The sequence below is a fragment of the Miniopterus natalensis genome, chromosome 1, assembly GCF_054644295.1.
Source record: "Miniopterus natalensis isolate mMinNat1 chromosome 1, mMinNat1.hap1, whole genome shotgun sequence".
In the NCBI taxonomy this organism is placed as follows: Eukaryota; Metazoa; Chordata; class Mammalia; order Chiroptera; family Miniopteridae; genus Miniopterus; species Miniopterus natalensis.
In genome coordinates this window covers 3911089-4190703 of record NC_142081.1, presented here as the reverse complement: position 1 = coordinate 4190703, position 279615 = coordinate 3911089, and the positions used below count along the sequence as shown (strand labels likewise).

The following is a 279615-nucleotide window of genomic DNA, read 5'->3' as shown; positions in this document are numbered from 1 at the left end:
ACTCAGGTTTTTAAGACAGGTTTGCCCAGATGTGATGCTAGTGGGCCATAATGGAAAAAAAAAAAATAGTCACAAATAGATTTCTTCCCTCTAGGTGCCAGGTGCAGGCGGTTACAAATGACATTAACCCAGGGGGTGCAGAAACTCTTGTACCCCAACTGCTGCAGGGGGTGCTTGTCCCTGCTCAGGAGCTCAGAGTGGGCAGGGGCACGAGGAACAGTGCTCCTGGCCTTGGGGGAGTTGATGAGGGGCCCGTAGGAGCCCACAGAAGGCCTGGCCAGGACCAGGCTGAGTCACAGCTCAGGGCAGCCTCAGCAAAGCTGGGCTGAAGACATGAATCAGCCTCCTCTTGGCTGGACGCACCTTCAAGAGGCTTTTACAACACGTGACCACAGATATAAACACAGTATAATGTGGACAGTGCCAGGCTGTTCTGGGCTGCTCGGCCATGGGCAGGTGTCACGGGGTGGCCAGCTGGGCAGGGCACTGGCAGCTGTGTGGCCAGGCTCCAGCAGGGTCTCGATCTCCAAGGCCCTCAGGGAGCTCAGGGGCTGCTGCACCGTCAGAAAGCCTGGCCCTGCAGCCTCCCCCCAGATCCACTTGCAGCGGGAGGGAAGGAGACCTGTGCTCTTCAGAACTGGCCTCTCATCCCTCGGAGACTATACCATGAGCATGAGCACCGTCACCATGAAGGCCTCGGGAATCCTGCCCAGCCCCTCTCTGTGAGAATGACAACATCTGGGCCCAGGAGCAGACAGGCTGTGGCACTTGGCAGATCAGCTGGCGGGGTGGCCTGGACCTGCACCAGGCGCAGGGACAGACCCTTTCTAGATTGAAGCCAGTGCACAAAGCAAGGCCTCAACACCTCTGCTGGAGGAAACCCAGCCCCAAGCTTGCAAGGCCTCTCCTTGGCCAAGGAGCCCCTGGGTTCCAGGAGAGAGGAGACTGGAAGCCCACCTCCACCCCAGCCAGGGATGATGTCCTTGCCCGCGCCCAGTGGGCAGTGTTTGCAGTGGACAAGGTCTGCCCTCATGCCCTGCCGCCGGCTATAGCCACCCTGGCTCCTGGGTGAACAGCAAGGTAGGGCCCCAACTTGGCTAGTTCAAGGGCATAAAACCCCAACAACAGGGAAAATCTGAGCTGGAACTTCCTTGGATTCTGTTCTAAGGCGTCTGAGAACCTGGAACTCAAGTTTCTCGAGGCACAGGCTTGGGAAGGAGGACCTGCCTGCCCCGCCAATACCTCGCAGGTGCACACCTGCCCCCGGGAAACGGTGATGTGGTGTCTTGACAGTGATCACCGCTCTGTGAAGGTCATGTTCATGGGGAATCCACGCTTTGATTTTTCTCTGTATCTTTATTTTCTCTCTCTGAGCTTTTCTTTCTTTTAAGCAGCTGTCTGGAGGAGTTTTGCAAGAGCAGTGTGGGGGTCCCTGCTCTGAGCGAGGGGAAACTGGCCTCCTGGTCTCAGCTGGCCAAGCCCCAGGATGGACTCGACATGCAGCCCCACATGGGAGGTGTGGGGACAGACCCAGGAGCAAAGACCTACTCAGCTCAGTGGATAAGCGGCTGCCCATCTGGCGTGACAGGGAACCTGACTCTAGAACCCGGGAGAAGACCTTGGAGGGGTTCCTAAGGTGGACACTGGAACGGAGCCTCAGCCACTCAGACCCTGCAGGCTTCTGTTCTCTGATTGGGCCCCCAAAGGGACTGAGACTAAAACCATGACAGGTGACTCACCTTAACAGTGTCAAATGGGTGTCCCACCAGCACGCCTGCCACACCTGGAGGAAGAAAGGAGAACTTGTGACCCAGATGCCTCTGAAACCCGCAGCGTGGGGTGGATCCTGGGAACGGCGCAGGGGTGGCTGGACTGCACAGGAGAGTTACCTGCTGTGCACCTGGTTCCTCCAGTGAGCCCCTTAATCCTCATGGCTGGGGTGGGGAGCATGTGAAGGTGACAGCCCCAAGGTCAGGCCAGGATCTGTCCCATTCAAAGCTGGTGTCTCTCCCTCACTCTGCTGCTCACGGCAGCTGACAACAGAAGTTGTCCCCTGGGGGACTGCATGTGGCATTTCTAAGATGGTCCCATCACTCCCAACACCTCCCGGCATTGGGAGGGCTCCAGAAATTAGACTTGGGGCCAGACCCTCACCTAGAATTGAATTTTCCCTCTGTGACTTACCAGCTGGCCAAGATCACAGAGGACTCAGTGTCTGAGCCTCATCTCACCTGTCCAGGTGTGAGTATCGACTTCCCCCAGGGGATCCCCAGGGAATGCCCACCCAGGACCAGATGCATGGCAGGTGCTGGCTGACCACTCCCTTCCCGAGTGGGAGCCACCCGGTGCGCAGGGGGCAGCTGTAACTGCAGCCATGCTTGGTGATGTGCCGGTCCAGGCCCGGCCAAAAGTCAGCCCCCTCGAGGCCAAAGGCTCACAAACACTTCTCAGAGTCCTGCGTGCTGTGCAAATCGCAGACATCCCAGGACTTGGGCAGCCTTGTCACCCCACCTGAGGAAAAACTGAGGCTCAGGGTGAGTAACTATCATGCTTTCCTCCTTAGAATTAAAAAAAAAAAAAAAAAGTTTTTATTGATTTGAGAGAGAGGAAGGGAGAGGGAAAGAGAAACATTGATGTGAGAGAGCAACATTGATCGGTTGTCTCCCGTATGCACCCTGACAGGGGACTGAACCCGAAACCCGGGGAATGTGCCCTGACCCAGAATTGAACCGGCGACCCTTTGGTGCACAGGACAACGCTCAACCAACTGAGCCACACGGGCCGGGGCTCCTCCCTAGACTTTGTGTGTGTACATCCTGGAGTCCTTCTGCTGCCACGAGTGTTTACGTATAATTAAAACAGCTAACATGCAGCGTTTCTGCCTGCTGGTTACCGTTCTTAGTTTTGTACCTATCCTACCTCTTCCTTTTAATACTTGTACAGAACGGACTATGAGCCCATTTGATAGATGAGGAAACTGAAGCACAGAGAAGTAACATGTCTGTGCCACACAGCTAGAAATGCTGCAGCTGGGATTCGAACCCCGTAACACCTGGGGACATGCCCCCTGAAACCCAGCTGTCCTGCAAAACCCATCTCTTTAAGGCCGCCAGGGAACAGTTCTGTGTCTGATGAGGTTCTGGGGCCAGGCGCGAAGGGTGGCGCTGTCCCCGGAGTCCTCTGGCTTCCAGGGCTGCAGATGAGAAATCTGCTCCCAGAGTGTCTTTCTTCTCTTGTGTCAGTAATAGATTTATTCGGACTGGAAGCCTCTGAGATTTTATCTGTGGGTTTCAGGAATGCCACGGGAGATGCCAAGGGTGCGTCTTCCTTCTTCAAAACAACTCTGCCTGGCACTGCACCAGCCCTGCCCTTCTGCAGACTCTCCTTTTTCTGATCAGAGAAAATTTCCACTATTATTTATTCAGCACGACCGTCATCTCCAGGCTCCTTTCTCCTCGTGGAGCCCCTGAAATTCACAGGTGGATGAGGGACCTGCTTTTCCGCCACACCATTTCTGGTCCTGAGACACACTTTGTTTCCATAGTTTGAGATCTACCTCTTTTTTTTCATTTCATGTTTTGAATTTGAAAATCCTAGTTCTAGGACCTGTCTTCGTGGGCTGTAACGGGATTTTGGGGAGTTTTGGAAACCTGACACTTGCTCACCATGTGCTGATTGGCCTCCCTTCTCCCTCTGGCTGGGGCCCCGCCAGCTCACCAAGCCCCTTGCAGCCAGGCCCAGCTGGGGGGTCCCAGGGAAGCAGGAGCTGGAAGCATTGCAGGTTCCCTTCCTGTGGTGGAGCCAGGTCCTGCCCCTGGCTCCAGACTAGTCTCAGCCTCTGGGATGGGAGGGGCAGCCCCTCACCTACGGGCCTCTGCTGAGAGGTCCAGACAATTACTCCAAGGGCAGACATTTGCCTTCCCACTCTCTTCCTTGACTGGGTTCAGTGCCCTCAGGAAACGCGCTGGGTCTCCCTCACCCAGAGCATCCGCAGGGGTCCCCAGTCCCCCAAAGCCGCATCCTTTTAACCTCACAGTCACCTGAGAGTCAGGAGGCCCCCCAGGCCGTCTCCCTGGGAGGACCCTGAGGCTATAGCTGCAGCAGCAGAAGCGGACCCTGTCTCCCAACTCCAAAGTCAGCACCCACTGCCCTACATAAGCTGGACACTTCCCATCCCATGACCGTCCAGGAAAGGAGGGGGGAACCACCATCCTGATATTGGGGACAGAAATATTAATCATGCCCATGATTGTTAACTAGTTATAAGAAATATTAATCATGTTCTGTCAAATGTGATTGTTCTGTCCTAATTAGAAAAAAAGCACTTTCTAACCTGGCTGGGAGCTGTACACCCAGGGACGTGGGAGTTGACCTTGGAATGCGACCCATTTTCCTAACTGCCTATCATCATGGAAAGCTAAACAACCTTGTTGCAGAAACAAAGGAGTCCCAGAGGTGCCCCCCCCATTTGCAAACACCCAGCCCCCACCCCCTCCACCTGGAGGCTCCCCACCCTTTTGCAACTCCCAGCCCCCATTTGCATTTCCTGTAACCCGTAAACCATTATATCCATTCTTATGTCTTTTGCCCATTTCCCCATATAATCTTTGTCCTTCTGCCCAACATAAGGAACTGGCTTGGGGGGGGGGGGGGCGGGTTAGAGAAGATTTTATGTGGACGAATCCCTCTGCTCTCCCATTTTGCCAGCAATAATGCAATAAAACACTCATATGTGATTCAACTTTGTCTCTGCTTAATTCGCTGAAGGAGCGACAGGCAGCCCGGACCCATTGTGTCTGGTTTCAAAGGCACCTGGCAGCAGAGGCTGTGGGAGGGGTACATGTCCTCCCCCTGTGGGGTCCCCCTGCCCACACTGAACTTTTCTCTGCACCTCCTCCTATCCATGCCCCCAGCAGGGAGACCCCCATCCAGAGCCCGAGGTCTAGGCAGGCAGAAGACCTGGGGCTGGCTCCTGGGTTGGGGAGAGCAGGCAGGCATTCTGAAGCCGTTGTCAATCAAGGTCCTGCCCCGCCTCTCTAAGGGCAAGCAGTCCAGGACACCCACCATCAGACAATCAACCTGATGTGCTGTCTGTCCTTCCCCAACTTGGAAACCTGAATCTAGAGGGACCCCAGGCCACTGAAAAGCCTCATCTGCCCTGAGCCTCCAGGCCTTGAGGACCCCAAACCCGAAGGAATCAGACAGGGACCTCCGGGGGCGGTACCATCTGCGAATGGTTCCTGGACAGCCTCCCTGCAAGAGTCAGGCCAAGCCAGGCGTCTAGGGGAGCCCTGGGACAAAATCAGGTTAAAGGGGAGAGGACAGCCCCTGCTCGCTTTTTCCTAAGAGCATGTGGTGTGACTCTATACTTGCCCCTCCACTTCTCAGGGCCTAGGTAAAAACCTGGGTCAAATAAGACCAGGAGAGGGTCCCATGGAAGTAGGGACTACTGAGCCTTTGCCTGCTTCCCGGCAACCAAGGCTATCTTCAGCCACCTCAGGCCTCAGCTCACACAGCAAGGAAGTGGGTGGACACCCCCCACCCTGTACTCGCATGTGGACCCTGGTGGAACAGTGGGGCAGCTGGTGAAGCGCCTACAGCTTGGCAGGGCGTTGGACGCTGGGCTTGGATAGGATCGCTCCCAGGTGGGCCAGGTGAGGGTGGGTGGAAAGGCATTCCAGGAAGGGGCCCTGCCTGAGCAGGAGCCCAGGGTGACTGAACCCGTGTCCCCTGGGGGACAGGTCTCCAAGCAGGCCTGGCCTTAGGACAAGTATTCCTACCCCAAACCCCAAGACCCAGGACACTTGCAGTAGAACAGTAGGAATCCTGCCCTCTGGGGAGAGAACCCACATTCCCCAATCAGTTGGAAAGGGGCACTGGCCCAGGAACAGCCCCCACTCTCTGGAGCCACCCTAGGGTGTCTATGTGGGAGGGGGCAGTGGAGGGGTGGCAGACACCAAGTGGAAGGGAAAGATAAGCAGAGAGTGGGATCTAGAGAAGGGTGGAGGGAGCTGAAAGCTGGATGGCCAGAGGCCCCTCCCTTCTGTCTCCTCTGGTGCCTGGGCTTGGGAGAAATTCTCCACTGATTTGTCGAAAACTCTGGGGTTTCTACCCCCTTTTGAGGCTCCAGTCTTTGGTTTCCTGAGGCCCGATTGGGTTAACAGTCTGGTAAATTCTTAAATCCCTTCCCACACATCACACTCCCTGGCACACTCCCTTCACCAGCCTTCCCTCGCCCAGAGCTTAAGGCCAATGACAGTCGTCACTCCTCCGCCTCCAGGGCGCCCACCGCTGGCAGGTGCTAGAGGAGAGAAGCGCCGGAGGTCAACGCCGGGCTGGGGCTGGGGCTGGGGCGCGGGCCAGCCCTCTCGCGGTCCCATCCGGGAGGCAGGGCCCGCCGCGCCCGTCCACTCCTCGCCAAATCCCTGAGCGCTAAACCTGGCTCCCGGTTAATACCTGTTGAACAATGTAACCCTCCGAATACAAGCAGAGAAACTAAAGGCCAAACAGGGCGGTGCGGCGCCCCCACGCCCAGGGCGGGCCCGCAGCACACCCAGGACCGCGCTCAGGTCCTCCGGGGACGCACACCGGGACCCCAGCGCCAAGGCCCGGCCTCCGGGGAGGTCCCACGCCGGCGGGCACGTCCACGTAAGCCCGAGGGCCAGCCCACGGCGCGCGCCCGGCCCGCCCCCCGCAGCGCGGTGATGGGCGCAGGAGGCGGGCGGCGCGCCAAGCTCCACTCGACGCCCGGCGGCGCCCCACGGCTGGCCCCCTGGTGGGTGCCCTGTGGGTGGCGGCCCCAGCTCCGCCCGGGAGGCTGCGGGATGAAGGGTGGAGCCAGCCTCCGACTCCTCGGGCCCAGGGCGCGGACCCCGCTCCAGGTAGGATGTGATGAGGCTGGGAAAAGGGGTGAGAGAGAGGCGCCCGGGGCCTCGGGCGAGGAGGGCGCAGGGGGCGGCGAAGTGCCCTCCGGGCTGCCCCCTCCTCCGCCAAGTCACAGAGCCGCCCCGGGGCCCCGGACCTCACGTCCGAACGCGCCTCGAAGGACTTAAAATTGACACCTGCCTTCGGGGACGCAGATGCGCTGCGCGCCCTCGGGTCTGGGGTCGTCAGCGCCCACGACAGCCCCGTGGGGCGAGAGCTGTTACCCCCATTCTGCAGGCAAGGGGACCCCGGCCAGGGCGCAGCCGCGGGGCCGAGCGCTCGCAGGTGAGGGGCCTCCCCGCCCCGGCGCCCCGCGTGCCCCGCGCGCCCCCGCCGCCGCCTTACCCCCGGCGCATCCAGCCAGGAAGTCGAGCGCCATGGCCGTCCTCCCTCCGCGTCCTCTTTCTCCTTCTGCGGCCCGCTGCCCGGCTGGTCGCCGTCGGGAGCCTCCCGCTGGCTGGGCCGAGGCTCGGTGTGGCCGCCGCCTCCGGGCGCAGAGCTCCGGTCACACCGGGGGCGCGCGGGGGGGGGCGGCGGCTCCGCGCGCGTCTCCTCGGCCCGCGGAGGCTCCCGGCTGGCCCGCTCGCGAGCCCTCGAGTCTGCCCGGCCGTCGCCCGTGGTCCCTCACTTCGGGCCGCGCGCCCCGCCCCTGGGCCGGCCGGTGGGCTCGGGCGGGGTGCAGAGCGCAGCCAATGGGTGGGCGAGGCGCGGACAACGCCCCGGGGCCTGCGCGCCGCCGCCGCGCCTCATTGGCTGGGCGCGCCCGGGGCGGGCGGGGCGCGGGGGACGTGGGGGACGGGCGGGCGGGGGAGGCGCCGGGGCGCCGCAGACAAAGAGTGTGCTTCGCGCGCCCGCCCGCGCGCCGCTCCGCGCAGCAGCGACTCCGGGGGTTCGCCGAAGTGGGGCCGTGCGACCCGTCCCGGGAACCCACACCCCGACCCGGGCCTGCGTGGCCCGGGATCCTCCCGGCTGTGCGATGCGTGTGCGCCGGGTGGGACGGGGGGCGGGGGGCGCGCTCGCTCCGGACTGGTCCCAGGAACCTGGGACCTGGGTTCAGGTTCCCGACTCCGCCGCCGAACCTCAGCGTTCTCGCCTGTATAATGGGGACACTGCAGCGATCACGGATGCGCAGCGCCAGGGCCCTCCAGGCCTGCAGGCTCGGACACAGCGAGCTGCGATACTCCCGGCGGCCAAGCGCCCCTCGGAGAGCCCGGGCCTCCCGCCTGCGCGCCCCCCGTGCGGAGGGCCCGGGGCCACTGGTCGCCCAGCTCTGCACGCGGCGTCTCGGACGGCGGACCTGCAAAAGAAACGGGGACGTGGGCGAGGGGCGCGGCCAGGCCCTCGGAGCCCGGCCCTTGCCCCCGGACTGCGGGAGCCGCAGAAGGTTGTAGAGCGGGGGAGGTCCGGGCAGGGCCGATAGCTGCGGGGCGAACAGGCCAGATCTCAACGCGTCCATAGCAGGGGCCGGGACGCGATGTGGCCGGAGGGGGCGGGAGCCGGACTGCGGGTCTGGGAGCGTACTCGGCTGGGGTCACTGCGAGTAGCTTGGGCAGTGGGAGGAGGGGGTAAGTAGGAGCCGAATTCCCAGTTCTGCCCCCCCCCCCCGCCGTCCCTGAGACTGGGACCATTCCCTGGAGATTGTCCGCGTCAGCGACTCCCCCCGCCCCCCACCTTCCCCCGCGCCTTCTGGAGGCCGGACAGCCCGGCTGGGGCTGAGCTTGGCTGCGCGCTCCGTCCTTCACTCCGAGAGTCAAATAACAGCCAAGCCGGGGCCGACTTCCTTCTTCGCCGCCTGCGGTCGGGATCCCGCTGCGGAGTTTGCAGGTTGGGCAGCGCACGGCTCTTTCACCCCTTTTACCGGTTCTGATGTCAGGATGGAGCCTGCAGTGGATATGCCTCTTAGACAGGTTTTAACGGTGACAGTTGGTGCTAGGGGGTATATGTCAGGCGCACCTGAGCCCTGAAGCACAGTGATACAGAGGCCTCCGGGCGCCAACCGTCAGTGTGGTTTCCTCTCATTCTTCTTAGAGTCTAACTAGAACAATCGTTAAGAAGACACCCAAACCCAGGTCTGCTGACTCCTAGTCCAGTGCTCGTGATGGCTGGTGGGCCCTGAATTAGGGGTCTGGAGGCCTGGGTTTGAATATCGCCAGCCTCCCTGACCCAGCTCCATGCCTCAAGGCGGCAGGGGGGCAGAGGGTGGAAGAGTGTCCAATAAGCCAGAAAAGCAGTAGCATGTGGGCCCCAGGAGAAGCCCAGACCCGAAACGGGGCAGGAGTTGACCGTGGGGATACTCGGGTGGCTGGAGAGGCCTCTGAGACCGTGACGATTAAACTGGACAACCTAAAGCCAGGTGACTTGCCTCTAGGAAGGAGTGCCCCTGGGTTGCCCAGACCTCAGGAGGTAAAGCGCAATAGCCTGCACCGTCCTGTGTTTGGAGGCTTGAGAGGAAGTCAGGTACCCAGCAGGGCAGTAGGTCAAATTGTTATGGAACGATAGGGCATTGCAGCATCGCCTTTTTCTTTTTTTCACCTCACCAGAGGATATTTTTTCCATTGCTTTTCAGAGAGAGTGGAAGGGAGAGAGAGACACACACACGTCGGTTGGTTGCCTCCTGCACTGCCCCAGGCCCAGGGACCGAACCTGCAACTGAGGTACGTGCCCTTGGCCGGGATCAAACCCGGGACCCTTCAGTCCCCAGCTTGATGCTCTAACCACTGAGCCAAACCGGCCAGGGCGCATGTGCCTTCAATGTCATGCCTGGGGCAGGTTGCATGAGCCCTTGTATGGATGTAGGTGTGAACAAAACCAGCTCCATCTCTGTGACCTCTGACCAGCCGCACTGTCCTTAGCGAGATTATCAAAGCTTCTGGTCGATGGTAATCTGTGTTCCTTAAATGTAGCCATAGTTTTGTTAGTAACAGCCCTGATGGCAGGACGCCTGAGATAAATACCAAACTAGTGAGTGTCAATTAGAAGCAATCATGTGTCACAAGACCCCCAGGAGGCATGGCCCCTGGCACTGCTGCATTCCTGTCCCTCTGTCCTGTCAGTCGTCAGTAGCTGGGTCATTCTGTGAAATCAGTGCTGTAACGGGTCTGGCAGCAGAGGGTAATGTGTGTGGAACTGCCAGTGGTCTGTGCCACTCCCACTGAACCTTCCCGTAAGTCTATCAGCCTACGATAGAGCCTGTTGTGTTCTATGGAGTCACCTGCTTTGTCTTTGGGTCTGATGATACCTCCTGGTTATGGCGGCCGTTGCACCTCTGACCCACCATTGCACGGTCCTGGCTCCCTGGGGGCCCTTAGGAAGGACACCAGCAGCCTGGAACATAGTAGGCACTCAATAGTTGAGCTTCAGGAAGCTTTTTGGAGGGAGGCCCCATCTGGGCAATCCCTGCAGGGATCCAGGTGAGGGATCTGGTGCAGGTGGAGATGGGATCCTGCAAGCTCCCAGCTTAGAGGTGGGGCCCCTTTGGAGGGAGCCAGTGTTCAGGCTGGGGCTTGTTGGGTTTAGTCCAGTCTGTGGGGAATAGTGTCGGGATGGCCCGTGGGGCAGGGAGGAAGGTGTGAAGGCAGGCACTGGGAGAAGATTGGGTCACCTGGGTGCACTGCTGGGTTACTAAACTGTAAAACCACATTTCCCCTTCAAAGCTCTTCCTAACGAGCTGTGAGTTTCTGTGCCCTCAGAAAATCATTCATCAGGTGGTGTCCAGACTAAGCGCAGCTCTGTGCGGGGGCGTGGGAACAAGGCAGACACTCCTCCCTGACCTCCAGGGGCTCTGGGCAGTTAGGGAGAAAATAGGGAGGTCCCCATTTTTGAGTCTGCATTGTTGTATCAGGGAGGGCTCTGTGTCTGTTGTTTCATTTCCTGAGGATAAAATTTCAGCACAGAATGTGCTTTCTCAGACTCCTCATGTTCTCAAGAGACCCAGACACCCCCTCTCGGGGGAGGGTTCCCTGCAGGGCTCTTCTCAAACCCCAGACTTTAAGGGGCAGGAGGGGTCCAAGGCCAGAGCAGTAGGAGCGCAGCGAGTGGGGAGGAAGAGCCACAGGGACCAGGGGTCAAGCCAGGTTACTGAAAGGTGGGTGGAGTTTTTATTCTGTACAGCTTTTATAATTTCTTACACAGGACACGTTCAGTGTGGAAAAATTAGGCGCACCAGCTGGAAAAGAAAGTTGCCTCTGCCTTCCCCACCCTTAATCTGTTGAATTCCGTGAAGGAGGCTGTTGGAACCTGGGGTGGGGGGCAAGGCTGGAGCTCAGGTGCCACAAGGCGAGTGGGGTGGGGTGGGCTGAGGACCAGCTGTGTGGACCTGGGGACTTGGGCTGTGCAGGGGACAGTGCCCAGGTGGGCAGGGTCAGGCTGTTCTAGAGGGAGACACTCAGGCTCTGCCTTTGGCTGTTGACACCTTTGCAGGAAACGGAAGATAAGAGCTGATTTCTGTAACGTTATAAACCAACCACCTCGATTTAAAACGGAGTTAATTTGCTCGGCGGGCTTGGCTCAGTGGCTGAGCATCGACCTAGGATCCAGGAGATCGTGGTGCGATTACCAGTCAGGGCAAGTGCCCGGGTTGCGGGCTCGATCCCCGGTCAGGGGCGTGCAGGAGACAGCTGATCAATGACTCTCTCATTGATGTTTCTATCTCTCTTCCTCTCTCTGAAATCAATAAAGACATTAAATAAATAAATAAATAAATAAATAAAATAAGTTAATTTAATTAATCAGCTCAGATACTGGAGGTTTTCCTAAGGGCCTATTTGACCATCTGGACCAGTGAGGGAGAAGATGCCGCAGTGAGCAGGTGGGGCTTCCTGGTGAGGGGCTGGGGAGCAGCTGCTGGTGTGTGGCCTGGCCCTGAGCAGAGCTGGCTCTGCAGAGTCCCCTTCTCCTGGTGAATACCTGTTTGCTGTATGGATGTCTCTGGCCTCTCGTCCAGTCCACCCCTGGAGTGGCCTGGCCTCCCCACTGAGCGAGTCTGCCCTGGGCCTCAGAGATGGAGGGCCTGGGACCCCTTGGAGACAGTCAGCTACTGTCCTGGTAGCCCCTCAGCCCCCAGTCCATGGTCCCCAGAGGTCTCTCTTTGGGTAGACTGAGGAATTCACTTCTCTCCATTGAATTTAGTCTACCCTGAAGTTGCTGCCATACTGGGTGGGCTCCTTGCTTCTTTGTTCAGCTGGAAACGTCCAGTTTGCCGAGGGCCCCCAGTCCAGGTGCGCTGTGTGTCTCCCTCCTGTGTACTCCATGCCACTCTGAGCTCACTCAGCCCGGAGCCGGCCAAGAGGCCGAAGGAGGCCAGCTCTGCCAGAGGAGGTGACCAGAAACCCAAGATGGGCAGCGATATAAATAGACATTTGGCAAATGCTTCTAGTCTAAAAATAGAACTAAGGGGGGCCTTCCTGGGGGAGCCCCTGGCCGGCCAGAGGACCAAAGGAGGGGTCCCCAGCTTGGGTTGGGCCTGATCAGGGCAGGAGGGTCGGGCTGAAGGAGCTCAGCCAAGTGTCTTGGCCACAGTGCAGGCTTGCTGGGCTGTCAGTTCTCCATGCCACGCGCAGGCCATGTGGGGCCCACCCTCTGGGCCAGCCCTGCGCTGGCGCTGGAGCCTGGTGAGCTGGCCCGGCTGTGCCCTCCCTAGGGGCTCTGGCGGTCGCATGCGTGGAGAATGGCTGGGTGAGCAAGCTTTCCCTGGCCAGCGGGCACTGGGAGGACGCACCAAGGCCAGTGGCCAGAGGAGGGCAGTGTGCCCTCGCCTGAACCCTGGGCTGAGTTGGTAGGTGAGTTGGCCTTGGCACGGTGGGGAAGTGAGACTGGGCAGGAGAGGTCGGGAGGGGCCAGAGAACGGCATGTGCTGAGCCCAGAGGCCGGCCCGGGGGAGTGCGCCGGGGACGGTGGGGACAGCGGAGACGGCTGGCTCAGCCTGGGCTCGCCGCGGCCACTCTCTGGAACTAAGGCGACGTGGGCCACTGATAGGGAAAAGACGCGAATGGCCAACAGATGGGAAAAAGAAACATTCGCCTTCGCCTGCCTCCTGCGGGGGGACAACCAGCCCGGGCTGTGGGCTCCCCTGTGTCGGCTGCATCTCCGCCATCCGAGTCCAGTTGTTGCTGTTTTCTGTTCTGTTTTGCTCAACTTCACCTGAGGGTGTTTTCCCGTTGATTTTAGATAGGGAGGGAGGGACGGACAGAGAGAGAGACGGAGAGAGAGAGACAGAGAGAGGGACAGAGAGATGGACAGAGAGAGAGATAGAGAGATGGACAGAGAGACAGAAAGAGGGACAGAGAGAGAGGTAGAGAGATGGACAGAGAGACAGAGAGAGGGACAGAGAGAGAGAAATATCGATGTGTGAGACACATTGATTGGTTGCCTCCTGCACTCGGGATCGAACCTGCGGCCCAGGTCGTGCCCTTGACTGGGAATTGAACCTGTGACCCTTCAGTGTGCGGGGCGATGCTCTAACCATTGAGCCACCGGCCAGGGCTGCTGTCTGGATTTTTAAATAACTTGTAGTTACTCCTTTTGTTATACCCTGGAAACGCATTTAAGATGTGTCGAGTTCCTCCGTGGCCCCTGGACCAGCATGGCCCCCAGCCCAGCGAGCCCAGCGGGGCCAGCAGCGCCCTTGCCCCCCTTCCTGGAGGCTGGCCCTTGCCCTTCGGTTGGTCCTGGCTTGAGCCGTGTGTGCGATGTCTGTCTCCCCCTGGAGGATGGCCTGGCCTCCCTTGCTCAGGCTGGGTGGGGCTGAACCTGGTGGGGCTCTGGTGTAGGTGGCAGAGGCGTAAAGCAGGCCTCCCTGCTAATAATAATATCACTCCCCACTGGGAGGGGAGGTCCCAGTGGGCAACCATGGGCTCTGTCTTCTGCCATCCATGCACAACTCAGAGAAGTCACACCACTGACCCCAGACCACACAGCTGGGTAAGGGGGAGCCAGGAGCCAAACCCAGCTTGAGCATTCCCCCCAAATCATGTGAGGTTCCCCTCGACTAAGACCCCAGCCTGCCCAGCAACCCGAAGGCCTCTTTGCCATCTACTGAGTCAGGTCAAGACAAGTGTGAGCAGCTGACTCTGCCCTAGGTCCATCCATCTGTCTGTTACCTATCATCTAACCATTCATCCATCTATTGACCCATCTACCCACCCACTCGCCCATCCACACACCTACCCACTCATCCACTCTCCCATTTATTTACCCCCCCACTCATCCATCCACCCACCCATTCGCCATCTATCCATCCATCTACCCACCCACCCAGCCAGCCACCCACTGACCCACCCATCCATTCACTGACTTGTTTTCATGCATTTATTCACTGAACCTCCCCAGGGTGCCTGCCTTGTGCCGGGTGCTGCGGGCTCAGAGACAAACCCGCTGCGACTCTGCCTGCCAGAGTTCATGGCGGGGCGGGGAGACGTTGAGACCTGCACAGAGCAGCCTGCGCAGAGAGGTGGCATGTTTTCTGTTTCTGCTGTGAGAAGGGGAAAGTTTGGGCATGTTTGTTTGGGAGACAAAGGGCAGGTGAAACTTGGCTGCAGTGACAGAGAAAACATCCTGTCTCAAATGTCACCTCTTGGGCTGCCTTTTCTAATAGCCGCCCCCCCAGCCCAATGCTCCCTGTCCCCTCTTTACTCTATGTCTCTCCTTGGTCCTTACCACCACCTGACAGGCTCTGTGTTTTCATTTATTGTGTTGGTGTCTGTCTCCCCACCTAGAACAGAGGACCCACAGGGCAAGAACATCAGTCTGTTTACTGCTGTGGCCCGGTGTCTGGAACTTGGCATGTAGTAGGCATACAGCGTTTGTTGCATGAGGGGAGGGCATGGGCAAGACCAGACTGCTGTCCAGGGGGGAGATGATACAAGCGGGGGCTGTGCAGACGGATAGTGAAAGTGGATCTGAACATGAACTTCAGAGGTCTGACCGCAGGACTGGGTGCCTCACAGGGGGAAAGGCATCCAGGGTAATTTCTGGCTTCCTGGCTCAGGTGCCAGGGGGTGAGTGGCACTTAGCACATTAGACGCTCTGCAGGAAATATGGGACTAAACTGTTCCCCTTTCTTTCAGTTAGACAACATTCTTCAAGCTCCCTCATCACGCAAGGTCCTGGCCTTCCAAGTATAGCATCTGAAATTGAACCTAAGCCCCAGCTGTATTTGCCCTGCTCATAACAGTCCTGTCACCTCCTTTTTTCTAGAACCTATTCTCCTGTTAATGCAGCCTTTGCATTTGCCTGGCCACTTTCACGGGGACGTGCCTGGATCTTGCTCTGAGTGGTCACACATGTGAGGCAGGTACTATCCTTCCGTGGATGCAGAAGTGGAGGCACAGAATGGTCAAGGGGCTTGCCCAGGGTTTCAGAGCTGACATGAGTGGCAGAGCTGGGCTTTGAACACAGGCAGCTTGGCTCCTAACCAGACTGAGCTGTTTCTCTCTAAAGTCCAGGAATGGCATTAAGACTGGCCTTGGACGGGCCACATCCTGCCCTTTGCCCTCTGCCGTGGCAGCTGCCGCTGGCAACTTGTGTCCCCACTCACAAACTGCTGGGCAGATGCCAGTGAGGCTGCCCTCTGTCAGCTCTCAGCCTGTTCAGGGCCCGCGTGCAAGTTCACCCACCAGGACACATGGCCCTGCCCAGGGGCTACCCTGACAGGGCGGCCTGGATCCTGGTCAGGGTACCCTTGGGCGAGTTCATGGCTTCTCTGAGCCTCAGGTTCCTTGCAGCTGCAGTGGTTTCGAGTGATGAGCAGACAGAAGCAGCCTCTTGTTGGAGCAGCTCTTTCATGAATGTTCTGGTTGGTTAGAGGCCAAACTGCCAGTCCCAGAGGTGGGCCCGGCAGGACGTGGTCCCCTCACTCAGCGAGCTCTGTTCAGTGCTGGATCTGTGCCGGGTGCTGGGGACTCAGTGGAGGCAGACTTGGCCAGGGCCCCGGAGGCAGGAGAGACAGATACGGGCATAGCAGGGACAGTGTGGGACCAGGGCGGTGTGAAGGGCGTGCGACCAACAGTGAGCCGTGACTGGTGTTCGTGCTGCGCCCAGGAGGACTCTGGCCAGCCTCCTCAGTGCCAGGCACCAGTGGCCCATTGTCCCCACCCCTTCCCTGCCAACTGGACTCTTTGAGGACGGCCTGGGCCTCAGTGCAGCCTCAGCTCAGAGAGTGTTTGTTGAATGAATAAGTGAGGGAGTTTTGAGGGTTTTCCAGGCAGGAACAATTCCAGGGGAGTCAGGGAGGCCCAAGACACAAGTGAGGCCTGAACTGGGGCTTGGAGGGGCAGGGACATCACAGCCCTGTCCCTGGACCTTCCAGGAGGTGTCTGGACGTGGTCTGGGCCCAGGCCCGCAGCGGTATGGACAGTGGTCCTGTTTCCCGAGAGCCCAAAAGCTCTGGTGGACTCTCTCTACTTCCCCACAGCTGGGTCCTGAGGCCACTTGGACAAGGGGCCTTTGGGGGTGGCTGGGCGGGAGTCCAGGTGGGCATCGACCTGCCTGTTTCCCAGTGCGACCTCTGCCTTCTGGGCCACTGGCCAGCAGGCTCCTGCTTCCTGTCCCCTGCCCCCACCACAGGTATTTAAGGTCTGGGAGGAGCTGACCTGGGGGTGGTGGCATCAGACTGCTCTCAGGCAGGGGAACCCCAGGGCCTTCCCCGCCACCCACATCGCCCATGGATTTTGTTGCTGGAGCCATCGGAGGTAACAGACAGGGACAGCAGGGCCTCGTAGGGGACTGCTGCTCCTGGGGTACCAGGAGGAGCTGGGGTGCTCTGCCTTGTGGGGTGGCCTCTGGCAGACGTGGGGTTTGAGGAGCCACTCCAGAAGTGGCTGGGTCCTCGGCCTGCCCACGGGTGCTGGGTGCCGGGAAGACAGAGCTGGTTCCTGGGGGTCTCGGGCGGCTGCGCACGGCGGGGTGCAGGTGGAGGGGGGTGAGTCTGCACTGGCCTGGGCGGCTCAGCTGGGAAGGCTGAGGGGCAGTTTCGGGGATGGAGGGTGGCCCAGGGGGCAGAGGGTGGTCTCTGCCTGGGGCAGGCGGAGGCGGGGAGTGATCAGCACAGAGGGCCGGCGAGCCGTGGACAGGACAAGAGGCTCCGGGAGAGGGTGGACGGTGAGGACAACAGACCAGGAAGCCGTGGGCAGAGGAGGGGGGGCCCAGCCCCGCCCCAGCCCCCCCACCCCCCTGCTGTGTGCAGTCCTGGCTTTGCTGGGCTCACAGACTGTTTTCACTTCTGGGGAAAAGGCTCATTTCGAAAGACTGACGCAGACAGATAACTGGCCTGTTGGGTAACAGGTTCAGATGGGGCCCTGGCTCTTCCCGGCCATCCATCCTGCAGGCTGGGGAGGCCGTTTTGGGCTGGGAACCCCTAGCCTTGCTTATCACGTGAAACAGCCGTGGGCTCCTCGTTCACACTCCTGGGAACGGTGTGGGAGAGGAGGGCAGTGCCCAGCAGGGCAGACCAGGGCCCTGGCCCCATCAAGAGGCTGCTGAGGTCCTGCTGTGTGCCGGGCCTGAGGCCAGTGGCTGCCCTGGACGTTAGCCCCCTAAAGAGGAGGCTCAGAGAACGGGGCTTGACTTGCCCAAGATCACACAGCCAGGAAGGGCTCCTGAGTCCTGGGTGTTTCCTCCAGAGCCCACCGAAGGCCTGGGTAGAAAGGGCCTCTGCTCTATGCAGGGTCCTGGATCACAAGGACCAGATGTGGGTCTTATCCTTGAGAGAATCCAGTTCTAGAGGCAGAGGTGGCATGCTGTGTGACAAAGCCATGTGACAGGGGCTCTGATCAACATGCGTCTGGGCACAGAGGCAGCCCTGACTACAGGGTGAGGGAGGGCTCCAGAGAGGAGGTCATGCTGTGGCAGGACTTTGATGGATGAGTAGGAGTTTGCTGAGGTATATGCGAGGGTCAAGGAGGGTAATTCTACCCAAGTCAGTCATTCATTTCATTCTATTTATGCATATTTATTGATTCCTGGGATACCAAGTAAATAGGGCCCAGCCCCACATACATTATTGTCCTCAGATGGCCCTCACACCCCAGCCCCAGGGACCTGCCTGCTCACTCTGGCTCCCCCATGGCAGTGCTGGGGCTTGGACATTGAGTCCCTGAAAAGGAGATAGAAGCGGGACTGTGGCACCCAGCCCTCTTTGCAGGGACAGAGGGCCCTGGCCCAGGGAGCCTTGCATCCCACTCTGTTCCCACACAGACTCGTGGTCCCAGGCAGCCCTCATGGAGCCCTGGGGTGCCTGGGCTCTCCCACCCCCAGACAAACCCTTCACAGCCTGAGGTTTGAGGACTCAGCAAGTGTCGGACCAGAAGTTCTTTCAAAACGTGACACCTGGGGGCAGGCTGAGGGCGTCCCTGGCTTTCAGAACAAGGCACCTGGGGGCCAAGACTCAGAGGGGGAGGCATCGCCAGCAGCCGTCAGGAGTCGCTTCAGCTCTCTGAGCCTCCGCTTCCTTGTTTCCAGCACGGGGCAGCTCTCCCATCGATGACGCACAGCGTGGACCAAGAGTGTGGGTCTGTTCCCCTCCTCCTCTGCTCCCACTGTCCTCACCCCTGTTCTCTGGTTTCCTTCCAGGCATCTGCGGTGTTGCTGTGGGCTACCCCCTGGACACGGTGAAGGTGCAGTGACAGGCCCTGCCACCCACCCCAAGGCCCCTGCCTGTGCTTAGGCCACCCTGCGAGTCTCCTGCACCCCATCCACTGCCAGAGAGCTTTCTAGAGTGCTAATCGGACCCAGACCTCCCCACCGTCCTCAGGACTGTCCCTCCCTCTCCCTCAGCATGAGCCTCAGGTTTCTCCTCTTAAAAGGGGCTCACTGTCCCTGCTCTCCCCGTCGTCAGTGCCTGTGACCATCGAGGAGCTGGCTCTTTCCTCCCCCCAGGCCTGGAGCCACCCCTTCCTGAAGCCTGCTTTTCCCACAGGTCAGGATCCAGACGGAGCCCAAGTACACAGGCATCTGGCACTGCGTCCGGGACACCTACCTCCGAGAGCGGGTAGGCCTGGGCCAGAGTGACGGGCAGGGGATGTCGGGGCTGGCACCCCAGGCCTGCCACTCACCAACAAGCCAGGCGATGTTGAGCCCCTGTCTGGGCCTCGGTTCTCTCCAAATGGGAATAATTGTAACAGTCTCCCAGCTTCCTCTGAAGCCCAGGGCTGGGGTGTCGGGCACACAGGTGTTTGGATTGAGGTCCTACCTCCAGGAGAGGGTCTAGCGGTCTTATCTGGGGACTTTGAAGGCCTGGGGACACCCATGTGTTTGCATTTCTGTCCCCTGCAGGCTGGGCAGCAGCAGTGCTGGGTGGAGTTGTCAGGTCCCCAGGGTCCAGGTCAGAGACCTGTCCAGAGCTAGGACACAGGGACATTTACCAAAGTGAAGTTGAGGCTGTCCAGGGACGAGCAAAAGGAAAATAGCAACAATGAAGCCTGTCAGTTCACCAGCCTCATCGCCAAGCAGCTGCCCTGGGTCCAGCCTGGCCCTGTCTCTTCGGTTCCTCATTAAGTTGGTATTATGATCCCCGTAGTATCACCACCTCTCAAGTTGATACTGTGATCCCCGTTTTACAGCCCGGGATGCCGAGGCCCTGGGCAGCGGGTGACTTGCCTGGAGTCCCGCAGCCAGGGAGGGCCTGCAGGGTGAGACGGGGCCATCTTCCCGGCCGGCCTCTGGTCTGACTCGGGCCCTTGGGTCCCACCCACCCGTCCGCCAGGTGTGGGGATTCTACAGGGGCCTCTCGCTGCCCGTGTGCACGGTGTCCCTGGTCTCGTCCCTGTCGTTCGGCACCTACCGCCACTGCCTCTCGCACATCTGCCGGTTCCGGTATGGCAGTGCCGACGCCAAGCCCGCCAGGACCGACGTCACGCTCTCGGGCTTCGCCTCGGGCCTCGTCCGGGTGCGTGGGCCGGGGGGGGTCCGGGGCGGCGGTCGTGGGGAAAGGCTGGGAGGGCCTGAGAGGTGGCCAAGCCCAGAGGCAGGGAAACTGAGGCTCGGTGAGCGCAGAGACGAGATGGGGGCTGGGGGACTCTGGGAGGGGACTCCGCTGACTCATTAGCTGAGGGGGCTTGAGGATGCCGGGAGCCTCTCTGAACTTCTTACCCTTCATCAGTAAGAGGCGTCACGGTGACGACTGGTGAGGTGACGTGCAAAGCCCCCAGCACAGTCTGACAGGTGTGGGCATCCATGAAATGGTAAACGGCACTGTTAGTAATGTCGTGTTACACATTAATGTTATTAAGTACTTACGTTGTTTTATTATTTACATTAAGTACATGAATTAAATAATACATTAATATGTCGTTAACATATGAACGATGTGACTAAATGCTCTCATGAACCCGAGTCACAGCCACTACCCGACACCTACTGTGTGTCCAGCCCGCTCTGCGCTGGGACGTGTGTGTGGCTGAAGCAAGTGCTGGCTTTGGCCTGGGTGGGCAGAGTTGGCTCTGAATGCAGCTCCACCGGGGCCGTGGGCCAGCCTGAAGCTTCACGGGGCCCGGGGTTCCCAAAGTCCCCGTGGGGAACGTGACGCCGACCGGAGACCAGGTCTAGGGCAGTGCCGGTGCCCCCTCATTGCTGCTGCGTCTCTGCTCCAGGTGTTCCTGACCTCGCCTACCGAGGTGGCCAAGGTCCGCCTGCAGACGCAGACGCAGCAGCAGCGGCGATCCTCAGCCTCCTGGCCCTCGGCAGCGCCCCCCATGTGTCCTGCGCCCCCTTCGGGCCTGGTGCCTGGGCCCAAGTACCGGGGGCCGCTGCACTGCCTGGCCACGGTGGCCCGTGAGGAGGGCCTGCGGGGCCTCTACAAGGGCAGCTCTGCCCTGCTCTTCCGCGAGGGCCACTCCTTCGCCACCTACTTCCTCTCCTATTCCATCCTCAGCGAGTGGCTCACCCCTGCAGGCCACAGCCAGCCAGGTGAGTGGGGGCTGGGGCCTGGGAAGGGGGCAGGCTCAGCCAGTGGGAATTGAGTCACGCGGCACATTGGTACCCCAGAGCCTCCCAGGGTGGGAACCCCAGTGCTCTTGACGCTGAGGGTCAGGACAGACCCCCTCTGTGTGGTCTTGGACACGGTGGAGTGAGCCCAGGGCTCCATTACGGCTGGGCCCTGCCCTGGGTGCCCCTCCCACTCTCCTCTCATGCTCAGTCAGCTTCCAATCAGGGCGCTCCCTTGTGGGTCTCCCCCTGCAGATGTCTTGGGCGTGCTGCTGGCCGGTGGCTGTGCAGGGGTCCTGGCCTGGGCTGTGGCCACCCCCATGGACGTGATTAAGACCCGCCTGCAGGCCGATGGGCAGGGCCAGCAGCGCTACCGGGGCCTCCTGCACTGCATGGTGACCAGTGTGCGAGAGGAGGGGCCGCGGGTCCTTTTCAAGGGGCTGACGCTCAACTGCTGCCGGGCCTTCCCTGTCAACATGGTGGTCTTTGTCGCCTACGAGGCCGCGCTGAGTCTCTCCCGGGGCCTGCTCAAATAGCTGGTCCCATCGCCCAGGGGCCAGCCCGCCGGCAGCTTCCAGAGGTCACAGTAGCTGGTGGAGGCGAAGGGAAGTGTCCTCACACGTGGTCACCCAGGACAGCCGGGAGCCACCCTAAAGACAGTCTGCTGGGGCCTGGGCTTGGCCCACCCAGCTACAGACCAGAGAAGGTCCAGGGGCCCATCTGCTACCAGCCCTGGGTTGGCCTGGGGGTCACATGAGCCAGGGAGGAGTCCTTTTGGGTGAGGACATCCCTCACGTGGAGTTGTGGGTGCAGGTGGTCAGTTGTTCATTCCAGCCACCCTGTGGCCTCTCCCCACCACCCGTCTTCAGAGCACCCATGTCCCCGCCACCACCGTTTACTCGGCTGTCCTCTTGGCCACCCACATCCACCCCACTCCTCTCTGCTGCTATTTAGGTCACTCTTCACCCCCTGTCCCTTAGCTGCAGCTCAGCTGGTCCCCCCGACAGGACTGAGGCACAGCTGTTTGGTTCGGGCACCAGACTGCTCAGAGCAGCACTGCCCGTGGCCGTGGTGAGCTGGTGTGAGGGCAGGTCATGTATCCCCACCCTGCCTGGAGGCGTAGAGGGGGCCTGTTGTCAATTAAACTTTCCTGAGGATGTCCAGTGGTGCTGCTCTGTGGTGTGGTGATCAGGGTCCCCCCCCTTCAGTGCATCCTCAGAGGCCAAGCTCCCCAAACCTGTGGGTCAGCGCCCCGCCCAGCATTCTGGCTGGTTCCACTCCCTCGGCCTTCAGACCTGGGGGCCTGGCCCGTGGGCTGGGCCCTGCCACAGCAGGCTGTTCGGCATCCAGCATGACACCTGCTCTCCTCGCTACCGTCTCAAACCCATCCCCTTTCTGAGCAAAACCGGGTTCCAGCCAGTTCCAGACAGCTGCCTGGTCCCATCAGTGCCCGGACACAGCTGTGAGCTGTCTTTCCATGGGGGCCTGGAGGAGGGAGGGGTCAGTGTGTCCTGAACACTGCTGGGTGCCAGGCACCTTACACAGCTTATCACAACAGCCTGGCCAGGTGAGGAAACAGCTCAGAGGGGGAGCTGGGTGTGCTCCAGGCCACACCGCAGGGAGGGTGGGGGGCTCCTGAGGCTCCAGCTGTCTCCTTGGCACCACATGCCTTCCAGTGACGGGGCCAATGGGGGCCACTGGGAGCCAGAGCTGGCAGGTGCTGACAAACCTGCTGGACTACAAACCTCTGCAGCAGCCTGGACTACACTCCCTCACAGACACCAGCCTTGACTCTGTCCTTGGACAGAACACGTTCGTATTCCCAGACCCACGGGTGGATCACCCTGGCCTGGCCTGCTTGTCATACTGACCCTGTTCGCTTACACAGGTGCTCTCTGCAGGAACGCCCTTCCCTCTCCTCTCCTGGCTCACTCCCCATCTCAGACACACTTCCTCCAGGAAGCTATCCCTGCCTGACCACCAGGCCGCTTTCAGGTGTCTCTTACTCAGATCCCACAGGGCTACCCAAGGACAGCACATGTCTGATTTGGGAAATACCCAGCTCGGGGCCTGGCATGGGCAGGAGCTCAGGGGTTGTGGAACGACTGAGTGGGTGAGTGAATAAATGAAGTCCTGGAGTATTTCCTGGAAGTTCATCCAGCTTAGAGTTCAAGTTGCTGACACTCTGGCCAGGTGCCTGGAAAAGGGGGTCAGCTAACAAAAAGTTTTAATAATTCATCAAAACCCTGACCCTGTGCCCACTTCTGGCAAGTAGACCACCAGAGTGTCGACTTGCTCCAGCCCTGGAAGGAGTGACCGGCTGAGGGAGGGTGGGGACCATTGGTCACTGAGCATCTGTCCCATCCATGTTGGGGAAATGGCTTTGCAGGAAGGTCCTTGTTCTCTACAACCTCTAGGTGGCAAGACCCTTTGGACTCAGCCCAGATCCTCTTTAGAGATGGGGAAGGAAGGGGGCGGGCCCAGAATCAGTGGGGCCAGAGCTGGTCTCCCCACTAACTGTTCTGCCTTCACTGTCAGGCTGCACTTGAAATGTGGAACGGGAGCTGAAGGGTGGTCACCCAGGGGCCATCAGTCATGTCCTGGCTCCAGAAGGGCAGCCGGCATAGCTCTGCCATTCAGGGAGAGCCGATGCATCTGAGGCTGCAGGCACCGAGGCCTGTGCCGGGGGCCCCTCTCACTCTGGCTCTGCAGTGTTGTCCTGGGCATGTGCTCCCTCTGGCCGAGTGGCCATCTGTCCTCCCATTCAGCTGTCCATTGCCATGTAGGGTGCTCTCTCTGCTTGTCCCTTAGATGCAGCTCAGCTGGTCTCCGCACCAGACTGGGGACCAAGGCGCATGGGAAATCTGAAGCAGTCCTCGCCCTCCAGGGGCTGGGAACCAACCTGTGTCACCTCCAAACACCTGCTGGGCCGGCCATATCTATCCTGATCCTGGGGTCCCTCCGGAGACTTTAAGAACCCACAGGTTTTAGAAGGAAGAGAGTCAGGGCAGGCCTGCTCTGCCACAAACGCTGTGTGGCCGTAGACAAGCCACCTTCCCCTTCTAAGCTGCAGTCTCCCCAGTTACACGAGGACCAGCACATAGCGAGCCCAGGCCCGACTGGGCCTCCGCCCTGGGCCCCACTGAGTGAGCCCAGCCCCGCCCAAAGCCTGGCCTGTCACTACACAGCCCCGCCTCTGCCCACCCTATGGCCCGCTCCCATGTGCACAAGATGAGGACCCCGGTTTGATTCTCTACTGGGAAGTGAGCTGGGAGAGGCCAGGCCAGGGAGACTGCAAAGGGCTAGATGGGTGGGCGGGCTACTGGTTCCTGGGAACCTGCATCTCAGTGCCACGGGCTTGGGCTTCGGGCACTGCCCGCCTCCACACCCACACCCCCAACTGTGAGGCCAGCGGACTCAAGGCTGTCCGCCGAGGGGCTGCAGCTCTGGGCAGCAGGCGCAGCACAGCTGGGCCCGAAGCGAGGCCTCTGTCCCACTCAACCCCAGACAGCACAGCCACACAGGCAGGACCAAAGTTTATTTACGCCAATGAGCAACATGAGGATAGAGCACTCGGGAGCGGACCCTGCGCCTCCACAGAGGGTTTTCCTGGGATATCCTTCCGCTTTTCCAAACCACACAGGGTGTGAGACTGATTGGCTCCCACAGCACAGCGCCTAGGGCCTCGGGGGCTGCCTTGCGCTCTCTAGCCCCGTCCACCCACCTGGGGACATGGGCAGGGCGCTACTCCGTGCAGGCCCCCGTGCCAGTCAAGTTGTCAGGACAAAGGTGTCTGCAAAGCCGCCAGCCTCTCAGGTCAGCGGGTGGGAGCAGCATCCGGAGGACTGGGGAAGGGAGTGTGAATTTTGGAGAATGCATGCGGTCTGGAGGTTAGTGAGATGAAAAATCTTTTCCACAAAGACTCAATTTAATAAAAGTGGCCGCCTCTGGCCAGCAATTCTTTTTGGTTTTTTGGGGGGGGAAATGGGTGGAAATACGTCTGTGCCCATTAAACTTCCCCACCTCGACTTCCCGAAGTGTGCACAAACCATGGGCTCTTTCACCAGCAGGCTCTCAGGGTTTATTTGGAACCGTGGGAGGTTTTCCAATGCAAGCCCATTGCTGGGCTGGAGCAGGCGGGCCAGTGCACACGGCGCCCAAGGCTCCCTTCCAGGGTGCCTTGTGGGAGAGACTCCAGTGGGACTTCCTGCCTGACCAGCCCAGCAGCCGGTACCCAGGCATAGCCCAGGGCTCGGCTGACAGGAGACAGAGGATGAAACCCAGAGGAAGAAAGAGCACTGACAGATGCAGGGCGCAGACATGAGAGCCAGGACTCCGCGTGACAGAGCCCAGGCACAGCAGGGATTCGATGGGGCTGGGATTATTCGTAAACTATATTTCTGTATGTGCAGATGTAAAATGGGCATTACTGAAAGTCATAGGACAGCTTCCGGGGCGTCATGAACTCTTTGACGATTTCGTCTGTGACCTCCTTGCGCCGGGCCTGGTGCTCTGCAACCAAGGGCTGCAGGACCTCTACCAGCTCCTTCTTGAGATCGCCGGTGAGCATGGCTCCGCTGGTGTAATCCTGTGAGGAGACACCCTGAGAACTGGCTCCGCACACCCACCACCGCACTCCCAACAAAAACCTGCTCTGTGCCTCCTAGGCCACCCTTCTGAACCTGGAGGGCCTCGGCCCTGAGTGGCTCTGTGCTCTCAGTGGAAGGAACTAGGGGAGTGGCCGGCCCTGCGGCCTGAGCAGAACTCTAGGCACGCCGACTACGGGCAGCTCCTCCAGCCCTACCCACCTTTATAAATCTTTGCCGAATCTTTTTCATTTCTGATTGTAAAAGTAATACGCACTCAGTGAACAAGCTTAAGGAAGTACCCAGGCCCCAGAGCAGCAGCAAGGCTAGTGCCGGAGGGAGGGCCATGGCCTTCCGGTGGCGTCTTGGGTTCCCCCCTGCACTGCTCTCGCTGCCTGTCCACCTGACCGCCCCGCAGGTGCACTGACCCACGTCAGTAAACCCTCCTAGGTGACCTGTCTCTGCTGTGCAGTGGTCCTGCGCTTCTGCAGTTATCATTTTGAATGTCGTCGTTTGGGGAGCTCTTTAACCAGGATTAAGTCCTTGGAAAAGATTCTGGGACTTGGAGAACTTGAGGCAAAGCTTGGATATTCTTTGGGTTCTCTATACCCACGGTGGAGCTGCTCCTGGAGAGGCTGTGCTGGGGACACAAGGCTCCCCTGGGGGGCCTGGAAGCATCTGGTTTACAATCATTGCAAAACAACAGCAACACACAACGCTGCTAACTTGGTAGGGGCTTGTTTTTACTCTGATGGCATGTGGACTTATACGGCTCTGAGAGAGGACCATGAAACCCTTTTGTGTGGCTACTGAGTAAATACCTTGCGTTTCCTCTTTTGTGAATCCTGTTCATCAGGTTTCTCAGCACATGGTCACAACATGATCTACCTACTCAGTTGTAATCTCCTGGGCCCAAGGCCCTGAGGAAGCTCTGAACACCCCTAGCAGCTACCAGAGCCCTCCAGGTCTGGTGAAGTGAGCTGGGGCTCCTAGGGCCCAGGGCCTCTGTCTTACCTTCCTGATCTGCTCCAGCCGGTCGTCATCCTCCAGGAAGAAGGTCAGGTACATGAAGGACACGTCCACACTGCAGTTGCCCCCAAACTGCCTGTGCTCCTCAATGGTGTCTCTCCCTCCAGAAAACGCATGCTTGTTGACCTGCACCAGCAAGAGACACACACACTAGTTGGTTCCAGCCACCCTGAAGGAGCCCAAGTGCTGGAAGTGAAGCCCATCAGATCCTGACCAAAGGGAGGCTGGTTCCGGCCGGCGGGAGAGCCCCACAACCAGCCACAGTGGGGCCCACTGCAGGGAAGGGGCAGGGGAGAGCGGGTTCACTTTGTGTTCCCCACTCCCCAGAGACAAGAACAGTTGGAGAGCTGAAATTTGGGGGGCATGTCCTAACGTGTTCTCAGGTGACAAGCTACAGAGAAAGGACAAACACAAGCCCTTTTCAGAGTAACACACACGACCAGGGAGGAGCGGCTGGTGCCCGGGGCAGGCAGTGCTGTCACCAGAGCCCTGAGCCTGGCTGCGTGAGAGAATGGGAGGCACGGAAGATGGCGCAGGAGGGAAAGCTGGACCCACGCACGGTGCGGAGCTGGGAGGCCAACAAGCAGGGCCCACCTAACACACACTTTCAGACAGACTCACAAACTAATAAATGTTTCAGGAAACATCGAGGAGAGTCCTGGAGAAATCAGGGCTACAGATGAGAGAAGAAAAGCCAAAAGGATAGGCAAAGTCCCTTCAATGTTCTCTCAACGAGTACTTGAGAAGCCTGCTGTGTGCAGATGTTACCCTAACTTTTTACTGGGGAACGGGGTAGATGGGGTTGGTAAATTCTAAGTGGAGATGTTCAGTAGGTCTCCCCAGAGGTCCCCGGGACAGGTCACTACTGGATGCTCTGGGACTGTCCAGAAGCAGCGGCTGAATGCACAGCACAGTGAGGTAAGGGACACTCATCTTCCACAGGTGGGCCTGGGAGGCTCTGCTCAGGAGAGGAAGCTGCCCGAGATGCTTAGGCGAGGCCCTGCACAGAGGGAAGCTGCGAGAGGTATGGGCGGACGGGCAGGCCACCTTCCCTTTCCTTAACAAAAAAGGAGCAAGTCATAAAATCACTATGTGAACTCCAGAAACTATGGAAAATACAAAATAAACAGGAGAAAGAGAAAACCACCAAGTATTGGGCTCTTCTGAGGTCAGTGCACCCTCGGGCAGGTGCACTGTGTCTGCCATAGCCTCTGGTCTTTGTTGGAGGCCTCTGCCTGTGTGGGCATCTTCTTGGGTGCAGACTCCCAGGCTAGGCCAGGCCAGGCCAGGCCAGTGCTGGGCCTCAGGGAAGATGTTCCTGTGCCAGGAAGTCTAGAGGACAGTCTCCTAGGCTGCAAGGGTAGAATGACCCGAGGGCCCTGGGGCAATTCCCTGAGCTTGTCTGAGTAGGACGAGCAAGTGGGCACCTGCTGCCTATTTTCCAAGATGCTCAGGGACCGCCTGCCACCCAGACAGGCCCTGCATCCAATGGTGGCACATAGCAGATGCACCATAAATGGTGGCTGTGATGATTATTACAAACACTTAATCCTCAGTGACCTCGGTATCGCCTTCTCCACTTCACAGGTGAAGAAAACAAGGCCCAAGGGTCCAGAGCCCGCCGTGTGGCACTGAATGGTGGGGCCAAGCTGGCCCTTCCTGGGGTACTGGGTTGCTGGGAGTGGCTTCCATGGTCCTGGTGTTGGACATGGCCGGTCCTCAGTGATGCTGGGCCCAACTTACAGGGAACCAACAGGAAGACCATTTGGATTAGGGTAGCGACAGTTGGCGAGGGCTGGAATGCTACTGCCAGGATCCAGAATGATGGAAGCAAGTGAGATGTCTCAAAGCATGAATCCATGTAACGGACAGGAAACCGCGCCGGTAAGGCTGTGTGGGCTGAGGGACGAGGGACCTGATCCAACCACCAGGAGCCAGCATTTCCACTGTTCCAACCTAACGGGAAGGCTGAGTTGGTGGCAGAAGCCCTGAGACCATGGTGGGGGCAGGCCACTCTCTGGGCCTGGGGCAGCTCTGGGAATGGCACAAAGGGGCCAGAAATCACGAGTGGGTGGCCAGATAGTAAACTGTGTCATGAACATTTGTCCTAAGGAGGCAATTCCCACTGCCAAGGGCTGCCTGTGGGGGCCAGCTGACTCTAAGGGCTCCGTCAGGTCCACGTGACAGCCCACAGAGACACTGGCATGGCCTGCTCTGCCAAGGACCTGCTCATCTATTTGCTTTCTGAACTAAAAGCTTGAATTTGGGGGGCACTTGACAGTTCATAAAAACTTTCTATATGTAATCTCATGTCAGCCCTGCCTCGTTGGTGAAGGGGACAACTGCCCTACATCACAAATGACACCTGGACAGCCAAGGTCACTCTCCCACAGCAGGTAAGAGGTGGGGCCAGACATTGGTGGGCCTGGGTTACAGTCCTGGCCCGACTGCTTCCCAACAGGGTGAACACAGGGCACTTGTCTGACCCCGCCCCGCCTTGATTTCCTCGCCTACAGAATGGACACAGCCTCCCTGGTGGATGTTAGGACTTGATGAGATTGCACAGGTAAGCACATGGCAGGTGATTTCGCAGCCACGCCCCCACATGCCCACATGGTCACTGCTGTTATTTCTGAGGGGGGCAGATGCCCTCTCTCGGCTGCTGGAGTCTGATTCTGGAGTTGAAGATGGGCATGGAGACTGGGAACAAAGGCCTGGCCTGGCCCTGTCCTGTCCCACAGGCTGCTCAGGGCCCTGGTGGCCTCTGTAGCCTGAGGTTCCTGACCTCACGCTTACTGCTCACTCACCCTCTGGGTCTTGTGGGGGATGAAAAATGCCCCAGAGTCAAAAATGACTTACTTCAAACAGCATCTCAAAACAACACGCAATGCCTTCTGTGCTGGACGGAACAGGATGCCTCCCCTGTCCCCCACACGACCTGCTCTGGGAGTTTTGGCCAGAAGTGAAAGGGAAAGAAAAAGCTCTGTCTACAAGAGTTTCAACATCAACGGTTTCCCTATTGTCAACGAGAAACTGCTTGGGACTTTCCAGGAGGGTCAGGGGCCCTGCAGTGACCTAGACGGTTGCATTACATGCTTCAAATACAGTTTCTGTCCCTCCCATTGTAAAATTCCAACCTGAAAACACATACTTGGTTCCAAATAAAATGTCAGCAGCTTTGTGGGGCAGTGAGGGGACTGTCCTATGCTGGCAGTTCAGAACCAAGCAACAGACGTAACTGTAAGTAACCAAGTGACTTACAGTTCACGTCTCTGGTGACGACAAATACTGACCGAGAGCCCTCTGCATGCTGGGCAGGGCAGGGCTGTCCCATGGAACGACATTTATCGACTTTGAGTCTCAGTGAGACTCTGGGAGGAAGCCAGCTCCCAAGCACCATGTTGGTGGCTGCTCACAGGCCAGGAGCGCTCTGCTGGTTTCCGGTGGTGGAAACTCGGTCAAGTTGTTGGCCCCTCTGGGCCTCATCCCTCTCGTCTTTAAAAGGAACACACCATGCTCTCTCAGTGAGAATTAAAACAAGGAAATGTGAACGAAGCGCCTGGCCTGGCTCAGGAACATAGCTTGAACATAGCTTGTGCTCAGAAATAAACTGATTTTTCTCTACTGTTCAAGAGTAACTTTAAAGAAAACTGCCCTGCCCAGCCGGGTGTGGCTCAGCGGTTGAGCATTGACCTAGGATCCAGGAGATCGAGGTTCGATTCCCGGTTAGGGCACATGCCTGGGTTGCGAGCTCCATCCCCAGTTGGGGACATGTGGGAGGCAGCCGATCAATGACTCTCTTATCATTGCTGTTTCTATCTCGCTCTCCCTCTCCTTTCCTCTCTCTGAAATCAATATATATTTTAAAAAAAACACTGCCCTGACTTTGCTTCCAGAACAGAGTGCTGATGAGAAAAGAAAGAAAAAAAATCCAAAGTTCTGCCTAAGTGAAAGGACACAAAATAAATTCCCCTGATATTTGGGAACAGGTTAAGGTGGCCTGGAGTTAGTGGGGCACAACTATGGACCCTGGATTTCAGCAGCCTTGCGGCAGATGCTGGAAGGACAGAGTGATGGTGTGGGCGTGGGTGTGCGGGCTCCTGAGCCCCTGGTTCTGTGCACATAGGCGGCTCCTCCGCCCGGGGCAGGGCTCACCTTGGTCTTGATCTGCTTGGCCGTGTCGGTGAGGAAGATGGAGGAGTTGGGGTCGCTGGCGCTCATTTTGGTCTGGGCGCCCTGCAGGGCGGGGAAGAAGGTGGAATGCAGCAGGGCTGGTTTAGGGTAGCCGATCCTGGGGGCCACGTCCCTTGTCATCCTGAAGTAAGGATCCTAGAGGAGAGGAGGCATCTTGAGGATGGCTCGAAGAAACGCGCCAGCTTTTAGCCCTTGGACGACACAGGCCTTCAGAGCCACCCACAGCTTCCAGGCAGTTTACAGAACTGATTTCCGCCGACACCCTCCCAATCCGCCTTTCCTACTGGTGAGTGCCCACAGCCTCCCTGCAGCCCAGCCCAGATACCCCATTGCTTCCTGACCTGGTCGATGGCACAGGGGATGAGGCACTGGACGTCTGTCTTGTCCCCAAATATCTGTGGGAATGAGTTGCTGAAGGAGGGAGCAGCCTGGATGGCAGGAAAGCTGATCTTCCCTGGGAGTGAGGACAGAGAATCTTTACACAAGGGACCAGCCCCTGTCCGGTTACCCTGGTGAAGGGATGAGCAAAAGCGGGCTTTCTCCCCATTACAAAAGTAATCATCACTAAAGAGAACCCGAAAACCACAGAAAAGTAGAAGAAAAAAACCCCTATAACCAATTTGTGTCTCTTTTCATGTTTTCTCTATTTCTACTCATTTCCATTATGATTATACTGTTTCCCCCCTTGCCTTTTCCACTTTGAAGCATCTCCCAGGTGGCTGTTACTATGTTCTATCCTGTAAATGAATCATCTACACTGAACCTTTCTCTGCCCACTGGGCATTCAGGTTGTTCATGTTCAGTTGTTACAAATTATGCTATCTTGGCACACAACACTGTTTTCAATATTTTGGGTATTGATAATACTGCTACTGTTATTTGCTGAGAACTGCAGAGGTGGGATTTCTGGGTCAAAGGGTATGGACCTGTGTCACACCTGACAAGTAGTGCGCCAGCCAGCCAGCCCTAGCCTCGGTACTTGGGTGCTCAGGTAGACTTAGATGTACACTACAAGCGGGCAGTCTGCACCCTTTCTACTTCCTTTAAAGCCTTAGAATAGATGACTAAAGATGACTGAGGAGACAGGAGGACTGGCACCCTGGAACACAACTCCACACGCCCAGGATAGAGGCCGAAGGAATCTCTGGCTCCTGACGGGCTGGGGCTGGGGCTGGGCACAGTCAGCAGTAACTCCTTACCGATGCAGTCACTGTCCGTGAAACCAAAAATGCCTTTCACTTGGTTGAAGGTCACATGCTTCTGAATCTTTACCACATTCTTGTAGAAGCCTGGGCTCGACCTGCAAAGACAATCAGAATCAGACTCCAGGCCCACAGGGCCTTCCACCAAGGGCACAGCTGCAGGTGGTCAAGCCAGAGGGGACGACACCAGTGGGGACAGACCGGGGAGCGAACTGCCCAATAGCCACTATAGGCAAACACCTGCAGCAGGCAGGGCAGACATGCCTTCACCTGTGAGGTGGACGGCAAGCATGGAATCCAGTGTGAAATCAACACAAGACAACCCGCAACAAGCAGATGAGGCCAGAACACAACTGGACTCCGGCTGGCAGCAGACAGGAAGTATCTGAACTCTGCCGGTTCAGTGTGAGTGTGCGGTGGGGCTTCACATTTGGGGGCCCCAGGGAGTGGTTTTATTGAGACAGATTATGCTCTGTCTTGTGGGAGACTATTTGCAACTGTTATCAGATGGAGTGCCAGGCAAGAGGGCCTGTTTCTGTGAGCCGGCCCTCCCTGCATCTGGCCACCACCACCGCTCCACTGTGGGGAGTCATGCTGTTTGGGTAGGATGACCCCACCCCCAACAACAGGGCCCTCTTCTGTATGGTGAGGGGTGTGGATAAGAGGCCTGGATCTGTGGCAGCCATTCTGCTACCAGAGGGAACTAGGCTCAGGATGAAGTAATCACAGAGAGGGCCCCAGCTCTGGTGTTTGAGCAGGGTTTCTGAGGAAGACGGGCCTCTTTCTGCTGCAGCGGCGCCCACACACGAGGCTTCGCCACTGGTGATAAGCAGCAGATCTGGCTGAGCCCCACACATGATGGCTGAACATCAGTTCACCTCTGGAGAGAACATCTGCCCTCCACACTCCCAAGACTTAAGGAACATGTCCTGGATTAGCTCACACAGCCAGTTGGGGACACGGTTTAATGCTGTGAGAGATTTTAGATAGTAACATTCACTGAGCACTCGCCAGGTGCCAGGCGCTGCTGAACACATTGCGTACCGCTTAGAAATCTCTAAGACATAAGCCAGGGACCGCACGTTTTTGGGCAAACTGCACGTTATTTAAATCATCATATTCGAATGACCAAAATACAATGTAACTGCAATGCTTTATGGGTTCGTGCAATTATATAGTTTTTCGTAGATTGACCTGCACGGTTTCCACCAATGAGATCGCTTCATTCGATGTGGACAAGACAGTGTGTTGACATCTAAAGTCCATAACAGATGGTGCGTGAAAAACGAGAAAACTTGTGAGCGGTACGAAATGCATTAAAGTACTTTCTATGTAGCACCTCAATAAGTCATCATAAAACTGCGCACAGGTATGATTCCCGACTTTTCCTCACAGCACTTCTTCTCAGGGCCTAGGAGGTGCCTGCCACCAAGAGCATGCCGTGAGTGCTTCACTGACCTCATGGAAGAAGGCCACCCTCACTCTGCACCACACACTGGAGGTGGCCGAGGAGGAGCCTGGGTGCCAGGAACCAGAGCCAAGTGCTAAGTTCGCCTGCAGGAGGGACGGCTCCCAGGATGAGGCGATGCCTGATCTGGGTTTGGAAGAAGCAGAGGAACCCCCCAAGCTGGAGGGGAGGGGACTCCAGGCAACAGGAATACGGACAAAGGGGAGGAAATGGAACTGTCAACTCTTTGACCTAGAGGGAAGTGGCAGTGATGCTGGACAGGAACCAGGCCTAGATACAAAGGGGGGGTGTGCTCAGAGAGAAGTGAGCACTTGACCCTGAGGATGAGGGAGTGCTGGGAAAGGCCTGTGCAGGGGACTCAACCAGACCTGAGTTTAGAGAGCACAGGCTGGAGGGGACCAGAGGCCCTGAGGGGCCACGGTGGGTGGGAAGAGGCTACAGAACACATGGGCCTTTTAAGGAGTGAGGGAGAGAAGTAAAACAAAGTGCCATGGAAATTATAGTAACTGACAGCTAAGGTCTCATTTCATCCTACTTCATGTGCCAGACGCTGACTCACAACCACTACAGATGTGGCCGGATTCAAACCCAAGCCCACTGTCCTTCCTTCTAAGACCACGTTTCTCGGAGGACCCCGCAGTGCCCACGAGAAAAGTAATGTTAAAAAACCTAATACTTTCCTAACACATTCTCAGTAGTCATGTGGATGGAGTTCAAGACCTCAGAAGTTTCAGTTCAAGGCTTTTCAGGATGAAACCTTCTGGCCTAAGTGGCTGATTTAAACACCTGGACTGAGAGGGAATGTGAAACTGGGGAGTCTTCTCTGTGAGGAAAGACAGATACCCTAACTGTGACGATCCTCAGAGAGAAACTACGACGCAGAAGCACTTCTTGGGCACAGCTGAGGATGGAAACCACAGCCAATACACGAGGTGACACACTTACTCGAGGAAGAAAAACCGTCATGGGGCCCGAGAGCATCTCAGGTGTTTCAGATGCAGCCGTGTCCCGAGGACCTGATGTTGCACATGCTTAAGAGGCAGCCATGCGCCCTCTCCTTACCCCATGTAGTCGAGGTCAGAGAAGATGAAGGTCTTGTTGATGTCGAAGCCGCAGGCGATAATGTCCTTGGCGTTCTCCACGGTGTAGCCGTAGGCCTGGTCCAGGGTCAGGTCCTTCCACAGGTACTTCTCGTCGTCGGTCATCTGGATGACCAAGGGCACGTTGAACACATCCTGCAGCCACCTAGGAGGCAAGGGCAGAGGCGGACATCTCACTTCCCTACAGAAAAACGCAGGTTGGCATCTCGAAACTCAGTTCTGACTAACTTGTGCCAAAGCCACCTTTTCTACAAAATCAGGTGGTCTCAGCACGCTGTGGACGTATCGATGATGAAGGCTACTGCCGTTTATGAACTCAGGGCGCCTGCATGGCGGCTCTAGGCCAGCTGTTGGACATCATTTGTAGTCTTACAGTAATTTTACAAGGCAGCTATGATTATCTTCACCCTGCAGATGTGGTAGCTAAGGTTCAGAGCAGTAGCTGGCCTGTGGTCACATGGACAGAGAAGAGAAGGTATGAATCAGGTCCGGCTGGCTGTCTCCACCACCCATGTCCCTCTAAAGTGACATCAGGAACAAACCAGGTGAACAGGTACCAGGTCCCTGATACTGGGTTTGTACAGCAAACGTAAACGAGTCCTGTCTTGTGGGCTCTCGACGGTTTATACCTGCTGCTCCTGACTCACTACCAGCAGCAAGGAGAGCCACAGGCTCAGAACTTACTTAGTGAAAATGAATGGGATGAGATGGCCCAAGTGCATGGCTTCGGAGGAGGGGCCCCGGCCCGTGTACAGGTAAAACGGCTTCTTGTTCTCATAGGCATCGAGGACTTGGCTCATGTCTCTGAAGGAAAGAGGAGAGAGGGAACTGATTTTTCTGGGAAAAGAAATCAAGGCACTAATGCTCACTTGGAAATGTCGAGAAAACACGGGCAAGAACTAGTCTGTTGTACCTTGGTGCTTCTGTGATAAAAATAACAGGAAACGTCTACTGACACAGCTTCTCCTGTGACTGTCTTTAGAGCGGAGGACTTGAGGTTCGGAATAGTGTGTTTAAACATGGATTCGGACAGGCAGCCACCGGAACTGTTTTGGAATCTTTCCCAGTATCAACATAGATACATCATGTGCTTTATACACTGTCTGGGTGACAGGCTGTTCCGGGAATCACCCAGCCCTGAGACTCTGGGGACCCAGGTGGGGATGTCGCAGGGTTCTGCACAGTCCTGACTTAGGGTGGGGAGCTGGAGAGCTGACTTGGGCTCCCTCAGCCAGGTGGGACCAGGTGTCTTAACCTGGGAGTCATTCTGGAATCGACCACCCTCCCCAGGTCTGAGGTCCACAGGCAAGGCACATGAGGGTCCTCCCTCCTGGCTGTGCCTCAGAATCACGTGGCAGCTGCTTCCACTTTGCACCCACCTGGGCCCCACTTCAGAGAGGCTGATTCACAGGGGCTGGGTGACATCTGCAACCTGTATTTTTAAAAGGCTCCCCCAGTAACTGCGATATGTGGCAGGGGTGGAACCACCACTCTCAGTGTGACTGTTCTGTTTCTGGGCAGTTTCCCAAAATAAAAGAGAAACAGCCACCTTTTCCAGAGGTCTGGTGGACCCCACACTACGGGATTCTACCCCCAGCCAGGGCCAGCTGCCAGCTGTTCACCTTGGGCTGACAGGCCGAGGAGCATTCTGATTTTTTGTGCTGAGTTTTGATTCCGCCCCCATGGTATCACACACTATTTTTGAAATAAGGAAATAATGAAAACACAATTTTGGAGGGAAAAAGTCCTCCTCTGGCTCTCACAACTAATCAATCAAACTTTTACAGGCTAATAGAGGAGAAGGGCAGGTAGTGGCCGCACCAGCTGACTTGCGCCTTTGTGGGAGTCTCTGAGCGCTGAGTGGCGGGCGTTCACTGAGTGGCGGGACCGCTGTGTGGTAGGTCTGGGCGGGGCACTCCCTGGAGTGCGTGGAGCCCACGAGAGCAGCTTTGTGAGGATGGGTCCCGGCAGGGACTCACTCAGAGGGGTAGGCGCCCAGCCAGTACCCACTGGCTGTTTGCAGCTGAACAGTGGGTGCTATATCTCATCGAATCCCCTACATTACAGATGATAAAATTAGATGTGGGGGGAGCATTCTCAAATTTGAGAATGGCCAAGAGCTCCAAGTCCCATGCCTCCATCACCTGCACAGGCTGTAATGCGGATGAGCCTGGAAAACACGCTCTGTGAAATAGCGGTACACACACTGCCTCACGTTGGGTGGTTCTTTCATATGAAATGCGCAGAAGAGGCAAATCCATAGACATGGAAAGGAGACCAGTGGTCGCCAGTGGTAGGGGGGAGAGGGGGAAGGGAGACTGATTGCTAATGGGCACGGGGCTCTTTTCAGGGTAAAGAAAATGTTCTGGAATTAAGACAGTGGTGATGGTTATATAACCTGGTGAATATACTAAAAACCACTGAAAAAGGTGAACTTGAAAAAGGTAAAGTAAATCTCATTAAGAAAAACAGTTTGATTATATTCTGCCCAGAAGGCTGAGCAAGGCCTGGAGTTCTCTGCACACAGAATCTGAAGTGTGGGGGCAGATGGCTGACCTGTGACCTGTGTGTGCTCTTCTGAGACCATGACTGGGGAGTAGAACAGAACAACCCTACCTTGTACTATAAACCCCAGGAACACAGCCTCAAAGGTGGACTGCCCCAACCCTAGGTGATCTTTGGGAACCTGCTCACTTTCTGATGTTATGTACACAGCACTTACGGTCTAAGGAGGGATATGCAGTGCATGTGAGCCCTCTTAGTTTCTCTTCTGATATGATTTATGAGCAGACCAGCACAATAGGAGGAAGAGGGAACATAATTTCAGGAAGCCCACTGCTTATCTCATGGGAAACACTGAGCTTGGACACGATCCGACATGAATGTGATCCTCTGTGAATATTACCTTCACTTGGTAAAGCGGGCAGTGTATTGATGAAGAAGCTAAGGGCCAGGGGGTGCAGGGACAGGCAGGATCTCATGGCCAGCTACTAAAGGGAGAGGTGGGTCCGCGGAGTGCCGGGCCACCCGAGGGAACAGACCGATCACTTTGAACTAGAGGAGGGTGGGAAGGCCTGTGGTGCTGCCCACCTGTGTGAGAAGAAGATGCCTCTGCGCAGGAAGCGGTGTGGTCTCTGGCCCGTGGCTCGCTCTATTCGGTTTATCAGCTCTTTGTCAATCTTACTGCTTCCGAACCGAACTGGAAAACCATTGGGAAGAAGAAGACATGGCTATGTTAGGTGGTGGGAGGTCTGGTGAGTAGGGATCACTGAAACAGAGGGAAAAACCAGCGATGCATCGAAGTCTTAATGAACCAAACCCCTAGGCCTCTGCCCCGGCCCTCTTGCCCAGCATGAAGTCATGTCTTTTGCACTAACAACAGCTGAGATCACAACCAGCAAAACAGAAAACAAATTACTGAATAAAGTGCTGTTTTGTTCAGGATTGGATTCTGATGGAAACACATCCAGAACGCAGTCTAGCTAGAGACTTCTGGCACACACACACAGATACACACACACAGTAGCTTATTGCTCATTAAGGTAAAATTTATACACACTGACAACTATATATTTTAATATTCTGTAATTGTTTTTCGTTTTTTTTAAAAAAATATGTCTTCATTGATTTCAGACAGAGGAAGGAAGAATGAGAGAGAGAGAAACATCAATGATGAGTCATTGATTGGCTGTCTCCTGCACACCCCCGACTGGGGATGAAGCCCGCAACCCACGCATGGGTACTCGCCCTGACCGGGAATCAAACCTCAATCTCCTGGATCCTAGGTCGATGCTCAACCACTGAGCCACGCCCGGCCGGGCAATATTCTATAATTGTTGAACTGAATTAACACCTGCCTGTCCTCGAGTAAATTTTCCCTCATTGATAGTCTACACTTAAAAATCACGGAAAATGACTTTGACTTGGGTAAGAACACTTGGGTTCTGTCTCTTCTTTGGTGGTTAGCACTGACCGCAGAGTGAGGACGTTCCTGAGCAGGGAGCCCTTCAAGGAAGGGCCTGGAAGTGACAACCAGCCACCTGTGAGCAGTCTCCCCCCTCAAGTTGACTTCCAGCCTGTTAGCTCCATACTTGGCATCACTGGAGGAGAAACGTAGGTACCTGTGACTACTTGTCACCGCTAAGTGAAGGAAAATTTCAGTGACTGAAATGGTGTCCATCTCAACAGACCTTTCCCAAGTTCTGAACTGTTCAAAAAAGGAGAAAGGTCCTACTATCTACTATAGATCATTGTATTGTAATAAGCTTTATTTTATTATTTTATTTAAAAATCCTTGAATATAATGCACCACCAAAAGATTTTAGGATATTTTTTTCTTGGCATTGAAACTTGACTGGATTTATGATTAATTTAACAGTTAGAACATCAATGGAATCACTTCTAAAAGTCTGGGCTTTTCCCAGGACGTACCAATGAGCTTGTCATAGTCAATGCCTTTTGCACTGTTCGTCTGTACGGTCCACGGGTCCACAAAATCCTCGTCAGCTTCCATGGCATCTGGGCCACTATCACCCCCAGGTGCCGGGTTCCCTGGGGGGCAGTCGGCCTTGTAGTCCTCCCCCATGGCGGCTTTGTAGCTCATTTTTAGGGACAACAGCATCTTCACTGCGGCATCGATTTCATCCTGAACACAGGAAAGAGGGTGCAGGGTGAGGGAACAAAGAGGAGCAGACGCCTGCTGGGCACCCCTGCTGCAGCGGAGGGCACTGTACCAGTGCTTTCCCACGCGTGGCTTCCTTCACTCTCCCAGCAACCCTGGGGGGGCAGGCCTCACTGTCACTGTCCTTTTCCAGGTGAACCACCTTGAGGATCAGAGAGGTGAAGGGGCTTGCCCATGGCCACGCAGCAAGTGTGGGCCTGAACATACTGTTTTCATCTAGATGCTGTTCTAGTGCTATGGGCCACCACCAAGCACTGTGGGGATAAACTCAGTGACACAGTACACACTGTATTTATGAAAGAGTCACTACACCAGAGTCTCAACCACCACCGATGCAGAGCACGCGTGACAAGTCCTCTTCTCCACTACACTGAGCTCTGCTCTGAGCTTGTTTTTACAGTATGCACAGGCTGACTTGAATATTTTCAGAAACACAAACAACCATGCCACCAAGGACAGCACCAGCAACTCAAACAGACACCATGAAGACAAAGGCAAGGAACAACTAGGGGCTTTTAGGTTATAAACTGAGCAAGGATCCATGGAAACAGCTGGGCAACAGCTGTACCACTTCCCCAAGTGTTTGCATATTTATTGTTTTAAAATAAGCACAAGAAAGGCAAATGTAAAGTGTCTCCTTCGCTGTTTTGGACCTACTGATGCCTCTCCCAGAAGCCCTCACCAACCGCCCCTGGCAGCCTGGTATTTCAAAGAGGAGGCCTAACTATGCAGATCAGTCACATTAAGCCCTAATGCTTGACTCCATAATTGGCCTGGCTCGGTCAGGGCACAAAGAATACCCACAGTCCAATTCCCTTGCCAAGGAAAACACAAACATTTCCATTTAGAGTTTTCACGTAATGTGCTATAAACGGGCTTCCCAGCGGACAAGTACTGATGGTACCCCCCATTTACAGAACTGCTCCCTTGGTAGTGTACCTGGGCTGCTCTTGTAGGGTGACTTGCAGACGGAGTTTGTGTTTCAAACTCCGAAACTATCTGGAATTCATTTAGAGTCAGAGTTGTGTAACCAATAAGCCCGCAAATAGACCTCTTATGAGACAGAGTGTCTGCCCCGGTTAGACAGGCAGGTATGTCTCACTCACCTCATTTCTGCAGTGCCCAGGCTCAGTGTTAGTGACAAAATAAATGTTGAGCAAGCACAACCTACCAAGCTAGCTGTGGGAAGAATGGCTTGGCTTGGTATGCGGCAGTCAGAGCCCCAGAATCCGTGGCAGTGTTCACACTTTGCACCGATGTCACCTAACTACTGGCAACTAGGTGGCTCATTGAGAGTCAAATGTTCAATCAGTGTTCCTGCTGGAAGGCTGTCTGGAGTCTGAATTGAAAAGAAGGCTCACCTTGTCTCTTTCTTTGTTCTCAATCTAACATGGACCAGAATACTGAACTAGAATTTAGAAGCTGATGTTCTAGGAAAAGCGAGACACAAAAGACTATGTACTACCAGGTTATGTAAAGTTTGAATACAGGCAGAACTACCCACGGTGGAGGGATTGGGTAGAGGAGTCAGGTGGAGGCCTCCGTCGGGAGAGTAGAGGCAGTGACTGGAGGGGCCTGAGGACGCCTTCTGGGTGCTGCCAATGCTGTTTCTGCATCTGGGTGCTGGTCACACAGGTGTGGATCTTACTGTGAAAATTCAGTGAGCTGCCTGCTTATGGCATATTTCAATGTAAAAAGTTTACATAAAGTAAAAGGAGGGGAAATATTGCTCTGCTCTCTATCGTAACCACTATGGTTCAGCGTCATTTCCTGAGTGCTGCTCAAACTGCACACGACCTCGGCCACTGTCTCCAGCCAGAGTCCCCAAACTCTGGTCTGTACCCCCAAGAGACTCCCCACTTCAGTGAGCCGTCGTTTCTGAAGGCAGTGGGTCTTCCTCCCTCAGTACATGCCAACTGTGGCCCAGGTGGGTGGCAGAGACAGCTGGCGAAAGCCGCAGTGCCCGCACTGGACTGGCACTGAGTGGCTCAACTATTTTGCTTAAAGTGAATTTCTAAGTCAGGTGCTTCTATGATAACACACTTCAGGGTCAGATACAAATGTACTTCTGAATTTTTGTTGTTTACCTTTGGTCTGTGTGCAACTTCTGCTCTCTCTTGCTTACTGAGCTTAGTCAAAGACCACGCTACTGTGCTAAGTATCACTGGTTTGCTAAAATAATGGACGTAACTGTGACCACTAAGAATCACTAGTAAAAATATTTATTAAATGTTGTTCAAATTTAATGTTAAATGGACAAAATTACTACTGTCAAATTCCCTAAATGGGTCTATAGAGTAAAATATTCAACAGTTGGGTCCTTATTTCAGATTTTTTGGGAAACAATTAGCCTCACCCATTGAGCCCCACCTGGTGTGTAAACTTCTTTCTGTGAGTAACCAACTCACAGATGTCACTTTCTCCCAGTACTATTTCTTTCTTTTAAGATGTAATGGTTTATGTGGGGTCCAATGGTCAAAGTGCACTCACAGGGTGAGTGTGAGACAGTTGACACCGTCTGCCGAGAGCCTAGGAAGAGAGTTTTAAGAAGACAACGGGCTGGAAGTTGTGGAGAGGAAGCCACTGGGTGACCCAGGAGTGAGGCACCCCAGAACGGAAGGGAGTGCTGGGGTGCCCACTAGGACGCAGACTGGATGGATCCAACTTCTGAGACCCACAGCAACAATAGCAAAGGGGGTTCTAGAGAAGGCGTAGCCCCATGAAGACAGAGGAGACAAGAAGCAGGGTTCAGAAGCCAGAGGCTAAACGGGTGACGTAACTGGCTGAGCATGTGAGAAGGAAAAATGGTCGGATGTCATGGAGACACTGGCATTGACTGGACTCACACCCTGTGGAATCCCTAGGAGGCTGGGGAGTCAGTGGCCTCAGGTACAATCTGTTTAAGAAGCAGTTATTCAGGCCTCTACCCCAGGCTCCCAACACTGCTGAGTGAGCCCCCCTGCCCCCACCCCAAGGTTTACTGTCTAGAGAGGAAGAGTGAACCGTGTCCAGACTGAGGGCCCTCTGCCCGACAGGGGTAGTGCACTGAGAACAGGGAGCTTCAGGGAAGGACCATGCAGCCTAGCTCCTCTGTCCCATTTAGCTACATGCCGCTGGCACCAGGCCTATACCTCTGGACAGCAGACCAGAGGACGCCCCTCTGAGGACTCTAGTAACCTCAAAGAAGAGACCTAAAGACTGATGCTGAAGATTCCCAAACAAAAGGGAGCAGTTTGGTTGGGCTCCAGGGAAAGAAAACCTGCACTGACAAGCTCCTGCCAGCTTCTCTGCTTCCCTCTGAAACATGCTGGCCAGCCAGGTACCACCAAACACTTGAGGGCTGCTCTAACGTGAAAGGCAGAAGGAAATGCAGAAAGTGGAGTTTATAAGGGGGCAGAGAACATCAGGATAGTGATCACAAGATCTCCGAGATAAAAGGACACTGCACCTATAAAGTAAAAACAGGGTTTTATGAGGAAAGGAACAGAGATTAGATGGGCTCTTAGAAGTTAACAATCAAAGGACAAGTGGAAGACCACAGGAGAGTTAGGAGGTGAGGAAACACCTGGAAGAACACGAAGAAAAATAAGTAAAATAATAAGATCAGAGGATGAGTCTCTGAATTAAAAAAAAAATCAGTAAAGAAACAGAACATAGAAGTGATCAAAGAAATAATTTAAGGATCATAAATTTCTAGTTTGAAAGGAGCACTGAGTGAGCACCCATGCCAAAGAAATTCCAAAACATGGCACAAAGAGAAGATCCTACAAATGTCCAGCAAGAAAAAACAAAGGAATCACCCGGCTTCTCCACAGCAGCCCTGGGAGGGGGCTTCAGACTGCTGAGGGAATACCCAGTCATTATCAAATATTAGCTAAAATAAAGATACTTTCAGACCATGTCAGAGCCCCCAAAATTATTTCCTTAGCAGTAATTTTTTTCAGAAACCACTGGAAGATTTGCTCTGCCCAAAGAGAGCTCACCACAGAGGAGTGAGACACAGGGGCCCACAGAGAGGTAAGAGCCCTGGGTGGACAGCAAGAGAAGGGCCTACAGTGGGCAGTGTGTGAGGTGAGCCACCAGTCCAGGGCAAAGCAGGTGGAAAGTCTGGGAGAGGCCTTTTCAAAAATTTGATTGACTGGTTGATGTGAGGGCCTCCAGGGGAGATTCTGCAACTGAAGGAAAGCTTGGAGACCCATGACCATTAGTCCATAAAAAAGCCAAGCAAAAAGAAATTAAGACAGATTAATCAGCTCCAGAGAAAACAAAGCTGGGCAGGAAAGGAAAAGCACTCAGTATATGCAATGGGTCAGGTGCCGGCAGCATTTCCATGGTTAGAATAACATCAATGCTAATATCAACCAAGGGCCACAGTGTCAGGAGGTGGGAGGGATGGAGAGAGTTTGAGAAAGTGGTGATTCCTCACTTTCCACAGTGAAAGCCCTGAACAAGGAGCAATGTAGTAAGTGTGGTCTTTAGAGCTACGGGGGGTTATACATGAAAAGAATCAGCTAAAAGAAATGAAAATACGTGTTTGTGGGAGCAGGAAATGGGGAGGTGCAGGTGGACGACGGCTTTTCTTTATATCACGTGCATCAGCAATGTTGGTATAGGAGAAGACAAATGTGAGATTACAGCCAATATAGTTACAGTCAGTTACTGAGGGAGCGGTCTGCTCCCAGGAACACTACACAACAGACTTGGCTGGATGCACGTGGGGAGAGCCCCGCAAAACCGCCCACCTTCGACGCCTGCCCGGCTTTGAGGGCTCTCACGCGTTCCCCTTGCGCAGCTATGCTGTTGAACAGCTCAAGTGGGGAGGCTCGCCCCTGCTCGTCCGCCATCTTCCGGTCTACAGCTGGGCGCTGGGAGAGTTGCTCAGTGGCCCCAACAACCTGCGGGAGGAGGAGCGACAGAGAGAAATTACAAACTGCTGCAGCTGTATTTTCTTTCCTGTATCCCGTCTTTCTTCTTTCCCTAGAGGGTGGAGGTGAGTTATAATAAAGAGTATGTACAAAATAACATCAGCAAAAATGTAGTGGACATTTGGGGCCATGCAAAAGGGAAAGGGAAAAAAATGCAGAAAATGACCAAAGGAGCTGCTGGCTGGGAGTCAAGGGTTTAAAGGAGGCCCCTGCTAGCCACCGAGCGTGCCCCCCAGCACCCCAGCATAGGAAGGACTTGTGTTTGCAGAGGGAGCAAGCACCCAAGGGCTTGAATAACCCCAGGTCTAATCACCCTAAACACATCTGGCAAATTGCTATTTACTCTTTAATTGTGTTGCCGACAAATGCCCAGATCTTTGCTGCTCTGACCAACCTACCTCTGAGCAAGTGGCTTCCTCAGAGGGCCAGCTGCTCAGTTCTCAGACAAAGCAAGGTCTGGGGCAGCGGGCGGGGCCTTAGCCGGCCAGGTTCCAAATGAGGTAAGAACTATATATAGTCTGTCCGTCAGACCTGCTGCCTTATTTAACTGGAAAACTCTGAAAAACTCTGGGTCAGCCACTTCCCCTTTCTGAGTGTCCACTTCCTCATCTATAAAATCTCACCATCAAGTACCTCTTCACCTACCTCAAGGGCTGTTATGAGAAGAAATAAGAAAAGACGACATGGTAGCATTCTATAAACTGTAAAGCAAGCACTAAATTGATTCGGGCACTGTGTGCAAGGAGCCAGAGCTGGCTGAGCCCCAGCCCCACCTACAGCCTGTTGCTACACCTAGGAGAAGGTTGACAACTACAAGGGCTGTGACACAGCAGCCACGCTCCAGCACTTCTGTGCTTGGTACTGCTCTAAGCACCTCTACCTATCACTTCACTGAAGCCTTATGAGGCAGGTTGATCTCCATTTCGCAGGTGAGTCAACTGGGGCACACAGAGGTTAAAAAACTTGCCCAAGATAACACAGCAAGTAAGTGGTAGAGACGGGATACAAACTCACGAAGTTTGGCCCGAGGGCTCCAGTATCCCACAGGTCCCCTACCTGGAGTGAGCCTCAGCTTTCCTGTGAAGTGGGAACAGCTCATCACAACACTAACTGCAGGACGGTGCATGGGTAAGTGCAATGACGCAGGTAACGGTCTAGCCCACCATCGGCCTTACGGTGGAGGTTTGAGTGACTACTGTTTCTTTAATCATTTAAAATTTTTTTCTAGTAACTCTTTGAACCAAACACATATTTGAGGGATAACTTATTTTTATTTACCCATTGCTAAATATTTGTTTCAAAAGTATGTAAGTTTCAACTAAACCTGATTCATATAATCAGAGACCATAATACTGAAACCAGGATGGGTTTCTTTTCCCCTCTGTGCTGAAAACCACCTCAATTCCCAGAAAGGGAAGCTTGGCAGGTAAGTGATATGGATAACAAGGCTCGCAGTTCAGGGAAGCCTGTAACAGAGGAATGTGGAAGAACCTTCCGACTGGCACTAGAGGAGAAATGCTCAGGCCCACATCAAATAGCAAAGCGAAGAAAATGACTTCTGGCCACAGGTGATCAAATATCATGTGCAGATACTTTACACGTGACCCCGAATTCTCCCAGCTTTCAAAGCCAGGTGCACAGTTCAGTGAGTCCTCACCTAATGACATCAAATCTTCTGCCACTTTAAGCGAAAGGACACATAACCAGTTTTACCCTAGGCTAACTGATATAGAAAAGAGTTAAGTTCCTACAGCCTCTCAGCAACATTATCAGTAAAGTTCTGAAGTCTCTGAGTGGGACCAAAATCAAGTACAGATTGAAATTACCCTTAAAAATTCCTGGGGAAAGTGCCAGGTACAATGATGGGGTGATCCCTGGGCAGCTCATCTTCCCTACAGGAGAGCAGTTCACTGCAGGTGATCAACCAGACAAACTGGGCCTGCATTTAGGGTCTGTGTTGTAGGGAAAAAACATGTATCTATAAATATCAGAGGGAAAGATGAGGTCTCCCTGCTCTTGTGATCACAAGGCAGATACGCACTTCGTGGTAATCCCCACACTGTAAATCTTGTGTGTGTGTGTGTGTGTGTGTGTGTGTGAATGTGTGATACAACTCTGTGAGCGAGTGCACCAGGAATGACCAGAGACAAGAACAGCTACCACTTCTCTCATTTCATGCACCCACCCATTTGACACTGTTTCTTCCATCTAGTCAACACCCTCCTTTATTTCTTTGTTAGCTAACTTTTAGAATTAAATTTACCTTCAGAGGTTTTTAACCTGGAGTTTGGAACCTCTGCAATTACACCACTAGCTTGCATGCACATTGGTATATTCCGGGTTCCATGCAGAGTATCTGGGTTGAGTTACTTTTTCAACGGTGTCTGAGGTGCCAAAGGCTAAGGACCATTGTCTTAGGTGTTAACCCCATAAAATGCCAATTGGGCTTTGAGTCTTTGTTAAGGAAAGCTGTTTACCCAAGACTATAATCTAAAACAAAGGAATGAAGTTATAACCAGTGAAGTCATCTATTATCTCCTCTAAAAAAGTACTGGGAGTGTCAAGACCAATACAGCCTACTCCCCAGCCGATGACAGCATACCTCAGAGAGAAAGCTGCTAGGCTCTTAAAAATTAACTCTCAATTCCTCTTTTTAAACAACCTGACTCTTGTGCCCATTTTGAAAGGTTCCGTTGTCCTGCAGGAGCACAGCAGGCACCTAAAGAAGCTGGGTACAGTTTTGGGATGAAAGGAAGAATTACAGAACCATACAATGGAACAACAGGACAATGGTCTCATCTCAAAGATAAGATCAGAGCCTATCCATTCTGCAAGTTGGGGGGAGACCAAGGAGTTTCTAGGTGCCTGGAATACCACCAGGGGTGGGATACCATCCTTCCCATCCTGGACCAAGTGTGGGCGACAATGGCCTTGGATGGTCAAGTTACCAGAGGACCAGAAGGTGACTTCTTTAAAGCAAGGAGTTCGTTAACACTTCAAACCGTGGAACAGATTATGTTCACTTTTTCTTTTCTAAACACTAAGAGGAAAGGGATTGTTTTTTTCTCTCCACATAATAAGATGAACATTATCTTAAAAGGCAAAGAAGGCATTAATCTACAAGAAGCCAGGCACAAGGTATTTTTGAGGATCACCACGAGACTGCTAATAGGTTTGGATACTGGCTATTTAAGGAGGCCTCATCAGTGAAAAAATACGACAGCCAGCACAAAGGTGCTAAAACTCCAGCCAGGAATCCAGACAGGCACCTGCTCCCCAGAACCTCCCTGTCGTAGGGAAGCTGTGAGTCACCTGAACTTGGGGGTCAATGCGATGAAATAAAATGTACAACACCCCGATACTAAGAGAGACACCCTCTCGCTCTTTAAGCCAAGGTTGCCAGCGCTTTGGTAAAAGGCTGGTAAGAAACACACCAATAAGCTCCAAGCCTAACAAGGGATGGCAGCACATACCTGGGTGGGGGAGACCCTGCAGAGGTGGCCGGTGCAGCAGCTGAGGCTGCCCTGGGCAAGCGGCACTCTTCTTTTATAGCTCTCCCTCTTTCTTTCAGTTTCCTTTTTTAAAAAAATGCCTCTTTCTTCTCCTTTCTTCCTGTTTACCCCAGCCCTTCGGCTATTTGCAACAGGAGTTTCTTAGAAGTCACCCCGTTTCTCACAAACGCTGGAGCCTCTTGACCAGTTCCTGGCGGGACTGTCCAATCAGGGGTGGGCTGTGTGTGTGAGTGTGAGTGTGTGAGTGCGCGCGTGGGCGGGTGGAGAACAATGCAGCCCTCAGGAGCCCAGCTATGAGCCGGTCATTGCATCAGCCACGCGGGCGGCCGTGGCCTCCGCGTAACCTCCTCGCCCGCTTCCCGTCTCGCGCCTCAGCCTCAGCAGGAGCCATTGTGTTTATTTGCGGTCGCGGGGGGCGGGCTGAAACCCCCCCGCGACTGCGGTGCCGCCGAAAGAGCAGGGTCCCCGGGGTCACACGCACCCGGGCTCTGGGCCAGCTTTGGCATTTGCTTGTCTCAAGGCCCTGGGCAAGTCAGGTTCCCCTCCCTCCGCTTCACCCTCGGTTTCCTAGTCTGTGAAATGGGCGTGAAGGGGCCTCCCAGCTTTACCGCGGCGGGGACTGAGAGCGATACCACGGGCAAGGCCCTGACACCGGGCAGACGCCTGAGGAGAGGGCGGAGCGGGGACGGGACGGAAGGTCGGCGCCGGCCGGAGCGGCCACAGGCCAGGCGGGCAGCGCGCGCAGAGGGGGCGAGGGGCGTGGCGGCCGCGAGCCGGGCTCTCGGGAGGGCACTCGGGACCGTGGCGAGCAGGCGGCTCCGGGAGGCCGGGCCCTCGGCCCCGCCCGGCCCCGCCCGGCCCCGCACTGCGCTCGCCGCCTCACTTACCCGCCCATGCGGGCCCGACAGCGCGGCTGCGGCTCGGTCCACCCGTCAGCTCGGCGTCCGTGGAAACGCAGTCCGACCGGAACAACTTCCGGCAAGGCTGCGCCATCATTGGCTGTTCTCGCGGGGGCGGGACGGAGGCCGCCGCTGATTGGTTGGCTGCCTCGGCGCCGGCGGAACGCGGCTGGAGGGGGGCGGGCGCAGTGCCGGCAGGACCGGCTCCGGGAGGACCGAGCGCTTCCGGTGCGTGTGGTGAGCCGCGGGCCCGGGGCGGGAGGGTGCTGCCCCCGGCGGCGGCGCGAGCGCCCCGCGCCCCTCAGCGCGGACCCTTCCCCCCGCGCTCCTGCCCTTCGCCTCCGGTCCTTTCCGAACGCGCCGTGCCTCGGACCGTCCTTACCTCTAGCTCTTGACAGCTCGGCCAACTCCTATGCATCCTTCAAACCCCGCCTCCGGCCGTGCCCTGTTGGTTGCCTTCCTGAGCCTGCGGCCTCCGGCACAGGATCCCTGTTTTGTGTTTAGCCTCCGTCCCCACCGGACCCCACGTAAGGCTTGGCGCAGAGTGTGGGTAACCAGGCAGTGTTTCCTGAAGGAGACTTTCTTTACTTTCTCTGTGCCCCCCTCCCCCCGCATCGGATGGTGGGGACCAAACAGGGAACCAAGCGCGAGAACCCCGCCCCGTGCAGCTGACCCGCTGGTCGCGGCCATTGCCACCCCTCCCTTCGCGGCCTCGTTTCTCCCATGACCTTTCCTTTCTTCTAGCTGCACCTCTGCCTCTTAGTTTTATCACCCCATCTTTCCATGAAAAAATTTCCCGTTCGCCTTAACGTAAAAGGCAGCAAATACTTGTTTTCTTAAACTTATGTTTGTCCCGATGCCTCTGAGTCTTCTCCACTTTTGCCTGTTTTCCCTGCATCACCCTTGCCTCCTCTCGGGCCCCACTGGGTGGGATTCCTTGCCTCTGGCCACCCGCTCCCTCACCCCCCCCCCCCAGGATTATCCAGATGTCGCCTGTCCTGGGCCTGCCTCGGCCTCCCCAGGTGAACCTGCAACCACCTCTGTTCTCTCTCTCGCACGTCTCTCCTTAGGACTCCTCACCACCGCACACCCCTCATTTCACTTGACTATGGTCTGTTTCTCCTACTGGTACGTGAGCATGGTGAGCGCGGGTGTCCCTGGTGCCCACTGTGGGGCTCGGCGAGTGGCCCGTCCTCCGTCAGTGTTTACTGAACGAGTGGAGGAAACGTACATGAAGCAGATGGTATAGGCACCCCTGTCGGCCACCCTCCCGTGCTCATTCCGTCCTTGCTGCCTTGTCTTGTTAGGCAGTGGGGCCTGTGGGCCCCAGTCCCACTACCCTCTGATCTTCTGCTGTAGACATTGTGTTTAACTCTGGCCGTGGGCTTCCCCTGTGACTTGACCCCGGTGGAAGGCTGGGTGGGTGGGAATCCGTCCTAATGGCTGAGCACAGGCGCCTCGGTGGTGGGAGCCTGGTGGGTTCCCTTGAATGGGATGCCGTGCACGGAGCTGAGATGTCTGACCAGGATGGGCCTCGGGCCCAGGTGAGGTATTTAGAGAACAGAAATGCCAAGTCACCCACAGTGCTCAGTTCCATTAGTGTATAGTTTGTCCATTATGTTATATTGATTCCATTTGAGATGGGATGGGCTGTTTTAGAAGTTTTTTTTAGGTGATGGCTTTGTGTTTGGATTAGGCTGCAGGTGAGGGTGGGATTTGGGAAGGAGGCAGATGACCTAGCTTGTTTGGGGTGAATGGCACCCTTTGGGGAAAAGGCGTGGAAGGGGTGGGGTGTTTGATTCCAGGGGACATGAAATCCACTGTCGAGGGGAGGACGGGCTGTCTGAATGTCTTGATAGATGACCCGGAGGGACTCTTCTGGCGCTGACCTGACCGCACCCGCGGGAGGAGGAGCTCAGGGCTTTCTCAGAAGTTGGTCCTCGCTTTAGCTTTCCGTGCTGCTCCACCGCGCCCTCTGCTGTCCGGGATGGGACGTGTCCAGCATCCTTGTTTTCTTCTTGGTGGTACCTCGTGTTAACAGAACAGAACTGAACTCCAGATGGAATCCTTTTTTCTAGAAACTAGTTGGCAACAGTCTGCATGTTGGGGTGAAACGGGCAGATTTCGATGACACCCTCGGTCTTGGGTTGTGGATCTTTCTCTCCAAGTGGATTAGTGGAGATGGGATATCTGGGGGTAGAGCGTTGGAGGCAGAGAGGACACAGGAAGGACCAGCCCGGGGGAGGGCAAAGGTGAGGATGGCACGCTGTCCCCACCTGGTGGATTCGGGACCCCTTTCCATTTCCGTGTTTTCAGACCTAACCTCGTTCCCGTTGAGTGAATGTCTAATAAATGTGCTGCAGGCTCTCTTTATATGTCTGTCTTTGCAAACATATGCTGGTATTTGTGTAGGATCCGGATCCAAAGTGGGGATGTTGCAGTGAAAACTATAATATGTTTCCACTTGTCATAGGTTACTCCCCAAATTGCCCTTCCAAAAGGCATCTTTATTGTTATTTTTCTCTTTAAAATTTTTTTAATTTTTAAGATATAATTGACATGCGATATTGTGTAAGTTTAAGGTATGCACGTGCTGATTTGATACGTTAATACATTGCAGCCTGACTACCGCTGTAGCACTAGCTAAGACCCCTATCACACCACATAATTATCATCTGTTTGTTGTGGTGGAAAAACCTGCCTGTCATCTGGCCGGCACTTCCTGTGCCTGCTTCTTTTTCATTTTGTATTGAACTTATTGGGGTGACACTGGTTAATAAAATGATACAGGTTTCAGGTGTTCGATTCTATAATACATCATCTGTATATGGTACCAAAAGGCATATTTAATGTCCTGGGTCTTTCTCTCCAGGCTTTGTGTCTGCAGTTAGTCAGGTCCTATTTTATGTCTTTCAGTCAAGCTTTAGTTTTCTTCATGTAGGTCTTGCTAATTGTTTTGGTTAAATTTATTCCCATATTTCCGTAGAAAAATGACGACTTCTAACTTACTGTGCCCGGTGTATAGAAAAGCGCTCATGCTTTATGTGTTTATTCTCATGGGTTTTGCCTTCTTGGACTCACTGGATGGCATGCTTTCTCTCACCTTCGCTTGGTGGTACCTACTCTTCATGCATGTTTTCTGACGCCTGACTTTGCTTGGTCTTATCTTAGGTAGTTTGCCCTCGAAGCACAGCGAGAAACTGTGTCTTCAATGGCTTCATTGGTGGCTTATGATGACTCGGACTCCGAGGCTGAGAGCGAGCCTGCGGGAAGCTTTAGTGCTGCCATCCAGATGAGGGACATTTGCAATGTGGTTGAACCTCATGGCCAGGATTTCGCACCGGGAGTCCTGGATGGGACAGAAGGGAGCGCGCTGCCCACAGAGCACGATTCTTGTGAAGACCCAGCTGGCCGTCGTCTCCCACTGGCTCGGCTCTGGAGGAAGGACCCAGGATCCTGCCCCAGCCAGAGGCTACAGTGGCCCAGAACAGAGCCTGAAGTCACCGTCCCCACAAGCGAGCCCCCTCGTCCTTCCCTGTGGACCAGCCATGTTCCTGCTGGCCATGTGCCCCTGGCAGCCGCCCGCTTGAAGCAGGAGAAACTCTCCTGGGGAACTTATGACCCCCCTGCACCATCTTTCTGTGCCCCAAGCAGATCTGAAGCCCCAGGTAAAAATGGCAGCTCTCTTCAGAAGAAAAGGAGTGAGGACTGTGTTGTACCCTACACCCCGAAAAGGCTGAGACACTTGCAAGCACTAAGCACAGAAACGGGCAGGAGCAAAGATGCAGAGGCACGGGGTCCCTCTGCGGGGCTCCCCCCACGCCCTCTCTGCATGGCCCCCCGAGTGTCCGAGTTCATTCAGCCGTATCTGGACACGCCGTATAAAGAGACCCAGATTTCCCAGAAGGTGCTCTTCTACCTGAGAGGCCACAGGGGCCCCATCAGCAGCATCCAGTGGTGTCCAGTTCCTTCAAAGAGCCACATGTTTCTCTCGGCGTCGATGGATAAAACCTTCAAGGTAAGATCTGAATGAAACTGCTCTTTTCAGATACTCTTAGGACTAAACTGCTGGGCTGTTTTATTCTTCAGAGCAGCAACGGACGTGTGACAGGAGGGACATTTCTTTTGGGGGATTTCTGTGATTCTCATTGTGGCTCGCAGGAGAGGGTTCTCAGTGGGCCCCCTGGATCCTTGGTCCATTCATCCCCCTGCCTCCCCGGCACTGCCTGCCAGGCCGCCAGGGGATGCTAGTCCTTCCCCCTCGTGGGGCGCCGAGGATGGCCTCACACTGATGTCCAGGGAGGATGAGGTCACTGAGTGAGAGCAAGCGGAGGGAGAAGAAAGCAGCCCAGGGCCGAGCCCTGGGAACTCCGGGCATCTTCTCTGACTCCCTGTGGAGTGTTGAGCGATGCCAGCTCTGTGCCTGGTGCTGTGCTGAATGCAGGGGGTGCAGAGGTAGACAGACCTGGCCCCTGGCTCAGGGCTCGCACAGTGTGGTAGGGGCCACAGGTGCCTGGGGAGGCGCTCAGAACCCTGGGCTCAGGGCTGTGAGGATGGGATCGGCCAGACACCGGAGTCAGGTGCTGCAGGAACCCAGGGGAGGGACGGCATTCCAGCCTGGAGGGCTTGGTGAAGCTTCCAGAAGGAGGGAGGTGCACTTGGTAAAGGGTGGGGACGGACAGAAGGGCATTCTTGGCTCTAAGCACGGAGGCCTTAAGGGGCTGGTTGAGGGTGAGGCGCTGAGGCTGGGGAAGTAGGCAGGGGCCAGGCCAGGGAGGACTGTGGGCATCCTGTTCGGGACTTCCAGCTTACACAGAAACTTGTTTTTCATTGTTACTAACTTATTTTAACTTACACTGAAGTAACGCAAACTTGCAGTAAGCAAGCCTAACGGCACAGGTGTGTAATGTAACAGGTGTCACACCTGCCTGTAACCTGTCTCCTACCCCTCTGAGCTGACTCTTCCTCCTCACTCTCCTCGGCACCCAGCACAGCACTGATGTGTCGTAGGGGCCAAATAGATTTGAGCTGAACCCAAGCTCCCTGGAAAGAAAATGGCTTTGGCGTTGGAGTGATGTGACTTTGCATCCAGCTTTGCTTGGGAGCAGCTGGTCTGCTGGCCTGAGCTGCACCCTCCGAGTCCAGTGTCTCATCTGTAAAGGGCACGGTCATCCCCGTGTCTGTGACCATGTGAGAAAGCGCTTACAGAGTCCCTGGCACAGAGCCAGGTATCCCATAGGTGCTCAGTGGTTGTCTCTCCCTCCCTCTGTGTCCTTCAGAGTTCTGCAGTCGGGCTCTCCAGGACTTTGTATTTGGAAGTTCATTTCCTAAAGTGAAGAAAGGAAGCCCACCCATGGCAAAGTCTCTGACGTGAGCTAAATTACTGGGTGTCATTTAAAGAAAACGTTTTTACTGATTTGAGAGAGAGAGGAAAGGAGAGAGAGAGATAGAAACATCAGTGATGAGAGAGTCATTGATCAGCCGCCTCCTGCATGCCCCCTATTGGGGATCGAGCCCGCAACCCTGGCATGTGCCCTGGCTGGGAATCAAACTGGCGACCTTTCCATGCACAGGATGACACTCAGTCAACTGAGCTACACCGGCCAGGGCTGGGTGTCATTTTTAAGCGGCCAGTTTGAGTTCTGACTCTACCTGTCTGTGTTTTTTCTAGCAAGGCTGACAGAATTACACAGGGATAGTGTCACGTTCTGGCTTCAGTCTGGCGCCCAGAGGTTCACACAAAGGTCTTTGTTGCTCTTTCTGTGAGGAGGGGGCTCTGAGGTCTGCTCAGAGGCTCTGGTGTCCTGGGGTTCATTGTCACATGCTTGGATCGATCCCACGGACCTGGGGCTTCTCAGCTGTCCTTCCTGAGAGTCTGTGCCCATGGAGGAGGCCATTTGGGGTCTGTGTTGGGTCAGGCAGTGTCTGGCAGGCCCCAGGTGTGGGCTGGAGTTAGAGTGATCTGGGCTCGGGATTTGGTTCCAATCCCAACAGCTTTGTGACCTTGAGCAAGTCACTGAACTTTTCTGAGCCTATTTCTTCCTCAGTAGAACGAGCTGTTGAGCTGTGTGGCTGGGGCTTCTCAGGTGGGACAGATGCCCAGGTGCCCTGTGTCTAAAGCACCCAGGCTAATGCTGGGCACATGGAGTTTAGCGGAGGGTAGTGTGGTTACGGGGGGATACCTGAGGGATGCAGGCAGTCCCTTTCTGGTACCTGGAGGGAGGGGCAGTTCTGCAGACGTTGACAGTACAGTCTAGAGAGGAAAGTTTGTGGGGAGGTCTTGAAGGATGGCTGGGTTGCCCGGGGCAGAGATGAGTGGAGGGATGCAGGGTGGCAGGTGTGCCCTCTTGGGTTCCCACTACTCACCCGTCCAAGGGATCCTGTCTCCTGATGGTGAGGGGCAGGCCTGAGCCCAGCCGGGATGAGTCTGAACCTTACACCAGTGAGATGCTGTGGGCCCTGCTTGGGTCACTGGCCTGGGATGTTTGGATTTCCTGAGCGGAGGTATCCTCATGATCATTTTTGAACAGAGAGCATCTGAGTGAAGCCCCTGATTTGGGGATTGTGTTTGTTCAGTTGTTTGTGGAGTAGGTAGGTGAGCGTTGGGTGTGGGGAAAGGTCCTCCAGGGAGGGCACCTGGGAGCAGCAGGCTGGCTGTGACACCCACCTCGTGACCACCAGAGGGCGCACTTGGTCCAGCTTGGGAAGACTTCTCAGGCCCGGGGGCTGTCAGTCACTGCTGGGGGTGACTCACAGACCTGGAGTCCCTGCTTGCTGCAGTCCAGTCCTGGGTGGAGAGCAGATGGTGGGTGCAGCAGGCAATGAGCAGCCCCCCCAACTCTGTGCTCCCTTCCCTAGAGTGCTTTCCCCTTGCCTTTTGGTTAAAATCTGCTGGAGTGCCTTCTTGCCCCCCTGTCAGGAAGAAGGGGAGAGTATGGGGGCTGGGGTCACAGTACTTCATTTGGATCCTCCCTCTGCCACTTGACTGGCTGTGTGATCCCTGGCAAGTTACTTAACCTCTCTGAGCCTCAACCAGTGTGTGTAAAGTGGAGCTAATGACACGTGCCTTGGATGTGAATCACCCAGCGTGGTGTCTGACACATAGCAGGCACTTCCTGTGCGCTCTAGTCTTTTCCTTTCCAGGAATTTTCTCTTGTGCTCAGCATGTGGTGGCACCTGCGTCGCTATGGAACCGTATCTGCTACACCTTGTAGATTTTAAACTACTTGAGTGTGGGAATCTGTGCCAGGCCCATTTTTACATTCTCTGTAGCACCTGGCACAGAGTTCTGTACATGTTAAGTAATCAGTAAAGATTAAAAATTTGTTTTGGATTTTATTTCCAGCCTCTGGGAAAGGACTGTGTTTTAAGTGCATAAACCCTACTTGCCACCAGGGGGCACAGTGGGACTTAATATAAGCAGTTCTGCAGGCTTCTAGAATCTGGAAGAATCCTGGATACAAGGTAACAGCTACTGAAATACGATTTTTTTTTTTCTGATCCGGAGAAAAACAACACAATCCATCTGATTAATCTAAAGAACTCAGAGTACCAGTTCCTTCATCTCCTTAAAATGTAGCTTTGGAATTCATAAATTTCAATTGGGCACATTACAGTGGAAAGATACTTATTTTAATATGTTCTAAATGTTCTGTGAGCTGTAAAATATGCTTATATTAGTTTTGAAAAATTTACAGCTAGAGAAATTAAGCAAAATAAAACAATGACTCATAACTCTGCACCGATGCTCTGTTTTCGTGCCCAGCGATCCCTTGCCGCCCACGTCTGTCGCGTGCATCTGTTTTCCGGAGCTGTGATCCCAGCACCGAGACCCTTTTATGTACTCTTCTCATTTCCCTGTGTCCCCGTTTGGCTCAGCACACTCGAGTACCCACTGCACGTAAAGGTGGCATTCAGACTCCGAGGCCCTTTCTGAAGGAAGAGGCAGCCCAGAGCCTTCCCAGAGGCACCGGGCGTGTTTCTTGCTTCTGTGTGTGAAAACCTGCAGATCTGAAACACAGGATCGTAAATGACATGTATGAATTAGGTGTTGTTTATCTGTCTTATACAGTGATTTGCTCAGGGAATTCTTTCAATAATAAGCTTCCTTAAAACACTTAAAAATAAACTTTTCCTTTTTTTTAAAAAAAATTGATTTTTAGAAAGAAAGGAAGGGAGGGGGGAGAGAGACACTGATCACCTGCCTCCTGCATGCCTCCTAATGAGGATCGAACCTGCAATCTCGGGCATGTGCCCGGACCTGCAACCTTTGGGTGCATGGGATGACACGCAACCAACTGAGCCACACTGGCCAGGGTGAAACTTTTCCTTTTTGATGATGAATGTAATAGATGTTTACTGTGAAAAACTTAGAAAATGCAGAAAACATGAAGCATGATAAAACATAAACCATTGCTAGTCCTAACCCTGAGTGGGCACCTCATTAACACTGGGGACCTCCCCTGGTCTGGATTATGTGCCTATATGTTTACAGAATTGGGCCCACACTGCATAGAATGTGCAGCTTGGATTTCACACACCCCTTCCGTACTATTTGTAAGGGGCATTTTTCTACCTTAATAAAAACTTGCCCAAACATATTTTCATGACTGTCACAAATTCCAGACTTTGCTATCTCCATGTTGTTTCCTATCACGTCCTGCTTTCATTTTTAGAAATCCATCCTATAGTGAACATGGCTGTGTGTAAATGTCCTTTTTGCCACCTTAGTGCAGTTAATATGGGTTTAGCTGAAGAAAGCATCTGTGTATGGTGAGTGGAACCCAAGCAGATCGGCAAACCTTCAGTACCAGTTACAGCAGACCCCTGGGTTCCTGTTCCGTATCTGCTGCTTGGGTAGCTGTGTGACTTTCAGAAAATCACTTAGCCTCTCTGATCCCCGAGTTTCCTCTGGTAAGATGGGGATAATGGCTACTGCCTATTAGGGTTGTTGCCGTGGAGAAGCAATGAGGTGAAGTTTCTGGCTTCCTTGTACCTGTGTTGATCAGTTAAAAGAGAAAAGACAAGTTAGAACCCTCCACATGGTGTAACTCTTGTTTTTGTGAAGCTTTTTGTAGTCTTTCTGTAGGTACGTAGTTTGCAAGAGTTTCAATGTCAGTGTTCCTGAGATAGGTACTTTTTAAAATTTTAAAGTTTTGGGGGTTTCTTGCACCAAGCCATTCAGGAACTGCACACTTGGAAGGTAGGAATTGGAGGGCTGGGTCCATGTATCCAAACTGATGATTTATAAACATTGGCCAGTTCACACAGTGCTCTGTGCCTGAGCCTCTGGCACTGCTGGGGGGATTTATATCTGAAGAGACCCAGGGGGGGCGTCAGGTTCAGCTGGGTCCCGGCCCCCTTCCCATATGCATCTGAAAGAAAGGACTTTGTTCCGGAGGCTGAACACCCCAAAAGGGGTCTCACTGTGCTGCTTGTCAGCGCCATGAACTCTGAGAGGCTGGGAGGTCAGGTCAGAGGCCTGGGAGAGAGCTCACTGTTCCCAAGCACTTTTCACTCTTCCCAGGCAAAGTTCCAAACACTCCATCTCGTCTTCACAACGGGCCCAGGAGGCAAGGGCTGTTCTCGTTTCCACTGTACAGACGTGGACAGTGAGGCACAGAGAGGTTAAGGGATTTGTGCACAGTCACACAGCTGGTAAACGGTAGAGGCAGGATAGGAGGCTGGTGTCAGACTACACAGACTGAGCAAAAAGCTGAAAGACCCAGGGAATAAAGGGTGGGAAAGCACGCCCCTCGCCCAGGCTGCGCCCAGGCTTAGTCCCAGCATCAAGCCCCCGCAAGAGAAGAGAAGGGGTGATTGCTTCGGTGGCCTGGATTTACATTTTTATGTACTGTAGGACCTGCTGAATGTATCATTGTTAGCGCATCTCTATTATATCAGGGCACCTCTGATGTGCTTTGTAGAAAGTAATATATCTCAGATTCAAAGACAAGAAGTTCATGGATTCAGATGCCAGAGTGAGGGTTTATTTCAGTTTTGAAAGAATTATTCTTGACGGGTTTCACCGAATGAGATGGAGAAATGATTTGATGTGTGGAGCGAGGAGATGGGGAGCATTATGCAGATGACGGGCAATTTATTCCGAGCACGAGGCGAGTCTATTGGAAACAAGCAACGCGCAGCTGGGAAGAGGGCTGGGTTGCGGCGGTGGGCGTGCGGTAATTGGGGACTGAGTGATTAACACACATCAAGGGTAATTAGGCGAAGGCGAGGAGGGAACCGCGGGTGGGGTGTGTGTGTGTGTACGTGTGCAGAGATCACTTGGTTCTGTCTCCATTTGATGGGGGCCCAGAGATAGAAAGACACTAACCCCAGGGCACGCAGTGAGGCCAGGTGCCGGGTGTTGCTGGGACCTTGTGTGGGAAGTGTTAGGATGCTTCCCCCTCTGGGCTCCTCTCCCTTCAGGGAATCCTCCGGGGTTGGGAGGGAGGGCTCCAGGCTGAGCCTCCCGGAGGAGCCTGCTCTTCTTGGGAGGGGAAGTTTGACACTCCTCTCGCCCACATGAAAGCCACGAAGTTCCCAGGCTAACAGATGAGCCGGTGCCCACTTCTCGTTGGCCCGCGCCTCACGGAGTAAACCTCCGTGGAAGGAGGAAAGGAAGGCACCGCAGAGCCCAGGCGGTGCCTCCGCTCCTGGAAACCTTCGCCGGGTTCCGCGGCCTGTGCACCGGGGCAGGGTGGTGTGCCTGCCGGCTGCTGCCCGGAGGCCCCGGACCCTGGGAAGGTGCATGCAGGTTCCTCAGGGAACCAGCCTCTCCAGCTCACCCCTTGTCATGAAGGGGAGAATAGAGCAATTTGGTAAAGTGCTTTAAACCTAACTGAAAAATGCAGATTGCAAAACTGGCACGTTTAGGTGCTTAGACAGCTGAGTAAATCACTTCTCCCTGCTTTTAACGCTTGGACACCGGTGACTCTTAAAGGTGCCCGCTGACGCCCTGCAGCCTCGTTGCCCTTCTCTTTAAAACACGAGTTGTTTTAGATTGAACTCTGTTTTATCATGAAAGTGGTAAAATGTTGGGGGAAAACTGCAAAATGCAAAAAAAAGGCAGGAATTCAAAATGTAACCACGCCATGCCGTTCACTCAGAGGTCGCGCAGGGAACCTTTCCCCGCAGCTCTTCCTCTGGTCTTTCTACCCACGTGCACCTAGTTGCCACTGGGCCACAGGTACTTTGTATTTGCAGCCAGCATTTCAAAATGACACCATGGTCATTTTCCCCACAAACTGATATATTTTTACTCCCTAAAATAAGGGTGGGTGAGTCGCTCCAACCTCTGAACCTTTCCTCAGGGCTCCTGCTGTTTCTAGTCAGGCACCTGTCCCAGGCGGACACCAAGGGCCCCTACGCCAGGGACAGTGGAGCGAGGGGCGGGGAGGAGAGCTCTGAGGGGCACTGGGAGGTGCCAGTGAGTGAGCCCCGTGGGGTCAGCCCAGGGTCCCCGAAAGCCAAGCACGTCGCTGGTCTCTGACAAGCTTCCTGAAGTTTCTTTGAGAGAGAAAAAGAGCGTGTCTCAGCCCCCCCCCCCCCCCCCACTGTGACCAGGCTGAAGGCTTTGCCAGGGCTCCTGGGGCCACCTCCTGGCCTGGCTCCCCTCGGTGGGGGCCAGAGAGAGACGGCGACACCCGGGGCTCTGGGCAAAGCTGCTGGGTGGGCTGGGTGTCCCCGATTGAGCTTCTAATTTCTCTTTTCTCTCTAGTTTTCTACCTCTTTGCCTTCCTGTTGTATTTTTCTTCTGGGAAATTTCCTCCACTTGTCCTTTCAGTCCTTTTTTAAACGTCGTGTTTCTGCTGCCATTTACTTAAACTTTTTTACTGAAGTAAAACATAGATTCAGAAAAGTGGTCTATCATATTTTTACATTCCAAGGGCTGTTTCTTGTTTTCTGAATGTTCCCTTTTTAAAATATAGTCTCTATTTTTTTATTGCATATTTATAAGCTCTTCTCTTAGCTGTCTGAGTTACAGGAAAGTTTTCCTGTGTTTTCTGAAACGTTGGTCTCTTTTCAGTCCCTTTTGTCTTTTTGTTTCGGTGTCTGTTTCATGTTAGAGATTTGCTGCTACTTATTGGGGATGCAGGAGGGAGGCCCCCAAAACACCGCCGTGACCCGGGGCTCTGCCTGAGGAGTGTGTGTGTGTCTGTCTGGTGCTTGTCACAGCGAGGCTGTGGTCCAGGGTGATCGTAGGGGAGCGGGTGTCACCGCAGGACCCCCAGATGTGAAGCTGGTATTTTCTCTTGCTGCCCAGGGTCCCAGAGAGGAATCTTCCCCCTGGGATGGGGCTCAGCCGGCTGCCTGCGTTCTGGCCTCGGAGCTGGGGAAGGGGCTGGGGGTTTACTGTGCGAACTTCACTCTCCGTCCGGTCCTCGGGCGGGCTTTCCACGCCCCCCGTGTGCTGTGCATCCTTCCCTGCAGTGAGGAGACCATTTCGCTGTTTCCAGCGGCTGCGCGGCCTCCCGTTCGTGGCACACGCCTGCAGACATGTGTAAACGCGACCTGTCTTCTTATTCTTGGCCAGAATTGCTACTTTTAAAAATGTTTGCTAATCTAACTGTATCTTGTTTGACAACCAAATGAGGTCGTTTCCAAGCAAGTCTTTCAGAGCCAGCCGTGCACCTGGTAAATGCTGAGTGTTTGCGGTCATGGCTCTTACCCATTCATCTCCCGTCCTCTTCTCTGGGCAGTTTACGCACTGAGTGTCGGCCTGTCTTCATACATGCCCCGCCCCCGTGTGTCATTGTTTTGTTTTATTTTTTACGGAGGAAACCAAACATATATATCTTTTTTTCTGGTCAAGTCCAGGGACCTTTCCCTTGTTCCTGCCCCCTGGCTTTAGAGACGGCACGCCCTCCCCCATCCCGAGACCTGGCAAATAGCCACCTAGGTTTGACCTTCCTCCAGCGGTGATGAGCTTGAGCCAGTCTCAGTTCCTGTCATCTGGTCCCGGCTTCACGTGGGTCTGGCCGGCGTGCGCACTGTGGGGAGTGTGCTCAGGTGCCGGGCATCCATCGATTGGCCCAGGCGGGAGCAGCCGGGCTTCGTGATGCCCCTTCCCCCGACGCTGGCTGCTAGTGATTTCAGAGGACTTTCCTCCCTCCGAGCTTATTCCGCAGGGCACGGGTAAACCATGGCCACCCAGGCCTTCCCTGGAAGCAGAAGTGTTGTTTTTGACCATAAAAGCAGCACACACACACCATGGAAAAAGCAGGAAGGCATTAAGAAAACATTGCCCATCATCTCTGCACCCAGAGGCAGTGACTGCAGACTTCTCGGTATATTTCCACTCGATCTTAAAAAAAAAAAATAAAAATTCAACATAGTTGAGTTCCAACCATACATATAATTTTAAACCCTCCCCCATGACAGCGGCAGCTTTTAATGCTGTAATTTATTGCGGTGGTTTTCAGTGTGGTCTGCGAACCCCCGGGGCCCTCCAGCCCCTTTCATGAGGTCTGTGGGTGAAAATGATTTTCATAATGGTACCTAGAAGTTATTTGCCCTTTTCGCTCTAATTCTCTGAGGAGCATACACTGAGTTTTCCAGAGGCTACAGGCCGTGAGCTGTTGCAATAGATTAAATACAGAAACAGCCACGAGAACCCAGCTGTCTTGTATTAAGCCAGAGCCATTTAAACAATGTAAACAGTGCCTTCTCACTAATTTTTTTTTGTCTTGGAAAATATGCATATTTTTCACCAGTAATGTTATATTAACACATAATGGGGTTTTGATTGTTACCGTTACATAGATTGCTATTTTAAATGCCTTGTTTTAATTTCTAATACGCTAACTACAGAGCCATAACCCCCACACACAGCAGCTCTTTGGAGTCCTCACTAACTTCAGAGAGTTCAGAAGGGACCAAAGGTTTGAGAACCACGGTTTTGTTTATATCTGTAATTTCATTTGGGGGGGGGGGGTGTACAAATCGGACAAGACGGTCACGTCCCGGGGCTGGTGAGTGTGGGTAGGCTCAGCCCAGATGTTGTTCCTACCGCCTCCTGTTTGGTTAGATTTCCAAACAATGGGACCAGAACACGATCCTGGACAGTCCCAGCCTCCCATGGCCCCCCACCCCTTCTGCCTGCCTTCCTTCCCTCCGCCCTTTGTGAAGACAATTTTACAGCGTTATACTACGATGACCAAAAAAAAAAAAATTCTTCCAGCTCCAACAGACACTAAAATGATGATTATCCTTTTAACACCCACCCGTACGTTTCTGGTCCACATGGGCTCGTGTTTTCACGGGGCGCACACAGTTCCGCAGCCCGCCTGGCCCCCGGAACGCCCCCTCCCGGCCTCGGCGGCTCTGGAGGGCCGTCGATTTCCCCGCTGCATGGCGCTCCATCAAGCTGATTAGCTGTAATTTACTTAGCTTCCTTGGACACTTAGGTGGGCTCTAATTCTTGCTATTACAGATAATGCCGAAGTGCCTATCTTCATGCGCGACACCCTTTTCCGTTGGATTATTTCTATCAGATTGATTCCCAGAAGTGGACTGCTGGGTCAGAGGGCTGTACATTTTCATGCGTCCGGATCCGTCTCCTGTCAGACTGCTTTCCAGAAGGATTATACCAATTTGCGCCGCCACCGCAAAGCCCGTGAAATAACCAACTATTTTGCTTAACTATCATGCCTAGAATTTTCCCCCGGAGCCCCGAGGGAGCAGAGGCCCTCCTCTAAGTGAGTGTGATCTATAATTATTTGGACTAACACCGAAATTGCTCTCGGAACATTGTAACCTGCTGCGTTTAGAATTCTAATTCGCACACAAGCCAGCATTAAAAGTTTCACAGGCAGCAGTCTCTGCCCCCACAACCGGAGGGAGAGATTACGAGCTTTTATAAACAGAAGTGGTCCCTTCCCGGACTACTTGGAGTATTATTTTGAAAGATACAAAAACACAAATTAAAACACATTTCCATTGTAACCTCTGGTTGGAAAAGTTGTTTGTTTTGGTGCCGGTCTCTTTTCATGTTCATCTCTCATTCCAGTGTGTTCTGAAATGGCCCGGTTCCCCTGTTCCTCGGAGACTCGCCGCGGTGCTGTGAGGTGACAAGGGGACAGGTGCTGTCCTCAGGTGCCTGGGAAGACAAGTGAGAGGCACCCCGGTTTGCTCCTGGGGTCAGTGGTGTGTAAGGAGGAACTTTCCAGTGCCCAGACCTGGCCACCTTGGGGAGTGGGTCCAGGCAAAGGGGGCGAGGCTGGGCGGGTTCAGTGTGTGGGCTGCGAGATGGGTGAAGCCTGGGTGGGGGACACCAAGGCCTCTTCTGGAAAGGCATGTGCTGTCCTGGACAGAGCCCGAACCTGGCCCTGAAATACATGTCCTGGGCCCCCGGGAGCGGCACTGGGCTGGGCACATGCGAGTGTTCAGAATGAGGCAGGGACGTCCCTCCCCTGATTTCTCATTCGTAAAATTGCTCCCTACAGGTCCCTACAACTCAGATGGGGTGAGGGATGAAACCACTCTGTAAACTGCAAAGCCCTGACAAATGGAGGTATTATCAAGAACTCCAAGGCAGGGTTTACTCTGTAATTGCCTCCTAAGCCCCGTTCTTAAGCTCGGGGGCCTTGCAATCCAATTTGCCTGCAGTCGCCTCGGTTCCCCGAACAAGTCATCCGGTGAGCACCATGGTGCCCCGGGCCTCTCCAGCCGCTCTCCTTGGTGCACCCTCCATTTGCCTGCTCAGCTCAGCTCAGCTCAGCAGCACTGTGGCTGTCGGCTGCTATGGCGGCTGTTGTGGCACCAGTGTCGCAGAGGCTGCACTGGGGATGGTGCAGCTCCTGAGCCAGGCCTCTGGGCTGGCAGCTGTGTGGCCAGTGACTCCCTCGGGCCTTGTTTCAGGCTGTCTGTGGCACAGCCAGGGCCCCCGGGGGTGACCAGGTGCCCCAAACGAGTGAAAGAAGACCCGGTCTCTCCACTTCTTTCCTTGTTTGGTCATTTGTTCCTCCAGCCATTGATTAAATGGTGGCTCTGTATAGGCCCCAGGATCAGAGAGGACCAGACACACCCTTGCTGGCAAGAAAGTTAATGGGGGACAGGCATCCAAACATACTAGAATGCGACAATGTGACAGCCCTCCCGGGCCTCCTGTGTTGAGGACAGGAAATACAGAGGGGAGTGGGTGGGTCTCTAGGGGTAGAGCGCCGGACAGGCTTCAGCAAAGGGGAAGGTCCAGCTGGGAGGGGGCAGGAGGGCCAGTCCGGGCACTGTCCTGGTCCAGTGAGGAGAGCCAGGTGGGGCCTGTTGTGGGCTTCAGACCTGGACCATTGAGGCAGGAGGCCAGCTGCCTCTTCCTGTGCTCGGCCAGGTCCTATGCACACCCAGGTTACACCTCGTTTGTCCACAGCCGGGGCACAGGGCAGTGAGCCGACCTCAGGAGCCCCTCTGTGGGCTCAACCCCGCCCTCCATACTTTCTAACCGTAACTTTGGGGAAGTTAGAGAACTCTTGGGACATTGGTTTCCCCGTCAGTAAAGTGGGGATAGTAATAGCACCCACCTTGGTCTTCTGAGGATTAAACAAGAAAACCCATGGAAAACCCTTAGGAGAGTACTAGGCATGTAGCAGGCACACCATAATGTAAGCTGGCAGCATCACCAGCCTTGTGCCCATTTTACAGATGAGAAAACTGAGGCCCCGAGAGGGGTGTTGAAAGACATGGAGCTCCTCAGCTCTGGGCTGTTCTGAGTCACCTTCCTGTTTGGGAACTCCAGAAAGTAGTCATGTGTGTGTGGGCAAGGCCCTTAATCTCTTTCAGCCTTAATTGGTTCATCTGTAAAATGGGAAGAACCATCACCTACGTTCCATGACAACAGATTTGTTTTCTTCCCTTGTTCCTGGAGGAAAGCGGAACACATAGTAGGTGCCTAACAAACACCTGTGAATGAATGAATACCACCTGCCCAGGCTACCAGACTGCAGGCTTCCTTGAGCCTCAGGTGTATGGAGAACCTTGGGGGTGGTCTTGTCCACATGCCTGGGCCCGACTCCCCACCTCTAAACCAAGCAGGAAGTGTCCCCATGGGGCAGCCTGGCTCTGGCTCTGGCCAGAGCTTGGAAGATGGAGCCGGAGCTAAACCGAAGCCACGATTGTCCCATCTGCTGAAATGTTTGCCTTTATGCTCCTAGGAATGGGCTCAGGCGATGCTCGCAGCTTGTGCGTTTGTTTATTTATTATTTATTTATAAACCGTGGATCCAGGAGGGATTTGAGGAGACTTACAGTAAAAGATACGGGCACAGGGAAGCTGTTAAAACAAAACAGGCCGTAAAAAGCCACCCTGAAGGAGGCACCTACGTCAAGTTCTGAGCCGACCACCGTCTCAGGGCTGGCACCTCCCATCTTGCCCTGCAGCCCAGGGCTGGCTGCCCGAGGGAAGCCCACATGAGTGGCCGTGCTCAGAGGAAAGCTTGGCTGCTCTGGGGTGAGATGAGGTGAGAGTGGAGGCCGTCAGCCCTAGGAGTTGACGTGCACTCCAGGAGCGGGGCTGCAGCAGGGGCCTGGGCCCCTGGCCAGGTTGCCGGGGCTGCTACGCCTCTGCCCCTCACTTTCTCTCCTGCCAAGTGGCGGCAGTTAACACGCAGCTCAGAGAGCCATTGTGCGGGTTAAATGCAGGTGTTTGCCGTGACCCAGCACTTGGAAGTGCGGTTGTGAACCAGACCCGCGCGGGCTTCGACCCCCGTGGCGCATGTCATCCTGAGAGGATAGGTCTGCCCCCGAGTGGAGAGGAGGTGTCGCTGGAGGGGTGGCCGGCAGGTGCCCCGCACTCCCAGGGCACGGTCCGCACTGACCCTGTGCCCGCTGAGCGTGGCCTGTGTGTTATTGCTGAGAAACACTTGGAGAGTTTGAAGCGAAGGGAACATACTTTTTCATTATTTCTCTGCTTGTCTCCAGCAGTACTGTTGTCAAGGAAACCGAAACCTTTGAAAAGCTTTTCAGCTCCCCGGTCGTCGGTCGGAAGAGGGTACTTGTGCTCTGCTGTCTGTGGGAGTGGACCTGTTCACTGTAACAGAGCCCATCTCTGGAAGGGCCCGTTTCCTCCACTCCCCACGAGCAGAACCTTCCTGACCTTTTAACAGACGGAAGGTTGTTACTTTCTCTTCTGAAAGAATCGCCTGCATTGTTGACTCATAGTGTTTAACTCACTCAGCAGGATGTGGGTGCTGGGGTGGGAGTGGGCCACTGAGATGCATAGGGTGCCCCACCCTTCCCTGTAAGATGCCTGGCTTCTCTGGGACGAAGGCAGGTAGACAGGTCCAGTGCAGGATCACAGCTGCCCTGGCGGGACGCAGGAGAAAACTCCATGGGGCACAGAGGACAGCCCTGGGGAAGGGGCAGTGTCCGTGAGAGTCCCCAGGGGTCTCCGAGGACAGGCAGAAACGGTTCAGCAGCAAAGGGATGGAAGAGCATTCTGGGTAGAGGGAACAGACTGTGCGAAGGCTAGAAGGTGTGGAGGAGTGCGCTGCCATCAGCTGACCGCAGGGCTGTTAGGTGAGGCCAGTGGGTTGGACACACAGAGCAGGTGGAGGGAGGCTGCCTGGAGAAGACCCGTGAGGCAGGAGGTCGGGGTGAGGCTGCTCTTCACAGCCATTCCGTTTTCGGTGGACAGAGTCCTTGCTCTGTGATGCGCGGAGGCAGGTCCCTCATAGCCTGGCTTCCGAGGGAGGGACGCTGCTGACACGTTTTAAGTTTAATAATTCACTCTGGCTGCAGGAGCACAGCTTTTACTGTATCGTCTCAGCCAGCATTCCAATAAAACTTTACGGTAGTTAAACCCTATCAAGGGCATTGGTTTTATATGAAAAAGATAAATCATTGTTACAAAAACAGAGTCTCGTTTTTAAACAGCCCTTGTTGTTTTTTTTAAACTTTACAAAATGATTTTGGGTTTATAGAACAGTTGTAACAGCGATCCAGAGAATCCCTGTGTACCCGTCACCCAACTGCCCCTCACGTTAACCCTGGAGCCTTCCCTGACCCCTGCACCAGGAGGTCCCAGTTCCCTTCCCCGTCAGGGCACATGCCTGGGTTGCAGGTTCGATCCCCAGTGGGGGGCGTGCAGGAGGCAGCCCATCCATGTTTCTGTCTCCCTCCCCCTTCCTCTCTAAAAATCAATAAAAAACATATTAAAAGCAAAACAAACAAACCAAATAAACCTAAGAGCTTATCAGTACAACTCTCTTAACTACAGGCGGTGTTTGGATTTCGCCTGTTTCCCGCTGCTGCCCGTTTCTAGCTCAGGATCCGGCCCAGGGTCCCGAGCAGCATCTCGAGCTCTTGTCATCTTTGTTGTTTGTTATTTTCTTGGGGGTGGGGGACAGGGAGTGGACTTAATCTTATTCTGAGGTCCCTGTGCTGAGCGCCCCCCCCGCCCCCCATGATCCCTGCCTGGTGTCCCATGACAGGCCCCACAGCCAGGCTCAGACTGGACACCTTTTGCTTTTCGGGGCCTGTTTGCTTGCTGAATCCTGAGCGTGATCCGCAGAAGGTTTGCATGTTAATGAGGCTCCCGAGAGCCCACTGATTTATCAAGTGCCAGTTGTTCCTCTCTGAACGGTTGCTGCTTAGTGATAACAGGTCTCCCGGTCTTTTTTTTTTTTTTTCCCCCTTTGTTTTTCTTTTTTCCTTCTGGATGTAACCCAGCCGGATGTTTGGGCTAATGCTGACATTAGTGAGAGTTTCTGGATGGAGCCTCTTGCCACGCTGACGGTTTTTACACAGCTTTCCTGCGGCTTATGGGATGATTGAGTGTCTCGAGGCAGTCGTCGAGAGGGCTGCATGTAATGAGTGATACTAGAACATTCTCTGGGTACAGACTGGTGCGTAGCTGTGGTGACCGTCCCTGACAGGTCCCTGCTGCTGTCTCCTGCCCTGGCTCCCCTCCCTCCTCACACTCTTCCCCGACCTTCCCCTTCCTCTCATCTTTTTCTTCACTGTTTTCCATCTGCTTCCCTCCTGCCCTCCTCCCGTCCTGTCCCCGCCTGACTCCTCTGCTCCCCCTCCCCTCCCCTCCCCTCCTCGCTCCCTCCCCCCAGTTTCAGCTCCCTTCTTCCAGTCCTTTCCCGGTGACAGGCCAGTGAAGCTGTTGCCACGGAAACAGGAGCCCGGCAGAAGCGCCTCTGCTTTCCGGATGTTTCTGAGATGATGACGCAGCTCATGCTGAGCTCTAGAACCATCTCAGCCCTGGCCCCTGGCCTCCCGAGCCCCTTCATTTTCCAGAGGCCAGCCCGGGGCCACAGCTCATCGCTCCGTCCAGTGGACGGTCATTGTTTATTTGTAACTTTGGGATCTAAGAAACCTACTTTCCCGTTGCCCCGGGACTGGCCGCAGCCTCGTGAGAAACGGGCAGCTGAGTGCAGTTACATTAAGGGAGGGAAAACACCCGCGGAGAGGCGGGGCTGCCGGCCCCAAGAGTGCTCAGGTGCACGTGGGAGGGGGCCCTACACTCGAGGTCCCGGGATGGAGACGGATGGCTCTTAAAGGGCCGTGGGGGAAAGAGACGTTCAGCGGGGGCTTTGGAAAATCTTCGAATACCTAGTTTCACTCAACAAACGTTCAGTGAGGACTTGCCATTTCCTAGACATGTGCACCTGCCGTGGGGGAGGCTGGGCTGGGGTGACAGAGCTGGGGGTGCCTGGCACCGATGTTGCCTTGGTATTTGTCACAGCGACCCCGTGACTCCAGGCGTGTCGGTTCTGCAGAACAGCCTGCACGCCTGCACGTTAGGTGGGCTCTGGGGTCCCCTCAGAGGGCTGTTGGCTCCTGGGCCTCCATGGAGCTGGTTTGGAACTGGGGGGGTGGGGGGCGGGCAGCTTCGTTCCTTCCTGCTTGTTGGGGGCGCTGACTTCATCCGGCTGGTTCGCATTAGCCGGGACCTGCAGTTTTTCCCTTCCGCCAACACCAGCTAAGAGGCAGCAGGGGAGTCAGTTCACGGGGTGTATTTATTAAGTTCGTACTTACTGCAAAGGTGACTTTGCTACGTAAAAACCTTAAGCCTTCATTCCCGTGGGTATGGGTCTCCTGCCCGGGGTGTGAAAATAAGGCTCTTAAAATCGAAACATTGTGGGTGGAACCGGGAAACATTTTCATTGGGGGGCCGATGAGGAGGGAGAGGCGCCTTCCCGCCGGAGTGGCCCCTGCTCCCGGGCCTCTACCCTCATAATCGCCACCATTTCGAGCTCATTTCAGCAGCGCCCCTTCCGCGGCGGGTCCTCAAGGCCTGCGCGCTGGGCTCTGGAGGGCGCGGAGCGAGGAGCGCGCTGCCCACTGGGTTCCCAGCGCCGCTCTGCCCCTGGTTGATAATGGGCTCCACACAGCAGTCGCTAATGGATGGCGAAGTGGAGTGTTTTTGTTGTTATTGTTTCCATTTGAGAAGAAAGGTTTGGAATTAGCATAGTAAATCTCCGTGGGCTCTTTACAAATAAAAGAATATTCACATTGAAAACAACTTTCAGGAAAGACGTGTGGTAATGAATAAAACATCGGTGAGTGAAGATAAGCGTGTTTAATTATTCAAGTAGAAGTAGTAATTTAAGCTAATTATTGCTTGCGGATTTCATAATTCGGTTTTTGTCTCGCAGTAATGCTTCCTCCGGGGCGCGTGGCCGGCTGCTCGGTTCCTAAGTGGGCGGGGCCTGTCCCTCCGGTGGCCTCGGCCTCTGCCCCACCTGCTCCTGCGGCCTCAGTCCCACCTGGAACCCTCTTGCACCACCCAATTCAGCATTTTCTTGCTTCTCACCTTCTCTGGTTGTTTCTGGAGCTCCAGGCCAGCTGCCCACGGGTTTTAAGTGTTGTGGGGGCAGGACCCCTCTCTTCACCCCTGTGTCCTAGGCTCCCCGGCTGCTCTCATAGCCGGGTCCCCACGTCCATACGAGACAAGTCCTTGGCCTTCTGTGCTCCCCGAGCTCCGTCGTCTCTGGCTGGCTCTCCCTCACCCCCCTGCTGGCGCTGACCACTTCTCTCTCTTCGTAGCTTCCAGCCAGCAAGTTCTTGTGGTCCTTTCAAAAAATTTGTTTAAATTTTTTTTTTTTTTTTTTTTTTTTGCTTTCCACTTTGTTTCTGATTTTAACAGAAAAACATGATTAATTAGAGGAACCGAAAAGTACTGGAGACTGTAGGGAGCAGGGATGATTCACCACCAGCCCAGCCTTTGCCCCCGTGGCTCAGCTCATCCGTATGTGGCCTTTGCCATCTCGCCCTGGAACCCCTGGGGGTCGCCTGGCACAGCCTCCCGGGGCGGGGCTCCAGCTCCCCCTCCCTGCCGGCTTCCTGGGCCGCGACTGGCATTAGTAGGCGCCTCTGAAGGAGCAGTAAGTGCTGGGAAGTACTTTTGCGCTATCGTGTGAGGCTTTTAAACCCCAGTTATTACCATGGCTCCCGTGAATGCTCGTGATGGCTTGGGGTTTTTCCAAGCCCCCTTTCATCGCACAGATGCCGCCTGGAACAGGTCTCGGCAGTTCAGGTGAATCATTCGCCCCTCAGAAAGCACAGGGAGAGCTTTCTGTTCGCACCTTCCCTCCCAAGTGCCCTCTGTCAAAGCAGAGACAGCCGCTCTCCTGACACCTGGCAGCCGTTGCTGCCCGAAATAATCACACCCATCCGTCTCCTGCCCGAGAGTTCTCCATCATCCTGTCAGGAAGGACAACATTTGCTTAAGATCTCCCCCCACCCGTTACTACTTTTTCCTAAAAAAACAACCCTCTGACTCTACAGGCTTGATCTGGGCAAGCGAGTGATTCATTTCTTTGCCGTGATATTACAGTGGACAGGGACAGCCAGGTGGGCCACAGGGGCGGGAGGGAGCCACGAGCTGGCTGTCCGGGCCAGAGTGCTCCTGTGGACCTGCTGCCCACCCACCTGCTGAGACCCTTAGTGAGCCCGAGGCTCCAGCTCCCGTTTCTCCTTTGGAAAACACAAGGCTCTGACTGTGGCCTTTCAAGCCCTTTTAAGCCGAGTGGTTCTGTGATCTCCCAACGAGCTTTAGCTGGATGAGCTAAGGAGAGGATGACAGGTGTTACAGGTGGCCCCCAGCTCCTCCTGTTGAGTCCCTGAAACTAGCCTTCGCAGTTTTGAGTGGGTTTTCTCTATGTGTGACCCCTGTGGAGAAGAGCCGAGGGATGAAATAAGGTGCCGGGGGGATGAAGCCCAGGCGGCGCGTTGGGGAGACCTGCTGGGCAGACACCCCACGTTGTGAAGGCCCTCCCCTTGCTGAGGGATTGATGGCCTGGCCTCGCTCAGGGTTTCCATCTCCTGTGCCCTGTGAATGGCAGTCGGGGAAAGTCAACATTTCTCTCGTAGATCAATCTTATCTCCCTGTTTGATCGGAAGCCTCCTGGGGGTAAGAAACCATTTTTCCTTATTTCATTTAAAAACTGACTTTTAAGAGTAGAAATACCTGGATTTGGTACAAAATTCAAGAGAGAAAACAGTGTGCAGAGAAAAATGGGTCTTCCCTGCCCTGGCCCCCTGCCCCCAGCCCGTCCTGGTTCTGGAGGGGCCGCTCCCCATGCGTCTCTGTGTCCTGAGTCGGGGGGAGCACCCAGCCCCAGGTGGGAAGCAGAGCTCGCCTGCGCCCAGGTGAGGTGGAATGACCTGGAGATGCCTTGCTGACGAAAGTGTGTAGGTCCCAGTATAGAGGGAGGTAACTGAAAGTGAAAGGAATTACTGGGATCTGTGGGGCTCCCAGGAGGACCTGGCATACTCTTCAGTGAGCCGTGGTTCTCTCAGCCAGAGGCATCTGGGAGGCCCTGAGGGGCTCTCATGCTGCAGTGCCCTCAGGGCTGCTGTGCACAGTTGGCGAGATGGCAGCCCTGAATGGTGCCCAGAGCTGGGCACGAGTCGGTCACTCTGGATCCTTTCCGGTGCCGAAAACAGACAATGGAGAGGGAACATGCGTCATGTTGAAGTGACAGTGAAAATCAGGGTGGAACTGGGGCTCCCTTAGTAGATTGCTGATTAACAATGTTTTAGGAGCCCGTTGGTTGCCCAGAGTGGAGCTGCTGGAGCGAAGAGGAGTCCGCAGGGCAGCCCCGCCCTCTAACTGAAACGCATGTGGAGTGCGGCCCCCGACTCCCTTCTAGACGACAGTGATCATTAGCCGAGCTCGCTGGCAGCTTCCGGGGCACAGAGTGGATGCTGGACCCTGGGGAGCAGTGCCAGGAAGAGCATTAAGTTAATTCCTGTCGCCCTCGTTTCAGACTCGCCTGATGAAGGGCCTTGAGTAGAAGAGGGCCGTCCGTGCTGGTGCGGGTTTCTCACGGCTGCGTGGGTTTCTCACGGTTGCGTCTGGTCTCACAAGGACTCAAGGTGGCAGGATCCCTGAGGTCAGATTTCGGTGGCAATGATAAGTCCCGTTTGCTGAGACCCCACTGTGTGCCCGCCTCAGAGACTGGCACCACATACACCACTGATCCCCCAAAACCTCTGGAGTGTGGATGGCACCCCCATCCTGCACTTGAGGCCCTGGGGGCTCGCAGGGCCTGGGAGCTCATGGCCAGCAGGTGGTGGGGCAGAGCTGGGACTGGAGTCCAGGACTGTTTACTTCCGAAGCCTGTGTTCTCGCCACTCTCCCTGCTGACCCAGGGGAGTAAATCAGATGTTCTCATTTCTCAAGGCGTAGAGGCTCCAGCGCCACCAACACCTGTGGGGCCCAGTGGGGAGCACCTCCTGCCTTGCACAGAGTGGGTGCTGGCCTTAGTGTCGTGAGTGAATGACACACCCCACCGATGGAGAAGGGGGGGCAGGCCCGGGGCAGGAGGGCAGATGCGAGGCATGGTGTAAAGACGCAGCAGTCCGTCTGCAGACGGTCCCCCGCCTGCCTTCATTCCCTTCTTTCTTCCTCCTTGAGATTCAGATTGCTCCCCGGGCAGAGGGTGGCTGAGCAGGACCAAGGGTGTGACGTGTGAGGAGCCTGACTTGTTCCCTAACAAGACGCTCCGGGAGCTCCTAGGGTGGCACCAGCAGTTTGGGACGGAGCGAGTTAAGCACAGGGGACCGAGTTTGCTGAGGCCCTTTGAGGGAAGAAGACGGTTGCTGGGCTGAGCCTGAGGCTCCCGTCTTAGTAGTAACCAGAGAGTTTCTGAGAGACTGGGCAGTGATGTATCCCAGGGCTCAGACATTTCATTTGCATTGTGTCCTATGTTGCTAAAAAGTTGCTTTTGAGTTCTTATTGATGTGCTCACATTTTTGGTGGTAATTGTCCACCTTTGACATGAATAACCCCCGTTTGCTCTCAGGCCCATGTAGCTCTCACAGCCCAGGAAGCAGTGAGGAAAAAGCTCTAATTCTAAGTTAAGCCCTGTCTGTCTGCCCGCTCAGGTGAGACGGGGTTGGAAAGTTGGCCCGGCTCAGGTAGTGAGGCCTGTATTCTGGGTGGCAGTTGTTGGGTTTGGGCAGGGCGGGCGGCCCTGGGCGGGGGCCAATGGACATCCTTATGTTCCTCATTTCCCTCTTCTGGGTGCCCTTGGTGGAAGCTTGGCTTTCCCGAGGCAGCTGCTGCTGGGGCTGCTTATTACATGCAAATCAGAGAAACCCTGTGGACCACATGGACCCTGGGAGCTCTGGCTGTGCTCTTCCCGTAGGCTCTGGAGGCCACTGTCCCCTAAAGCATAAAGTTATTAAGAGCGGGGACCACAGTTTTGCAGTCTAGTTCCCAAACAGGGCTTAGTGCCCAGTTTCCCTAGATTGAGTCTGGGTGTCAGAAATTGGACCCGGGATAGAGACATAACTAGCCCCTCTCCTGAGAGCCTGGAGTACCTGTCAATGTCCAGACAAGCGGAGATGGGCCATAGGACGGACCTTGGCTGGTGTAAACCACGTGTTGGGGAGCAAAGAGAACCAGTCCTGAAGGAGGCAGAAGACATTTGAGCTGGCCCTGGGGGCTGAGGTGTGGGGGCCAGAGAGGGGGCGCTGGCTGAGGGCCTTGGGAGCAGAGCTCAGATACCTGCACCACAGGCCAGGGAGGGGCTGGGGTTGTGGTAAAGGCCCATAGTGGGGGGGTGGAGGCTGGTGTCAGGGCTTTGTGAGGCATGGGGGGGGAATCTAGAGTTTTTCTTGTAGAGACTGGGAGCCGTGGGAAGTTTGTGAACTGGTGTGTGTACAGTTGAGGAATGGCCCCTGGGGAGACCTCTTATAGGCTCCTATGATAATCTGGGCCCTTAAGATACAGCAGATAGGTCTGGGGTTGTGTGAGCCGCAACTTCGATTGCCTCTGCTCCTCTCCTTCACCGCAGACTCCTGAGATTTCAATATAGAGGTAATTAAACTTTAGGGGCTTAAATATGCCTCCATTTGCTGAGAACCCGTTTTTACATATATTGAATTCCAATATTGCTCAGCCCTGTGTGGTGGGTGTTAGGGCTGAAGAAATCTGCGATCCGGAAGGTCAAGGCTGAGCCCCCCGCCCCCGCAGTGCCGGCTCTGTTCCCTCTGATGCCCTCCCCTAGCCTCTGAAGCCCAGGGAACTGAAGATGATGGATTATTTACGCAGCCCGCGCAGGGCTCGGTGACGCAGCCACGAGCCGTGGAGCGGAGCGTTCTGTGACTCATCAGACCTTTTCCAAACACTCCTGATATTTCTCTGCTCTAAAGGGACCAAAGTCATTAGCAGTTAATGCTGGTGGATGACGCCAGAGCAGTACCGAGCAAACCATCCGGCTCCTCTTTCCTGTGCCTCGGGTGGTGTGTTTTTTTGTTTTTTTTTTTAAAAGCTATGTGAATTATTTTCTTTTTAATAATGTTTGTTTTCTTCTGATTATTAAAGTAATGTATGCTCATTTTAGAAAATATATAAATGCATTAAATAGGAAATAAAATGCATGAATTATTTCTCCATTACAGGTTGATTAAGAATGTTTTGCTTGTGCAAAGCAAATTTGGAGCCCTAGACTTTATTTTTTTATGGGAGGCTTGTTGAGATAATTCAGATCAGTAGTTTGCAACCTGTGCTTTGGGGGCTCCTAGAGCTCTAGGGAAAATTTGAGGTGCTACATCTGGGGAGGGTGAGCTGGAAGACTCAGAACACCTGCCCCCCCAATAGCTCAGCTCTTCTCAGTCTCATGACTGGGCTTCCTCACATGGCTGCCTGTGCGAAACAGCTCTGCGGGCCCTGGCCAGTGTTGCTCAGTGGTTAGAGTGCTGTCCCTCGGACTGAAGGGTTGCAGGTTCGATTCTGGTCAAGGGCTGTACCTCGGTTGCGGGCTTGATCCCCGGCCCAGGTTGGGGTGTGTGCAGGAGGCAACCAACCAATGTGTCTCTCTCACACTGATGTTCCTCTCTCTCTCTTTTTCTCTGAAAAGCAATGGAAAAGATATCCTCAGGTGAGAATTAAAAAACAAAAACAACAGCTCTGTGGCTTATTAAGTTGGAGACTCAGTGATCTGGGCCCAACCTGTCCTTTTACAAGCGAGGAGTCAACCACTGAGAGATGTGTCTGGCCTAAGGTGACACTGGCTTGGGGCTGGCCTTCCTGCTTTCTGACTCCACATCGCTGTTTAGAATAAGAATTAGTTAAAGATGCTGGCAGTTCAGCCTGAGTGTCAGCTCTCACCTTGCAGGACCTCCCCGGAAGCCCATCAGGGCTCTGCAGAGGGTATGCTTTTCAGGGATGGGGGGGCCTCGGAACTGCAGGCGCTTGAAAAGATCGCAAGCAGGAGCCCCTCACTGCCGCCAGGCACACGAAGGGGGAGCTGTTGCTCCGGGTGACCCTGACTGTATGAATAATGAGAAGGAATTAAGTAAAGGCCGCTTTTCCTGACACTGATGCATGAGAGCATGGAGTAACTTTCTACAGGAAATTGGAACAGGGATCCCTTTAAATTGAATTCGAAGCTGTGAATAGCCGGCCAACATCGGCCCTGCTGTCCTGATGCAAGTTAAGTAAGCAGTTTCCTGGGTAAGAGTTAAGTACTTTAGGGATACAGGTTAATGTCGAGGCCAACAGGGCGCACGTTAATAAATTGCTTTTCCCGCGTATTGTCTACGAAGACACAGAAGAGTAATTTGCTTCCCGCAGAGCTGCTCCAGAACCCTCAGACTGATTTTATTACGTTTTTTGGGCCGATACATTTGTTCGCTCTCATTGGTTTTGTTGACAATAATTACCCACCCCCCCTTCTGTCTCTTCATGGCTCTTTTCTCGATTTTAATTGTTTGCAGTGGTCGCAAAAGTTTACCGTTTTAGAAAATAAGTGTTTTAAAGTAATAATACTCTGGGCCATAGCCCTTCTGAGTTTCCAGAAGGAGATGGCTAAAGTTGTATTTTTAAAGTGAGTTTGCAACCACTGAAACCAGGAAAAAGCAAGGGCTGCCTCCTTCAGACACATCCGTGCTGGCCCCTGGCCTCCCGAACTCTGTGGGAATGACTTTCCAGAGTTTGGATAGGCTCCAGGGCCTGGGGCTGGGGGCCTGGAGGGCACGGACCTCAGGGTCTCTGCTGTGTGGCTCTAGGCCCAGAGGGCCCAGGGGAGGGAGGATGTTGAAAATAGCAGCCTCTACTCATTGAGGGCGCGGGTGCCCGGCGCCGTGCTGGCTATCTCTAGCTCACAGCCTAATAAATTAATTCGTCAACAAGGTAATTATAAATTGCAGAGTGCTGTTTACTGGGAAATAGAGCAATATGGCCGGTGGGTAGGGAAGAACCCTCGGAAAGGCAGCACCCAGGCTGAGACTGGAAATGTGAGGACACAGGCATGCGGGGAGCAGGCGCAGGCTCGCGCGAAGCCTGGCAGGAGCTCGCCGTGGCCAGCAGTGCGTGCAAGGCCTGGCCGTCCTCAAGGTACCCCTAGAGGAGGAGATGCTTCCTGACAGTCGAGTCTGGAAGGAGCTTCTCAAATTAGAGCCCTCTCTTAATTTGGGACCATGGCGTTTAAGCAGATCTTTAAGCCTTTGTCCATCGCCCAGTTTGAGTCAGCCATGTGCCCTTCACACAGTGGTCTTGGGTAAACCATTAAGTGGTCAGTCAGTGAAGGCCACTTGCTTGTGCCGAGCTCGAAGCCCAGCTTCTTAGCTCTGTGACACGGGGTGAGCAATCCCTCGGTGCCTCAGTTTCCCCATCTGTAAAATAGAGAAAATGGTACAGGGGGTCTCAGCTTTCCTCGGTTCACAATCCCTTAGTGTCACGGTAACTTCACAGTTCTCTAGGCCAAAACAGATGCCTCCAGGGTCCTGTTTACTAAGGTCTTAGGGCCAGACAACAAGTATTTGTGTCTGACCACCTCACACCCGTTGGTCATGCGTAGGTTCTCAGAAGTCGGAGGCGGGTTGAGGGCACTGCTACTTTCGTTTCCTGGCCCACATTGCTTTTCATCCCAGCAACAACCGAACACCCTGCTTTGCAGAGCTAGGACGTCACTGAAAGAAGTGCATGAGCTAAGCTGGAGCAGTTAACCGCCCCAGCTAGTCCTCTGCATGGTGTCGGCAGACACTACAGTCTGCTTTCAAAAGCTAAACTACTCCTCAGCACCTCGGGGAGTTTGCTGGGGTGCCCTGGGGTTCCTTGGCGCATAGTTTTGGAAGTGCAATGATGTTTACCTCGGGGGGCTTTGTGAAGATGAAATGAAATGATCCATGGAAATGCTCAGGGCAGTGCCTGGTACTAGGGGCGTAGTCATCGTTGTTGCCCCTCAGTCCCAAGGGTTCCCTTAGCCGGTGTAGCAGTGTGTCCTAGGGGTGGCGGTGACACTGGTCTTGAGGATGCCCAGGGAGAGGGGATGGCAGTGGGAAAATACAGCATTTCTGCATTTGTTATAATAGGTGATGTTAAACAAGCATGTGCGTCTAAGTTAATAAGTTAAATATAAATATGGACGTTTCAGTATCTCTACAAGTGTATGTATGAAAGATCGCCTCCAACCTTTTTGTTTTGATTTTAACCATGTCGTTGGGAAAATGAGGGAGGCCTCTGGGGTTTGCCTTAGATTTGAGATATCAGCAAAGGGGAGAGTGGTCTGAGCTGAGGTTGGTAGTTTGGGTAAGTCCAGATTGTCAGGGGCCTCACAGGACATGATAGGTCTTACGATTTTATTCAGAATGAAGTAGAAAGCCATTGAAGTTTTTAAATTTAAAAAAACACCAAGTGAGTTAACTTTACTGAGGTGTAATTTACATGTAATAAAATGCACCCATTTTAAGTGTCCTGTGGGGTGAGTTTGGATGAGTCTATACACATGGGCATTCATCCCCACCCCCCAACCAAGACACAGGACATATCTTCATATCAACCCAGGAAGTTCCTAGTGGCCTTTGTCAGTCTCTCCCTCCCGCCCCAGCCCCAGCCCACCATTGATGTGCTTTCTGTCACTCTAGATTAGTGTTGCCCACTCCAGAATTTCCTATAAATGGAATTATACACGATGTAATCATTTGTGTCTGGCTTCTCTCACATGATGCAATGTTTCTGAGATTCATCCATGTTGCATGCATCAGTTCATTCCTGTTCTTAGCTGCATAGTATTCCACAGGATGAAAATGTCACATTTGCTTATCCTTTCTTGTGTCGATGGGCAGTCAGCTGGTTTCTAGTTCGGGGCTGTCAGAGTCATACTTTATGAATATTTGTGTGGATATTTGCTTTCATTTCTTTTAAGTAAATATATAGTCTAAGAGTGGAACAGCTGGGTGGTGTGCTAACTGTAGGTTTAACTTTGTAAGAAACCGCCTGCCTTCAGCAGGGGTATGACACCACTTGATTGACATCTTTGAAAGGTCCCTTGGTTTCTGGATGGAGAACAGACTGTGAAGGGGCTGGGCTGGGAGCAGGGAGCGTGGAGAGTTGGCTGCTGTTGGTGTTGGGTGAATGAGGCCAGTGGCTAGGTGGGGATGATGGGGGATAGTGGGAAGGGCTTGGCTCTGAGGTATGGTTTGGGGACTGAGTGGTTGAGGCCTGGTGATGGTTGGTTGATGCTGGGAGTCAAAGGTGATCCAGGTGCTATGTACAGACTCAGGGGGCTTTGAGTCTATTACATTATATCTCTGGGACTCACTTCTGTTCTGCCCAGTGGGATTGCCAGATAAATATTTTGTTTTCTAAACAAATGAGAAATGGGGGGAGATGCCTTGGTGGGCAGCAGGCTGCCTGAGGGAGTCACCCTGGTTGTGTGTGCCCAGTGCTGTTGGGAGACAGTTCTGGGGTCAGTCGCTCACGTTTCTGCAGTGTCCTGAGCGAAGCCGCAAGCAGCTTGTTTTCTGGCCTGTTTTGTCAAGGATGTCTGAGAAGCAAGCAGCTTTGGAAGACAGACGGCATCTCTGTTTGGAGCAGATCTGCTAACATTCCCAGGTAATAAGGACAGTGTTTTCCTCCAGAACAGAGGTTGGGCAGGTTTATCAGCAGCCCCTTGTATTAGACTGGGGCTTCCTAATGTTAGAGTCCTCTCTGTGTCTCTGTGTGCAGGTAGCACCTGGCCCTCATCGCTCTCTGGGAGTTGGGGCTTGGGGAACCTGTGCAGCATCCTTAGTCTGGCTACCACGGTTGCTGTGAGTCCTCCACTGTGTTTGTCTCTGACCCGGGAGTCTCGTATCTTCTGCGCGTCTCCGTAAAACTGTGGCAGGCGAACTTGTTAGCTTGCCAGCAGGGGGCTCTCTCAGGGCCTGAGGATGCCTCTGGGCTGCCCAGGCTTGACTTGAACTGAAGAGGAAATGCTGTGGTGTCCTCCCAGGGAGAATCACCCCCACACACCCTGGTTAGGAAGATCCTCACTGGCCCAGGGCTCAGATGTGGGCTTGCAATTTAGAAATCACATTGTTTCTGAAAACCGGTGACTTGACAGCATTATTAAACTTCGAGGAAAGAGTCCAGCCACCCCAGGCTGGGGGAGCCTCTGTGAGCCAAACCTGGCCCTTCCCCTAGCCCCCCTTCTCCGTGGGTCCGGAAGCTGGCTACTTGGCACCAGGGCTGGCCTGCTAGTGGGTTCCATGGCTGATTCCTCTGCTCATATTCTTACCCTCCTGTTACCTGTGGGCATCACTTGCGCCAACAACAGCTAAGGAAGTAAGCAGTCAGACCCTGACAAGCTTATTAGCAGGACCCTTAGCATGTGCTGGGTGCTTTGCATACCTCCCAGACTCTCAGTCTGCCAATGAGCTGGGGAGACAGAGAAATGCCAACCCCAGAACTAGACACAGAGCCGAGACTGGGCAGGCTCCTTCCCACGACCGGGGTGACCTCCCCGGGGAGGAAGTGAGCAGCCTGGCCGCTGCTCCCTGCTGCGGGGCGCTGGGAGGGCAGTGCTGCCTGAGCGGTACCTCCTCCTACCAATAGGGGTGCCAGAGACCGAGCCGTTTCCTGGCCGGCTGCAGGTGAGGCAAAGAGGGAGCCAGAGCCTGCTGCCTTCATCTTGGTGCCATGCGATTTGTCTACGTGGCAGACAGGGCCTCCATCGCATTTTCCGCCTGACTTCTCCCCAGCTGCAGGGACCCTGAGCTGTGCCCGGCCATGCCATCTGTTCCTGTCACATCTGTCATGGACGGGCCATCATGGTGAACTGTCCCCCCTGCCCTGGCCCGGACACAGGCTCCATGTTCATGTAGGTTGGCATGACGGCCGTCACTGAGGTCCTCCGTCCTGCTTTCTCACTCCCCTGGTTTTGTACTTCATCCACCCAGTGGCTCCCCCTCGCTGACTTTCCGACGTCCACGCATCTATTAAAAATGAAACATTGGAGCAGCGGTGCGCAGTCTCAGCCACAGGGAACAGGGCAGGTCTGTGCTGAGGCCGGCTTACCGGACAGCCCTGGGGGTTACCCTTGGGCCATGCTGAGTGAGTGGAAGTCCCCTCCCCTCCCTGCCAGCACTGGCCCAAGGTGGCGGGGCAGGGCGGGGCTGGTCCCCACACTCACGACTCACTAGAACCCCATCACCTGGCCTGTTTTCTGACTTGGGACCCCGCTCAAGAAAGTCCTGTTTGCCTTTCCCCGGGGCCGCCTCCCTCCCGCCGGCCGCTCAGTGCCCTCTCCTGAGGTCTGTGCCGTAATGGGATGGCCTTCTCGGGGAGTCTTCAAATGAGCAGTTTTCAGAATGGCCGAAAGCACTGTTGGAAAACAGAGAAGGCTATTTCCTGGGAAGATGATGACCTTATTAACTATAATTAGGCAATTCGCAGAGGTTTCCAATATAGTCCAGCATCTTGCCTTGTTGAAATGGGGGGGAGATTCTTTGGTAATGTCTTTGGGGTTGTAATAGTCTTTAACATTAACAGTTTAATTTCTTCTGGAAGGGTTGGCAGCCTGGTGTTTCCATTTAGAAAGCCAAGTGTAGTTTTACAGTCATCCACATTAATACAATAATTGTAGTTTTGAGCAAGTAATTTCAGACAAGACATCGAGTTGTTTTTATAGCTGGAGGAAGATCTCAGGTAAGGAGATGGAACCTGGCGTCTAATCTCCCACAAATGGCATGACGTGGCAGACAGGCTGCTCACGTCCCCGGGCCGGGCTCCATACTGCGGGCAGGGACGTCCGTGCTCAGAATCGCTTCCTGCGTTCAGCCCTCGGAGAACATGTCTGTTGGAAGCTAACAAGAACAGTTCTGTTTTGAAGAGTTTTGCGTACGTGAGCCCGTGCTCAGAAATTTCTCCTAAGTTCTCAGCATCAGGTTGCCCCATGCCCGGGGATTGTGTGGGAACGAGCCCGTCTGAGGGCACCTGGAGGCCAGGACCTGCCTGAGCAGGGGCCCCTGCTGCCTCCGGAGCCCCGAGGGCCCCTGGTTGCTCTCGGCCCTCCCGCCTCCCTCGGCCGGCTTGGGCATCCCGGCCCGCAGCAGATCAGTTGGGTTCTGCGTTTACCTTTCCCTCGTGAACATATTTTTTACAGTTCTGTAGGCAATATTCATATATCACTTTGGATTCTGTTTTTAAAGCTTAATCTCTATTCCTATTTTCAAAATAGCCGTCTTCTCCGAGTGGTTCACCACAATTTGCCGCCACAATTTGCTAAATTGTATCGCTGCTGAGCATGGAAGTTTGTTCGGGCAGGGTGTTTTTTTATTGTTGTTTGATACGCAGGGCTGCCATCATCGCTATGTGCATAATATTGAGCTCCTGTGTACTTATTTTCTCACGCTCGATTCCTAGGGCTGGAACTGCTAGTCAAGACTAAGAACAACACTTAAAAAAATTCCTTATCATGCTCATAGTGTTTAGAAAAAGAAAGATGGCCCGTTGCCCCTCCCACGGGGCCCACGCCTGTCAGCTGGGGCTGGGCTGGGCTGCAAGTGACAGGAACCCACCCGGAGGCATGGGGGGAATCGGCTCTGCCTCCTGGAGCAGGATGCCCCAGGAGGGTGCATGGTGGTCCCCTTGGCCGATGCACCATCCAGGGCGCCTCATTCACACCATGCCCGCCTCCTCCCAGGTTTATTTCCCCCTGCAGCCTTCCTCATCTTCGACAAGACGAGTCTCCCTGCCTGCTTTTGGTCCTCAGAGTGTCTCCTGCATTTGGGCCGTTATAATGAGATGTTCAGTTCTTTTTTCAGCCTATCTCCCATTTGCAACTGCCTGTGTTTGCGACACACCATTTGGCCAAACTGAAAATGTAACAGTGTCAGGACAGAGAGGACAGTGTGTCTCAGGGCTTGGAAGGAACGCATCTTTTTTTTTGTAAGTGGAATTACCTTTCATCCTGTGTCTCTAGTCCTGTGAAGTCCCTTGGGTAGGACACATCCTTTGCTCTCTGCTTTCTCCCATGCACCGGGGAGGGGGAGGACTTTTTCTGGGGCCTGTGGGTTCCTCTGGTTGGTCTTGCAAGGGGAAGTCTGTTGAACGGGTGCAGTGGGGCTTGGGAGGAAATAGGAACCCCGACACATTGTTATCATCACATTAGCCAAGCTGGGCGGGCACAGAGAAGGCGGGCACAGAGATGAGTGAGTGTGACCTCCCATGATCCAGCAGACAATCAAAGATTTAAAAAGACTCCCAGGGACACACCACCAAATGTAACACCTGTTAACATTGTGCCATGTTTGTGTTGGTCCCTCTTTTTGATTTGTGAGGAGTAAAATGTTGCAGGTGCAGCTAAATAAAGCCCAGCCTGGCTCCCTCCCCTGCAGTGGCCTCATTCCCGAGGCTGGTAGGAAGCTTCTGAACACTTACTACGTGTATTTATCTTTAAACAATATGTAGTATTGGCTTTGCATTTTAAAGATTTATAGAAATGTTATCACACTTTATATCCTTTTGTCATTTGTAAGGTGTTGGACATGTTTTTGCTGTTTTTCCATACACATGCACATCTACCTGTCTGTGTGTCTGGACCATTCATTTTTAACTACTGTGTAGTATTCCGTGGTGTGACTACGCTAGAGTTTATTTCTTCATTCCCATCTCGTGGAAGGTTAAGTAGTTTTTACCTTTCATCTCTTGAAAACAGTGTTTCAACAAACATATTTTCCAGTTATCTATTGCTATTTAGTAAAGCACCTCCAAACTCAGTAGCTTAACACAGTCATGTTTATTTTGCTTATGGATCTGCAGTGTGGGCCAGGCTTGGTGGAGAGAGCTTGTCTCTTCTCCACTCGGCATCATGTGGGGTGGCTCGAAGGCTGGAGCCGGGGTTACCTGAAGGCTGGTTCTCTCACGTGGCTGCAGGTGACTCTGGCTGCCAGGCCCCTAGCTGTGCTGCTGATTGGAGCACTGCATGTGGCCTCTCCATGTGGCCTCTCCACGCCGCCTGGGCTTCCTCACAGCATGGCGGCTGGCTCTGTAAGAGAGAGCCAGGCCCTGACCGTATTGCCCTGGCAACCCAGCCCCAGAAATCAGGCAGTGGCCTGTGTGCTGCACTCTCTTCATTGGAGGTGAGTGGCTAAGTCTGGCTTCCATTCAGGGTGAGGAGAGTCACACCCCACCTTTCACAGGATGGGTGTCACAGAGCCTGCTGAGCATTTTAAAATCAACCCCCTCAGGTGTGCCTCCTTGCACACATCTGGGAGGGGTCAGTGGACCCCTCCAGGTGGACTGAGAGGCCCTGGTGGGTGTCCCTGTGACCCGCCCCGGTGCTGCTGGGTTGCCACCTCTTCATGCCCACCCCCACACTTGCTGCCAGGGGTTTGGTTCTTGCCCCCCTTGTGGGTGTGCAACGGGACCTCGCTGCTTTAAACCGCCTGCCCTCCTGTGAGGCCGGGCCCGCTGCCTCCTGGGCCTTGTGTTCTGTTTCCAGCCGGTTGCCCTGAAGAAGATAAAAATGTCAAAGTGCTGTTTTCTGGCTTATGATGTCAGTTTTCGAGAGAGAAGTGCTGAGCGTCCCACAGAGTTTATTGCAAACTATTATGAAGACCTCGGAGTTACCATTGTTATGAGTCACTTATGAAAAAAATATGATTCCGGTAACTGCAGGCTGTATTTGTAATGTGACGGATTTCCATTTAATCTCTCACCTCTCTGTAATTTGCCCAATTTATAAATGCCCCGGAGCTCGCTCTCTCCTTGTCGGGGAGTTCTGTTCTCACTTGGTGTTATCACAGGAATAGTAATAAGAAATGGTGCCAATATGTGTCTGTCTTCGCGTTCTTGCCGCCTCCTCGGTCATTTAATTACTTCTGGTCCCAATTCCCCACCCTGGTCTCCCGTTAGAACGGCGTGTGCAGGAAGCTTCCGGGGGGGATGCCATCCAGGCTGCCTTACGGTTGGGGGTTGGTGGGCCTCAGGTTGGGAGGCTCATCTGGACCCATGGGCGGGGCGGGTCCTCCCTGGGCTGCATGGCACCCGCTGCTGGACACACCCTGTTTGATGAGACTGGGGTGGCAGGGGCAGTGCATCACCTCCCGACTGACCGTACAGCCCGGCTCCCGGAGCCTTGGGGAGACATGCACTGAACTGGGTCATTCAGACGCTCTGCTATTACAATGATCAGTCCGATCTGCTCGCTTCTCTCAAAAACATCTGGAAAGTAGCCACGTTTGACTGAGAGTTAAAAATGAATTCCTAAGCTTTCCTCGAAGAGCGAACTTTTAGCTACTTTTTAACTTAGTCCGATTCTGCCTGAACAGCCTGTCCTCGGCCCCCTGGAGAACATTCTCTCCCTGCCGCCCTCCTACAGGGCGCTCGCTCGGCTCCTTTTCTGTGTTTAGAACCGGAGCCTCCCCTGCGGAAATGAGGCCTTGTCCTCATGCCAAGAGCCAGCCTGGCCCCTCTGCACATGCTTGGGAGGCAGCCTCTGCCCCCAAACCAGGGCCTGGAACCAGGGGCACTCGCGAGTCTTCCCGTTCCTATTGGGTGCCGCATGCATATCGTCGCAATGTCGCTGGCACCTCGTTGTCCAGATCCTGGGAAGGGGACACAGTTCACTCCAGGAAGCACAGGGGGACATCTGTCCTAGCCAGGCTTGGTGCTGGTCCTGGGATCCCTGGTGGGTGACTGGCGGTGCCTCCCAGGATGGTGGGTACAGCCATGGCTCCACGGCCGCCTTCTCAGCTCTCCCTGTACCCACCAGAGTGGGTGGGAAGGAGGAATTTGGTATTTCAGGGGAGGGAGGCTTTGGGGTGTGTTCATCTGCTCCCCGCTGGAGCCATGGGTCAGCCCCAGGCTAGTTGGGTGAGGCCTCCAGCTGGTAGGGTGGGTGCCCCGAGCCTGGGCCCTGTGGAGGCTACACCACTTACAGGGAGGGAGTTTTCACACCACCGTCTAGGTGCCAGCAGAAGTCTAACGAGGGCAGGGCAGCAGCTTTGCTGCTGTGACAAGTTTGTTCACAGCCTGCCGGCTGGCATCCTACATAAACAAACGCCCTGCCTGCTATGCTAATTAAACCCCAGGCCTTGTTTGCATATCTCCAGTTACATTTGCTCTGGGGACTCCCCAGGCTTCCTATGCTCAGCCAGGGGCTCCTCCCTGCTGTGGGCTCCTGGGAGAAGGACCCCACTGCCTGCTTGGTGCCTGGGCTACAGCCTCCTGGGCCGGGGTTCAGAGCCCATGTTCCTGGAGTAGCCCTTCCTGGCCGGGGTCTTGGCTCCCAACTGGTGAGATTCAGGGGTTGGGCTGATCACTGGGCTCCTCTCAGCAGCTGCCTCCGCTGTCATCACCTAGTGAGCACCTGCGGTGGACCAGGCTCTGCCGGCACCGTGCAGTCACGGAGCAGGAGTTTAATTCTCCCATTGCACTGCCAGGTAAGCGGAGGCCAAAGGAGGGGCCACCTTTCCCTGCCCTTACTCCTCCGGCCGGCCCTCACGGTGACTGATCCCACGGCCTGCTTGGTGGCCCTATCCTCTTGGGGAGCACGTGGCAGAAGCTGGGAGGAGCGGTTGGGTGAGTGTACAGCCAATGCCATGGGGTACAGCTGATGATTAGAGAGACCAGGATTCGGACCCACGTGCGTCAGGCTCCGGGACCTCTGCTCTTTGTGCCCCTCCCACTGATTAGTAAATGTTGTTAGGTGGGGAAGGACACCCGGGCCCGAGCCCGACGTGTGTATTTCACGGTCAACGGCCCTGGAAGCCCGGCTGGCCTGTGCACGAGGCCCGATAGGCGGGGCTGCCACCCGAGGGCGATGTGGGGAAGGTCTGTGTGGGGCGGCTGAGATGAAGGCCTCCATTTCGGGGCCTTTGTTAATCTAACAACGTTCCCCTGCAGAAATGTTGGACTTTGCACCAAAGCTCCCGCATGTAATGAGCTAGGGAGAAAATGAAGTGTTTCGGCTTCATCTTAGGCGTGGGTGTGTCGCCAGCGGAGCCATCCGGGTAGGAGCCCTTAACACAGTCCAAGACACACAGCCGAGGGACACGCAGCGGGGTCAGGGTTAGGCCCTGGGCCTCCGGAGAGCTGGCCCTTCCACCTGAACTGGATTTGCATAAGCACAGAGGACGCCGGTCACTCTCGCTCGCTGGCCTCCTGCATATGCATCTGCCTCGTGGGACGGGGGCAGCTTAAAAAATTAATAGGTGTGCCCTTTATTCCTGTTCCTGCCAGCCAGTGTTTGGAATTAATTTTTTCTGGCCCACTAACTCTTGTGGTTAAAAGTACAAATTAAGCTTTCCGGGACGATCCATCACGAAATTATTGAAAAGTCAGCGTGGAGAAGATGGGCTCTGTACCGGGTCACGTCTGCAGGCTTGTTGTTCCTGCAGCTCCGCTCCCCTCTGTGTTTCTTCCTTCGTGCTCTGGGAAATCAGCCTGAGAATGGGCTCCCCACTCGGAAGAGTTATTGGCCGTTTCTCCCGAGTGGGCTCGCCTTCCAGGGAACGGTGGGCACCTACCTGACACCAGGTTGTAAATCTGCGCCCCGAGCTCTCCGAGGAAAGCATGAATCCTCAGCAACGGCGTGGTGCCGCTGTATTTCAGGCGGCCCATAGAGCTGTCAGGAGTCAATGAAGTCCTCAGGCACCTGCCTGTGTCCTGCCAGCATCTGTCGGGGATTCTGCATGTACTTTGTGTGGAATTGGAAGGCAGGTCACAGAGAGTTCTCAAGCGCCTTTCTCTCTGCAACTTCCCTGAGTCCCAGAGCCCACCCTACAGCATCCTCTATTGAGTGCCAGCCCTCTGGAGCGAGCGCCCTTCCCACACCGTCCCGCCGTCCACGCTCAGCATCTTTTCCTTCAAAGAGGGAGAGCCCCCTCTCTGGTTTTACTAGAACCGGCTAGTTGCCAGGCATGGTGCCCGGCAATGGAGCACACAGACCGAAAGAATTGCCCCTGCCACAGAAATGCTGATTGGTGTGGCTGCCTCCGGGTCCTCACTGCTGTGGGCTCCCTGGACCCCAGGGGCCCTGCCCCTGAGCCGTGGGCCTATAGCCTCTGGTGGTAGCTGCTGGAATTTCAGGCAGAGGGTCTCAAACAGGAGCCTATCACTCCCTGTCTTGCTCACAACCCTCCAGAGGTGCCTTTGTCCCCTGCATGGAGCCCAGATTCCTCAGCGGGCCCCTCAGCCTTCCCCATGATGCTTCATTCTAGCAGTTCCCAGAAGGCCCCTGGGGAGCACTCCCCACGCCGCTTTTCCCGTCCCAGGAAACATCGGTTGTGTTCTTTGACCAGAGGGCAGCCTCTTGGTGTGAGGGGGTGGCATCTACAACTCTGCGCACAGCACTCGCAAGACTTGAGACTGCTGCGGCCATCTCAGTGCCCAGACGCGGACCAGAGACAGGTGCCCTCCATGGGCGAGGGGGCCTGGGAGGCAGGCAGCCCGTGGGGCAGGAAGATGTGGATGACTGAGCCCAGGCATTCCTGTGTGTGTGACTGGCTGTGCGTGTGTGGCCCACCGTCTTAGCCTGTTTCCTCCTCCGCGTGCTCAGCCCCGGGCCTGCCCCTCGGGGGCCGCTGCGCGGTGGTCTGGCCTCGTGAGTCTCACACGTGAGCAGACCCTCCTGTGTCGCCTCTCCCTCCGAGTGCCCTTATCTGGAGCCACCTTGCTTCCTCCGTCAGATGGATGCTTCTACCTATTTTTATCTGATCCTACTGTCAGAAGTACCACACCTTAGTTTTTCATTCCACTTTGAAAGTAACTTTAATTGAGTCGCACATTCATATTTAAAATCTCATATGTATTAATTTTATGAGATTGGTTTGTTATTCTCCGTACCTCTCACGAAGCAATATCGCCGAGCTTCCTCCCGCGTCTCTGGTAGCAGTCATCCTGCTCCCCTGGGCCACTCTGAGTCATCTAATACAGTTTTCCAAGCGCGTCCGCCTCGCTTCCACACCCGGGTGCTTTCAGATCAGCACTTATTCGATCAGCTTGTGACGCTGTCACTGGAAACTTTCTCTCTAAGCGTCAGGTGCTCATTTGTAAAACTTTGGAACATTTTGTTTCTCTGTTTGGTGCTTGCGTCTTCCTGCTTGGGGTTTGGTCGGGGTCCGCAGAGCGGGGCCTCCCAACCCTCTGCCCTTAGCCCCCTGCTCTCTCAGAGGTGGGCTGCCCACCGTCTAGGACTCTGACCCTCAGTGTGTCACCAGCTGCTAAATCCCGAAGACCGAGAGGCCTGCCCGGGGCTGCTGTGTGCTCTTAGCCGGGCATATTGGAGGCTGGCCTGCTGGCTCTGGCCGGTGTCAGTGGCAGGCCAGACATGAGGTCCACCCCTGCCCTTCCAGTTGGAGGCCTCTCCAGACCCCTGGTCTCTGAGCTCCTGACCATCTCGGGGAAATGGAAGAAATGTGATATTTGGCCAAGGGGAGGGATGCTACTACTAGTGCGGCTCACGTGCTGTGAAGCCCAAATTCTTAATCTACTTATTAATAATAATACCTCATTTTTGAGAAATTAGCCCCAGGAAATCAGGGAGTTTGATTTTTCATCACTAGCATGTTAAACAGTGCCTGGCACAAATTAGGAGCTTCCCCGATGGGTGTTGACTTCATTAAGAAGGGTGGGTCCCCAGGGTGCACAGAGCGACTTCATGCATGGATAGCCTCACAGCTTAGGCCAAAAGGATTGCAGTCCCCCTTGGCAGGTGAGGACACTGAGATGCAGAGGGGACCTGTGGCTTGTTCTAGGTGTCCCAGTGAAAGAGCCTGCACCCTGCTGGGCTCAGGGGGAGGGATGTGGGGGGAGTCCCCAGGGGACCAGTTTGGGTGGTCCCGCACGGCCTCTCTGGCTGGCGTGGTGGGACCCCGAGGTGCCCATTGCAGAGGTGGCCCTGTCCTCAGCCTGCAGGAACAAACCACTGGAGAAGCCTTCCTTCTGGCCTGTCCTGTGTCTCCACTGGCCAGCCCAAGTGAGCGAGTCCATGGAAGGACACGGTAGCCACGCCCATAGGCTCACATCTGAGCCATTTCTGCTCAGCTGGCTGTGACCTTCTGGCCCCTGACCTTCATTCCGAGGTGCCTTATTTTATTAGTGCGGCTCATTAACTCATGACATTAAAATATTGACACGAATTGACTCGGGGATCCGTATCCTTGGAGCTTCAGTTAATAAAAAAACTTTCGATAAGACTAGTGGTTTTAGAACATTTAGACTTAATTATATTTTCTAAAGGATTTTTCTAAAATTACATAACTGCTTAGCAAGGTACTTCAATTCCCTAGTTAACTGAAAGAAATTGGTTTTTCGTTTGGTTTTGCTTAATACAAATTAAAAGTAATATGCGTTTGATAAAAGCAGTTAGAGGATTATTTATTAAAGTCTGCCCCTTTGTATATTGGGAAAGAAATCCATACGAGTGGAATTAAGTCTGAGATGATGCGCGGGGAACCTGACAGTTGGGGAGCTGTCTGGCCCAGGAAACAGGGTGCGCCTTCCAGAGCCCCCTCTGTGGCGCTTCCTCTGGGACCAGGGCCCTCTTCCTGCGCCGCTTCTGCGCGGTGGATGTCACACGCGAGCCGGTCACTTTCAGCATCAGTGAGTCCTGAGTTATGAAAGCGTCGCAATGGAGCTGTAGAGGATTCAGGTGTTTTACTCTCATCTCACCTACGCTGGGAAGTGCGCCAAAGCTAGCAATTCGAAAATGGGAAGGGGAGGGGAGGGGAGGGGAGGGGAGGGGAGGGGAGGGAAGGGAAGGGAAGGGAAGGGAAGGGAAGGGAAGGGAAGGGAAGGTTGTGGAGACACTAATGGGAAGAAGGTGCGATTCGCCGATGGTCATTAGCCCACTTGTAAGGGCCAGCTCCTCGCGTTGGTTGGTTTTAGAAAGCTTACCCTCCCAACGCCAGAGTCTCCCCAGAGGGTAGCCTGCCCAAGAAGCCTTGCAGGTAACCACTGGTTTACCAGCCTACCCAAGATGAAGCTGCTCTCCTTCCTGCTTTAAAAAAAATTGACGTAATTTCAGGCTTTCAGAAAAGTTGTGAGAATAGTACAAGGAATTCCCAGAAACCCTTTACACAGATTCCCCAAATGTTAGGATTTTAGCCCCTGCCTCCCTCCCTCCCTCATCATATATACATACACACACAAAAATTTTCTTTCCTGAACACTTAACACATTGTTTGCGGGTAGTTTTTATCGTGTGCTCTACTATCAGTCAACGTAAAACGTATAAATACGTTTCCCGCATACAATGTGTTAAGGGTTTAAGTTGCAGGCTGAGGGCCCTTTACTCCTAAATACTAGTTTACCTTTTGTAATGAGGAGGTATCATGTGGGGAGCTACTTTGAGACTATGTTACTCCTCAAACTTTTATCTGCTAGTTTTAGCATCCATTAATGAGTCCTGCCTGTATCAGTTCCTGTAATGAAGGTTAGCAAATGGTGATTTCTAACTATCATTTTTTCCTTCTACAAAAGGGAGTTTGCCCCTCCCTATTAATCTATTTACTTATTTTGCATCAGTGTGGATTCATGGACTCTTAGTTTAATAAATCTAATCTGTTTATATCATTTGGCCATTAGAAACTCCTTCAAACTGGCTCCTGTGTCCCATTATGATGACTCCTCATTCTTTGAGCACGTCTTTTTTGGCACAGCAAGATGTCCCAGGCTCCTCTTGTTCTGTCCCTGCCCCATCTCCGCCTCCAAGGAGCTCTCGTTCCTTTCAGTGGAGAAAGCCATTTAGGAAGCAAGATTTGGGTGTCGGGGTGCTCATTGCTACTGGGGTGTTGGTGCTTCTCAGGAGACAGATCTGGACAGTGGATGTGTGCTTGCACATGCACACACCCCTGTGCACACACATGCCCCTGCAGACCCCCACCCAGCTTCTTCTGTTAAACCCGCGCGTGCACATGGGTTTCTCCGATTCCCGCCAGGTACCACGGGGCTCATTCTGCCTGTTTCATTTCCATAGTTGTGACCCCCTTAGCCAGCGCTGTGAAACTCGGCTCCCGTTTTCACAACACATCTACATACTTGCTCAATCTTAGAATGTCAAAAAGTGGTTTCAGAATTGCTAACCTCGGCACAACAGCCTGCTAATTAGAATTCATTATCAGAGGGTCATGGCTTTGCCTTTAGCCTGAGGACGTGTAGTCCAAATGTGCTCAGATGTTTTTGGGTTGGTTCTTCTCCCTCCCGTCCGTGTGGTTTTTCTTACTTGTTTCAAAAGCAGTTTGGTTCGTTTTTCTTTATATTCTATTTTAGGGTCCCCTCATCTCGTGGGCTCCTTCCTTTCCCCTCCCCCTTTCCCCTCTCTCCCTCCCTCTCTCCCTCCCTCCCTAACCACTAACATATTTCCAAAGCCCAAGTCTGTACAAAAATTTCTATTTAGAGAGGTGCCCGCCCCGGGGATCCCCTTCATCCCATCCACCCAGCCACCAGCCCCGCCCCGCCCCGCCCTGCCGGCCACCAGTCTCATTAGTCTTTGGTTTCTTTTTGCTCAAATGCGTAGTTTCTTATTTCCACTTCTTTCCTCATGAAAAGCAGCATGTTATAGCTCCTCTTGCGTTTTGCTTCCCCCTCCACCTAACACTGTGTCCAGTCTGGCCACAGCCGCCCCTGGGGCTCCCTGGGGTTTGTCACAGCCCCAAGTGTTCTCCTTTTTGGCTCCTCTTTGGGTGCATGAAGACGGAGTGTGGGTGCCGTGTGTAGCCAGGTGCTGACGGGAGCACCATCCTCCCGTCCCGGGCAGTGGGGTTGGCGCAGGGCGTGGCAGGGCATTGCCCAGACCTCAGAAAGCACCTTCCAGTCCAGACAGAGAGGGAGCCGCACAGCTGGAGCGCAGCTCGGGCCCAGGGAGGAGCTCGGATGGGAGGCACCTGCACTACCAGGGGGTCGGACATGACTTCCCGGGAGAAACGAGCGACAGTGAAGGAGACACCTGAGTGTAGGTGAGTCTTTACATGGAGAGGGCATCTCTGCCTGGAGCAGGGCCGAGAGTGGCTGCTGGCAGTGGGAGGAGCTGAGCCCTGCCAGTCATTGCTGTCTTCAGGCCTCCTCCCCGTCTGCTCTGCAAAGGGACCAGCAGCACCACCAGCCCCAGGGCGAGCCCTCGAGTCTCCTCAGCTCAGTGGACATCCTCAGAGCCAGACTCGGGCCTTGGACTCCTGGGTCGTGTACCCACTAGCCTCCTGTCCCTGGGGTGTGTCAAGTCTGAGCCTTGCTGTGTCGCTCTCTCTGTCATCTCATCTCATCTCACTTAACCCTCCCATCAGCATGGCCCTTCCGTACGGGACCTTGAGGCTCAGAGAGGTTAAATGCTTTCGAGGGTCACAGCTCCTTGGAGGCCAAGGCGAGGCCGGGCTCGGCTTCCCTTACTTAGAATTCTCTTGTACTTGAGAAAGGGGTTCAGTCTGTTTTAATGTTTCTTTAATGCTTTTTGGAATCCATTTCCTTTGTTTATTTTACAGCAGCATAATTTGCAATGAAATAGTTTTACATTGAGCTCACGTGTTTTAATGCTGTTTTAACGGCGTCTTAATGGTGTCTGTGGATTTGCAGTCAGATACTTTTGTCATCCTGATTTCCCCACGTAATAGCACCACATGCTCCCGTGGCCCTGGCTGTGGCCTGAGCTGCTCTCTGGGCAGGACAAGTGTCCTCTGAGCCAGGAGTTCAGTGTCTTTCGGGAGAGGAGGCCCCTGGGGAGGAAAAGGGAAAGTCGGTCCCCAGAGTGGCTGGGTTTCACTCTGCCATGTCTTTGGGTCATTCCCGAGGTGGTTTTCTACCTGGCAACATCTGGCCAGGCGTCACCTGTGCAGAAGAAAGTCCGAGCCTCTGCCTTCAAGCCCCCTGAGATGTGAAGGGCACGCGGCCGCCCGGCAGCCGGAGCGCTGGCTCCAGAGGGCCTGTTTGCTAGGGTGCCCTGCTTTTAGTAGCTGTCCCCGTGCCACTCCATATGCCCAACCATCTGCTCTGCCTCTTTGTTTGGGAAAACGTGGCACAACACTGAGTGTCTTGCCTGGTGCAGCACAGAAGGCCTCTAGGGCTGGGGCTGTGCCTCAGCCATGTGGGTCCCTCGATGCTTGGCAGGGGGCAGGAGCCAGCTGGGGCTCAGAGCCTGCTTGTGGAATGAACAAACGAATGAACAAGTGAATGAATGAATGAATGAATGAATGAATGAATGAATGCTTGATTCGTGTGATGGAGGGCTGCAGATGATGGTAAGAGAGGAGATGAGACCCGGACCCGGCGACTTCCGCCCAGGACTGGCCCATGTGCTGGTCCTGCTTCTGGGGGAGCAGCCAGCCTGGGGAGCAGCTTCCCTCCCCCTCTGCTGCCAGTCCCAGCCCCCCTTCCCCCTGGCTTTAGCAGGACCCACATTCGTGGTACCCCAGGCCTGCTGCGGCCCAGCCTTGCTGCATCTGAGGTTCAGCACCGGTGCACCGGGGCTAGTGTGGTAGAAAGAACTCCCCAGAGCTGGGCTCAAACCCCGATCTGTGCTCACTAACCGTGGTGCCTCGGTTTTCTTACCTATAGATGGGGACGCCACCCCAGTTTGTGGAGCGGTTGTAGGGATTGGGGTGCTGTGCACTGCCCAGCACCTGGACCCTTGGGCACCCGTTGCTGTAGTTATTATGGTCATTTCTATTCCTTTTCCACTGCTGTCATCCCGCACCCCCGCTCGCACTGCCCACCCACAGCCAGGAGTGCCAGCACCTTCCTCACGGGGGAAGGCAGGAGAGCAGCTGGGTGAGAGCCACGTCCACCATGCCGCTCAGAGGCCTGCGCTGGAGCTGGGGTCGAAGGGGTCGCGGGGGTGGCCGCCCTCCCTTCCTCTTCCCTCCCAAACACCTCTATTTTCTCAAAAGGAAGAGATTGTTTGACTCAGGCGGGGAAAGAAGTCCCCAGGGCTCCGCTGCACACGGTCGCCCCGATTCCGAGCGAGCGTTAATAGGAATAAACAAGGCTGTGGGTGGATTTGCACAGGAAGGGAATATCTTCTGACGATTATGTAAATATTTATGTGTTCTGGCTTTCTCCTTGCGTTACCGGTGTCTAATTTCCTAGTCTCACAATGAAGTATAATTTGGAGAAGATTTGCAGAGACAGGCACGGCAGCGAAATAATTCGATTTGTTCAACAAACTTGGCTTCAGTTACTCCCTTTCGTCGTTTATTTTCGAACCCCTTTGATTTCCCGGTGACCCGGCGACAACTTTCTGCCCAATGAAGACGTGGCTCCCAAACATCGCCAGGAATTCAGAAGGGGTTTATGATATTGTCGCTTCATAGGAAAATGCATCCATCGGCAGGGTGTAAAGCTGATGGGCTTCACATGGGTTTGAGTTTGTGGTGTCGGCCCTCTGTGCTCCTGCGGTTCTCCAGGCTATGAGTAAGGTTTTTTAATTAAGTCAAATTGAATTGAATGAGCTTTTATTGAGCGCCCACTCCCTACCAAACAGCCTCCTTAACCCTTGCCTGCCCGTGTGGCGGCTGTGGATGGTGGGCCCGCCCAGGAGCACCCAGCTGCAAGCATGGGGCCGGGATTCGGAGTCAGGCCTGGTTCCTAGGCGCTGTCCTCCCGGCTGATGGCAGGCGGCGCTGATTGGGGAGGAGGGGCGAGTAGAGCGGCTTCGCACACTTATCTCGTTAATTCTCCTTCAGTCTTCTCAGCAGCCCTGCGGAAGTTCAAGTTTGTTGCATTTTTTTCTCTCCTATTTTACATCTGAGGAAACTAAGGCTCAGAATGGTGCAGGGATGTGCCCAGGGGCACACAGCTGGTAGGAGACAGAGCTGGGGTTTGAACTTGGAACACGCTGGCTCCAAGGCCAGATTTCTTTCTAGAGCCCCTCTTGGGGGCGGTGTGTGTGTGTGTGTGTGTGTGTGTATGTGTGTGTCTGCATTTCCTCCAGCACACAGCTGACCTGCTGGCCCGTGGAAATGGCCTGGCCTTGGTTGGTGCAGAGGTGAGGCTCAGCTTCAGTTTCCTGGGCACTTTCTGACTCTGTGCCCTGGGCAAGGGGCACCTGTCCTCTCTGACCCTCGCTTTCCACCACCTGTGATAAGTGGGTGTCATGATACCACCCTGGGTTGTCGGGATTACAGATAATATATGTGAGGCACCTGGTGGTGTGTCTGGCAGGTGCTGGGCCCTGCCAGAGGGGCCCTGCCAGAGGGACCCTGCCCTCGGAGCTGTTGTTGCTTGTTGCCAGCTGCAGCCGGGGCTCAGAGCTGCTGTTATTCCTGTGCGTCTCGGAGTCGGCCCACGGTGGGGACGGTGACTCATCTGTGGCATTTGTGTGGTGCTGTGCAGGTCGGCCCCGCACAGCACGCCCTGCCCACAGCAGGTACTCAGGAGCCATTAGTGCTTATGAAGGTGATAAAATTGCCAAAATGGAGGGAAGCCGTCAAAATGAGAGCCTTGGCCTGTCTCATGAAAGTTAACTTGCAAACGTAATGACTGCTGGGCTGTCAGGAGGTGTCATCTGGATGTCTCGCTGGAGAGGAGCTCCGAGCTCCGCTCTGTGGAAGGGCAGCGGGCAGCTCCTGATTGCTGTGGGGGTGGGTGCTTCTCTGATGCCCTCCAGGAGCTGTGCCCCACTTAACCCTTGAATTGCAAGTTTTAAAATGAGTCCTGGACATAGTTGTCTAGCCTCAACCTCTCCCAGCGATTTGAGTGTTTGAGGCATTTTATTTGTAATAACGCCTCCCGCCCTCCGTGGAGCATGTTCAGTGCTGTGGGGGAGGCCCAGGGATGCTCCCAGGCCCCACTGCTCATGGGGGGGAGCACAGGATCCCCATCTTTTGGTCCATGTTCAGATTTACATATCAAGGAAAGGATTCAGTGTTTAAAAACAAATGTGGGAAACTGTCAGGCAGGTCCCTGAGTAGCCCTTTGCAGCCCCTCTGGAAAGACAGGCGGGTGGAATGGTCCAAAGCATTTGTTTACAGTGGTCTGGGGTAGAAGGCACTGTTTTCCCCTTTCAGTTTCCGCCTGACTCCCTTCCTATCTCTTGTGCTAGGTGCCAGTTATCCCCGGGGAGCATTTTCCTCCTGGGTGCGTCTGCACTTGGCAACTTGGATGTGCAGGAATCCCTTGATTGCAAAATAGCGACTTTCAAAATAAATGCAGACAGGCAGCCACGCTCGGGAGCGCTTGGCCGCGGGCAGCGTGGTGGCGCCACACGCCTGGGTTTGAGTCCGGGTTACGGCGAGCTACTCATCTGGTCTCAGCTGCCGTTTGCTCGTTGGTAGGAGGGGACCCCCATAAGGTTATGGGGGTGGCGACCGGCCAGCATGATGCAGTGTGCCAGCTCTGCGCTGGGAACTGAGGGGCAGGCGACAGTCAGGCAACCCCTGCCTGGTGCCCTGGGCTGCACCCCACGCGCCTCTCAGGCGGCATCACCATCTGGAGTATTCAGGGTCCCTCTTTCCTTAAACGTGCTCCCTGTTCCTGTTCAGGGAGAGACAGTGGCCATCCTCAGGCCAGATTATTTGGGAGATCCGTATTACTTCTGATTATTTATGAAGGGGCAGGCCAGGGGGAGGGAACCAGCCCGATTAATTCGTCAGCGAGGCAGCTGGAGGGACGTTTGACAAACAGGCCAGGCAGTCGTTTGGCCAGAGATTGTCTGCACTGGGATTGCTCCCCCAGGACAGCCCCGATGACACATGTAATTGACATTCTTTATTAACCCTGAAGTGATTAAAGATGTGGCGCTGAGTTTGTGTGGAAGTGCCAGGCCCCTGGCTTTCTGAGCAGGGTCCTGTGTGGGCCAACGGGCAGCCTTGTACTTGCTGCCACAGCTCTAATCAAAGGAGCCACGCAGAGATCTCACCTCTCTTGGTCTCGAAAGCCAGCCAGGTCGCCAAGGAAGGCCCTGCTTCCTGGGCCAGGTTTTCGGAATATCCTGGTACTAGCATCATGATGGACACTCAGGAGGCCCTTTGGTCTTTTGCCCACTTAGGCATCAAGTGTTAGCTGAGCCCCTATTGTGAGCTGGGTCCCCAGGGGTGCAGAGCGGGGGGGGGGGGGAGGGGGGGGGCGCTGAGGGAGGGTTCATGGGGATAATTGTGCAACCTGAGATGTTAGGGGCTTTACAAATTGCATACTTTAATTAATTAAAGGGGAGTGGGAAGGGGTGCAGGGGCAATTTGGGACCCAAAGGGAGGGGATCTCCTCTGGGAAGATCTCACCTCAGGGCTTTCCAGGCAGAGGCTGGAGAGGGAGGGGGCTTTGAGTGCCAACTGCATGCCAAGTGCTGTTTCTGTGAGGAGTTTCTATTACCATTTTACAGCAGGTGCCCAGGGGCTCGCTCAGCCAGTGTGGCTTATGTGGCAGAGGGATCCGAGTGCAACCTGTCCCAGGGAGTGGGCTTGTCACTGCCCCTGCGTGGAGCGACGAGCTGGACATCTCCTGAGGACCAACACTGTGCTGGGGGAATGCCCTCACTTGGTTACTAAGCCAGTATTCAGTAGGCATCTACTGTTTGCCAGATGTTCTGCTAGACCCTGGTTCCCTGGTGGGTACCGGGTGGGGAAAGAAGGAAAGAAAATAAAATTACCACTTGTCTAGCAATATGGACAAGTGACATTTCAGCACTGAAATTGTGGGTACATGTTATTAAAATTCTATATTCCAGAGTCCCTCCCCCCCCAAAAAACAACCCTGACAAAACTCTTGCTCCAGGAGAGTCACCACCCGAATTAGACTGCTGCCCGGAGCCTTTCCCATCAGGCTGATTCCTTCTCCCCTTTGGTGCCGTGGCTGCAGGATGTTGTCGGGGCAGTAATTTAATTAAAGTATGCAGTTTGTAAAGCAGCTGCTGTTCTGTGTACTAAGCACATTTGCCAACCTTTTCAGGGAAACCTCCAAGCTGTTCTTGGAACTTGGCGAAATTGCAGGGGAAAAAAAAGTTATATTTAATAACATTTCATCCTTCGGGCCCTGCAGCCAATCGAAGCGTAAACAAAAGCCGTATCTAAAAGCCATTTCTCTATGCGATTCGGGGAATCGGGACAGTGCAGTTACACGGCGTATGAGATTTACGAAAACATCGTGCCTGACGAGACAGGACATCTCAGTGAGTGCTCTGACTTGCTGCTGCGGCCGGTTGCGGCTCCTAATTCAGGTCCCAAATTCAGATCATGTGGTGCCGGCAGCCCGCGGGCACTCGTCCACTGGGTGCTCAGCCACTCACTGTCTTGCCCAGAAGCGGGGCCCAGGGTCTGCTGGGGAGGGGTGGGCAGGGGAGCCGGGTTTCAACCCCGCCTGGCTTGGCACAGGCACAGCCTCGCTAGACCTGTAACGCGGCACCTGCGTGACCAGCTGATCAGAGGTAGACATTTACGATAACGTGGTGCCGGTGCTTTTCCCTTCCTCTGTGCCTCTTTCCCTGGACTGACATAAAAGGAGTCACACACTAGCAGATGTCGGAGTGACGGCCGTGCTTCGCCTCATCAATGGAAAAGCCATCTATCGGATGGCTCTCGACGTCGGTTCTGTTTATGGCAGATGGGGTGCCGGGCGCCAGGCAGGGCCATATATTTCCCGGTTTTTTTGAAATAGCTGAAACCTTGATTCAAAGACATGAAGTCCTTAGGCTGTCGCTTGATCCGCCCCCTGACCTGTGGGGACAGATATCGTTGCTCCTGCCTCTCCTGCCTCTCCCCTCTCCCCTCTCCCCTGTCCCTTCTCCCTCTCCCTCCCCTCTCCCTTCTCCCTTCTCCCCTCTCCCCTGTCCCTTCTCCCCTCTCCCCTCTCCCCTCTCCCCTCTCCCCTGTCCCTTCTCCCTCTCCCCTCTCCCTTCTCCCTCTCCCCTCTCCCCTGTCCCTTCTCCCTCTCCCCTCTCCCTTCTCCCTTCTCCCCTCTCCCCTGTCCCTTCTCCCCTCTCCCCTCTCCCCTCTCCCTTGTCCCTTCTCCCCTCTCCCCTCTCCCCTGTCCCTTCTCCCCACTCCCCTGTCCCCTGTCCCCTGTCCCCTCTGTCCTCTCCTCTCTCCCTTCTCCCTCTCCTCTGTCCCCTCTCCCCTCTCCCCTTTTCCCTTTGCCCAGAACTCAGCATTTCTCTGGTAAAAGCATGCATTATTTAGAGCCTGTCGCCTCTCGAAGTTCTTTAATTACAGAATTAAAGCAGAGTAATGACAGTTTAATTTGTTCTCTCATTAATTGGGAGCGCTCCGGGCTGAGGTGAAACGAGTGCGTTTGGGAAGCTCAGGAATATTTGTGGAGCGACTGGAGCGTGAGTAATAAGAATCGAGGCCCTTGCCTGCCTGGCGCTGGGCTCGGGGCGCCTTCTGCGTGGTCTCGGCATGTTTGCCCACAGCCTTGAGGAGGGGGCAGTGCCTCCTCTGTCCTACAGGTTAGCATCTCAGGGCCCAGAGAGGTGACACAACAAAGCGCAGGCCGCCCGGGCCACCAGAGCGTGAGCCAGGCCCCGAGCCCCTGTCCTGTCCACGACCCCACCCTGTCCTCAGGCCACCAACAGTGGCCTCAGTTCCACAAGGGGCTGCCCTCAGGATGACAAGTTCACCCACCCAGGATGCACCTGAGAGGCGCACAGCCGTGCCTGGTGAATGCTGAAGCTGGGGGAGCCCTTGGGCTGTGAAAGTGGAAGGAGAGGGGGGTGGGAGGCCAGCGCTCCACCGAAGCCAACAGTAATTTTTCCATTTTGAAAGCAGCAGTCTGTCCTTCCCAGAGGCAGGGCGGCGGGCGAGGCGTGCCTGCAGGCACATCCAGCTTCATTTAGTGGTGGGTTAGGAAGCTGCCACAGGGAGCAGCAGAACACACGTCTCTTGGAAGCCTGTGGTGCCGGGTGGAACCCAGGTGGCTGGGGCCCCGTTAGAGCGGGGCTCCTGGGCTCTCCTCCGTCCAGGGCCCGGCCCAGCTCTGCCTCCCGTAGGACAGGTCTCATCTCCAGCCGAGGCCCAGGCCAGGGCGGCTGCTGAGGCCCAGACGGCAATGGCCAGGGAGCTGCCTTCCCAGGGACACGGCCCAGGCACCGTGCTCCTCACCTGGCCCCAGGACCCAGCCCACCTTCCGGACCCTTCCGCCCTGGCCTGCACGTCCCCCGCATGCCTGCATTGGCCCTGGGATGTGGCTTTGGTCCTGGGCCTCTGGGGCTGAACTGAGGGTGGAGAGGTGGTACATTCACCTGTGCTGCTGACTCACCTGGTTGGCCAGGGCCCGAGAGGGAGGCACCCAAACTGTTCCTCTTCCTTTGAGCTTCTCCAGCCCTGTGTGTGCCGCCACGGGGTCACGTTGGCGGCAGGTGGTGCGGGATAGGAAAGAGATCCAAGGGTGCATGTGTCCTGTCGTACCTTCTGCTTTGTCACTCTAATCCCCTTAAGCTTCCCCACAACTCCTGGAGGGGTGTGTCCACCCCATTTCCTAGCTGGGGAGATAGCGGCTCAGACACGTGGGCATCTGCTCCGACCACGTTGAGAGAAGGGGCTCAACAGGGTCAGGACCCGGGGTGTCTGCAGTGCTGGTGGAATCCCGGCCTGACGTCCTTGTTGCTGCCCCCCGTGTCCCCTCCAGGCCTCCTGCTTGCTCACACTGCTCCCGTCTCCCCATAGTCTCAGATTTCCACCAAGCAGTTCTCACAGAGAACTTCGGAGTTTATTATTAACGTGTTTCTCTGCAGAGAAGTCTAGATAAATTTAGGATTAGAGGATTCAGTTACATCTTATTATTGCCTGTCATTAAAAATCATGCAAATGAGCCATGGAATAAGGTGACTTGTATTGTTTTGGACACCAGATTTACATGTTTACCAAGACAGAATGACAGCGGACTTCTCTGCCATGGCCTCAGAGCCTTAGCTCTGTGGGTCTTCATTCATAATTTATGCCACGACAACTTCCAGAAGAGGTTTTAAACTTACACACAACAAGAGGATTTTCAAGCTTACTTTTATAAAGATGAAAAGAACGCTTAGTGGCCGCGTAGCACGGGTGGGGGCCAAGGAGGGGAGTATGGGTGGCCTCTGACCTGGGGCCTGGGACGTCGGCCAGGAGCTCCTGGTGCCAGAGCTGAAACCAGGCCTGCTGGGCAGGGTCTCGTTTAGGAATTAACAGGAAGCTTCTGTGCACCTTTGCTCTGAAGCCCCTTGGTTTCTTGTTGAGCAGCCCACGTCCCTGGAGGAGGGCACGGAGCCCGAGTGGGAGCATCTGGGAGAAGGGCCGGGATAGAAAGACCTCCTAACCTGAGTGTCGGGGGCCCTGGGAACCATTTCCACTGCTGCGGGGTTAGGACCCCTGCCCTCAGGCTCAGTGATGCTTCCGTAAGGTCACCTGGGACCCGGCTGGGCAATTCTCACCTCGGGCTCAGCTGTCCGGGTACAGGAACAGAAGGCTCCATCGGCAGTGATGACAAGCCTTCAGCTTAATCAGGTGTGATCCCCCCATCCCCGCCATGTGAACCCTTGGCTGGTTCAGTCCTGTGGCCCACCTTCCTCCTGGCATGTGGGACGGAGCGGCTGTGGGGCCTCATCAGGTCCAGAGGAGAAGGGGGCCTGGCTCTGTGAGCACCTGCTCCTGAGGTCCCAGGGCTGTGCAGTGACACAGAGCCACTGTCGATACATTGTTGACTCTGATGCAGCAGTAAAAATGTATAAGTTACAACACCTGGTGCACAACCCACTGATTATAGAATAACTTACTGTGAAAACAATAGCCAAAAGTTAAGCAGCAATTGTGCTTAACTCTTTCAAAAAAAAAAAACAAAAAGGAAGCCACGCGCCATATCTGAAAGTGTGTGAGCAAGAGACAGATGGACTAAGGGACAGACGAGCTTTCTGTAATCAGTGCAGGCGTGGCTGGTCACACCTGGCTCTTGGGGTCTGCGGTTCCCTGACGCCTCGGTTCCCACGGCTCCCAGCACAGGTCCCGATAAAGGGATTTGACTATTATGCACACAGCCCCCGGCTTCTGTAAATTACAGGCTGTGTGACCACAAACATCACAGACTTAAGTACTGTAGACTTACCATTATTATTGTATTATATAACTTCTTAATCCCTTAGAATCACTTGCTAAACTTCTATAGGTAAAATAACTTTGTGCTCATTAATCCAAAGTAATTTTGGATTAATGCAATTATCCAGACTAATTCAAAACTATTGGAAAATTTGGGGGTTCCATTTATTTTTTTTAAATATATCTTTATTGATTTCAGAGAGAGGAAAGGAGAGGGAGAGAGAGAAACATCAATGATGAGAGAGTCATTGATCGAGCCTGCAACCCGGGCATGTGCTCCGACTGGGAATCGAATCCCGGTCGCCTGGATCCTAGGTCGACGCTCAACTGCTGAGCCACGCCCGGCCGGGCTGGGGGCTCCATTTATAATACCACCTAATGCGTTCAAGATACAGTTTATTAGGGAACGATGGCTGTTCAACCCCAAAGAACCCCGGGCCCTGTGAGAGCTGGGTGCTGAGGAGTCTGAGTGAACGGAAAGCTTCTGGACCCTGGTTAGTTAGTTCTCACCTGGCTCTTTAAGAAGTAATTAGACTTAGGGATTGTTTCTGAGAAATGGACTCGAGACCCATAGATCTAGGACGATTGTAGTTTTGGACGCTGACCTGGAGATCACAGAGATAACTTGCAGAGAGCTCGCAGCAGCGGGGCAGCGGGGCAGGGACTTCCCTGGCGCAGGTGAGTGCGCCTGCGGGTGCAGAAGGCAGGTGCTGTTTCTCTAGGGCGCCAGCTCTCCCGGCTGCGTGCTCAGAGGCTGAGCGTGGAACTAGGACCCAGGAGATCGCAGTTCAACTCCCACAGGCCCGGCGCGCGGGAGGCAGCCGATCAGTGACGTCTCTCTCATCATTGATGTTTCAACTCTCTCTCTCTCTCTTCCTTCCTCTCTCTGAAATCAATAAAGATATATTAAAAAAAAGAAAAAAAGAGTAGCAGCTCTCTCACTGTCCCTGGATCAGTGGATGGGGTGGGCTGCTTGTCCCAGGAGGGACTCGGGTGCCCTGGGCCGAGGGGCTCCGCGCACCACCGCCCCGGACTTGAGTGCGGAGCTTGTGAGGCCCGGTGCGTGCGGTGGGTGCCGCGGGGGCAGGGTGGGGAGGCAGGGAAGCCGGGCCCGCGTCTCTGTAGCCTAATGATTTTCAGGAACCATTTGCGAGATTGAGGTAATGTATTTCCCAGACTCAAGCAATTTACCCCTTCCCACCGCGGCATCAGCTGTGAAATCCTCCTGCTGTGTGCGCGTAGCTGTTGGCACCCGGGAAACAGTCACGCTGGAGGCCCCTGCCGCTCTCTGCGCTCTGCAATTCTGGAGCTGGCGGGTAACTGCGCTTCTGAAAAGGGAGTTTTTAAGAACATTGGAGAAATGTTAAAAGCAGGAAGCTGGACGTCACGTTGTATATTCAGTAGGATCCCAGGGATAACAAAGTATGTGCAGAAAAATGCTGTGCAGGTGCTGCGAGCAGCGCCACGGTGGGTACCGCGTTTGGGTCCAGCGTGAGCTCCTGTGTTGCCCACTGTTGCGTCTCAGCACCTCCCCAGCCCACTGCCCAGGTGGTAACCCTGGTACCCACCCAGGTGAGGAGCACCCTGGAGGGAGGCACACGGACTGTGGCCCTGAGTCCTGGGCCTGCTACTTGCCCACTGGTATCTGGGGTGACTTCCTTCACACCCACAGCCGCAGTGTCTTCCTCTGTAAAAATGGCCCAGTGAGCCCTAGCCAGGTGGCTCAGTTGGTTGGAGCGTTGTTCTGTACACCAAAAGTTTGTGGGTTCAGCTCCTGGTTGGGACATGTATGGGAGGCAGCTGGTCCGTGTTTCTCACACCAATCTCTCTCTCCCTTCCTATCTCTAAAATAAATAAAAACATCCTCAGGTGAAGATTTAAAAAAAAAAAAAAATAGCCCTGACCAGTGTGGTTCAGCTGGTCGGGCATCGTCCTGTGATTCCCAGTCAGGGTACACGCGTGGGTTGTGGGCTCGACCCCCAGTAGGAGGTGTGCAGGAGGCAGCCGATTGATGTTTCTTTCTGTCTCTGTCTCTCCCTTCCTCTCCCTCTAAAAATCAATAAACTATTATTTAGGAAAAAAGAGGCCCAGTGACCCCCCCAGTTCAGAGGGTGCTGTGAAGATTCCGTTACTTGTGTAAGCACCTGGCATGTGGGGACACGGGTGTGTCTAGAGAAATGACAGCCCTTATGGTGCTGATGGGAGCTATAAAAATGTGGTTATAAATGTCTTTATAATAAAATACAGTATTATGAATAAAATAAGTTGGGAGAGGAGTAATGACTGAAAATGGAAAAAGAGCACAGCCCACTCAGCTGCAGTCCCCCTGACCACTGTCCTGACCACACTGACCACTCTCTATTCATCTTCAGAAGAGAGGAGGTTGGTCAGATGCTCACCAGACTCTGACCACGTGTTGCCTCCAGCTTTCCCAGAGGCGAAGCATGGAGTGCTCTGGGGACATCTGTTGGCGCCTTTACTAGCCTGGGGTGCCAGGAGGGCTTCCTGGAGGAAGGAGCGTCTCAGCTGAGACTGGAAGGAAGAGTTGGGGCCAACCTGGTGGAGAGAGAGGAACAGCTTCAAGTAGAGAGAAGGGCACGTGTCAGGCCAGATGTGAAGAGCAGGGCTAGAAGGTAACATGCACCTGAGGTAGTGGTGAGCGGTGAGCTGGGCAGGTGAATGGGGATCCCGTGTCAACTGAAGGCTCTCCCCCTAGACCAGTCCATTTACAACCCCCTGAGCCCCTGGTGAGATGAGGCCTTATGGCCAGAACTCTGAGAGCGCCTCCTCACTGGGTTTCTGGATGGATTTTTTGGGTGAGGGGCTGGCATTAAGAAATACTGATGAAAAAAAGATCCCCCCATCCAAACCCTGTCAGGGAGGGCTGGTGAGAACCCCTCTGCGGGCGGCGTGGGCCTGATGGAGCATGCCCACTGGGCAGCCCTGAGACGCCCCCGGGAGCGGAGGCAGCCTGGCCCTGCTGTGGTGGTTGCCATGGCAGCGGGACCTGGGTGGCCTCACTTTCCGAGAGTGGTCACCTCTATTGCGGGGTCTCGTCCTGGCCGGCTGTCTCAGCTGGGTCTCTGGAAAGCTGTCAGGGGGCCATCCCCTGGGACAAAGCTGTGGATTACAGTCGGGAAACCAGGCCCCACACTAGGCCTGCGGCAGGAATGAAGCTGGAAGCTGTTAGAACCACATCAGGCTGCTCTCGAGAGCCCGCATCCAACCTGCCTTAGCCTGAGGATGGAGCAGACGTGTTGGTTTTCACCCAGCTCCCCGACCTGGCCCAGGTGACGCATGTCCCTGTGGCCTGCCGTGGCCATTGCCTGTAGAGGTGGCGCTGTGATGTGGCCATAGGAGTGAGAAGTCCCAGATTCTGTTCTCCCTGGCTCTGTCACCACAGCGTCTCCCTGGGCGGGCACTCTACCTTCCCCTCTCCTTCTCCAGATGTACATTGGGGTGTCCTCGCCCCCAGCTTGCCCGCCACCCCCTGGGCCAGGCCTACTCTCTCCCTCTCACCCTCTTCACTGGTCACCCCACATCTTTCCAGCCTCTGGTGCAGAAACCTGAGTGTTCTTTAAAAAGGACCTTGGCCCTAGCCAGTTTGGCTCAGTGGTGAGAGCATTGGCCTGTGGACTGAAGGGTCTTGGGTTCAATTCCGGCCAAAGTCACATACCTCGGTTGCAGGCTCAATCCCCAGCCTCGGGGGCATGTGTGGGAGGCAACCAATCTATGTGTCTCTCTCACATTGACGTTTCTCCCTCTCTCTTCCTCTCTCCCCCTCCCTCCTTCCCTTCCACTCTCTCTGAAAAGCAATGGAAAAAATATCCTCAGGTGGGGATTAATAAAAAAAGGACCCTGATTATCCCTGTGGTCTGTTGTGTTCAACCCCCCAGTGGCCTCCTGTTACGTGATGGAGACAGTTTGGAAGTTCTCCACGTGTGGCTGAGCCCAGTGTGATCTGTGTCCAGCTCTCACTGTCCCCCCCACCCCCAGGGCTCTGGCAAAGCTGCCCATCCCTCCTGCAGCCTTGGCTCCCCCCACCATGGGCCCTGCCTGCCCTCCTCTGCCTGGAGGTGCCTCCACCACCACTTCACTCCTTCCTCAGAAGCCTGCCCCCCCAACCGAAATGCGGTTTCACCGGCTATTATCTCCCAGAGCCCAGTTCTCTTTTCCAGCACGCATCCCCTGTGGTGATACCTGTGTGTGTCTGCTGTTATCTCTCTTCACTAGCTTCCTGTGAGCCAACTGTTCCCTAGGGATCCAGCAGGGAGCAGCGTTCTTGGCACATGGTGGAGCCCGAATAAATACCTTTTGAATAAATGCAGTGAATGAGCGAGAGTTGCCTCATCTTTCTAATTTCCACATTTATGAAATGGAGACAACTTCCTGTAGACCTCACAAGTCCGTGTGAGGGTCACACGAGGTTGTAATTTGGAAAAACTCTGTGGGAAGTGAGGCACATGAGTTAAAGTATAATGTTATCACCACTTCCAGCCAGCTCAGACCCTCCTCTCTCCCCTCCACTCTGAAGAAGAGGTATATCTTAGGCTAAAAGAGTCAGGAGCAGGGCAAAGCCCCTTTTAGTCGTCTGTGTTCAGGGAGAGCACACCAGGGAGGAGAGAGGCCTGTGGCTCAAGGACAGACGCAATTGTGCTTAGAAATCACGGAGAAGGGGTGAGAGTGGAGAAGACTGGAGGTGGGCAGATATTAAACCATTTTCCAAAAGAGGGAAAAGCAGCATTAGACACTAACAGTAAAATTAATGTCCGCTCCTGGGAAAGTCCCAGAACGGGTTTGTGTTGGAACTCTCGGTTGCACGTGGCAGGATACTCAACTCCTCGTGGTTTAAGCAAAACTGAATCTGTTGGCTCAAGAGGCTGAGAAGGCCAAGGGCTGTGCAGCTTCAGGCACAGCTGCACCCAGGGGCCCAAGTGTCCTCACGTCTCGGTCTCACCCTCTCTGTCTCGTAGTGTCTCTGGGTCCAGAGACAGCCCCCTCACTCCCCACCCCTGTCTCGGCCTCTTTCTGAGTCAAGGAAGCTCCTTTGCAACCCCAGCAGAGGACATGCACCTTCCGCCCTACTGCCCACTGACGCTTCAGCTTCACCTGCCTGCCTCCCATCGGCCAGGCCTGGGCACGTGTCCTCTGTGGAAGTCAGAGCCAGAGCCTTGTGTGCCACGTGATGGTTCCCCAGGGAAGGCGGGTGCTCACACCAGGAAAAGGGCACGTGGACGCTGGGCGGGCAGTGGAATCCACGGCAGGGCAGGATTAAAAAACACACAGACGTCCTTGTGGGAGCCAGCATTCACTCGCCAAAGCCACCCATCCGTTCTGTGAGTTCTGACTCGGGGCCTGTGCACTGGAGGCCCAGGGAGTCTCGACTTGGAAACACCTTCAGGTCCTTGCAGTTTAATCTCACCCTCTTTTTACCGGAGAGCAGGAGCCAACCCAAGGCTCTGGTGGTGCCAGAGAGCCTTGGGTTCTTTTTGTGAAGGGGGAAAGGAGAGAGATGTGTCTCCCAGGCAATGCATCTGACTGGATGACTATGGCTTGTTGGAAAATAGCACTCAACTCAGTTAATTACCCTCAGAGCCAGGGAAGGCTCTCATCGCCAAAGGGCATTATGCTTGGCATCCTCCTGTTCCACGACCTAATAATAAACGAATTGTCCAAGCTGTAGATGACCCAAAGCTAGGGTAGCCATCCTTTCATCCGTCTGTCCATTCATCTGTCTGTCTTTCTGGTTGTCCATCCATCCGTCTGTCCATCCATAGTCATATCCATTCATCCATCTGTATGTCCATCCGTCCATCTATCCGTCTGTCCATGCATTCCATCTTTCTCTTCATTTACTCAACAAATTCTCAGTTTTTAGCATATGCCAGATGCCATTCAAGACACTGGGGATATAGAAACCAGACGACGAATCATGTCCTTACCCTCATGGAGCTTATATTTTAGTGGGAGAAGCAGACCACAAACAAGCCAACAAAACACATGTGTTGGGGAGTAATGCGCTTAGAAGAGCAGTGCCGGCCGAGATGAGGGGAGTGACGGGAGCGCGTTGAGATTGGATGGTCGGGAACGTCTCCGAGTAGAGACTCGGGGAGCCCCGTGTCTGTCTGGAGAGCATTCCAGGAAGAGGAAATGCAGGGGCCCAGGCCCCGTGTGGAGGGGTTGGAGGTGTGTGAGGAGCAGCCGGGAGGCCACTGTGGCTGGAGTGGAGCTGACATGGGACTTACTCCAGGAATGATGGGAGCACTGGATGGTCTCAGCGGGGAGCGGTGTCACCTGGCTCCTGACTCCCAGGGCCACTGTGGCAGCAGACTGGGCTGAGCGGAGGCTAGGACACCTGTGTGGAGGCTCTTAGCGGAGCAGGGAGAGGTGATGGTGGCTCAGATGAGGCTGGTGGCAGAGAGGCTGTGAGAAGTGGTTGAGTTGGGGACATAGGCTAAAGCTAGAGCTGGTAGGTGAGGGCGAGAGGGTGTGCGGGAGCAGGATAGGAGCAGCGGGTTGGACCATGGGGGACAGTGGTTAAGCCTGCAGGCTCCCGAACCACACTGCCTGGGTCTGATTCCTGCTCTGTCTCTCACATGCTGACCTGGGCAGGTTACCTCTCTGTGCTTCAGTTTCCTATAATAATATCCACTCTACAGGCTGTGGTGGGGACTGAGTTAATTATTATAAAGCGCTTAAGAGCATGCCTGGCCTGTAGTCACTGCTGAGGACATGATCACTGTCACCAGGAGGTGGGAATGAGGTGATGTTTTGTCTCAGGATGATGTCCACGCCTGTGATGCTTTCAGAAGAAGCCCTGCCTTCTCCTGGAGCCCCCATGCCTCACCTTGGGACCGGCCTCACCACCTACAGGGGCCCCCTTCAAGCTGCCGGGGGTCATCCCCACTCTGCCCCGAGGGTGGGCCTGATGGCCTCCAGCCCCCCACGCTTTCTTCAGCAACCTTGGTGCTGCATCTCGCCCTTAATGCTTTTTATTCTAAGAAAACTCTTCTCTGCCCTTTCGCATCTTCTCTTGACATTTAAAGTTCCTTCCCTCTATTCTGACCTTATTGAGTGGAGAGAGTAATTTCTTGGAAGTCTGTGTAATGAATGCTCGTGTACTTACAGATTCTGATTGAGTTTCTGCTCAACCTTTACTTCGCGGGACCCTGCGTCACCTGGTGTAGAAAACGTCTCAGGAAGCACTTAGGAGGATGGTATAAAGTGAAGACACTACTTTAGGTGTCATCCTTCCTACAGATGGGAGCCCCTTGTACAGAGGCGTCAGCGAGGTGCCCGCCCTCACAGATTCAAGTGAGATGGGCTGAAGCCCCTGTACCGTGTATTTTAGGAACCCCACACTCTTCCCAGGCTCTCCACACATGTTCCTGAAGCTGGGGGCGAGGGGGCGGGGGGAGAACTGTAGGTGGATTAGTCTCAGATCTGTTCCTGGCTCCTTGTTTATGCCGCAGTACATGACATCAGTTTGCAGATCAACCCTGGCCTCCTTGTCCTCTCTGTGACACCCACAGGACAAATGCTCCAGGCCTGTCCTTCTTCTTCTGTTTTCAATATGTTTTTATTGATTTCAGAGAGAGGAAGGGGAGGGAGAGAGAGAGAGAAACATCAATGAAGAGAGAGTGTCATCGATCAGCTGCCCCCTGCACGGCGCTGCTGGGGACCGAGCCCACACCCCAGGCATGTGCGCTGACTGGGAATCAAACCGTGGCCTCCTGGTTCATAGGTTGACGCTCAACTGCTGAGCCACACTGGCCGGGCCAATCTTGTCACCCTTCTAAACATTCCTACCAGGGGCAGGGTGTGGGGAGAGCTGCACAGAGAGAAGCTCCAGAGACCTGTAGAAGGTCCCCTCAAAGACTCTAGTGGAATCCTGATCAGCACATATGTGGGGAGGAAGCTCTGTGAGGCGGGGAAAGACCCCCTCAAAGGAGCGTGGTGAACAATATCCCTGGAGCCCACAGGGTTAGGGAGAGTTTATTCCCACCAGGCAGAGTGGGAAATCCTCGTGATTCACAAGATTGCCTCAGTAGTGGTAAAACAGCCCCGAACTGCATGCTGCTCTGGTCCTGCCTATCCAAGCTTAGAACTGTCCTGGCCAGGAGCAAACTGCTTCCAAGTAATTACACTGTGCCCCAGAGCAAACCTCAAGCGTATAGGCATGCAAAAATATAAAACGTCTGCTGAAGTCAAATTCACTGAACCTGGCATCCAGACAGATTACAAGGCATGCAAAGAAGCAGAAACATCCGAAACATGATGAGAAGGAAAATCAGTCAATAGGAAGAGACCCAGAAAAAGCACAGGTGATACGATTAGTAAGTAAGAACATTAAACCAGCTGTTACAAATATGCTCCATATATGCAAAAAGGAAGGGGAAAGCATGAGTATGTTAAGGAGAGACACAGAAGATAGAAGAGAGAGATAAGTTAGACCCTGGAGATGAAAAGTATCTGAGATAAAAATATACTAGATGAGATTAATAACATCAGAAACTATAAAAGAAAATTTAGCAAATTTGAAGATGTAGTTATAGAAAGTATCTAAAATGCCATAGAGAGAGTAGAAAGCTTGGGGAAAAATGAGCAGAGCATGGGTGAGCTGTGGCACAACTTTAAGTTCACCCAATATACATGAAATTGGAATACTCGAAGGAAGTGAACATAGAAAAGTATTTAAAGAAATAATGGCTGAAAGTTTCCCAAATATGAGGAAATTAGAAACCCACAGATCCAAGAACCTCAGTGAACCCCAAGCACCAAGGTACATCATAATGGATTTTCTTATGACCAATGATAAAGAGAAAAATCTTAAAAGCAGCCAGAGGGGTAAAAAAGGACAAGTTACATACAAAGGAACAAAGATAAGAATGACAGCAGACTTTTTATTTAAAAAAAAAATTGATTTGAGAGAGATAGAACACGCCCCCCACTGGGGTTCAAGTCTGCAACCCAGGCATGTGCCCTGACTGGGAATCCAACCAGTGACCTCTTGGTTCATGGGTCAGTGCTCCACTGCTGAGCAACACCAGCCGGGCAACAGCAGACTTTTTATTGGAAATAATGCCAGAAGACAGTGGGAAAACATACTTAAAGTACTGAAAGAAAAGCCACTGTCAACCTAAAATTTAATACCCAGCAAAATGTCTTTTAAAAAGAATACTTTCTCAGATGTTTAAAAGCTAAAGTGATTCGTCACCAGCAAACCCGCACTGCGGGAAACATTAAGTTCTTGAGGAAGAAAGAAAATGATGCTGATAGAAATCTGCGTCCCCACGGGGAAGTGATGAGCACTGGAAATGATAAATATGTGGGTAAATGCAAGTACTTGTGGCTCTTATTAAAAATCATGTTCAACGATGATTGATTGTTTAAAGTAAAAATAGTGTGTTTTGTTGTGTTTATAAGCTTAAAGCAATGAGTAATAAAACAAAGATTTGTGATTAGTAACCCAACAATGGGAGATAAAACGAAATAACAAAATATGCTTAATCCAAAAGAAGGTGAAAAAAATAGGAAAAACGAACAAATGAAATAAATGGAAAACAAATAGCAAATTTAAACCTAAACCATATCAGTAATAGATGAAATGGTCTAAACACCCATTTAAAAGACAAAGAGTGTTCGGTTGGGTTATAACAAGGCAAGACCCAATTATATAATGCCTACAGGAAACTCACTTTAAATATAAAGACACAAAAGGTTAAATGTAAAAGGAAGGAAAAAAATACGCCAAACTAATAGTAATTAGATTTCGGAGCAGAGACTATTAGCAGCGATGAAGAGAGTCATCTCGTAATGATAAAGGGTCAGTTTAGCAATGGGCATAACATTAGGTGCATAAACATTAGGTGCATAAATATTTATACATCCAATAAAAGAGCTTTAAAATACATGAAGCAAAACTGATAGACCCGAATGGAGAAATAATCAAATTCACAATTATAGTTGGAGGTTTTAACACCCTTTTCTCAATAATCAATAGATCAAGTAGACAGAAAATCAGTAAAGACATCGACGGCTTGGACAACACTATCATCCACCGTGGACTAATTGGCATTTACAGAACGTTCCGTGGAACAGCAGCCGCAGACTCGTTCTTAAGCAAGTGTGTCAGATTCTAGGCCGTAAAACACGTCTCAGCAAACTTAAAAGTATCGGAATCATTCAAAGTCTGTTCTTTAATGGTGAGAGGATTAAGTTAGAAATAAATAACAGATATCTGGGAAATTCCCAAATATTTGGAAACTAAACAACACACTCCTAAATAACCCTCAGGTCAAGGAGGAAACTGGTAGGGATATAAGAAAACATTTTTAACTGAGTGCAAATGAGAATACCACGTGTGAAAAGTCACAGAACACGGCTAGAGCAGTTCTCAGGTGGTAATTGATAGCACCAAGTGCCTATATTAATAAAGAAAATTCCAAATCACTTCCCTCAGTTTCTGCTGTAAGACGAAAAAAGAAGAGCAAACTCAATCCAAAGTAAGCAAAAGAATGGAGCTAAAGATAAGAGCAGAAATAATTGAAATAGAAAACAACACACAGTAGGAGAAATCAGTGGAACCAGAAGCTGGTTCTCTGAGATCAGTAACAGTGATAAACCTTTAGCCACTCATCAGGGACAAAAGATGCAAATTACCAATATTAAGAATGAGAGTGGTACTGTCTAAAGATAGTAAAAGGTTTCTAAGGTAATGTGATGATGAACTTGATGCCAGTGAATTCTACGCCTCTGATGACATGGACAAATACCCAAAAGACCCAAACAATAAAAGCTCACTCACCAAGAAATAGATAACCCCCAAAGCTCTGTATTTATTAATTGAATTCATAGTTAAAAATCTTCCTACAAAGAAAACTCTAGGCCCAAATGACTTCACTAATGACTGTTTAAAAAAATTAAATTTACTGGGGTGACATTGGTTGATAGGATCACATAGGTTTCAAGTGTATAATTCTATGATACATGATCTGTATATTGCACTGTGTGTCTACCACTCAAAGTCAAATCATCTTCCAACTAGTGACTTTTACCAAACATTTAAGGAAGAAATAGTACCAATTTCTTGTGGATTGAATTGTGTCTTTTTTAAAACTTATGCTTTGAAGTCCTAACCCCCAGTGCCTCAGACTGTGTCTTTATTTGGACAGAGAGTCTTTATAGAGATAATCAAGTTACAATGAAGTTGTTAGGATGGGCCTTAGTCCAGTATGACTGGTGTCTTTACAAAAAGGGGAGATTTGGAGACAGACAGGCATACAGGGAGGACATCACGTGAGCATGAAGACAGCATCTACAAGGGTCTGGAACAGATTCTTCCTTCTCAATCTATGGATTGAGTGAGTGATATACACTTATTCATTCTTACATTATATTATAACCAAGTAGGATCTGTCCCAGGAATGCGAGGTTTGCTTAAAATTTCAAAATCAACTTCCCTGGCTGGTTTGGCTCAGTGGTTAGAGCATCAGCGCACAGACAGAAGGGTCACGGGTTCAATTCCCGGTCAAGGCCATGTACCTGGGTTGCAGGTTCCATCCCTGGCCCTGGTTCGGGTGTGTGTGGGAGGCAACCAATTGATGTATCTTTCACATCGATGTTTCTCTCTCTCTCTCTCTCTCTCCTCACCTCCCTTCTACATTCTCTAAAAAAAGCAATGGAAAAAATATCCTTGAGTTAGGATTAACCAAACAAACAAACAAAAATCGACCAATGTAGTTCAGCATATTAGTGAACTATAAAAGAACCATATACTTTTCTCAAGAGATACAGAAAGAGCTTTTGATAATACCCAGCATCCATTCCTGATAAAAACTTTCAGCAAACTAGAAATAGAAGAGAATTTTCTCGAACCTAGAAGGGGCATTCTGAAAACATTGGCTCTAGCATCACACTTCATTGTGTTAGAGACTGACTTTTCCTTACATGATCAGGAACAAGGCAGGGGTGTCCACTCTCACCTTGTTTACTCAGCATTGCACTAGCGATGCTAGCCAGTGCAATAAGGCAGGAGAAAGAAACAAAAGGTACCTGGATTGAAAAAGAGGAAGCAAAACTGTCTTTATTCGCAGACAACACGATTGTCTATGTAGAAAATTCTATTGAATCGACAAGACAACTTCTTGAACTAAGTTCATTTAGCACGGTTTCAGAATTCAAGGTCAATATACAAAAATTAATTTTATTTCTACATACTAGAAACAAAGAAACTAAAATTAAAAATACCATTTACAATATCATCCAAATATGAAATAATTAGGGATAAATTAGACAAAAAGGTATGAAATTTTTTTTTCATTAAAAAACCGGCAAACCATTGCTTAGAGAAATGAAAGAATACCTAAATAAAAGGACAGATATATCCTGTTCAGGCATCAGAAGACTCAATAGTGTTAAGACATCTCCCCAGATTGGTGTGTAGATTCAGTGCAATTCCAGCCCTCAGACACACACCTGTCCCGCCCCCCTGAAGGTTCCAAAGCTTTTGCAGACCGATGGCCTCGTGGAGGCTGGGCACTGGCTGCACAGGCTGGTGCTGAGCTGTGTGAGTCTCACAGTGGTCCCTAGGATGTCCGGGGTGGAGAGGAGGCCAGGAACCAGGGCTGAGCTAGGAGGTTCCCCGAGGCAGGTACCGTGGGGCCAAATGGGAGGCAGAGATTCACCCAGAAAGCTGACAGCCATTGTCTCCAAGACGTGAGATTAATGATGAATCTTATTTACTTCTTAATGTTCCTATTTTTTGACCTTTTTTTTTTTTTTTTTTTTTTTGCAGAGCAGACCTGTTTCCAATGTAATCAGAGAAACAACCACCCCATAGTTAATTCTCATGGCATTTTGGCTTTTGCACGTCTGTATAATTTGACTGTTTTATAAGGAGGTTGCATTTGTTTTCAGAATCAAAGAGGCAGGCCGGTAGGCAGGACGTGTGTGACCTGTGGCCAAACCTGTGGCTAAAAATAGGTCTTAGGAGACCCTGAGAACTTCTGGGGGGCGAGTCTCAGTAATCAGGGTGCGCAGACGGCAGTGAATGGGGGACGGGCGAGCACTGCATTCTGCCTGCCACGGTCTCCCCAAGGCTGACTTCGGTTGGACACAGGCTGTCTGGTTAACACGTCACGTCACCTCAAAGCATCCGACGGGAGACGGGGCTCCTTAATCCTGCCGAGGCAGATTGGGATCTCTAATTACCTAATTGGAAAAAGGCACACATGTCAGGCTGCTGTGGTGTTTGGGAATTAATCTTTAAAACCTGACAGTAAACATTAAATTCAATTAGGGCGGGCGATTAGCAAGGACTCTTCGCGCCTCCGCCCGGGTAGCTGGGAGGAGGGCTGGCTGGTCTGCGCTGATTCCGGCGCCCTCGCTGTGCGTGAATCAACCAGGAGGGCCGAGCGGGCCTTTCACTTCAGAGGGGAGTTATCGGGCGATGACAGACGGGTGGGTTTCTCTAAACATGTAACCGTGTTTCCACCGCCGACTCCGGACGCCCCCAGCCAAGCCCCAGGCTTTCCCGTTTGCTGCTGTAGGTTCTGGTGCTGCAGCTGCATCTTCTCCCCCCTCTCTCCTCTCTCCCCTCTCTTCTTTCTTCTCCCCCCTCTCTCTCCTCTCTTCTCTCTTCTCTCTTCTCTCTTCCCTCTTCTCCTCCCATGACCGTGATGCCTCCTCCCCCCTCCCAGCCCCCCTTCCTTCTTCCTTCACCCCGTTCTCTCTCCCTTCCTTTCTCCCCTTGTCTTCCTCCCGCTTCCTCTTCATCAACGTTATGAATTACGAAGTATTTTAAACAAAATCAAAAGTGTGGGGAGTAATGTAGCCGACACCTGCGCACCCACCACTCAGGTGGTGAAGCCCAGGGTTGGGCCCCAGGTCCCGGCTGATGGGGTCAGCAGCCTTGGACCGGGGCTCTCCTCGGCTCCCAGGGGGCGCCTCTGCTGCGCGCCCTCCCCCTCGCTGGCCTCTGCTCCCCACGCTCTGCTCTGGTCCCTCCTCAGCCTCCTTGCGCCCCTACCTGGGAGCCCCGGGCCTCCTCTCTGCTCCCTCTACGTTCATTCCAGTGCGGGACTGAAACACCGCCAGTGACAGTGACCCCCAAAGCTCAGCCTCCCCCCGGACCTCACACTCGTATCCAGCTGCCGGCTCTCTGTCGTTCAAAACCGAGCTCCTGGTCCTCCCCAAACTTGCCACTCCTGCATCGGGCGCACCCCTGCCACCCCCTCCTCCCTCTCCTCCGGGTGCTCGGGCCAGGACCGAGGACTTGGCCGGACCTTTCTCTTGCCCTTCTTCCCCACCTCCAAGCCGAGGAGACCTTGTTGGTTCTACCTTCCAAGCAAGGCCACTTCTCCACTGCCTCCAACTGGCCCAAGCCATCCTCTGCCCGCTGGGTTCTCACAGAAGCTCCTCACGTCTCCCCCGCCCCTCCCTCTCTCCCTCTCCGCAGCCAGACTGGGCCTGGTCCCGCCTGGAGGGCCCTCCCCCCAGTTTCTGTGTCGCTCCCTTCCCCGTCGCCCTCTCCGAGAGGCCCTTCCCCTTTCCCCCCGCCTACGTTTTGGATGCCAGGTGTTACCACCACCTCAAGTACTACATGGATCCTGCTGGTTCATCCTGTTCAGGCCTGTCTACCCCACTAGAATGTAAATTCTTTGGAGGCAGAGGTTTTGTCTTGTTTACTGCTGAACGATGCCTGGCTGATACAGGTGCTCAGGAAGCCTTTGCTGAATGAATGTGTAAGTGAATGGGCCTAATAGATGACAGCATCAGGGCATGTTTGCTTCAGAGCAGATTTGCCCCCCCCCCCCCAACTCTGCCTCTCTCTAGAGGAAAGAGCGTAGTGTTCGTAGCTCCCGGCCCCGACCCTGCCCCTCTCCCTCCACTCCCAGTCTCACTGCAGATGCACAGACATGATAGCATCCTGCTTCATGTGCGCTTTTAAAACTGTTGGAAGACACACAAGATAGAACTTACCACCCTAACCATGTTTAAGTGTACGATTCCGTGGCCTTAAGTACACCCATGTTATTGTATAACCGTCCCCACCATCCGTCTCCAAAACGCTTGCATCCTGCAAAACTGAAACTGTCTCCGTGAAACAACCAACTCCCCACCCTCCTCTGTCTGCCCGCCGGCAACCACCAGCCTACAGTCCAGCTCTACGATTTTCACTACTCAGGACCTCGTGTAAGTGGAATGATACATTATTTGCCTCTTGGGACTAGTGTATTTCACTCAGCACACTCTCCTCAAAGTCCATCCACAGTGTAGCTTGTGGAAGAGCCTCCTTCCTTTTCATGGCTGAGTAATATTCTACCGTGTGGATGGACCACACCTTGTTTATACGTTCATCTGTCGGTGGACACTTGGCTGCGTCCACCCGAGGCTGTCGTGAGTAATGTGATACGAACACTGGTGAGCGTGTGTCCCTTTGAGACCCTGGTTTCAGTTCCTTCGTGTGCACAAGTGCAATTGTTGGTTCATATGGTAATTCTGTGATTATCTTTTGAGGAACTGCCATGCTGTTTCCCACAGTGGCTGGACCGTTCTTGCATTCCCACCGACAGGGCACGAGGGTTCCTGATTCTCCAGCCTCTCCAACACTTGCTTGTTTGTTTTTTGAAAGAAGCCATCCCAATGGGTACGAGGTGGCGTTCTGTGTGTGGTTAAAACTTACCGTGTATAAGCAGCAGGACCTGTGTGCTCAGTATTTTTTTTACTGTTTAGCCTTGTTAACCCTGTGGATCTAGTTCATTAATTTTTTTTCTGTTAAAGTCAGACTTGTACATAGTTTTGAAAAAACATGCAAAAGAGCCGCTCCCTACACTGCCCTTCCACCCTGAATTCCACTCCACCTTGAAGGCTCTGGCTGTTCCTCTGTGATTTCTGTCCGTGTTTCTCAATGTAAATGCTGCTATTCTTGGTTCGTCAGTTGAGGCCCCAGCTCTGGACCCCCAGGAAGGAAGGAACTGAGCTCTTAGCATCCTGGGAGGGCATCTCTCGACCTCTTGCCTTCTTACACTTACACACTTGCGTGCTGGGAAACACGCTTTCAGAACCCTGGTCTTCTGCATTTGAGAAGCTTCAGGGTGAATTTTCTCACCGTGAAAGGGGAGGTTCTCTTGAGGATCAGGTTTGTGGGGGTGCATGGGTTCCCCAATGTTGCTGAGAAAGTGTCCGGGAACCCTGCCGGTGGGACTTCGTGCCTGCAGCCCTGAGAAGCACCGCGGCTCCCTGTCTGCTCCCCAGGTCCCCACTTCTTATCCCCGCTTTACAGAGGAGCAGATGGCGGCCTAGAGGGCCAGCAGCACGGGGGCACCTGGCCCCAGTGCCCATGTGCCAGCTGCAGGTGCCCTTCCTGCTTCCCGAGTTCAGTCCTCTGAGCCCCGGGATGACCTGTGAGGCCAGGCCCTGGGCTGTGTGGTGGTGGGTGGAGCTTCCTGGGAGAGCTGGTGACAGCTGCAGCCAGGCCCTCCAGTACTGAGTGGTCCTCGCTCTTGGACTGTACAGGTCTATACTTGAGGGCTCAACAACGCATTTTAGAGATCAACAAGTGTACCTGGGGCTGTCTGCCACGGGCCTTGTTCCCCAGAAAGCCAGGGTGGGAACGAGGCCAGCGCCTTCTCTCCCCTTGGGCAGACACTTGCCGTCTGCCCTGTTGTAAGCACAGGTGTCGCAGGCTCTTTTTGGATCTTAGCTGAACCTGTGAAGGTAGCCTGGCCTGGTGCAGTGTCCCCTGCAGGGCTGAGAAAGTCCCGTCTCACAGGTATCAGAGATGCAGGTGAGACTGCGCAGAGCAGAGCTGGGAATGTGGTAGCTGTCATTTTCCTGTGGGCTCCCTGGGCCCCAGAAAATATTTTGGGAAAAGCTCCCCCTCAACTCACGGCCCCAAGCTTTTACATTTGTATGAGGAAATATTTAACCTCTAGGTCTTGTTTTGATGGCAACATGAAGGGAATCTGGTTCCACTGTAAGACCCTCCTCCCGCTGCAGGGCCAAGCTGAGCCCGCAGACCAGGCCCTGCTTCTGACGTCTGGCGCTGTGTTTGCCCCATAGGTGTGGAACGCAGTGGACTCGGGGAGCTGCCTGCAGACCTACTCCCTGCACAGCGAGGCGGTGCGGGCTGCCCGGTGGTCCCCCTGCGGCCAGCGCATCCTCAGCGGTGGCTTCGACTGCGCCCTGCACCTCACAGACCTCGAAACAGGTGTGTTTCTCTGTGTGGTGACCTCAGGCACCCCTTCTGGTGACGGAGCCAGCTTTCCCCTTGGGAAACTTCCTGGTGGGTCTGCAGCTGGTGTCAGGGCCGTGGGAGACAAACCCTGGGACTGGGACCAAGACTGTCTGTGGAGGGTTTGGGCTGGGGCCGTGCCAGCCACCGAGGACAGAGCCCCAAGGTTGTCTTGGCCCCAAGCTGTGGGGCTGGATAAAGAGATGGCTTTTTAATCAGCTTCTGACATGTAATTTGTCCTGAAATGGATTCAGCTTTATCACGGTGTCCTTCGGTCGGAACCAGTTTAGAATTCCTGTCAATTCATTATCGTTGAAAGCAAGCCGTAAGGAACGAGTCCAGCTCACAGGGCGAGTCTGCGAGCGAGGTCCGCTTTAATGCCCACACTGAGCAGGCAGCTGGGCGAGAGGGAGCCGCTGGGGCAAACCCGCAGGGGACTGCTGACAAGCAGGGCGAGAAGGAGACAGAAGTCAGTGGAAGGAGCTCCGGTCACCAGGCTCTGCTGCGCAGCGGGCACCGTGAGCGCCTAGTCCAGCCACCGCCCGAGCCTCCCATCCTGGTTTCCAGGTGAGGTCAGAGCCGGGGAGTGCGGAGCTGGGCTCAGACCTCTGCCCCGACCCCCAGGCTGCTGCCTTCTCCTCCCTGGGCGTCTCCTGGGTCCCTCTGTTGCTGGCACCACTGCCAAAGCCAGAGCCAGGAGGGGAGGCCCTGGTTCCCTCGAGCCCTTGGGCAGCCCCTGCCTGCCTGGCCCAGCAGTGGTGGTGCTGGGGTCTGCGCCTCTCCCGGCCCAGCCAGCAGGGGTGGTGACTCCGGAGTCGGGCCACTCAGCTCCTCCCCAGCAGCTCGGAGGTAGGCACAGGGAGGGCAGGTAGTGGGTGGTTTGGGGTGACTGTGGGGTGTCTCCCCCTCGAGTGTCCTGACTCCTGGGCGGTGGAGGGCAGCCTCCTAGATCCTCTGACTGAGCCCCACGCACACTCAGTGAGGGTGGAGGCATGACTGACGGCTGTGTCAGCAGCTGGCCCTGTGCCACGGGCTTTGCCCACAGCATGTCACTCCTCACCTGGGCTGCTGCCGTGATTATTTCCCCACTTCACAGGTGAAGTGACTGAGGCTGGAGGGGTGGGGAGCTTGCCCAGGGTCTTTTGGTGGTGGGTGTCACACGGGACTTGAGTCGCGTCTATGCACTGCGGAGCCTGTGCCCATTCCACAGTTCCATGTGGACGTTGCCCTGACTGTCCGTGGTCTCACTGGGAGCCCGCAGGGCTGAGGAGGGAGCGAGGGCTCAGGGAGTTGGATGCCACTTGATGCTGCTGCTGATTGGGTCAGTGATGACAGCAGCAGGTACTGTCACCGAGTGCCCACTACATGCTGGGCCTTCTGCCACAGACTGACACCTGGGTCTCATTTAGCCCCCTCTCACCCTTAGAGGCTGGCACCACCTGAATTCTATTCACACCTTGGCCCCGAGCCATGAGCCAGCAGTAGAGTCAGGGTGCGGGCAGGCCTGCCAGGCTCTGAGCCTGCTCCTGACCTTGCACTCAGTAAGCCAAGCTCAGTATTGGAGACACGGGCGAGCAAGACCTGGGGCCCACCTGGAGAAGCCCATAGCTGCTGGGAGACACGAAGTGCTGAGAGAATCTCAGTGATGCAGCAGACTCAGGAGCTACGAGAACCTCTAGCCTGGAGGATTAAGGAAGACTTCCTGGAGGAAGAGGGACCCGAGCTGAGGCAGGATTAGGGGGACGGAGAATCAGGCTGCAGGGGTGTGGTTGAGTGGGAGGGAAGCGGGTTCTCAGTGGATGGAACAGTGATGACCCAGGTGTCACAGGAGCATGAACTGTGGTAGAAATGTGGGTGCAGGGAGCTGGGGGGCTGAGCCCGGGGTGCAGGAGCGGTGCCTGAGCTTTAGGAAGTTCCAGGCCCGTGGTGCACGTTCCCAGGCCCTGCTCCCTACTGCAGGGTCAGAGTGCCATGGGCGCCGCCCATCAGCCTGCGGGTGAAGTGATGCTTTTCACACCCTGGTGATGCAGTTGGTTAATGCAATAGGAGTTCATTTGATAACATTGATAGGATCCTAGTGGCCCTTTGTCATACTCTGTCTTCTCAGTCAACAGATGTTAGTTAAACAGACACTGCCCTTGTGTGTGTGTGTGTGTGTGTGTGTGTGAGAGGGGGAGAAGTGTCTGAAATTCCTAGACTTTCAGAGTCCTCCTGCCTCACAAGTTAGGGACTGTCACAGCAGGTGGCAGTAGGGGGCCGCTGCGGAGGCTGGAGCACTCTGGGCAGGTTTCCTGGTTGGCAGCTGGTTGGGTGTGCCCGAGGCTGATGGAGCGCTGGAGGAGGGGAGGCAGCTGCCTGGCCCCTGTTGGCAGAGCTGTGGCTGGAAGGAAGGTGTCTGGCCCCGCCCCTCCTCCCCCTCCAGCTCTGGCGTGCCTGGGGGTGGCAGAGGGAGGGCATGGCCTGACCCTCAGAGCAGTTGCCATCTGGCCTGGGAGGTGATGGGGACTTTTCCATGCACACCCTCTGCTGGGAATGGCACCCACCACCTGGTTCACCTGTTGAAGGCCCACTTTCCTTCACTCAGCACTTATTGAGCACGTACTGTGTACAGGGCCTGGTGCTGGGCTGCAATGGTGAGCGTGTTAGATGGGGGGTAGGGACGAGGGGTTTGGACCTCGCCCTTGGGGAAGCCCTCCAGCCCCTAGAGGGGGCCTCCCCTGCTGAAGGGGTTGTTGGTTTCCATGTCCATGTCTCCCTGGCTAGTGTGGGAGCTCCTGGAGGCTGGGCCTGTCCCGGTGGTCTCCGTGTGTCCGTCATCAGGCCAGGCCTGGTGGACGAGATGGAGCTGAGGCCGGCCCTTGCCAGGCAGTCAGACCCTCCAGGGGCCGCCGGGGTGGGGTGGGGTGGGGGCTTCACCCCGACCTGGGCTGAGCTGGGTGCTATCTTTAGCAGGGGCTGGGTAGGCGTGCGCTGCCTCCCTGGCTCTCGGCCTGGTCCGCTGTCTGTCCTTTCTCGTCACCAAGCCCGATCTCCCTCTTCCCCAGCTCTGCCTCTTTCCGCCCTCGGTGATTTGGCTTTTTCATTTCAATCTAATTAGAACTCCCTGCCAGGAGAAGGCGACGTAGGGCGTTCTCACTGCAGTGCTGCGGGAATTAGTCACTCGGTGCCCATTGTCACTAATGGGAATTTGGCGCCAAGACCATTTATCCTGGTGTCCTCAATCAATACCATTAAAAATCTGTGGGTTCTAAAACGTCAATACCCGGCCAGAGATATGGAGGGCCAGCCACATTTTATCTCGTTAATTTATAGTTCTGACGGGCCGTTGGCTTATAGAGCAACCATGAATCAACACTTAAATAAAATCCGCTCACAGATTAATTATTTTTGATGCTCTCGTTTCAGTCTGTAATCTTCCTAACAAAACGCCTCTGGTGCATTAGGCTGAGGCGGCCTCAGGGAAGCCAGCGGCTCTGCCAACACCCAAGCTTCACTGCTTTATGAGTCAGCGTCCTGCATACCAGATCCGCTGTCTCCTCTAAATTCCTGGCTGCTGTTCATTCTACCTGGCGCTGGCTTCTTACACCATCCGCCCCCCCCAGGCAGTACCCCCCCTGGCTGCAAAGGCCTCCAAGGTAGAGGGGACGGTCCTTTCCCTGGAGCCTCAGGGCACCCTGTCCTTCCTGGGTCATGGTCAGCTCTACGGATATGTGCCCAGCCTGTCCAGGAGCAGCTCTCAGTGCTGGAGGTGCACGTGTGACAGAGCATGGGTGGGGTACAGATGCGGCCGGGATCCCCGGGGAAGGTTCCTTCGCTCTGTGTCCGCATCTGCGGAGAGGTGACGGAGCCTGGCTGGGGGTGCTGTTGAGGGAGAGCTGAGATGGGGGTGCAGAGGCTGTCTGTGGAATGCCCGGCACATAGTAGGCGCTTGGCAAAGGGTGTCCCTTCCTGCCCTCGTCACTGCCCCAGGAGGCCTCTCAGACGGTAGGAGACAATGACCTCATTCCTACTGAGTGTCCAGAGAGCCCCAGCTGCTGGCCCTTTCCCCAAGCGGAACGGCTCTGGGGGCTCAGTGCCAAAAGCCCCGATGTTTTCCTGAGCTGGCAGGTTAGTGGGCCTCTCTCTCCCAGGTGTGGATCAGGGAGCAAGTCCCAGCTTCTCTTCCATGTCCTGCTTCTCCGTGACAGCGTGGCCTGGCAGGGGTGGCAGCTTCCTCCCTGTGATGGGACGGCACGTGCCCTTTGTGTGGGTAGGTGTCCTCCTCACTCAGACCCCCTGCCTGCAGCCTTGCTGTCCTCAGCCCTGGGCTGGCCCCTCCTGCTCTGGGGTCCCTGTCTTTTGGTGTGTGTTGGCGGGGGGGTCACGGTGCATGGAAATGAGTGGCCAACTGGGTCTGGACCCATAAATGGTCGTTTCTCTTGCTTTCCCAGAAAGGTCTTCGGTGTCCTCCTTGCTCGTGGGTCCTGATGGGGCCCCGATCACAGAAACGCTACAAGGACATGGACGGCAGAGGGCCGAACGCTCTCCGCAGGCCAGGCCTGTGTCAGGTTGAAATGAGTAAATGGATGTCAGACCCCTGCTTATTCCATATCTACCCTCCACTCTACCCTGTGAGGGGAGTGCTTTTACCCCCATTGCGTTGACCCAGACACTGAGGTATTTGCTGAGTTGCTTGGGGCCACACCGCCAGCCGACACAGCTGGGCCCCAACTCCAGCCTGTGTGACAGCCGGAGGCTTTGCTGTTGACGCTTGGGTGTAGCGTGCCCTGACCGCGTCTGCTCCCTGCTCTGGACAAACTGTTTACTCCAGTCGACGTGGGGAGCCTACTCGGCTCTCTCCCGGGCAGCTGGCTTGCTACCTGCAGAGGAACCTCGGGGCCGCTGGGAGGAAGGCATGCCCAGACGGGTCAGCTTAGGCTTAGAGTTAGGGTTAGTGACTGATCCCTCTGATTAAGTGACCGGCTGAAGGATGCTCCAGCGGGAAGAATGCTGGCCCTGGCGATTTTAGAGCACTCGGCACGGGAAGGGTGAGCAGCATCCAAATCAGAACCCTGATGAAGAGCCCCGGGGCTCCTGGGGCTTCAGAGAAGGGGCACAGGCGAGACTCCACGCTGGGCTAAGCCTTCAGAGGGGACCGCCCTGGGCGCTCCTCCATTCTCAGGCTTTCGAGCACCATGACTGGGTGTCCCCCAGCACATCTCAGAGAGGCTCGGCGGGGTGTCCTTCAGGGGCCTGTGGGGACCAGCAGGCAAGTACTCAGCAAGTGGGGCTGCGACGTGGGCTCCTGTGGTGGCAAGTGCAGAGCTCCCGGTGGCACAGGCACCGTGTGTGTTCACTCGTTGGGCCCTAGGGGTTTTGCCACTAGATCCGGACCCAAGGCTCCAAGGGGCTGGATAGCTGCCCCTTGGTCTGAGTTGCTGCCACCCCCACTCCCGCTGATGCAGGCAGGACCCCACAGGCTCCTCTGCTGGTCCCTCATCACCTGGGCCCGTTTCTAAGCTCATCCCTTCCCTGAAGCACCCTCCCCCCACCCCGCCTCCTGAATACTGTCTGTTCCCCAAGGCCGCACCCTCACCAGCCCGGACAGCTGTCGCAGTTCCATGAACACTTTCTCTCTGAGGAGTCTCAACCGCGTTTTCCCCTCTATCCACACAGCTTTGTGGTGAGAGGCTGACCCTGGTTATGGATATTAAGTCAGATGTCATTAAACTCCAGTAAAACACCTGCCAGCGCACCCCTCACACTTGGAAGGTGCCCAGAGGTCTTCCCACATCTCACCGACGCCCGCCTTGTTTGCTCCTAGTCCTACATCTGGATCAGGGAAAGCTGGCTTTCGGTCCCAGCACTGTCGCGTGCGTTACCACGAGTGTGCAGTGAGATGTTTATCTCTCTCTCTCTGTGTGTGTAATTGCAATTGAGTTGCATTTGGCACCCTCGTAGGTAAGACCACCTGTGCCCACGAGCCCTGGAGCCTGAACATGGTCACTGCATGTTTGCTTTCCTGGGGGTGATGTCTGAGTCCCAGGAAACCAACTTGGGAAAACCTTTGGGACATGCCTTGTTTGCAAGTTGAAAAGTCTTTTAAGAAAGAAATCTGGAAAATGCAGTCTTGTTCAGATAGTTAAGACCAGTAGCTCACCTTGACATAAGGAAATCATGGCCACGGCCACTATTTCTCTGTTGTGTGGTTGCTGCCGCTGAACCGCTGCCCACTGGGCCTCGCAACTGTCGGAAGCTGTCCCACCTGCATTATTTCTAATTCTCACAGCAACCTCGTGAGGTGAGTTTTATCACCCCAGTTTTCCATGTAGGATCCCTGGGGTCTAAGAGGTTTGCCGGCTGATCCAGGGGTAACGTTCAGGCTCGTCAGACTCACGCCCGGACCCTTCCCTGGGCCCAGCCCCAGTGCCAAGATAGCCCCGTTTCTGATTCAGAGAGTTTGATCTGGAAGTTAGTAATCTCCTCTTCTTGTTAGCGTTGAGTCAGGGTGGTTAAATTTACAGCTGGCTGCAGTCTCCCCAGAGGAGTGTAACGATATTGATTTTAGCGAAATGAGTCACATGCCGCCTGGCTGGGAGCACAGGCTCAGTCCCCACCACCGACAGCGGCAGCCTTCCCTCGCCAGCGTCTTCCCTGCGCGCTCCCGAGTCTTCCACGTGCACAAAGAGCCAAGGCGGAGGAAGGGTCACGAACAGCTCGCGGCAGGCGCGGTGGGGCGCAGAGAGCTGGCCTCCAGCAGACGGGCCGGCCTCCGCCCCCGCGTGGCCGGCTCTGCACCTCGCTGAGCGTCCGCCTCCCCAGCTGCGAAATGGGTTAATTGCACCTGCCGCGTAGGGTTGTGGCGGGACACGTGCGAGCCCCAGGCAGGCCCGGAGGTAACAGGCGCCGCCTCCCTGAGAGTGGGGCAGGCACGTCCCTTCTCTTTCTTGGGGACCATACTTGGTTTCGTCTGAACCCGGCTGAGTGGAAGAGGAGCCCCCCCCGCGGACCTGGAGCCCCGTATGTTGACGGGGTCCCCAGGGTCAGCTTAGGGTGGACGGGCGGTGCGGCCCCAGCCACGTGTGCGTGGTCACCTCCGGGGCCTCGCTGTCCCCACCTGAGAAAGGAAGAGGGGCCCCTCCGAGGAGGTCCCTGGCCAGTGTTAGCAACTGCCTCCCGTGGTCACGTAGGTGAGGGAGCACTGGCAGCACTAATCGTGCTGAGAGAGCAAATCAGGTTTCTGCTCTCTGCTGGAACATGTTTTTGCCGACGCCTTAGAGTTCACGTGCGTCATTATTGACTGAAGGGGGAAAGGAAGTGATTTTTCCCAACTCTGCGAGGATCGGAAAGTTCTTACACCGGATGATTTCATTATAACGAGATCAATACAGTCAGTGTTTGTGGATTAAATATTTTAAAACTCAATTTCCTATAAGCAGCATATAGCAAATAATAGAATTCCCTATAACAGACATGTGCACAGGCGGGCGAGCCTCAAGGTTAAGGTCACGTCCCCGCGAACCGTGGTGCTTGAGTGGCATCTCCGGGAGAGGGTGGGGCAAGCAGGCCTTGCGGTTTATAAAACGGCGCAGAGGAGGCACAGCGCTCACAGGAAGGACCTTCACCTCCAGCGTGGCTGGTGTCCTGATAACGATTTCCCAGCCTTTATCCATCTCTCCAGCGGAACGCAGAGGCCATCCTGCAGCATCGTATTCTCCTGGCCTGCGACACAAACCCCAAGCCACTAGCCTCTCAAGGTCTCCACCGTTCAGGACCCGTATCCCTGGGATTCGGCGGTTAATGTAACCGAGGATGCATTCAGGCATCTCGGGCTCAGTTTTTTTCAAACGACAGTAGCTCCCTTTTGTTGTTTGCTGGCTGCCCTGCCTTGTGGAGCGCTTTGCGTGCCTGCCGCGTGTGCCCTCCGACGGCCTTGGTCATGAGGGCCCACGACCCAGCGGGGGGGCATAGCGGGCCCTCCACTGGAAGTGAGGGAGCTGGGGGGGACTCCGGGACTCGGCTGCCCCGCTGACTGCCTCCCACTGGCCTCGCCTTGTCCGAGGCCTCCTCACCGAGCAGAACTTACCCCTTAGCCTTTCTCATGGGGTGTGTGGAAGCGTATTTAAAAATTCTTAAATCTTGCCCTGGCCGGCGTTGCCCAAGGGTTAGAGCGCCGGCCCTCTCACGAAAGGTCACGGGTTTGATTCCTGGTCGAGGGCGTGTGCCTGGGTTGCATTGATATTTCTCTCTCTCTTTCTCTCTCCCTCCCTCCCTTCCACTCTCTCTAAAAATCAAGGCAAAAATATCCTTGGGTGAAGATTAACAACAAAATTTAAAAATCTTTTCGTTTTGGGTCCTTTTAACAGAGGAATATAGTAAAGGCCTGTCTGTCATGAGTGGGAGTAGGAAAAAGATATAAACTCCAGCTTGTCTTCTAACTGGAAAACGTTGTTCTTAAAAGACATCGATCCTCTCTCCGTCTCCTCGGGGCGCTGAGGAGGAATAGCATATTCAGAAGCACTTTTTTAACCACAAAAAGTTCAATCACGTCTTTTGGCAGCTGAGCTCTCACTTCCCCCCGTCTCCCCCGTTGTTGGCAACGCTGTGTGGCTGCACTTTCTGAAGCCGGCGAGTTCACTGCCTTTTCTGAAACAGGCATATGCTGAGTGCTGCGCTCCAGGAGCGAGGAGACAGTTCTCCCCAGGCAGCGGAGCTTGTTTCCCGTCTGGGCTTAAAGGTTGGCAGTGAACCCAAGCGAGCAAGAAGCCGCCGGAGGCCCGTGGTCTCCCCCAGGGGCCCTTCGCCGTGGGGTGGGGCTGCCCCCGAGACAGCGAGCTCTTGCCCCCCCCCCCCGGGACGTACCGGTGGGTCCTGCCCTTGCCCCCAGCGGGTCCCCCTGCTGCAGGCGCGAGGTGCGTGCTGGGTGCTCCATGGCACTGCCCCAGTCCCCGATGGATGGGCTGGTGGAGAGCAAACGGGGGGGGGGCCCAGGGGGAACTGGCTAATTGAGAACGTCGTGGTTGGTTCCTGACTACCCGCTTGGCTCCGGATGAGCTCAGACGGGAGAAGCACAAGCTCAGGAATATGAGGTTTCCAACCAGATCGGTTCCCAGAAGCGATGTTTTGTTTCCCGGAGAGGGTGGCTGCTCTGTTGACCTAATGACAGGGGCGTCGCCCCGAGCCCGGTACAAGCCTGCTCACCTCCCCAGCCTCTCCAGAGGAATCCTTTTACTTACTTATTGCCCGTCCTCACCTGAGGATATTTTTTCCACTGCTTTTCAGAGAGAGTGGGAGGGAGGGGGAGAGAAACATTGATGTGAGAGAGACGCATCCATGGGTTGCCTCCCGAACACTCCCAGACGGCCGGGATCGAACCTGCAGCCCAGGGACGTGCCCTTGACCGGGAATTGAACCCGTGACCCTTCGGTGTGCAGGCCGACACTCCGGCCACTGAGCCACGCCGGCCAGGGCGAATTCTCTATTTTTAGAAAACAGTGTTACAACAACAACATTAGTATGATTTAAAGTCACTGCGTGTCGGTGAATCTCTTCCCGGCCTTTGTCCGTCCCTCCTACTTAGTCCTGTTGTGATTCAGAGCCAGGCGTCGGGCGTCGTCCGCCTGCCCACAGGGCATGTTTCTCATCCCCCCCCCCCCCAGTTTCAGACAGCCTCTCGGCAGCCCAGCCCGCGGGCGGGCGGAGGGCTGTCGTAGCCTCGGCCGCTCCCTCGGGCGGGACAGCCCTGCTGTGTGCAGCCCTGTCCCGCTGTGGGGACGGGGTGTGACCTGGCCGGCTCCTGAGGACGCGGTGATGACCCAGGATGACCACGAACACCTCTGTGCCCTGGGTTCTGTTGCAGAATAGTCAAGGGGCTCATTGAGCTTAGAGAGGCACCGTCTCCATTTGTAAAAGGTCAAGTGTTCCCAGAATTTTCTCTGATTACGTACAAGTGGCTGCCAGTTGTCGGCTCCTGGAAGATATTAGGAAAAAGTCAACGCACTCAGTCGTTCATTAAGGTAAAGGTGAGGCTGTAAGAAAGAACGAGAGAAACTGCTTTCCGGAAACTTGTTCTGCGGGAGGAACACCATGGAAACAGGTGCTTTCCGTCGTCTCCATCGCGCTGTGACTTTCGTGGGCGAACACGAGGTAAATGTGTCACCTGTTAAAGACTCTAACACCTGCCCCTTAGCTGGGGAACAGCGCTTCCCTAATCTGCTTTAAAATACTTCCAGTGAAAATTTCAGTGGGCTTTGAACGGGGCTGTGAAAAATACGCCGTTACCGGGCGTGGGGAGGCGGGCGCTCGAGCTGAGCGCCCGAGCCGTGCCCCTGGCAGAGCTGGCGGCGCGGGGGCGCTGGGGTGGCGGCCCCGCTGCCGAGGGTGAGCGTCGTCCGTCAGGGCCCATGCGCCCTGGGAGGGTCTCGGTGGCTCGGACAGACTTCGCGAATGAACTGAGGCTGTAGCCCGGCTGCTTTCAAATCACCGACTGACGAAACGGTTCCCTACATTTGGAAAAACGGAAGCACGGTCAAGCCTGTTGCTCTCACTGAAAACACTGGGGCTTACTAACGATTTCAGAGAAGCTGCTGATGCTCTTAGTGAGTGAAACGGCACGTTGATCTGTTCTAAAGCACTGGTTGTTTCCTCCTTGTTTCACCCTTTAAAATGCTCAGCTTTGGTGTTTGTTGTAACGCTCATAACATATTGGCACACAGCACACGGTGTAACCAGTGAACAGACGCACCGGCGTCGGTGACGGGGGTTTTGGGCCCTCCTAGGCGGTGTCCACTGTCGGGCGAGTCCTGGGGCCGCGCATCCAGGCCAGCGGGGCCTGTGAAAGGCTGCGGCTGTCGCTCTCGAGTCCCGATCCGTGGCTTTGTGTCTTCCCTGGTGACTTGGTAGAACACCTCGCTGAGTGTGCGGGGCCCTGAGCACCGGGCAGGGCGGCCTCCAGGCGGGGCTTTGCGAGCTGGCCGAGCAGCTGCGCTTCCTGGGTCGCTGTAGGAGGCGGCGACGCGGGAGAGCTTGGTGTCCTCGGCCACCAGCCCGTGCGCCCGGCTGCCTGCTGCCTCGGTCCGGCAGGGGCTCCCCGGGGGCCAGCGGCGGTCACTGGCGTCCCTCGCGGGCCGGGGCGGCCCTCGTCGGCACCGCTGCGGGAAGCCACCTTCACGTTCTGGTCAGCGCGGTGCCCAGCAGGATGCCGTGCCTGGTGTGGTGGCCCGGGCCCCAGGGACAGGCCCCGGGCGGCCCTCAGGCTCTCAGGGCAGCCTGCCACCCCCACTGCCAGGCTCCGCACCAGACCCTCTGTGGGTGGTTTTAAGGGGGTGGTCACTTTGGGGCCCCCTGCTTTCGTCAGATTGCATACCCCCGGGTGGAGCCTGAAACGTTGCTCGGTCTCCCGAGTGCTGGGTGTCTCGGCCGTAAAGAGTCTGAAGGGCGGATGCTGGTTCATGTCTAAGAGCACGCGGAAGGCGGCATTCGCGGTCCAGCCGCCGGCCCCGTTCCGGCGGGTGAGGGGTTCTGCCGCTCAGGGTCGGGGGGCAGAGTGCGCCCGTGCCTCCGCCACCACTGTTAAGTGCCCACTGGCCGCCTCGGGCCGGGGGGGCGGCGTGGGCCCGTAGCTCCCTCCCAGGCGGTGTCTTTGTCTTAGAGAGATTTATTCTGCGGCCTGAGTGTTTTCTCTCTTCTCTTCTTGTGTTGTAGGAACCCAGCTACTCAGCGGCCAGAGTAACTTTAGAGTCACTGCCTTGAAATTTCACCCGAAAGACCACAACGTTTTCGTGTGTGGAGGCTTCAGCTCTGAAATCAAAGCCTGGGACGTGAGGACCAGCAAGGTAAGCCCGTCCCCCTCGCCTGCCCTTCCGAGGGGAGCTCGCCCTGACGCTTGGAATGACGGGGGCGGGTCCCCATCGCCACTCGGGACGCTTCCGATGGAGTAGTCACCACTAATGTTTAATCGGTGCCAAGCATAAGTTTTAGATGTTTGAAAACAGTTTTGAGCTGTTAGACTATTAAAACATCGCAGGTGCAATTCTGTACAACAGCACCAACAGTATTTATGGAGCACCTACTGTGTGCAAGTGCTTCTGGATGATGTGAAATGAATCAGCCTTGGGTTGCTCAAGGGAATCACGTGTGGATGCATATAACTGGCGTGGAGAAGTGCCGTGTGTGTGTGTTCATCTGTGTGTGTGCGTGTGAGGTGTGCATTTGTTCATCTGTGTATGTGTGTTTATTTGTGTGTGTTCGATGTGTGTGTGTGTGTGTGAGATGTGCGTGTGAGATGTGCATTTATCTGTGTGTGGGGTGTGTGTGTGATGTGTGTGTATGAGGTCTGCGTGTGAGGTGTGCGTTTATCTGTGTGGGGTGTGTGTGAGTTGTGTGTGTAGTGTGTATTAGGGTGTGTGTGTGAATATGGGCGAGAGAGGGAGGGAAGGGCTGGCATGCAGAGGGGTGAGTGCTGTCATCTCTGTGTGAGGAAGGCTTCTTGGAGGAGACTGTGCTCCTTTTGGGGCTTAAAGGCTGGTCCCCATCAGTCGGGCAGGGAAGCGATCTGTCTCCACTCCTTCCCCGAACAAGCCTGCTGCTCCTGTCGCCTCCACTGACGTAACACGTGGCAACTCCATCCCTTCTAGTCGTTCCGCCAGAACCATCAGATTCACCCCGTCTCTGCTCTTCCTGTCCCCCCCAAACCCAACCCTCCAGGAAATCCAGTCCGACAGTGAGTCTGGTTTCAGGTGCTGTTGCCTCCTGCTGGTCTAATTGCGGGGTTTTCTATATGGCGTCTCTTTCCCGCTTGGCTTCTCGCAGTTTGTTCTCAACAACTGGAGGCCGGAGTGGCCTGTAACAGTGCCCATCAGACATGCCGCCCTTCTGGTCAGAGCCCTGAGGCTCTGGGCTCACTCACAGTGAAAGCCAGCATCCCTGCAGTGGTCCACTAGACCTGCACGACCTTCTCTCACCCCCACTGGCCTTTCCCCAACACACCTGCCTCAGGGCCTTTGCACTTGCTGCTCCTTCTGCCTGGAATGTTTTTCTCCAGTTTTCTACTAGAGGCTCGTGCCCTCCCCTCTACGGTGCTCTGCTGAAATGCCACCTCTCCAGGGAGGCCATCCCTGACCACCATGCCAGCCACGCCCTGGCATCCAGTAGCCTCCTTTGCCACCTCACATATCCTGTGGGTTTTACATGTTCATTTATTTTCTGTCTCCCTCCACTCGAACGTAAGGTCCCCAGGGTGGGGGTTTTTGTCTGTTTTGTTTGCTGCTCACTTCTAGCTTCTAGAACAGAGCCTGGCAAATCGCAGGCACTCAGCAAATCTTGGTTGGCTGAATGAGGGAGGAAGGCAGTCATGCCCAGCGTACGGTACAGGAGGTGGTAATATGAAACGCGGGTGGGGACCAGTGGACGGCGCCTTGGCTGGGTGTGGGCTCCCGGCTGTGGGAGAGGCCCAGGCAGAGAGGCAGTCGGTGCCGTGCTCCTGGTTTGGATTAGCAGAGGGGAACCGTGGCAGGCTTGTGAGAAGGGCTGCGGGATCAGGGGTGAGGAGGGGTTCATGGAGGGGCCATGAGGAAGAGCCGCAGCTGGACCGTCTCCAGGGCTTGACGAGGTCAGGAGGGCTCATTTCAGGACCTGAGAAACATCGCCCTGGTCTGAGGAAGGCTCACCGTCGCTCACGCGTGTTGAACTTGACTTTGAAAGATGCATCCCTTCTCATGGCTGAGTAGTATTCCACTGCGTACACGCATCACGTCTTTATCCAGTCCTCTCTCAAAGGACACTTTGGCTGGCCCCCGTGAATAATGCTGCAGTGAACATAGGGGTGCACATATCCTTGCCAATACATGTTTTCGAGTTTTTTGGGTATATACCCAAGAGAGGGATTGCTGGGTCATATGGTAGCTCCATTCTTAATTTTTGAGGAATCACCAGTCTGCTCTCCATAGTGGCCCCACCAGTCTACCTTCCTGCAGCGGTGAAGCAGGGTTCCCTTCTCTCCACACCCTCTCCGGCACTCGTTATTGCCGGTCTTGTTGAGCACAGCCACTCCAGCAGGTGTGAGGCGGTAGCTCATTGTAGTTTCGATTTGCGTTTCCCTGATTGCTGGTGAGGTTGAGCATCTTTCATGTATCTATCGGCTGTTCGTGTGTCTTCCTTGGAGAGGTGTCTGCTCAGGCTCTCTGCCCAGTTTTTAATTGGGTTGTTTGTTTGTTGAGTTTTATGAGTTCTTTATATATTTTGGAAATTAAACCTTTGTCATAGCTACTGTTTGCAAATACCATCTCCCATATGATGAAGTGCCATTTGCAACAACACGAATGGACCTTGAGAATATCACGCTAAGGAAATGTCAGTCAGAAGAAGCTAAGAACCATATGATCTCACTCGTATGTGGGATATAAAACTGAAACTTGTGGACACCAACAGCAGTGTGGTGGTTGCCAGAGGGAAGGGGGTGGGGGTGAAGGGGGCCTAATATAGGGTGACTGGAGAAGATTTGACTTTGGGTGGTGGGCACACAGAGCAGTATACAAATCTTGTAACATAGAAACCCACACCTGAAATCTATATGACCCTATTAACCATTGTCACGCCCATAAATTTAATTTTAAAAAAAGAAAGAAGAAGGTGCAGAATGTCAGAGAGTGTCCCCCTCCATTTGGGAGTGAGTGTCCCAGCCCGAAGGGCTCCAGCCTGCTGCACCTGCACCAGCAGGTTCTACCCAAACGCTGCCCCCAATGGGTGTGGCCCCCAGGCAGGCCTGTGCTGAGCAGAGGTTGTCCACGTGGCCAGGGTGGAGGGAGGGGAGCCTGCGCCCCCAAGGCCAGGTTTGAAGGTCAGGCTGGTGCTTCCGAGCGGCCTCCGCAGGACGGTGCCTCCCAGCAGGCACAGGGCTGCGGGTGCTCTGAGGAGAACCTAAAAACAGAGGCAGCTTCTTTAAAGGGAGTGGACTGTTCATCCATAGACATCTTGCTTAAAGCTCTTCACGGTGGGAGAGTTAGAGCACAGATAGATATACCCTTTTTATTTATTTTATTTAAAAAATATATTTTTATTGCTTTTTATTTTTTTAAAAATATATCTTTGTTGATTTCAGAGAGAGGAAAGGAGAAGGAAAGAGAGAGATAGAAACGTCAATGATGAGAGAGTCATCGATCAAGCCCACAACCCGGGCATGTGCCCTGACCGGGAACCGAACCCCGATCGCCTGGATCCCAGGTCGACGCTCAGCCGCTGAGCCACGCCCGGCTGGGCTTTATTGCTTTTTAGAGAGAGGAAGGGAGAGAGAGAGAAACATCAATGTGGGAGAGAAACACTCATCGGCTGCCTCCTGCACACCCCCTGCCAGGGATCGGGCCTGCAACCCGAGCATGTGCCCTGACCGGGAATTGAACCGGTGACCTCACGGTGCACAGAATGGTGCTCAGTCCACTGAGCCACATCGGCCAGGGCTCTACTCTTAAAAATAAACACCCAGTCATACAGGCGCCTTCTGTGCCCATCCAGTCTCATCCTGAGCTGAAGATGGGTCTGAGGCCCTGCTGCTCAGGCCACCGAATGGGTGGGAGCCACCACTGAGTGGTGGGAGCTGTTCCTCTGCAAAGGCCTAAACTGAAGGAACAGGGTTGATGGAAAATAGTTTTTTTTTAAATTACACTTTTTTTTTTTTTTTTTTTTTACAAACTCTTTTTACAAAAATATTTGGAAAAGAGAGAAAAGTTACCCATAAAGAAGTGGGCACAGTGGGATTTTAGGAAAACCCTAGAACACTTGTATTTGGGCTATAAACACACAATAAATGAAGGAACACCCTGGAAAGTGCTGTGGCGTTGGAACCTCTCCATCAGGTGACCCCTGGGTCCCCCAGCCCCTGCGGAGGACCAGGTCCCATAAAGGTGCACTCCCAGATTTTCACCTTAAAAACCAAACTTGAGAAATTGGTCATGCAGGATGCCATCTGACCGAAGAGCTTGTTGAAAATACCGGCTTTTCTCCTGGGGCTGAGGCCAGCTGATGCCCGGAGGGTGCTGGGGGAGAAGCAGTTGGCAGCAGACGCTGCTGTGACTGGTACTGGCACGGGGCAAGCCTCTCCCGGGCTAGTAACCTGGTGGAGAAAGAAATCTGTGCCGTATTTGTTTACACTCCCTTCTTAGCAGCAAAATGACTGCCCCCCCCCTCCTCACGGGGTCACAGGGCGCAGCTCCATTTGCACCCGCCAGGCTTCAGGGACAACTCTTTCCTGCTTCAGTGGCCTCACCTGGACTCCACAGGGTGGCTGGAGACGCCGGCGCAGGCCCGCTGCCACCGGGCGCTGTCCCCGGTGCTGAACGCCACCCGGGCCTCCCTGGCGTGTGCAGGACCCCAGAGGGCCAGCCCTGGCTTTTTCTGCCTTTCAGGGGCAGCTGGAAACTAATCTCAGGCAGAACAGGAGGGACACAGACCTCAGCTTAAAACGAGACACACTTCCCCTTTTAAATACCCCAGAAAGGCCTGTATTGTAAAAGTAGCATGTGATCATGTAGAAGGGGAACGAGAGAAGGGGTGGTGGAGCCAGCCGCCGGCAAGCTTAGTGCCTTTAGATGTTTTCCTTTCCTTGCTCTTTCCCACATGCGGGCTTTTGAGAAAACATTGTTTGGTCTCATTTTTATATGTTAATTTTGTATTTTGCTTTTCTCAGAGCATTGTCAGGGCTTTCCTTGTTATCACAAACTCGGGTAAAATTTTCCGGACGTCCCTTTGATGCAGGTGCCTGGCTGACTGGCTCACAGCAGTGTCTGACGTAGGCAGGCCCTCGATGAACATGGACCGAATGAGTCAGTCCCAGATGGCTCAGCTTATTAAACAGTTTCCCTATAGCTGGGCATTTAGGATGCCCTTCTCTCCCCTTTTTCCAATTAAAAGTTTTAGAGGTGAGGATGGAGGTCAGGGGGTCAGGAAATAGCAGCCTGGGGCTAGATCTGACCCACTGCCTGCTTTTTATAAAGTTTTATTGGAACACAGTCACATTCATTCGTGTATGCATCGCCTGTGGCTGCTTTCACACTACAGAGACGGATCCGAGTAGCTGGAACGGACACCACGGCCTGCAAAGCCAAAAGATTTACAACCTGGCCAACCCCTGTAATGCATCGATCCAGCCGTGACATCTGTCACCCCGTTGTTTGTTGGGACTGATTGCCCTGATCTGGCTGACAGGGTGGGGACTCTTGTGCCTCCCCCTGTTAGGGGCATCCTTGCGGACCGTGTGCTCAGAGAACGTCTTTCCCAGAGAACTGTTCGCTGGCCACGACGTCCGAGACGTCTCTCTTGTCATGACCCCAGACAGCCATCCCAGTTCTCACTGTGGTACGTTCCTCCGTAAGACACGTATCTGTAGATATAGTGTTTCCCGTATTGGGGCCTTATTTCCTTAAGCTTGGGTCCCAGAGCTCAATTGCTGGCTCCAAGTGAGTCAGCATGTCAAAGGTAAGGGGTAGGTTGCTGGCCAGAGTGGAGGCTTCCTGGTGTGCCCGCCACCCCTGGAGCCTGGCCACAGGGCTGGGGTCTCAGAGAACTGAGGCTGAGGAGAAGCTGGAACATAACCTTTCAGCTGCTTTTCAGGCCTGCAATTTTATGATTCCTCAAGCTTAGCCAAGTGATGAGTGTTGGGATTCGGGACTCCTCTGGTCCAGCCCAGTTCATTATGGCAAATGGACTGCTTGGCTCCCATCTTCTCATCTTGGCCGATCTCTCTGCCTCATCACATCCCTCATTACTGCCAAGTGCCTGGCTCCACCTCCGGTAGGTCAGCAGGATGTGCTTGGCCCGAGCTAGCTGACCGAGCTCACCTGGAGCTGGCTCAGTCCTGCCTACAGAAGTTTCTGACTCTTCTCCCTGGAATATGGGTGTGGCCTGGAACCCAGGATGCCTGTGGCTTGACTTTCATGTCGCTATGGGGTCCCTCTCTCCAGCAGCCCCTCCTGGCCCCCAGTGCCATGGGCCTGGGCTACAGGAGACCTGGACTCACATTCTCCCCCTACCACTTGCTCAGCTGGGAGATTTCCAGCAGGTCCTGTAGGCTAAAGCCAGGGTCAGTCATGGTTTCCCCACTGGTGTAGTCAAGAGGTGAGCGAGGTTGTCTCTAAAGCAGGCTTCTCAGACTCACCCATGTACAGGAGAGCACCTGGGGCTCCTGTTAGGATGCAGATTCTGTTTCGGCAGGTCTAGGGTAGGGATGGGTCCCAGTCAGCTCAGGCTGCTGTAACCAAATTCCACAGACTGGGGGGCTTAAACACAAACATTTCTTTCTCACAGTTCTGGAGCCTGGAAGTCCAAGATCAAGGTGCCAGCATGGTCAGTTAGGCGGCCACTCTCTTGCTGTGTCCTTGAGTGGGGGAGAGAGAGCTCTGGTCCCTTCATCCCCTTATAAGGGTATCAGTCCCATGATGGGCCTCCACCCTCATGACCTCATCTAACCTAATTACCATTGGGGTTAGGGCTTCAATGTATGGATTTGGGGGGCACACACACAAACATCCTGCATTTCTCTTTCTTTTCTTTTTTTAAAAATATATTTTTATTGATTTCAGAGAGAGAGGAAGGGAGAGGGAGAGAGAGATAGAAACATCAATGACGAGAGAGCCATTGATTGGCTGCCTCCTGCACGCCCCCAGGGGTTGAGCCTGCAACCCAGGCATGAGCCCCGACCAGGAATCAAACCACTATCTCCTGGATCACAGGTCAATGCTCAACCACCAAGCCACGCCAGCCCGGCCAGTCCTGCATGTCTAACAAGCTCCCAGAAGATGCAGAGGCAGACGACCCATAGACCACACTTAGAAGCCAGGGCCCAGAGGGCCTCTGAATATAGAGGTCACCTGCTTCTCCTGTAAGTGCTCTTGGCCTGTGTCCTTGGCTGGCCTGCACCATCTGTGACCCACCTTAGTGACAGCTCCCGAACTTCTTACTTGACCGTGAGCTCCTTCATCCAGCAGGTGCTCATTTACAACCGCCTGTAGGGGGGCTGAGTCAAGTCACATCTGTGCCCCAGCATCTCCCACAGGACCTGGACCAGAGCAGATGCTTGGGGGGGTAATTTTGAGACAACCGAGGGGTCAGCTGCCCCACCCACTGTGATAGAGCCTCTCAGGAGCACCCCTGCCCACAGCTCAGGGGCAGTGGCCACCCTGGGATCTGAGGTGAGCTGCAATCCAGCTGCAACTAGTCATTCTAGAAGTGAGGATGGAGGCAGAGGACCTGGGATCCTGCATCAGATGAAATATCGTGCAGTGATCTCGATGCTGAAGTTCGGGGCCAAGTCTGAGCTCTGTGCTCCCCGTGTGTGTAGATGACGGAGCTGCTAGCCTCACGCATCTCCAGCCTCACGCATCTCCAGCCGGAGCTTCAGGGATGCAGATGTGTGAGACTTGGGCCCAGCTCTCCGGGGCCACCAGCACTGTGGGAAATGCTTGAGGCACTTCAGAGTTCACTTTAAGATGACTGTGGAGTTTGAGCCAAGTTAAGACAGGAAATAAGAGAAAATTTCCCCCTTGTATCATGAATCAAATTTGTAGAAACACTACCCTTTTCAGAAGACTAGGTTATGGAACCCCAACCTCATAAACGTCTCCCAGTTGAGCAGGACCGAGCCCTGGAAATTGGAGCAGCTCTGGAAAATCTAGGGCAGGTGGCCCCGGGCTGGGAGCTCGGCCTCTGCCTCAGTTCCTCCTCCCTCCGTGGGTGGCTGGCCAGCGGGTCTCCCGTGCACAGCTGCCCGCTGGGCCCGGGCAGAGCAGCAGGTGCGCTCGGCAGGTGCACTCAGCCCCTGCGGCCTCTAGAGTGTGGGCCCACAGCCCTGGGAGAAGTCCTCATGCGAAAACCCGCTCTGACAGGCCAGCTCACTTTCAGTCCGGTGTTGGTTTGACACGAACCATCAATATTTATTCCTGTCCAACATCTTTCCCTTCCTCCCTCCTTCCTTTCCATCTTGACTTCCAGATCTGGAGTTAGTTTCTTGACCTCCTTTTGGATCATGTCCCAGACCCCCTGCAGGTGTGTGTCCCAATGTGCAGGTGACAGTGAGGGAGGCTGCTGGCTTTCTCTCATCTCAGCTCCTGTTGAAACAGCCGCTCACCTGTTTCCCAGCAGAATGGAAATCCCCTGAGGTCAGGGATGTGCCTCATTTGCTGCTGGATCCCCAGCACCTACCAGAGAGGTGGGGGGCTCTTGCGTGAGTGACTCACAGCCCTCATCAAGACCGATTTCTGAAGTCCCAAGCAATGGACTCACCCAGGTGAAGCAGAACCTGGGCCACCATTTATTTGTGTGTCATCTGTCACCCTGGCTTTGGGCATCCTTCCCTGGGTGGCAGTGATGCGAGCTCGTAAAGCCGCCGGTGGTGGTCAGCCTGGACTGCTGGCCTTGGCCCAGCGGTCGGAAGCACCTGGGGGGCATTAGGGATACCGCTGCCTGGCGCCACCCACGTCAGAGGCCGCCAGGTGTAGAGTGTTTGAAACCTCTCAGGTGACTGTAATATAAGGACAGAGTTGGAGAGTTGTGAACCGCAGCCCTGGTCCTGTTTGGGGGCCTCGGTGAGCATCCCGAGCGGCTGGCATTTGGTCCGTTCTGCCCGTGTGGTGAGGGCGTCCTGGGATTTGCATTCCCGAGGTGCGGGCTGGCGGGGAGACTCGCACCTTCGCTCCTTGGCTCTCCGTGCCATCAGTTTTCATGGCATTGCAGGCAGGTTGCTTATTTGCCCTAATGAGGTTTTGATTACTTTCCATTTGTCTCTTTCATGGCTTTATATTAAAAAGCCTTTTTATTTGGACTCTTTGTACTTTCTGTAGTTCTAAGTTTTGCCTCAAACCAAACTTTTTATGCAGAGAAGAGTAGGAGACTCACGGAGCAGAGAGATGGGGGAGGGCCGGAGAGCCTGATGCAGAAAGTGAGGTGACTTTGGGCCATTCCTTGTCTTTTCTGGGCTCCCATTGCCCGAAGGTCAAGTGTCACTAGGGCCCGGTGCTCTGAGTCCCTGCTGACAGCACTGATGGAGGTGGCATGTACTGGATGCTCACCACCTGCCAGGCTCTGTCCTGAGCTCATTTGCTGCACAGCAGTCCCGTGAGATGCGCCAGGCACTGCCCTCACCCCATTCCACTGACGGGGCACTGGGGCTCAGACGGGTTCTGGCAGCTGGCACACAGCCGGTTGGTGGTGGGGTGAGACCTTGAACCAGGAAGCTTGACCCCCATGCCTTGTGTTGGGTTCTTGGGGAGGCTGCTCTGGGCAGCCCCCGAGTCCAGGTGTTCACTCAGCCCTGCGGTGTGCAGCCTGGCACCCAGCTGTGAAGGGGATGCCGGGGCCCTGCAGCCGCAGGCCTGGACTCGTCACCCAGCATCTGTGTGAGGGCAGCCGTTCTGCCCCTTGGCAGCGAGGAAGCAGGCCCTGAAAGGTCCGGCGCTCGGCACAGGTGTGGGGCTTGGATGGGAACCGGGTCTCGTTCCAAACCCTCCCTCTCCCGTGACAGAAAGAGGACATGTTGCACTTGTTGGCGTCACAGACATTTCCTGAGGCACCTCGGACACCAGGCATTTTCCTGGGATCCGGGCAGGCAGGCTGGCCCTCCAGAGCTCACAGTCTTGAGGGGCTGCGGGAGCCCCTCTGAGATGGCACGTTCCTTTGGTGTCTGATGCATCTGTCAGCCTCCCGGCTGCCCTCACAGGCGGCTGGTGTCCCCTGGGTCGTCCAAAATCGTGGGCAGAGCTGGGAGGTGGCTCCTGGAATCCAGAACCCTCGTCTTCAGCCCCTCTGCAGCATCTGTGGGGGCCACAGCAGCTCCTGTTTAAAACCCCTGGGGAGCTCGGCTCCGTGTGGACTACGGGAGACCCGTGGCCCTCGGGCGGGGCCGTGTCCCAAGTCCTTCGTGGACATGTCCCATGTCCCAACACCGCATTTGATAACTTCTCTCCAAAATGCAGCAGCACATATCAGAAAACATAAGGCAGACTCAGACTTGTAATGATTGTGTAAACACAGCATTTATATAAGCGAATCCGAGTCCCTTATATTACCTTCTGCCTTGAAAATAAGCCGTTACGCTGAAACCTCCCCTAGAGATTTTGAAAAATTTGGTATCTCTGTTGAAATGGACTTACAGTCTTACCTGGAAACTCATCTTAGTTTGCCATAACTAACAGTATTCAAGAAGTCCTGGGTTTGATGCCCTAGTTATTTTTTTGTCTTAAAATACTTTAATTATTAAATCTTTCTTGGGGACGGCTTCGTGGAGATGTAACGCACACAGCAGACAGTGCACTCGCTGAAAGCGCACAGTTCATTAGATCTTAGTATGTTTAGCTATGTGACCGTCATCACAGTCAATTTAAAACATTTCATCCCCTCAACAAGAGACCTCACGCCCCTGAGGGGCCACCCCGGGCCCTAGGCGGCCACTCGTCTGCCGTCGGTCTCTATAGCCCTGCCTGCGGCGCACAGTTGATAGAAATCACGTTTTCAAGGTCCGCCAGGCCTAGCAAGTGGCAGCCCTGGTTCCTTTCGTACCCGGGTGGTTTTCCGTTGTGTGCATGACCACACTTTGTTTCTGTGCTCACCAGTTGATGGGCATTTGTGTTTGGGTTTCTGGCTGCTACGAATCACGCTGCTTCCAACGTTTGTGTGCAGGTTTCTGTGCGGACATGTTTTCGTTTCTCTCAGGCTCTGCCTGGGAGGGAAATTGCTGGACCATATGGTAGCTCCGTGGGCAGCCTTTGAGGAACACTGGGCTGTGGCTGAGCCATTTACATGCCCACCAGCGGTGCCCGAGGGTTCCAGTTTCCATGTCCTCACGAACCCTCGTTATCTGTCTTCTTGCTGATCTCGTCCCTGCCGCTGTGAAGGGCAGCCCCAGGGTTTGAAGTGGGTTTGAAGTGGGTTTGAAGTGAGTTTGAAGTGGTCTCCGTGAGGGCCCACGCGGGACTCTGCAGACTGTGTTTCTTCACCAGTGAGCTTTGGTGGTTGGTAGAGAATTGGTCCATTTCATCTAAGTTATCAAATTTATAAACATACACCTGTTCGTCATATTTCTTTATCCCCCTTTTGGTGTTTTTTAGGTTCTCTCTCCCCTTTCGTTCCTGATAATGATGTTTGTCTTATTTGTTTTTTTCTCAGTGTGGTTAGAGATTGATCGATCTCCTGGGTCATGTCAACGCAACGTTGATTTTCTCCATGGCTTTTCTGTTTCCAGCTTCATTCATTCTTGGTCTTATTTTTATTTTCTTCTGCCTGCCTCGAGTTTAACTTGCTCTTCTTCTGATTCCTTCAGGTGGCAAATCAGATCATTGATTTGAAATCTCTTTTAACGTCAGCATTTTAATTCCGGGCACTTCCCGCCCGGCCCACACCCTGTGAATTTTGGTCCAGCCCTGTTTTCTGGCTTTCCTTTTATGTCTCCTTTGATCCTGGGCTCGCACAGACGTGTACCATCTAGTTTCCACACATGGAGGGATCTCCCCAATATCTTTTCCTTACTAATTGCTAGTTTAATTCCGTTATGGTCGGACCTGCTCTGTTGACCGTCCCCTGAGATCTGGGGAGGCGTGTGTCTCGATGATGTTGGGCGGAGTGCTCTGGGTGACAGCTGGCAGGTCAGTGGACGATGCTGTCCAGTTCGTTCCTCTGCATCTTGCTCATTTGTTGTCCGCTTGTTCTTTCAATTACTGGTGGAGGACTGTTGAGGCCTCCGACCATAATTGCAGGACTGTGTGTCTCTCTGCTCAGCTCTGTCATGTTTTTTGCTTTATGGATTTTGAAGCTGCCACCCGAGCTCCGCAAGGGGCCTGCTCTCAGGTCAAAGCTGTTAGAGAAAATAAGAAAAAAAAGAGAGAAAACAAAATTGAAAATAAAATAGCAGCTCGCCCCTGTGCCGGTCACTTCTCCCAGCTCTGACCTCTCTCCCGGTAGGTAAGCTTGGGCTGTGAGTTCCCAGGGAACTGCTTTTTGTCTTGTCCGGAGTTTTAGTTGTAATCAGTCGGGGGAGAGGCTGGAGGGGCCCCGGTGGGTTTTGAACACATTTTTTCTTGGCCTTGACTTTCCCCTCTCCCTGGCCTGATGTCACCTGTCTTGCAGAGACCCACTGCTGTCACCTCTCCAGAGCTTCTCCCGAGTCCACCGGCGTGGGGTCCCCTTCCCTCCCTCAGGCTAGGTTTTAGCTGCCTGGCAGGTGTCACCCCCCCACTGGAGTGTGAGCTGCGTGTGCGCTGGGGACACAGTCTTGGCCAGCCTGGCACCCCAGACGTGTAGGAGCCGTAGCGGGATCCGGGGCCCAGTGTTTCTTTTTTTTTTGTTTGTTAATCCTTACCTGAGGATATTTCTTCCATTGATTTTTAGAGAGAGTAGAAGGGAGGGAGGGAGGGAGAGAGAGGGAGAGAAGCATCGATGTGAGAGAGGCACATCAATTGGTTGCCTCCCGCACAGGCCCCAACCGAGGCCGGGGATCGGACCTGCAACCTAGGTACATGCCCTTGACCAGGAATTGAACCCACGACCCTTCTGTGTGCAGGCCGACGCTCTAACCATGGAGCCACACCAGCCAGGGCTCGGTCAGTGCTTCTTGACCTCACCCACTCCAGCGAGCCTGCGGCATAGCTCCGTGGAGGTTTTAGGCTCCGGAACACATTCATGCCCCCAGATGCATCCCGGCCACAGGGGGCGCTGGCGGCTGTGCTGATGTAGGCACGTGGCCGTTGTGTGCTCCCTGTGGGCGGGCAGACGGTCCCGCAGCCCAGCCTTGCCTCCCAACCCTGAAGGAAGACGCCTGGCACTCGGTAGCGGGTGGAGCCCGACGCTGAGAGAGGCAGCGGACTTGCTGAGACGCCACCCCGGGGTCATCCTGTAATTAGGCGGCGCTGAGTGGCCCTCACGCGGTCCTCAGAGAGGACTCAGCGTGACGTCCCCCCTCACCCTCTGCAGGCTCTTACATCAGGCAGATCTCTCAGTTTTTAATTACAGTCACTCACATAAACATTTTCTTAACAAAAGTTCTGGTTACCGGGCTCGGCCGGTCACTTATCCACTGAGCGTTTGCTGGGCACCTGCCATGTGTCGGCTTCGTTCTAATTTGCAGGGTCCAGAGAACCTACGGGAGATGCCTCGTTTCTGGCCAAGCCAGACGCCTTGGCGTGGCTTTCGGACAGCGCTTCACTCAGCGCCCCAGCACCTGTGCATGCCTGTCCCGGGCTGGCACGTGAGGTTGGCAGGTTGTCCTCGGCGTGCAGGCCCCCGCTGCGTGCTCCTGGCAGGGCTGGTCTCCACCTGAAGGAGGGTCTTGCTGACATGGGCCAGGGTGCCCCCTCCCCTTCCGTCTGCTGCTCAGACGGGTGAGCCCACCCCCTCATCGCTCTTGTCCAGAGCAGGCCTGAGCTCTGTGTGTTGCCCCTGTTGCTTCTTAAGGGTCAGTCCCCTGGGAAAAGGTGCTCAGGTGCCTGGCACAGCCGTGCGGGACTCTGCAGAGCCCTGGAGGTGGCTGCGTTGCTGGAACCGATTTTATTTGTGACTCCATTATAAAGTGAGGAAAACAAATTTTTCACTTGAGAGGATCAGCAACGCAGATACACGTGTAATTGACTGTTTCTGGTTCCCTCCCTGCCTCCCGTTCTGCATCTGTAATTTAAAATTTCACAGTCTTTAGTGTGGCGGCTGCTCCATGGGCATGTTCAGATTCGTTTTGGATTCAGCGAGCGCTAATTGAGCAGCTACTCTCCACCTCCGGCTGAGTGGTGCCGGCTGTGGACGGGCTGTCACGGTGTCTCTGCCTCCAGCCAGCGGGGGTGATCCTGGACGGGCCACCCACCTCGCCGAGCCTTGGTGTCCTTGTCGGCACAGTGGGGCTGGAAATCCTGACCACACGGTCGTGAGGATCAGTGGGGTCATGTGTGAAGCACCTAGCAAGGCGCCGGCCCACAGCAGGTGTTCAGGAATGCGACCTGTCGTCTGTTCTCAGATGATGATCACCACAGGGTCATGCCCTCCGCGGGTAGTGATAGTTGTCAGTCATGCGCTTCTTTAGCTTCTCTAAAAGCTGAGCGGAGATGGTACCTTCCCCAGCCAGGCAGGGCCCTGACCCCAAGTGACTGCTTTCAGCTGAAGATGGTCTCTAACCAAGTGCGGTAACACGGGGCCCCCGGCTGATCACAGGCTTGGATATCCATCCCCACACCTTTGATAAATGTTTAAAAGAGAAATGAATTAATTTTTGCCTAGTAGATATGGATGCTCAGAATGTGGGGTAAGAGCAGAAAGTGGGACTTCAGGAGATGCCACAGCCTGACCCTATCCCTAACCCAAACCCAGACATTAACCCTAACCTAACCCTAACCTTAACCCTAACCCTAACCCTAACCCTAACCTTAACCCTAACCTAACTCTAACCTTAACCCAGGAGCCCCAGGAGCCCCAGGAGCAGGAGGTTCTGTGGTTCCCAGAAAACTGGCCAGTAAATCCCTTCAGAGACAGAGGAAGGTGGCAACTCAGGACCCGTCCAGGGTAGTTGGTGGGAGTGGGGAGAGGGGCTCCTGGGGAGTGAGACACTGTTGGCTTTCACTGAGGAGTTTCACAGTCCTCCCCTCCACTTGCCCTCTCCTCCTGGGAACAGGCCAGACTGGTCCTTGTGAGCCCCCCACATTCGGTGTCCCCATTCTCTGGGCCTCAGTTTCCCCATCTTTCAGGAGGGGGCTGAACTCTGTGATGTGGTCTGTATGGTGCTGACCCCCTGCGTAGCTGGGGAGGGCTGAGCTGAGGCCTCATGCTGTGAGCGGTCAGCTCCCTCTCCTGGGGTCACCAGTCCTGGAACTGCTGGGCTGAGAAGGATTCATCAGGGGGTCCTACAAACACTGTTGAATACCTGCTGGGTAAAGTGCATGGCCACGGGATGGAGGAGATGTGGCTCATCCCTGCCCTGAGGCCTAAGGTCACATTTGAGCGGAGGAGACAGTATTGGCCGGTTAGTTTAGTGTGATGGAAGCTGCGTGTGATGAAAGGACCACAGAGGAAGGAACTGATGAGTCTGCTTGGCACTTCGGGGAGGCTTGGTCAGCAGAGGGTTTTAAAGGATGCATAGGAGTTTTCTAGGCAGCCAGTCAGAGTAGGGCACTTGAGGCATAAGGAATAGGGAAAGACACAGATATGAAGGGTTCAGCAGGTGAGGGTGTGTGTGTGGGGGGAGGGTCAGGACAGGGCCTCCACCCTGGCCCTTTTTAGGTTGTGGCCCAGAGCTGAACACCCCAAGGGAGGCTTTAGGACCAGGAGCCCTCCCTGGGCGCGCAGACCCCCAGCGCTCCTGACGGTCAATGACCCTGGCCCTCGGGAAGGCTCGGAGTCAAGGCCGGTCCTCCGGGAGCCCGAGCCAGCTCGTGGTCACACCTCAGTCTGAAAGAAAGGGGAAGGTGTCCTCCCTGGCATATGGTTATTAAAGCCCGCCCTGTTTAAGCTCATTAAGGAGTGTTAAATGCTAATGAATTTAGAGAGGGGTGTCTTGGGGCCCGTTTCCTTGGCAACATGTGCGAGCAGGTGCTTTATAATGAGCTGCACCTATTTTAAAAGTGAGCCACGAGCCCACTTTGATAGGCTGGGCCTCGGATGCTGATGGGTGAGTGTGAACAAAGCCGGCGGAGGCCAGTGGAAAGGCTTTGTGCTCAGAAACATCGTTCTCGGGTGGTTTCTATAGAAACCACCGGCACCCGGGAGGAGGGCAGCGGAGCTCCCGCTCCTTTACACGGCGCACAGCCGAGCGGCCCCAGCCTCCGAGGTCGCCGGAGCCACCGCAGCCGGGTGCGCCCGCCTCTGGACGAAACGGGACAGGTGCGTGTTTTGGCAGCTGTAATTCTGTTCAGTGACCCTGCTCGGTCCCTGCTACTTGGGGTTATCTGGGCCCCCCTCTGCCCGGTCGTCTCAGGCCGGGCTCATTCCTCCACAGAGCGCTTTAAAGAAACTTTTTATTACTGAAAAACTTAGATATATTCCAAAGTCGAGAGTCTACTGGATGAGCCCCCTCGTAACCAGCACCCGTTTCAACAATTGAAAGCTACGGCCAGGCTTCCTTTATCTGTAACCCTCCCCATTTCCCAGCACGCTCCTCCCTTCCTGCCCCCCCCCTGGATTATTTTGAGGCAAATCCCAGAATCGGTATTATTTTGCTGTTACATACTTTTTCCTTGAAAAGATAAAGGTTTAAAAGTCATTATAATACCATCGTCACTTCTAACAGTTTAACAGTAATTCCTAATATCCTCAAAAATCCAGTGCATATTCAAATGTCCCTGATTACCTCATAATTTCAAACATTTTAGGAACAATTGTCTTGTTCAGGTCAGGACCCAAACATGTGGTTGATAAGTCTCTGAAGTCTTGTTTATAAAGTGGGCTTCTCTCCTTCTTTGTTTTCCTTGTAACATTTATTGGGGAATCAATCGATCGTTTGTCCTTTGTTTCCCTGATTGCGTCCCCAGGGGTGTCATTTAATGCATCCTCTGATCCCGGCATGTCTTACAAATTGGAAGTTATGTGCGTGCAGATCGCAGGGCGGCTTGTTACTCTGATTCTCATTCTGACTCAGTGGGTCTGGAGTGGGGCCGGAGAAGACACAGTTCTAATAAGTGTCTGGTAAATACCAGTGTTACTGGTCCAGGGCAATTCCCCTCCCCTCCCCTCCCCTCCCCTCCCCTCCCCTCCCCTCCCCTCCCCTCCCCTCCCCTCCCCTCCCCTCCCCTCCCCTCCCCTCCCCTCCCCTCCCCTCCCCTCCCCTCCCCTCCCCTCCCCTCCTCTGTTATGTTTTCTTCTTTTCATAGGAAGGATCTAGATAGAGGCTTGATAAGATTCAAGGACTTCCCTCCCTCCTCTAAGAAGATCTGATCAGATTCAGGCTCACTTTTTTGGCAAAAACGATTCACAGGTCGTGGCACATACTTCCATCAGGAGGCAGCTAATGTGCGGTTGAACCCCCTTTAATGACATTGTGATTGACCAGGGGGTTCAGGTGTTGTCAGCTCAGTGCCTCCTTTACAAAGTCCCCATCAGCTTGTCACCTAATGATCTTAGTAATTACTCATGATCATTACCTAGATCTGTGAATTCATCAGAGGTTGCAAAATGACTGCAGTAGTCTGTATTTATTTTTTAAATTTATCTTTATTGACATCAAAGAGAGGAAGGGAGAGAGAGAGAGAAACATCAGTGATGAGAGTCACTGATCGGCTGCCTCCTGCACGCCCCCCACTGGGGATCGAACCCGCAACCCAGGCATGTGCCCTGACCAGGAATCAAACCGCGATCACCTGGATCCTAGGTCGATGCTCAACCGCTGAGCCACACTGGCCGGGCCGTTGCACTAGTCTTTAAAGAAAGCTTTGCTTTTAAACCTAGTTACCTGGAAGCCTCGAGTCTTTCCCTTCCTTTGCAAGCCGGCAGAGTAAAGGGTTGCTTCCCTAGCCTTCTCCAAAGGTACCTAGTGAGTTTTCTTTTTGCTCTCTGTAGGAACATTGCGCACTCATGATTTATAACATAGTTGATGTTTCAGTCAGTTGTGGCTATTATTACTATTCAGTGTTCAAATTGTCCTATATTTGGTAAGTAGGCTCCTGAGTCTTTTTATTTGTTTTTAAACCAGCTTTACTGAGATATAACTTATGTGCAACTAGAGTTAGTTTCGACAGATGTATACGTCCACGGAGCCACCACCACACTCAAGATGCAGGACCTTTGCACCACTCAAAAGTTCCCTCCTGCCCCTTGGCCGTAGTCCCCTCCTCTCCTTCAGTCCCTGGACAACCCCTGACCCACTGCTCGCTGAAGAGCAGTTTGCGTCTTTCTGGACTTCAGTATAAATGGGATCCGACAGTGGGTACCCTTTGGTGCCTGGCTCCTTTCAGTTAGCACAGTATCTTTTGGGTTCATCTGCAGTTGAATGTATCAGTATTTCTTTTTATTGCTGAGCGGTATTGCATTGCATGGCTTCATCACAGTTTGTCTATCCAGTTACCTGTTGATGGACATTTCGATTTTCTGCAGCATCTGGCTATCGTAAATTAAGCCGCTGTGACTGCTCATGAACAAGTCTTTGTGTGGAAATATATTTCCATCCCTCTCAGTTACACTGGGAGCCTAACTGGTGTGGTATGTGTATGTTTAAATGTGTAATACGTTGCCAAACTGTGGTACCGTTTCGCATTCCTTCAGTGCCCCACATTCTTACCAACACTTGGTATTATCAGTCTTTTCCATTTTAGCCACAGTAGTGTGTGGTGGTAACTGATTGTGGCTTTAATTTCATTTCCTTGATGACTAATGATGTTGAGCATCTTTTCATGGGTTTATCGACAATCTGAATATTCTTTTCTGAATACTCTTGCCTGTTTAAGATTATGATGATGAAGTTCTAGAAGTTCTTTGTGTATTCTGGGATTACTTTCTCTGATTCCCTGTTTTTTTGTATTCTATGTAAGGAATCTTTGCCTACTCTGAGGTTGCAAAGGTTTTCCTCCTATGTTTTCTTCTAGGATTTTCATCGTTCTCGCTTTTACTCTTAGGCCTATGATCATTTCTAATTAATTTTTGTGTAGGGTATGAGGTAAGGTTTATTTATCAATTTTTGTTACGTGGGATACCCAGTTGTTTCAGCACCGTTTGCTGAAAACACTCGCCTTTTCCCATTAGATTGCTTTGAAACTTTGGTTGAAAATCTATTGGCCATGTCTTTGGGTCTCTTTCTGGTTCTCAATTCTGTCCCGTCGATTGTTATATTTATCCTTTTACCAATACCACACTCTATTGGTTATGCTATAGCTTTATAGTAATTCCTGAAGTTGGACAGTACAACTGTGTTTTTCTTTCTCAAAATTGTTCTGGTTAATCTAGATTCTTTATATTTTAATTTTACAGTCGCCTTGTCAATTTCTTAAAAAAAAAAAAGCCTGCTGGTATTTTGATTATGATTGTGTCCAATATATAGATCCATTTGGGGAGAATTACCATCTTAGCAATATTAGATCTTCTTATCCATGAGCATAGGGTATTTTTCTGTTTACTTAGGTCTTTAGTTTTTCTCAGCAGTGTTTTTCAGTCTCCATCGTTCAGATGGTACACATATAGTGTCAGATTTATCCCTCCGTGTTTCATGGTTTGGATACTATTGTGAATGGAATTTTATTTTCCAATTGGTTGTTGTTAGTATATGAAAATGGTGTTAACTTTCTTATACAGTTGGCCCGCTGTATTAGTATTTTTGCCCTGCTGTTGGGCATCTGCAACACAGAAGGTGGGTCGCATGCATTGTTCTGTGCCATTTTATACAAGGGACTTGAGCACTCATGGGTTTCGGTGCCCTGGTGGGGAGGGGGAATCCTGGGACCAATCCTCTGCAGATCCTGAAGAACGATGACTGTATTGTATCCTGTGATCTTACAAAATCCGCTTCTTACGTGGAAAGCATTCAGTCTTTTACCATTAAGAATCGTATTAGATGTGGGGTTTTCATAGCTGTCCTGTCAGTTTAAGGAAGTTGCCTTCTATTTTTAGTTTTTGAAAGCTTTTATCATATATTGGTGTTGAATTTTGTTGAGTGATTATACCACATCTACATTTTTTGCTATATATTCAGTTAATATGGCGAATTGCATTGTTGTTTTTTTTTAAAAAAAGTTAAACCATGCATTTCTGGGATAGACCCTCCTTGGTGGTAATATATTTGCCCTTTTTATGTATGGCTCAATTCTAGTTGCTAATAATTTGTTAAGTATTTTACATGTACGTTCACGAGGGTTATTGGTTTATACTTTTTCCTTGTGTTGTCTTGGTCTGATTTTGATGTGAGGTTGATTTTGGCCTCAAAGAAAATGAGTTGAGAAACGTTCTCGCCTCAGATCCTTTCTGAATATTGGTGTGGGGTTGGTGTTCTTTCTTCCTTAATGTTTGATAGAATTCACCAGTGGAGGTGCCTGGACTCAGGTTTTTGTTGTTATTGTTGTAAGGTTCTTAATTACAGTTTTTAAAAAAGATGCATATAGGGCTATCAGGTGTTCTATTTATTCATTGTTGTAACTTTTTTCTTTCAAGGAGTTTGTCCATTTCATCACGAGATAATTGATATATTTATCACCTTCAAGCGCTTCTGCGACCCTTTTGCGATCCCTTCCTCCTGCCCCTCCGTGACACACTTTTCTCCAGCCAACCCCTAATCTGTTCCCTGTCACTATAACTTAGTTTACGTTTTCTAGAATTTTGGTGTAAATATGGCCATATGGTATGCGCTCCTTTATGTGTCTTTTCCCAGCACAATTATTTTGGGATTCATCCACATTGTTTTGTGTGTGTATCACCAATAGTTTATTCTTTCATATCTCTAGGTAGTGTTCCACTGTAAGGATATGCTAGAGTCTATCCACTTGCCTACTGACACACATCGAATTGTTTCCAGTTTCTGGTTATTACAAATAAAGTTACTATGAACAGTCACACGCAAGCCTCTGTGTGGACACGTTTTCATTTCTTCGGGTGTTATGGGCCGAATTGTGTCCCCCCAATTCATATGTTGAAGCCCCAACCCCCAACGTGACTGTGTTTGGAGATTAGGCTTTAAAGAGATAATTAAGGTTAAATGATAATTTAGATCAAGTGAAGCTCTAATCCAGTAAGACTGGTGTCCTTATAAGAAGAGGAAGGGACACCAGAGCTTTCTCTGTGTGCTGCACAGAGAAAAGGCCACGTGGGGACACAGCAGGAAGGCATCATCTTCCAGCCAAGGCAAGAGGCCTCACCAGGACCAGCCCTCCTGGCACCTCAGGCTTAGGCTTCTGGCCTCCAGCACTGTGAGGAAAGGAATGCCTGCTGTTGAAGCGCCCGGCCTGTGGTACCTTATCCTGGCAGCCCCGGCACATGAAGACACCGGGTAAATCCTAGGATTGGAATGTCTGCATCATATGCTGGTTGGCGAATGTTAAACTTTTAAAGAAACTGCCAGTTTTCCAAATAGCTGCATTTTATAATCCCACCAACATCGTGTGAGGGCTCCATTGCTCTCCTTCTTAGCCAGCGTTTGGTGTAATCAATCTTTTTAATTTTAGTCTTTGTAAAATATGTGCAGTGTGGTGTCTCACCGTGGTTTAAATTCGCATTTCCCTGATGACTAGTGATGTTGAGCGTCTTTTCATGAGCTTATTTGCCATCTTTATATGTTTTTGATAAAGTGTCCAATTTTTTGGGCCCATTTTTTATCAGATTTTTTTGTTTTTGTACTACTGAGTTTTGAGGTTTCTTTCTGTATTTTGGATATAAGGTGTTTGTCACATATGTGATTTGCAAATACTTCCTCCCGGTCTATGGGCTGTATTTTCATTCTCATAACAGTTTTGTTTGAAGAGCAGTATTAAAAATTTTTGATAAATTCCAATTTATCATTTTTTTCTTTTCCAAATCGTGCAGCTGGTGTTGCATCTAAGTAAACTTTGCCTAACCCAAGGCCACAAAGGCTTGTCCTGTTTATTCTAGAAGTTACATAGTTTGTGGCTTTATGTTAGTCTGTGGTCCATTTCATATTAATTTTTGTGTATGGCACAAGGTATGAGTGGAAGTTCATGGTTTTGCCAATGGAAATTCAATATTCCTGCCACACCTGTTGAAAACAGCATCTCTGTCCTTATGCCTCTGTGGTCTACGTATGTATAGGTCTCTTTTGTACTCTCTCTTCTCTTCCATTGCTTTCTTTTTCTATTATAACACCAATACCCATGTTTACATGATTGTACAGTGGTACCTCGGTTTTTTAATGTAATCCGTTCTGGAAGACCGTTTGAGTTCTGAAACCGAGGGATCAACAGCCGACAGTTAGGCCTCAGGATCTTGCCCTCAGTGGCATGTTCGACTTCCGAGATGTTTTCGAAAACTGAAGCATTTACTTCCGAGTTTACAGCTTTGGAAACCGAAATGTTCATCAACGGAGACGTTTGAAAACTGAGGCACCACTGTAATCTTATAATGAGTCTTAAAATCAGGTAGTGTAAGTCTTCCAATTGTTTTTCAAAATTACTTTGACTGTTCTAGGTTCTTTGGATTTACATTTTGATTTTACAATCATGTTGTCTGTTTGTACCCAAAAAATGCCTGCATGGACTTTGAATGATATTGCATTTAATCTACAGATCAATTTGGGAGAGATTGAATTCTTAACAATTTCAAGTTTCCCAATTCATGAACATAGTATACTTCTCCATATATTTAAACCTTCTTTAATTTCTTTGACCAGTGTTTTAGTTTTTGTTGTACAGATCCTTTACATTTTTTATTAGACTTATCCCCAAACATTTATATTTTTATGCTACTATAGAACTTTACACCCAGCAACAGCAGAATACACATTCTTTTAAAGAAGTTTATCAATTTTGTTGATCTTTTCAAAGTACTAGATTTTTGGTTTCATTGATTTTTCTCTATTTCTTTTATAAAAATTATTGATTTTTTTTCTTTTTTAAAAAAATATATCTTTATTGTTTTCAGAGAGGAAGGGAGGGGGGAGAGAGATAGAAACATCAATGATGAGAGAGGCATTGATCAGCTGCCTTCTGCATGCCCCCAACTGAGGATTGAGCCCACAACCTAAGCATGTGCCCTGACCGAGAATCAAACCTGGATCTCCTGGATCCTAGGTCAATGCTCAACTACTGAGCCATGCCAGCTGGGCTCTTTTCTTATCTTAGTTATTCCTCTGCTTAAACCTTGGGTTTAATTTTATCTTCTTTCTCTAGTTTCTTAAAGTAGAAGTTAAGGGCATTGTTTTGAAACTTATATTATTTTCCATTATAGATGTTTGGTGCTATTAATTTCCCTCTAGGTTTTGCAGCCACATCACACAATGGTTGATGTATTGTTTTTCATTTTTCTTCAGTTAAAAATACTTTCTAATTACCTTTTTTATTTCTTCTTGATCTGTGAATAATTTTGGAGTGTGCTATTTAAGCTCCAAATACTTGGGAATTTTCCAGATATCTGTTAGTGATTTCTAATTTTACTCCATTGTGATTACAACACATACATCGTATGTTTAAATCATTTTAATTTATTGAGATTGGTTGATGTCCTAGAATATGATCTATCTTGGTAAATGTTCAGTGTGCATTTGAAAAGAGTATGTGTTCTGCTGTTGTTGGGTATAATGTTCCACCAGTGTCAGTTAGATCAAGTCGTTGGTTGATGGCATTATTCAAGACGTGTGTATCCTCTCTGATATTTCTGGGGTTCTTTCCTATTAGTTTAGAACGACTGGTTGAAATTTTTGACTATGAAAATGGATTTGTCCTGTTTACTTTTAAAGTTTAGTTTTCCTTCATTTATTTTGAAGGTCTACGTTTTGAAGATCTGTTATTAGGCGCATAAACATTTAGGATTGTTCCTTTCTCCTGATGATTGACTCTTTTGTCATTGAAAAGACCCACTTTATCCCTGGTAATACTCTTTTCTCTGACATCTACTTTGCCTGTTATTAACATAGGCATTCCTGTTTTATTTTGATTGTTAGCATGGTATATCTTCTCGCGTCTTTTTACTTCAATCTATTTGTGTCTTTATAAAACATGCTTTTTGTTAGGTGGCATTTAGCTGGGTATTGATCATTTATTTTAAGTCTATAAATCATCTTTTCCTATAAAGTGGTGTATTCACCCTGTTTTAATTTAGTGTAATTCCTGTGGTTAGGGTTAACTCTATCATCTGCTATTTTTTGTTTTTCCACCTATTCTTTTTGTCCCTTTTCTCTTGGATTTAGTATTTTTTATGATTTCATCTTATCTCCTTTGTTGCTTTATTGTCTGTAGCTTTGTGTTGTGGTTTATTTCTAGGGGTTGCTTTAGAGTTTATAGTATACTTCATCTTACCAGTCTACCTTCATGTGACATCTCTTCTTGTATAAGAACCTTATGACAATATACAAATTTTCAACTTTTCTCCTCAGGGTTACTATTGTTGGCATACATTTTATTTCTACTTACATTAAAATTCCCACAATGCATTATTTTTTCCTGGAAACAGCAAGTTATTTTTAAAATATTTTAATGATAAAGTATTTTATACTTCCCTACATATTTACTATTTCCATTGCTTTTCATTCTTTTGTGTATATTCAGGCCTGGTATAATTTTCTTTCTGCCTTAAGGACTTATAATTTTTGTTTTCAAAGTCATGCGCATTTCAAAGAACTTAATTGGAGAAAAGTGGTCTTTTATACTTACCCAATTATGTACCATTTATCTTTCTCTTCCTTCATTCCTGAAGTTCCAAATTTCCCTCTGGTATTACTACTTTTCGACCTGAAGAAGTTCCTTTAACATCTGTTTTAGACAGAGCAGGCCTGTTGATGACAAATTCACTTCGTTTTTTCCCCATCTGTCAAGATCTTTATTTTACCTTTATTCCTGAAGGTACTTTTGCTGTCTGTAAAATTCTGGGTTGGCACTCCTTTCTTTCAACATTTTCAATGTGCCCCACTATCTTTTGGCCTCCATGGTTTCTGATGAGAAATCCATAATATTTCAAATTGTTTTCATGTAATGCTTCATTTTTCCCTCCTTGGGTGGTTTCAAGATTTTTTTCTTTGAGGTTTTTAGAAGTTTGTTGTCGGGGCTTGGTGTTTTTTTTTTATTTTCTTTTCTTTGTGGCTTGCTGAGCCTCTTGACTCTAAATTTAGGCCTTTTATCAGATTTGGCCACTTTGATCAATATTTCTTTAAATATATACATATAGACATACATACACTCACATGCAGGGTGGGGCAAAAGTAGGTTTACAGTTGTTATGGAAAATAATACAATAATTAATAAATAATAAGGCAAGAACAAACTCTGTTTCACATACACACAATGTAAACCTACTTTTGCCCCACCCTGTAAACGCGCTGCTCCGTGGACAAAGATCTTTCCGTTTTTGATATCATCCCACAGGTCCCCAAGGCTTCGTTCGTTTTTGTTTCAGATTGAATTATTTCTTTCGATATACAAGTTCACTGAGTCTTTCTTTTGTCATTTCCATTTTGTTATTGGGCTTATTTCGCAGGATTAAAAAATTTTTTTTCAGTTCTAAAATTTCTATTTAAAAATATATAGTTTCTGTTTCTGTTGAGACCATCTATCCGTTTATTCCAAGAGTGTTTATCTCATTGAGGTTATTATAACAGTTCGTTAAATGTGTCTGATAATTCCAAGGTCTGGGTCGTTTCAGGGTTGGTGTGGCTTCACTTCTCTCATGGTTCCCGATTACATTTTTCTGGTTCAGCGTATGTCCGGTGATTTCAGAATGTACCCTGCAGACTTTCAATGTTATGTTGTCAGATCCTGGGTGCTGTTAAAACCCTGTGGAGAAGAGTGATTTCAACCCGCCCAGGTGGGTTCAGAGAGCAGGGTGTCCTCTCCTGCTGCGGGCGTGGTTCCACTTCAGTGTTCAACACCCGTGTGACACCCTGGCTGGTTTGCTCAGTGGTCAGAGCGTCAGCCCTCGGTCTGAAGGGTCCTGGGTTTGCCTCTGGTCAAGGGCACGCACCTCTGTTGCAGGCTCAGCCCCCAGCCCCAGCCCCAGCCCCGGCGAGTGCGGGAGGCAGGGAGTTGGTGTGCCTCTCACGTCAGTGGTCAGTGCGGTCATTCCCAGCCCTGCTCCTCCCTCCCCCTCCCCCTCCCCCTCCCCCCTCTAAAGCAATGGAAGAAACACCCTCGGGCCGGGATTAAAGGGAACAAACCCTGTGTGAGGCTGAGTGGCAGGGCTGGCTTCAGGCCTAGGCTGTGGCTGTCCGGGGCCCCTACTCAGCCCGAGCTCCGCGTCTCTGACTGTCCCCCACGTGCACCGCCGTGTCCCTTCATGCGCAGGATTGGAGGGCTCCCTCCACTCTCCTCTCCCAAGTGTCCCCCCCACTCCCTGTCTCCCCGGGCGCCTCTCCTGGTTCTTCGCCCGAGCGATGGGGTTCTCTCCGAGTGTGGGCCTCTGCCTGGCCACACCGTGTCCACGCTGGGGTCCTTCTCAAGGCAAAGCGGCCACCTTTGGAGAAAATAGAGGGGAAAATGCCAGGATCCCCCTCTTACTGTGTTTACAGTAAGGGCGCTTCCCCGAGTCTGCTCAGGTGCCCTCCACTGGGTTCCTGTACTCGGGTGGCACCGGAGCGGTGCGGTTCTGCTCCCGGGGCTGGGAGAGCAGGACAGAGATGGCTTTGCCATTTCCCCTATGCCCTCTGGTTTACAGGGGCCCATTTTTTTGTCCCTTTGACCAGAATGATGGATTTAGTTCAGAATTTTAGCTGTTCATGCCCACTGTGATAATCCCTAAATTCAGCCAGTCTGGGAGTCAATGTCAGCAGTTAAAGGACACCCTCCCCACAAAGAAACCCCAAACTAAAAAAAACTACAAATCTAGAGCCTCACTTGCCATGCTGGTTTTTCTTTGCACTTTGATTTCCTTCCCCTCACTCACCTGCTGTTGCGTTTCAGTCTTCAGACAGCTGCTTCGTGAATTTTGCGAGTTTTCACTTGTAGTTTGTGGTAGAGAGGAGAGACCATCATGGGTTTATTCCATTTGGGGTTCAAACTAGATTTTGTTCATTTAAAAAATTGAGTCTTTTTTCCTCTCTAGTATATTTTGAATAATTTCGTTTTTAAAAATTTTGTTTTTTAAAATATGTTTTCCTTGATCTCAGAGAGAGGAAGGGAGAGGGAGAGAGAGATAGAAACATCAAAGATGAGAGAGAGTCATTGATCGGCTGCCTCCTAGGGATTGAGCCCACAGCCCGGGCATGTGCCCTGACCGGGAATCGAACCGTGACCTGCAGGTTCATAGGTCGCCGCTTGGCCACTGAGCCACGCCGGCCGGGCTGTTTTGAATAATTTCTACCGCTGTGTTCTTCTAGTTCGCTAATGCTTCCTTCTGCAGGGCCTCGTCGGAGTATTTCACAGCTGGACGTTGGCTGGGGTTCTCCTACACCCTCCAGGCCAGCCTCTCTTCTGCCTGTTTATAGCAACTGTCCTCACTCACGCCCTGGTCTGTCATCTGTCACCTGTGGGTTTAGCGTTAGAGACAGAGCCTGAGGCCGTGATTGGTCACTGTTTCTAGGCTTCTTCCACGGACACAGCTAGGAAATGGTTTTGTTAAAAAATACATCATTGGTAATAATGATTTTTCCAGTTCAAATTTCGGATTACAGAACTTTTCCTTAGCTTCTTTACTTTTATATCTTTTTTCTTTCTTTTATACTGAAAATTTTTATTTCTATCTGCCTTAACACAATTTTTTGGTATGTATTAACACTAGCAATTTAACTATTGAAAACAGCCTGAGATTTCTCACAGTTCTTTCTGTCCACAGTGCATATCTAATTAGGGTTTACCATCAAATTACTGTTCATAATGTATATTCAACTAAGGACTTACCGTTAAATTGCTGTGCTTTAATGGCTCTTAAAATAAATCCTATTTATGTGGTTAAGCTACTATTTCAATTCGTAGTTCATTTCATTTGCTTAATTTTTCTTTCACATTTTAAAGACTGCATTTTAAGTTAATTTGGTTGTATAATGTTATAAAATACATGCATTGTTCTAGGGAAGGGATTAGAAAACTACAGCTCCTGGGTCCAATGTGGTTTACATTTTTAAATGACTGTCACACACACACACACACACACACACACACACACACACACAAAACGGTGACTCTGTGGGGCCCACAAACCCTAAAATATTTACTGTTTGGCCCTTTACAGAAATTTTCTAAGTTCTGGCCCCAATCCTGCCTCCATTCTGTTCTCTCCCTTCCTCTGGGCCGTCTCATTCCTTTACTTACTTAGTTTCCGGTTTATCGTTCAACTGTTTTTAATGTAAGCAAACATACCTATATTTATAGCTTCTCTTCTGTTTACAGTCCACCTTTTTCCGTCCCACCGTGCTTTTTGCACTGAGCAGTGTATCTGGAGGTCGCTGCAAAGAAGGCAGGGAGGTGAGGCTCCTTTTTTTACGGCTGCCGAGCATTCCAGAGTGGGATGTGCTGGCTTACTTAAGCAGTCCCTTCTTGATGCTTATTTCGGTTCTTCTAATTTTTTATTTATTTTTCCATCGACTTTTTTTTTTTTTCTTTCCCCCAGAGAGAGAGAGAGAGAGTAGGAGGGAGAGGGGAGAGGGCGACAGAGAGAAGCATCCTGCAGGTGCCCCGACCGACCAACCGACCGGGAACAGAGGTCAAACCTGCCGCCCTCCGGGGCACAGGCGATGGATGCTCCAGCCGCGGAGTGGCGCTGGGCAGGGCTCGTTTTCATTCTTACAGGTAGTGCTGCTTTCAGGGCCTTGGCTTGCGTCTTGGGGAGCTTTGCCATTGTCACTTGGGGACCGGTCCCCTCAGCGGGCTGCGGGTCAGGCCCGCGGCTGGAGGACAGGCCGCAGGTTCCTGTGTCGCGGCTGCCCAGCCTCTGCGCGGGGATCGCAGTGGTCGCATTTCTGTCACTGATGCCCCACAGCCGCCGAACGGAGCGTGCGGTCAGACTTCAGGATTTTGCCCATTTGATAGGTAAGAAATGATATGGTCATGAGCAAGGTCCAAGGACCAATTACGTTTCCTTTTATTGACCTTTCTTTTTACTCTTTTGTAGAGCTCTTGGTCACTTTCATCTGTTTTTAGAAACTGTCACATATTAGGGATAGTGCATGACCTTTGCTTCTAATATAAGTTGCAAATATTTCTCCCATTGTCCCTTTTACTTGCTTATTGACTTGCCTTTATGCCCTGCCACAGCGATTACTATTATTATTGTTATTGTTACTGTTATTTTCACTTAGACTTTCCCATCTTTTGTCTTGTTGCTTCTGGCCTTGGAGTCATCACCAGGAAAGTTCCCCCCAGCCCCAGGAGATAGAAAATTCACTCATGTTTTCTCCTCGTATTTCTATAGCTGCTTTTTCAATGTGACTCTCCGATCCTTTCGAATTTCCCGAGCGCGCGCTCGGTGCACTGGCCTGTGTGACTGGCCACTTTTCCCACAGAAAGGGGCCCTCACTCACTCCTCCAGCTGCCCTTATGCGTAGACGCCTCGCATCTCAGCATCTGAAGGAGACCAACACGCGCATTTTCAGGGAGAAGGAATTGAAATCTGGGGGGAGGGGACTTGCACAGAGAGTTGCGGCCCCATGCTGGGGACTTGCTCCTGCCGGCCGAGATGGGAAAGTTTGTGAGCGTCGGCTGCATGGTGGCCACTGAGCCAGGCACACGTCACCTTGTTTACTCCCAAACCAGAGGTCCTGTCACTGTCTCCACCTGCAGGGGTGGCGACTGAGGGTCGGAGAGGCCAGTGCTTGCCCAGGGCCATGCAGCCCCTAAGAGACTTCCCACCGGGGAGTACGAGGCCCCTGCCAGCCCTGCCAGTGGCGATGTGACATTGAGCACGGCTGCTCTGCCCTCCCTCCCACCCCACTGTGGTCTCGAAGCTCCTCGGAGAATCAGATTTCCTTTGTCTCCATGTCCTGGGCCCCAGGAGCGCCCTGTGAGTGAGTCTCCTCTCCCCGACGCCTGCTGGAGCCGGTGGCAGCAGCTCCGTGGGTGTTGCCTCAGTCCCAAGTGCCAGCCAGCATGTTGCTGGCAGCCCGAGGCCTGAAGCTCACTACTTTTCAAGTTCTTTGGTTCATTCATCCATGTGTTTATCCACTCAGACACTCATCCAGATATTCATTCACTACACCCTGCTGATGCCTGCAGTGTGCTGCACTGTGCTGGCCGGGGCAGCCCAGAGACAGGCAGCCGTCTGTCCCCAGGAGCTCAAGCCCTGGGGCTGGGCAGGTGGCCTGGGCAGCGAGGCACAGGGCGTGTGGTGGGGAGACAAGAATAGTGCAGGGGCGTGAGAGGGGCGGATGGATTTGGACCCAGTAAGGTTACTTCAGAGCCATGATGAGGGGGGCTCCCCCTCTCCCCCCTTCCCTCCAAAGTAGCTTCTAAACATCGCCTCTAAACATCACATGCATTTGAGTTGGAAGGATGTACAAGCTTATCAGGGCAGATGTTGGGGAAGCCGAGCCCCCTCCCAGGCCCTTAGACTGCGGCCCTAGCTCCAGGCTGAGCAGGAGGGAGCCTCCCAGCAGCACAGCCACTGTGGCCTCCTGGCCCTTGGGGCTTTCTTCCCACTCTGAATTCGAACTTGGTGAGACTTGGCTCTGCTGGGAGGCATAGCGGGCCGTGCAGATCCTGGTGCCTGGAGGGAGGGACAGAGGGAGGAGGGCCGCCGTCTCCCTGCCCTATGTTCAGAGGCCTGCAGGGCTGCCCTCTCTTTTCTGCCCCCCAGGCCACCCCCCAGGCTTCAGGGGCCCACCCAGAAACCGCCCTTTTGGGGGCTGCTTTTGAAGAAGCTCAGAGAAGAGCAGTCATTTGTTGCCCACCCTCCCCAGGAAGTTGTCCCAACTGAGGGACAAATCTACTGAGGCAGGAATTGGCCAGCAGAAGACTGGGATATGGGCCCCAGGGAAGCAGCTGGGACCGGGAGAAGCTCCACCACACCTGGCTGTGTGCCCCTGGCCAGTCTGCATCTCTCTCAGCCTCAGTGTTCCTCATTTGCAGAATGGGCCTCCGAACACCCCCAACCCCCATCTAAGTTGGGTTTATGGAGTGCTGCATTTAATGGGCATTGGACATATGTACATTTAAAGTCCACAACATTTGAAAGACTATGAACTCCAGTTTTTAAAAAATTTGTCAAAATGGCTCAGCCTCGGGCTGAGGCACCGTGAACTGTTCATGCTCCGGCCGCATGGGGGCGCCCTGGGAGCTGATAACTAGGGGGCCAGGGCAGCAGGCAGGCTGGAGTCACTGTGCCTGGACTGGGGACTCAGTATTGTAATTTAAAGTCAAGTCATGTGAATCTGTGAAGTGGAAGTTCTTGTTAATCTCCGCCCCTCCGGGCCCCGCCCCCACCTGTTTGTCTTAGAACCGCTGGTGAATGTGACAGATGCTCTGGGAAAGCAGAACCGTGCCGGATACTGAGTCACGGCAGTTTACAAGGCGGGAGGCTTTGGAATATTGGCCGTGACGCTAAGATATAAAAGAAGTCTTTAGACTAACCTGTGCGCTGTGGTCCTGGCTTTATAGTCTTCAAGAGCATCCACTCCCAGCGATACAGCTTCTACTCCAGGGGCAATAGGCTGGGGCTTCGTGAGCTTGAATTACGTGCCGTCTTCAGAAGCAAGACCTTCTCACAAGTTTGGCTCCAGATTGAAGGGCATCACGGATGCCCCTTAGGTGCCCTTGGCTAGGCATGGGCCCTTCCCTCAGCTCGCCTTCGTGGCTCTCTAGGGGATCAGTCTGACCGGAGATCACCACCACCCTCTGGACCCAGCGCCAATGGGTGTGGGGTGAGCATGGCAGGGGGCCTCTCCATGAGGAGGTGCTGTTAGGCAAGGCTGTGGAAGGTATTGCGGGGCAGGTGCCGAGGGAGACAGACATTTGCCTGGTGGGGCTAGAGGACCCCAAGGTGTCCCTGCACCAGCCCCCAGCTCCACAGCTTGGGCTGCTCAGCCTGGGGTGCCTTGTCCCACACTGTCCTCGCTAAACCCACCTGCCCTCTGCCTTCCTGCGGGGCCTGCCCGGTGCTCCTGGGCGCACAGCGTGACAGGCGCCCACTCTTGCAGGTGGTGAAAAGCTACAAGGCGACCGTCCAGCAGACCCTGGACATCCTCTTTCTCCGGGAAGGCTCTGAGTTTCTGAGCAGCACGGATGCTTCGAGCCGGGACTCTGCCGATCGCACCATCATTGCCTGGGATTTCCGGAGCTCCGCCAAAATCTCCAACCAGATTTTCCATGTGAGAAACCCCATTTGGCCTTGCTTTCAGTTTCAGCCCCAGGATGCATCCATGTAGCCCTAGGCTATCTGGGGTCCTGGGTCACTTCCTGTGGGAGGCCGTTCAGTAGGTGGGACAGATTGGCTGCCTGAAATCTCTAGGGTAGGGGAAAAGCAAGTGTAAGTCCAAGCCTCCCAGGAGAACCTTCCACAGGTTCCATATTACAGCCTCTCCCTCACTGTCCTCCCACATGTCCCTGCCCAGCACAACCACCCCACAGGGTAAGGGTGTGGAGGGGCAGCCCAGTCCAAATGGACTGGTAGATGGTTGAGCAGCTCGAGACACCTCTACCCTTCCTCCACCACGCCAGCCAGCCCACGGGCCTCTGCTCTGCCCTTCTTGAGTGGGTTTGCCATGGGCTGCGACTCAGGAGTTTAAGCAGAGAACACATCAATTATGGTCCTAGGCCCAGCATTACAAGCTGGGGGCCTGGGCCCATTATCTAGCCTTTTGGATTTTCATTCCCTCTTAGAAAATTGAGAGAATGTTACTTGTCTCATAGAGTGGTTTTGAGAATTAAAAGAGAGAACACTTATAAAGGGTCTAGAACAGTACTAGGCACAGGGAGTGCTCCATAAATGCATTACTTATTATCACAGTCATTGCCACTGTCATCACCACCATCATCACCATCACCATCATCATCGCCATCAACACCCACATCATCATCACGACCATAGTCATCATCAGCACCATCACCATCATCATCATCACCATCATCGCCATCAATACCTTCACCGTCGTCATCATGACCATAGTCATCATCAACACCATCACCATCATCATCATCACTATCATCACCACCACCACCACCATCACCATCAACACATCACCATTATCACCACCATGGTCATCACTACCACCACCATCTCAACCATCACCGTCATCATCACTACCACTATCATCACCATCACCATCATCATCACCATCACCACCACATGATGGTGGCATCATAACCATCATCACCACCATCATCACCATCACCATCATCACCACCATCACCATCATCATCAGCACCATAGTCATAATCACCACCATCACCATCTCAACCATCACCATCATCATCACCATTATCACCATCATCATCATCACTGTCGTCACGACCGTAGTCATCACACCACCATCACTTAAGATTTCAAATAAGCCATAGCTAATCTTTTGGCGCTCCCACCCTGAATTTAAAAACAGTGTTAGGTTCCATACACACCTTCTCCCTCTCCCTGCTTTTCCCTTATTTTCAGAGGGTCCTAAGTGACCCTGAGCAAACCTGTCTCTATATCAGGGGTGGGAAACCTTTTTTCTGCCAAGGGCCATTTGGATATTTATAACATTATTCACGAGCCATACAAAATTATCAACTTAAAAATTAGCTTAAAAAGCTCCTAGATTTATTGAATTTTGAGTCCCACCTGTGGTTTCCTTGGCAGGGCCAAACCAAATGCTTTCTAGGCCATATAGGACCTTCGGGCTCAATGTTTCCCATCCCTGCTCTAGACGCCCACTTCAGGGTCTAGTGCAACCTCCTAGGGAGGACAGGCCGTGGGAGGAAAAGGGGGGGCATGTCTGACCACCAGGGCTTCCTGCTCCATCAGCCCCAGCAGAGAGCAGGGGAAGCGAGCGAGGTGGATGGAGTGCTGCTTGCCTGGCCCTCCTAGAATCACATCTTGCCTCCTTGTGGGTGAGCAGTGCTCTGCTGGGCAGCGTTACGCCAGGGCGCTCACTATGGGGCCACCATGGCGTCCACTCCTCTGACGGGCACGTTAGTGCATTAGTCTGACTGCTCCCTGCTTTGCCCTCTGAGTTTGGGGTAACTTAGAGACAACTTAAGAACAAGTCTTAGAACGTGAAAGGACGGATGCAGTTGAGAAGGGAGTTTCCGGGGGAGCTTCTGTGTGGCTGAGCCCATCAAACACCGAGGCTTCCCCACCGGGGTATCGAACGCTGTCCGCATTTGGCTTCTCGCTCGGTCGTTTACCTCCTCACTTGCTGTGCGCTGTGGCTGTGTGGGACGCCGTGCTGGGCTGCTCCTGCGGGCCCCTGGGGAGGTGGGACACGGGCACGCAGATTCGGTTTCTGTTCCTTTATATCACATTCCCACAAGCCTGGAGGCTTAAACCATCAGAAGTGTAGCCCTCCCAGTTCTGAGGGTAGCAGCTGGCTTCAGTATTCACGGGGCTGGCAGGGCCCGCTTCCTCTGAGATGCTGGGCACATCTGTCCCTTGCTGCTTCCAGCTTCCAGTGGCTGCTGGTGGTACTGGACTGTGGCTGCATCCCCCCGACCTGCACACCAGCATCTTCAGATCGCTCCCTGGTCCATGTTCCCATCACCTCTGTGTGTCTGATCTCCCTGTGCCTCCCTTTTATAAGGATACATGTGGCCTCATTTAGGCCATAATACAGGGTAGTCTCTCCACATCAAGATTCTTAATTCCATCTGCAAAGACATGCAAGGCGACATTCACACGTCTCAGGAATTAGGACGTGGGTATATTTTGGCGGGCTCTTTAACAGTCCGCCACGAGGGCCATGGGCCAAGGCGTGCAGGTGGCCCCTAGAAGCTGGAAGTGCAAGAAGCACACTTCCATCCAGAGCCTCTGGAGGGAACCCGCTTGCTGACACCTTGATGAGCCCGATGAGACCCTGGTCAGACCTCTGACCTTCGGATCTGTACGGCCATAGGTTTGTGTTGTTTTAAACCACTCCATTTGCAGCAGTTTGTTACAGCAGCAATAGGAAGCTCACACAGGCCCCTAAGCCAAGGTCTGGGAGGAAGGCGCAGGGCCCCATGAGCAGAGTGCTGGGCAGCGTGTCCGCAGAGGCAGCAGGCCCGGCCTGCAGAGTCTACCCTCCGTGGCCCCGCTGTTTCTAGGAGAGGTACACCTGCCCCAGCCTGGCCCTGCACCCGCGGGAGCCCGTGTTCCTGGCACAGACCAACGGCAACTACCTGGCCCTCTTCTCCGCCGTGTGGCCCTACCGGATGAGCAGAAGGCGGCGCTACGAAGGACACAAGGTACTGCTTGCCTGTCCCCACAGCCCCTGGGCTGGGATAGCTGGGCAGGGGCCCAGAGCCTCCCACCAGACGGTGCCGGCAATGGATTGGGGTCAGATTGCATGGACCCTCTGTCCAGCAGATTATGTGTCCTGCTTCCTGGGTGACCACATGCCGTGTGGCCTGGTGGCCACTCAAGGCCCTGGGCCACATCTGGCCCTGCCCCAGGCCCCAGCCGCCAGGCAGAAAAGGTTTCCCCTGATTTGTTGGCTCACGTGGACCTGTCTTGGGGTTGGGGAGGTTCTTGGGGCTGGGTGACTGTCAGGCTGGACACCGTCTGCTGTGCGGGAGCTGGTCGGGCCAGACTCCACTGAATTAGCCTCGTCCACCGTCCACGCCAGACCCAGTCTCCCAGAGGAGCTTGGGCTCTCCCTCTAAAGTGGACAGGACGACCCCATCTCAGGCGAAGCTGCGCGCAGGGCCCGGGTGTGGCCCGCTCACCCTGTGTCGCCCTTCGCAGGTGGAGGGCTATGCGGTGGGCTGCGAGTGCTCCCCCGACGGAGACCTGCTGGTGACAGGCAGCGCAGATGGCCGGGTCCTGCTCTACTGCTTCCGCACGGCGAGCCGGGCACGCACGCTGCATGGGCACACGCAGGCCTGCGTGGGCACCACCTTCCACCCTGTGCTGCCCTCCATCCTCGCCACCTGCTCCTGGGAGGGGGACATCAAGATCTGGCACTGAGCCTCCTGCTGCAGAGCCTTCTGGACGGATGGATGGACATGGGCCTGGCCCGGCTCCCCTTCTGGGTGGGCGGAACTAAATACTTGAGGTCACTCCTGGGTCAGCCCCAAAGGGAAGCTGCTTTCACCCATGGGCCTCAGTTTCCTCCTCTGTGAAATGGGGACGGGACCTTTTGTCTCAGGTTGTCAGGCTGTGTCAGTGAGCCTGGCACGCTGCCCGTGATGCTCAGTAAACATGCGAGTCTCGCTGTCTCTTAGGTGATTTCAGCGATAAACTGAGGATAGCAGTTGGACTCAGTATCACTGTGTGCGGCTGTTCCTCTCGCTGCCCCACTTGCGGCCACTGGAGCTCCAAAACAAGAATGTGGGAGCTGGAGCCAGGGGCAGCCCCTCTCTTTGTGTCCTGATGAGGGGTCCTGGCAAAGTAGGGAGCTCTGGGCCTCGGGTCTGTCCTTGGGACCTCTGTGCCAGAGCACGGGAGGCCCACCAGTATCACAGGGCCCGACCCGGCTTGGCCTGCTCAGGCCCCCTCCCTCCCCACGGAACACGGCCAGCTGGGTCCCCGGTCTGCCCCAGCCCATCAGGTGCGCACTCTGCCCACGCGAGTGCGTCTGCCCGAGTGAAGGAGTGGTATGGAGAAGCACAGGGCCCTTGGGGAACCTCGAGGGCTCAGGCTGGGAAGGCCCAGCTGTGGGATCTGGACAGGCTGCTGAGCATTGAACCCCACCAGGACTATAATTGAAGGGCTGCCCCAACAGCCCAAGGGTCCACCAAAGGTGAGGGGGACTACAGGTGCCATGGCTCAGGGCAGAGGGGTCCCTGCAGCCTTGGAAGGCATCCTGGAGGAGGCAGGTGGTGAGCTGGTGAGGAGGGCATCCCAAGCAGGGGAGTCAGTGAGGAAATGCAGAGAACTGAGGAGCAGACCCATGGATGGGGCGGGAGGCACCAGCCTCGCCTCCCTGAACCTGGGTTCCAGGCCCAGGCTGCTGTCAGTGTAGCCGCCCCGAGTTCGTTTCTTTTCCACACTGGTCACCTTGAACCGACCAGAGCTCTGACCCTCATGGGGCGGGGAGACATCCAGGGCTCCCCAGAAGCCACAGTGGTTGTTCTCAGTGCTGCTCCGTGGGCTGCATCACCTCAGGGCCTGAGGTGCCAGCTGGCTGCACGGCCTCCCCTGGGCTAGGTGACTGTTGGGAAGGGTGGCAGGTGTACTCTATGCCTCTACCTGTTGCTTTTTCTAAACAAAGGCTCGCTCTGGCCCCTCCACAAGGTGCTGGGAGTTCACTTGCAATTTTAAAATAGGAGCTAAATTTAGAAAGTGTGGAGCAGGGATGAAAGAGAAGTGTGGGCTGTGCCTGCACCACCCACCTGGGCTGGCCCAACTTTGCCGCGCTCATCCATCTGAACCGCCGATCCGAGGCCATCGTGGGGGAAGAACACATCACCTGGAGATGCCAGCGTGGCTGCGTGTGCTGCCAGGCCTGGCCATGGCTGTGGCTGTGGTGAGTGGAGCTCATGCTCGTAGCCCCGGCAGGTGGGCACGATCACCTCTGTCCAGTTGAGGAAACCGCTGCTCTGAGGACAGAGGGACGCACCCAGGGCCATCTGACTCCAGAGCCTGTGCCCTTCCCTCCCTCGGGACCCCCTCTGGCCCAGCCTGGGGCTCTGTGTGGGACTGTTACCCGTGTAGGGACCCCTGGGAACTTCATCGTCCCTGTTCTTAGGCTCCAGACAGGGAACTGGACCAGAGGCGCCTGGGACTTGCCCAGAGCCACACGGCCAGCTAGTGGCAGAACCCACTGTGCACTGCCCCACGGGGTGGAAGAGGAACATACGTGGGCGGGTGGGTAGATGGCGGGTGCATACATGGGGTTTCCCCGGGTGCTGGAGGATTCTGAGTGCAGGGAGAAAGGGTGGATGGTAGAGGAGAGCACCCACATCAGCGGCAGCTGGCTCTAGATACCAGGGCGGGCCAGCTCCATGAGGTGTGGAGGTCACTTAGGGGAGCCTCAGGCTTGGAGGTGACACGGGCCAGGACCCTAACCGTGCTGCCCAGTTGCATGGCTAACGTGGGGGTTGGGGACTGATGAGGCTCAGGCTCCCCATGGGAAGGCCTCTGAGAGAGCACCCCCTGGGTGCCAGGGGCTACTGTTTTCCCCTCACCACCCTAGTTGCCCCTAGTCCAGTGAGGGTCTCTTCCTCCATCTGCCCATGGGGAAATGGCCCCAGGGAGGGGATCGGACTCCTGAGTCTCCACAGCCCCATCTGGCTCCGGGAAGCTGCTTCCTGGGGTGAGTCTGCTCCTGGGGGAGAGCATTGGGCCAGCTCTGGCCTCCTCTGCAGAGGCAGGTCAAGGGCAGGGATGCTGGAGCCACAGCCAAGGCCCCTCCTACTTGGGGCTGCCTGGCAAGAGGCAAACTCACCCTGGAGATGTGACGCCAGGTGGGCCAGGGCCAGGGAACTTGAAGGCATGCACCCGCTGAGGTGGGCCCCAGTGGGAAGTGGCAGGCCCAGGGAGAAGCAAACATGAAGCCCCTGGAGGAGGGGCCTCCATCCCAGGTCTTACAGAACCTACAAGTGCATCCTCGGGGCGTGAGAGATAACCAGGCATGGGGGGAATGAGAGCGTGGGCAGGAGCCAGGAGAAACAGACCCACGCATAGCCCTCCAGGCCCAGACCGTGAACTGTGTGCCCGCTGTTTAAGGACGTATCTCCAGGGACTAGGAAACTGTTAGCAGCATGGTGGGTTTGCCAAACAACTAGGTAGAACTTGTAGGAATGGAAAACAGTCATAACGAAAACTAAAAACTCAGCGGCAGTGTTTGGTAGGTTAATGGGCACAACAGGAAAGGATTCGTGGACAGTGTGTGCGTACGGAGCACGGGGTCCTCCGGAGCGAGCACCGGACAGGGGATGCGGTGAGGAGGGGAGGGAGAGAGTGGGCAGAGAAATATTTTTTTTAGAATAATTGAGAATATTCCCGAACTGATGAAAGACACCAACCCCCAGACACAAGACTCCCTGTGAATTCCCGAGAAGGACAAATCCACAACCAGACACACCTCGGGGCAGCTGCAGAGAACCCGTCAGAAGGAAGATCTCACATGTCTGGAGAGATGAGGCCAATTAGCACCACAGGAACAGCTTCTGGGGGACAGACGGCAAGTCCTCAGCCACCAGGAAGGACAGTGCAGAGGACATCCCCAGTGCGGCGGGAGAGTGACCACCTGCTGGCATTGGCCCGGGTGAGAACACCTCCGAACACGGCAGAGCAAAGGCATCTTCAGAGAAGTGGAAGCTGGGAAGTTGGCCACCAGCGGAGCCGCACTAAATGCAGAAGTGAGGGCCGAGGTGCCGGAAGGAATGGGGTTGTCATCACATCTAGGGGTTGAGACAGCGGAGGAATTCAAACTCGCGACGAGATGCCGGGTGCGGGAAGGAGAGTTGTCGGGAGCCAGTCCTGGTTGCAGAGAGCGAAGGACAAGGGTGGGAAGGACACCCAGGGCCACATGCGTCTGAGATCTAAAGGTGGGCTCCACATGGGAGCCCGGCTGGGCGTGGCTCAGCGGTTGAGCGTTGACCTAGGATCCAGGTGATCGGGGTTCGATTCCCAGTCAGGGCACGTGCTCGATCAATGACTCTCTCATCATTGATGTTTCTATCTCTCTCCCTCTCCTTGCCTCTCTCTGAAATCAATAAAGATATATTTTTCAAAATAAAAAATAAAGGCAGTGGGGAGACGAAACAGCCCAAACCCAGATTCTTTCCACCAATGTTCTTTATTAATGATGTAAAATACAGTAATTTCCACCAATGTCCTTTATCAATGGACGTAAAATACAGTAATTTCCACCAATGTCCTTTATCAATGGACGTAAAATACTGTAATTTCCACCAGTGTCCTTTATGAATGGATGTAAAATACAGTAATTTCCACCAGTGTTATGAATGGATGTAAAATACAGTAATTTCCACCAATGTCCTTTATCAATGGACATAAAATACAGTAATTTCCACCAATGTTCTTTATCAATGGACGTAAAATACAGTAATTTCCACCAATGTCTTTTATCAATGGACGTAAAATACAGTAATTTCCACCAATGTCCTTTATCAATGGACATAAAATACAGTAATTTCCACCAATGTTCTGTATCAATGGATGTAAAATACAGTAATTTCCACCAATGTTCTGTATCAATGGATGTAAAATACAGTACGTTGCACCAATGTCCTGTATTGTGAGTGTCGGTACAGTACCAAGACGGCATGCATCACGGACGACAGGAAAGCAAGCCACAGAAACGGGAGTCAGGGCCTCATTGCGTCTGAGGTAGAGCGAGGTGGTGCTGGGAGCAGGACACTGGGGGGACGAGCACCAGCCCCACTCGGGACGAGGGACCACGGAAGAGCTAGCTGGGGGTGCCGTGTCCGCCACGCGCGGAAACAGTTTACGTCTCACATCCCGTCACCCGTTCGGTTCCCCTCCTTGTGGACAGAGCTTCGGGGTTCCCTTGTCACTGGCTTTCTGGGTGTCTCCACGGGACACTGTCCTTCCCTCCAAGGGCCAGGCCCCACTTACCCTCGCCCGAGAAATAAGGAGCTTTGTGTTGAAAACGCCAAGGCTGCCGTCCAGGGAGTTGGAGGCCAAGTGCGTTAAGAAAGACCCTTTTTCTCTAGAAAAATAGTTTCACTTTATAAAAGGGGGAATGCTCATCTCGGGTGGGGAGAGATGTTGGTGTGAGTTCCCGCGTGGTGGGGCTGCAGGGACACGCGCGGCGGGGGTCTTCTGGGGCTGCACTGGGGGGGCTGCACTGGGTTTCTGCACTGGGTCAGGTGGGAGAGGGGTCTTCGTGGGCAGGGCCAGGAGGAGGGGTGTCTGGGGGCAGGCGGGGCAGCGCCCTGGGGTGCGGGATGGGTGGCGGGTGCCCCTAGCTTTGGCCTGCGGGCCTGCAGGTGTTCAGTTGAGCAAGGTTCCGTAGAGCTGGGCCTTCGTGAGGCTATCCTTGCGGTTGAGCCCCGCGCCGCCCCCGCGTGGGAACGTCGGCTGGGGGCTCAGGCGGGCCTCGGGGTGCATTTCGGGGGAGCCCTCCATGGAGCTGGGCTCCAGGGAATCCCTGGAGCTCTGGAGGCTCTGCTCAGGCTCGGGGCTGGCCACGCCGCACAGCTGCCCCGGGAGCCGCTCCCCGTCGCCCTCGCTGGACGCGTAGCCGGGCATCGGGTAGGCGGGGCCCCTGGCGCGCAGGAAGGGGGGCTCGGCCAGGTGGCCCTGGGAGAAGTCGTCGCCCTCCGAGAAGCTGTCGGCCTTGTAGCTGGCGTAGAAGGGGCTGTCGCGGCCCTCGGACCGGTGGCCCGGGCTGCTCCCCCCGTAGTAGCGATCGGGGAACCTGCGGGGCGAGGGTCGGCGCCCCGGGACCGGGAACGAGTAGGCACCGATCTCCTCCACGGGCCGCCACGGGCCGCGTAGGTCCTGCCTGGGCATCCGGGCCGACCCGGGCTTGGCGCGCAGGCTCCACAGGTTCGGGGGGGTCATCAGGGTCCTGTGGACGCCCGGGGAGCCCGGGAAGCCGTAGGAGTCGGCCTGGTAGGGCGACAAGGTCCGTGCGAAGCCCGGGGCCGCCTCGGCCTCCAGCGCGGGCCGCGGGAGGCGCGCGCCGCCCGGGTAGCCGGCGGGGCCGGGCGCGCGCGGGAAGAGCGGCTCGCGGCCGTCCAGGTAGACGGCGCGCTGCGCGGCGGTCAGCGTGCCCGCCTGGCCGTGCTCCCGCTCCTCGGACGTGGCGCTGAAGCTCGAGTAGGAGCTGGACGTGGGCAGCGAGGCCGCGTAGCCCGCGAAGGGCTCGCGCTCGTAGGCGGCGGGGTAGGCGGCCGCGCCCGCCTCCTCCTCGGCCGCGCTGTCGGCCGAGCTCTGCGCGCGCAGGAAGCCGACCTCGCCCACGGGCGCGTCCGCGCTGGGCCGGCGCTCGCGCTCGCGCCGCGGCTCCTCGGGGCAGTAGAGCGCCGTGTCGCTGCTGTACGCGTCGTCCTTGTAGGGGGGGCGCAGGCCCGGCGTCTCCGCCCCGCCGCGGAAGGACAGGTCGCGCGACGCCTCGGACGCGGGCGAGGACAGGCCGCTGGGCTCGGGCTTCTCCAGCACCTTGGCGATGACGCAGGCGGGCACGCAGTCGGCATAGGCGGGGCGGCGCAGCGCGGGGGGCAGGCTGCGCCCGTGCTTCTCCAGGTGCAGGCTCACGCGCTCCTGGAAGTCCAAGGGCAGCTGCAACCGGCGGGGCGGGGCGGGGCGCGGCGGGGCGGGCGGGACAGGGGGAGAGTCAGCCCGGGGCCTACCCACAGGCAGACAGGACCCGGGGCACCAGCTGGAGCGAGGACCCGGACGTCCTGGATGCATGCGCCTGGGGGCTCCTGGTCACCTCGGGGCCCACTCCCACTGCGCCCCGCAGAGCCCGACGCGCTGGAACCAGGGTCTCGCTGGGCCCCTCCCCTGACTTCCTCCCACTGAGGGGGTTCACTTGCTTCCCCAGATGCGTCCCGGGGGCTCCTGAACAAGACAGACTCAGTAACATATGCAACAAAGATTGAGGGCCAGGGCCAGGCGCCCAGCGGCTGCCGCAGGAGTGCCTGGTGCCTTGTGGGGACCTCCCGCTACTGTTTGATCTATTTTGTGAGTGTCTCAGGAGTGGCCCAGGCCCAGGGCCAGGGGGCAAGGACAGAGGCCTGGGTGAGGGGAATTTGTGGGGGGAGGGGCCCTGGACCAGCCTGAGTGTGACACCAGCCAGAGCGCCCTGTGGCGCTGTCAGGAATTGTGCCCCAGCCAAACCGTGGGGTTCCTGCGAGGCTCACAGAGGGCGAGACAGGGACAAGGAGCATCCTGCAGAGGACACCAGGGGACACGCAGGCTGTGGGGCTGGGTGAGGTGTGTGGGGGGGTGGCCTGCCCCTATGCCTCAGGATGGCCAGGATGCTGCAGGAGTAGGAGGGGCTCAGGCTCTCCCAGCATCTGTCCCTCAAGAGTAGGAGTGGCCTTGGGGTGGGACCTGCACTGAGGAGCCCAGAGTGGTCCTGGGGGCCCCTGGCTGGGCGGGGCTCAAGTTACCTCGGACACCTTATGGACCCTGCCGTAGTTCTGGCTGCACTGCAGCAGCTGGGCCGCTAGATTGCAGTCCTTCCTATAGAGCTCCTAAAAGACAAGAGAAGGCATTGGCCCGGGCTTTCCCGCCAGGGTCCCTGCCACCCTGACCGGAAACTGGTGGGCAGAGCTGATGTGTGGCTGGCAGGACAAGGACCCTCCCTGGGCCTCCTCAGGAATGGGGGCCTCGGCTCTGACCTGGAGCTGCTGGTGCATGGAGGGGTCCTGCCAGGTGGGGGCAGTGGTAGAAGAAGGGCCCCCAGTGGCACCTGAAACTCGGGGGGGGGGGGGGGTCTGGCATGAGTCCCTGCAGAGAACTCGGTGGGGAGTGTAGCGCCACAAGGGACAGGCCAGAGCCTGCAGCCCCACCACCCCACACCTCAGACTCCCTCCTCACACCCCTGTTCTCAGAGTGTGGCCTGGCAGTGGGGGTGGATGTGGGGCTGGGCCAGGGTCAGGGCAAGTGGGGACACAGGGGCCGTGTGACCCAAGGTCCAGGTGGGGACCGCTCAGCCTCCTGAGCTGAAAACAGATGCAAACAGTAGGAATCAGGGGATTTGGTTTTGTCTTTGGAAAATCTCTGTTGCATGTGCCTGTGGCTGGGCCTTCTTTCCCACCCCCACCCAGGGACCCTCCACAGGGAGGGCCCGGACACTGAGTAGTCTGGGGCCCACTGATGGGCGCAGCTCCACTAGGACTGGGTGTCCTGCAGCTCAGACAAGCTGTTGAAGGTAGGGTCACCCCTATCATCCCCCCACCCTGGCCCCTCTTACCTCCACCTGCTGTGCTGAGGCTGGTGCCCCAACTCAGCCTGCATAGTGGAGGGAACCTGGGTCCCCAGCCCCCTCAAGACCTCCTTGGGCCTCCTGGGAAGGGCACAATTGGCTGAGAACTGACCCCCCTGTGAGGCTCCAGACATACTGCCCCTGGCAGCAGAGGGCTGTGGGCACACTGTCTGGCCAGCTTGAGAGCCACCCTGTCCTGGGGCCCATCTCATGGGGCCCTTGAAATTAGTTCCCACGGGCAGCCACATGGCTGGGATGCCCACTGAGAGTGGCCATACCCCCACCCTGGGGTCAGGAAGCCCTGACTTGATGAGAAAATATGGCCCAGTGTTCCGCCCGCGAGTCCTGTTTCCTTCCAGGACACCCTTGTCGGTGTGTGTGGGGAGGCGGCCCTGCCCCTCCCCGGCTGCCCAAGCATCCTCAAGGCCCTGATTGCCCTGTCCACCCACCTGCTGGTGCCAGCCCCTCACACCTGCCCCTGGGTCCCTCAGGGTCAGGATGACCCAACACTCACGTTGTCCTCCGACAGCTTGTCGATGGTCACCTTGGCCTCCAGCAGGTGGCTGTTGAGGGCGACAATCTCGTGGCTCAGCGCTCTCTTCTCTTCCTCATAGTGCTGGCCCTGGGGGGGGGGGGGGCAGTGGAAGGAGGCGGTCAGTGGTCAGCGATCGGCCAAGGCCTGGCTTAAAGCCCCGTCGTCCCCTTAGGCCTCCTGTGCGCCCTCTTGCAGCCCACAATGATGAGGTGTTTGGAGGGCCGCAGAACGCAGGGGGAGAGCTCAGGCCGACCCAGGTTCAAATCCCTCTCCACCACTGACGAGCCAGATGGCCTCGGTGTCTCAACCACACCCCAGGAGAGCAATGTCTGGGGGATGGCAGCTAGGCTGGTGGTTCCCCACCAGAACTGGGGTCCCAGGGGTGGGGTGCTGGGGGGCAGTGGCATCGGGGGTGGCCCTCACCATGCGCTGCAGCTTTTCCTCCAGCTCCTGGTTGATCCTCTGCAGCGTCATGTAGTTGGTCTGAATCCTGGAACAGGAGGCAATGGGGCCACTGCCAAGCCAGGTCTGGCCCTCCCACGACCCCCACGGCCATGCAGCCTGCTGGGTAGGGCCAGGCTGGACCAAGGCCCTTGAGCCCACCCACTGGCCCCTCCCTAGTCTAACGTCTCCAGGCCCAGCGGAAAACATCTGATCAGAGCTAACTTGTTGGAGGGGTTTCCTGGTCCGGGGTCCAGGACCCCTGGAGACAGAGGGAAGGCCTGTTATTCACTGCGACTCTGCCGGGCCCTCCCTCAGAGCCCGCTGACTCAGGTTCACACGCAGTGCTTACAAGCCTGGCTAGGGGATGCATGCGCAATAGCAGATGAGCTGGGGAGAGACCTAACACTGTGGGATGGGCCCTGGGTGAGTGCTGGCGACACACGGTCCCCTGGAGGAAGGGTGGCATGGAGGCGAGTGCCAAGTAGGAATCAGGTGCTCTGAGCCCCCTCTGCAGCCACAGAGTGTGACAGTGAAGGAGTTTGGGACAGTGACAGTCCCCTTGACAATCTGTGTCTAATATTATTGCCCCGACAATAGGAAAACTGAGACTAGAGGTGCTTAAAGCAGTTAAGTGGCAGAGCTGAGAATTTAACGGAGGCCTGACTGACTGTCCAAACTTGGTTCCTACATGACTCTATGGTGGCATTCAACAAGTCCAGGACAAACAGCCTCTCGGGCAAATCCTGTCTCGGGCAGCACCAGCCATGACAAATATTTAAAAGAGGCTGAGCCCTGGCTGGTGTGGCTCAGTTGGCTGGGCGCAGGGTTGCTGATTCGATTCCCAGTGAGGACACACGCCCGTGAAGCAGGCTCGACCGTGTGCAGGAGGCAGCCAAGCAATGTCTCACTCTCCTATCAATGTTTCTCTCTCTCTAAATCAATAAAAAAATCTTAAGAAACAGAAGGAAAAAAAAGAAACCGAGCCAACAGCAAAGTTTGCGCTCTCTGCCGTCTTCCCGAAAGAAGGCTGGAGAGTGTGATACGGTTTAGAAAAATGTCCCTCTCAAGGTGCGCAAGAGCAAGGTTTTGAGAAAAGTTTGGTTTTTAAGGGAGTAATTACTCAGGGACCCCCGCACCTCCTGGACACTCCACTCACTGCCACGCTGCTCAAGGGAATGTCCCTAAGCTCTGGCTCATCTCCAGGGCGAGGCATTGCCTTTCCCATCAGGGACTCGGGGCAGTGGGGCCCTGGTGGGGCAGCTGGGGTCTGCTTCTGTGTCACGCTGCTGCCCCACCAAGTCAGTATGACAAGGAAGGACCAGGGGATGGGAGGTGGCTGGAAGGAGCCTGTCCCTGCCAGTGGCCAGACCCGGGTTCAGATCCTGGCTCAGCAGCTCTCTGAACAAAGTGCGACTTTGGGAAAAGGCCTTACCCTCCCTGCGCCCTGGGCTCCGCACCTTCCCCCTGCTGCGGTGGGAAGCCGAGCTCGGGCGCCGCCCCGCGCCGCCCCGCGCCGCCCCGCGCCGCCCCGCGCCGCCCCGCGCCGCCCCGCGCCGCCCCGCGCCGCCCCGCGCCGCCCCGCGCCGCCCCGCGCCGCCCCGCGCCGCCCCGCCCCTGACCTGCGCAGCTTCTCCGTGACCTTCTCCAGCTCCTCCTGCGCGCGCCGCAGCTCGATCTCCAGGTAGTGGCGCGTGGAGTCGAACTCGTTCTCCAGCTTCTCGAGCTTGTGCGTGGTGTAGGACAGCCGCTTGCGCAGCTCGCCCTTCTGCTCCTGCATCGCGCTGCAAAGACACGCGGCGCGGGCGGGGCCGCGGCGCTGAGCGCGGGAACCGAGGCCCGTGCGGGCCCCGGCGCGCCCTGGCTGCGCACCCGCGCGCCCGGCGGCGCTAACGCACTCGCGCGTGCACGCCCCCGCGCCCCCGCACCCCCGCACCCCCGTCCCGCGGGGTCCGGGACCGACCCCGGGCCGGGCTGGCCCTGGCAGGCCCTGTGCCTCCCTGAGCAGTCACCTCGTTGACCACGGAGCCTGCCAGTGTCTGGGGCGTCCGTCAGCACCCAGTTCGTGAAGCCTATTTCTGGGTGGCGTATCTTAACGGGGGCCCTCGCTTTTGCTCCTCTGCAGTGTTGGGTGGGGACGCTGAGGCCCAGAGGTGGCAGTGCCATGCCCTAGACCAAGCCTCCCTTCCCCAAATTGGCTGTGTGGCCCCAACAGACTGTGTGACGTCAGGGCCAGGGAGGAGGGTGGGCAGGGATGCCCAGCGTCCACCCCGCTGGCCAGCTAGCTGCACACAGCATGGGACACTCAGGAAAGCCCAGGACTGCTCATGTGTCTCCCCCCCCCCCCTCCAGGAAGACTTCCAGGGCCCCAGGCCTGGCTCTTGAGACTATTTTCTCCACAGACTGGGGGCTCCTCTAGGACCACAGGACGCTGAGCCCTCAGCTCAGAAGCAAAGACATGGAATAATCCACCCTCTGAACTGCATGCTTCCCCTTGGGAAGTGGGGACTGTCCCCATCTTGCCCTATGGACGCAAAGCCCTGATCTGAGAGATGCCTGGGTCTGAGGGGTGACCCAGCTGGGAGGAGCACACGTCCCCAAGGGACCATCCAGTGCCAGCACCCATTTGGATGATACTTTCTGGTGTGTTTGCTGCGGGACTGGGACAGGGGGTGACTGTGCCTGCTCAGACCGCGTGGTGGGGGCAGGAGGGAGGTGCCGAGGGGTCACACTGCCTCTACCAGGTGTGCTGTGGGACCGTGGGCAAGAGCCTGTGTTCTTGGGACCCCCTGGACCTCACCCTGAGGAAGGGGAGGAGAGGAGCCTCCTCCAGCACCCGAGCAGAGCTGTCCTGTCTCGGGGCCTGTGTGTAAACCACGCGCATTACCGCGGGCGCACCCCCAGCTACTCCAATGAAGCATTCTTGGATTTCTGCCTATATTTCTGTCTGTTTTTAAAAATAACTAAAATAAAGAGTTGCTTACATTTGAGAACCCCAGAGAAGGGCGGGGCAGGCCCTCCCGAGTCAGTCCCCAGGGAGGATGTGGAGTGCCGAGCAAGGAGGGAGCCCAGGTCTGCCAGCCGCCTCCAGGCCGCGCCCCACACCTGCAGCTACAGATCCCAGGCTGCCCTGGGCCAGGCTTTTCTCCCCAGTGGGGTGTCCTGCTTCTTGGGGGCTCCCCCTGGTCATCCAGGGCCCTCTGCAGGCACAGCGGGGGGGCAGCAGCCCCTGACGTTGGTCATGGCTGCAGGGCTGCGGGTTTATGGCAGCCCCTGGCCACAGGCACAGGTGGGATCTGTACCCTCGGGAAGAGGCCAGGGCGTCATCCACCCACCTGTGCGGCCCCTTGCGCCCTGAGTCCTCCCCACCTCTAGCCACACTCCTGGGCCATCACCGACCGACCAGCCTCTAGACCCTGGCACTTCTGAGACCTGCAATCCCCGCTCACTCTGCCCCTCACGCCAGCCCTACCCCAAGTATCCCCGGGGTGCCCACAGCACCCCTATCCCTGCCTCTCAGAGCCAGCCACCTTTCCTCCCCCACCTTGGCCACCCACCCACACACACGGCTGGGACCCTACCACCACGCACACTGCCCACTCCTGCCGTGACCCAGAGCATCGCCTGCAACGCACCCACTGTCACCCTGCCCTTTCCCTCCTGCTGGCCCCACCTCACTCGCAGCACCTCACAGCACCAAGTAACATAAACACGGCTCCCGCCCCACGGAGCCTGCGGTCTCAGGGGAGACCCGATGCAAAGGCGGCAGGCTCGTCAACAAGGCAGGTGCGGGAGGAAAATCCGACAGAGCCGTGAGGTGGGCTCGGGCGGAGCGGGACAGCCCAAGGGGCCCCTGGGCCCGGACCTCCTACCCACGAGGCAACCGGCTTCATGCAGCCCGCCCTTCTGAGCCTCAGTTTACCATTGGCGTCTGGACGGCTTTCAGAGGTACTGGGTGGCTCCGTCCCACCAACACTCGAATGCTGTCCCAACCCTGCCTGAGCCCTGGACACACAGCCACCGCAAGCTGCGCCCTGGCCAGTCCCGGGCAGGCAGCGCTGCCAGCCCCTGACTCGCCCCCTCCTAGCCCCACGGCCTGCTTGCCACCCAGGACCCTCCGTCACAGTGAACCCCCATCTATGCCACCCCTTGACCTGGCCCCGGCTAGTCCTCAGGGCCCTGGTTTTCCCCCCCCGCCCCGCATGTCTCAGGCTGCCCCCATGCCCAGCCCCGCACGGACTTCTCCCCGCCAGGCCTCCGTCTCCAGCCTGGCCCCTCTGGGCTCCACTCCCCCAGGTCCAGTCACCCACTGGCCTCTCCACCCCGACAGCCCGCGACCACCTCACACTAGTATGTCCACTGCTGACCACTCTCTGCCCCGGGAAGGGCATGGCTACCCTCAGTCCCCAGTCAGACCGTGAAAGCTGTGGTGACCCCTCCTGCCCCTCACCTCTCACAGCCCATCACCAAGTCCTGGGGTCAGTTTCTGGAAGCTTTGGACATGTCCCCTCCCTGGTCTGGTCCAGGAGTGGCTCTCCCCTCCTGGGGTGCTAACCCGAGCCCTGCCTGGCCTCTCAGCCTGTCTCCACGTCTGTAAAACAGGGGTGCATGCACCCATACGGAGCTACCCATGCTTAGGGGGCAGGGCTGTCACGGGTCCCTGCGCCACCCTGGGCCATCAGAACCGCCAAGATGACACCAGAGGCAGCCCCGTGTGGAAGTGGGGCCTCCAGGCTGCTGGGACCACGGGGGATGGCGCAGCCTGGGGCTCAGCAGCTAGGTATCCCCCGGAGTAGGAGCTGGCTCTGGGCCCTGGCACCTGGAAACAGACTCCTAGACGCATGGGGAGGGTGTGCCACGCCCCCCAGTCAGGGCCACCCTAGCTTTACCCGAGTCCTGGGGACTTGGCGCAGGATCTGAACCTGACCTGACAGGGTATGTGTGGTGGGTGGGGTGTATGGTGTGGTGTGGTCAGTGGTGGGTGGGGGTATGTGGTGGGTGGTGGGTGGGTAGGTGCTTCCACCAGGAGGCCTGAGCCTAAGGACAGAGCCCTTTGGGGAGGAGAGGGCACGAGCTCTGGGCCGAGGGCCTCACCTCGGGGACAAGATGGCCCTGGAAGGAGCAGTGGGGGTGCTGGTGTCTGTCCCCTCTCTGGGCCTCCTTGTCTGTCTTGGGGAGTTGACACAGACAAGGGACAATGTGTGGGGACAGATGCAGAGACAGCAGGGGCCCGGGGAAAACAACAGGCATGTTACCTGTCCCAGAGCGAGGGCGAGGACCTGGCCAGTCGGCCCTGCAGGACGCGGGACTGTGCGAGGCACGAGGGCACCCAGGGGCTGCGCAGCCTGTGGGCGAAGAGGACAGCTGCTCAGACGGGCGGGCCGCACCCGCCGGGCGTCCCGGGGAGGGCCGCCCCGGCGCTCGGACGCCTGCGCAGGCCGTCGGGTGGGGGGCCGGGACGGTGGGGGCTCCCGGCCTGTGCACCTGCCAGAGTCCAAGCTCACGGGCGGCCCTGCGTCCACCGGTGGCAGGGTCACCTGTCCCGTGTCCTGTCCCACAGGCCTGCATCCACCATCGCAGCCGCAGAGGGAGTCGTGGGGGGCAGGCTCCCCAGCTGTGGGTCCCCTTTGGCTACTGAGCCTTGTGTGCAAGACCCGAGGAGGCGAGGAGAGTGGAGGGAGGTGTGATCCCAGCCCCCCACTTCTGCCGGGAGGTGGTGATAGGTTGACCCCTATGGACAGTGGGGAAGGGTCGTGTCCTAGAGGCTGTGGGACCTGGCGAATGTTAGGGTCCAGGGCAGCCCCGCTTGACCCTCCCCGGGGCTCCTCACCCCACCCTGCCTGTGGCCTGTGGGGGCTGGGCGGTGGGCGTGGAAGCCGCCTGGAGGGATGTGAGGGGGCAGGGCCTGCTGGCACGGCTCCGGCTCCGGTGCTGCCCTGCTGGGGGCAGCAGGGTGGGCAGCGGCTTGGTGAGCCTGCTGGGAGCCCTCCTGGGTCTCTCGGGGACTCGCAGCCCCAGCAGCCCCGAGGGAGGCGTCCAGAGAAGGCTGGAGACGCGGCAGGGGCCAGGCCCGAGGAGCAGCGTAATCCCCTTTAAGAGAATAACTGCCCGCAGCGGGCCAGAGGAGACGCGGAAGGAAAGGCAGCCGGGCGGGCCTGGGTGGCCTACGGTTTGCTTTTGTGCCTCCCTGGTTTTGTCACTCCTGCAGCGCGTGTGAAAAAATCAAAGAAAAATTTCTACTGAGGATCAAATTTTGGTCCAAAAAAAGAGAAAGATCTTAGGTGTGGCTTTGACAGGCTGAGGGGCACAGCAGGGACGTTCTCGGCCAGGCGTGAGCCCCACTTTCCTCGTCGGCAAAACGGGCCACCCTGCCCACAGGACGGCGCAGGAGGGAGCGACCTGCCTCCCACTGGGTCCCCCAGCAGGGCCAGCGACAGCCCGAGGGACATCCCACTTCTGACCCCCACTCCTTCCAGCTCCCCCCTCTGACACCCCTCCCTCCTCAGTGCGGTAGCTTCTCACAGCCCCCTCACCCCTCAGGCCCCCCATCTCTCTCTGCACTGTCCTAACATTGGGGCCAGACCTCACTGTGGTTAGGGCCACCCCTCCGTGGCGTGGCCTCGGTGCTGCCTCCGGAGAGACAGCAGGAAGACACACGGCAGAGCTGACAGGCCTCATTTCCACTCACGCCCCCCCCCCCAATCCTACTACACCCGCTCCCCCCTCACGCGGCAGCCTGACTTCACCTTCCTTCCTCCACGCAGCCTCCCCACGCCTCCTCCGCGGGTCTCCCGGCCGCCCGCCCACCTGTCATTTCGGATGAGCGGCCAGGCGGCCCTCGCCCGCCGCAGGCCTGGCTCCAGCCCGTGAGGGTTTCCCCTCCAGCCGAACCACTGGTCTCTCCCTCTCTTCTGGAAGGTTCTCTCTGGCCTATGGACCTGGCCATACCTGCCCTCCACCCCCAATGTTTGGGGGTGTTTGCCTGGGGGACTAGTGCAGGAATGGCCAGGGGTCAGCCCCACAAGCTAAGGAGCTGCCTGCAGGGCTCCCAAATTAACCGCCCAGCACCTGCCCGCCCCGCCCTGAAGCCCAGGTGAGCAGGGGCTGCCGGGCGACGCGCTGACGATCAGCTTCATTACTGCCCACCAAGGAACCCACGCTGGCTTCACTAATTTGCCCGCCCCACCAGCCGGCTCGCCACCGCAAACAGTCACGCCACACAGTAATTGGATCGGCGGGAGGGCCTGCTTGACGGGATTCGGGGATCCAAAAGGCAATCAGGGCCGCGGGAGGCCCATCGGCGACACTGGGCTGCGGGGTGTGGGGCGGCGGCCCCAACCCTGCGCTCCCTCCATGCCCCACGGCCCCCCCAGGATGCCCTTGGTGCCTTGCTGCTCCCCCAGCCCCAGCCTCACCCCGCCCCTCCCATACCCAGAGGAGACAGTCCCGGAGGTGAAACCGAGTCTGGAAGAAAAGGACAGGAGCTATGACAATGGGTCTCAGGATCAGCCCGTGGGCCGAAGGAGGCTGCCTTTCTGGGCCTCAGTTTCCCCATCGGTAACCAAAGCCCAAAGGGGCACTTAGGACCATGATGACCTCCTTGCAAGCTTCCCCTGAGGCCATCCCCACTCAGTCACCCAGTGAGGCCGTGGGTGTCCCGTCGGTGAGGCCTGGCGGGGGCTGCCCATTGTCCACTGTGGCCGGGGTAAGGGCTTCATCAAGGGCACCCCAACAGTGAGCACAGGAGCCAGGACTAGGACCTGCCCCGGGATGGCTCCCCTCCCAGGCGGCTACTCCAAATGTCACTGATGGTCTCCCAGTCCCGGCCTTGACCCCTCCTGCCCCGCAGAGCACCCCCCGTGCTGTTGGCCACAAGGGCTGAGGAGCCCAGGAGACCTGGTCCCAGGTTCTGCTGCATTCACCCAACAAGTATCTCGTGTACCCCCAAACCCGTCCCCGTCCTCCCGTCTCAGGTGACAGCCACTCCATCAAGACAGACACCTGGGGGTTGCCCTGACGCTAGTGCCTCGATGGCCCCTCAGGGGACAGGACATGCAGCCACCCAGCTTGTTGTGGATGTAAAGTGAGAGTGCCCAGGTGAGGGCTGGCACAGCCTGGCGCAGAGTAGAGGCCCAGAGACGCCAGTCAGGTTGCTCTTCCGCCTGTTGTTAATGGGGTGACCTGAAGGCTGAGAAACTGGCACACAGCACATCCTTGCTCTAAAACACCCAGCCTCTGCCCTGGCCGCTGTGGCTCAGTTGGTTGAGCAGCGAGCGGCCCCTGGACTGAGAGGCCGCTGGCTGGATTCCCTGTTGGGGGGGGGGGGGCACATGCCCAGTCAGGGCCTGCAGGAGGCAGCCGGTTGATGTTTTTGTCTCACATCTGTGTTTCTCTCTCTCTCTAAAAATAAATAAAAACATATTTTTAAAAATAAAATAAAATAAAATACCAGGCCACCATTAGGACCGCGATGTGGGGTGAGCAGAGCTGGCCCCCTGCCCCCAACTCGGAAATTCTCTGGTGGACCCTAACTCAATCTAGGGCTGCTGGTCATATCTCCCACCCCACCCTACTGGGTCCCCTCCATCACAATGGGAATACTGTCACCTGCCCAATGGCTGGGGGGAAAAGGCCTGGGCAAAATGAAGCTATGAGAGGGGCAGGCAATTAACGGCCAGAACTAGCCTAGACACCATTAACCATCTGCCAAATTCCATGTTAACGATTTAATCCTCAAAACACTTTCTAAGGAAGATGTGATTAATATTATTCCCATTTCACAGATGCAGAAACTGAGGATTAGAGAGGTTCAGAAACCTGCCCAAGGCCACACTGCCAGTAAGTGTGGGATTCAAACCCAGGTGACTCTGCCTTTTTAATCACAGACTTCATCAGAAAGCCTCTGTTAAACAGTAGGGACTCAGAAGGACTGTGGAGACAGGGGACTTTGAAGAGCAGGACAGAAGAAGGTAAGAGAGAACAGTCCATGACCAAGGTCCCTTTGTGATGAAACCCTGGCTCCCAAAGGAAGAAATCAAAGTGAGGTAGTCATTCACACCTTAGTGAGAATTTGTGCATCAACCTTCTTTTATGGGGATCAAGTTTAGAAGTGGGGCAGAGAGTGCCCTGACTGGTGTGGCTCAGTTGGTTGGGCTCATCCCATGCACCAGAAGATTGCTGGTTCAATTCCTGGTCAGGGTACATATCCTACTTGCAGACTCAGTCCCCTGTGGGGGATGTGCAGGAGGCAGCCGATCGATGTATTGCTCTTACACTGATGTTTCTTTCTCTCTCTCCCTCTCCCTTCCTCTCTCTAAAATATCTTTAAAAAGAAGAAAAAAAAGAAATGGGGCAGAGAGCCTTGGAGGACCATGCTTAGGAAGGGACTGGGGCTGAGCCCACTGGGGATAGAGGGGGGATATTGAAACCAAATCCCTCCACTGGAGGCTCTCACAGCTCTCAGGGACTCTCATTGGGCGATTTTTTAAAAATCAAAACTACTCCCTGAGGGCCAAGGGAGGAGGATGGGGGCATAAGCGGCCCCCAACACCCCCTTTTTGTGGGGTCCCCCTCTTGGGCATCATGAGGAAAAGCTGTATCCCATCTCCTTCCTCCTCACCATTTGCCATAGTCCAGTCTCATTCAAAAGCATTTACCATAAAAGAAAAAAATCAAACACAAAAACCAGAAGCAGAACTAATGGGAAAAAAGACAAAAATAAATAAATAAATAAAAATAAAATGTCTAAGTTTAAAAAAAAAAAAAAAAAGAGGAAAAAAGGGGGGGGAAGCATTTACTGAGCACCTACTATGTGCCAGTTCTAAGCATTGGAGATCACCAATGGGCTGCTGTTCTGGGGGAAGACAGATAATAAAGAAGAGAAATAAATAAATCACGAGTCCGTTGGGGATCAGGGTGTCACAGAAAATCAGGGCAGGGAAGGAGGAGGTGGGAGAGGGGGTTATAGCTGTTAATAGTGAGTGGCCAGGAAAGCCTCCCCCCCCAAGACACTGAGGAAGGTGTGAAAGGAAGGAGGCAGGAGTCCTGTGGATATGTGAGGAAGGACTTTCAGGCAGAAGGGAACAGCACATGCCAAGGCCCTGGGGCAGGAGCCTGTCTGATGCGTTTGAGGAACAGCAAGGAGGCCTGGTGGCTAGAGGGGAGCCTGCGAGGGGAGAGTCATGGGAGATGAGGTCAGCGTGATTTTACAATTGTAAAATGACCCGATAGCTGTCTGTCTGTCTCTCTAGGACATCAGCCTGGTGTCGCCCCATAGTACCTGCAGCGTGGGCAGGACCACGGCAACAAATATTGGTCATGTAAATGAATCAGAGTATGGGCAGGAACTTGGTGTTCATGTGCAAAATAAAATAAAAAAAAAATTAAAAAAAGGAGCCCAGCCTCAAACCATCCACAAAAATAAACGTCAACACATAGGCTGCGGGTTTGATCCCTGGTCGGGGTGCGCACGGGAGGTTTCTCTCTCTCACGCATGTTTCTCTTCTCTCTCTCTCCTTTTCTTTCTCTCTCTCTCTCTTTCTCTCTCTCCCCTTTTCTCTTTCTCTCAAATCAATGAACATGTCGTTGGGTGAGAATAAAAGAGAAAAAGGAAAAGCCTGAAACACTCAACAGAATTAAAAATACCTTCTGCTCATCAGAGGGCCGTGTAAAGGGTGCGAGGCAAGCAAACAGCAGGAGGTGCAATCGCGCAGCTGCGGAGGACTTTCGGCAGAGCTCCCGCGGGTCAGCGGGACCCTGACGGAGACACCGCACAGGCCCCACAGGAGGGGCCGAGGGGGCGGCCGCCCAGGGAAGCACCACAAACAGCGGCGGCCCCGCCTGACCGTGCGGAGTCGCGAGGCTGCGGGGACGCAGGAACTCCACGTGCGGCTGGGAGGCGACGGGCAGAAGCACCCAGGAGAGTGTGGCCTTAGCTCCTGAAGCCGCCCTGTGCCCCCCCCCCGCAGTTCTGGGGTACGCTCCCAGAAACACAGCCCGCGTTCCCCAGATCACCTGCACGGGAGCTTCGTTTTCAGTGGTCTAGGCTGGAAGCTGCCCAAACATCCATCAGTGGATACACTGAAGTCACCTCACTCACACATACCGGTCCCCAAGATAGCCACCGATGGACAGCTCTGCGCACCAAGGACAGCCCTGCAAACATGATGTTTTGGTGGCAAGAGCCAGCCTGGGTACCGCGGCTGAAGGACCTCGCGTGCGAGGCTCTAGTTCAGGAGACACTGCGGGTCAGGCATGCTCGCTGCTGGTGACCTCCGGGGAGCTGGAAGGGGCTGTGGTCAGGGCAGGGGCTGGCAGCGGTCCACTTAACCTGGGTGGGGGTCACCCTAAAGTCACAGATCTTGATGGTTATTTTCTCTATGCTTACCATATAGTTCACAACTTTGAAAAATTCTATTTTGGAGGCAGGGTGGACTCGTGCCGGGAATAGCTCTGGGTCTCCAGGGCACCTTCTGAGTCCCAGGCGCCATGCGAGGCAACTGACCTGCTTTCTGAGATGACAGAGGAGGGGACTGAAGCTTACACAGAGGAAGGAGCTTGCCCTAAGGCACAACGCAAAGTGGCTGCGGCTGGGGGTGGGGTGCGGGTGGGGTGAGGGCAGAGGGACCCTGTGCAGAGGAAGGCAGAGGAGGGGATTAATTTGGGGATTAGAGACACAGCTGGAAGCTGGGACTTGCTAATATCTGCAAATACCGGAGTGTCCCTGGAAGAGTTTTTCAAGCAGTGGGAGGAGGGATAGCTGAGTGAGGGAGGGCCAGGGAGCATGCAATAGGCTAGAGCACAGGTGACCACACCTGGGGGAGCCCCACTGTGTGCCAGCTCTTGCCAGGCACTGGGGCTGGAAAAATCGAGGGCTCAGACCCAGGCTGTGCTTGCAATGGGGTGGGCAGAGGACACTCCAGGTGGCGAGGGGAGCCCCAGGTACCTCTACTCCCCACCCTCACCTGTCTCCCTGAAAACATCCTGCTTCCTCAGGCCCCCAGGCGTTTGCACCTCTTGAAAGGCCCCTCCTGTCTGCCCTGGCAAACTCCTTCCTTCAATTCTGGGCTCCAGTGTCCTTGCTTCCAGGAAACCCACCTTGATTCATCAGGCCAGTGTCCCCAACCTGGGATCCCTGGGAGGATCTGTTGATGGGATTGTGTCCCTGCTCTGAAAGGCTGGCTTGGCTCTTGCTGTGACTCAGCGCCCAATTCGGAACTTGGTACACAGAGAGGGGATGAGTCCACCTGGGGGTGGAGGGGCAAGAAGGTCACTAAGGCCACAGAGAAAAGGTGACAGGGAGGACAGATAGTTTGTGACATGGACAAGAAAGCAGGTGGAAGGGCGTTCTGGGCAGAGAGAACAGCAGGAGCAAAGGCAGAGAGGCGTGAGGTGACAGCTTGTTTGGGACTCAGAGGGGGGACTACTATATGGGGTGGGGAGTGGCAGCCAGGGGATCTGGGTTGAGGGGCTGGGGCGGGGAGAGCCCAGCTGCATACCTGCCCACAAAGGGAGATGCTGAGGGTCACAATGGCAAGGTCCTTTTGCTCATTCAAATAGTATTTACGGGACCCTCCCACTAGCCAGGCTGGGGGGAGGGAAGGGAGGGGAGCAGAGCGATGGGTGGTTGGGTGGGGCAAAGGGCCTGCCCTCTCAATTCAGATCCCAGGCCTGGCCTGCAATGTGCAAAAACCACAGTCTAGGGGCAGGAGGCAGGACCCGGGCACAGGACCCTCCGGGATCCTTTCAGCTGGACCACAAACAGGTCTCCTGCCTGGGGAACCCATAGTCCTGTGGTTCCCATGCCCCACGGTGAACCCCTGCCAGGCCCCAGAAGGGGGCTGTCTGCATAGTAGCTCATGCCACCCTCCCAACAGTCCTGCATGGGGGGGGGGGGGCGGTGATTAGGACAACGGCCTTACAGATGGGGAAACTGAGGCTGGGCTATGTCTCTTTCCTATTACCCAGAATATAAGGATGGGTGCTCAAGAGCCTTGGCTGGGCATGGCGAGGGAAGGAAAGAGAAAGAGAACCATTGAGCCCCCCACCCCAGGCTCGCGTCCGAGGGCCCTATGAATGGTACCTTTTGCTCAAGTCCCAGAGGTCCCCTCCCCTACAGGGAGGGCACCCAACCCTGGCGGGGGTACTGGTGAGCTGGCAGCCAATGTGGGATACCTTGGAGGGCCCTGAGCTGAGCTCCTCTGTGTGGCCAAAGCCCCTGCCCCACCCCAACCTTGACCATGACAAGATGGGTCTGGCTGATAGAAATCAAGTTTTGGGTCTGAGCACCTTCCACCTAACAGACCGGACCCCTCCTCCCAGCCCAGGATAAATAGGCCTCCCCCCGGGGGACCCACAAGGGCGGGCTGCGTTCCAGCGAAGCGGCCAGGAGATGTCCCTGCTTTGGGTCCAGTCGGGGTCTCTGTGAGCCCACCTGTCCCCAGGCACCCACGGCACTGAGTCACCTGGGAGGCGCCGGCCCCTCTCCCCCGCGGACCCAGGAACCTGCCCGGGAACAAGCCTGGGCCCAGCCGGGCCCCTGCCCCTTGGGAATCGGGAGCACCTGCTACCTGGAGTCTTCGAGGGGGTGCGGGTTCCGGCTGGGGGCTGGGGCTGGGGCGGCGGACCCTGCCCGCCGGGGGGCGGTGCGGAAACCCGGCGCCCGAGCTGGATCGGCTGCCCACACGCGCGCTGGCTCAGACTCCGGAAGGAAAACACGGGAGGGGTGTTCCCAAAGTGGGGGTCAGGGCGGCCACGGGAAGTCTCGGAGGAAGTCATGAATATTCACACCGGCTGACCCGGCCGCGGCGGGGCCGCGGAGGGCGCGGGGAGCGCGCGAGGTCTGGAAGTTTAGCACCCGGAGGGCGGCGGGCGCGCGACCCGGTGGGAACACGGCCCGGGCGCCCCGGGCGCGGGATTCCCCAAAATGGCTCCAAGACCCGACTCCCTCGGTCAGCGGGAGGGCTCCATCCCCCACCCGCCCCCGCGGGGCGTAAACTTAAAAGCTTAGAGCCGGGCAACTGTCTACGGCGCGGTGGGGGGACCAGCGGGCGCCGAGCCCCGCGCGTGGCGGCAGGAGCGGGCGCCCGGAGGGTCCCGGGGGACCACCGAGGGTCCGGGCAGGGCGCGCGGGCCGCGGAGGCCGGCGGGGCCCCGACTGCGCACCCCCTGCCCAGCCGCAGCGGCCCCGGGCAGGCCGAGGAGTCCCCCGCGGGGCTCCCCACCGGCTCGCCGCGCGCGCACGCACCACGCGCAGCACCCCGGCCGGCGGAGCAGCGGCGCCGCGGGCGGCGGGGGGAAGCGCCCCGCGCGGCCCCGACCCCCCCGCCCGCGCCCCGCCCCGCCCCGGCCCGCCGGCCGCGGCTCGGAAGACGCTCCACTCACCTGAGTTTCTCCATGTCTGCGGCAGAGGCCTGCGAGAAACCAAAGGAGAGGGTCAGCGGGCGGGAGGCGTGCGCTTCGCAGCCGCGCCGGGCGGAGCCGGGCACCGCGGGCACCGGCGGCGCGGCGGACGGGCACCCCTGCGCGGCTCGCTCCGCGGGAAGCCCGGCCCGCGCGACCCCAGGCCCCGCCACCCGACTTCGGTCCCCGGGACTCAGTGGGTGCGTCGGGCAGCTGCCGAGTAACAGGTGAGCCCTCCCGGGCCACCGCGCAACCCCGCGCGTAGTTACGCCCCCGGGGGTCGAGGGGGACTGACCCGGGGACTCGGGGTGGCACCGCCTGGGGACTCGGGATGGCGCGACCCGGAGCGCTCCCGAGCTTGCCAGAAAGAGGGGGACCCAACTCGGTCCCGTTAACTCGTCCCTGGCTGCGCCCCCGCTACTCTCACCCGCCCCCCCCGCCCCGCCCGTTAACCCTTCCAGCCCCGGGCTCCCTCCCGGAGGAAGCCGAGCCCCGGAATGTCAGAGCTCCGAGCAGGAGAATGTTCCGATCGGGAGCCGGACGGGACTGCGGAGCCGGACGCGCAGCGAACCCGAGGGGGGTGGCACCCCGGACCTCAGGCTCCTCAGTCGGGGACCCCGCTGCCCTCGCGTTCTGAGGCTCCGGGCCTGGCCCGCCCCTCCCGGGCCCGAGGGATTAACCCTCGCGCGACCGGCTCGCCCGTGGGGCTCCCTGCCTGGCTTGCGCAGCCCCGCGGGGGAGCCGCTTGGAGACCCTCGGGGCCCGGCCCCGCGCGGCCGGGCAGCCCCTCTGCGCGCGGGGTGGGGGTGGGGGGTTAACCCTGCGCGAGCCGGCGAGCGACGGGGACCGCGAGCGGCCCGCGCGGGATCGCACTTCCTGCGCGAAGCGGGGGCACGGGGCTGGCTCCCCATCACTCCGGAAAGGCCGCTCCCGGGGGCTTTCCCCCGTCTTCCCGAGCCACGGCTGGCATTCAAGAGGGACGGGGGCTGAGCCCAGGGACCATGCGACACACCTGGGAAGACTGATAACTGCCCATGCCGGCCCTCGCGCCGCGTCCGCCGGGAGCGCGCTCCGCTCGGGTCCGGGCCCCACGCCGCCTCCCCCACCGCCCCGCTGGGCGAGGGCGCAGCCGGGCTGCGGGCGCCGAGCTGGGAGGCCCGGCCCGGGGGCCTCGGCCAGGATCCGCCACCAACCCCCGCGCGCCCAGGCAGGCCTCCCCGGGGCTCCCCGGCCTCAGTTTCCTCACCTGCCCGCTGCGGTTGAGGGTCGGGGGAGCGCACCGAGCGCCCTGCGGCCCGTCAGCACCGCGGGCGGCGGAGGGGCCGGGGCGGGGGAGGAATTTCAGGAGGCAGGATCCGCGAGGGGCCCCGATCCGCAGCCAGACACTAGCTCCGACACTCTGAAAGTTGCCTGAGACTGGGAGCCTGGACCCCCTCCGTGTGGTCTCCTCCCCCTTAGACGTGCAGTTGGCTGCTCCGCCCACCGCTGCCCCAAGCCCCCCGATGGCTCCCAGGCCCACCTTTCCCGCGTCCCCATCACCGTGCCCGGCGCGCGAGACCCCAGCATACAGCAGGCGCTCAATAAACGCGGACGATGCCCGTCCGCATCCCGCAGCACCATGGCGAATCTCCTCCTGCCGCTTCCCTTCAGGGCGAGTTCCCGGCAGGAGCCCTGTCCCTTCGCCAGGGCCCCCCCACAGCGCCCAGGAGGCCTGGCCTCCTCCTGGCCAGCACGCAGGGTGGGAGGAGCCCTCCGGAGGGTCAGCCCCAAGCAGGTTCCGACCCAGCCCAAGTCCAAGGGCTCCTCCGTCCACTCTGGGGGACGGCTCCTCACTCACTCCTTAGCTCTGGGCAAAGCTCTTGGGGTGCGGAGAGGACCTGAGCCGGCCTCTGGGGACTAATGAAACCCCTACTCCAGTCCTGGGGGCCCACCGTCAGCAGAATGGCAGAATAGTAAGACGAGCACCTCCACCCACGCCCCTTGCAGTTCCTAGCACCGTCCTCTCCTGCGCTGGGCAGGGTCAGTGCGCTCTGCAGAAGTGGAGAGCAACCGGGCGGTAAGCCCAGCCGGGCCTGGACCTCAGCGCTCAGAGGCCTTCCCCACCCAGAGGCTAGGGACATCCTTCATGTCTCCAGTCGCCTCAATCATTCACAGTGAATGACCTGCCAGGGAGTTTGTCTAAAATTAATAAGAATGTATTAAAATTTAATTTTTAAAATCTAGCATTAATTATTTATTTATATTGAGTACTTCGGCTCTTCTAAAGGGCCTGTCTGGGAATTCCTCCCCCAGGAAGGGCCTCTAGGAGAGGCGGCTGAGTTGCCCTGGTGGCAGGGGGTGGGGGGTGGGCAGGGTAGGAGACAAGAAAGGGAAGGATGTCCCACCCTGGTATCTCAGCAGCCCCTCTTCACTCTGCATTTCAGAAGCTTGACTCTGATGCTATGACTTCCCAAATTCTGCCCAGAGCCAGTGTCTATGGGGTAGCCACTGCTCTAACTCTTAAAGGCTACCTCCTCCAGGCAGCCCTCCAGGGAGACGCAATGGAGTTGTTGGGTTAGGCCCCCACACCATACGGGCCCTCCCTGGGGCAGGGCCTGTTTTTCCCCCATGTGTCCGGGGCTAGCCCCGCACCTCACTCAGGAGTGGGGGGGGCATGCATAAAGCTCTGGATGTGTGCAGATGAGCAGTGTGGTTGTGTGTGGGTGGGGGAGCAGCCCTCTGGGGAGGTGCTGTGCCTTGAGCAATGGTCTTGGTGTTGGGGCCAAAACTCCATGTTCAAATCTTGACTGCAATTCATAACCACAAGATCTGGGGATGTTCCCAAGCTGCCCTTTCTCTGGAACCCAAGGCCAGAGCATGGAATGGCTTCCTCGAGGTCCCTGAGGCTGGCTGGGGGTGCCTGTGGGCTGGGCAGAGGAGACTGGGGCCCTGCCTGGGTCTCGAGCCAGAGATAGTGACCACTATAGGAGGAGGGCAGGGGTGGGTGGGGACCATGAGTATAGGGGTGTGTGGGATGTCCAGAGTCTCCAGGGTGAGATGATGGGGCAGGAAATACCCTCAGGACTCCTCTGGCCCCTCCAGGACCCCCAGGCAAGTGGGATCCCAAGATCTCCTGACACAGGCGGAACACAGGTGGGCCCTCTGGGTGCTCTCAAGGGACAGTCCATCCCTGCTTTGGGTACTGTATCTTCAGTCCACCCCAGGGTCATAGTCCGATGCCTGTTTCTGCAACACACCTGTGACCTCATCACTGTCTGCCCTAAACTCACCCCTTGTGCCCTCTGAGTTGTCCAGCCCCTCTGGGTGGTCCAGCCCAGCGATCACCTTGACTTCCCAACAATGTCCCACAAGTCCTACTTGTTGGTCAAACTGGGCTGTGCCTGCATCCCCGCCTCAGCCCCCCTGCTGTCTCCTCCCACACTGACCTTGCCCATGCTGGTCCCCTGCCCCCAATGCCTGCCCCCTCCCACACCCTGAGTTCCACTCTCAGCATCCCGGCAACCACCACGGTCTCCTCACCTCCCCCCTGCAGCCTGCCTCCTTCCTTACTCCCTGCATGACTGTGAGCTTCAGGAGGGCCACCTGGGTCAGAAACGGGCCCAGGCACCCTACGTCCCCCTGTGCCCTTCCCAGCGCAGCCTTTCACCCAGTTACGGAGCTCAATCCCGTTTAACCCTCACTGAGACTTTCCGAGGTAGGGCTTACAACCCCCATTTTGCAGATGACAGACAGGCTCCAAGAGGTAAACCCCTGCGGCTTTCACACTGTACTGTGATTTGGGGCCAGAGCTCCTGTCCATCCTCAGGGGCGGTGGGCACTGTGACTGATGCACACAACAGGCACTCCCCAGAGCCAGGGCAGCTTTGTGCCATCAGTCAGGCCTCAGGGAGGGGTTGGGGAATCTTGACTCAGCCCCTTACTTGGCACGCACCAGCCATACTGGCCACCTCGCTGGTCCCAAGCTCACCCAGCTCACTCCTGCCTCAGGGCCTTTGCATGGCTGGGCCTCCTTTCCTGACCACTCATCTGAAGTAGCTCCTCCCCCACAAAATGACTTCTCATCACATCCCATCTCTTTGGTTATTTGCCTGTCCCCCTGAGCTATAGAGGACCTCTCAGCAGGGTCCCTCTGCTTAGGCCACTGTCTTTATCCCCAGAGCCTGGCCCAGAGGCCTCCAACGGCTGAATGAACACGGTTGCTCTCAATCCCCAGCCAGAGGCATCCACTTGCCATCTTGAGCAGTCCTGCTCTCACCGACCCCATCACATACCATCCCCTGCCCCTCCTCAAAGACTTACACACACACACACACACACACACGCACACGCACACACACACACACCCCACTGGAGGACACCTGAGTCCGACTGGTACCCAGAGCGCTGCCCAGGGAACCCCCTCTGTGGATGTGGGGTATCCTGAGCCATCTCCTACGGGGCTGCAGCCGTGTGACCTGGGGCAAGGCTCTCAGCCTCTTGGAGCTCAATCCCTCATCTGAGGGGGATGGAAAATTGTAAAAGGACAAGGGATGATCTCTGGAACAGGGCTTCTAAAGGACTGTGGCTGCTTCACAGAGTCAGCCTTTTAATGCAGTCACCTGGGCTGGGCACCTTCTCGGATGTCCGTGCCACTCCTCCTTTCAACACACACCTCCTGTGCCCTCTTCCAGGGTGCTTGGCAGTGAACAAACTAGAAGTTCTCCGCTTTGGAGCACTGACGTTCTGCAGGGGGAGACAGACTGCAGGAGACACCACGGAGGTGGCCCTCCGCCCCGTGTGTTGCTGGGGGAATCTGCTGAGGGGGAGGGGCACATGGTGGGCGCTGTCAAGGGGGACGTCAGGATGAAATGTGAGCAGAGCCTGGGGAGCTGGGAGAGGGGCAGGCCCTGGGGGTGGGGTGCCTGGGGAGTTTGGGGAGTACCCGGTCACAAGTGGAGCAGGGGCTGAGTTGGGGGGCCTCATGGGGGAACCCACTATCTTGAGTGGCTTGGAAGTCCCCACAGGGCTGGACAGAGGCATATTGGTCACGCTGCTGAGTGGAAGGCACACCAAGGGGTCAGTGCAGGGCCTACCTGAGGAGTGTAGCCCGAGGCGGGTGGGGACCAGGGTGGGGGTGGGAGATGCCCCGACAGACTAGAGGTGGGTGGAGAAGAAAGTCACCCACAATGACACTGAAGATGACATCAAATGCTTGAACCCAAGCAGCTGGAAGGGAGTGGGGAGAAGGTGAGGATTCAGGTCCAGAGGTGTCAGATGACCGGCAGGGTCCACAAGAGGGTGGGTGGGTGCAAGGGTTAGAAGATCAGAGGAAGGTCCAGGAGACGGTACTTACAGCCACAGCCCTGGATGAGATGGCCAAGGGAGTGAGGGTAGATGGGGAAGACAAGGGGCTCCGCCAAGGTCAGGTTCAGGGAGGGAGCAGAGCCAGCCACAGAGACCAGGGAGCCAGCAGGGAGGTAAGAGGAGAGCGGGTTTCCCCAGGGGGAGGGGGCACCCGCCGTGTCACAGACTGTCATGGGTGAGAAGCGGGCCTTGTGTCCCTGAGCACACCCACAGGGCTAGTGTGTGCTGGACACACAGTGGGGTCACCCACCGATACCTTAGTTGCAATACTGGGGTGAGCTGACGGGCTCTCTGTGCGTGGCCAACGAGAGAGGGGTGAGCACTTGCCCGATGTCAGCCGGCAGTTGGGGACCTGACCAAGCCCTGGTGTGAGGGGTGCCCTGTGCCACTTCCTGCTGTGGGCTCTACGTGGCCTCTGCAGGTTCCAGCTGCGTGTGGCTGCAGACAGGATAAGCTGGTGGCTGCAAACTGGCCTCCCGAGCTAAATCTGGCCCGCCGGCATGTTGTATTTGGCCCGCTAGAGGGTTCTAACTTTTTTTTAAAAAAACATTCAAGCCAACACTTAAAAATTGGGAGAATTTACACTTTTAAATCCGTATTTTTTGGCTCCCACTGAAATTTTTGGAGATCTGGCAACTCCTGCCCACATTCCCATGTGGAAACAGTTAGGCAGCGGGAAGCAGCTGCCCCTCCAGCGGTGGGAGGGGCACCACCCAAACCTCAGCTTGCCCTACAGATGGGGAGGCTGAGGCATGGAGGATGGCATGACTTGTCGAGGTCACTCAGTGGGAAAGCCCCTTGGACAGAATCCAACCATAGCTCTGGGGACTGCCAGACCTGAAACTGGAGGTCTTGTCAAAAATCCCAGCCTGGCTGCGGCAGAGCTGCCGCCTGCCTCTCCTTCCCTAACCCTGGCCCTGTCCTTCCCATTCTCTTCTTCTGACCCTTCTGTTCACAGGAAATGGCTGGCTCGAATCATTCACACTATAGTATGAAAGAGCCCTTGGTTCCAGGTCTCTGCACGGTAAGAGCTGCAGGTCCCAGAGACCCTCTACAGTGGCTTCTTGTTTGCTGGACAATGAAGGGGAGGACCAGGGTCCCCCAGGGCCACTCAGCTAGATGGGGCAGAGCCGGGACAAAAATCCAGGGTCCTCCTCTGATGCATGGCTTTCAGGTTGATGACTAGAAGCCAGGAGTCTGTCCTGCTCCCCCAAAGCTCCACCTGCACCCTGGGAACTGTTCTGGGGACACAGGTTTGTCCAGGGCAGGAGGCACCCAGGAGAGGGGCTGTCACTGTCTTCATCCTTCCAGTGACTGAATCTCTACTGTGCACCAGGCCTCACCCTTCACCAGTCACCTCTAATCTCCACGCCCATATATGAGACATGGAGGGAGCTGTGGCTTTTCCAGGTTCTCTGAGCAGGGCCCAGCCCAGTAAGGGCTCTGCAGGCTCAGCTCTCTGAGCCTCAGTTCCTGGTCTGTAAAATGGGCCTGGTACTAGTCTCTCTCTGGCCTGTTTTGAGTATTTGAAATGAGGCTGGAGCTGAGGGAGACAGAATAGGTCCTCACCATGTGATGTGGCCTGGGGTGAGGGGAGGAGGGGGGTTGGGGCTGGGGCTGATGCTCTTTGAAAAGAGCACTCCCACCCAGGCCCCAGCACAGCGCTCTCCCCTCCCCTGCCCCCGTCCTGTCCTGGCTGCCAGCGCCCACTGCTGGGCCCCAATGGTCCTCACAGCCCTGTGCTGCCTGGCAGGCCCCGGGGCATGTTAAAGAGCCTTAGACAGAATCCGCCAGAGGCCCGGATATCATGGTGCTCCCTGGGACCCAGCCATCCCCCGAGTGAGGTCTGAGTGGTGGGCAGAACCCAGAGCAGCAGAGAGGTGGGGGTCCCAGATTGCTGTGCCCTCATGGAGGAGACAGGGGATGTGATGCTTTTCCTGTGACAAGGCAAAGGGAAAATCAGAAACCTTACACTTCCCTTTCACTGCTGGGGATACCAGGGCCCAGAGAGGGTGGGTAACTTGTCCAAGATCACACAGCAATCAGCAGACCCTTGAATTGAGAACCCGGGGGGTGCACTGGGGCTTGGGAGAGAGAACACTAGCAAATCATCAGCAAGTAACAGCACACACTCTCACCCAGATTTTGTTTTTAAAACAACCTACCCACAGGGAAAGCCATCCTGGGAGGGGCCTGGTCGAGATCTCCACCAACTGGGCCCTGCAGCCCCCACCTCAGTCCTGTGCTGGGAGAAGTTGGGAGGGGGGAGGGGAAGACAGGGACAGGGGCAATGTCATGGACAGTCCATGAGGATCTACCTTGGCGCCAGGGGACATGGAAGTTTGGGGGGACAGAAGGTCAGTGCCAAGGTTGGGGTGGCAACACATGGGGTGCTACCATCCTGACTCTGCAGAGCTCCGTCCCCAGGACAGCGGAGGTCTCACTGAGTCTCTCTGTCCATCTGTCTGAGGCTGAGTGTGTGTGCGGCAGGGGGTGCTGAGGTGCTGAGAGAGGCCTGCATTAGATCTGAAGACCTCAGTCCAAGCCCATACTCGGCAGGACCTGTGGCACATGGCAGCCCCCCAGAGCCTCAGTTTCCAACCCCACGAAATGGGGGCAGCTATGAAGAACACAGACCCATCTACCTGCCTGGCAGGAACTGTGACATCCCACCTCACGTGGAGGTGTCTGAGGTTCAAACTTTCGAAGGGATAATATGAAATCCCATGGTAAACCCTGAGGGCTCTGCCGATGGGCGGTGATATTACTGTTAACGCTTCTCATGCACACTCAGTGCTGCCTGCCCCAAAGCTAGAATTTCACCTTAGAGATTCATTCTTTTGGCGCTTAGATCTTTCCTGTTGCAGAGATTATAAAAGGGGTGTGGTGCAGGAACTCCGAAGCTCTCAGCCAGGACTGGTGGGGAAATAGTAAGTGGAGGGGGCGAGGAAGGGGCCACAGTGGATCTCTGTCCAGCTGCTTGCCGGGGATGATCTGGGGCTGAGACTCACCCGGCTCGGAGGCTGCCAGGGGGAGGCAGCTTGGCCTCCCCGCTCACCGCTGCCCACGTGGGGCCCGCTGGTCTCCACAGCCCGGCTGGACCCCAACCTGCCTGCAGCCTCGGCTGCCGCCTCTGAGGACAGCGGGGGGCTCAGGGCCAGGCTCTTCCCTGGGGCCGCAGCCTCTGTGAGGGGCTCCTGGGCTAAGCCTGGGCCTCGCTCACCAGGGGAGGGCTCTGGGTTGCGGCCCCTGGGCCCCCAGAAGGCTTCCAGGGTCTTGGGGTCCAGCACCTGCATAGTGACTTCATCCAGGAACCTGGAAAAAGGCAGCCTGGCCTCCCGATGTCGGTTCAGGCGGGCGAGGGGGCCGGTGGCAGGCTTGCCGCCCATGCATGGGGGCTCTGGGGCAGATGGCAGGCCCGGCGGTGCCCGTGTCTCCTCTTGGCCAGGCCATGCTGCCCAGCTGGGGAGAGATGGCTGGTCCGCGGGGCTCCCACCTGGGCTGGGGCTAAGTCTGTGGCTTCCAGGGTCCTCTCTGCATGCTCCCTCCCTGGGGGCTTGGGCCCTGGGCTCCATGAGGGAGCCATGGCCGTCCTGCCTGGGGCTGCCGGGGCCAGGGCCCCGTGCCTGGGAGCTGGCCCCTGACAGCATCTTCTTTAGTCAAGCCTGCTAGTGCCTCGCCGACCCCGCTCTCTCCTCCCACAGGGCTGGGATCCCTACACCCTCTCAGGGGTCAGAGCATCCCAACCCTCACTGGGCAGAGTGATTGCCCCGCGCCCGCCTGCCCATTGATCCAGAGAGCATGTGGCAGAAGGGCCGCCCGCCCCCTAAATTGATTCTCACTAAATGAGAGCAGGGCTTCGGGGCTTAGAAAGCGCTAGAGAAGACAAGGTCATGTCCTGGGCGCTGCAACTGCCTGGGGAGGCAGCCTGCACTGAATGAGCACCTGCTGTATACAGGGAGGGGCCCTGGGCTGGGCCTCACACTCCACTCACACTATCTCCTGTCTCCCCGCCAGGGCTGGTGCTGGGCTCAGGGATGGGGTGGAGGCGGGCAGTAGGGACAGGGGGAAGGCAGGGCCTGAAGAAGGGACATCAGACCTGCATGGATCTGGCAGAATGGGAGGGTGTGGAGCAGGCTGCTGGTTGCCCACTGCTCTCCCATTCTTACTTAGTAAAGGACCTCATTTTATTCTGGGAGGCAAGTCACCTGGCTAAAGAACTGCATTTCCCAGGCTCCTTTGTAGCCAGGCTTGGCCCATGACATATAAACAGAATTTGTGGGGCGTGACTTCTGGGAGAACTCTAAAAGGGATCCCACCGCTTGCCTCCCATCCCCCAACCTCCTGCTTCTTATCTGGAACGTGGAAGTGATGGTTGGAGCTGTAACAGCTAAGTGGCACCATGAGGCAAACGTGCGACAGAAGCCATATGTAGCAAACGGTGGGGGAGAAAGACGAGAGGAGCCACTGTGTCATCGCACCGCTCCTACCCCACAGCCCCTGCCTCTGGACGTTCATTAACTTGAGAAAAGTAAGCCCCTGTCTTGTTTAAGCCTCGGTTATTCCCCGTCTCTGTCACTAGGTGCCATGTGCAATGCCTCAGGGGTGCCCGGGGGACACGAGGAGCAGCGGTTAGTAACGCAGAGGCAGGAGCCTTCGGTACATGGGAGCTGAGGGCGCAGTTAGATGGGGCTGAGGGGGAGATTAACCCAGAGAAGGGCCTGAGCCTGGCCTGGGCACCTCTTCCTTTGTGTGAAGGGAGATGCCTGCCCCCGGCATCTTGGGGAGCCAGGGGTCCAGGCAAGACTCCTTCCTGGGATCCAGCAGCTGGAGTCAAAGGCTTGCTGGGGGTGGTTCGCTGGCCAGCTGGTGGCCTCCCCCCTCCCCAGAGCTGGCCTGTGGTGCTGCCTGGAGCATGGCCTAGGCTTTGCTTGGCATTGCCTGCTCATGGCTGTGCCCCTGCCCCTGCCCACCTGGCAGTACCTAGACACCTCAGGTCAAGTGCTAGGGACCCCTTCTTTGCTGGGCTCAGCTGCACACCTCTCTGGATGATCTATGGCACCCCTGACTGAATGTCTGAAAAACTCCAAGAGCTCAGCTGCCTGAGACAGGACAGGGAGCCACCTGGATCCCTCCCCTGATCCCACCCCTAACTACCAGGCCCTGGGGATTCAGTAACTCTCAGATTTCACCACTTCCTTACATCCCCGCTGTCACCTTGCTGGTCCCAGGTGCCACCATGTCTCACCTGGACACCGGCAATCACCCTTCCCTGGGGCCCCTGACCTTATGTTGGTTCACCTCGGTCCATCCCATAAACCTACCAGTGCAAACTTTTAAAATCACAGACCAGCCCGACCGCGCGTGGTTCAGAGGTTGAGCATCGACCTAGGATCCAGGAGATCGAGGTTCGATTCCTGGTCAGGGCACATGCCCGGGTTGCGGGCTCAATCCCCAGTCGGGGCCGTGCAGGAGGAAGCCGATCAATGACTCTCTCATCATTGATGTTTCTATCTCTCTCTCTCCTTCTCCTTTCCTCTCTCTGAAATCAATAGATATACATAAAAAAATAAATAAATAAAATCACAGACCATATTACCAGACAATGTCACCCTTTCATATGCCCTGCAAGGCTCTGACGGCCTAGTGCCTTCTATCTCTGCTACTGTGTACCCCTCTCCATGAAACTTCCATCACGTTCCTGAGCGGTGCTGAGCTCTGTCTGGCCACAGGGCCTTTGTACATGCTGTTTCCTCTGCCAGGGGCACTCTGACTCCCTCTGCCCTTACTCTCCTCCTCACCGTCTAATTCTCAGGGCCCCAGATCCCACAGATTAGATCAGAGACCCCTGCAACAGCCTCTTATAACCCCTGGCCTCATACCAAGGCCCCCAAGTGTAATTAATATGCTTGTGATAATTTCTTTATTATCTGTATACACTCTATCCCAGCTCTCTGAGCAGGGCCGGGCACCTAGTAGGTGCTTAGTAAGCAGATCTTGAATGACTGTAAGTGAATGTATCACAGGCCCAGGCTGTCAGTTCACAAGCTTCTCCAGCTGGGTGTGGACCTCCATGGGAGGGATCCCAGGCTCTTGGGAAGGCCACAGTGTCCCTCCCACTCCTGCAGTCTCCTGATGGCCAGCCCTTTACACCTGGAAAACCCCCTCTGCAGCAGCAGCCATTCAGCCCCTGCTCTATCACCTGTGGGAATAGGACCTGGAGACAGATGGGCAGATGCAAGGTCAAATACCACTCCAGCATCCCAGCAGGACCAAGTCCTGTCCCCTCCTCACTGTCATACAGGGACAGAGCTATCCCCAGCCCACAGGCAGTGGTGGGAAATGGTGCAAGGGGTACATGCTGGGCGCCTTCAGCCCAGAGCCTGGCACCTAGTGGGACCTCAGGGCTCCTTGTCACAGGGCTCTGATTTGTTCATTCCCTAGCATGTGCGGGCATAGGAGTGTTCTGCAGACCTCGGCCAGCTGGTTCTCTGAGCCTCTCCCAGAGTTGCCGGCTGCATCAGACAAGTTTCCGTTGTCATAACAACCCACTGGCTCTCAGCCGCCTGGGCCAGAGGCCCTGGAGGATGCTGTCGGCTGCTGCGCTCGCAGCCTGGGCCTGCTCACCTCCTGCAGCCTGGGCTGTCTCTCTTGGCCCAAGGGCCCTGTCTCTTGACTCATCCATTTCAGGCCCTTCCTGAGCCCTACTGTGTGCCATGATCCACGCTGGGCATGCACCTGTGTCGTCACCTGAATCTTCATCCAGCCCTGTGAGGTGGCAGGGCCGTGACCTCTGTTTTGTGCTAAAATGGAGCAGAGTCTCAGGGAGGTGACGTGACTTTCCTGAGGTCACATGGCTCAGATGCAGCAGACCTGGGACGAGAACCCCAGAGGTCGTGCACTCACACCCTGCTTCCTCCCAGGACCCCCACAGCCCCGCCACCACTGCCTGTCCTACCCCTGTCCCCCCTCCCCGAGAGAGGAGGGACATTGCTGCCATTGCCTCCAGAGGGCCCTTAGCGAATGCAGGACGGCATGCTGGGCATTCGCTAAGACCTCTGAGCTCTGAGCTCCACCTCCTTGAATTCTCCTAGGCTTAATTCCTAAGCTAGGACTTGCTACCCAGTTCACGGAGGGGGACGTGGGCTCTGAAGGCTACTGGCAAACAGCCAGGGCCTGCCTTATGCAGCAAACACCTAAACGGGGCGGTCACCTTCCGTAAGCCTCCCTCATTCCCGTGCGGAAACTTCTATTACCAACCCCCCCATACCAACCAGGACACAGAGGGCCTGGGAACCTGCACCCTTGCTCTCTGAGCCACACTGCCTCCCCGCTCCTGGATAGGCCATGCTGGCCTGAGGACCCTCAAGGGCGGCCATAGGCCTCAGGTGTCTCAAGTCCCCACATCCATGCATATGCCGCGTGCGGTCCAGGCCTCCTAGGAAGTCCCCCCAGACAAGGAAGTCCCTGCGGGTTCCCTGCTCGTCGCCTGTCTCTACAAGAGGCTATACTGCTGTGTCATCCTCCCCTCGACGAGTCTTCCAGCCCTGCCTCCAGGCCACACTATCACCGATACCAGCATGGCGGGAAACAGATGTCTCGCTCATCCGACCGCCCATCCATCCCTGCAACCATCCGCCCGTTGGCATGTACCCATCCATGTTTCAGTGCATCCTTCCATGCCCATACCTGCCATCGCTGACATGTGCTCACCCATGTACTAGTCCTGTCATCCATCCATCCATCCATCCATCCATCCATCCATCCATCCATCCATCCATCCCTGTTACTTGCATCTAGTATCCATGCTTCCATCTGTCTGTCCATGGATGCATCCACCATCCACACGTGTCCATTCGTGCACTGGTCCACCCCCATGCCTGTATCCGTGCATTTAGGAACAAATGAGACCCTTCCCTCAGGACCCTGGCTGTTTTTGATTCTGCAGTAGTGGTAGCCCATTTAGGGATGCTCTGGATTTGCCAATTCTGGGAGTAACCCGCGCCTCTCTGACTAGTGTCAGGTTGGGCTGAGACCGTGGGGGTATCTTTCAAATCCCAGCACACCCGGGGAGGATCTGAGGCACCCATTTAGTTGTAGTGGGAGATGGGGGGGTGTCCTTGCCACTCTCCCACACAGATTGTTCTTGATGAGACGGGAAGGAGGGGCCTTCAATGATGGGTCCCGGGCAGATGACTGCACAGGGGAGCAGAGGAGAAAATGACATTGAAACTGACTAAACTCACTGTCTCGCTTTGACCAGAGAAGGACTGGGTGTCCCCTAGAATTTAGAGTAGGGGTCAAAACTCAAAGGCCTCACGGGGAGGCAGATAAATGTCTGAAGCAGACTGGGCAGGTCTGCACGAGGCCGCAGAGGAACTGCCCCTCCAAAGGGCTCGTCGGCCACTCAGCCTCAGCCATGTGTTGCCATGTGAGGATGTGAGTCCAGACTTACCAGGTTTTGAATTTTTTTTCTAAAAATCCAGGCTTTTCTATGAAATCCTACCTATTCACTCACTTACTCTTCCCGTATCCATCCACCCACCCCCATTCCTGTATCCATCATCTTACCACAATTATCCAGGTCTCCATCCCTCCACCCCGCCCACCCCCGTACATTGACTGCATCCATTTAGTGTCCATGCATTTCTCATGCCTCCATCCACCCACCGCTTATCCATCCATCTGTTGACATCTCTCCATCCATTTTAGATGCTCCCATCCATCCCTCTTGCCATATGCATCAGAAACCCATCCTCCCGTCTGTCCACCCCCCATGGGTCCATCATTGGTATCTTGTTCCATTCATCCAGTCCTACATCTTTATCCATTCCTCCAGCCACCCTCTTGTCCATCTCTGTCTGTCTCGCCACTTCCGTCCATCAGTGTCTCCTCCCATCCATCTATTCCTCTAGCTTTCTATCTATCCACCCCCTGATCGGTCCTGCTACATGCTTCCCATCACCGTCCATCCATCCACCATTCACCACTGGCCCCTTCAGTCCACCCCACACTGCTGCTCTGCTTATGTGCCCCATAGTCCCTGCACACACCACCCATAGCATGACTAGAACTTTCCATGCCCGTCTTCCCCAGGCAGGGCCCAGGCAGGGCCCAGGCCGGGCCCATCTCCATCCCTGACTTGGTTCAGGGCCTGCTGATTGGGCAAATGACTAGTCCCCTGTCCTGGCTCAGCACTGGGCTCTAACTGATCCTCACCCTGGGGAGCCCTCAGGGGCTGCTGTATTGGCCTCCAGACTCATGACCAGCAGGGGCTGTGGCCACTGCTGGGTTCCCTTCCTGGCTAGAGGGCAGGAAAAACCAGGAGCACCTGCCACTGGTCAAGGTCAGTTTCTCCTGACAGACTGTGAGCTCTTGAAGGGCAAGATCTGTGTCAGGTTCACCTGAGTGGACCGAGGGAATGGTGCCGAGTGAGGGCATGGGGAGAGTGTGCTGGTGAATGCACAGTTCACTCCCTCATGCATTCATCCCAGCTCTGGCCACCTTCTGCCACCACAGCCTACCATCTCTGCCTGCTCTTGGGCACAAAGTCACTCCTCTGACTGTGAGAGGTGTTGAGCCCCAGACACTGAGCCCAGAGAGGGTGGGGCCTTGCTCAAGGTCACACAAGGGATCAGTGGCAGAGGAGGACCTGGAATTCAAGATTCCAGACTCCCAGCCAGGCCTCTCCACCAGGCTAGAGACCAGTCCTGGGGCAATTCTAGGCCAACACAACAAGCCTTGGGGCCACTCCCAGTTACTCTTAGGGATCTTCACCCGATTGGAGGGGAGACGCCACCTCTCCCTGCTCCATGGCCATGCACTTGACCTCCACACTCCAGCAGGACTGAGCTTCTTCTGATCCCTGCATCTTCCCCTTGCCCCCAGACCCTGACCTGGGCCACACCTCAGACACTCCTCTACCCTCACCTGCTCAGCTCCTCCTCAGCCCTTGGGCCTCCTGAGCCTCCTGGGATTTGGGAAATTATATGTGGACTGTCTCCAAACAAGCCATGGATTCACGGACTGCTCTCATTCCCACCTTCCCCTCCCTCGCTCCCTCCCTCCCTCCCTCCCTCTCCTTTTTCAGGTCATTAAGGGCCTACAGGAATAGAGAAACTACTTCCAAGCGGTGCCATGGACATGATGTGTGAAAATGCCTATACTAGACCTGGCACATAGTAGGTGCTCAATACATGGCAGCTATTGTGAGCCAGATCCTGTGCCCAAGAGTCTCAGGTGTGAACAGCTCCAGGTTCTGACAATAAGTGGAACACAAAGTGCAGGAATCTATAAATATGAGACAATGGCTCAGGGATGGTCCTCCCCACAGCCCCGCAGACCCTCGCCCGGCGCCAGCACACTGAGCAGCCAGAAAGAAGCCGCATCTGCCACCCTGCTCAGTTTTCTGTGCCACCCTGATTATAGTGAGAGTCGGGAAAATTAAGGGTTTTCGGGATGCTGCCAGGGCCCGCACTGCCGCCTCCCCGCCCTGCGCACCGCAGATGCCAGGCAGAGCTGCCTCCATCAGCCGCTTGCCCCAGCCAGCAGTGCCACACACAACTGGCGTGGACTCCACACCACAGTTCATGAGAGGCTTGCTGCCCTAGGAGTGGAAGGGCCTCTGCTGCGGTCGGTGGGTGGGGAGGCTGGGACCCAGGGAAGGGAAAGGACCAGAGATCTAGGCGTTGGGGCCTAGGAAGGAGCCAGGCCCACGGAGACCCTGCCTTCCCTGTGGCCCAAAGCCTGGACCCCCGGTCTGCAGGTGGGCCGACCTAGGCCATCCAGGGCCCCACATTTGCAGTGCTCATGAAGCCACCTCCACTCACTCTAGGGTGCCTACTCTGCTCCTATCCTGCTGGCTCAGGAGACTCCAGGATGTCACCCACGCTGTTCTTGTCCCACAGGAACCACACTGGTGATGGGGTGGGGCCCAGACTAGGAAGAAAATACCTCTACACCAGGCAGGAAGTGGAAACACTAGGGCAGAAATCCCCACGCAACGTGCTGGGGTTCGGGGAGGGTGCGCACGCCCGCTGAGCGCCCGGGGCCAGCCCTGGCCTCCCCAGCCTCAGTTTCCTCTCCTGCAGCCGAGGAGACTGCTAGCACCTGCCTCGCGGTACTGAACGGGAAGGACGGTCTCGGGGCCGGCGCCCCCTTGGGCTGCGGGCGCTCCATGAGCCAGCCCCGGGTCCAGCCGCCCTCAGCTCCGCAGCCGCCCCGGGCGCGGGCCTCCGGCGGGTCCGCCAGCCCCTCCAAGGGCAGGGCAAGGGGCGGCCTGCGCGCCCGGGCACCTGTCTCAGGCGGCGGCCAGGCCCCACGCGCAGGCCTCATCCGGGTCCCGGCTCCCAGCCTCCTCCCGCCGCAGGGACGCGCGTGGCGGGGGCAAGGACCCCGCCAATGGGACCAGGCGCGGAGACGGGCGCTCGGGGGGCAGGACGGCGCGCGGGGCCGACTCCCGGCCCCGCCCCTAGAGGACCCGGCGTCTCGGGGCCGCTCCTCCGGCCGCGGGCGCGCGCGGGGGCCTGGCGCCCCGACCCGGGAGGGGCGCCGCGGGAGGGGCGGGAGGCTGGACGGGCGCCCCGGGCCCGGCCGCCCGGTGGCCGCGCAGAGACCGCCCCGCGGCGTGGGTAGCCCCGCCCCGCCCGCCAGCGCGCGGAGCCGCGCCCGCCGCCCGCCCGGCCGCAGGTACTCACCGCCCGGCGGAGCCGGCCCGGCCGCCGGCCTCCCGTCCACATGGCCCCGGGGCGGCCCGCGCCCTCCCCGCCGAGGCCGGCGCGCTGGAGCCGGCGCGGCCGGGGCTCCCCCACCCCGCCCGGCTTCCCGCAGGGAGCGCCCGCCCCCCGCCCCCAGCCCGGCTTCCCGCCAGCCCCGGCCCCGCGCAGCCGCGGCTGATTCACGGCTCCCCCCGCAGCGTCCAACGGGGCGCACTCGGGGGGCGCGGGGCCGGGCCGGGGCCCCGGGCCACGTGGGCGCTGGAGCGGGGCAGGAATGGCGGCGGGCGGGCGGTGAATGAACGTGGCGTGGACGGCAGAGCGCATGAATGAGTGAGTGCGGTGCTTCCGCGGGGAACGAATGAATGAGGAATGAGTGCGCGGGGGAACTCGGAGCGAAGGAGTGAGTGGGCCTCGGAAGCCCAAGGCCCTCAGTACCGACCTGTCCAACCCACCCACCCACCCACCCATGCATCCATCCACCCACCCACCCATCCATTCACCCACTCACCCACCCACCCACCCACGCATCCATCCACCCACCCACCCATCCACCCACCCACCCATCCATCCACCCACCCACCCATCCATTCACCCACCCATCCATCCATCCATTCACCCACCCACACACCCACCTACTCACCCACCCACCCATCCATCTGTTCACCCACCCACCCTCTCAGCATTTATTGGACACCTGCACACCAGCCCTGCTCCAAGTCCTGGGGATATGGCAACAAAAGACGCCAAGTTTCTGCCCCCCAGAGCTCACATATTACAGAAGAAACTTGGGCCTGAAGGGCTTGACCAGGGCACACTACCCCTCTCCAGGCTTTTGCTCTGCTCCGCTGGGCTCTGCCCCACCACCGCGGGGGCTCCCTCCATCACCACAGGTGCCTGACCCGCCTGCCCCCTCTCCTTGACCTGCCCACCTGGAGGGCCTTCCTTCCTCCCAGAGAAGCTCAGAAAGGGGAGGGGCCTCTGGAGGGTCAGTGGCAAGTGGCCAGAAAGGATGTGTGTTGGAAAGAGGGGTCACGGAGCCCATACCCCTGACTCCTGCCCTCCCTCAGGCCCCAGCGGCTCCCAGGTCACAGGGCTCCCAGGCACAGGGCAGGGGACAACAGGCTGCCAGTGAATACTTTATATAGTTAAATTGTTTTCTTGTGGTAAAACATCCATAACCTAAAACTGGCCATTTTAACCACCTGAAGCGTACGCTCAGGGGTGTTAAGTACATGCATTGCTGTGCAGCCACCACCACCATCCAGCTTGCATTTTAGATGTTGTATCTTTGCAGTTTCTGCCCATTCTCGTTTAATTAAGGGAGTAGTCTGCTGCATTCAGGCGCAGGACTGTGCTGAGAAAAGGCGTTGCTAGCGAGGGAGGTGAGAGAACCGGTGGAAAAGAGGCAGCAGCCGACTGGAGCCCTTAGGTGTCAGGCAAAGTCCTCTCTCTCCTCCCCCGTAGGCCCCATGTCGAGAAACACCTGGAAAAGGGTGCAGGGAGGTTTCCAAGTTCCCTGGGGCCACAGTGAGCCTCAGAGACCACCCTCTGCCTCCAGACCCATGGGGTTACCTACAGTTTGGACTAATGGGAGGGGGCAGCTCAGGGCGTGGGCTGTCCACGTCCCTCCACAGGGCACTTTCAGACTCACTGTGGGACTGGTCTCCTCTCGGGGCCTTGGTTTCCCCAGACTCTGGCCTCCGATCCTGCCCTGCCGATTCTGTTCCATTCGGGCCATGTGGAGGGTGGGAGGTAGCCCATAAGAGGCAGTGGGACCTGCCAAGCCCCCACCTGCCAGGCCTCATGTCCCTGCCTTCCCCAGGCCCCAAGGGGACAAGAGTAAAGGTGGGGTGTGGACAGAGCATACACGTGAGGGAGGCTCTGCCCACACTTTCTCCCCAGACACTGGTCCTGCTCAGATGGTGCCAGAATGTTCGCCATCCCCCCTGGCTCTGCTGCTGCCAACGCTGCAGATGGCTGGGGAGGCGGGGGAGGCTGGGGTGGTGGGGGTGGCCCACGCCTCGGCTCAGGCAGCTTGCACACCGTTGCTTGGGCTGCCTGGGAAGGCCCCAGGAGAGCCCCTCCCCTGTGCTGCACCAACTCCTTCCCCCTGCCCCCAGCTCACTGGTGGTGGGAGAAGGGAAGACAGCCTGCGCTGGCTGTGGGGGAGGTGGCACTAGCCCCTTGGCAGAGGGGGAAACTGAGGCTCAGAAAGGCAAAGTTCCTTATTTGTGGCCACTTGCAAATAGGAGCTAAGCTGGGATTTTAATACCCAGGTGAACCTGGTCAGGCAGTCAACCCCAATCAAGTGTCACCTCCCATAGCTCACCTCCAGGAGTCTCTGAGGAGATAGTCCAGGCGGTGAAACCTGAACATCCTTGCAAGATGGGCTGGTTGGGAAGGGCCTCTGCAGCCAGTGCAGCTGGAGCCTGGATTGCCAACAGTATCCAGACAGGCTTCCTGGAGGAGGTGAGGTTTCAGCTGAGGGTAGGAAGAAGGAATAAAAGTGGCAGAGTGTGGAGACCATGCCCTGGGTGTGTGTAGGCCTTGTTCCCAGGCCTCCACCCCTCATTTGGGCCTCTGATGACCACCCTGGCCACAGTCCCAGCCCCCTATCACCCCCATTCCCTGGGCAGCTCTCAGTACTCTGGATGTTACCTGATTTATTTGTTTCTGTGTGCACATCGATCTCCCCAGCTGGAGTGTGCAGTCCCAGATCAGCAGGGGCCGGGCACGAATGAACAAATGAATAGATGAATGAGTGGGGGAGGGAGGGTTGGGGTGATGCCAGGCTTCTGGTCCTGGCGGCTGAGTGGATGAGGGAGGCTGCCAGGTGGGGGTCACTGAGAGGAAGTTCCTGTAGATCCCCTGCACCAGGTGCAGGTGTGCCACCCCTCCCTTCCCCTTGGGCCTCAGAGTCCCTGGTCCTGCTAGCAGGTCCCAGCCTCCCTTCTCTGCTGCCTCCATGGGCTGGGATTGGAGAAACTTCTTGGAATGTGAGCTCTGGAGACCCTGGGGCAGCTGAGGGATTTGTTCTCTCCACACCCCTCACCCTGAGATGTCCTTCCAGGGAGTGTCCACCTGGAAAACTCCTCCTCTCAGCTCCCAACACCGTCTCCTTTGGGAAGCCTTCCCAGATTGCCGCAGGCTGGCCGCTGCACCTGGGCTGGTCTCCCCCCACCCTCCCAATGCTGAGGCCTGGCATGGTTTAGAGCCTAACCCGTACATCACACGAAAGGGGGGTGCCTGGCACCTGCTTGCTCACCTCAGGTGATGAGAAATTCCCTCCCTTTCCCCAAGTCTCCATGGTTGGACAGCTGCCCAGAAAATTCTGAGCAGCAACTTGTCTTCAGTTTCCCTGAAAGAACAGGGCTAAGACCCTGCCCCAGGCAGGACCAGGTTTGGCAGGTTGGAAAAGCACCACCACTGGCACCCTCCCATCTCCCGATCATCAGCCCAGCACCCGCTGCGAGGCAGAGCAAGGGGCTACTTCCTCCAAGGGTCTCCACCGAGCTGGACCCCAGGCAGCCTGACTGTCTCACTGCAGGGGGACAGCCACGTGGAAGGGACATTTGCACATGCTGCTCCTCAGCACGGAGTGTCTTTCTTGCTGCCTGAGAATACATCTTGTGCATTGCGAAAGGCCTTCTAGTCTCCACCGAGGTGCCCCCTTCTCCAGAAAGTCCTCTCTGAGCCCTAGCACCTCAGCTTCTGTGTGCTTCCCTCAGTGGGTGTCATTGCCCGGGGATTTCCATCTCCCACACAGTGGGTCCTGCAGGAGGGCTGGCCTTGGTTCCAGGTGCTTCCCCCAAACTCACAGGGCCTGATACCTAGAGCTGAAGCAGTCGAAGTGAACGACAGACAGTGAATAGCTGAATGAGTGAATGAATGAATGAATGAATGAATGAATGAATGGGTGACCAGGAAACACTGGTGGCCAGAACCCCAGTGATGGGGAGCTGAGCAGGCAGGGTTGAGGGAGGTGCCTGGAGGGCCTTGGCACTCAAGCCAGATACACCTGGGCAGGACTCCAAGTGGGTTGTAGGAGGAAGATCCTGCAGGAGCCTGGGCACCAGGGCAGGGTGGCGGAGCCCAGCCGCTAAGAGGGCTAGGGAGTAAGAACAGGACGAGCAGAGCCCGAGGTCAGGGTCGTCCTCAAGCTCGGCTGCCAGGAGGCTGAGTGCCAGCTCCTCACGTGCTCACCTGGCAACTGCCCCAAGTGGTACCGGTGGATGGAGCAGGCCCAGGCAGTGCTGAGATGGTAGCTGAGCCCAAAGAGTGGAAACTGAGGATGCCTGGAGCCCGGTGCCCTCCCCACCACTCCCAGCCCAGAGCTCCCCCTCTCTCCAGGGGGTCCCCACAGTCTTCCCCTTGCCCCCCACCTTTGAAATCTGCCAGGTCAGGCTGGTGTTTTCTAAGACAGTGTGTTCCAAGGTTCTGCCAGGACCTGAGAACACTCCTGGCCAAACAGCACCCCCAGGGGCAGGCAGAGTGCTGGCTGTGGAGGCAGCCAGGTCTTCAGATCTCAGCTTGGCCTCATTCTTACCCCACAGAGGCCATTGGTGGCTCTGCAGAGGCTTAGTTTCTACAACTGAAAGATGGTATGATGACCCCTTGTCTGCCAGATGTTGTAAAGATTGGAAACAAGGTCTGTAGAGCCCCCTGGCACTGGCCCTGGCACAGCCCCTGGCATGCCGAGAGGCTCCATGGGATTATGGCTACCTCTGGGCTCTGGGTCTGGGGAGTAAGGAGCTGGGAAACAGCAAATTTGAATTCTGGTCCTTGCTGAGCAGGAGGGCAGGGCCTGGACAGGGACTCCCAGGCTTTGGTCACCCCCCATGGTGACTCAGTCCCCAGGGGTTATAGGATTGCTCTTTGTGTGTGGGGTGTGGTGTCTCCCATCCCTGCTGCTCCCTCCCTCCCTAACAGAACCTTGTGCTGAGGGGCCAGGCACCTGCTCTGCTGAAGGACTGCATTTCCCAGCCACCCTTGTGGCCAGGAACGGCCTGGTGACCAAGTCCTAGGGAACTGCATAGAAGAAGCTGAAAGGAGCATTTTGTTATTGTTTTTTTCCAGCTTTATTGAGGCATCATTGACTTACAATAAACTGTCATATTTTTATTTTTAATGGTTTTTTTCCCCCCTCACCTGAGGATGTTTACTGATTTTAGAGAGAGAGGAAGGGTGAGAGAGAGAGAGAAACATCTACGTGAGAGAGTCATTGATCAGTTGCCTCTCATGCGCGCCTCAACCGGACGAACCCGCAACCTGGGTGTGTGCCCTGACCGGGAATCGAACCCATGACCCTTCAATGTACCGACAACGTTCCAACCGAGCCGCTTGGCCAGGGCTGAACGGTCACATTTAAGGTGCAAAATTTAGTAAGTTTCAACATATATATGTACACTCATGAAACCATCACTACAATCAAGGTAGCAAATATTTCTATCATCTGCAAACTTTTCCGTAGGCCCCCGTGGGAGCCACCCCTCGCTTCACGCCCATCCCCAGGCACCGCTGATCTGCTTTCTACCATATGGATTCGTTTGCGTTTTCTAGAGTTTTACGTAAGTGGAATCATATAATGTGTACTCTCTCTTTCTGTGTGTGTGCGGAGGGGCTTCTGGCTTCTTCTACTCAGTATAATGATTTTGAGGGGCACCCACGCTGTGTGTATAATAGTCCATTACCTTTTATTGTTGAGTTATATGCCGCTGTTTGAATATGCTTATTTCTTTTATTCATTCACCCATGAATGGAGATCGCGATTTTCCACTTTGTGGATATGTAAGCAAAGCTGCTATGCACACTTGCATCCAAGTCTTTGTGCAGACATATTGCTTTAGTTTCTCCTGAGTGGAATGGCTTGATCCTATGGTAGCTGTATCTCTAGTTTGCTAATAAACCGCCCCAACCATTTTCAAGGTGACTGTGCCATTTTCCGTTCCATTTAGCGAAGTTTGGGAGCTGCGGTTGCTCTACATCCTTGCCAACACTTGGTATGGTCAGTCTTTTTCGTTTTAGCCATCCGTAATAGGTGCGTAGTGATATCCCATTATAGTTTTAAATCTCACTTTCCTAATGACTGACTATGTTAAGAATCTACCTTAGTGAAGTGTCTGCTAATCTTTGTCCTGTTTCTTAGTGGGATTGTGTTCTCTATATATTCTGAACACGGGTTCTTGATCAGATACCTGTTTTACAGATATCCTTTCCAAGTCTTGGCTTGCCTTGTAACTTTCTTAAAGGTGTTTTTTGAAGACAAAAAGTTTTAATTTTAATAAAGTCCATTTATTTGACCCATTTTTTTTTTCCTTTTGTAGTTTGTGTTTATTGTCCTAACCTATTGTTTGTTGCTAGTATGTAGAAATACTATCGGCTTTATATCTGCCGATCTTGCTAATCTCACACATCGGTTCTAATAGCATTTTGGTAAATTCCTTATATATTTTTTGCATAGGTGAGCATGACATGTGCATATAGGGACAGTTTTACTTATTGCTTCACAATCCATATGACTTTTGTTTTGTTTTGTTTTCTTGCCTTATTGCACTGTCTATGACCTTCATTACAGCGTTGGATAGAAGTGGGGAGAATGGACATTGGGACCTTAGAGCCTTCTCAGGGTGAAAGCAGAGACTCCTTTGCTACTAAATGTGATTTACTACGAAGCTGTTAAGTTTTTCTTCGGCGCCCTTTATCAAGTTGAGAAAACTCCTTTCTGTTCCTAGTTTACGGAGCCTTTTATTAGAGGTAGAAGTTGAATTTTGTCAAAATTTTTTACATCTGTTGAGATAATTACATGTTTTTTCTTTTTCAGTCTGTGAACATGCTGAATCACACTGATTGATTTTCAAATTTAAACCTATCTCACATCGCTAGGATAAACCCCACTTTGACGTGATGTCATTCTTTTTACGTTGTGTTGGGTTCAACTTGCAAATATTTTGTTAAGGATTTTCGTGTCTGTGTTCATGAGGAGTATCGCTCCATAAATCTCTTCCCTTGTAATGTGGTTGTCCAGTGAAGTAACGCTGGCCTCAAAAGGCGTCTTGGACAGTTTCTTCCTCTTCTGTTTTTTGAGAGCGTTTCTTTAAAATGGGTAACATTTCTTTAGAATGGGTAATATTTCTTCCTTAAATGTTTGGTATTATTGGTCAGAAAGGCTATCTGAGTCTGGAATTTTCTTTGTGTAAGGAAGGTTTTAACTACCAATATTATTTATTTAATAGACCCAGGGCTATCCAGGGATCTATTTATTCGCAAGAGAGCTTTAGTAGATTGTATCCTTCAAAGAATTTGTCCGATTCACTTACGTCATCAAATTTGTTGGCATAGCGTTGTTCAGAATAGTCATTTCTTATCCTTTTAATGCCTGTAGTATCCATAGCGATGTCCCCTCTCACATCCCTGATATTATTAACCTATGTTCTCTCTTTTTTTTTCCTGATCGGTCTGGGAGAGGTTTATCAATTTTATTGACCCATAGAACCCGCTTTTGGTTTCACTGATTTTTCTGTTGTTTTAATGTCTGCCATTTCATTAATTTCTGCTATGTTTTTCTTTCTTCTGCCTGCTTTTGGGTTTTTCTCTAGTTTCTTCAGGAAAATCTGAGGTCATTAATTTCAGACCTTTCTTCTTTTATAACAGGGATGGGGAACATCCCGCCCGCGAAATCATTTGGTCTGGCGCAGCCGAGGGAACCACAGGCGGGACTCAAAATTCAATAAATCTAGGAGCTTTTTTCGTAGCTAATTTTTAGTTGATAATTTTGTATGGCCCATGAATGATGTTATAAATATCCAAATGGCCCTTGACAGAAAAAAGGTGCCCCACCCCTGTTTTATAATATAAGCGCCCAGTGCTACAACTTTCCCTCCAACCATTGCTTTAGCTGCATCCCATACATTTTTATGTGCTGTGTTTTCACTGTGTTCACCTTAAAATATTTTCTAATAGCCACAGTGACTTATTTAGAAGTATGCTGTTTAGTATCCAAACGTTTGGTGATTTTCTAGGCATCTTTCTGTTATCGATTTCTAATTCCACTGTGATAGGAGAACGTACTTTGTAGGATTTCAATCTTTGAAAATTTATTGAGATTTGTTGATTGCTCACAATATGTTTATCTTGGGAAATTTTTTGTGGGCACTTAGAAAAAATGTGTATTCTGCTGTTGTGCAGCGTGTTCTATAAATGCCAAGGTCATCGGTAGTGCTGTTCAGACCTTCTATGTCCTTACTGATTTCCTGTCTGCCTCTACTGGTAATTAAGAGAGCAGTGTCGAAATCTCCAGTGATAGGTCATTCATTTCAGACCTTTCTTCTTTTATAACAGGGATGGATTTGTCTATTCCCCTCTGCAGGCCTACCTGTTTTCGCATCATATGCTTCGAAGCTCTGTTATTAGGTGTTTTAAAACTGAGATTGTTTTGAACTCTTGAGGAATTGAACTCTTTCTCGTTGTAAAACTACCCTCTTTATTCCTGGTAATATTTTCTCTTATTTTTATTTTTATTTTTTTGTTAATCCTCATTGGAGGATATTTTTTCCCCATTGATTTTTAGAGAGAGTGGAAGGGGAGGAGGGAGAAAGGGAGAAGGAGAGGGAGAGAGAGAGAGAAACATCCATGTAAGAGAGACACACTGATTAGCTGCCTCCAGCATGCACCCTGACCCGGGCGAGGTTTGAACCTGCAACCCAGGTATGTGCACTTGACTGGAAATCGATCTCATGACCCTTTGGTGTGAGGGCCGGTGCTCTAACCACTGAGCAACACTAGCCAGGGGGGTAATATTTTCTCTTAACTTACTTAGTATGATAGTGATATGGTCGCTCCAGCTCTCTTTTGGTCAGTGTTAATGTAGCATATCTTTTTCTCCATTTTTACTGTTCATCTATCTATGCCTTAATACGCATGGTCAGGTCTTGCTTTTCCATCTTATCTAACAATCTTGCTTTTTATTTTTTATTTTATTGATTTCAAAGAATGGAAGAGACAGCTAGAAACATCAATGAGAGAGAAACATCGATCGGCTGACTCCTGCACGCCCCCTACTGGGGATCAAGCTCCCAACCTGGGCAGGTGCCCTGACCAAGGACTCAAACCAGCGACCTCCTGGGTGCAGGGGGTGATGCTCAACCAACTGAGCCACGCCTGCCGGCCAAGCTCACTTTTAATCGGTGAGTTTAGACAATTTATACTTAGTAGATTATTATTATGGTTGGATTTAAATCTGTTATCTTAATATTTATTTTCTATGTGACCCATCTGTTTAGTCCCCTTGTTCCTCTTTTCCTGCCTTCTTTTTGGATTAATATTTATTATTTTATTTTATCCTTTTGTTGACTTATCAGCTATACTTCTTTGGCCGTGTATGTGCTGCTGTTTAGTGGTTTAGAGTTTACATCTTTAACTTGTGAGGCTCTACCTTCAAACAATATTGTATTACTTCAGGAATCACATAAGAACCTTACTACAACATACTTCCATTTCCCCCCTTCTAGACTTCAGATTATTTGGTCGTACATTTTAATCCTACGTGTGTTATAAGCTCCATAATACATTGTTATTATTTTTCCTTTAAACAGTCAAGTATCTTGCAAAGAGATTTTTAACAAGAAGAAGAAGAAAAAAAAGCCTTTTATACAGAGTGGAGCAAAAGTAGGTTTATAGGTGTGAGTACCTGAAACAGTGTTTATTCTTATATTCTTGTTTATTAATTAGTATATTATTTTCCATATGAACCACTGTAAACCTACTTTTGCCCCGCCCTGTATTTACCCACATAATGGCCGTTTCTGCTGCTCTTCATTCCTTTGTGTAGAGGCAGGTTCCTTCTGCTGGAAGGACCCCTTTTCACATTTTGAGCAGGTCTGCTGGTGATGATTTCCTCCAATTTTTTTTTTTTTTTGAGAGAGAGAGAGATTGCTTTGTTGTTACACTTATTAATGCATTAGTTGATTCTAGTATGTGCCCTGACCAGGGATCAAGCCTGCAACCTGGGCATATCAGGATGACGCTGTAACCAACTGAGCTACCCAGCCAAGGTCAAGCTCCTCCCGTTTTGAAGCTCCAAAAATCTTTATTTTACCTCCATCTTTGAAAGTTATTTTCATTGGGTATTAAATTTTAGATTGACTTTTTTCTTTCAATAAAGATGTTGTTCCATTTTCTTTTTGGCTTGGAATGTTCCCAACAAGAAGTCCACTGTCATTCTTATCTTTGTTTCTCTGTACATTTGCGTCTTTTTATCTGCTTTTATGGGTTTTCAGGAACTGGATTATAATATGGCCTGCTGTAATTTTCTCCCTGGGTTGTGTTTTTTTTTTTTTCCTGCTTGAATTTCATTGCATTGAGATTCTTGGATCTGTAGATTTATAATTTTCATCAAATTTGGAAAAATTTCGGTCATTATTCCTTCAGATAGTTTTTCTGTTCCCTCCTCTATCCCAACCCCCAGATTCCAATTACACAGATTTAGGCCACTTGATGTTGTCCCACATCTCGGTGATCCTCTGTTCATTCCCTCCCCCCACTCCAGTCATTTTCCTCTCTCTGTTTCATTTTGAATAATTTCTATTGCTGTGCCTTCAAGTTCACTAACCTTTCATTTTGAAGTGTTTAATCTGCTGCTAAACCCCATCGAGTGTATTTTTCTTTCATCTCATGCATTGCATTTTTCAGCTCTAGAAGTTTAATTTTTAAAAATATATTCTATTTGCCTCTTCTTTGTGCTCATCATTTCCTCTGCCACCTTGGACATGGGGCTGTTTTACCACCCATGTTCCTGATTTTGTCATCTGGTCACATCTGGACCTGTTTCCATAGATTTCTTTTTCTTTGTGTTATATGGGTCACATTTCCCTCCTTTTCGTTCTGATACATCTTTTTTATTGAATACAAAGTGTTGTAATTTCACTGTGTTAGGTGTTGGTGTTTTTCACATTCCTTTAAATATTTCCAGCTTTGTCCTGAGATGCAGTTACTTGGAGACGGTTGGATCCTTTCAAGGCTCACTTTCAAGTCTTGAGTCATCCTTTGGTGTTGGGCAAATTTAACCTCACGACGGAGGCAATACCCTCCTGAGAACGCTCCTCGACGAGGACATGCCACTCTGGCTAGTGGGCGGGGACCCTGTTCTCATTGCTCTGCGAGCCCAGGCGACTCTTCTGCCTCTTCCCTTCTGCTTGCTCCCTTCTCAGCCTTGGTGGTTTCCTCACACTCGTGCACTGATTGGCACTTAGCTAACGTTGGGAGGAGAGCCCTCTGCAGATTCCTGAAGTGTTTTCTCTCTCGAAGCTCTCTCTTCTCTGGTGTTCAGCACCATGAATTATAGATGTTTGGGATCTGGATTCTGTGTCACAACTCAGAGAGCCTGCTGGCCTATATTTGGGTTTCCCGTCTCTGGAATGTAGCCTGGAAACTCTCTCCAGGGACAGTCATAGGCTCGCCTCATTTGATTACCTCCTCTCAGGACTTACTGTCTTGGACTGCCTTGAACGCCATTGTGTGTGTGTGTGTGTGTGTGTGTGTGTGTGTGTGTGTGTGTAAGATTGGGGAGTCAGCCCGGCTGGCGTGGCTCAGCGGTTGAGCATTGACCTAGGATCCAGGAGATCGCGGTTTGATTCCCGGTCAGGGCACACGCCCGGGATGCGGGCTCGATCCCCAGTCGGGGGCGAGCAGGAGGCAGCCGGTCAGTGACTCTCATCATTGATGTTTCTCTCTCTCTCTCCCTCTCCTTTCCTCTATCTGAAATCAATAGACATATTTTTAAAAAATGATTGGAGGGTCAATCTGATTCCTGTTACTCTGTTTTGGCTGGAAATGGAAGTGCTTAGCATGACCCCTCAGAAGGGAGGCAGCTGGGCAAAGTCTCCCTTCGCACCCCTCTTTTCCTCTTTCCTGTTATCAGGAATGGAGGCATAGTGGCTGGAGTCCAGGAGCTTTCTTAGGCCTGGAGGTGACTTACAGGACAGAAGCTACATGCTAAGAATTCATGAAAAGAGCGATGGATGGCAGGAGCCCAGATCTCTGGTGACATTGCCAAGCAGACACACCCGCTCTGCATGGCCAACTTCTCACTTGCTTTTACTTGAGAAAATAAATCCCAGTGTGTTTAATCTGTGTTATTTTGTATTTTCTGCTTTGCAGCCCAACCTGTTCTAATGGATACAGCCCTCACCCCAGCACACCCACATTTTCCTCCCAGATGTCCAAAGAGTGCCGAGAGGACGTGGGCCCCCAGTGGGAGTGACGCCGCCGGTGTTGACCTGTCCACTGGTCACTCCGTCTGACTCTGGCCTTGGCCTCCCCCTGATCCTCTGAGGCTGCTCCACGGGTGGCCTTTTCCCCACGCTCTGGCTCCCTGACCTTGCCCGTGCTCCTCAGATCCCTCCCCTGCCGTGGTCCCCGACTCCTGGGCCCACTCCCCCTGCGGGCTCCCCGTAGTGCAGCGTGTGGGGGGTGCGGTGGGGAGGGTGCCCCGAGGCAGGAGTGGCGCAGAGGTGGAGCCGTGGGGAGGGTGCGTGGGTGGCATCTTGGTACTTTGGGGCCATGGGCGAGGAGTAGAGGCGGTGCGGGCGATGCGGGCAGTGCCAAGGCGTGGCTTTGGCCTAAATGATCTGACTGCACCCCCACCCTGGCTCCCACTTACTGCTGACCACCGGCAAGACTGCCACCCTTGAGGGTTGCCCACCCAACACCTTCCCTTCGCCCCTTTGCGTGCCCTTCCTCATTGCTAACAGAGCCCATTGGCTCTGGTCACCCGGTTCCCTGCATGCGGTCCCCCAGCCAGTCACGGCAGCGGGGCTCGGGAAGGGGTGCTCGAAGTGCTGGCCAGGCCAAGGAGACCGAGGAACGTGCTCTGGGAGATCTGGGGAAGCCCCCAAAAGACTCACAGCTAAGGCAGCGCTGCCCCCGAGGATGCGGGTGATGTCAGAGCCAGAGGCCACCGTGGGACATCCCGGAGCCGGGCCGACAGCCAGGGCTGGGAGAGCAGATGGACAGAAGGGCCTGAGTCCTGGGGATGCTGCCAACGTGTTGACAGAACCCACCCTGCGCCCCGTTCCTTAGGTGACACTCCTGCCTATGGCTTGAGGCAATCCCATCCCATGCGGCAGCAGATCAGTGACCTCACATGGGGCAGGGACAAGAATTGCCTCTTGCCCCTCATCACGAGGAGCAAAGGACTCCGGGCGGCGCATCCCTGGCTCCAGAAGGGCTTTCTTTCCTCCTTCGCAGGTGAGAGGTGCCAACGGCCAGAAACACACGGGTCCTGGGTGGTCCCCACCCCGGGCACACAGGACTTCAATATTATCTATCGTGTTCTACATTTCAGATGAAAGGACAGGAAGACTTGCGACAATTGGAGCAAAATGCTAGTGGTTGTCATTCGTGTGGCAGGAGCGCAGCTGTGCGCGCTTTGTTTTGTGCACTTTTCAGAAATGAAACAAGAGGCGATGGGGAGCTGCCCGGCGTCACCCCCCCCCCCCATCCGGGTCTGCAGGCCCAGGGCGCAGCGAGTGGACCCTGCCCTGGTCTCGGGTGGGTGTCCCCGGCTCTGCCCTTGTTGGAGGGGACCCTGCCAGGCCAGCAGCCCGCCCGGTCGTCCTGGCTGCCAGCTCACGCTCCTCTCTCAGCCGCCGCCCTCCGAGCAGAGGAGCAGATGGCAGCTCTGCGGGCCGCCCAGATGCCCTCCAACGCTCCCTCCCCGCCGCCAGGCCCAGGGCCACATCGCCTTCCCCAGCTCCGGGGAGGCCTGCTATGGGCTGAGAGCTCCCAGGGGCCAGGGGAGGGCGGGGGACATGGGGCGAGGGGGCTGGGGAGGTTGTTCTGTTTCTTTCCCGTGAGCACCTTTGCAGGCAAGAGCCCTGGGGGGGGGGGGGGGCAGGGTGGGGAGACACAATCCGGAACCCAGTGTAACTGGGGGTCCTACCTTACTGTTTGGGCTTCAAAAGATGGTCCCAGTGGGGACCCAAAGTGTAACCCTCAGGTCCCTTGACCGCTCTCTGCCCAGTAGTTCCCCAGGCTCCAGTCAGTGTCCTGGTCCCGATCCCCCAGTCTCCATCCCAGTCCTCTCTCCGTGTCATGGTGCCCCTGCCAGGCGTCGGGGTCCCCTCCACCCCTGGGGGCTGTTTTCAGCAGACGGTGACTTTGGGGGGCTGGGTTGATGGCAGTGGGAGAAGGGGCGGGCACACTGTGCGGACAGGAGCAGGCTTGGGGAGGGGGGTGAATACTGGGGGAGGAAAGTGGGGCTGTGCAGCTCTGGAGGCTCCTGTTCTGGTTCAGGTCCTGTTCTGGTTCAGTGCGTCTGAGTGACCTTGGGCAAGTCACCCTGCCTCCCAGACTCAGGCTCACCCCTTCGTGAAACGGTCTAACACTGACGGCCGAGGGGTTATTAAAAGGAGTGTATGATGTCCACCCTGGTGACCGCCTCCTCGCCGGACAGCTGCCAACCCCTCTGTCCTCTGCGGGCGGGCTGGCCCCGCGGCTCCAAGCACCGGGCAGTAGGAGGCCCTGCCCTCTCGCCCTGGGCATTTACTTGCATTTTGTTTGGCCTTGTCCAGGCCACGTGGCCACCAGGTTACCCACACACTGAGCAGACGACACCTTGGGAGCTGGGCCCTGACATCCACGTGCAGCATCTCGGCCTTGGGCAGCCAGCTCTGCCCTGTCACGTGCAGGTTAAATGCTGAAAGCACGGTGCCTACCGTTCCATGATCACTGTTATGAAAAGAAAACCCCCACACTTCTCACGCTTTGCCTCCTTGCCAGCATCTCTGGAGGCGCGTATGTGTGAACTGTGCCAAGCAAAGTTGGTGATTCCTAAGCTTGAGTGAACGCAGGACTCCCAGCCTCTGTCTCCCTCCTGCCCGGCCCTGCGCTTCCCGGCCGGGAGCCGCTCCCAAGGTCTCGGGCTTTCCGGGGGGTCACTGCGGGCCTCATCGCTGGAGGTTTTCTCCGCTTCTGAAATTATCATCAGGGAAGAAAGGAGCCCCTGCGTGTCCTTGGTGGCATGCCAGACACATGGGACCATGCATACAGTCAGTGCCCCTTCCTCCATGCCCTCACCTTGCCTCTGGCCACTGTAGCTACATCCCAAGGCTCCTGTCTACACACCAATTCAGTCATTCACAGTGTCTCCTGATGTCCTCAAGGCTTCACAGTAGCTGAGCCACGTGACTGCTGCAGGGATGAGCAGGCTGCCAGCTGAGCTTCCCAGCCTCCTCCTCTGCCCAATGGCCTGCTCAGGAAAGGCCTTCCTCTTCACGTCCATTCAGTGAATCCTACATTTTGGGTCTCTGCCCTTGGGCCTCAGGCAACCAGGAGAGTTGCTCTGTTTGTTATAGGACTCTTTAGGTAGCAAAGAACAAAAACCAAAAACTCTTGGTGGCTTCAACATAAAGGGAATTGATTGGTTTATGTAACTGAAAAGTTTAGCAGCTTCAGGTAAGGCTTGATCCAGCAGTCCAAAAGACTGTTACCCTAGCTGTACTCTGTTGCTCCATTTGGTCTCATCTTTGGGCTCCAAATGGAGCCCCCAGCAGCCCAGCCACTTCCTGCTCGGTATCGAATCGTCAGCCCTTGTGCAAACTCAAATGCTTAAACCTCCCATGACCCTATCCTGGAGCAGAGAGAGTCATTTTTAATTAGCACTAAACACATCCTGAATTTCCTTCTCTTATTGGCTAGAATTCTACCACATGCCCATCCCTGACCAATCACTCACCTTAGCCAGGGGGTGGGATGTGCTGATTGGCTTAAGCCACCCCTGTCCACTTGCAGAGTGGGGGTTGTCTGGTTCCATGGTGGAAAATCAAGGCTCAGTCGGCCAGAGAGGCAGGCAGGCAAAGGAACACAATGACACTGTGCTGTCATTTATTGAGCATCTTGATGTACAGGATCTGTCTGCTGTGCTCACATATATCATCTCACTTGGTCCTCACAACATCCCTGAGAGGGGTATTGCAGCAAGGAAGCTAAAGCTCAGATGGGGTCCTCCCTAGGGATAGGGAGCTCACTACCATCCCAGCAACTAGCTCCATCAATAGATGGCCCTGAAATTTATTATCTACTTAACAAATATTATGTGTTGAGTAAATGACTAAACAAAATAATTATGTTGTTATCAAATTTCCAAGTGCCTCCTTTTGGAGGCAAACACCCAGAAACATACAGTAGTGCTGGGAAGAAGGCGCTGAGGAGTGAGTCTGGAATCTGGGTCAGGGAGAGCCTACTGGGCCAGGGGACCACCCCCCGCCCACCACTTGTTTCTGTACACCCTACAAACCAAGAATAGTTTTTACGTTTTTAAATGACTGGGGGGAAAAAATAGAAAGAAGAATATTTCACGACATGTGAAATTATATGAAATTAAAACTCCAGTGTCCATAAATAGAGTCTGCTGGAACATGGCCACGCGAATTTATTTACATCTTGTCTGTGGCTGCTTCCGTGACACAGTGGAGCGAGCGCTTGAGGCAGGGAGTCTGGCCCACAAAGCCTAAAATATTTACTGTCTGGCTCTTTACAGGAAAAAGTGCGCCAGCCCCTGCTCTGGCTCCTGCTTGTGAGCAATGCCACCCCATTTTACAGGTGAGGATACTGAGGCTCAACAGGGTCAGGATGCTTGAGTTCAATGCGACAGGATGTAGGGGGCTGGGTACCCAGGGTGGCAGCCTGATCCCAAAGCCCAGTGACGTGTCCCTCAGCTTCCCTCGGACCTCTGAGCTGAGTCCTCCCACCTGTCCTCGTGGGCCCAGCCATCCTGCTGGGTGGCTCCTGCCCTGTCAGCAGATCCCACTCCACGGAGGCCTGGAGCTGGGCTCAATCAGTGGCTCATTGATGTGACAGCACTGCGCATCAGAAGAATCGATGCTGCTTCCCAGAGCAGCTGGTGAGGCCTCAGAAAGTGGGTCAGGCCCTGGGAGGAGTAGTCCATTTTTAGCTTTCCATTAGGGCCTCATTCATTAATTCCTTCATTTAATATTTACTGAGCAGCTACGGGCGCCAGCCCCTGCCAAAGGGACTGAGAAGACGAGCAGTTGGGGCGGGGCCTGGGCAGCCCAGCCCTGAAGGTGTCTGCAACCTGGAGAGAGGACAGTCGCAGACACAAGTGTGAGTGGAGGTGCAATACGGGCAGAGGGTAGCCCCTCGCACTGCCTTTCAAGCCAGGGCCGAGATGGATGATAAGGCCTGAGACTGAGCTAGGCTGAAAGGAGCATGCCAGGGACGGGAAGAAGGGCCTGCCTGGCAGAAGGAACAGCGCATGCAAAGGTGTGGTGTGGAGGTGTGACAGACTGGCAGGGAGGGCTTCAGCCAGCTGGTGCATGTGTGGGGTAGGGGGCTTGGGCAGGAAATGTGGTAAAGCTGTAGGGGTGAATGGACCTGGGAGAGGGTCATGGGAGAGGCAAAACTTGCCCAGTGTGTTGTAGGAGTAGGGGGCCCAGTGACAGCTATGAGATGGGGTCATGGGGCTTGGTCAGACCTCAGATGGAAAGCTCATCCTGGAGCCACAATACGGAGGGGGTACTGGAGCCAAGCGAGACCAGAGTTCTGAGTCAGGCAGCAAGGATAAGGGGACAGGCAACAAGGGCGAGAGGAAACCTGAGTCAGAATGGGTGGGTCTTAAGGGTCTGCTGCAGGTGGGAGGGACCAGGGGAACTGGGGGAGAAATCTGTTGGAGGTTTTGGAGGGCTTCCAAAGGCCCCAGAACCCTTCCTCTCTGCTCCTGCCACAGAGCAGGGGCAGGGCATGGGTAGGGCAGGGCAGTGGGACAGGGTCATCTAAAGTGCTTCCCAGTAGCCCCCTGACCTCAGCCTCCATTGAGGGGCACCTGGGTGCTCACCTCCCCATTCTCTGCCCAGGCCACCTGTGTCTCAGCCTTGCCAGCCTTGGAGAAGTCCCCTCCTGTGCCTTTTTCCCCAGCACACATCCCTTCCTGGGATGGCCCCGTGTGATTTAGACAAAGTGCAGACACCTCCTCCATCAGGCAGTGGATGGTGGGGGAGGGCCACCATCAATGCCCCCCCCCCCGAAGGGCTGATGGAGGGCAGGAACCAGACCCATCGTGGGGGAAGGATGCCTTAGGTTCTTCAGAGAGCAGCTGCTGTCCTCTGCCTGGGAGGCCACACCCCGAGTTTCCCAAATTCTGCCAGAACCCAGGAGGCTTAGGGCATGCCTGTTGTCACACTCTCTGTTTAATCACAACCAGGACACGGTTTCCACCCTCAGCCCTGTCCCTCACAACCTCTCTGTGTCCAGAAGCCGGGAGCTGGGTCACCAAACAGCCAGGGCACATGAACTGGGTGACAGGCATGTCAGGGTGACCAATGGGGCAGAAGATGGGCTTCCTGGAGCTCAGCCAGAGACCACATCTGCCCCATTGGTTTCTACTCTGGAACCCAGCCAGAGGCAAGGCTTGGGCAACATGTGCATGGGTGGAGCTGGGGTCAGAGAAATGTGGGGACAGTCATCAGCTGAGGGGAGGGGGCCCTGCTAAGCCCTTGGGAGCCCTGTTCACGTTCCTTGGTCCCAGGAGACTCCCCCCACTGGGGGTCTTTGCATTCCTGACACTGTGGGCGAGGGGGTCTTATCGAAGTCCCCTCCGGAACGCAGCTACTGTATTTTACTGTGGGAGTCCCCACGGCCCCAGCTGTAGAAAATGCAGATGTGCTCGAGTCCCCGCCAATGGCTTGGGTGGGGGGTGAAAGGAAGGAGCTGTCCCTGGCCTAAGTTCTGCAGGTGGAGTGCACCCCAAGAAGGCACCCTGAGCTTGGGGAGGGGCTTCCTCTGCCCAGTGGGGTGGGATGGGCGCTGTAGGAGTAAACTTAGCTTGGCTTCAGCAACAAGTTATTCCTGTGGTCTGGGGAACGGCAGTGGCTATTTTGGGCGATAGATTGGCTGTGTTGGGCTAATTGGGCCTGGGGTATTCATGGATGTGTGAGACCTTCTGGCAAATGGTTGAAACTGGGGGTGTTCTTGGGAACCCCAACTCCGGGACTCAGAGTAGCTGAGGGTGTGGACTGGGTTCCCCAACCATTAAACTTCCTAAATGAACACCCCTTATTCATCAGGCAGGAGCTTAAAGACTCAAATACTACTAACCAGAACTAGTAGTATTTGAACTAAAAACAAAGGCCCCTTAGGGAGGTGGGCTCGGAGCAAGCCCCGTTGGTTCGGGACCGCTTCCTACAATGACGCCGCTCGGAAGGAAGACAAGAGCAGGCTGTGCGGCTGAGAGGGCGGAACCTGTGCGCCCGCCTGTGCCACCAGCTCCGCACGTGCCCCAAGCCGGCCGGGCTCCCCGGGGCGGCACGAAGGAGGCCTTGTTCCCGCCGCCCTGCTTCTCCGGAGATGTGCAGACAGGGACCCGCTCCCTCGGGCTCCAGGCTGTGAATAGGGCGTGGGTCAGCCCTGCGGATCCCGCCTGTAATCTTTTTTTCTTTTTTAAGATATAACTTTATTGATTTCAGAGAGAGGAAGGAGAGGGAGGGAGAGAGAGAAACATCAATGATGAGTCTTTGATCGGCTGCCTCCTGCACGCCCCCGGCGGGGGACCGAGCCCGCAACCGGAACCGAACCTCCATCTCCTGGATCATCGGGATCTCCTCGATGCTCAACTGCTGAGTCACGCCGCTGGGCTGCCTATAATCCTTTTTAATGGGCTGCTCCTTTTTTAATGACTCTGCGGCTTCAGTGGGCGCATCTGCCCTTCCACGCAGGAGGCCGAGTCCTGCCCCACTCAGGGGAGGGCGGGGGAGGGATCTGTCACTCCAGAGGCCCTGCCTGCCCTGGGCGGCCCAGGGCCCTGTGGCTCCAGGCTCTGTGCTGTGGATCTGACAGGGCTTCCTCTGCCCTGGGGCGAGGGTAAGAAAACTGGGACAGTCGTGTCTCCTCTGTGCTTCCTGGGAGGACACTGCTCTGTGATGTTTGGCTCATATAACTTTGGGAAAAGGACTCTGAGTCCAGAGAGGACGGGGGACTTCCAAGAGTAACTGGACTCCCAGTGCCAACACAGCCTGCCCCAATTCTGCCACCCTCTCCCCCGGGGCCCTTTAAGCCACCCCAGCCTGAGGGTGGCAGCCCTCCCGGATTCCCAGCAGCCCTCTCCCATTTCCCAGCAGCGCCCCAATTCCCAGCAGCCCCCCACTCCCAGCAGCATTCCCCCATTCCTAGCAGCCCCTCCCTGATTCCCAGCAGCCCCCCACTCCCAGCAACCCCCTCTACTTCCCAGCAGCCCCCCAATTCCCAGCAGCCCCCCACTCCCAGCAGCCCTCCCCCATTCCCAGCAACACCCCCCCTATTCCCAGCAACCCCCCCCCATTCCCAGCAACAGCCCCCCTGCAAAAAAACCCATCAGGCTCTAAAACTGAAACCGGTTTGTGACATGCGGCAGCACCACCCGGCCCGAATGGAACAGGCTGTTTGTGGACTTGACTGATCGCCTCGGGTGAACATGCACACTTTTCACCCTGGAAATACTGATAGTCTTACCCCAGGTCCCGTTAGTAGTAATCATTGGTGTACGAACCCAATGACGTTCCTGAAATCTAAGGAATTCTGAATTCTAAAAGACGTCTGGCTTATTCACAAGATATCTGCACCCCCACGTTCACTGCAGCATTCTTCACGGGGGACCAGCACGTGGAAACAATCTAAGCCCCCTCCGATGGACGGCTGGATAGAGAGGATGCGGAACAGCTGCACTGGAACACTACTCAGCCATAAAAAATGGTGAAATGCTGCCGTTTGCAACATGGATGGATGTTCTCGAGAACATCACGCTAAGTGAAATAAGCCAGACAGAAACGGGCCAGAACCACATGATTTCTTTCACATGTGGATGTAAAACTGAAAACAACAAATGAACAAACAAACGAAAACTCATAGACACAGTACAGTGGTTGCCAGAGGGGGGAAGGGGGGAAGGGTGAAGAACTGAAGGGGTGAACCCAGGGTGACGGGAGGACACAGCGGAGCAGACCGACCAGGCGTAAAGTTGTACACCTGAAACTTATACAGTGTTGTTAACCAGTGTTACCCCAATACATTTCATTAAAATGGAAAGATTTAGGAATAAAATAGAAGACATCTGGCCCTGAGGGTTTGGATAAGTGCTTTGGGACTTGACTCGTCTCACAGAGGGGGATATTCGAGATGTTGGAGTCAGAAAGGGCAGTGGGATTTGCACCCAGGCCCGACAGACCCGAAGCCCCAGCACTTGACAAGCTTTGTGTGTGTGTGAAGTCCAGCCTGGCTCCTGGGTACACACTCGATTTGCTCAAAGGAGAGGGCTTCTCCAGCTTTCTCTGGATCTGCCTGCCCTTCAGGAGGTCAGAGGACGTATTCAGTTCATTCAACACCAAAAAATGGTGAAATGCTGCCACTGTCACTGTGGTCATGGTCACTGATGACCGGGCCTGAGCCTCATGGCCTGGGGCATGGAGGCATCACCTTTATTTTACAGGGAGACACAGGGCTCCCATCACAGTGCTCACAAGTGGCCCAGTGGGTCTCTGGGCTTCGTCCAAGGTTTGCTTGAGGAGACAGGAGAGACCCATTAATGAGACTATTTTGGATCCCCCTGGGGACCCAGGGATGGTTCTGACCTGGCCCCTGCCCCCAGGGAGCCCTCAGTCTAGTTCAGGGGACCTGCAGCAGGCAGAAGGGCAGGTCGGAACCATAAGGCAGGGCATTCCCAGGGCCCCACCAAGGGCCCCAGAGTCTCAGGCATCATGCCCCTGGGCTGGATGCTGGGGGTGCCTGCGGCCTCACACCCACCCTCCCTGCTGCCTGGAGTCCAGAGAGGGTGGGGAGGAGGCAGCCCCTGCTGGTGCCCCCATGCCAGGAACCTCAGGGCCTCCAGGCTTCCAGGCCCCTTGCAATTTAGGGAAATGGCTGGGGTTGGCTTTTTGCAAGTGCTAATTTTCAGCTCCTGTGTTCAAGTGCAACCTGGAAATTAATTAGCTCAGACACGAGTTCCACAGCCCAAGAGCATAAAAAGGCTCCTCATTAGTAAAACTGCCCTTTGCCTGGCAGGGGGTCGGCTGCCAGAAGTCTGATCAGGTTGCTGTGGCTGGGCCGCAGCAATGACCGGAAGGCCAGACTGTGGCAGGTCCTGCCACCCCAAACCCCGGAGCAGGCCCATCTCCCTGTGAACAGTGTCCTCAAGCCAGTCACCACCACCAGGAGTCCCTGACATGGACCTAAAGGGGGTTGGGGAGCTCACAACAGGCTTCGGGGGGGCCCTGGTTATGCACTAAGAAACCTTACAGCGAGGATTTCATTTGGACTGGGGGTCAGGGAAGGCCTGTATCAGGTCACCTAGACATTTAGACATTTAAGCAAGAACCCAAAGTAGGAGTCAGTTAGCCAGGCCAGGAGCAGAGGGAACAGCATTCCAGACAGGGAACAGCCCTTGTGAACACCGAGTCAGAAAAGAGCTTGGCAGAAAGCCAGGGTGGCTAGAGCACAGGAAATGTGGGAGGGGGACGGGGCAGGGGAGTGGAGACCGGGAGGTACCAGGACCAGTCCAGGTGCGGCCTCCGAGGTGGGGGGGCATTCGGTCTTCACTTTAAGAGCAGCGGGATTCTGAAGGGGTCAGCAAGGGAGTGAAAGTCCGGGCACCTTCCCCCACCCCCTCCCACCACCCTCTCAAAGAGGAAGGAATGAGCTCTCCCCTCCCCCACCCCCTTCCCCCAGGGCTGCATCTGGCTGGGGGCTCCATCATCAGGTGGGAAATTGCCAGGTGGGCTGGGCGTGCTGAGCCTGTAAGTGCCCTATAATCAGCTTCCCACTAGTCTCCCCACAGCACCCCCTTACCTACGATCCTTTACCCGCTGGGCCCAGAGGGGACTGTGCAAAACCACTCAGGGCCTGGGGACTAGAGGGGCCTGGGAGGTCATGAAGATGGGCCAGGCTTCCCAATAATAAAGACGTTGACACTGTTAATAACGAGCCAGTACTTACCGAGCCTTTGCTACGCACCTGGACTGTGGTACGGGCCAGGCGAGGAGGGGCTCTGCCCTATCTGAAGGCCAGGGGCATTATGGGGATGGTGTTTCCTTTCTTGCCAGGGAGGAGCCAGGCTAAGGAGGGACTTGGGTGAAGCTCTGGGCACAGTGCGGGCACACGGGGGTTAGTTAACAGCAGACTCCTAGCAACCAGACACTATCCTAGGGCTCTCCTTCCTCCTGCGCCGCTGACCTCCGCCTTCCCCACCCGACCCGCTGCCAGGCTGCGCTCATCAAGGGGCACAGGTGCGTCTTTGGAGGGTCCCTGTGCATTCCCAACTTCACTTTCACTTTGATCGGGAAAAACGAACCCAAGGAGGCTGATGTGCCGCAGGCGGGGGGCTGGTGAGGGGGGGTCTCAGGGATCGATCACCTGTGGTCCTCGGAGCCACTGTGGGGGGGTGGTATTGACGGCAGGTGGGCAGGAGCTCTCGGAGCCTGCAATGCCGTGGTCCAGGTGGGAAGTAATCGATTGCAGGCCCGGTTTGCATTGCTTTTGGCCAAAGGCCTTCTCGAGAACACAGGACTGAGTCCTTCCCGGAGGGTCGGAGTTCAGGGCAGCTTATCTCGGGACTGACTTAATGAGAGGACCTCTGAGTCGATGCCTCTTGGGGCAGGTGAACCACGGTGCTGACGCGATTAGCGGGGAGGCTGGCAGGAGACCGGCCGGTTCCTGCACTTGGGTCCCGTCAGCAGCTGCTGCTGCTCTGACCCGGCCCAGCACAGCTGTCCCAAGGCTGCCACCGGGAGCCCTCTCTCTCCCACCCCGAGGCCTTGGCTGTGTGTGAGCTCCCAGGACAAGGCAGACTCCAAACGGAGACTCTGGAATTAAAGAAAACCAAAGGCAGGTGCATCTTGTCTTGCCCCCTCCCCGGTGTTTAGACTCAGGATCGGGTGATGAACTGGTGAGTCTAATTTATTTCCAGGAATCCAGAAGTTATTAACCTGCCTTTCGGTGTCCATCGGAGCCAGGGTCCTCGCCTGCGCTAGGTTATTGATCCTGGCGGCTGTCGCTATCCCTGTTTCACGGGTGAGGAAACAGCCCAGAGGGTGAGAGGCTCCCCCTCGGTTTCATAGGAAGTGGAGCTGCGTTTGCACCCAGCACTTGCTGACTCGGCGCCCGGGGTCCTGCCCTCCCTGCCCTTTGCCTCCCACCCCACAGCCGGACAGTGAGAGGATACGAGGCATGGAGTTTGGGCTAGAAAGCAAGCGGGGTGAGCGGTGCTCTGAGCCAGCGTTACCTGCGGACAGCGCTCTGCTCCTGCCCACCTGCCCACCTGCCCACCTGCCCACCTGCCCACCTGCCCACCTGCCCACCTGCCCACCACGGCTCCTCATTAGCGGGCCCGAAGCTGGGCTTGGCCAAGCCAAAGCGTAGTGGGCAGACCCCACCCGGGCGGGCCCACTCTTGCCCGGGGCCGCGGCTGCTCTGAACCTGGGGGGGGCCTCTGGAAGCTGGCCCCAGGAGGCGGCGGGGATCACAGCGCACAGCTGGACCATGAGCCGGCAGACACCCCAGGAGCCCACCGTGAACTATGGATACGCTTCATTCCATCCCAGGAACGCGCTCCAGCCTGCAGAGAACTGCCGGCCTCCACCAGCAGGCCCGGAGCAGCCGGGAACAAAGCCACGCTGGCCTCTGGAGGCAGCCGGGGACCAGCCTCCCTCAGGGCCGCCCAGGCTTCCTTAATGAGCGAGCGGACGGGCTGCCCTTGGTCTCCCTGGGCTCCCTCTGAAGTGGCTGCCCGAGCAGCAGGTGTTGGAGGCCACGGTTAGTGAGGGGTGGGTCTCAATGAGAAGCCTCTCACTTAGCCCCCCTCCCCCGCACGTCAGGAAAGACACCATCATCTTCATTTCCACGGCCGAGTGCTCTAGTCCAGCGGGCGAAGCCTCGATGTCCACCAGGAACGTGGTTTATAGACTCAGGGTGTGTCTTGCCTCCTCACTGACCGGGGTCAACAAGGGACAGAGGTGCCTCCAAACCCCGGCCCTCTCTGGTCTATAAAATGCCTCACGTACATCCTGATATGTCAGAGAACGCCTCTCTCCTAGTCCGTCCCGGGCCGTCTCTGTGACTCCTGTTTTGAATTTGTGGTGTGGGAACTTCATCAAGGCCAGGTTCAGGTCAACATGTCCCTGCGTGGAGCAGGGCCGGGAAGACCTGGGCCCTCCATGCCTAGTGCTCTGACATGTCCAGGGAGAGGAGCACCCGGCTGGGCCCCCCAACCCCGGGCCCATGTGGCTGTGCTCAGACAAGGCAGTCGGGGAGGGCAGGGCGATCTGTTAAAGACAGGCTCAGGCCTCCTGTCATTTGCGGGGAGAGGTGCCTGCTCTTCCCTGAAGCCTGGGGGGCCAAGGCCAGGCATGGGCCACGCAGCCTCCCCTCCCCTCCCAGACAGGCCCCTTCTCCCAGTCCCAGCGGTGATTACCTGCCCTTTCCCGGAGCAGCAGGCTCTGGGGTTAGGGGTCCGGCCCCAGCACACAAAAGCCTTGGCTTGGGAACCGAGGTGTCTGCTGCAAAGAGCCCGCCTCCACAGTGCCCCTTTTGTGGTAGCTACTCAGGAAGCGGGCAGGTTATTTGGGGAAGAGTTGGGAGCACAGGAGAGTCATTTCTCTTGGAGAGTGGGCTCCCTGCTCCCCGGGCGCCTGAGTGGCGGAGGCTGTACTTTGTAGATCACAACTGTGAAAGGCCGCAATTGGCCTCCTGGCTTCTGCAGCTCCAGATGATTCAGCCAGGCTCCGCAGCATCTCCAGGGAAATCGTCCCCTCGGCACCTGTGCCCTGCCTGAGCTCACCCAGAGACTCTCACCCCACAGCATGTCCTGGACTGGGCTCTGTCCCCATCATGAGCGCTGGAACCAGAATGAGATGAGCCCATCATTCCACAGTGGGGAAAATGAGGCCAGGAGAGGGGAGGTGACTTGGCGCCAGCTCCCAGCCTAGCGTGTGTTCTTGGGAGTTGGTGGATGGCAAGATGACCCCTGTCTTCCAAACGGGTGCTGGGTGGCTTCCCCTCCTGAGTGTTTGTGGGAGGACTTCTGGGACCCTAAGGCTGGAGAGGAAGGAAAGGGGTCTACCGAGGGCACCCAACCAAACATATATAGGATGAGTGAATGGTAACAATAGTCACCCCAGTAGCTGCCTCATCATGGGCACTGGGCACTGTAGTGACCCTGGGTCATTCTCGACTCCCCTCGGTCTCCCGAGTCCCACAGCCGGGGAATCAGTCAATGTTGTTGGTGCTTCGTGTCTCCAGAGCAGAGCTGTCCAGCAGAACTGTCCACGAAGAAGGACTCATTCTCGTCTGGGCTCTCTGGTGTGGCTATGGGACACTTGATGTGTGGCCAGTGTGATCAAGGAATCTTTCATTTAATTTTAATTAACTTAAACAGCCACCTGAGGCTGGTGGCTGCCATACTGGACAGCAGAGTTCTAGACTATCTCTAGACGCCGGCCACCTCTCCCTGCCTTCTAGATGGCCACCCTGTCCCACCACCATCACCTCCCCCTTGGACTTGGACCACTGCACTACTCCTGCCAGTCTCCTTGCTCCTGTCATTGTCCCTGCAGTCTTTTCTCCAGTAGGTCTGCTCGAAACCCCGCAGCGGGGCCACCCCTCAAGGTCTTCCTGTGTTGAGCAGGCCCCTTGTGATCCTGCCCTGCTGTTCCTCTGATCTGCACACTTATCCCTGCACCTGCTCTGTTCCACAGCCCTCACCACCTTGCTGTTTCTGTACACACAATCGTGCTCCTGCCTCAGGACCTTTGCCCAGGCAGTTCCCTCTGTCCTAAGGCTCTTTCCTGGGATAGCCGCATGGCTCACTATCTCTCTTTCTCAGACCCCTCCTCAAACTTCACGTGCCCAGTGAGGCCTGTCCTGACATGTAAGGGATACAGATGAGTGATGCCCATCCCACACCACCACCTTTTAGCTGATGAACTTCTCTTCAAAGCATTTACCACCACCTCGCATTTTAATGCTTTTTGATTTATTGTCTATTTTCTACCTCCCTGGCTAGAATGTAAATTCTGTTTTGTTCACTGATATGTCTCATGCTTCTGGGGTAGCATTTGGCACACAGTAGGTGCTCAGTAAATGCCAATTGAGTAAAGAAACAGCCAATCTAATTGATTTTAGATCTTCCTTCTTTTCTAATATATATTCACTTGATGCTATAAATTTTCCTCTGTGTACTGCTTTTGCTGCATCCCACAAATCTTGATAAGTTATGTTTTCATTCTCACTTAGTTCAAAATATTTTTAATTTTTTCTTTTGACCCATGTATTATTTAGAGTGTGTTGTTTAGTCTCCAAGTGTTTTTGGATTCTTCAGTATTTTTATAAATTTGTTTCTAGCTTAAATCCATTGTGGTTTGAGAGCAGATATTGTATGATTTCTATTCTTTAAAATTTGTTAAGGTGTGTCTTATGCCCAGAATGTGGTCTATCTTGGTGAATGTTCCATGTGTGCTTGAGAATAAAGTGTAATCTGCTGTTGTTGGATTAAGTAGCCTATAGATGTGCATTTTATCCAGTTGATTGATCTATGTCCTTACTGATTTTCTGCCCTCTGGATCTGTCCATTTCTGATAGAGGGCTGTTAAAGGCTCCAGCTACGATAGTGGATTAATCGATTTCTCTTTGAAGTTCTATCAGTTTTGCCTCACATATAGTGATGCTCTGTTGTTAGGCACACATACAGTAAGGATTGTCTTGCCTTCTTGGAGAATTGACTCCTTTGTCATTATACAATGCCTTTCCTTTTTCTTTTTCTTTTTTTATAGCTTTTTTTTTTTTAAATGTGTCTTTATTGATTTCAGAGAGAGGAAGGGAGAGGTAGAGAGAGAGATAGAAACATCAATGATGAGAGACAGTCATCGATCAGCCGCCTCCTGCACACTCCCCAACCAGGGATTAAGCCTGCAACCCAAGCATGTGCCGACCAGGAATCGAACCACAATCTCCTGGATCCTAGGTTGATGCTCAACTGCTGAGCCACACCCGGCTGAGCTCTTTTCTTTCTTTCTTTCTTTCTTTCTTTCTTTCTTTCTTTCTTTCTTTCTTTCTTTCTTTCTTTCTTTCTTTCTTTCTTTCTTTCTTTCTTTCTTTCTTCCTTCCTTCCTTCCTTCCTTCCTTCCTTCCTTCCTTCCTTCCTTCCTTCCTTCCTTCCTTCCTTCCTTCCTTCCTTCCTTCCTTCCTTCCTTCCTTCCTTCCTTCCTTCCTTCCTTCCTTCCTTCCTTCCTTCCTTCCTTTCTTTCTTTTTATATATCTTTATTGATTTCAGAGAGGGGGAAGGAGAAGGAAAGACAGAGATAGAAACATCAATCACGAGAGTCATTGATCGGCTGCCTCCTACATGCCCCCTACTGGGGATCGAGTCCGCAACCCGGGCATGTGCCCTGACCAGGAATCAAACCTCGATCTCCTGGATCCTAGGTCAATGCTCAACTGCTGAGTCACGCAGACCAGGGTAAAGTGGGTTTCTTTTAGACAACATATAGTTGGCCCTTGTTTTTTGATCCACTCTACAAATCTCTTTTAATTGGTGCATTTAGAACATTGACATTCCAAGTGATTATTGATACAGCCGGATTGATACCGAACACATTTGTTACTGTTTTATATTTGCTGCCATGTTCTTTGTTTCAACTTTTGTCTCCCACTCTTTTTATGTCTTTTGTAGGACTTTTTAAAATTAGTAAATAAATGATATTTGGTGATTTATGTATTAAAGTAACTATTCTTTCCGGCCCCCCCAGCTTTATTCAGATATAATTAGCAAATAAAAGTATATAAATTTGAGGCATACAACATGATGATTTGATAGATGTATATATTGTGAAATGATTACAATAAAGTTAGTGAACACATCCATCGCCTCCCACAGTTACCTTTTGTGAGTGTGTGGTGAGAACTTTTAAGATTTTTCTGTCAACAACTTTCAAGTATACAGCACAGTATTGTTAACTGTAGTCACCATGCTGCACATTCGACCCTCTGAACTTGTTATCTTATACCTGAAAGTATATTATACCCTTTGACAAACATCTCACCATTTCCCCCACACCCCAGGCCCTGACAATCACCATTTTAACTCTGTTTCTATGATTTTTGACTCTTTAAGAATCAATCCATGAACAAGTGAGATCATATAGTATTTGTCTTTCTGTCTCTGACTGATTTCACTCAGCATAACGCCCTCAAGGTCCATCCATGTTGTCGCAAATCTGTCTTTTGTGGCTTTAATTGAGCATTTTATGTAATTCAAAATTTCCCTCCTTTTTAACCATATCAGTTATATCTCTTTTTTAGTGATTGCCCTAGAATCTGCAACAAACATTTGTAGATAATCTATGTTTGCTTTCAAATAACATTACACCATTTCCTGGGTGGTGTGAGCACCTTATAAGAACAAATAACCCTAATTCTTTCCTCCGACCCTTTGCATCATGGCTGTCACTTATTTCACTTATATATAAACATATGTATACATATCTATAACACATGCATAAAACATAAGGATACATCATCAAATACATTGTTGCTATTATTATTTTGAATTAATTAGTGTATGTAACATCAATTAAGAGTTAATAAAATAGGTGGTTTTATTTTACCTTCACTTATTCTGTCTCCTATGTTCTTCCTTAATTTATGTTGACCCATGTTTCTGACCTATATTATTTTTATTTTCTCTAAAGACTCTCCTTTAACATTTAAAAAATATATATATGTTTTTATTGATTTCAGAGAGAGGAACGAAGAGGGAGAGAGAGAAACATCAGTGATGAGAGAATCATCGATCGGCTGCCTCCTGCACGCCCTCTGCTGGCGATCGAGCTTGCAACCTGGGCATGTGCCCTGACCGGGAATCGAACCCTGACCTCCCTGGTCCATGGATCGATGCTCAACCGCGGAGCCACGAGGCCAGGCTCCCTTAACATTTCTCGAAGTCAGGTCTACTGGCAACCAATTCCCTCAGTTTTTCTTTGTCTGAGAAAGTCTTTATTTCTCCTTCACCTTTGAAGGATAATTCCACAGGGTACAGAATTCTAGATTTGTGGGGGTTTTCTCTCAGCACTTTCAGTATCTCACCCCACCCTTTTCTTGTTTGCATGGCTTCTGAGAAGTTGGATGTAATTCTTACCTTTGCTGTTCTAAGGATAATGTATGTGCTTTCCCCCCCTCTGGCTTCTTTCACGGTGTTTTCTTTATCTTTGATTTTGTGAGGTTTGAAAATGAAATGCCTAAGGGTGTGTGTGTGTTTATCCTCATTTGAGGATATGTTTTTACTGATTTTTAGAGAGAGAGGAAGGGAGAAAGAGAGAGAGAGAGAGAGAGAGAAACATCGATTGGTTATGTGCCTTGACTGGGAATCAAACCCGCAAACTTTTTGGTGTACTGGACGATGCTCCAGCCAACTGAGCCACCCGGCCGGGGTCTAGGTGTGTTTTTTCTTGATATTTATCCTTCTTGTTGTTCTCTGAGCTTCCGAGGGCTGTGGTTTGGTGTCTGACATAAGTTTGGGGGAAATCTAGTCGTCATTGTTTCAAATATTTTTTCTGCTCCTGTCTCTCTTTCTTCTCCTTCCTGTGTTCTCATTAATGTATGTTCCATATTTGTAGCTGCCTGACAGTTCTTAGACACTGTTCTTGTTTTCACTCTGGTTCTCTTTGGGGTTCAAATGTTCTATTGCTGTAGGACATATATATACATCTGCAAGCTCAGAGATTCTCTCCTCTGCATGCCCAGGCTACTAAAAAGCCTATCACAGGCTTTCTTCATTTCGGTTAGTGTTTGATCTCCAGCATTTCTCTTTGGTTCTTTCTTAGGGTTTCTCTCTCCCTGCTTACAATTCCCATCTGCTCCTGCATGCTGTCTACATAATCCATGAAAGCCTTAGCATATCGATCACAGGCGTTTTAAATTCCTGGTCCAGTAATGCCAACATCCCCGCCGTGGCCGAGTCTGGTTCTAATGTTTGCTCTGTCTCTTCAAACTGTGGGGTTTTTTTTTGCCTTTTGGTGTTCCTTGCAATTTTTCTTGATAGCAGGACATGCTGTGCTGGGTAAAGGGACTGCTGTAAACAGACCTTCGTGCTGTGGCAGGGGGTGGGGGAGTCCCAAGTGGGGAGGGGCTCTAGAGCCCCACGAGATGGTCTCAATCTTTCAGTGAGCCTGTGCCTGTGTGAACTTCACGAGTGCTTCTCAGTCCTTCCCCCGTAAGTGGGACAGGACAGAAGTGGGGTATTTATTTTCCCCAGGCCAGTTAGGCTCTGATAAAAACCCAGCAGGTGAGGCTCTGGTGAGCTAGTTTCCCCTGAGGGCAGGACTTGCTAGAAAGAACCGAATGTTCTGGCCCAACTGGTGTGGCTCAGTGGTTGAGCATTGACCCATGAACCAAGAGGTCACTGGTTCAGCTCTTGGTCAGGGCACATGCCCGAGTTGCCGGTTCAATCCCCAGTAGGGGGCGTGCAGGAGGCAGCTAATGGATGTTTCTCATAGATGTTTCTCTCTCCCCCTCTCCCTTCCTCTCTCTCTAAAAAACAAAATCGATAAAAATATTTAAAAAAACAGCAGAATGTTCTGGTCTATTTGAAGATGGTGCTTTTCCCTCCACTGCAGGAAGTGGGGTGGGGGGATTTTACTCCAACATTCACTTGTCAGGACCAGACTGAGCTCCTGCAGGTCAAACCCACAGAGGTGTGAGTCTTCTCTGACTGCCAGCCACCCCCTGGGGTTTTAACTCGCAGACTTGTCCAGGCCGAGCCTCCAGCCATCGGTCAATTACAGCTCAGGTTTCCACACGGGTTTCCGCTCCTGTAAAGCGTGATTTTTCTCTATTCACCTGTCAGCGTTTCCAGTTTTGAGGGCAGCAGCTTTGCTTGGTGACCTCACTTTTCTTACGGATCTAAGCAGAATTACTGATTTTTCAGCTTGCTCCGTTTCTTACTAGTTGTTAGAACTAAGTGGCAACTTCCAAGTGTCAGGTTGGAGATCAGAAGTGTGGGGTTGGGGCTGAATAGCTCCCCCGGCCCCCAGGTGGAAGCTGGGTTGGCCAGGTGTTGGTGGGCAGAGTGGCGAGGGCCTGGGGCAGGGCCTGGGTGAGGGGCAGTAGTCAGAGGTTTACCTGAGACTTTTCCCTTTGCCATTTGTAGGCCTCACCCCAGTGGCTCCGTGAGCACTTTCCCCAAATTCTCTGGGGGCTTCAGGGACCTTCATTGCCATCCCCCATTCCCGCCAGCTTCCAGCTTCTTCTTCCCGTCGGGTGGGAAGTTCTCAGTGGTCCCCAGCCCCCCAAAGCCAGAATCCTCAAGGCTAAACCAAATGGCAGGAGGAGGGAAACACATCGGGTGGCATTTCAGAAATGACTGTCTTCTCATTATGGCGTCAGGCCTTTGAAGGCAGAACCTGGGTGTCACCTGCATGTCCCCAGGGCCTCAGGCAGAACCGCACAGAGTTGCACCTCAGTAAACACCTGCTGGGTGCAAGAGCCAGCACCCCCAGTAAGGTCACTCTCTGGATGTCACTAACACCCAGAGGCAAATGGAAAGGCTCCCTCCCAGCCCAGTCACTGCCCTGGTCACCCTCCTTCTAGAGGTTTCTGCCCCGAGAGCCTTCTGGGGCCTCCCCGGTAGGAAGCTGGGCGTGGACGTCCCCCCTTTGCACCTGCTCTCCGGCTCTCAGCGCAGTGGCATCATTAGTACCCGTGTGATGGCCCGTCCTGTCCCCTCCTTGCCTGTGTTCTCAGTGTCCCACATAGGCACGCGGCCAACTTCCTCTGACTGAAGGAATGAAAGTTGAACAAACAGGTAAAATCAGATCGTGGCTCGTGCCAGGCTGTGGCTAAAGCCACAGGGTGGAGACCAGAGGTGGACAAGGGTGCCCGGCCCTGGGGTGCGCCCACTCACCCCCGATGTGCGATGAAGCAGAAGCGGGTGGGGCCCTGGCTGAGGGTCTGGTGAGCTTCGGGCTTCATCTCAGACCCTGAATTTCTAAGATCCAAGCGGCTTCCTGGCGAGGTAGGAGATGCAGCGGGGAGGCGGGGAGGCAGCACAGGAGCTTTTCTAGGGGAGTGACTCCAGGAAGCGGGTGCCCGGAGCCTTGTCCCCAGGGTCGCTGGGGTTCAGGGTGCAACACGCAGCCGAGCTGACCGCACAAGGGGCGAGGGAGCGGGCGCCGTTGGCTGAGGCAGATCCAGCAGGAGGAATGTGGCCTTCCTGGCACTCGGCGACCCTGTGCTGCAGCTGGGTGGGCTCTGATGGCAGAGGAGTGCAGGGGAAGGGGCCCGGGGCAGGCGGGGAAGGGGCCGGGGCAGGGGAAGGGGCCCGGGGCAGGCAGGGGAAGGGGCCGGGGCAGGCAGGGGAAGGGGCCCAGGGGCAGGCAGGGGAAGGGGCCTGGGGCTGGCAGGGGAAGGGGCCTGGGGCTGGCAGGGGAAGGGGCCCGGGGCAGGCAGGGGAAGGGGCCCGGGGCAGGCAGGGGAAGGGGCCCGGGGCAGGGGAAGGGGCCCGGGGCAGGCAGGGGAAGGGGCCGGGGCAGGCAGGGGAAGGGGCCCAGGGGCAGGCAGGGGAAGGGGCCTGGGGCTGGCAGGGGAAGGGGCCTGGGGCTGGCAGGGGAAGGGGCCCGGGGCAGGCAGGGGAAGGGGCCCGGGGCAGGCAGGGGAAGGGGCCCGGGGCAGGGGAAGGGGCCCGGGGCAGGCAGGGGAAGGGGCCGGGGCAGGCAGGGGAAGGGGCCCGGGGCAGGCAGGGGAAGGGGCCGGGGCAGGCAGGGGAAGGGGCCGGGGCAGGCAGGGGAAGGGGCCCGGGGCAGGGGAAGGGGCCCGGGGCAGGCAGGGGAAGGGGCCCGGGGCAGGCAGGGGAAGGGGCCCGGGGCAGGCAGGGGAAGGGGCCCGGGGCAGGCAGGGAAGGGGCCCGGGGCAGGCAGGGAAGGGGCCCGGGGCAGGCAGGGGAATCTGTTAGGTCAGCGCGCTCAGGATGGGGAGGGCTGAGGGGCCGTGGGGGGGCCGTGGGCAGCACTGGCTGCTCCTTCCTGGAGAGCAGAGGGCCCGGCGCCCTGGTGGGACCCTGGTCCCTCTGAGCAGTGGGGCGAGAGGCACCTGGGAGGAAGGGCCATGGACAACCCTCTGAGCTTCCCGCGTCCCCGGGGGGGCTGCAGAAACGGCAGGAGAGGCACGGACGTGGGCGAGAGAACCAGAGGAACTGGAGTCAGGACGCCTGTGTGACCTAAACGTCAGGAGCCGGGCCGGTGCGGTCACTCCCGTGAGGGCCACCCTGGTCCTATGTGGTTGAAGAGCGCTCCCTCAGATCTAGTCCGTCGCTACCTCAGAACGTGCCCCTATTTGGAAGGAGGGTCAAGGCAGATGTGGCGACCGAAGCTGAGGTCATCCTGGAACAGGTGGCCCTAAATCCAGGACTGGTGTCCCGATGAGAAGGGGACACACAGTGACGGAGGAGCAGCCCCGGAAGACGCCCTGGGGGAGGAAGCTGGGGCTGGCAGGAGGTGTTAGGAGCGAGGACTGCAGCCCCCCTGAGCGGGAAGAGGTGGGGCAGGGTCTTCGGGGACCCCGCAGGGGGAGCCCAGCCCAGGACACCCAGACCACAGACTCCTGGCCTCCGCAGCCCTGAGAGAACGGACTCCCGTCTGTGGTCACCTGTGATGGCAGCCGCAGGACACTAACCAGACCCCAAGGCGCCTCCTGATCCTTAGCCCCAGGCAGCCGGGGACCCCAACCCAACTGCAATGAGAAAAGTGTGAAACATTAATCAACATTAGTCTCCGTTCTAGGAAAACAAAGCCCAGCATTTCCGGGTCCCCTGAGATTAAGGCGAGGGGCGGCTGCCACGTGTGGGGACCCCGTGTCGGGCTCTGGGGGAAGGCGAGCCCGCCTGGCCCACCCCGGCTGTGTGGCCGTGTCCGGGGTTCCCAGGCCGACGTCATCCCTGACCTGGGGGCAGCTCAGAGCCCCAGTCGGTGTACGAGTGGCCGCCCGGTCAGCTGCCCCGCATTAATATTTGATGGCGTTGAATTGCTTTCTTCCGAGACAGACAAAAAGAGGCCATTCCACGCGGGTAATAAGACGCGCTGCCGCTCGGCGAGCTCCGGGCCGCCCAGGCCCGAGGAGGTCACCGGCGCCGTAAATAATTCATCCACCTGCGGTGATTCTTCCAGCTCCGCTCCCTCTTGACCAGGAAGAGCCCTGCCTCCCCGGCCTCCCAGCCGAGCTCTCGGTCACTCCTGGTCACGCCAACTTGAGCGTGAGAGGCACACTCTCCCCGCTGCTGGGGGATCTAGGTCTTGGGCCTCAGTTTCCCCAGCTTCATCGGCAGGGGAGCTTGATGCCCTTCCCCTGGCCCTGTCCCCCCTTCCCCTACAGGGGGTGCAGAGAGGCCGGGCAGTTTGGCAGGGAGCCTGGAGTGGGAACCCCCCATGCGCTGTGTGACCCTGAGCAAGTGTCTTTACCTCTCTGGGCCTTGGTCTTGTTCTGCAATATGGCGTTAGGAGCGCTCCCTGCCTGGCCTCTCTCACAGGGTTTTATTTCGGCTGCTTTGATTAAACGCCTCTGAGGATCTTCCCGGTACAGGGCACATATCAGCTGTGCTCACTTCACCTTTTCAGCCTCAGCTGCGGGCCCCCCGAAGTGGGCATATCCCGGTGGGGGGGGGGGGAGTGAGGCAGAGCAGTGACCAGGGGACAGCGGTCAGCTCGGTGAACCGAGGGAGCACCCGAAAAGGCTTTCAGGGGAGGCGGCTCGAAAATCGCGCCTGGAGGAATAAACCTTGCACCGGGTGAAAGTGGTAACGACAGCGATGGTAACAACACAGGACCTGCAACACAACAAATGGGGGCCAGGCGGCCCTGCGCCCCTCCGCTCCCCCGAGGTAACCTTTCCGGCCTGTGATTAAAGCCCTCCAGGGGCTTTCTACTGACTTCAAATAGTACCCCAACCAGCCCGCAGGGTCCCTGTCCCCCGCCTCTGCTCGGCCTTCCTTCCCCACCACGTCCTCCTCTCGTCTGTCCGGCTACATCTGGTCTTCTTTCTGTTGCTCAAAAATGCCGAATCGATGCGCACCCCCCCCCCCAGGGCTTGGCAGTGGCCGTTTCCGCACCTGGAACGAGCCTCTCCCCACCCCCATCTCTGCCGGAGCTCCTTCAGTCTCAGAACAAACATCCTCTCCTCGGGAGGCAACCCCCTGAGCGCCCCAACACGCACTCCTGAGCGCCCCAACACGCGCTCCGCGCTCCCAGCCACGGTCTGAGTGCGAAACCGGCCTTCGAACTTGCCTCCCAGCAGCACTTACTTCCCAGGGCACTGGCGTCTGGGCCTGGGGGTGTCTGTCCACCGCTGGGTTGTGAGCTCCCTGGGACGGAGACCCTGCCTGGCTCGCTCGCGGGTGCATCTTGGGGTGCACGCCGGCCCAGGGCAGCCTCTCAGTGAGGACCGGCTGCAGTGAGGTCATCGTGAGCGACGCCCTCCCTTCTCCATTCAGTTCAGCGTGTCAGGGAGGCTCGATCAGAAGGCCGAGCTCACAGTGCTTTGGATGAGCAGCGTTTCACAGAAAGATTGGTGATAAGGGGGGTTTGCAGCACCGAGAGGCTGGGTGGGAGGACGTGAACTTAAAGATAAAGGGGTAGCAGATAAAGGAGCAGCCGCTAGCTATCCCAGGCGCACCCCAGGAAGGCCCCCCTACCCTGCCCCACCCAGGGCTGAGGTCCAGGCTGCCTCAGAGGGCCCGGCTGTGGCTCAGTGGATGTGGCCATGGGGCTGCACCAGTGGAACTTGCTGGAAACCCACCCTTTGGGGCGGTGGAAGACGCTCTGATGGGGAGATACCTCGCTGGAGGCTGTCAGCTGCGAAACCACCCGGAGAGAGCCAAGGGAAGCCGCTGACCTGTGGGTGCTGCTGACCGCTGCTCTGCGGGAGCTGGAGCTGGAGAAGCCACCCACACTGCGGGGAGCCTGGTGCTGCGAGGCCCCTTCCTCCCCGCACCCCTGCTGGCAAAGCTCTGCATGGCGCCAGGGGGCAAAGAAAAAAGTGTTTAAAGGGCCCTGCTCGAGTTTCACGTGGCCGACAATATAGGGCAAATGTGGAGCCGAGGGACAATCAGCGGGTAACTGGCACACCCCCCCCTTTGGTGCTCAGCTGCCATCTGTACACGGCAACGCCCACATAACAGTAAAACCGCTTTGTATTTCCACCCAACGAAGCCCGGCCTGTGTCTTACAGGGGACAAGTCCTTACCCTCTGCCTGGAAACAGGATACACGTGGCGCCGAGAGCCACTGCGGCCGTCGCCGACAGCCGAGCCTTGGTTCCCCAGCGCCTCCCGTCTCAAACAGCTGGCCTCTCGACCCCACAGCCCTTTTGTGCTGACACCGTGTGATCCGCCACGCGTCTCAGGCGACAAAGGGGACAATGCGCGGGCATGAGCCAGCTAACCTCCAAACCTCCCGTTGTCAACGTCGCAGGAAACTGCGCTGTGAATGTTTTCGTGGTTTTTTGCTTCTGTTGCCGCTTTTTATTATTAAATTTTTATTTTTTTAACTGTTCATTTCATTTCCTTTTTGTTAAGTTTTTATTTGCATTACATTTAAGGTGTTTTTATAGATTAAACAGTACATTAGACATGTACTGGATAATAGACAGGTTAAATCGGGGAATCATTTGGGGGTCTGGAAGGGGTTCATTCAATTTACATTATTTCTAATGGGGAAAAACGATTCGGTTTTCAAACAGCCTTCTGGCCTTCCGGAACGAATTAAGTTTGACAACCGAGGTACAAATAAGCACATAAACATAACAAGCGAATGCCGCCTTCCCCGCGGTCCATCCCGGGCCACCACTGACAGGTACGGTGGCTTCCTGCTCCGGGCCCTCAGCCAGAGCCTCAGCTGGTCCTTGACCAGTGGGTGACCCCCACTGTGCTTCCCAAAGGCTTCCTGAAGTCCTCAGTCACCCTTCATTCTTTTGGTTGGTGTCGTTTTCCATCAGCGATTCCTACTGGGCACGAATGTACCACGAGGTGCCCGAGAGAACCTCCTGGGTTCCACATATAGCCCTGCTTGTCCCCACCCATGTCCCGCAGCCCAGCTCCCCTTGGCAGTCACGATTGATCACTCCAGCCAGTACAGTCATATATATATATTTTTTATGTTGGTTCGGGGGCTTCAACGTGGCCAGGCGGGGACCTTCTCTCCCAATGGGACCATTGTGATGTCCGCTGGTAGAAGGATCCCGCGTCTCATCCACAGGGGACGACTAGCGAGGGGTAGGTCTCGCCGCCCCTGCTCCGTTATGTGGCAGGGAGGGGACGCTCCAGGGGTTTCCCCTAAGTGCCTCCCGCCACACTGGCCCTCAGCTCATAGGTCAGGAAGCCACCATGGGATACGGCTAAATATGTCTATTCCAATTAGACAATTAAGAACTAGGAAATCGCCCCAGTGGGGGCCCGTGGACCAGCTGGGCCCGCTGTGAGTCGGGCCTGAGCCGAGAGCCCGTCTGCCACCTGTCCTCGGTGCCCATGCCCGGCCTAAAGGTCATGGCTACCACAGCGGTGTCGGGGCTGCAGGCAGGCCGCGCTCCAGTGCACGCCTGGCTACCCCGGGGAAGGGCGGTCTCTGGGGCCTTCCGGAAGGACGCCCTCGAGGGCCGCGTGTGCAGGTTTCACATTTAGGCCCTGCCCAACCACCCCACCCATGTGAGCCTTTGCCCCCCCCCCCATCGTGCCCAGGACGCCCTGGCCTCTCTACCTTGTTAACTAGGGGGCCGCTGTCAGAGCCACTCCTGGCCGGTAGCGAGCAGGCCCCAGGGCTGGTCCCAGGGACCCTGCACGATGCGGCTCTCGCCCTCACGTCACGCCCCGCCTTGGGTACAGATGGCACCGGTGACATACCTCTAACCAGGAGAATACGACGGAGCCGACGGGACGGCGCTGTGGTGATCAGGTCCCGTAAGACCGGGACTTGCGTCTCGCTCACAGGCTCCTCGTTGCCTCCTTTGCCCGCAGGCTTCGAGAAAGTAAGTGGCTATGCCCAAGAGGTCCCTGAGCTCGGCCAACAGCCGGCTGGTCCCTGAGGCCCTCCGCCCCACAGCCTGTGGGGGACCGGCTTCCGGGGACTCCTCCGTCCGCCTCCGGTGCTGCGCGACACCTCAACTGTCGCCTGTGAGAAGGCTTGAAGCCCAGGACCCAGCCGAACCACGTCCAAGCGACTGACCCACTGAAGCTGTGAAGCAGAGAGGGTGTTACTCTGGGTCTAAACTTGTGATAATCGGTTACGTAAGGAATGCGCGCTTCCAAGCCAGCACGTTAGAGCCAGAATCTCCGGCGGGCGCAGCTCTGCCCGTCAGATTTGGTCCAGGCTGACGCTACACGCCCCCCTCCCGGCCCAGCACCCAGCGTCCACGCCACGCACGGTGCCCGGGCTCTGCCCGCGCACATGAGCCAAGCCCTGCAATTCCTCCCACGGTGAGGCGCCCGGTGGCCAGGGTGCCCCTGTCCACCCGCGTGTGTTGAGAACCTTGTGGTGTGTCTGGGGGCAGAGGGAGCGGCTGGGCTGGGCCTCCAGGAGAACAGGCACCCCTGGGGGCCCCAGTGGGTCTTCACAGGGTTTCAGGCACAGGCAGGCTGGTCTCTTCAGACGCAAGGAGGGCGACCTTGCCTGCCTGGGGAGCTCAGCGTGTTGTGGGGGCTCAAGGCCGACCGTCTCGCGGGGATCCGACCCGACGGCCCTACCCCAAGTTTCGGAATCTGAGCCTTCGCCAATCGATGCCTTAACATTCTCCTGAGAAACTCGCTGAGGCTGTGAATTCAATTGTATTACAGCAACCCGCATAATTAAATTGGGTATTTGATTTTCAGCAATATCAGCCTGGCGGCGAGAAGAAATGAGAACTTCCTCTACAGCTGGCGCGGGGCTCGCCGGCGTGCGGGGCGCTCACGGGCTGAGCTCGTCGCCCTCTCCTTGCAGGCGCTCAGGTGTGTTCGAAAGGACCGGAGCTCGCCCAGACCCTGGGTGCACCAGGACCACGTGGCGCTCAAGTTCAGCCCCCCAGCACGGCCATCAGCAACAGGTGACCGCTTGAGTCACTGTGATGCTATTGCTACACTCCACGGACGACTAACACCCTGCTCCCCTCGGCAGGGAGCCAGGAGGCATGGCCAAGCCGAGCCCCAGACCTGCCGGCCACCCGAGGCCACTCCTGCTACCAATTCTGTATCAGCCAGGGGCCAATCGGGAGTCAGGCACGACACGGTGCCTTGAACGGGCCATTTGAACAGGTCAAGTCTGTCATATGAAGACGCCCCACCCCGGCCTGGCAGGGGATCTGAGACTGCTGGGGGGCGGGTGCTGGAAGAGGCTTCTGGCTGCTCAAGAGGACTGTAGGCACCGTGCCCAGGGGCTGGTGCCAGACAAGCCGGGGAGCTGTGGGGGGCTGCCCAGGCCACCGGCACAGCCAGGAAGGAAACCCCTTCCCCCCGCACTCTCTCCAGAAATCCCACCCCTCCCGGTCCCCAGCCGGCCAAGGGAAAACTTGGCTCATTTTCTCAGGGGCTCATTTTTTTTCATAAGAAGCAGCAGTAAAGGGTGAATCTGGAGCTGAGGCGGACATTCATCCCTGGCACCGAGAGTCTAAAGAGGCCCTCCCAGAAAACTGGCGCATTTGCCCTGGCCGGTGTGGCTCAGCGGGCTGGGCGAAGTCCCGTGCACTGGAAGGTTGCTGGTTCGCTTCCCGGTCCGGGCACATGCCCAGGCGGTGGCTTGATCCCCACTTGGGGACGGCCAGGAGGCAGCCGGCTGGTGTTTTGCATGTTTCTCTCTCTCCCTCTCTTTCTAAAACTCAATTTTTTAAAAATCTTAAAAAAGAAAAGGAAAGGAAACGGACACATTCGCTCAGTTATGTCTTTGCCCCCAGACCCAGTTTTGTTCCTGTATTAAGATTTTTCATGCTTCCTATTGGTTTTCTTTATGACTTTAAATGATGTTCTCCAGCTGGTGACTCGAGCGCTTTGCTGCACAGGCTCCGCAGAAGGCCGAGGACAGTGGCTCCCTCCTCCACTCTAAGCCCTGGGGGGCGGGTTCTGGGGGCTCCTTTCGAAAATGGGGACCCCAGGCTAATTGCTCCAACTTTAGGATGAAGATTCTATTCTGAGAGGAGAGAAGGATCCCCTTCACTGTCCTTGTCCACCCTTAAAATTCTGTGTCTTGTACCTTAGACAGTCTCTTAGCTCCTGTTTGGGTTGAACGGTGCCCCCCCCCCCAAATTCATACATTGAGGTAGCTCAGACTGTGGCCTTATTTGGAGACAGTCTTAACCGAGACGATAGGTTAAAATGAAGTCACTGGGGTGGGCTCTGGTCCGTGGGCCCAGTGTCCTTATAAGAAGTGGAAGTTTGGATACAGAGACACGTAGAGGGAGGTCCCCACGTGAACACGAAGACCGTGGCTGTCCACAAGCTGAGGGGAGAGGCCAGACAGGTTCTCCCTCAGCCTCAGAGGGAACCAACCCCACCACCATCTCAAGTTCGGACTTCTAGCCACCAGAACTGTGAGACCATACATTTTTGCTATTTAAGCCACTCCGTGTATGGCATTCTGTCATGACAGCCCCAGGGAACTGATCAAGCTCCCAAACGGGAACAGAAACAGGTCAGCACGGTAGCCAAGGGCGGCCTCTGGATTCGACAGGCTGCTTCTAATCCCAGTCTCCCACTCACCAGCTGTGTGACCTTGAGCAAGACGCTCAGCCTCTCTGTGCCTCTGCTTTCTGGGAGAGTAGCAGTAGCCACACAATGGGCTTACTGACTTATTTACTGAAGTGAGTCATATACTTAGGTCACACAGAACTGCCTTTAGCACCTGCTGTAGTGACGCCCGGTCAGGAGAAGACATCGGAGAGAAGCTATCAGAGGGAGGGAGCAAGGGGTCCTGAGGGACCCCAGAGCACTGTTGGGTCACATCCACAGGGGCCTCCAGAGCCTCCATATCAGTGACCCTCACCTGCCTACCTCCCACGGCCTTCAGTCATCTGGTCCAGCACAACCCTGTGGGTGTGCAAGAAGATGGGGTCCCGATGGATAGAGAAACTGAGGCCTGGGGTGGGGGCAGAAATGACCTCCAGATGATGCAGTGAGGCCACCTCTGAGTCAGAACTCGAATCCAGGCCTCCGGGCTCCAAATTCAGGGCCCTTGCTCTGTGAGACACTGCCTCCTGGTGGCCGCCTCAGCCAGGAGCATGGGGGGAGCCTGGGCGTGGGAAAGTCAGCTTCCCTGCGCCCAGGCCCCACACAGCACACCCCTTGTGAGCTTGTGCTCCCCTGGCTCCCCTTTCCCATGGAGCAACGCGGTGGTTCCTGTGCATTGAGTCCCCACTGTGTGCTAAGTACCTTTCCTTTCACCCTCACCTCAACCTTGCACGGTGAATGCTATCACCCCATTCTAAGCGGGGTGGGGGTGGGGTAACAGGAGATGAAACGAGGCTCAGAGAGGGACAGAGACTCACCCAAGGCCACACGGGTGGGGCTCACCAGCGCCGGGGCTGGAATCAATACTGGAGGAAAGATGAGCCTGACACCCCAATCCCTGTTCTCTGGGACCCCCAACCACTCTCCCTGGAGGAGGGGGTGCAGAAGGGAAGCCCCTTAAACAAACACTGAGAAAAAGAAAGGTGCCTACAGGAGGTGGGAGATGACTAGAAAGGGGGTGCCCTCCCTCCTGGCTGTGTTTTGGGTCTGGCTGGGCAGCGTGGGTCCCCTTCAAAGTGTGGGAGGGACACTCTGGAGCCACCTTTGTCACTCACTACTCACTAGTGATAAGAGCAGGAGTGAAGGGGCGGGTTCTCTGAGTCACTGGCGGGGGGCTCTGAGTCGGGGCTCCGCTCAGGGGCGCGGAGGCCCTGCCCAGGACTCAACTTTCAGCAGCTGCCTTTCGAGGTTCCAAAGAGAAACAAGGAGGGGCAGAAAGGGAAGGCGTCGGTTCCCTGCCTCTCGCTTCATTTGCATAAGGTGAAAATGTTTCCATAGAAACAAGGGGAGTCTGTAATTTCTGAATAACGATTTCTGCACAAAGCACAGCCTGTCTTTTTTGTGAAAAGGAATTAAGAAATTCTCAGGAGCGCTTCCCATCACAACAGAAAGCCCGGTCGCCCCGTACTGGGGATGCTGCACTCAAGCCCCTGCCCTCTCCGGGCCTCAGTTTCCCCACTTGTGAAGTGGGGCCAGGGAGCACTGCATGAGGACCAGTGGTGGTTGGACTTCCTGCACATCAGAAGTGGGGGGGGAGGGGGGCTGGTGTGAAATCCCCTCTCCCTAGGCCCTCAACGGGGGTCCAGAGGCAAGGGGCCTGCCTGAGTTTTAACAAACTTTCCAGAGGAGGCTGGGACAGAGGCCTGAGAGCCACCCAGGCTGCAGGGCGAGGTCTGGCCGGCCCTGCCCACCGCCTGGCCCCTCTGCGGACGTGTCCAGTGCTGTCCAGCAGGCTCGCCGGAGCGGTTGCTGCGCCTGGGCGCCTCTGCCCCCTGGTGGCCCGAGGGCATCTCAGCACTGCTGTCCAGGGCTCCAGGGGCTGGTCTCATCCAGGGGGCTGTGACTCCAGGTGAGACAGGGAGAGGGACCCCACGGCCATCCTGAGACTGGCCCTCCTGCCCAGGTCTCTGGGCAGACAGCCCCCTCCAAATGGTCCCACGGAGGGGCTCCCTGGTGCCTTGGGGAGTGCAGGTTCCCCGGCCTGCCTCAGCTGCTTGGACTCAGGAGTCAGGATGCGAAGGCTGAAGCTGACAGTGTGGAGCCCAGAGGCCCTCATCTGCTCCCCCATATTACAGAAGTGGGGGTACTGAGGCCCTAGGAGGGGCCCGCCTTCCGTGGCAGCCCCACCCAGGGACCCTGCTCTGTCCAACCAGCGAGCGGTGCGGCTGGGTGGCCTGGGGTCTGCAGAGGTCGGTGTTACCCTCGCCGGAGCCCAGGGCATCTTTATTTGTTCCCTTCATTTACTGTGGGGCGACATATTGCGCTGGGCTGGGGCTGGGCCGGCAGGAACGCCCAGGCCTCAGGCTTCATTACAGCCCCAGGAGACGGGAGGAACGAGCCGCGGGCTGCGCGGGCTCCAGAGCAGGGTGGGAGCCTTGCCACGTCCCTCCCTCTCTGTTGTTCAGAAGGACACACACGATGCCTCCTGATTAAACATATCAACTGCAGCCCTGGCCAGTGTGGCTCGGTGGGTCGAGCATCGGCCACGCACTAAAGGGTCTCAGGTTTGATTCCTGGTCAAGGGCACGTACCTGGGTTGCAGGTTCGTCCCCAGCCCCAGTCGGGGTGCATTTGGGAGGCAATCGATCGGTGTGTCTCTCTCACATCGATGTTTTTTCTCTCTCCTTCCAGTCTCTAAAAATCAATATCCTCAGGCAAGGATTAAAAAAATAAAAATATATCAACTCCACTGGATGGTGACCTTTTGGGGATAGGGGTGTCTACCCTCAGCCCAGCACTTCGGGAGCCCCTCCCCCTCCAGGAAGGCCCCGGGATTACCCCAGTGCTCACTTTGGTGCCAGGTTGCAGGGTGAGCGTGTCCTTTTAGAGAAGTGGCACCATGGGGGCACGGGGCACAGAAGGTTCAGACGACCGCGGTGTGGCACTTGGCTGCTGCTGGGGGTCTGGGGCAGGGACCACCACTGAGGGTACATGTGAGACAGAGAGAGGTGGCTGCACTTTACGCTGGTGGGTCACACCCTCTGGGAGTTCAGAGGGTGGTCCTCACCCGCCAAGGTGCCCTTTCCTGCCTCACAGCTGCAAGCCCCTGCCTACTGGAAGGCCTGCCCCGGCTGAAGTTGCCTGGCAGCATGGGCAGAGCAAGGAGGGACGGAACCAGATTCTAGGACAGCCTTTAGTCAGACACGGCTCAGGCAAAACCGGGGGGTGGGGTGGGGGGAAGGTGTGACCACGGGCCACACAGACGAGGCATGTGCCCTGTCGCTGAGAAAGAGCTCACAGCTAGATAGACACAGCCTTACCTGCTGTGTGACCTTGGGAAGGTTGCTTCACCTCTCTGAGCCTCGTTTCATCTGTGAAATGGGGCTTTTGGAAGGACTGAAAACGAGTGGATCTGTGCGCAGCCAGTTGAGGGGTAAGTTCCCCCAGCTTGGAGGCAGTGAAAGGAGATGGGGCCCCTGCCTTCCCTGCATGGGGTCTTGGGGTAGAGGGGCTGCCCGGTGGGAATGGAAATGGGGGTCTGCTGGCCACTTTGAAGCAGTGGGGGGCTGGTTATGCTTAGCAGGGGCTCCCTCGCCAGCTGCAGATGGCTGAGGGAGGCGGCACCCACGCCCTTGTCCCTGCTGGGTGCTCACATCCCTGACTGGTTCGTTGGTGACGTGGGGAGACCACCCACCTAAGGGCGTTCTTACAGGAGCTCAAATCAACGATAGGGTGGCCCACCTGGGAACGGCAATGCCCCCCATTGGCACACAAGGCACGATTCTTTGCGCCACAACTCAACCCTCACAATACCCCTAGGAAGCGAGGTGAGAAACTGAGGCACACGACGGAGGTGGCCGGCCCAAGGCCACGCGGCAGGAGACCTTGCAGCTCGGGCTGTGGCATCTCCATTGACACAACCTGGAGAGTCCTCAAGGGCAGGTCAAGGGCGAATATTCAGGAATATTACCAACCAGTGCCCCGCATGGAAAGTCTGACAAGCACAGAAGACGTGAGCGTGGCCGGGACCCTGCTTCGGCTCCAGCCCGGGTCCCCGGCTCCTCGCCCAGTGCTCCTCCTGACAGAGCAGCCCCTTCGAGGGCCCCCGCTTCCCGAGAGTGAGTTTCCTCGCCACTGGAATGAACCAAAGGCTCGGATCGGGGTTTGGAAATGGCTCTGCCCCCGGCTCGCGGCGCCCCTTCCCGGAGCGTGGAGCGGAGCGAGGCAGGGACGCCCTTCCCGGAGACAGGTGGGCGGAATTGGGGGGACGAGGCAGCCTCCCAGTTCTGCGCCCATTTACATACTCCCTCTGCTCGCGGTGGGGAGACTGCTCCTTCCCGGCTCCCGGAGGCTCGGCTCCCCGGGCAGATGCAGCTTAATGGAGTTTCACGACAGTCACTCGGAGGGAACAGCCCTGAAGGGCCCCGTCACGGGGCAAGGCAAGCGGAACGGTGCCAGGGCCCTAAATTAATTCACGCCAAAGGCTGCTCACGCCACCGGGCCAGGAGGCAGGACTGGGAGACCGGATGGTGTTTTTCTTGGAAAAACAGAAACTACTCGGAAACGTTTTAGGAGCCGTCCTGAGAAGTAGGTGCAACCAGAAGACAGGGGCACGGGGTTCCCTGTCAGGAGGTGAGAGAAGCAGCTCCCGTTTGAGGGTCAGAGGAGGTGATGGGAGGGGGGCGGGCTCTGAAGCCCCCCAGGGAGATGAGCCAGTGTGGGGGTGCCCCACTCAGGTGGGTCCTCTGCCAGCGGAGGGCGGGCAGGTGGGTGCCCGGGCCCTCGGGAGGAGCTGTGGAGGCGGCAAAGGGTCGGAAGCCAAGGCTCTGGTGAGCCCCTGGTTGGCTTTGGGGTTTCCTCTTTTTGGGGTGAGGCTGCCTCGAGGTGGACACTTGGTGGGGGCCGTGGGAGGTGAGGGTGTGCAAGAGGACAGCAGTGATGGCATCCAAGGCAAAACGCCCCTGAAGGAGGTGTTTTTCTCTGGGTTAAGCCCCCCATTCTAGGTCAGTTATTCGCTCAACAAACATGCACTGAGCTATGTTCTGGGCTGGGCCCAGAGGAGCTCAAGAAAAGTAACTGGGGCTGTCACAGCCCCAGGCTGGTCTGCGACAAACTAAAGTCCAGATCAGGGTGGGGACAAGGTGGGGGGTGGGCGCTGCGGACCAGCCGGGGGACCGAGAGGAGCCCGAGTGGGCCACTGACAGGTCTTGGGAGCCCAGCAGTAGGAGAAACCTTCCAGCAGCAGGATGCAGCCTGGCAAAGGCTCAGAGGCGAGCGGGGAGCCCCCCAGCACCCAGGCTCTTCGGGGTCCCAGTGCTGCGGCCGGGGCCCTGTGTGGCCAGGAGGGAAGAGCATCGGGAAGGAGCAGGATGCAGGATGGCCAGCGGGTCACATCACCCGGCCCTGGCCCTGGTGGGAGGAGTTGAGGCTGGTGACAATGGGAAGCCGCTGGAGGGTCTCGCTGGGGTGACAGGCTCCGTTGGAGATGGGTCTCAGGGAAGGGGGAGCAGAGGCTGTAGCCCAAGCCAAAGAGGAGGTCGCTGGTTCCGACCTTGCCAGCCTCCACTCTGACCCCAGCCAGGCTTCCGCAGGGGTCCTCCCCGCCCTCCTCTCCTCCTGTTCTCTTCTATCCCTCCTCCCACCCACCCCTCCCTCCCCAATCTGCCCTCCCTCCTAGACCTGTCTCCTCCCTCCCCTCCGCCCTCCTCCCCCCTTCAGCAGCTGCAGCACAAGGTTGCTGTAGCCCAGGAGCAGGGGGGCACCTCAACGTCCCTCCCCTCTAGTCCTCTGGAGCCCCTGCACTCCAGCCAGGCTGTGTGCCCTTTCCCAGGCCCTGGCACCAGGCCGCCCTCTGCAGGGATGGGGGACGGAGGTCAGGGTCCCCTGAGCCCAGGCCAGGGGCTCAGTTATATCACCCCAGCTGTGCGATGAGGCCTCGATGTCACCATCCGCTTCCCCACCTGGCAGATGGGGCTGGAGACCTGCTCTGCCCACCACAATGAGGCCGAGGTAGGCAGAGACTTCTGGAGCCACCACGTGCCCCTGGAGAGCTCGGGGCTGCTGGGCTGCAGGTGTACAAGGACAGCCAGAGTGACCTTTACTCCGGGACCCTGGCCCCACGCTTTGTGCCCCTTCCCAGGGCAGGAAGGACTGATCCCCATCAGGAGAAAGCAAGGGACTGAGAGGGGGGATGGAGGGTGTGACCAAGACAGGGATTCTGGGCCTTGGGCCCCAGCAGAGGCCCCAGGCAGCCCCTCTGCTCCCCTCCCAGCTGGACGGAGGTGAGCTCATCTGCGGCTGTGGGTTTATTCGAGGCCAGGAAAATGAGCTCCAATCCCCTTCCCACCGGCCTGAGCTGGGCCTGGGCCACCGCTGGGCAGGCCTGGGCCACCGCCGGGCAGGCCTGGGCCACCGCCGGGGCCTCTGCCATGCTGACCACTTCACCACAGGCCCTGCCGAGCCCCGTTCTGTCGGGTGGGGCCTCCCCCCTCCCCGGCTCTACTGTCCTGGAAAGGAGGCCCCCGAGGTCAGCCCGCGCTGAAGCCGGCCAAGCGGCAGGGTGGATTTTCCATGCAGGGAGCCAAACCAAAGCTCTGGGCTCCATTTTCCTGCGAAAGTAAATCAGCAAATCTGGAACACATCAGCTGTCAGCGAGGATGGGGGGCGAGGGCCCCTCGGCTGAGGAGGCCAAGACGGACAAAGTGGTTGAGGGATGGGCCTGGGAACGTGACCCAGGTCACGTCCTGCCTCAGTGCTCTGCTCCCCGAAACCCAGGCCTGGTGAACTGGGGGAGCCTGGGGGCTGCAGGGGGCCCCGGGGACAAGATGGCACAGGAAAGCCTCTGCACTGTGGGGTAGACATCACCTGCTCAGAGACTCAGTTTACCCATCTAGTCAATGGGTGGGCGGAGTTGCCTAGGACAGAGGTTTTCAGGGTGCCCAGGGGCTGCTCTAGGGGTCTCTAGGCTCATCACGCCCTCTTTCACCAGGCAGCCCCCCTGAAATCTTGGGCTTCTGAATGAGAAATTGCTGGGCTCTTGGGCCAGGTGCCCACACAGTGCAGCCGCCAGCCAGCCCTCCCGCACTCCAGTCTTCTATTTGAGCAGGAGCCTGGCAGCCTGCGTGGGGTGGGGCTGCCTGGCTGGGTAGGAAATGGCTGGTCTCAGGATGTCACTTTGCCTGCTGTCCCCCAGCTCAGTGACCTCCTTGCAGATCTGCAAGCTCCGGGATCCAACTGTGATTCTGGGGATGGTCAGAGATCAGAGTGAAGTGGCCTCTCCATGGAGGGCGCCTCCTGAGAGGTGGAGAAGAATAGGACAGGGCAGATAGGCCTGCAAAGGACTCCTCCTCCCCGTGCCTCAGTTTCCTCATCTGTAAAGTGGTCATACTGACTACCCCCTTATAGAGTTGCAAGGATTAAACAAGATGATGCATCCAAAGCTCTTAGTGTGTGGCCAGGCACGTAGCAAGTGCTCAGTTAACACAGTGGTGGCGGTTGCTATTATTCATCCCCCCAGATCCCCACAGGACACCCTTCGGCCTCTACAAGCACACACAGCAAGTCAGCGTCACACCAGAGCGGTTCACACCAGCTCGTCTTCACGAGGAAATTGAGGACCAGAGGCCGGGGTGGGGGGAGGAGGTGCCCCGCCCCACGCGCTGGTGGGGGCGGCAGAGCCGCAGGTTGGGTGCCAGCCTCCGAGGCCAGGCTGCCTCTCTTCCCAGAGCCACCTCAGCAACCCCTTCAAAAGAAACAAGGTCGCAGCCCTGCGTGAGCCGGGGCGGGAACCAAAGGCAGCTTTGATATGGCGACTTGGGAACACTCGGTCGCGCGGATCACGGGTGCCACTCCCGCCCGAGCAGCCGCTTTAAACACTGCTCTCAGGCCCTCCTCCTAATGTGCTGGGTGTTTACGCTTTTTTTTGAAGGGTTTCATCAAAGAAAACGCAGTAATGGTGTTTCTAACTTCACAGCCGCGCTTTGGAGGAATGAATTACTCACATCAGAGGGGAAGCAGGGGCTCTGCAAACTGGGGCAGCTGAAGCAGTCCCTCCCTCGGGACTAGCTTTATCCCTTACAGCCTTTGATCCTGGGGGACTCGTGGTTCCGAACGTCCGGGGAGCCCGGTGCTCGGAGCCCAACTTGGCAGCATGTCAAGGCTGAAGCGCTGGCGTCGGGGAGCTTCTGCCTGGAGCGCAAAACCCAGGGAACTCCAGGAAGGGCAGGCCGCCCGCAGCGGACTGTCAGGAGTTCTGGGGACTTACCCTGGAGGGCTCCGGAGGCCTGGTGCCCCATCATGGGCCCAGAGCACAAGGAAGGCGTTTTGCCCTTTCCTCTGCTGGCATCGGTTGCTCCTGGCATTCCACATACCTGGAGCCACGTGTGGAGCTCCTGGGAAAGGCCGTGCGGGTCTGTGCAGGGCGCCCGGGGCAGCCGCCCTGAGAGGGGAGGGGGCTGGGATGCAAAGATGCTCAGGGTCAAGTGCGGGCCAGCAGGGTCCCAAACTCCGCAGGCCGTGCCAGTCCTCCGTGCCAAACTCCTCCGTGCCTGTGTGCTTTAGAAAGCACCCCGACCACTGTGTGGACCCAGCGGGGCCGCCGAGCCCTTGAAATGTGGCTGGTCCCCGTGGAGGGCGCACCGGGTGTCAGAGACCCAGAGCGAAGAGAGCAGGACACCAGCTCACTCATGGTTTTTACACTGATCACATGTCCAGGTGACAATATTTTGGATACGTTGGCTTCAATAAAGGACAGTGCTAAAATTAGTTTCACCTGCTCGTCTCGCTTTTTGAAAACCTGTCCACTAGGTTGAAAATCAGCCACGTGGCTCGCATCTGTGGCCAACGTACGCTTCTCTTGGGGGCCGCTGCTCTGGAAGGGAACCTGGGAGGACACCAGCGAAGGCTGTCTGCCGTTGGTGGAATCCCAGGAGGCCTTCTCCCCCCCTTTTGTCTTTTTCCTGCATTTTCTACATTTTGCTTCAAACCAGCGGCGCTGGCCTGTATCAGGCGGCGTGGCCACTGTTGTTTTCAGGAACCCAGGGCTCTTTGGGAAAAGGAACTGAGCTAAGCAGCTTCCCTGGGAGCGGGAGATAGTGTCACCGACTGTGCAGTGAAAACAGGGTCAGGAAACACAAAAGAAGGGGGGCGGGGCGGTGCTGGGGGCCGCTGATTAGAACTAGGGTCCGGGTAGGAGAGCTGGGGGGGGCCTGGCAGGCAGGAACCCAAACGAGGGGTCGCAGGGACGCTTGTTGGTGTGACACAGGAAGTGGCTCCCGCGATGGCTCCGGCCTAGCAGAGGAGCCTTTTGGAGGGTGCACGGCAGGAAGCTGCTGTCTCCCCCTGCTGGGGGCCGCGGGGCGGTGCACCCTCGCGCCAGCCTGCAGAGGGGGCGCTGCTGGGGAGCAGGGTCAAGGTCGGGAGGCCCTGCAGCAGGGCGAGGGCCCTGCTCCCCCAGCAGGCCGGCCCGTCAGCCAGGCGCTGGTCCCCCACGTGTCTCCGTTCACCTCTTCCTCGGCCACAGCCCTGTGAGCTAATCACTGGTACCATTCCCATCTCAAAGAGGGGGGGCTGGGGTGCGGGGCCCCCCAGGAGCTTACCCTGGTCCCAGCCAATAGCCCAGAGGCGCCCTGCTGGGTTGAATTTACACGTCCCAGCCACCAGAGGCGCCCTTCGCAGCAGCCTGAGCCTGAGCCTGAGCCTGGCCCTGAGCCTGAGCCTGAGCCTGGGCCTGGGCCTGAGCCTGAGCCTGAGCCCAGGGCCAGCCCGTCCAGCAGAAACAGTGGGACCCCTCCCCCTTTCAGAGCAGTAGAAAAGAAATGGGAAATCAATGTCACTCATGTATTTTCTCTCTCAGTATATCCGAATTAGTATCGCGCCGACGTGCAAGTAGCATAACGTGATGAGCGAGACATTGCACAGCCTTTGGGTCGTCTCTGAAACCCGGAGTCTCCCTTCCTACATCGTCTCTGCGTTTTAAACACTCAGGAGCCGCCCGTAGCCAGTGGCTGCTGGAGTGGACTGTGCGGCTAGAGCCTGGAAACGTAAGACCGAAGCACTAGCCTGGGATGGCGATGGGCCCCTCGCGTTGGCCAGCCCTGCCGGTCGGCGCTGGCTGGCTGCCTGGGGGCCAGAGGGGAGCAGGCTGCTGAGGCAGTGTCCCCATTCAGCGTGGAAGGGCGTGATAGCAAGGCCTGCGTGAGCACGGATGGGCACCGCGGAAGGGCCTTTGCCTCTTGTCTGCTGACGGTGAGCCAGGCCTGCCTCTGCAGCCCGTGTGGGCATGGGAGCACACAGTGAGGCCGTTGGTTAACCCCCCTTCTCTGCTTGCCTGCAGTGTCTACTGTCTGCGTTGAGCCAGGCTCCGTGTACACAGCTTGGGTTCTAGGCCCAGACCCCTGCACCTCTCCTATCTGGCTGTGTGACTCCAGATAAGCCACTTTACTTCTCTGAGCTTCAGTTTCCACATCTGGAAAATGGGCGTAACAACCCATACTTAGCAGGACTGCAGTGAGGAGTAAAGGAGACGAAGTGTGAAAGAGGCTGACACACAGTCGGTGGGGAGTAAGAGGTGGCTCCCTGTTCTTCCTTCTTTCAATTCAGGGTCCTCCCACCCCCCAACCTCCGTTTCACTCAGGGCAGGGCAAAATCTGTTCCCACCCAAAACCCGGTCAGGAGGCACACAGCGCATCACTGCCCCTTCCCAGTGATTTCTCTGCCCCACCCAGGGCTGAGTGGGGCCTCCTGCTTGCTCCTGGCCAAGCCCCTCCGAGGGCCCCTCCTTCGAGGCCAAGGATGGCCTCAGCCCTCAGCAGGCAGCCCAACACCCTCGGCATCTCAGGCTCCTCTGGCAGGCCCACCGCTGCTGGCTCCAAGTGGGGCCCCCGCACCTATCAGGCAGCCCACAGCCGACGGCCGGTGCGGGTGCAGCTGAGCCCGCTGCCAGGCCCTGTTTTTAATTACTCCCCGCAGGACGCCGCGGGCAGGAATCCTCTTCCCGCATCTCCGCAGGACGCGGGCCATCCCCCAGCTGAGCGTGCGGCGGGTCCTCCTCGGGACTTAACGCCTTCCCTAAGACACCCCAGGTCCCCTTCTGGGGAGGAATTTACATCCAGCAACATCTGGCAGAAAATGAACGGTAAATGGCAAACGCGCGGGCGAAGCAGCGACTCCAATTAGGAAACAACGAGATCTCTGAGTATGAAGGGGAAAGTAAGTCTCTGGCCAACAGAGTTTAATCAAAATGTTTTATGCAAGACGTATCCCTGACCCTGACAAATATTCCCCCTCTTGCTGGAAATTAAACAAATATATTGTCAGCGCAGATTCCAATGAGCGCATAAACAGATGCGGCCAGCGAGTCACGAGGTCACCGGGTTTCAGCAAACCGAGCGGGGCAGGGAACGGGCTCGGGGCTCTCGGGCTGTCCCCTGGGCTTTGAGCAGCTCAGCTGAGCGCTGGGGCCGCAGGAAGCCAGCCTTTCTGCCTCTTCTGGGGCATCTCTCGTCACCCCCGCCCCCAGCACTGCCCTCTTCTCTGTGGCCCTGTCTTCCGAGTCACATCCTGAATTCACTCTGTTCAGACTTGTGCCACCCTGTCCCGCAAGCAGGGGCTTCAGCATCTGTCTCCCTGGCAGGCTGTCTCCCATTGGCAGCCCTGGCACCGAGGACAATGCCTGGCACATGGAGGAGCCTGAACAACTGTTTGTGGGAAGGAAGGAGGGAGGGAGGGAAGGAGGGGAGGGGGAGGGCGGGTGGAGACCTTCCTTCTGGGGGGCCCCATGGTCTAGACCTGTCCAGTGTCAGAGCCTGGGGAGCAGAGTTCCAACCCTGCCAGGTTTCAGTTCTGTGAGACTCAGTTTATCCACCAGGAAAGTGGGCATTGTGACGATGGTGTCCACACCCACTGCAGTGAAGGACTCATGTACCATGGGGAGCCACATGAAGGGTGCTGAGTGCCTTGACCAAGATGTGGGGACAAGAACTGAGGGGGAGCAGAGGGGGGGTGGGAAAAAGACAGGACGGTTCCCTCACAGACCCGTGCTACTGGGTGACTCTTGAAGGTGGAGGGACCAAGCCCAGAGAGGTGACAAGGCCTCCCAGAGGGGTGACAAGGGCTCCCGGAGAGGTGACAAGGGCTCCCGGAGAGGTGACAAGGGCTCCCGGAGAGGAAGTTCGTGGGCAGCCAGGGCCTGTCCCGGACGCTGGGTCTAACGCCTGTGGTTTCCCTGTCACATTGCCCTGGGTGTTTCTGGGAGAGTGTAGGCTCCTGGGTCCTAATATGGGTTTTCCCACCGGCTGTAGAAGAATCACCTGGGAAACTTGAAAAAAATTCCAGTCCCCAGCCCCAGCCCCCGCCCCCGCCCTGGGAACTCTGGCTCTGAAGAGGCAGGAAGGACCCTGTGTCTGGGACTAACTGCCCAGGCGATTCTCAGGCCTGGGAACACTGGGAGCAGCGGGCGTGGACCATCCATCTTATAAATGACTGTAAATATTTGTGCTTTAGCCACAAGCACTTCCTCGCATCAGGAAGGGCCAAGCCAGCGGGGGAGGAATGGGCGAGATAAGATCAGCCTCGCTCCCCAGGGCTGCCCCTGCCTCCTCGGGCCCCAGGGGCTCCCACTGCTGGGGAGCCGGGCCGGGAGGAATGTGCTGTGCCCAAGCGGCTGCCCACCACATCCTGCGCGGAGACCCTGCGCCTTCCTCTCCCTTTATGTTGCTCCTGTTATCTAAACAGCACCGGCTCTCCGGGTGAAGGGCAGCAGCCGCCCCGGCGGGCACTGCAGAGTGATGGATTCTGGGGTCAGACAGGCTGGCGTCCTTCTTATGTTATCGATGGAGAAAACGAGCCCGAGGTCAGAGTGGCCCCCATCAGCGCCCCGGCTTTGAGTCTATGAAGCTGTGAGCTCCTTCTCGGGCTGAGCCTCTCCTTATGAGACAGGAGAGAATTTAGGGGAGTAATCAGAGATTACTTCCAACGGACAGTCCCAGCCCGGGCCTCGAGGGGTCTGAGGTGACAATGGGGACAGTGGGGCCGGCGGAAGGGGCTGAGGTTGCTCTCTCACCTCCTGCGCCCACCTCCGTCACCCCCACCCTGGTCTCCGCCACGCACGGGCCCCCCCTCCAGCAGCCTACAGGGACAGTGGCCACCATCACGTCCGAATAGCACAGCTCCAGGTGTGTGTGTGCGCATGTGTATGTGCGCACCGGGGGGGCGCCTTTCCATTTTAAAGATAAGAAAATTGAGCTCAGAGAAGCCAAGAACACAGGGTGTCCCCTCTACCAGGAGCAAGGTGTCATTCCCATTTCTCAGATAAAGAGACTGAGGCTCAGAGAGAGGCAGGGACTCACCCAAGGACCATGGCAGGAGCCCTGGGCCCCCAGCACCCACCCAGGGCTCTACAGCACCCAAGCAGCCCCAGCCCACCTGGGCCACCTTGATTCGTCTTGTATTTGGGGCACATGGGAGAGAGCAGGTTTGAAGAATTACCCTTTAAAGAGAAAGTTTGAAATCTTTAACTGTAGGTGGCAGACCACGGCCGAAGGGGGCAGCCTGGCCCCTGTGAGCAGTGGAGAGGGCGGGGCTGACCCTCTGTGGCCTGGGCTGGACACAGATGGCCACATGGTTGTTAGGAAGGGGTGACGGGCACCCTCCCTGAAATGCCTATCCCCGGCCACCCACTCTGTCCCAAGCGGCGACCTGGCCCAGGGGGCCGGGTCCTCCAGGCCTTCCTGGAGGAGCCTCCATTAGCCACGGCGCAGATGGAGAGCCATGTGTGCCCGGGCGGCAGGAAGTGTACCCACACTTCTCGCCAAAGGATCAAATGTTCCCTGGCTGGGTGGACATGGGGATTAGTGTCCCCCAAGCCATAATGACTGGTCTCATCTCACAAGAGCTTTCCCGTGGCAGTGCCAGGCAGCTGGCTCTCATGGACTGATGGGGCCCCTGGGCCCACAGGGCCCAAAGCGCCATGACTGGATCTTCCCATGGCCGGGCTGGCTGCCCTGGCCACCCGGCCAGCTGTGTCCACCCCTGGGCCTCAACCGCAGTGGGCTGGGGCCAGGGGGCTCTCCCGGGGACTGAGTGAGCCGCTGGCCTGGGTCAGGGTTAGGGGGCAGGGGCCCCTGGCCTCGCAGATGGAGGCTCCAGGGTGGCATGTGGGCACAGCACAGGGGGGTTGACTCAAGAGGGAGAGGGGAGACCGAACGAAACAGCAGGGACAGAGGCGAGAGTGGGCACGGAGGAAACTGCTGGAATCAAGCTTCACAGGGAGAGACCCGCAGGCGACCACCAGGTCTTCAAGAGACCCTGTGGGTTGGGAGCACCCCAAACCCTCGCACTCACACGCATCTGCACACTCGCATCACATTCCCGCTTGCTCTCTCTGTCCTCCTCCTCATGCACAGGCCGTGCGGGGGGAAGGGGCCCCGCCCCACGTCCAGAGCCGTGGGGAATGGGACCCTGCTGTCAAGACCTGTGGAGGGGAGGAAGCCAGCTGTCACCAGGCAGTGTGACCTGGGCTGGAACTCAGGGAGCCCCTTCCCCACCCCTTCCCCGCACAGGCTGAGATGCAGACCAGCTGGAAATGTGGCTCCCACGGGTAGCTTGGTCTGTTTGAGTCATGAAGCCTGTCCCCCAGGTGCCCTGGGTCCCGGCACATTCTGGGCTTGGGTTGTCGGCCCCTCGGAGTGGCTGCCAGCAGCAGGAATCGTCTCAGCCGCAAGCAGAAGCCCCCAGAAGAGCCCCAGCACCGTATTGCTTGACCCTGGAGGTGCCCCCTCCCACACCGGGGACCAAGTCGCGGGGGGGGGGGGGGACCCTGTGGGTGGGCAGGGGCTCCAGAGTTCTGCCTTGGCTCCTTCCCCTGTGACTCCTGGCTTTGGGGTCAGATCTTTCCTTAGATACTCAGAGACCCCCAGCCCCTGGGGTCCGCCTGTGTAGAAGCCTCTGGCTCCATTCCCACCCGCATCCGTGGGAACCCAGGTTGCCCTGAGCAGAACCTCGGGAGAGTGTGTGGGGAGGCCCAGTGCCCTAGGGGCCCTTCCCTGAGGATTCTGAGCGGGCGCCCCCAGCTCAGGCTGAGAATTTTCCAGAAGGCTGGCTGTAGACGGCTGACCTGCACGTACATGAATTCTTTCCCCTGACCCCGTGCTCTCTCTGTCGGGGAAGCACACTCAGGGGGGCCAGGGTGGGCACTGCAGGGACCAAGCGGGGGCTCCGAGGGGCTACTCCCCCTCCTCTCAGGTCAGGGGGCCGCAGTGGCCAGGTGAGGGGGGGTTTGCTGGGGGCTCTGGCAGTTTGCTGGGCCTGAGGTGAGGAGGGCAAGACGGCCAGGTTATCCACACGGGACCGCTGGCCCCAGCCTGTTTGTCATTCCACACGGGCCTCCGGTCTGTGCCTGGTTCCTGGAATTTCAGCCTGTCTCATAAACCGGCCATACGTCACGGGCCGCCCGGCCAGCTGAGGCCTCCTCGGCTGCGTCTGTTTTAATGGCTTTTCTTTAAGGAGGCCCGGGCCTGTTGCAAAGTCCCATGGGAAAGATCATCTTTCCGGCAGGGGGTCCACTACGCAAAGCAAAGTGTTCCTGGGGTCTTGGCTCAGGCAGCTAGCCTGTCCCTAGCAACACTGATTCTACCCGCCAGGTGCCAGGCGCCGTGCTGGCGCTGGAGCGACCGCACCGGTGAGGAAGACTGAGGGCTTCTGACAGATGCCTCCCGGCCTTGACACAAGCCATGTCCCCTCCTGTTCCTCCTTTCCTACCTGACAAACTCAGGTTACCCTACGGTCCTGAGGGAGGGAGCCGCACAAACATCTTCCCGAGGTGGAGTGGACGGAGGAGGGGCGGGCACTTGGGCCATTGAAAGGAGGCTTCCCAGAGGAGGTGGCATGGGAATTGGTTTCTGATGGGTGAAGAGGAGTTTGACGGTCAGATAAGGTGGGAAACAGCATCTCACGCAGAGGAAACTGCATGTGAGGTTGGGGAGGAAGCCAAACCCAAAGGCCTGGGACTCTGGGAATGCAGCCTCCATCTGGGAGGCCTACTGAGGGCTCTGAGGCTGATAAGCGCTAAGATCCCGGAGGCCTGGCTGATAGCGCTTTCTGTGTGTTTACTGCTGCGTCGCACGCACACACAGACGCGCGCACACTGCACACTCCTGCAAAAATAAGATGTTGAATGCTGGCTGATATACAGTGAAAGAGAAGCAATCGGGGGGAAATATTCCTTCCAGACTCAGGATCCTTGCCGCGCCGTTCCCTCTGTCGGAAACACTGTTCCGCCGCCTGGCATCCTGATCTTGCTCTTGGGCCGCTTGGAACCAACCCACCTGCTCCAGACTCAGTTTCCTTCCCTGGCAAGCTGGGGGCCAATTGAACAGGCTGACATTTGCCAACTCGCAGCCTGTCTCTTGCCATCTGTTATAAGTGCAATTTTTACTTTCTGCGGAGAAGAAATCCATCCCCTCGGCTCGCTCCGGGGAAGGAGGGGGTGGAGGCAGGCAGGGCCTCGGTGCCTCTCCTGGGGTGCCGGCCCTGCCCCTGGCCGCCTCGGGGGCCCACCTTCTCTGGTGGCAGGAAGGGAGGAACAGACTGACTCGCCCAGGAGCAATTTGCTTTCGTTAGGAGGCCACGCGCAGAGTGTTTGCAGAAGGACTCGGCTTCCCAGCCGCCTGTACTGCAGGGGAAATTTTCCTTAATTATTTTTTTATAGCCTAACTTTTGTGTGAGAGGGTTTGTTATTATCCCTGCCTCGCTGGAGAGTCATAAGCCTGCAAGAAGAACCATAAATAAAACTTTACTTAATATTCAAAGTCCGCGTGATGGGGTGATGGATGGGGGGCGGGGAGGCAGCCCTGCCCCCCGCCGCGCAGGGCGGCCTGGCTTGCTCAGGCAAGGCAATTACTCTGAGCTGCCTGTAATCAGGCCCACGTCCTGGCTCTGCACTTTGTTTTTCCAACTTTCTCATTTAAAACCCGGATGGGCGACGCTGTATCCCATTTGTATTGTGTCGAGCGAGATTACTCGGCGCTGCAGTGCGCCAGGCCACCGGGATGCAATATTTTACCTGAGAGCCCGCCTTTGAAACATCGAAGCGTAGCAACCGCAACGACAGGGCCATGATTTGATCCCCGGATTCCGGAGCTTTGGGGACAAATGCCTGGCTGTGGAATTAATTTTTCTGGAGGAATCGGAGAGCTGTAACTTTTCCCTCTATTATTTCAAAGCCGCCAGACCGATCCTCCTGGGGCCTGAGTTACAGCTGGCAAAACAGAAACAGAGGGGGCCCCCCGGTGGAGGAGACCCAGGTTCCCTCGCCCAGGGGCTGCTGAGTGACCTGCCGCGAGTTCCTGCCCCTCTTTGGGCTGCAGTTGCCTTATGCAGAAGGTGGAGGGGCTAGACAAGAAATGATACGTTTATCATCTCATCCGAGTTGACGGTTTGTAGAGCACCTACTGTGTGCCTGGCACCTAATGCGTACCATTGCGAGAAAGCCGCAGCAGCCCGAGAGACGGGCCCATCAACAATTCATTCAACAAATATTTCTCAAGGCCCTACTGTGGGCTCAGAGCAGTTGCAGGCACTGAGTGATGGTGATAAGCGAGCGAGGTGGGGAGCTGGCTCTCCTGCAGCTTCTGTTCTTGACAGGAGGACGGAATAAATAGGCCAACAGACCGGTCAAGCTGAGGGACAAGGGCAGGGGGGTTTGGAGAAAGCGACAGAGGACAACGTGGTGGACGGTGACCGAGAAAGTTAACAGGAGAGAGTGATCTTGGTGACAGCCGCTCAGAGGAAGCGAAACCCAAACAGAGCTCGAGGAACGATGCAGGGGCCTGGGCCGGCCCATCTGGCGCACACGTGCTCTTTGAAAGAGCTGGAAAGGTTAATGGGCTTCTGCAGGCTCCCGGCCAACTGCCAGGTAGCAGCTTGGGCAGCTGAGGATGCCGCTCATTAGTAACAGACCGATGACGATGACCATTATCTCGCGCCTCAGGTCCAGAAGCGGTGGCCCCCCGCCAGCCCTCCCCGCTCCACAGATAACTGCGCCGTGTGTTCAGCTCTCACGAATGCTTTGTGCCTGGCCCGGGACTGAGCTGGGGGCTCAGAAGCAGCTCAGCCCCGGCTGAGGCCCCTCATTACAGGTGACAAGACAGGCTGCCCCTCTTGCAGGCCCAGGGTTGGTAACTGAGGGTGATGGGGGGAGGGCAGAAAGAGCTGGGGGTCCACGAGGGCCTCGCCAGGCCCTGGAGCTAACACCGGCATTGCCTACCTCCAGGTCTCCTGCTAAGTGAGAAAAAAGCCTTGTTTGTTGAAGCTGATCTTAGCTGGGTTTGCTGTAACTTGCCTCCAAGTTCATTCCTAATTTATAAGCCCATGGACTGCGGAGGATGAAATCAGAACACAGTCTACAAGTTGAGTCACGTGAGTTGTGTTAACAACATCGCAGGGTCTCCTCCTCCGGGTCCTTGGGGAGTGACCTGGAAGTGACCACCCCCTCCCTCAGCCCCCCACCCCTGACCTTGCCATCCCTCAGCAGGGCGCTTTACCCTGTTGCTATAGCCCCTCAGGCGGCAGGCTCTGGGGCGCAGTGAGGAGCCTGACTTGGGAAGTGGACAGATGCTGTTTGTTGAATGACTGAATGAGGTGCATGAATGTGTGGGCTGGGAGACTGACGAGATGGGCCTCACGATGCTCTCCAATGCTGTGAGCCCACAATTCTTCATTGAAATCGTGGCTAGTGTGGGCAAAATCAGGAATTCAGTTGGTGGTGGGCTAGTAGACCGGTTCTCTGGGGTAATAAAAGCCCTGATTTGTAACATTTGCCCATTTCCCTGGTGTAAATACTCTGATGACGGCCAGTTTCAAGCTGCCTGATGTTCAACAGCCAGCTCACAAAATCTTTTGAAAATTTAACATTTAGTTCTTGTGAGCCACTACTGGCCATCTCCCACATCACTCAATTCCACTCCTCCCCTCCCTCCCTCCCTCCCTCCCTCCCTCCCTCCCTCCCTCCCTCCCTCCCCCTGTCCTTCTGTCCCTCCCTCCCTCCCTGGGTCCTAATTTTCTCCTCCAGCACTTCCTGAGGACCCACCAATGTCTGGGGTCTTGCCTGGGTGCTGGGACCCTGCTAGAAGTGACTGACTCATAGGGAGCTGCTGGCCTGGTGGGACAGGGGGTCCTGTCACTGGAAAATGACACTGTGAATGCTTGCACTTTGATGAGGGAGGCACGGCAGCCGGAGGAGGGGCTCCCCGCCTGGCCTGGGGGAGGCAGTAGGGCCAGGCTTCCTGGAGGAAGAAAGGGATGTCTCAGCTGAGACTCTCAGAAGCGAGCTTTGGCCAGCAGAGGTCGCGGGGAGGCGGCCCTGGGCAGGAAGAACTGGGGCAGCTGGACTTCTGCACCGGAGACAGGAGGGGAGGGGGCTAGAGGGTGGGCAGTGGAGATCCGGTGAGGGGCTTGGACTTAGTCCCAAGGGCAATGTAAGCTACTTCCTTTTAAGTGGGGCGCGATGACACTGGCATTTTAATGTGCTTCCCCGGAGTGGACAGGAGCGGAGTGGTGGGGCCCGAGCCTGGCTGCAGGTGGTGGGGGAGTGGAAGACGCAGGAAGCTCTGAAGGGACAGAGTGCTGCGGGCTCCTGACCCCAGCGGGCCGTGGGGGTGCAGGGGGGTCACCAGCTCGGCCCCAGCGGTTGCTGCTGCCGTATCCCAAGGTGGGGGGAAAATGGGAGAAGAGAGGTCTGGGGAAAGAAGAGAAACTGGCCAGTCTGCTTCATTCTCTTCCTGGCTCCTCCTCTTTGGGGGGCTCTGTTGCAGGGTTGGGGGGCCCTATCGATGTGTATGGGGGGTCCCAGGGTCCTGACATGAGGGTACCCCATAAGGCCAGCGGGAAAAACAGAGACCCAGCCTGAGCCAGGGGACAGATCAAGCCGAGAGGACTTCAAATGCCGGGGAGAGCAAGCACCCTGGGTTTGGGGGCGCAGGGGTGGCAGGAAGGCCAGCCCTGGGCTGCTTCCCTGGGCACAGGGATCCAGTCCTCTCCCAGGCCAGACAGGTACACGGGATTAATAAGGCCGCCGCGCTCTCAGGGCGAGTGGACCATCAATCAGGGCCCCCCAACAGCTCGGCAGGCCGCCGCCCCCCACCGACTGAAGATGCCGCGGCCCCTAACCACTGTAATTATGAAGTCCTGGTGGAAAGAGATGCTTATCGCTAATGTTAAGTGAACAGAGCAGGAGACCAGATGCGCAGCCGGGGCGCGGAGGCCGCGAGCAGAAATGTCCGCCTGGAAGCAGGGTGGCCGGGGACACTGGCCCTGGCAGAGCGGGAGCGGGAGCGGGAGGGGGCGCGGGGGCTGTTTCAGATCCGAGACCACAATTAATCATATAGAGGTACCATCCTTTGATTAAAAATGTTATCTTTTTCCCTCTGATCATACACGAAATCAGTTCACTGTGCAATCGGCTGGAACACATGCGCACAAAGAAGAAAATGAAACCCTCCCAGCGCCTGCCTGGAGGCAGGTGGCACAGCGGACACTTTGCCGCGGGTCTCCTCCCAGGGCCCCGTGCGGATGCGTTTGCCTTGTTTTCTCGCTGCTACACCATGAAGGTGACTCCTTGTGTTTTAAATATGGATTTTTAAGTAAGCAACTAGTCCCAGGGATGCGGCTGAGCTGATAATATAAATTTTGTCAATTTGACCAGTAAGTCCCATTTAAAGGGGAGAAAGGAGAATATTTTACTCACTTAAAATTGTTATAGACCCGTCTCCTCAAACCTAGAGCGGTCGACGGTGCGACCACGTGCTCCAGCCACACTGTAAGAGGCCCCTGGGCATGTGGCGTCGATGCCGGGGGCATGAAGGGCACCGGGGGGACCTGCCTCACCTTACCCCAGCTTACAGAGGCCTAACATGGAGAGATGCCACCGGCCACTCGAGGAATAGCTGAGGGCCCCTGGGACGTCTGAGGGGTCAGGTGGAGCCCCTGGAGGGCGAAGCTCCCTTCCAACCCTGGTTCTCTGCGGCTTAGAAAGGCAGGGAGACACCGGAGGCCTGCGAAGGCCCTGTCCTGGAAAGGCATTCTGGGGGGGAACAGTGCGCAGGGGTGGAGAGGCAGGGCTGCCTGTGAGGAGGCGAGCGGCCGGTTCAGCTGGCAGAGAACGCAGTTTGCTCTTTTGGAGCTTTTCGCTGTGCCCGGCTCATGCCTCAGAGGATACAGGCTTCTCCACTGTTCCTGCCCTCCCTACCTTGAAACTCCCTCGCCGCTTCCTTCAGGAAGCCTTCCTTGGTTTCTCTGACTGAGACAGCTTTCCTTCTCCAGGCCCGCAGCACTCACCACTATTGAGATGACACATTCATGTGATTTATTGGTTCGTGTGTGTCTCCCCCCACCCCCCCACCATCCAGTAGACTATAAGTCCATGGGATTGGGGGTGTTGTGCTCACTGTCCCCAGTGCCCAGCCCGCTGCCTGCGGCGCACTCAGTGGTGGGAGGAGGGCTTTCACAGTCTCTACCACCCGCCACCCAGCCTTAGGGGTGGAGGATCGGAGGCGTGGGCACCTGCGCCCCCTGCGGGGGGACCCCCGCCTCTGCCCTCCCCTTGGCTCTTGGCTACTTTGTTGTAAAGTTCCAGCCATGGAGAAGTTTCTAGGGACACCGGCTTTTCATTTCTCTCCTTTTTTCTGGTGACCTTTCCATGTAATTAAAAGGCAGCTATTCCAGGAGACGAGGCAGCCGGAAGGGAGGCGCTGCGCTGTGTGTACGTGCGTGGAAATTTATTGTCTGGAGCACAGGATTCTGCTGCAGGCTCCTGGGCCAGCAACAGCTGCTGCTGCTCCTGGGGAAAGACCCCGGCCCACAGTCCCCCGCCCGCGCAGGCCTGCTGTGCACCCAGCACGGTCCTGGGCTTCCCCACCCACCCTTGCGCTGCTTTTTTAGGGAGACCAACTCTCCTGAGGTCACCTGGGTCTGTCTGCCACATGCCAGGGGGCTGTGGCCCCCTCATACTGGAATCAGGGTTCACGGGTGTTTGAAATTGTGAATCTCGGGGGGCCTTCTGGCTGGCGCAGAGGAGGGTGTGGGAGAGCTGGGTACGGTCCTGCCTTCTCGGAGTCAGAATCTCATGCCCGGGCCCCTCCTTGGCCTGCCATTCAAGGGGGCCCCTCACCCTAGAACTGGACCCACAAGCGGGGAGGAATGTTCAGCCGGGAGGAATGTGCGTGCAGGCAGCCTGGCCCAGAGTGTGGGGGGTGTAGCCCCCGCCTGGGGAGCCGGTTCAAATCCCAGCACCGTACGTGACTGGAGCCTGCTCCCCACCCAGGGCGAGCACACAGCGATCTCTCACCGCTCTGGCCTGCAGAATCCTGGGAAAGTTTATTTTCTGGATGCAAGTCCTTTCCTGGCTGGGTCTGTGGGCCCTTCCCTCCTGTGTGGCTCTGGTCAACACCTCCAAAGAACAGCCCCCCCCCCCGGTTGCTGGGCCTCAGGGTGGAGGGTCTGTAGGTCCCTGGGCCCCTGAGCCCCCTGCCCGGCCTGGCCTCCACCCTCTGGCTCTCACAGCCCACAGCTGCCGAGTTTAATGCAGGCTCTGGCGGGGTCCCAGCCCCCTAAGCCACGGAGAATCGCAATTTAGCAAGTTCGTCAAATCCTTCCAGAGCCCAGAGCCGCATCTGTAGCATTGAGGCATCCCAGAGGCATTGGGGGCCCCCAGTCCCCACCGCCTCCACGTCAGCCCCATCCACTTCCCACAGGCCTGGATTAGGCCCCAGCAGCTGGGCTGGGGCGGGGCCCGGGGAGCAGGGGCCCTGGGCTGGGGGCTCTGGTCCTCTCTGCCTGGGCCTTGCCACGTGGACTCTGGTAGGCTGCTTGTCCTTTCTGTAAAGGGGGGATGGGGCTCTCCTACCCATCATGGGGTCCTGGAGGTGGCGGCCACAGCCAGAGGAGTCCATACCCCTGTGCCAAGAAAGAGGAGCTGGGGGAAGGGCTCCTTCTGACAGACCTTGGGGTGGCCCCTGCGTTGTCAACCTGGAGACTAAGGAAGTGGCATTTGGAGCCGGCTACATGGCCCATCAAAGTATCCATGAGGTGTACCAGGCGCTTCCACAGCCAGGAACATGAATGGCCTCCTCATCAAGAGCAGCGCAGGCCTCATGAACCACTGGCCAGAGGGCCAAATCACTCCCTCCAGCCCCTCTGGGGACAGCCCAGTCTGTAGGGGCACACACAGAACCCCAGAATCCATAAAGACTCTTGCTTGCCTCCAGGGCTAGAGAGCTCACTACCTTGCTGGGAGTCCATTTCTTTATGGAGGAATTCTCATTGTTAAGAGAGCTTTCTAGAACTGCTCTTAGGCCCCAGTGCCTCTGGAGGTGTCAACCTGACCCTCCTGATGTCTTCTAAATCTCGGTTTCTTTGATCTGCTCCTTGCAAGATGCCCTCCGGTGCCCTCCTTTGAGGAAGAGTCAGTTGTCAGCTTCTCCCAGAACTAAGTGTGCGTGCCCTAGCTCAGTCTGGGACTCTCACCTCCCCAGCTAGGAATGACATGCTCCTGTTAATTAACATGTAGGCCATCAGTGTCTTTTTCTGAAGGCCCATCACACTGGAGTCCTGCACAGGGTGATGCTGGTCATTCTGGTGGTATTAGTGGATGAAGCAGGAGGGCAGCACATTGGCTTGGGGAAACTGAGGCCCAGAGGGGGAGGCGCTGTTCAGAGTTACACAACGCCTCAACAGCAGGGCTGGGAGGAGAGCCAGGCCTCCCGACGTCTGCCTGTCCACTGAGCACACGGCGTCTCCATCTAGACAGAACGACGGGCCTCCATCCACCCTCCCTCCCTCCCTCCCTGGCTTCCTGAGAACCTCTCAGCTGAGCCAGAGAAGGTGAGGCCACAGCCCTCAGATGGTCGTGATTACTGGTGGAGGGGTGAGCACAGAGGGAGGGGACTCGGGCCCCATGTCCTGATTGCTGTTCCAGCGAATCGGCTGCGCCTGGGGCCTTGGGGGCCGGGGTCCTGCACAGTTGACCCGTCCAGCTCTCTCTGCAAACCCTGGGTGTGTCCAGAGATTGCCGTGACTGCACATTCCTTTCTGCTGAGGGAACTCCCGCGAGCCGGAGGGCCGCCAGCTCCAGGAGGGTTTGTGGTGGGAAAGGAGAGGCGGCACGCGTCCACCGTCCACCGTGCAACTCATGTGCCCCAGCTGCGCAGGCCCCTCCGTGCGCCCCACGAAGCAGCGGGAGCCACCGTTGCCTTCCCTCGCGTGGGGGAAGTGACTCGACGCGGGAGGTGGTGATGGCTCCTCCCTTCCGGGGCTGTTCACGAGTGACCTGGTTCAGGGGCCTGGGTCTGCGGGTATTGGGTCTCTGTTACCGTCCCCAGCCATGTGGCTAGGTACCAGCTGGCCTGGGATTCGAACCTGTGTCCCCAAGCCAGGCCAGCTTGTTCATGGTAAGGGCCGTGCTGTTTTGGAGTGGCCCCCTTCCCGCCCCGCACCAGCCTGTTCCTCAACCGGGGGGCTCTAGGTGGTCCCAGGAACTCAGTGGGGATGGGGCGGTGGCCCCTGCCTCGGTCTCAGGACCTGAGGCTCCCCTCCCCCCTCGTCCCCGCTGCTGCCAGGGGCCCTGCGAGTGTCCTGTGGGCGGGCGGCCACCGCCACCACAGAGGGCTGGCCAGCAGCCCTCGAGTTTCCACCAACTAATAATTTTTACAAACCTCTAGGCTTGTAAAAAAGTGCACAGTGGCCTGAACAGCCTTGGCCAGGAGCCTTGTGGGAAAGCAGAGGCACCGAGGCCGGGCACAGGCGTCTCGGCCAGAGGCCGCTTCCTGCCTCCGCTCGGCGTCTTTCCTCGGGCTCAGGCCCCGCCGTGGCCCCTGCAGCCTCCAGATAAAGGCCGCCCTGCTGACGCGCCTCAGGGGCCCTCGGCTCTGGCACCCAGGCCCAGGCCCTCCCGCCCAGCTGCAGGAAACCCCCTGCCACCTGCACACTCTCTCCTGCTGAGTGCAGAGCCTTGCACATGCTGTTCCTTCTGCCCAGAATCCCCTTCCTGCTCCTCCGTCAGGAATACAGAGATAAAGACGGGTCCTTACCCCCTTGGTCGTCACATGCTATGCCTGGGGACCTCAGAGGAAGCAGCATTTGATCCATGTCGGCCTTGATGTCCTCGGAAGAAGGGGAAGGGGTTTGGGGGCAGGAATACATGCAGGGCAGATCTCGAGGCCCCCCAAGGCTGTGCTAAGGGCTTGGGTTTGGTCCTGAGAGCCCCAGGGAGCTGCTTGAGGAAGGGGCTGGGGTGGCGGGGGCTGGTATTGAGAATGTGGGGGTGGTGGCGATGCAGGAGTGGTGGTGGGAGGGGGCGTCCTTGAGGCAGAATTTTCCAGACTAGAGATGATCTGGCCACAGGGGTGAAGGAGGCAGTAAGTGGGGGCTGGTGAGCACGTCCCAGTTGGCCCCTGATCCCAGGATTGGGGGTGCTGAGTGCAGGTGCTGGGGGTGATTGTGGGGGTGCTTGGTGGTAGAAGGGTTCATGAGGCAGGCGGGACCCTGGGTGTGAGCTGGGCCCGGGCAGCAGGTGGAGTCTGAGAGCCATGGGCACACAGGTGGGGCTTTGGAGCTGGGGGAGGGTGGTCGAGGGGACATGGCCAGAAGACAAGAGCTGGGCATCCAAGTTGACCCTTCCTTGGGAGGCAAGGCCAAGGGCAAGAGCCAGGCCTGGGAGGGTCCTAAAGAGGCCGGGAGACCAGCAGTGGGTCCCAAAGCCAAGTGAAAGGAGGGTTTTAACAGGAGGGGGTGATGGGCTGCCCAGGGAGGGAGATGAGGGTGCCCATCAGATTCAGCGACCTGGGGTCACTGGTGTCCTTGTGCAGGTGGGAGCAGATGTCCTGGGGGGCAACTGGGGTGTGAAAAGGGAGAGGATGGGTTGGGGGGCAGATAAATGCCCCCACCCCCACACCTGCCCTCAGATGAGCAGCTGAGGGTGGAAGTTTCACCCGGCCCACCCTTTTCCCCATGCCCACTGCCCAGGGTGGTCTGTGAGGGGCTCTGAGTCTCGAGTCTCAGTGGAACCTCCATCAGCTCCGGAGCCTTGGAGGGGGACATCCCCCCCCGTAAAATGGGAGAGCGCCCTGAGTTTCCTGCACCTGCAGGGTGGATGGGGCCCCTCAGAGGCCTCCTAGTTTCAGTTGGAGAGTCAGCATTCCTGGCTAGGGAGGCCTCCGCAGGCCCTGATTTACGGCCCACCCCTTGGCGCTCGGATCTGGCCCTTGTCTAAGTGCGATCAATCAAATTAAAAGTGCCGGAGGTCAGAGGGACCATCAATTACCTGAGTCTCTTGGCAGCTGTCCCTGCGCTCAATACGCTGAGAGGCTGGGAGCCACGTCCTTCCTCTGTGACCCAGAACGGCTGTTGGGGTGCTGACCCAGCCTCCAGGAGGGCCCACTGGCCTCAGTGTCCCCATCTCTAAGGGGGGGCTCAGCTCTCTGAAAGGAGGACTGGAGGCCCGTGTCCCCCAAATCCCTGTTAGGGGTCCCAGTGCAGGGCAGTGGAGGGAGGGGCCTGTGCGAGTCTCAGTGTGTTGCCGGCTGCAGGACCTCCAGTGAGTCTTTTCCCCGGCAAAGGCCTCCCTTCAGCTGGCTGCAAAGATAGGCCTGGGGAGCGGGCACAGCTGGCCCGAGGGGGGGAACTGGAAGAACCAGAGCCCCCTCCTCCTATCTCTGCATGTCACTGCCCACAGTGCCTCAGTTTCTCCTCCGGAAATCTCTCTCCAGGGTCAAAGTCAGGGGTCAGTGTGCAAGAGGCTGAACTCCGCTCACAGCTTCATCCGTATTTTTATTTTTATTTTTATTATTTTTCAAATCCTCACCCAAGGATATTTTTTTCCATTGATTTTTAGAGATAGTGGAAGGGGGGGGGAGAGAAACATCGATGTGAGAGACACATCGATTGGTTGCCTCCCGCACGTGCTTCAACCAGGGTCAGGGATCGAACCTGAAGCCCAGGTACGTTCCCTTGACTGGGAATCAAACCCGTGACCTTTGGTCTGCGGGGCGACGCTCTAACCACTGAGGCACACCGGCCGGGGCATCAGCTTCATCCATATTTTTAAAACTTCCCTCGTGTTTGCACCTCTACTTCACGGCAGCACCGTTCACAGCCCAGAGGTGGGAGCCACGCAGTGTCCCCTGATGGGTGGATGGGCGGACAGGATCTGGTCCATCCACACTGCGGCATATTTCCCGCTTTGAAAGGAAGGACATTCTGACACGTGTTCCAACGTGACGAACCTTGAAGACATGATGCCGGGTCAAATAAGCCAGTTATGAAAAAACAGATATTGATATGAACAGAAGATTCCACGGACAGGAGGGCCCGAGAGCAGGGACAGGGGCAGGGAGGGGAAGGGGGGGCCCGGGGCTGGGGCCTGCGGGTGCAGGATCAGTGTTTCCTGGGGACAGCAGTTCAGTCTGGGGAGAGGTAAGCACCCCAGGGACGGTGGTGGCATCGGCTGCACAGCAAAGTGAATGTACTGACCTCCCTGAGCTGCGCACTTGAAAATGGTTAAGATGGGAAAGTGTGTTATGTGTGTCTATTTTACAACAGTTTAGGAAAAAAATCAAGATCTGTGTGTCATCAAGATTTCATTAGATCAGTGTGGTTCAAAAAACAAACAAACAAAACCCAAGTCCAGCCAGTGTGGCTCAGTGGTTGAGCACTGACCCAGGAACCAAGAGGTGACAGTTCGACTCCCGGTCAGGGCACATGCCCGGGTTTCGGGCTTCATCCCCAGCGGGCGGAGTGCAGGAGGCAGCCGATCAATAATTCTCTCTCTCATCGATGTTTCTATCTCTCTCTCCCCTCCTCTCTCTCTAAAATCAATAAAAAACATATTTTTTAAAAAACCCACCCCCAACTGCTCCTGGCAGTCCTGATAGCGGGCAGCTCTGGCCAGCAGCCTGCGTGTCATTTTTTTAAAAATTTTTTTCTCCCCCACCCTCATGTCATCTCCCAGGGGATGGTCTGAGGTCCTGGCGTCTTGCCCAGAGCCTCTGGGTGGCCGGGCCTGTCTGGGGAGATACTGCAGAAGGTAGGGGGTCTCGGTGACACCCTTCCAGCTGGAAAACCACAGGGAGCTCTGACAGCGTCCCCCCGCCGGCCGGAGAGGGACAGACAATTATGGGATGTGCGGCGTCTTGCAATAGCAGATGCCTGGGAGGCCTCCGCCCGCTCCCTGTTCGGTTGACACGAGCCTGGAGGGAACAGGCAGGTCGGGAACGGAATTAATTTCCTAAAATTGAATGTCATGTCGAAAAGCCACCTCAAGATCTGTAGCCAGGGAGGAAGAAGAAACAGCCGTTCGGTCGTCGCTCTCGACGGCCTGTTGCAGCCTGCCACTCCGATCTCCAGGCCTCGCCTGCACCCAGGAAATCGCCGTGTCCGGAGGGCAGGAATGATAGAATCCAGGCAATTTCAGAGGGTCCCATCTAATCAAAATAACTGAGAAAATAGTGTAGCGGAGGAAAAAGGGGGGTGGAAATCCTGCAATCTATTTTCCGGGGAAGTGATGGCACCGAGATTCGCATCAGCTCTTTTTGTACCTAATGCGTAAGCTGAAGAGATGCTGTTAATGACGCCCCCAGAGCCCGAGACTCTGCGGCGGAATCGTGGGGGGCGGCGGGGGCTCGGGAAAGGTGCACGCGCTGGAAATAAAGACGATCGTTTATGCGGAGGGCATGAAAGGGTGGGTGTCCTTTAGCCAAGCCGCCCGGCTCCTGGAACGCGCTCCTAAGAAACCCACGCAGGGGAAACAGCGGGGCGTTCGCAGGCGATGTCGGGGCCGCGGAGCCCCAGGGAGCAGAGCGAGCGGCTGTCCCCAGTGTCCCACGGAGAAGGGCGACTCAGAGCAGGGCGGTGCTCAAGCCCCCTGGGGAAAGTGCCACCCACGGGGCCCTCGCCAAGGAGCTATTTTCCCGAGGAGTGTTATTGGGTTAGTTGGACCGAGTGTGCCAGCGGCCCCCTCCGGGGTGGGCACCCGGGGGTCAGGCCTGACGCGGGTGCGCACGCACCTTTCTCTACACTGGAAAACGGAGACCGCTAACGAAACACAAGATGAGAGAGCGGAGAACAGATGTGGCTGTGCCTCTGACGGCCGTGGGCACCGAGGCGACGAGGCAGGCGGGGCCCAGAGGAAGGGAGGCGGCTGGGGGCTGGGGTCATGCAGTGCTCTCCTGTCAGAATTGGCTTTCATGCTTAATGCTCTCATAACTTTTTTTTTTTTAGGTGAAAAAAAAGAAAAAAGCTGCACGCAGTCTGTGCTCAGACTTGCGGGGTTGGTTCATACTTTCAGCCCAAGCCAAGATCCTCTGATCCCTCCCAGGCCCTCCCAGAGCCTCGAGGGGACCAAACCTTGCTCCCCCCACCCCACTTCATCCCCCTTTCTGCCATGGCCCCATCAGCCTGTTGGGGAGGGAGGGTGGTGGCAGGGAGCAGGGAACCTCAGTGCAGGGAAGAGCTGCCAGCAGGAGGGGCCTGGGGGCTGCTCTGGGGTGTTAGGTGCACCCCCAACTGACTACACCCACTATCTCCCCCATGCTAATGACACGTGCCTCCCCACAGCTGCCCTCCTCCCAGGTCTTTGCCAGGTGGGGGTGTTGGGTGTCCCTTTCTGGGCATGCAGGAGCCTCCAGCTGGCAGCTACTTCCTTGTGGTCCT

The 279615-nt window shown here is 55.5% G+C and overlaps 4 protein-coding genes and 1 long non-coding RNA gene across 8 annotated transcripts; 3 read left to right on the top strand and 2 right to left on the bottom strand.

Moving 5' to 3' along the window:
• The first annotated feature begins 8675 nt into the window (after positions 1–8675).
• Positions 8676–11633, top strand: LOC148094002 (uncharacterized). The gene is made up of 2 exons (XR_015713976.1): positions 8676–8748; positions 11056–11633. It is a non-coding gene; the product is annotated as an uncharacterized LOC148094002 (long non-coding RNA).
• Positions 11634–16582: 4949 nt separating this feature from the next.
• On the top strand, positions 16583–21377 carry SLC25A47 (solute carrier family 25 member 47). Its single transcript, XM_016218743.2, has 6 exons — positions 16583–16610; positions 18490–18533; positions 18836–18907; positions 19622–19804; positions 20508–20823; positions 21097–21377. Exons 1-6 carry the CDS (start codon positions 16583–16585, stop codon positions 21375–21377), a joined length of 924 nt encoding a protein of 307 aa, XP_016074229.2.
• A 2988-nt stretch (positions 21378–24365) lies between these two features.
• Positions 24366–48501, bottom strand: WARS1 (tryptophanyl-tRNA synthetase 1). 3 transcript variants are annotated; one of them, XM_087818241.1, is made up of 11 exons: positions 48426–48501; positions 43844–43996; positions 38852–39065; positions 37511–37619; positions 35105–35224; positions 34383–34565; positions 31850–31950; positions 30992–31104; positions 30612–30785; positions 26442–26582; positions 24366–25429 (listed from the first exon to the last, which is right to left on the bottom strand). In XM_087818241.1, the coding sequence occupies exons 2-11, from the start codon at positions 43943–43945 to the stop codon at positions 25268–25270; spliced, it is 1419 nt and encodes a 472-aa protein (XP_087674367.1). In that variant the 5' UTR covers positions 43946–43996; positions 48426–48501; the 3' UTR covers positions 24366–25267. The 3 variants fall into 3 exon arrangements, with proteins under 3 accessions (XP_087674367.1, XP_016074237.2, XP_016074235.2); XM_016218751.2 differs by lacking the exon at positions 48426–48501 and adding an exon at positions 47500–47866; XM_016218749.2 differs by lacking the exon at positions 48426–48501 and adding an exon at positions 45853–46042.
• Positions 48502–51612: 3111 nt separating this feature from the next.
• Positions 51613–169119, top strand: WDR25 (WD repeat domain 25). The gene is made up of 6 exons (XM_087818228.1): positions 51613–52455; positions 120146–120293; positions 132000–132130; positions 163942–164112; positions 167021–167161; positions 167661–169119. The coding sequence occupies exons 1-6, from the start codon at positions 51649–51651 to the stop codon at positions 167880–167882; spliced, it is 1620 nt and encodes a 539-aa protein (XP_087674354.1). The 5' UTR covers positions 51613–51648; the 3' UTR covers positions 167883–169119.
• Positions 169120–171641: 2522 nt separating this feature from the next.
• BEGAIN (brain enriched guanylate kinase associated) lies at positions 171642–208233 on the bottom strand. 2 transcript variants are annotated; one of them, XM_087813745.1, is made up of 7 exons: positions 208204–208233; positions 191147–191175; positions 178387–178548; positions 176747–176813; positions 176303–176410; positions 174971–175054; positions 171642–174134 (listed from the first exon to the last, which is right to left on the bottom strand). In XM_087813745.1, the coding sequence occupies exons 2-7, from the start codon at positions 191158–191160 to the stop codon at positions 172842–172844; spliced, it is 1728 nt and encodes a 575-aa protein (XP_087669871.1). In that variant the 5' UTR covers positions 191161–191175; positions 208204–208233; the 3' UTR covers positions 171642–172841. The 2 variants fall into 2 exon arrangements, with proteins under 2 accessions (XP_087669871.1, XP_087669874.1); XM_087813748.1 differs by lacking the exon at positions 208204–208233 and adding an exon at positions 182020–182109.
• Positions 208234–279615: the final 71382 nt, after the last annotated feature.

What these genes read in the sequence shown, in the direction of transcription:
- WDR25 (XM_087818228.1), top strand. Translation starts at nt 51,649, where the DNA reads ATGGCTTCATTGGTGGCTTATGATGACTCGGACTCCGAGGCTGAGAGC. An exon ending in CCTCACAGACCTCGAAACAG is followed by an intron (nt 120,294 to 131,999) that starts GTGTGTTTCTCT and finishes CTTGTGTTGTAG; the next exon opens with GAACCCAGCTACTCAGCGGC. An exon ending in GGCGCTACGAAGGACACAAG is followed by an intron (nt 167,162 to 167,660) that starts GTACTGCTTGCC and finishes CGCCCTTCGCAG; the next exon opens with GTGGAGGGCTATGCGGTGGG.
- BEGAIN (XM_087813748.1), bottom strand. An exon ending in GTCACGGAGAAGCTGCGCAG is followed by an intron (nt 176,814 to 178,386) that starts GTCAGGGGCGGG and finishes CTCCTGTTCCAG; the next exon opens with GATTCAGACCAACTACATGA. An exon ending in ACAAGCTGTCGGAGGACAAC is followed by an intron (nt 175,055 to 176,302) that starts GTGAGTGTTGGG and finishes CTTGTCTTTTAG; the next exon opens with GAGCTCTATAGGAAGGACTG.
- SLC25A47 (XM_016218743.2), top strand. Translation starts at nt 16,583, where the DNA reads ATGGATTTTGTTGCTGGAGCCATCGGAG. An exon ending in ACCCCCTGGACACGGTGAAG is followed by an intron (nt 18,534 to 18,835) that starts GTGCAGTGACAG and finishes CTTTTCCCACAG; the next exon opens with GTCAGGATCCAGACGGAGCC. An exon ending in TGCAGGCCACAGCCAGCCAG is followed by an intron (nt 20,824 to 21,096) that starts GTGAGTGGGGGC and finishes CTCCCCCTGCAG; the next exon opens with ATGTCTTGGGCGTGCTGCTG.
- WARS1 (XM_087818241.1), bottom strand. Translation starts at nt 43,945, where the DNA reads ATGGCGGACGAGCAGGGGCGAGCCTCCCCACTTGAGCTGTTCAACAGC. An exon ending in CACGGACAGTGACTGCATCG is followed by an intron (nt 31,105 to 31,849) that starts GTAAGGAGTTAC and finishes CCTCACTCCCAG; the next exon opens with GGAAGATCAGCTTTCCTGCC. An exon ending in GGCTGGAGCAGATCAGGAAG is followed by an intron (nt 25,430 to 26,441) that starts GTAAGACAGAGG and finishes GTCTCCTCACAG; the next exon opens with GATTACACCAGCGGAGCCAT.